The sequence below is a fragment of the Mytilus galloprovincialis genome, chromosome 1 (assembly GCF_965363235.1).
Source record: "Mytilus galloprovincialis chromosome 1, xbMytGall1.hap1.1, whole genome shotgun sequence".
In the NCBI taxonomy this organism is placed as follows: domain Eukaryota; kingdom Metazoa; phylum Mollusca; class Bivalvia; order Mytilida; family Mytilidae; genus Mytilus; species Mytilus galloprovincialis.
In genome coordinates, this window is record NC_134838.1 from 121,874,550 (window position 1) to 122,162,907 (window position 288,358).

At 31.4% G+C, this 288,358-nt stretch overlaps 12 protein-coding genes and 1 long non-coding RNA gene across 24 annotated transcripts; 6 read left to right on the forward strand and 7 right to left on the reverse strand.

Annotated features, from left to right (window-relative positions):
• Positions 1-875: 875 nt before the first annotated feature.
• LOC143056083 (DNA repair endonuclease XPF-like) lies at positions 876-29,780 on the reverse strand. Its single transcript, XM_076229168.1, has 22 exons — positions 29,554-29,780; positions 27,703-27,799; positions 26,960-27,042; positions 26,325-26,447; positions 24,807-24,864; positions 22,644-22,796; positions 21,916-22,029; positions 21,450-21,598; positions 17,076-17,129; positions 16,393-16,462; positions 16,105-16,177; positions 15,615-15,766; positions 14,868-14,954; positions 12,841-12,954; positions 12,316-12,498; positions 11,441-11,578; positions 10,991-11,122; positions 10,162-10,248; positions 7,544-7,717; positions 6,780-6,920; positions 1,947-2,042; positions 876-1,341 (listed from the first exon to the last, which is right to left on the reverse strand). The coding sequence occupies exons 1-22, from the start codon at positions 29,625-29,627 to the stop codon at positions 1,102-1,104; spliced, it is 2,592 nt and encodes an 863-aa protein (XP_076085283.1). The 5' UTR covers positions 29,628-29,780; the 3' UTR covers positions 876-1,101.
• Positions 29,781-40,864: 11,084 nt separating this feature from the next.
• Positions 40,865-62,573, reverse strand: LOC143056091 (uncharacterized). Of its 2 annotated transcripts, none has more exons than XM_076229187.1 (18): positions 62,467-62,573; positions 59,036-59,170; positions 58,301-58,396; positions 57,034-57,238; positions 56,522-56,630; positions 54,132-54,297; positions 53,384-53,489; positions 52,178-52,280; positions 50,557-50,704; positions 50,122-50,326; positions 49,622-49,686; positions 47,457-47,628; positions 47,095-47,237; positions 46,867-46,944; positions 45,435-45,535; positions 44,976-45,123; positions 44,442-44,500; positions 40,865-41,106 (listed from the first exon to the last, which is right to left on the reverse strand). In XM_076229187.1, exons 1-18 carry the CDS (start codon positions 62,518-62,520, stop codon positions 40,971-40,973), a joined length of 2,229 nt encoding a protein of 742 aa, XP_076085302.1. In that variant the 5' UTR covers positions 62,521-62,573; the 3' UTR covers positions 40,865-40,970. The 2 variants fall into 2 exon arrangements, with proteins under 2 accessions (XP_076085302.1, XP_076085294.1); XM_076229179.1 differs by lacking the exon at positions 62,467-62,573 and adding an exon at positions 60,630-60,725.
• On the forward strand, positions 62,573-87,430 carry LOC143056109 (threonylcarbamoyladenosine tRNA methylthiotransferase-like). Of its 3 annotated transcripts, XM_076229201.1 has the most exons (17): positions 62,573-62,686; positions 68,676-68,849; positions 69,063-69,164; positions 70,150-70,313; positions 70,736-70,802; positions 71,097-71,217; positions 72,678-72,730; positions 72,806-72,856; positions 73,188-73,354; positions 74,098-74,243; positions 74,886-74,946; positions 75,622-75,741; positions 76,410-76,472; positions 77,535-77,618; positions 80,400-80,558; positions 86,864-86,943; positions 87,113-87,430. In XM_076229201.1, the coding sequence occupies exons 2-17, from the start codon at positions 68,678-68,680 to the stop codon at positions 87,144-87,146; spliced, it is 1,644 nt and encodes a 547-aa protein (XP_076085316.1). In that variant the 5' UTR covers positions 62,573-62,686; positions 68,676-68,677; the 3' UTR covers positions 87,147-87,430. The 3 variants fall into 3 exon arrangements, with proteins under 3 accessions (XP_076085316.1, XP_076085309.1, XP_076085324.1); XM_076229194.1 differs by lacking the exon at positions 72,806-72,856 and having other exon boundaries at positions 72,678-72,781; XM_076229209.1 differs by lacking the exons at positions 72,806-72,856; positions 86,864-86,943 and having other exon boundaries at positions 72,678-72,781.
• A 4,606-nt stretch (positions 87,431-92,036) lies between these two features.
• LOC143056163 (uncharacterized) lies at positions 92,037-126,101 on the reverse strand. 3 transcript variants are annotated; one of them, XM_076229253.1, is made up of 3 exons: positions 126,003-126,101; positions 95,465-95,692; positions 92,037-93,388 (listed from the first exon to the last, which is right to left on the reverse strand). In XM_076229253.1, the coding sequence occupies exons 2-3, from the start codon at positions 95,681-95,683 to the stop codon at positions 92,189-92,191; spliced, it is 1,419 nt and encodes a 472-aa protein (XP_076085368.1). In that variant the 5' UTR covers positions 95,684-95,692; positions 126,003-126,101; the 3' UTR covers positions 92,037-92,188. The 3 variants fall into 3 exon arrangements, with proteins under 3 accessions (XP_076085368.1, XP_076085362.1, XP_076085374.1); XM_076229247.1 differs by lacking the exon at positions 126,003-126,101 and adding an exon at positions 102,737-102,915; XM_076229259.1 differs by lacking the exons at positions 95,465-95,692; positions 126,003-126,101 and adding an exon at positions 93,619-93,726.
• On the reverse strand, positions 105,291-106,717 carry LOC143056131 (uncharacterized). Its single transcript, XM_076229219.1, has one exon. The coding sequence runs from the start codon at positions 106,565-106,567 to the stop codon at positions 105,434-105,436; it is 1,134 nt and encodes a 377-aa protein (XP_076085334.1). The 5' UTR covers positions 106,568-106,717; the 3' UTR covers positions 105,291-105,433.
• LOC143056141 (uncharacterized) lies at positions 108,248-124,843 on the forward strand. Its single transcript, XM_076229228.1, has 14 exons — positions 108,248-108,423; positions 109,507-109,990; positions 110,319-110,523; positions 111,018-111,114; positions 112,320-112,493; positions 112,924-113,014; positions 114,273-114,326; positions 115,693-117,229; positions 117,812-117,974; positions 118,257-118,334; positions 118,774-118,914; positions 120,604-120,691; positions 121,463-121,726; positions 122,855-124,843. The coding sequence occupies exons 1-13, from the start codon at positions 108,415-108,417 to the stop codon at positions 121,543-121,545; spliced, it is 3,204 nt and encodes a 1,067-aa protein (XP_076085343.1). The 5' UTR covers positions 108,248-108,414; the 3' UTR covers positions 121,546-121,726; positions 122,855-124,843.
• Positions 126,102-126,977: 876 nt separating the features above from the next.
• Positions 126,978-149,194, forward strand: LOC143056151 (dnaJ homolog subfamily C member 21-like). The gene is made up of 15 exons (XM_076229238.1): positions 126,978-127,281; positions 129,731-129,859; positions 130,706-130,800; positions 131,527-131,652; positions 135,622-135,795; positions 136,839-136,889; positions 137,868-137,947; positions 139,147-139,256; positions 143,176-143,269; positions 143,779-143,925; positions 144,317-144,371; positions 145,220-145,302; positions 147,576-147,630; positions 148,327-148,506; positions 148,881-149,194. Exons 1-15 carry the CDS (start codon positions 127,173-127,175, stop codon positions 149,028-149,030), a joined length of 1,638 nt encoding a protein of 545 aa, XP_076085353.1. The 5' UTR covers positions 126,978-127,172; the 3' UTR covers positions 149,031-149,194.
• Positions 149,195-157,522: 8,328 nt separating this feature from the next.
• On the forward strand, positions 157,523-165,797 carry LOC143056183 (uncharacterized). Its single transcript, XR_012972249.1, has 4 exons — positions 157,523-157,577; positions 159,134-159,857; positions 161,810-161,944; positions 162,666-165,797. It is a non-coding gene; the product is annotated as an uncharacterized LOC143056183 (long non-coding RNA).
• A 9,643-nt stretch (positions 165,798-175,440) lies between these two features.
• Positions 175,441-184,993, reverse strand: LOC143056191 (protein SLC31A2-like). The gene is made up of 4 exons (XM_076229275.1): positions 184,843-184,993; positions 178,235-178,307; positions 177,288-177,387; positions 175,441-176,620 (listed from the first exon to the last, which is right to left on the reverse strand). The coding sequence occupies exons 1-4, from the start codon at positions 184,951-184,953 to the stop codon at positions 176,281-176,283; spliced, it is 624 nt and encodes a 207-aa protein (XP_076085390.1). The 5' UTR covers positions 184,954-184,993; the 3' UTR covers positions 175,441-176,280.
• Positions 184,994-196,955: 11,962 nt separating this feature from the next.
• On the reverse strand, positions 196,956-220,645 carry LOC143056202 (uncharacterized). 2 transcript variants are annotated; one of them, XM_076229285.1, is made up of 4 exons: positions 219,316-220,645; positions 215,072-215,306; positions 207,747-207,917; positions 196,956-201,855 (listed from the first exon to the last, which is right to left on the reverse strand). In XM_076229285.1, the coding sequence occupies exons 1-4, from the start codon at positions 220,411-220,413 to the stop codon at positions 201,326-201,328; spliced, it is 2,034 nt and encodes a 677-aa protein (XP_076085400.1). In that variant the 5' UTR covers positions 220,414-220,645; the 3' UTR covers positions 196,956-201,325. The 2 variants fall into 2 exon arrangements, with proteins under 2 accessions (XP_076085400.1, XP_076085407.1); XM_076229292.1 differs by having other exon boundaries at positions 196,956-201,843; positions 219,316-220,644.
• Positions 220,646-221,025: 380 nt separating this feature from the next.
• LOC143056238 (homeobox-containing protein 1-like) lies at positions 221,026-228,319 on the forward strand. Of its 4 annotated transcripts, XM_076229327.1 has the most exons (6): positions 221,073-221,108; positions 221,725-221,798; positions 222,547-223,280; positions 223,648-223,850; positions 227,460-227,558; positions 227,864-228,319. In XM_076229327.1, exons 2-6 carry the CDS (start codon positions 221,754-221,756, stop codon positions 228,058-228,060), a joined length of 1,278 nt encoding a protein of 425 aa, XP_076085442.1. In that variant the 5' UTR covers positions 221,073-221,108; positions 221,725-221,753; the 3' UTR covers positions 228,061-228,319. The 4 variants fall into 4 exon arrangements, with proteins under 4 accessions (XP_076085447.1, XP_076085453.1, XP_076085442.1 ...); XM_076229332.1 differs by lacking the exons at positions 221,073-221,108; positions 221,725-221,798 and adding an exon at positions 221,026-221,058; XM_076229338.1 differs by lacking the exon at positions 221,725-221,798 and having other exon boundaries at positions 221,061-221,108.
• Positions 228,320-230,520: 2,201 nt separating this feature from the next.
• On the reverse strand, positions 230,521-272,705 carry LOC143056217 (structural maintenance of chromosomes protein 6-like). Of its 3 annotated transcripts, none has more exons than XM_076229316.1 (26): positions 272,604-272,705; positions 266,472-266,631; positions 265,841-265,955; positions 265,364-265,469; positions 263,462-263,598; positions 262,907-263,049; positions 262,415-262,516; positions 261,680-261,817; positions 260,892-260,972; positions 260,247-260,393; positions 259,801-259,889; positions 257,974-258,138; positions 257,589-257,767; positions 257,134-257,309; positions 256,730-256,756; positions 256,307-256,390; positions 252,241-252,339; positions 249,754-250,023; positions 248,777-248,833; positions 248,131-248,439; positions 246,308-246,426; positions 245,902-246,001; positions 241,703-241,861; positions 236,807-236,959; positions 236,424-236,521; positions 230,521-234,935 (listed from the first exon to the last, which is right to left on the reverse strand). In XM_076229316.1, the coding sequence occupies exons 1-26, from the start codon at positions 272,624-272,626 to the stop codon at positions 234,815-234,817; spliced, it is 3,357 nt and encodes a 1,118-aa protein (XP_076085431.1). In that variant the 5' UTR covers positions 272,627-272,705; the 3' UTR covers positions 230,521-234,814. The 3 variants fall into 3 exon arrangements, with proteins under 3 accessions (XP_076085431.1, XP_076085423.1, XP_076085415.1); XM_076229308.1 differs by lacking the exon at positions 241,703-241,861 and adding an exon at positions 241,983-242,141 and having other exon boundaries at positions 272,589-272,670; XM_076229300.1 differs by having other exon boundaries at positions 272,589-272,669.
• Positions 272,706-272,934: 229 nt separating this feature from the next.
• LOC143056264 (peptidyl-prolyl cis-trans isomerase E-like) lies at positions 272,935-287,537 on the forward strand. The gene is made up of 12 exons (XM_076229358.1): positions 272,935-273,075; positions 276,159-276,257; positions 278,140-278,183; positions 279,195-279,221; positions 279,729-279,810; positions 280,197-280,309; positions 280,907-281,030; positions 284,402-284,481; positions 284,848-284,953; positions 285,378-285,453; positions 286,853-286,919; positions 287,411-287,537. The coding sequence occupies exons 1-12, from the start codon at positions 273,036-273,038 to the stop codon at positions 287,477-287,479; spliced, it is 927 nt and encodes a 308-aa protein (XP_076085473.1). The 5' UTR covers positions 272,935-273,035; the 3' UTR covers positions 287,480-287,537.
• Positions 287,538-288,358: the final 821 nt, after the last annotated feature.

Below are 288,358 nucleotides of genomic sequence, written 5' to 3' on the forward strand. Positions count from 1 at the left end.
AATATGTACATAAAAGTGCTATTTGTAACTAGAGGCTCTTAAGAGCATGTGTGGCTCACCTGGGTTTATGTGCATATCAAACAAAGGAAACAGATTGATTAATGACAAAATTGTGTTTTGGTGATGGTGATGTGTTTGTAGATCTTACTTTACTGAACGTTCTTGTAACTTACAATTTTCTCTATCTATAATAAACTTGCCCCTTCAGTTACAGAGGAAAATATTTTGTAAAAATTGACAAAAATTGACAAAATTAAAGAAAATTGTTAAGACTTAACTATAAAGGGCAATAACTCCTTAAGGGGTCAATTGACTATTTTTGTCATGTTTGACTTATTTGTAGATCTTACTTTGCAGAACATTATTGCTGCTTACAGTTTATCTCTATCTATAATAGTATTCAATATAATAACCAAAAACGGCAAAATTTCTTTAAAAATTACCAATTGGGGGCAGCATCCCAACAACCAGTTGTCCAATTCATCTGAAAATTTTATGGCAGAAAGATATTAACATGATAAACAATTTAACCCCGTATCAGATTTACTCTAAATGCTTTGGTTTCAGAGTTATAAGCCAAAATCTACATTTTACCCCTATGTTCTATTTTTAGCCATGGCGGTCATCTTGGTTGGTTGGCCAGGTCATCGGACACATTTTTTAAACTAGATACCCCATTGATGATTGTGGCCTAGTATGGTTAAATTTGGCCCTGTAGTTTCAGAGGAGAAGATATTTGTAAAAGTTAACGACGAAGGACGACAACGCCAGACGCCGCTGGACGCCAAGTGATGAGAAAAGCTCACTTTGCCCTGTGGGCCAGGTGAGCTAAAAATACTGTGGATTCATTTATTTTCGTTGGTACCATTTTTTGTGGTTTGAGGAAAACTAGCATATTCCTGGACATTTAATTTCATGGTTTTGGCAAAATCTGCATACATTCATTTATAAAATTTGCACTTCGTTGAATATTTAAATTTGTGGTTCCCTTGTACCAACGAAATCTACGAAAATTGGTATCCAACGAATATTGGTGAATCCACAGTACACAATTTGACGAATTTCTTGCTGCAAATTCAGGTATCTACACATCTGTTGTGATCATCGTTTTCTTTTCAATGTTTTCTTTAAATCTTTAGCTTTAATAGCCTTTCCAGAATGCTCTGACTGTTTATGATCAGTATGTATGAAGTCATACATGAGTTTAGCACTTGATTTATTGTCTAACAGTTCACTAATCTGGTCTTCAGACATACTGCACAGTTCTGCAATATTTTCCACTTTATTCATGATTTTTCTGTAATTCTTTATATTCACACCAGGCATTCTTAACAGGAAATCCTATAAAATATAATCAATATATTACTAATTCCATGACTTGAATATGATGCAAAACATTTCAATTTACACAGTTTTGTTTAAAATATATTATTTTAAAGTCTGAATTGTTAGTGTCACTTAATATTTTGGCAAACTATGTTCAGAGGATAATATGTTCAGACTTTATATGCAATTTACTTGGATTTCTAAAAGTGTGTCTAACTTTCTTACATTTCAGTTGAAATGTGTAGGGTAAGTGACATGCTTTCTGCATGCTAAAAAAACTCTTGCAACAACTCTTTGATTGGTCAATAGGCAGAATACCTGCTATCTAGCAAAACCTAATTTTCAGTGGAAGTACAAATGTTTAGCCCTTCATCCTGATCAAAACTTTATCATGCAGGATCTGCCTCTTCCAAAGTTTTTATTCAGTTGAATTTTCAATATTTTGGCCTTGAGCATTACTGAAGAGGCATTTAGTGTCGAAATGCACATCTGCTACAATAACAATTGGAACCATTAATGTTATTGTATTAATTGTTGATTTATTCTGGCCATAATTTGCATGAAATTATTGCCACTGGACATTACACAAAAATAATACAATTAATTAATCAAGACATTACCTGAGAATTATGACTGTATCTTTCTGTCCATTCACTATCTGCTTCAGCTGAGTTAATTTTCATCGCTGCTTCAGCATCTGGTTGTTGTCTGCCTTCCTGAATAAAGAAATAAATTTATAAAACATATCTGTTCTAATGATGAACACTTTAATGTAGCAGTAAAATATAAAAGAATATTTTTAAAACATTTAGGTACCGGTAATCAAATTCATAAATACTGGTTACAAAGACAACCAGATGCTCCGCAGGGCGTAGCTTTATACGACCGCAGAGGTTGAACCCTGAACGGTTGGGACAAGTATGGACACAACATTCAAGCTGGATTCAGCTCTAAATTTGGATTGTGATTAAATAGTTGACACAGCATAGGTTTCTGACACAGAATGAATGTGTTCTAATGAACTTAAAATTTTTGTTTTCTCTTAGAGCAATTCACTATGCTGTTGAATATTAATCCTCTCAAAAAAATGTTTGAAGAAATTTTCTTTTTTATTTATGAAATTTCAAATGAGAAAAATTGAACCCAATTTTTTTAATCACATCCCCCTTTCCCTTATTCCAAAACTAATCTCAATTAAAATTTCTAATGGAGTTTGCAACAATAACTACTCATTTAAATACATCATAAAATATTAAGATGTAAAAAAACTGCTTGTTATCACTGAATGGTAAAGATTATTTTAATTTATCAGTTGGTAGTAAAAAGTGAATATACATTGTATATTGTATATAACAAAGATTTAAGTTGATTCTGGACAAAGAAAGATAACTCCAATTAAAAAAAAATCTTGCTATTGCACAATATTTTGCAATTAGATATTTCTTGCTTACTATTCTGGACAAAGAAAGATAACTCTAATTAAAAAAAAATTTGCTATTTCACAATATTGTGCAATTAGATATTTCTTGCCATTGCGCAATACTGTGCAATTGAAAAGACTTGCTATTGCACAATACTTAATATAATAATTTTAGATCCTGATTTGGACCAACTTGAAAACTGGGCCCATAATAAAAAATCTAAGTACATTTTTGGATTCAGCATATCAAACAACCCCAAGATTTCAATTTTTGTTAAAATCAGACTAAGTTTAATTTTGGACCCTTTGGACTTTAGTGTAGACCAATTTGAAAACAGGACCAAAAATGAAGAATCTACATACACAGTTAGATTTGGTATATCAAAGAACCCCATTTATTCAATTTTTGATGAAGTCAAACAAAGTTTAATTTTGGACCCCGATTTGGAACAACTTGAAAAATGGGCCAATAATCAAGAATCTAAGTACATTTTTAGATTCAGCATATCAAAGAACCTAACTGATTCATTTTTTGTCAAAATCAAACTAAGTTTAATTTTGGACCCTTTGGACCTTAATGTAGACCAATTTGAAAACGGGACCAAAAGTTAAAAATCTACATACACAGTCATGACAGTTAGATTCGGCATATCAAAGAACCCCAATTATTCAATTTTGATGAAATCAAACAAAGTTTAATTTTGGACCCTTTGGGCCCCTTATTCTGTTGGGACCAAAACTCCCAAAATCAATACCAACCTTCCTTTTATGGTCATAAACCTTGTGTTTAAATTTCATAGATTTCTATTTACTTATACTAACGTTATGGTGCGAAAACCAAGAAAAATGCTTATTTGGGTCCCTTTTTGGCCCCTAATTCCTAAACTGTTGGGACCTAAACTCCCAAAATCAATACCAACCTTCCTTTTGTAGTCATTAACATTGTGTTTAAATTTCATTGATTTCTATTTACTTAAACTAAAGTTATTGTGCGAAAACCAAGATTAATGCTTATTTGGGCCCTTTTTTGGCCCCTAATTCCTAAACTGTTGAAACCAAAACTCCCAAAATCAATCCCAACCGTTCTTTTGTGGTCATAAACCTTGTGTCAAAATTTCATAGATTTCTATTAACTTAAACTAAAGTTATAGTGCGAAAACCAAGAAAATGCTTATTTGGGCCCTTTTTGGCCCCTAATTCCTAAAATGTTGGGACCAAAACTCCCAAAATCAATACCAACCTTCCTTTTGTGGTCATAAACCTTGTGTTAAAATTTCATAGATTTCCATTCACTTTTACTAAAGTTAGAGTGCGAAAACTAAAAGTATTCGGACGACGACGACGCCGACGACGCCAACGTGATAGCAATATACGACGAAAAATTTTTCAAATTTTGCGGTCGTATAAAAATCTAAATTACCATTTTAGTCACAGAGAGTCAAATCCTTATGCATTTACGAATTAATTAGAAAATTATAAGCTTCTGTATTTGTTTTCTTTTCAGAAAAACATGAGTTGGTTTCACAAAACTTATGACTAAGATTGATCATAAGTCATGAACAATTCAGTATACTTACGACCAATCTTAGTCGTAAGTTTGTTTGTCTAACAGACTCCAGGACTTAAAATTCAATGATATTATATTATAGATCTATATTAAAAGTGAAAATATTATCTTTATAACTGAATAACATGAACAATTATCCGTAGAAATTGATACAAGATTTTAAATAAGATTTTTTTTAATCAATCATGTTCTAGAAAATTAACACATCTTCATGCTGAGCAAAATAAAAGTCAAAACTGGATAATTGGGAGCTTATGTCAATCCTAATTATCTCCTTCTGAATGGAACAGTGATTTTCTAAAGTTACCTACCCTTGCCAAATAGAGATTCCCTTTTATATGAACAGAGTTTTTCTAAAGTTTATTTAACAAGAGTGCACACGCTGAAATGTCTCGCCTCTTTATTAATCATTGATATTATGTTGATAGTCCTAAATATAAAGCTTTATTACAATTAACCAAGATAACTAAACAAAGACCAATGAACTATGAAAATGAGGTCAAGGTCAGATGAACCATGCCAGGCAGACATGTACAGCTAACAATGCTTCCATACAACAAATATAGTTGACCTATTGCTTATAGTTTAAGAAAAATAGACCAAAACACAAAAACTTAACACTGAGCAATGAACCGTGAAAATGAGGTCAAGGTCAGATGACACCTGCCAGTTGGACATGTACACCTTACAGTCCTTCCATACACCAAATATACTAGACCTATTGCTTATAGTATCTGAGATATGGACTTGACCACCAAAACTTAACCTTCTTCACTGATCCATGAAATGAGGTCGAGGTCAAGTGAAAACTGTTTGACAGGCATGAGGACCTTGCAAGGTACACACATACCAAATATAGTTATCCTATTACTGACAATAAGAGAGAATTCAACATTACAAAAAATCTGAACTTTTTTTCAAATGGTCACTGAACCATGAAAATGAGGTCAAGGACATTAGACATGTGACTGACGGAAACTTCGTAACATGAGGCATCTATATACAAAGTATGAAGCATCCAGGTCTTCCACCTTCTAAAATATAAATCTTTTTTAAAGAAGTAAGCTAACGCCGCCGCTGTAGCCGCTGCCGAATCACTATCCCTATGTCGAGCTTTCTGCAACAAAAGTTGCAGGCTCAACAATAAACTGTTATCACAGAAATATGTTTCGCCTTTTTTTGTAATTTTGATTATGCAAATGTTGAAATCAAAATAGCAATACTTAAACATCTTACACAAGTTATGCAAATTTTTAAAGTCAATGAACCATGACTGAGTTACATGGCTAAACAATCTCCATGTAAATGAGATGTGCTAATGCTAATACAACTGCATACCAAATACCATTGACGTATTATAAGTCGTTCCCAAACCTAAATACAAACATTAACTTGTAAACTTTGTAAAAATTTCAAAGTCAATGAACCATGAAGGGGGGATGGGGCTATTTAATCTCCATGGAAACAATACTTGCAAATGCCAATAAATTTGCATACCAAATATCATTGACTAAACATTAGCAGTTCATCTTAAACTGATCTAATCACAAACTAATACATGTAAACTAGGATACTGGTAAGTTTTAAAGTCATTAGACTTTGACTGAGGGGCGAGGCCAAATATTCTCCATGGAAATGAGATGTGCCAATGCTTATAATACCAATTAACATTGGCCTCCCACTAATGGTTCCCTTTGAACTAACCTAATCACAAACTAATACATGATAACTTAGAAAAAATTTCAAAGTCAATAGACCATGACTAAGGGGGCAGAGCCAAATTATCTCCATGAAATTGAGATATACCAATGCTTATACAACTGCATATCAAATATCATTGACCTACCACTTGTGGTTCCCCATAAAGTGACCTAATCTCAAACTAATACATGTAAAATAAGCAAAAGTTTCAAAGTCAATATACCATGACTGAGGGGGCAGGGACAAATAATATCCATGGAAATGAGATGTGCCAATACTTATACAACTGCATACCAAATATGATTGACCTATCACTTGTGGTTCACCATAAACTAGACCTAATCACAAACTAATACATTGTTGACGCCGTTGCTGAAGCCGGAAACAGCATACCTATGTCTTGCTTTTTGACTCCGTCAGGCGAGACAAAAATAAAGTAAGCGTGTATTAAGTTGGAAGCTTGGGGGAAAAATGAGTGCTCGTTTGCTTTCCTACAATATAATTCAAATGTTTAAAAGAAAATCCATGAAAACTTATTATGCAGAAGACTTTTCACATACTTTTATTCATGATCTCTGGTTTCCACTATTTAGAGAAAAGAACATTCAGTAAGGAGAAAATAATTGGTAGATTGTTTGGCATCATTTAACTTCTTGAATTGTGCAAAGAACAAGCAACACAAATATAAAATGCATGATAATGTACTGTCATTGTGGCCTATATATCAGAGCACTGATGAACAACTTCACTTCTACTGTTATATACCTTCAGTTCTTCAAATATTTTTGCAGTTTCATAAGGACTCTGACACCACAGGATTCTCAGCTTAGGAAAATGCAGTGTCAATAATGTCAGTCTAGAGGACACATCTTGTATAGATATATCACTTGTTATTGGGTATTTTCCCTGAAATTATAAAATTGGCATAAAATTTTAGTTATAATTTTCCTGAATTCAATCCATATCTTTAAACAATAAATACTGAAATAAACTGACATCTTCAAACAATGAATATAGAAACTAAAATGATCTCCAAATAATATTATACAAGAGGTATGTAAATTGGGACTATAGTTTTGTCCTTTTCCTTTATATTCAAACCTGACTTTGTGGCAAACCTTTTGTAGATGACTATTATGATATAAAGCATCATGCATATCCTTCAATGCATTTATAAGTCAAAAAAGAATAAACTTAAAAGGTATTATGAATTATATGGCACACAATATTTGCACAGACAAATATATGAAAAGATGATTCCAACATACCCCCTCACCTTTGATTGATGGGTATCAACACAATAAAAAGCTATCGATCATTTATATTATTTTCACCACATATATAATGAGGTATTTTGCCATAAAACAGCAATCTTCTAGAAGATTATACTAAGGCAGTATTCCATTATAAACATCAATAGTAACTGAAAATACTAACATTTGGTTCCAAATTTGACAAGGAGAAACTGATTAACATGTTTTTTTTTTGTACAAATGGGCATCAAAATGGTAATAATAATTTATACTTACTTGCAGAGCAAAAGATTTATTTGTATCAAATTCAATGAGTAAAACTGGACGTTTGTAGTATCTACACATAGACACACACTGGTTATATAATCGGCCATTGTTCAGGGAACCAATTAAATCACTAACACTTTTTCTTTCCACACAAATATCTGGTGTCAAAATGTAATCTCCAACCTATCAAAACAGAAATTGTCTGTTACCAATATAGCTCAGTACAGTGCTCCAACATTCTCCAACAATTCATATGTAAAAACAATCATGCCAACAGAATGTCCATGGCAAAACACTTAAAATCATAGTATTATTTTTTTTTAAGAAACAGTATTTTTGTTGTTCATACAACTAGTATTGTAAGTAAGTGCTTTTTTTTAGTACTCTTCATTTTTATAATCTGTTTCTTCTGTTGAAATAAACTCACAAATTCATTTAAACCAAAACACAATTTCTCTTATTTTATACTTATTTTCAGCTGAGTCATTGATGGAAGCTAGGATATCAAATTGTGTACAGTGTCATGAAATGAAGTTTATACAAAATATTTCCATATTTCAAACTTTTTCAGTCATTCATGTTTACTGTAACAATTTGGCATTATATATAATAGCAACAGCATCTCATAGAAATGGAGAACTATTCAAATTCTTATATTAAATGATATAAAAATATATGTTTTGTGTGCATATATAAAATTCTTGATTCTAACCTTAGGTGATCTGATAAATTTAACCTTTTGCGAACAAATGCGATTCAGAGTCAATATAGGAAAGGTGTACTGACATAAGTGGTCTCTAAACACATTAACTCCAAATGGAGCTTTCGTTAGTAGAAGCCATAATCACTATGTGTATCAGTGAAGAAAATGTAAAGGCATAAAAATATAGTATATATACCAATACACATAATTAACAGCGCCTGGTGATGTTTCATAGCCTGACCGGTTTCGGTCCAAAAAGGACCTTTATCAGAGGAAGAATGGTGGATTAATGTTTGCACCCTATTTATATAGATATGGTAACTGGCGGTTGAGTTAACCGGCGGTTCCGATTTAAATGGCGGTTGAGTTAACCAGCAGTTCAGATTTAACTGGCGGTTCAGAGTTAACCGGCTGATCAAAATTATCCAGTGGATAAATATGTATCTGGTTGATACTAAAGAGGTTCAATTATCCTTTCAGTGAAAAATCCTAGTGGGATTTTCCATGGTTAAAGTTATCTATATTTAGCTATGTACATGTTACAGTAAACTTTTTGACATGTTACAGTAAACATTTTGACAATATATGGTAAACATGTGACCTGATTTGGGCTTTAGCATTGGGTATAGGGTGTTTTAATAATTTAAAAAGTACATGGTAATCATTAAGGCTTGATCTTTGGCTTATGATACACCTAAATATCAAGTCTTGAAATAGTATTTCATGGTAGTCATGCAGTCTTGATCTCCGGCTTATGATACACCTGAATATCAAATCTTGAAATAGTAATTCATGGTTGTCATGCAGTCTTGATCTTTGGCTTTTGGTACACCTAAATATCAAGTCTAATAATAGTATTTCATGGTAGTCATGCAGTCTTGACGTTTTAGCTTGTGATACGCCAAAACATCAAGTCAAAACTATTACCCCCATTTAACCAAACAAAATTTGGTTTAAGGAGGGGGGTCTTATTGAGAATGCTTCATTTAAGCCTTTAGTCCTACTTTCAAGACTGCATGACAACCATGAATTACTATTCCAAGACTTGATATTCAGGAGTATCATAAGCCTGAGATCAAGACTGCATGACTACTAGGAAGTACTATTTCAAGACTTGATATTTAGGTGTATCATAAGCCAAAGATCAAGACTGCATGACAACCATGAATTACTATTTCAAGACTTGATATTCAGGTGTATCATAAGCCGGAGATCAAGACTGCATGACTACCATGAAATACTATTTCAAGACTTGATATTTAGGTGTATCATAAGCCAAAGATCAAGCCTTAATGATTACCATGTACTTCTTAAATTATTAAAACACCCTATACCCAATGCTAAAGCCCAAATCTGGTTATATCATCAGGTCACATGTTTACCGTATAATGTCAAAATGTTTACCGTAACATGTCAAAAAGTTTACTGTAATATGTACATTAGCTAAATATAAATAACTGTAACCATGGAAAATCCCACTGGGATTTTTCACTGAAAGGATAATTGTGAACCTCTTTAGATATCAACCAGATACATATTTATCCACTGGATAACTTTGATCAGCCGGTTAACTCAACTGCCATTTAAATCGGAACCGCCAGTTAACTCAACCGCCGGTTCCCATATCTATATAAATAGAGTGCAAACATTAATCCACCATTCTGCCTCTGATGAAGGTCCTTTTTGGACCGAAACCAGTTGTTAATTATGTGTATTGGTATATATACTATATTTAAATGCAATTTAGAGCTTGACAAATTTTGTAGACATTTGTATATTTTTGAAGTCTAGATGTGTTTTGTTAGCTGTTTTTTTGTTTGTGTGTTGTTGGTTTCAAATCACACTGACATATAACTTGCATCTCCTTTATACATATGGATTAGTTTTTAAACTAATTATAAGAGGTAACTAGATAGTTGCATACCTCAATTGTTACAGGTTCAATATCAATTCCTCTTCTATGGATCAGTGATGGTAGCTCACTTCTGAATTCTCTCATATCAACAATAACCTATGTTATAAATACATGAAATTATTAATTTTCATATATTAAAGAAGACTTACTATGGGTAAAGGTGCAATCCAGTATTTGGGATTTGGATTTTTGGATATACATATAAATTTATGTCCTGAGAGAGTGCCACTGTTGTGTTTTAATGAAACTCAACATCTTTTCATTAGGGTAGACAAATGGCTTTGTCTTTAGCCAAAGCTTCTGTGCATACCAATTATATTCTTTTTTTTCAGTTGCAATCAAATTGCACTTACTATTAATCTAATCTATGCATTTTTCAAAATCTTCCAATTGATTCATTGTTCATGGTCAACTGCTATAATGAGCAGTCAAAGTACAACATCATTAGGCTAAATCTGTCTTATTCAATGAAATGTTCAGAAAAAAAATTGTATAGAGATTGCAAAGTCTGTTTTGCTGCATAAAACCTCATTACTTTTCAAATAAATAATAGGACAGAAGATGTACAATAGGACTATCTAATTAAATATGGATTCTAATAAGAGTTGCAGGTACAAGATACCTACATCTTTTGCAAGTTTGGCAAAGTCCATGTTTTGCTATAGGAAATCCCAATATCATCTGATTAAAAGAAAGAAAAAAATGGCGTGTTCAATGCCAATTGATGCCCTATAAGTGCCATGTCAACTGTAGCAAAGCTAACAAAGCTCTAATGTTTGACCATACTACTGACTGAAAATCCTTTCCCTTCAACATCTGTTATATATACAAGACTGACCTTTTGTTGTGACTGGGTTAAATGAAGACCTCCTTTCCTAGTATTCACTGTAGCATTAGCAGGAGTTGTGTCCCTTGCCAGATTAGGGTCATCTTCCATCTTGCCATCTCTTTCCTCAGGTATGACCATTGCCTGTAAATCAAATACAATTTTCATGCTCCAAATAAATTAAAAGATAGGAAAATATGTATTTTCAGTTTGCCCTATTTCTCAATCTATGTGAAATGGGTGGACTTGTCTTATTTTGAAAACAATTATGTACCTTTACTAGGAAAAAATTCAATTTCGATTTTTTTCATCTTATATTTTTGTTGTTGATAATAACATGTTGACGAATGAAACTAAATTTTATTAAATATCAAGTCATCCAATAAAATGGAAGTATTATTAAAAAATCAACAGTTCATTAAATGTGTCCAACACATGTAAAAATAAGTTATTTAAGCTTACTGATTTTTCCGAGATAAGGTGCTCAAATGCTTCCTTCTCCTTCCTTAGCGTGGTCAAATATCTTTGTTCCTCCACTGACCCTGTGTACATCAGAAAGTATACCCTTAATGGTTTACCTGGAGTACTGGCTTTGTACACCTACAGGAAAATTATTCAGCTATCAGTACATTAAATAATAACATAAATCTAAATCTATTATTTTACAGGCACTGTCGATTCATTTATTTTTCCAACACTTTAAAGTAGTGGTTATCAATCAGCTATATTTCAGATATTAAGAGAGATAAATGCATTGTTTTTTCTTTCTTCAATTTTTCAGTTATAGTTCAATGAGTCGAGAGTTGCATGAATTTTTTTAGAAAAATCTGTGACATAGCCCTTTAACACTCCTTGACCTTTTACATTATTTACATATAATGAAATGGAACCATATTATCATTCAACTATAAGTATTTGTTTCACTTTAAACTTATATAGCTGAAAACCATCTGAATATGTCAATATTCTAGGTGGTGCTAAATCTATAGAATTTCAGATTCATTTCAGTAAGGCACCCATCATCTTGTAGAAAATTTCACTTTCTTTGTTAAATTTAGGTAAGTAGATTTGTGGGACAAAAGTTTTTTCAACATAAGAAAAGGATAATTTCATTCTGAGATTTGTTGGTATATGAATAGTATGTCTGCTTTTTATCCTTTTCAATTTTTTTATTTTTAAATATTTAATCCCATCTTTTTATAAAGGTATTTGTTATAACTAAAATTTATAAATGAATAGCTGCAATTTTCCCCTGTTTATCATCATTATAGAATAAATTCCCAATTTGATCAGTTGGATATAATTTAATATTCACTGAAATAAAATATAAATCGTACTTCTAATTCTCTGACAAACTGCATATCAGCATCATATAGTATAACATATCTAGGTTGTACTTCATGTAGAGTTTTAGACAATCCATTACATTCAGTTGTTCCATGTAGAGGATGTATGATGGTCAATGGTTCATCTATAATACCATAGTAAGCATCTTTAGAAGAACAAGGTCTGTTACTGTCCTACAAGAGAAAATTTCAATGTAATACACAGTCTATATTCTTATCCTTAAATGCAAGCTATATTATATATAGTTTTGTAAAAAGTTACTTTTGATGAACATTTTTATGAAAAATAAAAGATGACACAAAGGGGCAAATTGAAAGAGATTTTGTATGTAGAAACATTACATATCAAATATCTTGTGAATAATTTTTCAGTAATATTCAAGACTATGACAGTGAAAAAAAGAAAGAAAAAATACACTATTTTTTTTTTATCCAGTTAAAGTTAGTATCTAAAAGGTAAAGTATTGGATTAACAATATGATAATCACAAATAAAGATGAAATGAGTTAAGTTTACATCAGAATTATCTTTAGGCTTGTCCTCATCTAACATTTGGGTCAAAGTTAACTCAGGACCTGTTGTTTTTGTTTCAGCTTTTCTTTTAGTTTTCTTTTCTTCTCTTTCCTTTTTCTATGAAAATAAAAATTCACAAGAAAACCTGTTCTGTTATATATTCAAAATAATGTCAGCAAACTAAATTTGTACTCGGGGGAAACTATTGCACTAATTCCATAAGGTGCCACAAGCAGTCTATTTCACCAACATTGATTATATTAGCTTTAAAATCATTGAAAAAAAGTTTTAAATGTAACAAAGATCTGCTTAGGATGAACTTAAAAAGACAAAGATGATAACAGCAGCTAACAAAACACTCCAACCAAGCTCAAATCTGGAATAATTGTCATAAGTTCTCTAAAATATTTAATTTATTTTTAATGCTCTTATATATGCATGATTTATATATTTACGCCACAAAGCTGCATGTTCATATCTACAACAATAGTGTATTAATTTGACCTAATCATAAAAGGAATGTATTCAGAATTTGCCATAACTATGAAATTTAATATCCCCTAAAATGCAAGTTTTCCTCAATCCAAAAAAATTAGTACTAAAGAAAATAAAAGAATCCACAGTATACAGTCAGTGGCTTTATATCACATACAAATATACAGTCAGTGGCTTTATATCACATACAAATATACAGTCAGTGGCTTTATATCACATACAAATATACAGTCAGTGGCTTTATATCACATACAAATATACAGTCAGTGGCTTTATATCACATACAAATATACAGTCAGTGGCTTTATATCACATAAAAATATACAGTCAGTGGCGTTATATCACATAATAAACAGCTGCGCCATGAGTGCATGATACGCCCGACGTCTTATGTGGAAGTTTCTGAGACAGTTTTAAGCAATAACCATATTTTGTTTTTTAGACACGGCGGGACATGTGAAACGCCCAACCCTGGTTTTTTTTTTAAAAAACCCAAATATCACTAAAATAAAATTTTGAATCAAAACCAAAAAGTATACAGATCTTTAGATTAATATAAGAAAGAAGTGTGTAAAGTTTTAAGCAAAAATCATAAATTATTTTTGAGATACGGGTGACATGTAAAAAAACCTCCCCTGTTTAACAAAATACTCAATAACTCAAAAATAAAAATTTTGAATCATCACCAAAAAATATACAGATCTTTAGATTAATATAACAAAGAAGTGTGTAAAGTTTTAAGCAATAATCATAAATTGTTTTTGAGAAACGGAACAACATGTAAATAACCCCTCCCCCTTTTTTTACAAAATACTCAATAACTCAAAAATGAAATTTAGAATCATCACAAAAAAGTATACAGATCTTTAGATTAATATAAGAAAGACATGTGTAAAGTTTTAAGCAATAATCATAAATCGTTTTTGAGATATGGCGCGACATATAAAAAAACCCTCCCCCTTTTTTACAAAATACTCAATAACTCAAAAATGAAATTTTGAATCTTCACCAAAAAGTATACAGATATTAAGATTAATATAACTATAAAGTCTTTAAAGCTTTAAGCCATAATCAAGAATCGTTTTTGAGATACAGTGTGACATGTGAAAAAAACACACCCCTGTTTTAGTTACAAAGTGCCGTAACTCAATAAGTTTAAATCTAATTTTCACCAAAAATGATACAGATCATTTGACCATCATAAGAAACAACTAAATAAGTTTCATGAACATGCGACATGTTTACGCCAGCCAGACAGACGGACAGACAGACGGACATTTGTAAACCATAATACGTACCGTCAAAATTTTGACGGGCGTATAAAAATATACAGTCAGTGGCGTTATATCACATAAAAATATACGGTCAGTGACGTTATATCACATAAAAATATACAGTCAGTGGCGTTATATCACATAAAAATATACAGTCAGTGGCGTTATATCACATAAAAATATACAGTCAATGCATTTTAAATGCTTGAATAGAACTATTGTAGTAAAAATATAATTTGTTACTTTTTCTAATATAAATACCTTGGCATCTTGTAAGTACTGTCCTTTCATTGCCAGAGATTTGTTGTACAGTCTTATCAGCAAGCTTTTATGTCCTTCACATAATACCTATCAATGGTCAAATATTTACTTCATTATAAAACTCTGTTTAATATCTTCTATCTGAATCAACTTTTGTCCAGCATAATTTAAAACCCTATTGCTTTTTTGGGGCACTACATTATGGACCTCATACAACATCACTTTTCCTTCGTGGTGTCAGAAACATCCCCTTGTCAAGTCAAGTTTAACAGGAACATACATGATGTCCAGTTATGCCACACAAAGAGTGATGATGTAGATAAATTTCTAGTTTTTATGACCTTATTTTTACTAAATTTGCTAGTTCTCTGCAAAAGTCTTGTAACTAGAAAGACATTCCACTGTGCCATTCCTTGGGAGAGAACAATCATTTCCTCAACAAAGTATTTCTTCATAAATTCACTAATAAGATATTGTTCGAAGTTTCTGATTCATGAACAAAGGGGGCCTCATATACTACACATGACTAACATGCAACTACATTTTAAACCAAATACAGTTATTATTTTGAAATGGACATATTCAGAAAACGTGTTAGTAATTGCAACACAACGTGAGAAGGGTATACCCATTGTGTACCTTGCAACGGGTGAGTAAAAATTACTCATTACTGAATTAACTTTTTTTCCAGTTACCTCTCTTATCTGGATATATAATACTGAATTATCTATTATTTTATACTGTTACCTCCCTTATCTGGTTACATGTTCTATCATCTTCAGCAGCTATTAAGATGTGACACTGATCCAAATCAGCATCTTTGACTTGATCTCGTATTTCTTTCACAATGTCAAGTAAACCATTCCATTTTGGACAAGGTTCCAATGAAGGTTCAACTTCTATAATGGAGAAACTTAATCTTTATCACATAAAATAGAAATTTATTTCTTGTAAGTAGAGATAGTTTACCAATTAACATTGAAATAAAAACAGTACAATATTTTTAAAAATCCAGCAAAAAAAACAAAGTATTTATGATGCTTGGTCACCAAAAATCATGTATTTCTTTAAATGAAATTGTTTCTGTGATATATTAATACTCATCAATATTTAAAAATAAAGCAAGATTTGCTGTCAAATATGATCCTTTATAGCCCTTGTCATTTTTTAACAATAAATGCATGTATCAGGGAAAGAGTTATCTTAATGAAAACATAAGTATATATGTATAGCTTACCAGTCTTTTTATCATTTCCTTCTTCATCATATATCTTTTTATTTTGTGGTCCATATATTCTTTCTCTTGAGTGCTGTAAAATAGCATTGCAATATAATGAAATCAAAATCAAATATTGTTAACTTTTAATCTCCTTAAACTATTAATAAGAACAAATTCTAAACTCATTTCTAAATAAGTAAAGTCTGAGGGAAATTATAAAAACATTCTTTTAGGAGATCTCATCTCATGCATTTGTATTAAAAAATTCTGCCCAACCCAGTTAAAAAATATATAAAGTTTACTTACAACAAATAATGAATCAGCTGAGTCTAAAAATAACCATCCTGTGTTCTGTCCAAATGTCTTCTCATTTGTCCTAAGTAAGATAAATAAAAATATCTGTCAGTTAATATTACTAGAAAATAATATAGAATTTACATATTGCAAATACTAGATTTCTTAAAAAAAGACAATACAGATAAAATGTGTCCAAACATGATGGTTAAAGGGCAAAATTCACATATGATTATAACATACTGAAGCATATATTTAAATCATAAAAAGTCTAAAATAAACAATTAACAATGCATGGGCTTGATAATATGTATCAGCTTTTCATGTGTATTTTAGTCTAGACACCGTTTAAATAACCATTGAAGTGAACCCCTAACTGCCGATGGTCATATAACATAATATAAGCATAAATATACATATAAATAGATAGTGAACTCATAAAATTGGATTTGTCTAGGTCTGCTTGAATTCATATTATAGGTTATAATCATATTTTCATAATCATTTTTATCTGTGTAAGAATGAGTTTTTGTGGATTAAATCAGTCAGTCAGATGGTTTACTCTTGTTTCACTTTCAGTGTTGACAATCTTTTCCTTTTAATAACTGAACCCCTTTAAGCAGTATTACATATATGGGTTATTGTGCTTAAATATTTGTTTCAATTTTTATCTTAGTTCTGTGACTGAAACTTACCTTACAGAGTTAACCATACTGTGAAATGTTACACAATCATACTGGGTCAGATGCCTACAATGGAAAAATCAATTGCTATAACACTAAGAATGATGAAATATCATTTCTGATGTAGAAACTGCTCATATTCAATTTTGCATTACATCCTCAATTACAATAATAGAAGAAGGTGTATGAGGACACGGATACCACTGGTGAATCTTTACAATTTTCTAGGTTAAAAAGGGCATAACTCTAGAACTGTTAAAGGGAAATTCCGCGATTTTTTACTTATCATCTAATTATGTTCATCTTAACATAAAAAACACATTTGCAAAGTTTTAAATTTATATTCCTTCTAATAACGGAGAAAATCAAGTATTTGTAACTTTTTTGGTTGAATTCTCGAGTGGGTCGTGACGTATTAGCCCGATTTATTGAATTCTGGGAAAAAATAAAATCTGTTTAACTCTTATAGCTTATCGACAATATACGTAATTAAAAGCGCACAGCTGACGAATGGTCGAAGTTATGAACCACAATATAAGAATGAACGAAAATGAATATGCATATACCGTTTTGTATTGATTGAATTAAACTCCTATAAAATTATCTCTAGTAAATGTTTTTGAATAAATTTAATTAATTATTGTTGAGATTTTTTTTCATAAAATATTTATTGAACATTTTTACTGATATTGAACTGAAAATATTTCAGTTCTATTTACCGTTATTGTTTTGATAATCATTTCAATGCAACTAATGTGTGAGCAGAGTGTGTATATTATTTTGTAAAGGTCACTGTATATTTCTCGGCTTGAGGTCAATTCGTTTACCTTGTAGCTATTTAGCCGCAGGTGTGAGTTCAAGCGTACACCGGTATAAATGTTGTTATTTGGAAAGGATAAACAGAAAGGATTAGAAAGAGTATGCTGTCACGATGTTAATACACTAAGATTTAATACACGATGAGAATAAAGATACAATAATTAAATTGTGTAAATTAATTGAAAATAAAATTCAGATTCGTAATTCCGAAAGTGTATAAAAATAAAAGGAAACAATTTTTGATTACTTTCTTAGCGGCAATTGGCGTAAAGATTCAAATATGAAGCAAAAAAAAGGTAGTTTTAATCTTTTATAAAAACTAAATGCATGATATACCATTGTACATCTGTTTGATATCATTGACTTAACCGGAATTTCTTAACTTGTATTCAAATCTGGCTGTGTTTAAATGCTAATAAAACTATTGCAATTTTAAAGTTTTTAATTGACAAAAAAATACAACATACAACATGCATGATTTTTTTTTAGTTTCTTTTTAACATTTTATTCTTACATAATTAAATTCATTTGACAATCATTTACACGAACTTTTTGTGAAAAGAATATCAATTATCTAAGCTAAGGCATTATTTCTTTTGAAGATTTTTGAGGATTTTTTTTTAAATTCTATGATAATATTTGTGCAATGTTGAACATGATAGCCGTCATTAATCCAAATAAGTAATACAGTAGTTGTAATAAAAGTTATATTTTAGTCATGCATAACTGATAATGACGAATTTATAATAGTTCGTCCATACATCGTTGTTCTTGAAACAATCATTATTAGTATACATGTAAGTTTCCTGACGTATAAGAGCCATTGAGGATGAGCTCCAGAGAAATCAGACTAGTGGCGTTTCGTTCGTTTGTTTGTTGGGAAAGGAGAGGAAATGCAACCGCTTGTACAGATAAACGACAGAATTACCATACAAGCATTTATAGTCAACACAATCAAAAAGAGTTCCCATCGTTAGACGGGGAATATGAAGGCTTCCAAGAATGAACAAGTGACATGTCTAACTCTGAACAGTTAGAAAACAGACTATCGACATCGAGCGCTTGTTCTTAATATTTGAAACTGTATGCATATATATACGTATACGTTTATGATATATATAGTGATGAGTTCTTGCGTCTGACAAAAACTAAATTCCTTCATGGTTATATCTTGCCATACGTTTATATTGGTTTGTAAGGTGATTACTCACAATCGTTATTTGAAAATCCTGTTTGTGAGATGTAGATTCATTTCAATACAGAAATTTCGTCTATATATTTCACAAGTGTATAACACGGAGAAGCTCTGAAGGTCCATTACTCCCATTTTGTTTGGGTGTGAACCATCGATGTTTACAGCAATATCACAGAATAAGATGATGATGGTAGAAAGAACTATGGGCGTCATGTGGCAAATATTACATGCATATCGAACAAAGAGTTGTCAATCTGTATGAAAAGATTTCCAATACAACCATATTATTGAGAAGGAATGTTTACATGCTATACTCTCGTACTAGTATTACAGGGTTCTTGTGGCGTTCACCTTAGACACACATCTTTTTAACGATGTTTAAAAAAAAGACAGAACCAATTTAATGTCATATTTCCCTATTTTTTAAATATAACTAAAAGTCTTTCATCTGACAAGAAGACCCCTATTTAGCGAACAAGTAATTTATTCTTTTTTCTGTTATTGAATACCAAGAAAGAAAATAAATCCCGAAATTAATTTGAAACTTTGATACTCAAAAGTTTCCCAGCAAAATATTCACATTCCCTGGGGATAATTAGTGTTCGTCCAGTGGCATATATAACAATTGTGATGACGAATTACTTCCTTTGTTCGAGAACAATCTTATTGAAATATAAATCTGTGATTTTACTAGGTCCACAGCTTCAATGAACCAAAGCAAAAGTTATACATCGACCTGTATTTAAATCAAATTGGTTCTCTTCTTCTTCTGGTATACAATAGTCTATCGACATTCGATGATTACATACTGTTGGCATACGTGGACTAGTCTATTTACAACATTTTTACCCCTATTTATTCAAAATATATGTTTTTTTCTTATGTTCAATGTATACATGTATATATTTTAAATTGCGCTATAGTTCCGTAACTTTCTATCCAGTCGTATAAACGAATCGTCGGCAAGTGCGTACATTTTTTTAAATCAATATTTCTGGTCTGTTCCAATCTGTCCTTCACTATTGACAATGACTATATATTACATTTTCCCAAATTCACCGTTGGAAAAAATATTTAAATAGATTTTAATTTCATCAAATCTTATTTTTTGGGTATTTTTTATATGTTTATGAGTTATATTCTTTACACCAGAAATGTTATTTATAAACAAGCGTATGAGTTTAGTAATGACAAGTAAGACAGAGATGTATATTAATCATCTGATAGTTCAAAATGGAAGGTTATAAGTTATCAGCCGTGTACACTGATCAATACCTGCAGAAGTGAAACGATGCATGAACTTGCAAGCCCGACAGGAAATCGCTTGAATACCTGGACGTGTCACCTCACACCCCTCACAATACCTTTGGAAGTAATACCTTTAGCCATGCTGGTGATCAGATGAGGGAAGATCAAAATATATTTGTTTATTACTTTAAAGAATTATGAACAAATTAGATTTTCGAAAACAATTTTCACGGAACACTTATTTATGATTTCAACTTTGACTTTTCACCTAATTCCAATATCAACAGTTTAAAAACAACAGACCATGGTTATTTAAAAAATGTAAGAATATTTTTCGTATCAAGTTAGTTAGTCGGATAAAACAACCGTACGATTGACAAGATATCGACACGCAATTACGACTACATCGGTTACTGTAGTTTTGTTTCTTTGTGGTTTATAGACATATCGTTTTTATTAATCGGGAAAGAAGACAAAATGGCGGATCGCAGAGAATTGATACTCTAAATTTAAAATCGATGGTGATCGCTTATCTAGCGGAATAAAACTTTAATATCTATGAATTTGAGCATTTTTATACAGAATGAACATAATATCAATTTTTGATTTTTTTGCGAAGTTTCCCTTTAATGACTAACAATCCAAATTAGAACTCTTTCTGCATGTTGTGGTTTTTAGCATTGTGTACAAGTTTCATAAATTTGGATGAGGAAAAATTAAGTAAGAGTGTAGTAACAAAAATGAGATGGAAAGACAGAAGAACAGAATGAGAGATGGTCAAGTGTAACACTGAATGCCTCTGTTGCCTATGGTGGGGTCTACAAATATATATTCAACAGAATGTTTTTATACTGAATTACAGCAGCAAATACTGAGCTGAGCCAATTTCTAATTATCTTATTATATAAGACACTGCATACCTCATAAAAGCTTATATGTGTGAAATATTTCAAAACATAACAGGTGTCAACCTACCAAAAAAAAATCTTCAGTGTAGTTGGACCCACAAATTATAAGGATATATGTCTTTATCTCAAGCTATTTGGTTTTGGATCTATATGTCATTTATGTCAGCTCAATCTCTGCATCAAAATGATGATAAGACTTCATGTAGGTGGACCTACCTCAATATCAGCCTCAGAGTCTTGATATCAGTCACAAGCTGTTTAGTTTTTGACCCCAGTTGATGCCAAACTGGGTCCAGCTGGAACCTTATGATCTTGTCAAAAGATTTCCCGATTGCATTCTCTACTGTAACTTCATCTGCATCAATCTTTAAAGAAATAAAAATAGTATTGAAACAAAGATTTGTCATCAACTTATTCCATGTGAGCATCTTTGTTCTTTAAAATGTTTTGTTGTGAAATGCAAGCTTTCCTCAATCCATGAAAATAAATTAATCCACAGTATTGCATGAAAACTACTCATTTAATTTTTAACTAAGAAAAAACACATTTTCAAAAAATGAAAGAATCAAACAAAAAAGTACTTTTGGTTTCTATTTATAGAAAGACCATTTGAAAGGAACTGTGTGCTAGCATCATAAACTGATTTAAATGATCAAACACAAATGACTGTACAATTACTCACTGCAGTTGTACATCTTTTGAGTTCTTTAATACAGGCATTAATCAGATCCAACAGAGCTGTTTGACAGGCCAGCATGGTTGATGTAAGTTTTACTTGGATTTCTATTACATCAATCTGAAATATACAAGCTCACAGTTAAATTTCTGTTTTCTGACTAAATAGGAATTTTAATTGTAAAACATATGGTTAATAATCATTCCCTGTTTCCATTCTCAATTTTACCATATGCTCTTTCTCAGAATAACATTGTGTCAAAAACTACTTGAATAATGTACAATTTACAAAATATTTACAGCCCTATATAACAATCTAAAGTATATTTGAGAGGGTTGTGTTTCTCATGCTAAAAAGCTCATACTAAAATGCAATTATTCTGAAAGTTGATGATCATTAGTAGTTACTTCTATGCAGACACAGATCTAATAAAAAATTGTAAAATCAAAATATCTAAAAAAAAAATTGGAAGATTGATTGATAGTAGTCTCATTGACAGCTATACCACTTCTCTTAAATTTTTATTTTGACATCAAATCATGACAAATGTCAAAAATAGATACTGTTTCTTCGTAATTAATGATTGTTTATAAGGAGATTCCCTATTCTATGTGAAATGAGGCAGTCATCAGGTCCTCGTAAATGATGTCTTTACCTATCAAATTAACCCCAAAAACAATGACTTTTAAATAATGCCACCCCATTGATGAATTGCTTCATTATAGTTTTCATACCTGATTTTTTTCTAACGTTGCTACAACGCTTGCATGAAACCTTGGCCATAGATACAGATTTCTGACAAATAAATTCTTCATGGTATGCTCCACATGAGCAAATCCAGATGTAAATGCATGTGGACTGTCAGAGAAGGCTTTAATGAATCCTGTCTATAAACATAAAAAAAAATTATTCACAATTTTTAGTTTTACTGTTTCAGCTTTTTCAGCAGTTTTACAAAAATATAAGACAGATCCAACAAAAAAATCTCCCACATTAAAACTATCAGAAGTCTTTGATACTACATTATCTTGTATTGTTTTATTTGTAACTTGTTTTGTGCTATTAAAATCTGAAATGGATTTTTAGATGGTTAATATATCCAGTATTTTATATGATACCACAAGAAAGAAATCATAATGGACATACTAATTCTTTGGATAAATATATTCCCACATGCTGTCAATTATTTTCATGGGTTCCAATTTTTGTTAATTGAGGAAAAGTAGTAGTTTAGTGGATATCTAAATTTGTGTATTGGCCAAAGTCCGCATACAAGCTTATACAAAAATTATACTTCGTTGAACATTTAAAGGAGTGAGTTCGGTAAGTGCCATATTTGGCCCCTATTATTAAGTTTAATGGTACAAGATAAAAAAATAAACGTTGTCTTAAAGACATGTGAGAAAGTTAATTATCTAAATGTGTGTATTGGCTAAAGTCTGCATACAAGCTTTAATACACAAAAATTATATTTCATTGAAAATTTAATTTAGAGGTTTACCTAATCTCATAAAATTTAGTACCCAATAAATAATAATGTATCTGGTAAAAACACATTTTCATGCATTTTCAATCCACACATATGTTGTTAAATTTCTCCCTTCATAATAAAAAAAAATATCACCCTTCAGGATCACCAGTGTGGGGTTTATGATGCTCAGTCGTTAGTTTTTTATAATGTGTATTGTATATTATTGTTTGTTCTTTTCTCTTTTTATGGAACTTATTTTAATCTATGAGTTTAAATGTCCCTTTGGTATCTTTTGTCTCTACTTTACTGGAATCTGTGTTAATAAAAATTTGTAAGGGTTCCGCGGAACCCAGTGTCTCGCCTATTTTTGCTGTAAATCACAGGCTCAACAACAATGAGGAAAAAAATCAATAAAAATATTCCTCTTGTTACTATTTTATGATTGTAAGAAAATCTAAGTCCATTTGAAAGTAAATTACAGAAAAAAACAGAGTAATCTTTTTACAAACTTTACTTCTGGATACAATCTTATGATCATAAATAAGGTTATTTCCAAGTTTGGTACAAACCCAGGATAGTTTAAGAAAGTTATTTAAATTTTAAAAACTTTAACCACAGAGTGAATGTAATGGTTCCCTGCAGAAAAAACTAAGTCCATTTATAAGTAAAATACGGAAAAAATTGAATTTTATTTTTACAAAATTTTCTTCTGGATACTATCTTATGATCATAAACAAGCTTCTGTCCAAGTTTGGTACAAACCCAGGATAGTTAAAGAAAGTTATTAAAATTCTAAAAACTTTAACCACAGAGTGAATGTAATGTTTCCCCGCAGAAAAAACTAAGTCCATTTATAAGTAAAATACGGAAAAAATGGAATTTTATTTTTACAAAATTTACTTCTGGATATTATCTTATGATCATAAACAAGCTTCTGTCCAAGTTTGGTACAAACCCAGGATAGTTTGAGAAAGTTATTAAAATTCTAAAAACTTTAACCACAGAGTGAATGTTTTGTTTCCCCGCAGAAAAAACTAAGTCCATTTATAGTAAAATACGGAAAAAATGGAATTTTATTTTTACAAAATTTACTTCTGGATACTATCTTATGATCATAAACAAGCTTCTGTCAAAGTTTGGTAGAAATCCAGTATAGTTTAAGAAAGTTATTAAAATTTCAAAAACTTTAACCACAGAGTGAATATTTGTTGACGCCGCCGCCGACGCCGCCGACGACGGAATGTAGGATCGCTTAGTCTCGCTTTTTCGACTAAAGTCGAAGGCTCGACAAAAATTAAAGGAAACATTTAAAAAGAGTAAATCTTCTCATTTTTAGTGAAAATTCATGTTTTAATAAATAGAATTAATCATGCAATTTATACAAGAAATTGACAAGAAAACTATTTCGTTATTTGCAATGGTATACCTTGTTTTTCTGTCTGTATAAACGTAAAATGAAAGCTTCTTGACATGATTCAATCACCCTAAAATAAAATGTACCAATTATTTCAAAATTATGCCAAAAATAATATTGCAAACATTAATTAAAATTCTAGATATAATCTGTTGTAAATACATGTAATGTGCTTTATACATTGTTGTGAAGCATACATGCAAACACACTCAAATCTCCAAATGTGACCGAATTATATATAAAGGGGCACTAGTGACTAGCTACGAGATATATAAAAGATCTCATTTATTATTTTTTGTGCTCAATCATGAATGAAATGCAAATAGTGAAATAATAATTTGCTTTTAGCAGCCAGTATGGTTTAATTTTGTCAAAATAAGCTAAAAAACATTGATTATGAATTATTCACTTGCAAGTGAATAATTCTACCTCATTGAATCTGTATTCATGTGAACATCAATTTAACCCCTTAGCTTGAGATGGATAACACGTGAATTGTATGTGTAAAGGTATTTAAAGGAAAAGAATGTCAACATTAAAAGTGAAACAAAGTAAATCATTTGAAAAACTGATTCGATCCAAAAAAATCATTCTTATACAGGTAAAAACGATGATATACATTTATTTTTCATCTACAATATGAAATTAAATAGACCTAGAATAATCCAACAGCAAGAGTTTGCTTAATCTATTTATATCTATATTTATGTTTACATCGCTTATATGGTCGTCAGATGACTTTAGAGGTCAACTCAATAATTAATTAAATGGCGTCTAGACTAAAATACACAAGAAACGAAGCTATGTATTGTCATGCCCGTGCCCTGTTAATTGTTTATTTTAGACTTTTAATAGTTTGGATAAATATTTTACATTGTTATAAATCAAATATGAGAATTTTATTAAAATCGGTGATCATAAATTTGACAGCTAGTGCCCCTATAAATATTTGTATGATACCAATTTGAGAACAATTTACTTATTTCAGGAAATTTTTGAACAGTTTAGAAAGCCTAATAATACTGAGGGACATTGTCACTCCCTTCTCATGTTGAAGGACTGGTTGAAAAATATCCTATATTGCATAAGTTATTCCACAAATTAAATTCTTATTATTGATAGTCAGCACTACTGTCATTAAGGAATTGTATACTACATAACATACCGGTACATTTTTTCTAGTTTATCCTGCATAATGATGATCAAGAAGACACTTAATGAACTTTAATATTGAAAGTATACAGACCACTCCCTCTATCTGGTAAATGATGTCATAATAGCACACATAATTGATGAATTGTTTTGGTGAAGAACATAACTCCAAAGTGGTCTATTATTAAACCTCAAAGTGTTTTTTTTCCCTTGATTTTCACGATGAACAAATTGTTTGTGAATAGACATACTTTCATGTGCTGATCTAGCATACTTAGTTTTATACAAAAATGTTCAATATAATACAAAAATTCAGAACAAGAAACAATCTACTCTTCAATTATAAGTTGAATCAAAATAAAAATGTAGCTATTTTACTTGTGGGCTCTGTAAACTAGTATGCCTGAGACATGTTCTGATGGAATACGATCTGTCAGGAAATCAACAACCAGAATTCTGGACGTAATAAACAACACTCCTCCCTCCAAATAAACTTTTTGTCTAAAAATAGAAAAAAGATTATATATACTTAACACTGAAGCATATCAAAATCATACTTTTATTTATACTTACTCTGATTTTCAAGGTTTCAAATAATTTTCAAATAATTCTACAAGACACTTAGACAAATGATGTTGATGATCTTTAGTTTCTGGAATCATCAAAAAACAGCCTTGTACAAATAGTTTATATTGTCATACAAGTTGCCAACATTGTCTTTTTTTCTATTAAAAAAAGACAATGTGGTGTGATTGCAATTTCAAAATATCCACTGAATTTATTGAAAGATGTCATTAATAGTCAGAGAAAAACATGACCTTGTTGATTGCCAAAAATACAGGTATTGTCAGATTGTAGAACCCTGAATGTGCACATGTATATAACAATGATATCAGTTTGGTCTTAATTTACTGATAACAAAATCAATATGCATTATAATGTACCAATAAAACATACAACTTTTCTTTAGCAGCAAAAATCTCATAAGCTATTAACATAACATAAATAAATACCTTTCAGAAACACTGACTTCATTTGTTATGACTCGTGGTAATGGCTTAACTCCTTCTCTTTCTAAATTCTCAATGAAATATTCCTAAAAGTATAAATTTAACTCTGATGTTTATTTATTTTATGTACAAATATAAAACATTGCGTTTAGTAATAGTTTAATAAAGTTATTAAAGTTAATAACAAGAATGTGTCCACAGTACATGGATGACTCACTTTCAATATCATTTTCTATGTTTAGTGGACCGTGAAAGTGGCATATAAATTTAATTTGGCATTTAAATTAGAAAGATCATATCATAAGGAACATGTGTAATAAGTTACAAGTTAATTGGACTTCAACTTCCTCAAAAACTACCTTGACCAAAAATTTTTACCTGAAACTTGCACTTTCATTTTGTATGTTCAGTGGAGTGTAAAATTGTGGTCAAAAATCTTATTTGGCATTAAAATTAGGAAGATCATATCATAGGGAACATGTGTACTAAGTTTGAAGTTGATTGGACAACTACTTCATCAAAAACTACCTTGACCAAAAACTTTAACCTGAAACAGGACAGACGGACGGATGCATGTAAGAACGAAAGGACGAACGAACGAACAGACGGATGCACAGACCAGAAAACATAATGCCCCTCTACTATAGTAGGTGGGGCATAAAAATATCAAGTTACAAATCCTGGATGTTACATGGATATGTCCTGCCGTTTGCTGTAACATGGACATGTTCATGTACTAAACATACTTCTTCAGATGATGCTGTGTTTATCACCAAAACTAAATTAGCTGGATCACTGTATACTTTTAAAAAGTTTTGCAATATTCTGTCTACACCTAAGCCTCTAAAAAAAAGAGATGAAAAATATAAGTCTTTTATTTGTTTAATCATATATAATGTGGCTGGACGCAATTTTTTTCTTTAGTCTATATTTAAACCTTTTTGTTCTGCACAAGAAATAAAAGGTTGTGCACTGATGCACATGAAAATGTCAAATTTTATTTCTAACTGTTTCTAACAGAATTACTTGTTATGAGAGGTGATCTATAATTCATAAGTAAAACATTTACATGTAACAATGTGTAAAGTCATGAGAGTATATGTATATATTATATTGGTGTACTTTTTTATATATAAGAGGGGGGATAGGACCTTTATCGGGACTCTGGGATCGGGTGTTTTTAAGTTCAGGATTTCGGGATTTACCCCTTTCGGGATCCGGGAATTCTTTTTTTTCAAATTTCGGGATCCAGGATTCAACTTTATTTAAATTCGGGACCTCAGGATTTCGTGTTTTTAAGCCCGGGATTTCGGGATCAGGACCCCTCCTACCCCCTCTCATATAAAGTATGTCTGAACCACTGACAACTTGACAACAGATTTATATATATATATATATAGTATTCAGTCTATGTCAACTGATTTAGAGCACTGGTATGTGTGTATAATTGGACAAGCTAAAAGTGAAAAAAATAAGTGTCAAAGTGATTGGCAAAGGTGTGCATCTCCAAATAAACAATCCAGTTATTATGGTATTTAAGGTTCATCATAACAAACGGACAAATATGGCTGTATATTTAGGTAAACGGAGAGAAAGTCACAGGACAAAAAGTCACAGGACATAAAGTCACAAATTTGATAGGACAAAAAGTCACAGGACAAAAAGTCACAAATAATTTGTTGACAATTGTTTGAATATATAAGAGAAATATTTTGAAATATTTACTTTTTAATACATATATTCATATTAAAGTTTAGGAAATGTGTCATTATATTTGAAAAATCAAGATTTCTTTAATTTTAATCAGGCAAAAGATATATTTCTTGGCACCATGAAGCCATTTAAGTGCCAAACCACTTTGACATTTTGTTTTTTTAACAATTATTTGATCATCTTTGATATTTTTTTGATAAATTTTGTTAACAAAGTTGGTTTATATACAATAGTTCAAGAAAAATACAAAAATATTTTTGTAGAAATAAGCGGTTTTTATTCAAAGAAAATAATCAGAAAAAATGAATTGTGACTTTTTGTCCTGTGACTTTTTGTCCGTGACTTTTTGTCCTGTGACTTTCTGTCCTACATTCCATATTTACATGCCAAAAATTACTCTGAGTACAGACTTACCTGTGAAGTTGGAAATGTTTTAATGCCTGGCATCCACTAGATATAATAAAGTTAAATGCATTTTGTGTTTCAGAAAGATAAAATATCTTTTGGATTTTGATGGGCATTTTTTTTCCTTTATGCAAAAGGTGTGAAAATTAACTAAGTTGTGGTACAACTATGAGATGCTCCCTCAGAACAAGACTGTCACCCTTATTGATCATGTTGTATAACTATGTAAAAATGAAAAAGTACAGTGCTGAAATGACTTTTATTACATGGCCGAAACGACCAAGGACGAACTGACTCGATGCCCATGGCCGAGGCGACCAAGGAGAACCGGCTATATGACTATGGCCAAAACACAAATATTATACTAAAACTGGATTTTTCCAGTTTCAAGCCTTATCCTATGCTTTATTGTAAGCCGGGTTGTTATAATTATCTAATCATACAGTCAAACAAACTGTAAGTAATATAATAGTACGCACTTTGCTGTAATCAGAAGCCCGTCTTCATGAAAAGAGTCCAAAAAGATCTGGTTTTCATATTCCAGGGTCTTCATGAAGACATTCTTAATTTACTGAGACACTTATATAAGTTTTGTTGTTTTGCCATGATTAAGTTCATCTTTATCGGTTCTAAAAAGTAGAGAACATAGCAAAACATTTATTTCACAACAAAATCCATACTGAAGATCATGGGCGCAGCCATTTTGAAAACAAAAATAAAAAGATAACTTATTGAAAAAATATATAAAATGTTACAATCAATAATTGTAATATGAATCCAATTTTCGCTAAATAAAAGGTAATTACAGTAACAAATTTCTCATTTTTGCAAGGTTAATGAAGTGATATATTTTAATTATATCAATAATTGTTATCATTTAGTTCAAGAATGTGTGAAGTCTTATTTGCGTTTGAAATTGTTACAAATATATCACTCCATCCAAGCTTTTGAATGAACTACTAAAACACACAAGAGAAAAGAACAGTTGGCGTTATTTTTGAGAAATGTAAGTTCTTAAAATTTAATGAAATTATCTCTTAACTTATAAGTAAATTAAGATTAAAAACAGACCACGAGTACAGCAAAATTATTAAAACCGATACCAACACTTAGTATTAATCTGTAAACATGTGAAACGAGATAGTCATCCATGACCATGTCTGCATTATGTGCAACCAAATTTTTAAATGTGCTTCTATTTACTGAAATAAACTAAAATATCTTCTTAAATGATGTGTTTTGTAAATTGTCGTTCATTTCAAACAAGGACATATTTAAGATATTTCTTCTTGATTTCAAACATTTGTCAAGCACTTTAAAAAAAAACAGTAAAAATTTGCCTTGTAGTGTAATATATAATTTTGCAGGAGCATAGGTACATTGTATATTGAATGGATTTGACACTGTCTAATTGTTGCTGATTTTATTGTCGAGTCATAGTTAATAAAGATGCGATACAGAAACAGAAAAAACTTACTCTCTATCAGTCTGCACCAAAAACTTTTTCAACTACTAGTCCGAAGACCTATATTCTGACATTTTTCTTATTGGTCCAAACAAAGTTTTGCAAAAATTTACTAGTCTGAACGAAATTTTACTAGTCTGGGGCATCGGACTAGTGGCTAACCGTGCAGACTGCTCTATTATCCTATTGCTAATAATATAAAATGATGTCATTCAAAAAAAGTTTTGAAGTAATGCCAGTGTATAGAATTTTAAATCTGTCACTTGAAATTTGTTATCACACTCGTTTTATCACAGAAGGGTTCAGAATGCAAACAGGGAACAAAATGCTGACTGCATTCCCGAATCCACACACCAATAGAAAACTCATAACATGAAATAAATCACACTCATTTTGGTCATTTTATATGTCAAAATATATTTACTTTATGATAAAACTTGTATTTATTTAGGATTAAAATTGAGTGGTTGATTTATTGAGCAGTTCCGATAGTTTTTCAGTCAGACGCTACCAAATATTTGTAATTGCAACTATATTGTAATAGATGTATATTTACTATCAACATTACAATGATTAATTTATGAAATAAAAAAGATCAAACTTAATTATACTTGAATTAACATTATGATGAAATAAAATATCAGAAAAGAGTAATGTTAATATTAAAATAGGATTAAACAATACATTTTTTCTTCTTGATAGTTATCTGTTCTTACATCAAAATCCCTAAATAAAATAGGGAAATTAAAGCAGGTTAGAATACATGTACTGCATTTGTTTTATATACATTAGTTGCACCTTCTATGAGAATTTTACCAATTTCAATTTTTGCATGCATGATGAAATCTTTATGTGAAATAATAGAGTATTTTATGAGAATGAGACAGCGACTCAAATAACAAAACTATATTGGCCATCTCAAAGAATTTATCAATACATGTAGTCTGACAGCTGAACCATCAATCAAAAGTTGTTGATTTGTTCTAGTACCAAATTATCTTTCTTGGGTGCAGAATTATTATTTTACAAAGCCAAAATGGCCTTATACCATGTATACAGAGGTGTCTAGAATTTGACTCACCTTAAATATTATTACAAGATATACATGTAGGTGAAAAATCTTTGAAATGAATAAAAGGAGATATGGTAAACATCAAAGAGATACCGCAACCTTACAACCCCAAAGATGAAATAGACTTGGACAAGTGATCTTCCACTCAAAACAAAACCCAGTGTATGTTCAATGTGCTTTTTTCTTTCAGAAAACAAAATGGGAAGAAGAAAGAAGGCAAGAAAGGCACCTCCAAAGAAGAAGAACGTAGAACCACTTGACTCCCAATTCAATTGCCCATTCTGTAATCATGAAAAATCATGCGAATGTAAAATGTAAGATACATGCATATATGTGTGTAAAGAACTACTAGAGTACTATTAACTTGTAACTACTGTAAACCAACTTATTTTCACAGATACTTTATTTTGCGTTTAGTCCTTTCCATCCTAATTATTTATTTTTTCTCTTCCTATCAATAGTAAATAAATGCAACATTTTCTAAATAATGCCCATGGAATAGTTCTTTTATTTTTTTTAGTCTTTCTGTGATTGATGAAACCTGAAGCTCTTACTGTTACAAAAGCAAGGAATTGTATAAAATATTTGCTAAAACCAATTTTCAGTGCTAAAGAGGCAAAGTAATATATTTATATATTATGTGGGTTTGCATACCTGCCAACTTTTCAAAATGCCCATGGGGGTTTTGCGTGCAAGATGGCTGTCATAGTCCTAAAAATCCTTCAAGGGGGCCTGCTAATACATTTTAATGTTGTTTTTTTGGCTTCTTCATACTTTTATAAGCCTAAAGTCATTGTAAAATTAATTGTTTTGTTTAAATTGTGGACAAAATTTCTCTTTCAAAATTTCAATTTGGGAGCCTCCATGGGGGAAATCCCCCACAAATAGTGACAGTTGGCAGGTATGGGTTTGATGCACTTTTCAGAAAAATTCTGAATGTACTTTATCAGAAACTCTTAAATCCAAAATTTGAAAGCCAATGATGCAAAAAACATTTATATATTGTCAGCATCAATGTATTCTATATATCATGATATATATTGATGCAAACAATTCATATATAGTGAATTCGAAGACATGTAATTTCTATTTTTCAGGGATAGAGAACGAAACACTGGAATGATAACATGTACTGTATGTCTAGAGGCATTTCAAACAACAATTAATTGTATCCTTTAATTTAAATCAAGAAACAAACAGGATCTGCTCTGTTTAGCATTTGTATTGTCTTGTGCCTAACCATGCTAAGAAGGACTTTATTTTACCTGCTTAAATCTTATTTATACTTCTAAAAAATGTTATAAAGCACAGACCTTATTATTTTCTATAGAGGAACTAAAAAAATGTTATACAATGTACCTGAAGAAGAAAAAAGTGCACTTTAAATTTACGTACAGGCATGTATGAAGAAATATAAGGTCATGAATATTAATTTTACCAAAACCTACTTGTACATGTTATCAAAATAATTGTAATGCACTTAGCCATAAGTTTGTAAAAAAAAATGGTGGGTGGGGTACCAATAAAGGCAATCTTCAATTTTAAATGGTCTATTTACAAAAATCTTTTAATTAGAGAAAACAGGACAAAAACTTGTGTAAAAATTGACTGATTGATGGTTGAAGACAATCTACAAAATACTCTCTTTTAATGTTGGATCAAGAAACACATAGTTCCTCCAGATGCCATATAGAAAATTGATGCAAATAAAAATACACTTGTGTTTTTATCTTTATGTAAATAACATCTGTTTAACATTGTTTAATATTTAGTAGGGATATAAGGAATAGTAGCTGAAGCAGAGGATCATTGTATAAATGTTGTACCTTAACAAATTGACCAGATCTCTCTGAACCAATAGATGTATATGGTGATTGGATTGATGCTTGTGAATCTGCCAATCAGTGAAGTTTTTACAGCTGTTTCTTAGGAATGAATCATGTGACAGAATTGGAGATTATATTGTCAACAACTTTGAACTATTATATTGTTCTTTAAAAGATGATTTTAAATGAGTTATACTGTAAATTGTGTAACAATTCATTACAAATCTAAGAGCAAAATATGCCATCTTCAAAAATGTACAGGCATGTTTTATTTGTAAAACCTTTTAACAATTCCAGATATTGGGACAATGAGTTCTTACTGTTAAAGAAAAGTAAATTATGAAACAATTTTATTCAGTTATGGTGTATATATTCTAACTGGGAAGGCTTATATCATTATTTAGTTAAACGAAAAAATAAAGTATGCAGATTAAAGATTTCAATACTTCCAACTTCCGTAAAGCAAATTTCTAAAAATAAAACATTTGAAAAAATAAATGTTCTTATTAAATAGCAAAAGTTTGTAAAAAAATATACTTTTGTATAATTCTGTAAAATTTATAGCTTTAATCTACAGATTGAAATAAACATCTGCATGCATATTACTTATGATTTTCATAAAAAAAAAATAAGCAAAGGTTGTGTACAACACAAGGTGAAAATGGATATTTTACAATGCATTTTTCTTGTTAAAAATGACCTTGAATCAATCATTTATGTTTTTATTTTTTTAATACATAAGCATGTATTGTGTATACATTATTTCAAAATAAACACTTTATGTTTTTATTTTTTTAATACATAAGCATGTATTGTGTATACATTATTTCAAAATAAACACTTTTGCTTATACATTGTAGTACAAGTTATTTAAAATGTAATAATTACCTTAATCATTTGGTTTAATCAACTCTAAATTGACCTGTCATATATCTTTGATAGTCTCTTACTTTATTTTCATTTTAAATCCAAAGTGATTTAGAGCTTGACATATAATATTGGCACCTGTCTGTTATTGAAGATGTGGTAAGATTGTCAATGAGACATCTCTCAAGAGACCAAATGACACAGAAATTAACAACAATAGATCACTGTACCACCTTCATTTGGGACATTTTGTTCATGCAAAATTGATGCGACTGTCGTACAAGTGAGAGGTTTAGTGCTATAAAACCAGGTTCAATTCACCATTTTCTACATTTGAAAATGCCTGTACCAAGTCAGGAATATGACAGTTGTCCATTCGTTTGATATGTTTTATCATTTGATTTTTATACGACCGCAAAATTTGAAAATTTTTTGTCGTATATTGCTATCACGTTGGCATCGTCGTCTGCGTCGTCGTCCGAATACTTTTAGTTTTCGCACTCTAACTTTAGTAAAAGTGAATGGAAATCTATGAAATTTTAACACAAGGTTTATGACCACAAAAGGAAGGTTGGTATTGATTTTGGTAGTTTTGGTCCCAACATTTTAGGAATTAGGGGCCAAAAAGGGCCCAAATAAGCATTTTTGTCGAGCCTGCAACTTTTGTTGCAGAAAGCTCGACATAGGGATAGTGATCCGGCGGCGGCGGCTGTGTTAGCTCACTTCTTAAAAGCTATATATTTAAGAATGTGGAAGACCTGGATGCTTCATATTTTGTATATGGATGCCTCATGTTACGAAGTTTCCGTCAGTCACATGTCCATTGTCCTTGACCTCATTTTCATGGTTCAGTGACCACTTGAAAAAAAAGTTCAGATTTTTTGTAATGTTAAATTCTCTCTTACTGTAAGTAATAGGATAACTATATTTCGTATGTGCGTACTTTGCAAGGTCCTCATGCCCGTCAGACAGTTTTCACTTGACCTCGACCTCATTTCATGGATCAGTGAACAAGGTTAAGTTTTGGTGGTCAAGTCCATATCTCAGATACTATAAGCAATATGTCTAGCATATTCGGTGTATGGAAGGACTGTAAGGTGTACATGTCCAACTGGCAGGTGTCATCTGACCTTGACCTCATTTTCATGGTTCAGTGGTTATTGTTAAGTTTTTGTGTTTTGGTCTGTTTTTCTCATACTTTATGCAATAGGTTTACTATATTTGTTGCATGGAATGATTGTAAGGTGTACATGTCTAGCGGGCAGATGTCATCTGACCTTGACCTCATTTTCATGGTTCAGTGGTTATAGTTAAGTTTTTGTGTTTTGGTCTGTTTTTCTCATACTTTATGCAATAGGTTTACTATATTTGTTGTATAGAATTATTGTAAGGTGTACATGTCTAGCGGGCAGATGTCATCTGACCTTGACCTCATTTTCATGGTTCAGTGGTCAAAGTTAAGTTTTTGAGTTTTGGTCTTTTTATCTAATACTATATGTCATAGGTCAACTATATTTGGTGTATGGAAATATTTTATGATCTATATGTCAATCGTGCAGGTTTTATTTGACCTTGACCTGGTTTTCACGGTTCATTGCACAGTGTTCAATTTTTGTGTTTTGGTCTATTTTCTTAAACTATAAGCAATAGGCTCAACTATATTTGTCATGTTTGTTGTATGGAAGCATTGTTAGCTGTACATGTCTGCCTGGCATATGGTTCAACTGATTCATGATTCATGTTAAGTTTATGTGACAGTCGTAATAAAGCTTTATATTTAGGAGTATCAACATAATATCAATGATTAGTAAAGAAGGCGAGACATTTCAGTGTGTGCACTCTTGTCTTGGTTTTCGTACTATAACTTTAGTTTAAGTTAATAGAAATCTATGAAATTTTGACACAAGGTTTATGACCACAAAAGAACGGTTGGGATTGATTTTGGGAGTTTTGGTTTCAACAGTTTAGGAATTAGGGGCCAAAAAAGGGCCCAAATAAGCATTATTCTTGGTTTTCGCACAATAACTGTAGTTTAAGTAAATAGAAATCAATGAAATTTAAACACAATGTTAATGACTACAAAAGGAAGGTTGGTATTGATTTTGGGAGTTTAGGTCCCAACAGTTTAGGAATTAGGGGCCAAAAAGGGACCCAAATAAGCATTTTTCTTGGTTTTCGCACCATAACGTTAGTATAAGTAAATAGAAATCTATGAAATTTAAACACAAGGTTTATGACCATAAAAGGAAGGTTGGTATTGATTTTGGGAGTTTTGGTCCCAACAGAATAAGGGGGCCCAAAGGGTCCAAAATTAAACTTTGTTTGATTTCATCAAAATTGAATAATTGGGGTTCTTTGATATGCCGAATCTAACTGTCATGACTGTGTATGTAGATTTTTAACTTTTGGTCCCGTTTTCAAATTGGTCTACATTAAGGTCCAAAGGGTCCAAAATTAAACTTAGTTTGATTTTGACAAAAAATGAATCAGTTAGGTTCTTTGATATGCTGAATCTAAAAATGTACTTAGATTCTTGATTATTGGCCCAGTTTTCAAGTTGGTCCAAATCGAGGTCCAAAATTAAACTTTGTTTGATTTCATCAAAAATTGAATAAATGGGGTTCTTTGATATACCAAATCTAACTGTATGTAGATTCTTCATTTTTGGTCCTGTTTTCAAATCGGTCTACACTAAAGTCCCAAGGGTCCAAAATTAAACTTAGTCTGATTTTAACAAAAATTGAAATCTTGGGGTTCTTTGATATGCTGAATCCAAAAATGTACTTAGATTTTTTATTATGGGCCCAGTTTTCAAGTTGGTCCAAATCAGGATCTAAAATTATTATATTAAGTATTGTGCAAAAGCAAGTCTTTTCAATTGCACAGTATTGCGCAATGGCAAGAAATATCTAATTGCACAATATTGTGAAATAGCAATTTTTTTTTTAATTAGAGTTATCTTTCTTTGTCCAGAATAGTAAGCAAGAAATATCTAATTGCAAAATATTGTGCAATAGCAAGATTTTTTTTTAATTGGAGTTATCTTTCTTTGTCCAGAATCAACTTAAATCTTTGTTATATACAATATACAATGTATATTCACTTTTTACTACCAACTGATAAATTAAAATAATCTTTACCATTCAGTGATAACAAGCAGTTTTTTTACATCTAAATATTTTATGATGTATTTAAATGAGTAGTTATTGTTGCAAACTCCATTAGAAATTTTAATTGAGATTAGTTTTGGAATAAGGGAAAGGGGGATGTGATTAAAAAAATTGGGTTCAATTTTTCTCATTTGAAATTTCATAAATAAAAAAGAAAATTTCTTCAAACATTTTTTTGAGAGGATTAATATTCAACAGCATAGTGAATTGCTCTAAGAGAAAACAAAAATTTTAAGTTCATTAGAACACATTCATTCTGTGTCAGAAACCTATGCTGTGTCAACTATTTAATCACAATCCAAATTTAGAGCTGAATCCAGCTTGAATGTTGTGTCCATACTTGCCCCAACCGTTCAGGGTTCAACCTCTGCGGTCGTATAAAGCTATGCCCTGCGGAGCATCTGGTTCCATTTGATTGGGGACTTCTGTTTTGAATTTTCCTCTGAGTTCAGTATTTTTTAATATTTTACTCACTTCAACAATGATCTATACTGCATAGTCAGCTATAAAAGGCCATATAATGACAAATGTAAAACAATTTAAACGAAAAAAGTAACAGCCTTAAATATGTACAACAAGAGGGCACACACTGAAATGTCTCGCCTTCTTTACTAATCATTGATATTATGTTGATAGTTCTAAGTATAAAGTACAACTGTCACATAAACTTAACATTAAACAAGATAGTTAAACAAAGACCAATGAACCATGCAAATGAGGTCAAGGTCAGATGAACCATGCCAGGCAGACATGTACAGCTAACAATGCTTCCATACAACAAATATAGTTGACCTATTACTTATAGTTTAAGAAAAATAGACCAAAACACAAAAACTTAACACTGTCCAATGAACCGTGCAATTGAGGTCATGGTGAAATAAAACCTGCGGGACTGACATATAGATCATAATATATTTCCATACACCAAATATAGTTGACCTTTGGCATATAATAATAGATAAAAAGATCAAAACTTAAAAACTTAACTTTGACCACTGAACCATGAAAATGAGGTCAAGGTCAGATGACATCTGCCCGCTAGACATGTACACCTTACAATCATTCCATACAACAAATATAGTAGACCTATTGCATATGGTATGAGAAAAACAGACCAAAACACAAAAATTTAACTATAACCACTGAACCATGAAAATGAGGTCAAGGTCAGATGACACCTGCCAGTTGGACGTGTACACCTTCCAGTCCTTCCATACACCAAATATACTAGCCCTATTGCTTATAGTATCTGAGATATGGACTTGACCACCAAAACTTAACCTTGTTCACTGATCCATGAATTGAGGTCGAGGTCAAGTGAAAACTGTCTGACGGGCATGAGGACCTTGCAAGGTACGCACATACCAAATATAGTTATCCTATTACTTATAATAAGAGAGAATTCAACGTTACAAAAATTCTGAACTTTTTTTTCAAGTGGTCACTGAACCATGAAAATGAGGTCAAGGACATTGGACATGTGACTGACGGAAACTTTGTAATATGACGCATCTATATACAAAATATGACGCATCCAGGTCTTCCACCTTCTAAAATATATAGCTTTTAAGAAGTGAGCTAACACCACCGCCACCGGATCACTATCCCTATGTCGAGCTTTCTGCAACAAAAGTTGCAGGCTCGACAAAAATAATTAAAAAAACAAAATATGTAATACAGCAACAAATAACAACCACTGAAGACTATGTTGACCTTTAAAACATCTTGGTTATTTGCGTCATTGGGTTGTGTATACCTAACATCTTCTTTTATCTTTATAAATGATGTTTTTGTGAAATAACTTTGTATGTCTAGTCTACAGCTAATAAAATATGAACAGGGGTCAGAACTCCTACAAGACATAATAATTTCAAATCTTGATCCTACAAGTATACCGCAAGTCTAAATTCAGCTTAATATCTGAAATGCATAGCAGAGAGCTCCAAATATGTTTGAATTCTATAAATGTTAATAAGGTGCCATCTGACCTTGACCTCATTTTCCTGGTTCAGTGGTTAAAGTTAAGTTTTTGTGTTTTGGTCTTTTTTTTTCTCCACTACACTATATTTGGTGTATTGAAATATTTTACGATGTACATGTACATTAGACTGTTGGTTTTCCCGTTTGAATGGTTTTACACTAGTAATTTTGGGGACCTTTATAGCTTGTTGTTCGATGTAAGCCAAGACTCCATGTTGAAGGCAGTACATTGACCTATAATGGTTTACTTTTATAAATTATTATTTGGATGGAGAGTTGTCTCATTGGCACTCACACCACATCTTTCTATATCTATGTCAGTGTGGCAGGTTTTATTTGACCTTGCCCTCATTTTCATGGTTCATTTTTCAGGGTTTAGTTTTGTGTGTTGGTCTGTTTTTTTTTAGTCAACTATATTTAGTGTATGGATTGATTGTAAGATGTACAAGTCCAACTGGCAAGAGTCGCAAGGCAATTTAGTGTCATCTGACCCTAACCTCATTTTCATATCTTAGTGGTTAAAATTATTTTTTGTGTTTTGGTCTTTTATCTAATACTAAATGCAGTAGGGTAACTATATTGTCATTGTCTGACGAGGGAAACAGCATAACTATGTCTGGATTTTTGACTCTGTCAAGGGATCAAAACTGTTCAAATATTAGTTTTATTGTGTTAAAATTGGTCAACCTTAATATTGTTTCCATTGTCAAAAGAATTACATCAATATTAATAGATGGTTGGTGTAATCAATCTAATTAAAAACCGATCTCTCATCGCTCCTGTTTCTGATATGTCGCGTGGGAGATCTAACGAAACCCGCTTTAAGGTCACATGTGAGTGACCTCGTAGGTGTGTCTTTTTCGACCAATGAAATTGAGTCTTCCACGATCTTGGAAGTTTAACGTAAGGCAAAGGGATGTAACTCATTTTATTTACGACGAAATCGTCAGTCAAAATAATTCATAAACTTTTTTGATTGGCTTATTAATAGGTCGTAAACTCATTTGCATATCTTTATAAATTCATAACTTTTAGTTCACTCACATGTGACCTCAAAGCGGGTTTCGTTAGATCTCCCACGCGACATATCAGAAACAGGAGCGATGAGAGATCGGTTTTTAATTAGATTGGGTGTAAATAATTGACAAATTTAGAGCACTAGAGCCTAATACATGTATTGTAGAAATTCAAGTTTTAATTGGTTATGTCAGCTTTCTTTTTAATTTTGAATTATTATTTGATACTTTTCTTCTAAAAAATAAATGAAAGTTTCTTGTACTTAACAAACAACCAGTTCTCTGTAATATTGACTGCATGTCTAGCGTTCTTTGTAATGATTTTTGATTTTTTTTCTCTGTTCACTTCACTTTTTGCCAATTTGGTATGAAATGGGATGAATGTAAGCCTTCATATTTATTTATTTTTTATTTACAAACTTAACATTAATATTGCACATTGTATAAGTCTAAATTGTCAGTGAACTTCTATTTATATGATTTTTATACATGTCCATATATCATGATTTCGGTGTGTAGTACTTTAACAATGATGATCGTACGGCATGCATTGGAATATCACAAGATGAATTTACAAAAACATCTTTGGCACTAGTAGCATCTTTTGGCAACAAGAACGATGAAATTTGTGCTAAACTGCAAAAAAAAAAGAAAAAAACATTGTAATTTTATCCACTAATAAAATCAAGGTAATTTTACCTTAATAAAATTAAATATGATAATGTAAAAAAGAATTAGTTAAGTTTTGTCAAAAGATGTAAAGTTACCGTCAACCTGTTAATTTCATTGAAGGTTTAACAATGATGGACTGTATGCAGTGGCGGATCCACTTACTTAAAATGTAATGTAAGTTATCTATTGATAAAGACATCATTCAATATAGTTCTCTAATACCGACTGCTGTACTTCCTATGAAATGATAAACTACAACTTCATTTTCGGTCGATTGAGGCAATAAGGACATGAAATTGCACGATATAACTATAAAACAAGAAGTACTTCCTATAATTTTAATGCTGACAATATGGAAGTACTCCCTTTAATTTAAATTTTAAAGCTGACAATATGGTACCGGTTTTGTCATTGTTGAAGGTTATACGGTTGTCAATTAAAAAAATGGTACCACCCACTTAATTTATAGTTGGTTCATATTTTGCCATGGCAGGGCCTTTGACATAATGTTGTCTACCCTCTTTCAGTACATGAAGCAATTTCGAACTAATGTCGGACGGAGATGCACCTTTATACTTCTATCAGATTTTTTGTTTTTGCCGTATATCTGACAAAGTAATCTGCTAGAATCCTTTTTATCTTATCTTTTTTTATGAAAAAGGTCCTGTCCTAATTTCGTTTCGTAAATGTTTAGCACAAATGTTTTGCCATTTTAGGAGTAACCATCTTATGAATTTTATGATATACTTGACAACATAGTAGTCGTGTACAGCGGGAATTATTACACGACGTTGTTGCGATTAAAACTTAATAAAACGTAATTTAGCGCCATACTGACAAGCGTCGTAAAAAAATCAAGGTATGTGGCTTTTATTGAAAAAATGAGCACATGGACCCCTATTTTTGGGATACGATTGCTTTCAAGCAATCTGTAGACTTATACCAGTGGCTCAGGACAATTCCCTCACGTCAACCATTTTATTCTAAACATTAAGGACCATCTCAGATTCTTATGATTGTCTTGGTTTAAAAGGTAAAAACAAACAAAGGGATTGAACTTAAACAACTTTCCTATAATGTTCTTTTCATAATCTTCATGTTTGATATTTCCCTTGACTTATATGCGTGTTTTTAATAACACGGAAAATCAAGCAGTATTTATATTTAGTGTTTTTATAAATTTAGAAACACGTCAGAGGGAATTCCCCAGTTGTGATAAAAATGCCAGAGTTCTCTGAATTTCGATAAATCTATTTCTGTCATATAAGAACTGAAGTGGAGTTTTACTTATATGTCACCTTTATTAAACTGATATTTGATATTGTACTTCCATAAAAAATAGAGAATCATTTAGGTTTAATATACGTTCTTACTACAGGGTTTGTTTAGGTAATTATGCGCATGCGTATTGTTTTCTTGACTTTAAGGGGTACTAGGTTAAATTGTTGCTCTGGATTCCCCACTCAATTGATTAATTTATAACTCATGGGATCATTTCTATGTATGTCTGCTATTGAGGGTTATTGTTGTTGCATAATTTTAAATCCTATGCATCATTTAAATTAAAATAAATGTAGTCCACATCGTAAAGGTTTACTTTCAACACCCCTTCAGGTGAAATGGAGTCTTCCATATTATCGTTTCGAGTTGTTTCCTTACGGAAGTCACTTCCATGAATTCTGAATCAAAACAACACGTTGAGAAAAAATAACTCGTTCTGTTGATAAAGTCATATTATATTAAAAAAACGATTGCAATGTAAACCGAGGAATGTGTACAGAAAGGAGTCATGATCACTGACCCAAAGGAAATTAAATATTTAAAGAGTTAGGAATGGGGTTCCTCCTAGAATTAATGTAGGAAAATAGGTGATAAGATACGAAGTGAAATACTTCTCTCACTCTGAGTCTCAGTTACTGCTGTGGAAAGTAAACTTGGAATTGATAGTACAAAAATAAAACACTATAGGCCTAAGTACATTGTTCATACACTTTTAACCGGGATTGGATATTTTGTAACTATTCAGATTACGTAAATTACATTTTACATGTGCAGTTGAATTAGATTTGAAAATAATATTATCCAGCTACATGTATACATGTGTCAATGAAAACAATGGCAATCGTATCCTTCAGAGCAATCTGCTCTTTGATTTTCTTTTGCAATTAATCAAGTACTGTGTCAAGATCACTCCGCCAAAATTTCAAGAAAAAATCAACAATCAAATTGTTTATGCACTTCTGAATAGTCACAAAAATATGATCAATTTCTTTATTTCGAATAAAGCAATCTAAATCAGGAAAAAAATAATCTGGTTTAACCTTAAACTTGTTTCAGCATGTTGATGCCATGGATCAAGGGAAAATTTTACAAAAAACCCAGTTAAGTTATGGCTTTTCATTCAAAAGTATTGTTACTATCTTTAAAAGACATTATTTATGAAATTTCAGGGATTTTCTTCCAAATATGCAAATTTCGAACCAAATTATTACATAAAGTAAGTCATGAAGGTACTTTTTTCTTTGCATATTTCAAAAGTACACATTGAAATTGACCTTCTACCAAAATTTCAAGAAAAAATCCATGAGGGATCTCTACTGTATCGTATGCCCTCAAGAGGTCAACTGATCATTTAGGTCATGTTGACTTATTTGAAGATCTTATTTTGCTGAACATTATTGCTGTTTACAGTTTATCTCTATCTATAATAATATTCAAGATAATAACAAAAAACGGCAAAATTTCCTTAAAATTACCAATATAGGGGCAGCAACCCAACAATGGGTTGTCCGATCCATCTGAAAATTTCAGGGCAGATAGAGTTTGACCTGATAAACAATTTAATCCCATGTCAGATTTACTCTAAATGTTTTGGTTTCAGAGATATCAGCCAAAATCTATATTTTACCCCTATGTTCTATCTTGGTTGGTTGGCCGGGTCACTGGCCACATTTTTCAAACTAGATATTCCAATGATGATTGTGGCCAAGTTTGGATTAATTTGGCCCAGTAGTTTCAGAGGAGAAGATTTTTGTAAAAGCTTCCTAAGCTGGAAGCCAAGTAATGAGAAAACCTCACTTGGCCCTTCGGGCTAGGTGAGCTAAAAATGTACAAATTTAATGCCATAACAGGGACCAGTGCCACCTTTTTCTCCTACATACAATCAGACAAGACTGACAATTTGACCTTTTCTGTACCCTTGTTTCTAACCAAAGTGATTTAACAATATGAGCATAAAAATGCTCTTCAACATTCATTTTTCATGAGAAATATGAACAAAGCAAAAAATAAAACCTTACCAAGAATTTTCTGGTGACTCTAAGAACATTTCTTTTGCATATTCAGATAACACTTCTTTCTGTAAATATCAAGAGTAGTATATAAAAATTATCTTTTTCAAAAAATTTCTGCAACTAATGACCAAAAAAAAAATCTCCATCTTATCCTTAGTTATAAATGATACTAAAAATCTGTGAGATCTTACCAATAAGTCAACAAAACTTTGCATTTCATAAAATAAATTAACATGTGATTGCAAAATCCATAAAAAGAAAGTCAAAATTAAATAAATATTTACATTAATTTGCAATAATAAAAAATCAAATGTATTAATCAAAGTGTGGAAAAATACTTCTGATTTGTTTAAATAGCATTAAAACATTTATAATCTGCTTTCTATAAAGCAATGTTCAAGACTATGATGAAATCTTTCCTTCAGGACCTGTTCTTTAACAGTGACAGAGTTCTAAACCATACTACACACAATGTACCAGTAACCTGTGACTTAACCCTGATACTAACTAACCTGTGACATAGCCCTTAACCATACTAACCTGTGACATAGCCCTGAACAATGTGAGGTAGAGATTGCCATACAATGCTTTACTCTCTTTATATTTTTTAATAAGTTCAATAGAATCCTTCCAGTGTCCATGATCAATGAACATCTTCAATGCCGTGTTCTCACAATGGGATTTCTCACTGAAAGTGTATAAAACAACTCTTCTCATTGGTCAATAGATGGTGGCATGTAAATTGATAACGCTGACAAATTATATAGTTTATAACTCTAATAGCTAGAATGGTCATTAAAGAAATTGAAGAAAAACACTTATAAATATTAATAAATATTAAATTTCATGTGAAATAAACATCATAGAAAAATTATTTAATGTATTGTAGATATAATATCAATGTATTCTTTTTTTTATTTTTATTATGAATGATCAACATCTATTTAAATTCCATTTTCTCTTTCAATAAAATGTAAAAAGAAGCATCCTTAATTTTACCTTGCCATCAACAGTTCAACATAAGCATTTACAGCCATTTTAGGATTTTGAGAACCTTTAGGTGGTGGTAAACAGTCCAAAGCTCTATCATAGTACTGAAGCTGGAAACAAATAGGGTAAAACAAAAGTAAAGGTCTTTCATCATGAAATTTGATTTCATAATTATTTGCTTAGAATTCATCACAACTTACGCTTGTATTATCTCTACTGTAACTTACATTTTTGAGATAACTGTATTGTATTTAAAGCTCTGACGCATCAATAGGCTATTTGCCGATTCCCGTATTTGACCCTGTAATTAGAGATCCCTAAAAAAGTTGTCTCCCTTATGAGGGACATTAATTTTTATTTACAATGGAGAGTTAGCAGAAAGAGCAAATCTATCTGTGCGTAATGTGAGTAATTTATAAGGTTTTTTAATCTTTAAATACCATTAATTTGTTGTTTAACTAAATACTATTGACTTCAGAAAATATTTTTTCGTGAAAAATTAGTTAAACCGCCGATACATCACTTTCAATTCATCATGCTTTGCATTGGCTAAAGCTAATTTTGTCTGGTATGGAACTAGTCTACGATTGACAAAGGGAAGTAATTTGCTTAAAAAGTGTGTAATAACAGAATCAAATCGGTAATTGGCAAATGGACTATTGGTGATTTGATGTTTTCTGAAATTAAATTTACTGGTTACACGTTAACGAAGCAAGTAAATGGGTATTTGTGACCATCAAATCACCAATAGATTCTGTCAAAGCTTAGAATAAAATATTGTTATCTCCATTTTAATGAAACTGAGAGAAAACAACGTTAAAACATACATTTAAAATCTGTCATATGTTGTCTGCGTTTACATTTTCATAGCATTAATTGTGAATTGATGCCATGAAAATTAGTGACTTTATTCAATCAAAATGAAAGTTACAAACGATGTTGCATTAGAATTAATAATATAATCTCTCACATGGAAATCATTTATGCTGTAAGCGATATTTATATGCTCCTCATTATTCTTTCCATAAAACAAAATAATAAAGGTTATTGGCCATTTTATGTATGACTCTGATAGTTAATCACTAGGACTTACAAATTGTTGCCATACAAAAGAGCTTGGGAATACACTAACCATTTATTTGAATATGAAGTCAATTTCACTGTACAGACCATAAATGCACAAAACAAGGAAATTAGTGCACATCTACAGTAATAACAGACAGAAAGGGCAAAATCACCATATGACTGAACGAACAGAAAGAATTCATAGCACTTCATAGCATTTTCAACTTCTAGTGGAATGATACAAACAATATGTATAAACATTTGAAAACTTATCAATAAAAGCTGTAAAATTGATCAATATGGCATTTATTTAAACCAAAAAAAAACCCTACTGAACAAGGCTTTAAGACAAACTAAAATTAATACTCCCTCTTACAGCTTGTCTTTTCCTTATAAATGCAGACACACCAACTTTCTGATTGTTAATCATCTGACACACTTTTACAAACTGGACCTAAAAATAAGGTAAACTTTTAATAGTGTAGAATATAATTATAAAAAATATTTTTTAAACATAATTTCAAACTCCTCTACGCTTTTATCAAAGTCTGTGTAATGATTTTATAAGTAGTGCATATATAACTCATAATTATCACAAACTTACTAATTTTGCTGGTTGAATGAGCAACATTAGCCGGCATAAATGCTCAAACAATGGAACAGCCACATCACTGTTAACAGGACTGACTGTGTTTTCATTAGCCAATATACACTGCCATCTCTGTATATGTGATGAACCAATGCCTTCTGAAAGTGGATATGATCAAGCTATACAATGAATTGTTAACTAATACAATACTAGCAATTAATTCTTAACTCTTTGTTTAAGCGTTTATTAATTGTTACAAAACCAAGTTAGAAGATGACTTGAAATTGGTTGAAAAAAAGACATCTTCAAGTTGATGACATTAGAAGCAGACCAAAGTTATATCACTGAAATATATAACATTCCTTCTTCTTACATACCATGATTTTCAAAGTCCATTAGAGTATTGAGAACTTTGAGGACTTGCTGAGGGTAGATATTAGAGAGAATAAGTAGCCACGATTGTCTGGCAGACATTGGCATCATTGTCTGAGGTGATATTGTGTGAAGTACTTCATCTTCCACACCTCTACATGATAGTTCTGGTAAATTCTGAAAAAAATATTTTAAATATTTTCTACCAGAGAAATGGATAGATACCACATTAAATATTATACAGTTAAGAGCCTTATTGCTCACTTTGATCTGTGTCATTAATAACAATGACAATAAAAAAAACAATATAAACAATGTCTTGAAAACAATAACAATGTCTTGATCAATAATAACAATGTCTTAATCAACAATAACAATGTCTTGAACAACAATAACAATGTCTTGAACAACAATACCAGTCTTGAACAACAATAACAATGTCTTGAACAACAATAACAATGTCTTGAACAACAATACCAGTCTTGAACAACAATAACAGTCTTGAACAACAATAACAATGTCTTGAACAACAATACCAATGTCTTGAACAACAATAACAATGTCTTGAACAACAATACCAGTCTTGAACAACAATAACAGTCTTGAACAACAATAACAATGTCTTGAACAACAATACCAATGTCTTGAACAACAATATCTTGAACAACAATAACAACGTCTTGAACAACAATAATTATGTCTTGAACAACAATAATTATGTCTTGAACAACAATAATTATGTCTTGAAAATCAATAACAATGTCTTGATCAATAATAACAATGTCTTGATCAATAATAACAATGTCTTGATCAATAATAACAATGTCTTGAACAACAATAACAATGTCTTGAACAACAATAACAATGTCTTGAACAACAATAATTATGTCTTGAAAATCAATAACAATGTCTTGATCAATAATAACAATGTCTTGAACAACAATAACAGTCTTGAACAACAATAACAATGTCTTGAACAACAATAACAATGTCTTGAACAACAATAACAATGTCTTGAACAACAATAACAATGTCTTGATCAATAATAACAATGTCGTGAACAACAATAACAATGTCTTGATCAATAATAACAATGTCTTGAACAACAATAACAGTCTTGAACAACAATAACAATGTCTTGAACAACAATAACAATGTCTTGAACAACAATAACAATGTCGTGAACAACAATAACAATGTCGTGACAATCTATAATTATGTCTTGATCAACAATGAAAATGTATTGAAAAAACAATCTTACACAACAATTACATTGTCTTAAACAATGGAAAAACTTGAGCATTAAATGGTTCTTTATGAAAGTATAAATTTTTAAACAGCAGTCAATTAGAACTATTAACTGAGAAAAGGAAGAAAGGGTTGTCATCCCTAATTCTTGAAAAAATAAAACATTAGAGAGCCGTGGTGTAGTTGTTAGTGCATCGGACTACTAACACAAAGGTTCCTGGTTCGATTCCTGTTTTGGATGAAAATTTCAGGAACTCAATTTTCGGCTCTCCCTTGATACCATCTGCGAGTATGGTCTTGAGGAAACGATGACAGTCCGTCGGAAGGGGACAATAAATGGCTGACCCGTATTAAGAGAGAGCCATATCTCTTGTACGTTAAAGACACCCTTGTAGATTTCGAAAAAGAGTAGGCTAATGCCGCTACAAGGCAGCACTCGCAACCGCAAAGTGGAAAGGGATTAATATAAGTTGCAAAACTTGTTTCCCAATCCACTATAAATAAATATGTTTAAACTAATAAAACATTGTTCCCAGCTTCTGAAAAATTAATAGTCCTGATAAGGGTAAATCCCATCCCATGAAAATTAAAGGCCCAATCCTGAATTCCTGCAAAAATAAAGGCCTTATCCCTACTTCCCAAAAGGGGTCCTTCTACCTTCTTCATTAGATGGACTAAAACCCCTACTTTGACAAGTCTGGTTCTAAAAGGGTTGAATTCTATAAGGTGAAAGGAGTATAATTCTGGATAAACAAACAATCGTCCTGTGTGCATATTATAATTTTTTCCCCACACAGTTTGAAGTGAATTAAACAAAGGTTAAATATTTAGGTACTAACAAACAGAGAGATGGACAGAAGACTGGCTAATTTCTATATACCACACCCACTTTGTTTGCAGTAATATACAGATGTATACTTACAGAGTTTTGTTTCAGAAATGCTTGCTGTAAACCATCCAATTCCCAGTAGTTCTTCAGATAAGGCTCTGTAATGAATAATAAATACTGAATGTAATAAAGTTACAATGATAAATAAGAACTATTAAAGTAACAAAAAAGATATTTCAAGATTATTGAAAGTAAGATCAATCTGGGAAAACATGTAATATTCATTCCCTTTTAAGGATTTTAACAAACAATACACATGCCAAACAGTAGCCTGATATAAATGAGGAAAATTATTTTCAAAATATTAACAAATAAAACATTTGACTTGAACATTAAATGCATTTTGAACTAAAAATTTATACTTTATCAGTCAACTTTTTCACATTTGTGTAATTCAAGTATATTTTTCTTCTAAGGACTTCAAAATATGCCCAAATTGAACCACATTTCTAATCAACTGAGTTCAACTCAATGAGATACAAATAGATTTTATTGTCCTAAACAACTGCATATACTGATGGGATGTTATATACCTAATAAAACAGCCAGTTTTGTTGCTGGTTCTTTATCCTGGTCCATCAAGTGGTTCTGTCTGAGTTTAGAAAGATCTGTGTACACCTCAGGGGATGGATCATCACTTTTCCTCTGTTCTAACAAGGCTATATGAACTGCTGGTGTTTGGAAGTTACCAGATTTTACCAATGTATCTATTGTCTGCTTGTCTTCTTTACAGGACCACTATACATCATAAATAATAAAACAGTTTCCGTTTTATAAAATGTTCATATTTCATATTAACAACAAAGGGATAACACATTTTTGATATATAAACTGTTTAAACATTTACATATAAATCTTTTAATTCCAATTACATCTATTTCCGAAACCCATGTGATTTTATAGTAACTCTTCACTTTAAATTCTCAAGTATACCTGCATAGCGAGTACAAATATAATTAGAGTCCTACTTTAATTGTGTATATGTTGTTTTCTGTGTAAAATGCTGGCCACATGGTTCCAATGCTCTGTTTACAGAAACCTATAATAGGACTACTATCAGGGCTTTTTACTGGTATTTGTTCAAGTCTGGATCCCTGCTCCAGCTTCCTGTACAATCTATAAAAGACAAAAAAACATTAAAAAGATTGACTTCTACTTACAAGTCTATAACACAGCATTTGTAAAATCATTATTATACCTAGTATATCAATTTTAGTTTTTTTATGTCCACAAATTTATTAAACCATTTTTTTTAAATTCCAAAGGCTATTAATAGTTTGTCTACTTTGTTACTAGAACATTATTTCTAACAAGAGGTGTTCAAATTTTTTTCTACTGTCAATTGTTTTAAAGCTAATAACATCACAACACTTTCTCATATAATTTTGATCTTATAGAAAAAAAACAATTCACAAAAAAATCTGGATATGATATTCGATTATTTTACCCTGTGCATTAGCAATACAAATTACAAATGTAAATGCCCCACCCATGGTTAAATGAAAACAAATCTACAGCTGCCATGAATTATTTCGATTCTAATAGCACAAATTTGGTAATATTGTTAACCGTGAAAGCCCTATACACACGAAACTGTTTTGGCTCCGTTTTACTCCCATATGATAATATTAGTAATATAATATAATTCAATAATGATTATTTTTTTAAATCGCATTTTTCACCTATATATGTTCCTTTCATATAATTTCATTGCATTATGAGGCGTACAAGAAGCTTTAAATCCCCTGGTATTTACATTTGGTTTTTTTTATTACAGAAACATACATATGACCTCACCTTGTTTCCTTACCATGCAAAGACTATAACATTTCCTTTTATGAAATTTTTACCACGAAAAATAATTTGGAAATGGACTGATTTGTTTATTTTGCTTTAGAATAGAGATAACTCAATTGTATCTGATTCCTGTCCCATGTAAACTGTTGGTTTTGTTGTCAAAAATTGAGAATACCTGGAATTATAGCTATTTTGTGCATTTTTCCTTAGATCTTTTTTGTGATAATTTTTCATATCATCTACTCGCTTGAGATGGAAATTATTGCTAGAAACTAAGGACGCATGTGGTGTTGCTAATGAAATTGACATGAAATTGACGATGTTGTCATAGATAAAATAGCGATAAACAGATTATCGTTGGTCATCTCAACTTGATTGCTTTTCTGTACCGGCTCAAGCAAGAAAACCAATCTCATTGAGATGATCAACAATAATCTGTAAGTATAATTAAGTTTAGCATAAAGCAGAACAGCTAGTTTTGTGTATTTATGCACTTGTGCTGAAAGTAGATATACTGCGATTATACAGGTTGACAATAATAGGTTGTCATATGAGAATTAATTCTATAAAAGTTAACTGTAACATCTTGATTGATATGTTGATTTATGGAATAGGATAAATCTTAAATTCAATTTGCAAATCTAATTGAATATTGAAACAAAAATAGTTTTATAAAGGTATTTGATAAAATCAGTTCTTTTACTTGATAAATTAATCAGAAGAATATGTACAAGTCTAAATTTTCATATGCTTAGGCTTCATTTAGTGGAAATTACACAGAGAGACTCTTACATTATCTTTGAGTCCTGCAAAGAACCTATGACTTTTTGAAATTCAAACCATTCATCTGAAACATTCTTTAAATCAATCATACACTGTGTCTTCTTTTTATCATCTGCAAATAAATACATATGGTATATTGGTAAAAAACAATATAGTATAGCTCTCAGATTTGAGTATGTGCTATGACAAGAACTAATCATTGACATGTTATGACTCATTAGAAATATCTTTCACATGACCCATATACTTCTTCGTACTGTGAACGTTCAATGTCATAACATTGTTATCAACATGTATCCTTAATTCATAAAATAATGTTATCTATGATTAAATAAACAAAATGAAAATATGGAGATGCAGAATGAATGCCTTTTGTGAACATTATTGCTGTTTGCAGTTTACCTCTTTCTATAAAATATTCAAGATAATAACCAAAAACTGCAAAATTTTCTAAAAATAACTAATTCAGGGGCAGCAACCCAACAACAGCTTGTCTGATTTGTCAGAAAATTACAGGACAGATATATCTTCATCTGACTCCTGTCAAATTTGCTCTAAAAGCTTTTGTTTCAGAAATATAAGCCAAAATCTACATTTTACCCCTATGTTCTATTTTTAGCCATGGTGGCCATCTTGGTTGATTGGCAGGGTCATTGGACAAGTTTTGTTTTAAATACATACTCAAATGATGATTGTGGCCAAGTAGTTACAGAGAAGAAGATTTTTGTAAATGTAAACAGACAGCAATATGGTGGACAACGGACGCCACATGATGAGAAAAGCTCACTTTGGGCCAGGTGAGCTGAAATAAGATATGATTGTCAATGACATACCGGTATCTCTATAACAGAGATCAAATATCATAGAAGTTTACAACTACATTACCTTCAACAATGAGCAAAAAATACAACATATTCAGTTATAACAGGCCAATAAATGATAAATGTAAAACAATTCAGACAAGAAAACTAACGACCTGATTCATTTACAAAACAATGAATGAAAAACAACAGGCTGTTTTGAATATGGGTAGTCAATGACCACATCTATTATCCTTCTTCACCATATAGTCAAAACAATATCATTTGAATATTGATGATATGAACTCCTTGAAACATGAATGGAGCTAAATAGAAAATACCAGATTTGTTCAAGCAGAATATGTGTAATTTAATTTAAGATAATCAACAACAATGAAAGCCAAGATGTACACACCTTCATTTTCTCTTAAGCTAACAATACTGCCATCTTTCAGAACTATTGACAAGTTCATATCCTGTATTCTGTAAATAATTCCTCCTAAATGATCAGTTGGCTTAACCTGATATACAACATATGATTTATTAGTAAATGGCCATATGGTTCATATCACTGAGATACTTAAAATATAAGAACAAGAAAGAATCGTTTGTTTGAAAACTTTACTCAACTGTTGAAGTAGACAGTTTTGTGATGAATTAGGAGCTTATTGGTTTTTTTTTTTTCATTTTCTCAACAAAAAAAACATAGATATACGAGATTTAATGCACATGAATTCCACTTAACCTTTCTGAATTATTAATCTAATATAAGATATAGTGATTTAACCAAGTCTTTGCTATTTCAGTCATTGATGTATGCTATGTTATTTTAAACATATCAACTAAAAGACCTTATCAACATCTTTTTTATAATAATGAATAAATGAAAATATGGTTTGAACATCAATGAAAAAAATCTTAAAGATGTGTAGAAGTCTTTAAAGACTTGTTTCTATTTTCTTCTTTAATCTCAAAATGATAAAGACATTTCTGTCATCAAAATCCTAAAAGAAAGAAACTAATGCATGGGGGCATTCATTTTTCATTTATTAAGAGAAAAATTAAACATGAAAAGATTAACAAAATAAATATTAAAATCCTTTTATCATGATACGCAAAATAAAACACTTTTGTAAAATTTTGAAAATAAAAATATACTATACCTTAGATATAAATCCTGCTAATTTTACAGCTAGTTTGCTGAATTCTATTGGTCTATTTATGCTGAAATCTGTTAACTCTGTTTTCTGCTTACCGATGCTGACTATAATCTTGTTTGAATAATTAAACAACAAAAATAACACCATGGACACCGATGGCAGTTTATTTCTGAAATATATATTATAATAATAATAATAATAATACATGTAATAAATTCTTTATTTAAAGAGGGTAACTCAATTAGAAATAGTCTAATTTTCATTGAGGCCCTCAAACAAAATACATGCATACAGTTAACATTCATACATTCATACATTAATTTACAATATATACTACTAGTATATACACAATTCAATCATTGAAATATACAAAGGGTAATAAATGACAATATTTGATATAGTTTTGTTAAAGGAAAACAAATTAGTTGACTTGCATATAATTTTCAAGAAAATGATTATAACTATGTTTCTTGAATAATTCCACATTAGGACATTTTTTTATTTCGAGTGGTAAATTATTCCATACTTTGGTTGCAGAATAATGAAAAGATTTTTTATAAAAATTTGTATTTGGTCTTGGAACAAAAAGATCCTTATTAGAGACAGATCGTAAGTTGTGGCGTTGCACATCATCAATATTTAGTATTGCTAAGTAATCAGGTGTTAGCCCATTTATAATTTTATACATTAGAATTGATTGTTGGTATTTTATTCTTTTGGTAAAAGAAGAAAACATGAAATTAGATGGAATAGAAATATCGCATTCCAGTATAATTCTTGCTACTCTTTTTTGAAGTTTTATGATTCTATCTGAATCTTTTTGTAATAAATTTCCCCAAACTGAACTACAATAGTCTATATATGGTAGAATATATGCATTATAAAATAGTTGCCTTGTGTGTATTGGCAAATATACTTTGAATTTTATATAAAAGTGATACTTTAGATGAGATAATTTTACATATACGATCAACATGATCTTCCCAGCTTAAATTTTCATCAATGTCTATTCCAAGTAATTTGAAAGAATGGACATTCTCAATACATGTTTCGTTGACGGTAATACATAATTCTGATAGTTGTTTAAGTTTTTGTTTTGAACCCAATTTCATACACTTAGTTTTTTGTGCATTGATTTTCATACTGTTATTGTTACACCAAGATTGTATAGCATTTAAATCATTTTGCAATATGCTGTTTATTTTTTCAATGTTTTTATCATGAAAATGCAATGTTGAATCATCAGCATATAAATCCATATTGGATTGTTTAACATGTAGTGGTAAATCATTTATATATATTAAAAATAACAGCGGACCTAAAATAGAACCTTGAGGCACTCCATACTTTACAAACAATTTATCATATTTAATGTTAGCGTATTGGACTTCTTGTTGTCTGTCAGACAAATACGATTTTATCCAATCTATCATATGTTTTCCGATATGATAAAATTTTAACTTTTCTAGAAGTATGGCATGGTTTATAAGGTCAAAAGCCTTACTGAAATCTAAAAACACTGTACCAACTATTTCTCCATTATCTAAATATTTTAACCATTCGTCAATTAGTTTAGTTAGCGCTGTTTGGCAGGAATGACCTTGTCTGAAACCTGACTGGGCGATATGTAACAATTTTTTATTGTTAAGGAATTCATATAACTGTGTACATACATGTCTTTCAAAAATTTTAGATATGGTATTCAAAATAGAAATTGGACGATAATTTGAGGGAATATCTCTTGGTCCTCCTTTATGTATAGCAGTTACTCTTGCAAGTTTTAATTTTTGCGGAAAACGATTTGAAGTTATACTTTTGTTTATTAAAAAAGTTAGTGATGGGGATATTATTTCTGCACCTAGCTTTAAAAATTTGGGACCTATTCCATCTAAACCTGCGGATTTATTAATATTAAGATGTTTTAGTTGAGAACACACCTCTCCAATGGAAATGAGTTTTAAATGAAAATTTTCAGTTTTCTTTAATTTTTCACTAGTAAAATTTTGTAGCATAGAAAAATCCATATCTGAAGTATTGTTTCCAATAAGTTTTTCAGCTACGGATGAAAAATGAACATTAAGAGTATTTACAATATCTTGGTTGTTATAAACCGTTTGATTTTCATACTGCATTTTCTAATATATATCAAAACTTCAGACACAGTTTATACTTTTGAAATGTTAAAAATGTTTCCTTCAGTTTTAGTTTGTAACACGATTTTTTGTTTTAATTGATTTATGAATTTCGAACAGCGGTTTACTACTGTTGCCTTTATTAGTTCATACTTCATGGTTCCTACTTAATTTCCATAATAATAATTATGTATTTCATTCACCAACACAGTGCAGACATACTGTTAGTTGTATTCTGACATGTAAATCTAGAAAAATTACCTGATAACTATATATAGTCCTGAAATGGCTGGATAAAGCTGACATGATGGACAATTGTGCATTACAACAATATGATTTCCAATTTCACTGTTCTCTAATTTCTTTTCATCTGCATTAAAAAAAAATGCATTTACCACTCTAAATATTGCAAAACATGCAATAATTATTTCTCATTCTTTCTTATTGAATTAACTGAATCATTTCTTATGCTTTCCTATTATTTTAACTGAATTATTTCTTTTTCTCTCCTATTGTACATGTATTTACTAACCTATTTCTCATCCTTTTTAGGCCAGACGAGCTAAAAACGTTTAAAAATTTACAAATTAAAAATCTGACCATTTTTTTTCAAAAGATACTGTACTGTTTTACTTTTATTTGAAGCAGAAAAACAAGAGGAGCTGCATTTTAAAGTCAAAGGATTTTTAAATAATTCTTATAAAAACCAAAAATTTATCTTTTTATTACAAACTACACGTGTCATGATATCAATGTGTTTATACAATTCTCACCTTCAGGCAACTGTCTTTTACATATACAATAAATTGTTCTATCCTCAATGTTGCGTTCTTCACACCAATACAATGTATTTTGGGATGGATGAAGACACACACTGACAACAGATGTCTGATTTACATTACAAATATCAAGTACCCACAGAAATGTCCATCCCTCGGTTTTATATCTCCAACATTGTACATAGCCACTTACTTCTACCTGGTAAATATATGAGCATGCTAATTTAGAAGTTTCACATTGTCCTTAAAATTGCAGATAATAACTGTATGGATTATGTATTATAGATACAATGGATAAGTGTTGATTCTTGAAAAAGAAACCATGAGCCTGGAGAGCAAATGGTTTGTTTTTCCTGAATCATTGTTTAACCGTTGTGTCTCTTACTATAACTATTGTGTGGTGTCTTTCACAATTAAAGCCAAAACACAAAAAAAATAACATTGACCAATGAACAAAGTAAATGAGGTTAAGGTCAGATGATACCAAATGTATCATTACAGATGTGTGCACTTGTAATCAATGCTTTTACAACCCTGTAAATTTTGCAATAGAGACATTCAATTCTTAGTATTTTATTTTTATGCTACAACCCTGTTATTAAGAGTTATAATAAGTTTTTTGCTTATTTTTCAATTCATATTATAACATTGTCACGACAGCATGTGCAGCCATATTGGAGTGTGTCTTGATTGATGTCAGCCAATAAATATATGGATTATAATAAAACATACATGTAATGTTATACTGTGCATTCATTTATTTTTGTGGGGGTACTTATTTTGTGGATTTAGGATATCTTGCAAATTCAAGGATATTAAATTTGGTGATTTTGGGAAGTTAACATACCTTCCTTTAGAAAAATTGTGTTTCGTTGAACATTTAAATTCACGGTTTGCCTGTACCAACAAAATCCACAAAAAATAGTATCCAACGAATATTATTATTAAAGAATACACAGTAACGATCAATTAAAAGATAATATGATTGATTGATTGTTAATCTTTTACACCACTTTCAGCACAATTGGCAATGTCATGGCAGTTTATTCCTTTTTGGTTGAGGAAGTCAGAGTGCCCAGAAACAACCTCTGACCTTCGGCAGGAAAACTGGTAAATCCTTGTCATTTAAGATTTCAAGGTTCGAACACTCAACCTTTGCAATGACAAGCTAATGATACACAGATGAACCACTTAGACCACTCAGCACTGTCTCAGAGGCCCCAAAAAATATAATACAAATGGAAGTTATACCAAAACTTACGATAAATATCAGGCTGTAATTTGTGGCAGAGACTAAAACATCTAAAATTGGTGATTCAAATTCTTTCTTCTCCAAGCAGTTTTCAAAACTGTTGTCCTAAAAACAAGCATATCTTTAATTATAAAAAAGAAGATGTGGTATGATTGCCAATGAGACAACTGTCCAAAAGAGAATACAATATTTTTACTTTTATAAGTATAAAGAAGAATAACTGGTATGTTGTTTTTTTCTGAATTAATAATTAGAGTGTTTCTTCAATTAAGGAAAATGTTGAGTATCATATATTGACAGAAATCCAAAACACAGAAATAAATATGGAACAATATCAAATATCAAGCCTCGTCTTGTTGGATTGAGAAGGCTCAATATGATGCCTGAAGAGTGTGACGATCTCTGTGCTTAATAACCCTTGCAACAATCCTGGTGACCTGGTATAAGGTAAACATTTTGTCTATTTCATCAGACTATCAAGCATATCCTCCTTTTCAAGTAGCAGTTTAAATTTCCCACCTTTCATCCCTGTTGTCGGACCCACTTTTGCAGAATCGAGATACAGTAGTCGATTTAATGTCATTTTTTTTTTATCCTGAATATGCAAGAAATGTGATATAATTTCTAATTATTAACACCAAATTCATGTTATTGTCTTTTTATCATGCTGATGCTATCTTACTTCGAAGCAATTTCTGCAAATTCCAAAAATTTTTTCATTGAATTGAGTTTTATTTTACATACAATTGTTCTACTTGCTGATTTGTAATCGAAAGTAAATAGTTGTCTCCCCTCCTTTACAGTGATGAAAATGTGTCCTGGAGTCATCCATATCTTGTGGATCTCTCCATACTTTTTTTCTATGACATCCTCATAATACTGCAAGTAAAAGATATTAGCTGTATGAAATGCAAAATAAAAATAGTAGAAAATTATGCATACTTACAGGATTTTAAAACCGAGCAGGTCCATATTAAAGGATGAAATTGGAAGCATGTGCAACAAATAATAAATACTAGTAGATAATCTTTTTTATTTTTTAATTAAATGAGAACTGAACAATGTTTTATTTAAATCTGAAATAAGTTACATAAATTTCTCTTAATTAAATCAAAATGTATTTGTTATTGTCAGCATTAAGAGATCAAAAACATCTTACGTAGATGTTTTATGTCGGTTAAAAGCTCATTAGAGCTTATGTTTGTCTATGTTTTATATACCATGCCGACTCTAAATAAAGCTTATTTATTATTTATTATTTATTTATGTCTTTTATGATAAGAAATTAAGAAGTACAATTATCCATTTCAATAGATGCCAAGAAAATTTTTCCTTGTACAATGAGCATAAGTCCTGCCAAATTGCCAAACTTATAAAAAAAGAAATGACATCTTACTGCATTTTAAAATGACTACCAACCTGCTCCACTTATAAAAAGCAGTTAAATCCCATTGAAAAAAAGTCTGCCAAAGTGTTCAACTAATGAATAAAAGAATATAAAACTGTACTGAAATCAGGCCATACAAACTCACCCCACATTTGATTTAAATTAATACAGATGAAAACTTTAGAAATGTATCTTGTTTTTTTTTTTTTAACTCTTATCTGTTTTTATTAAAATAAAGCAGAAAGAAGTAAGTATATCAGCTTTTCTGTGATGTACACTGTTATTGACTATTGTTTATGAAGTAAATTTTTCTTCTTGTAAATGTAATTTCTGTTTTAACTGATAAGTCAAGAATCATTGGTGATTATAATAACAATAAAAATATTTTCCAATGAATACTAAAATTAAATAATAATAAATAATGTATCTAGATTTTTATTTTTAAAAATAAAGCATCAGTTAATTTCTATCATTAATTTACATATGGCCTGGGCCGTGATATTTGAATTTTATCCTGAGCATTAGTGAGGGATAAAACTAACAAATATCACGGCCCAGGCCATGTGTAAATTTCCAACAATCTATGGCTTCCATGAATTATTTCGATTCTAATAGGACAAATATGGTCATTAAAATACTGAAGCAAGGGTTGGTTTGGTGTGTGTGTGTGGCTGATCTTTTTTACTCCTTGTTCAAGTAGATAAAGCTCAAATATTTTAATAAATCCGTAGCTTGCATGGGTTATTTCATGAATAACCGCTAGCAAAAAAACTGTTTAATTCTTCTAATTCTCAAACCCAACATTTGCCATTTTTAATTTACATGATTTTCTCGTAAGCTTCCGTCAAATCCAAAGTTGACATTTCGTAACTAAGGATCCGCCTTGTTGACTTGTTGAAATGAGTAAATATGCAAATAATGCAAAAGAATAGAAAATAAAACAAAACCTACCTCAAAAATCAGTTTTGATACAATATCATACGAATTTCGATGGTTCACGAAACAGAAAACTTTCAACTTTAGCAGTTTCATTTGTATGACGTCATGTTTTGAAATCGGACTTAAATGCACACACAAAATAATAGACTGGCGCGGAATTTTATTTTATTTTGTTGATTTCTCCGAGCTCTTGTGCATTACTGCTTTTTATTATGCACCCGAATAAGAATAACAGTTATTTTGTCTTTTTTTAATTGCACTTTTTAAATCAATAAAATCGGCAAAGGGTCTGCAAATAGGTTCCAATACATGTAGATTTACGTGGGAAGTATATTGTAACAGCCATTATTATGTATATCTCTGAGTCTGCGCTAAGTATAGATATATCGAGAATTTTATCACAGTGTTGTTTACAAAGCGAAAGAAGCATGTCATATAAGAATAAATTTTCAACTTTTATTAGTATTACATGTGATTTTTTTTAATTCTGTTTTATATAATTCATCATTTTACCCTTTTTCTTAATTGGGGCTAGTTAACAGGGTTTTGACGCTCTTTCATGACTGGAGTGATTTTTTAGAAAGTGGACAAGTTGGAAAACAAGAGTTGGTGAAAAAGTGGTATCAGGTCCGTTTGCGCCCAATACACTTTCGCACCCTACACCTTCGCACCTCGCACGTTCGCACCCAAGGTCCGTTCGCACTCTTCACGTTCGCGCCCAATTTTAATTCAAATTCCAGTTGAATAATTCGAAAATCATGATTGTTGTTTTAAATTGCTTTGGTGTAAATACTGAATGTATTTATAGCTTGGTATGAGTAAAACATTGAAGATTTTAAATGAAAAACACAAAAGATAATCGTTTTTAACAGCTTGGTCCCTTTGATCTGAAACAATGAAACAATAAAATATAGCAATACACAAATTATAACCAAAACATGATAAAATTTATTCAACACACAAAAAAAAACGTAGTCAGTATCTCACTTTATTTTGAAACAAGTCAGTGAAACAAATTTATAGCAATACACTAACCAAAACATGATTGAGAGTTATTCAACACAAAATAAAACTTTGACAGAATCCCATTCATGACTTTTTTTAGAAAGGATTTTTTTTTTTTTAACAATACACTTTCCAAAACATGATTAAGATTAATTCAACTAAAAAAAAAATGCTGTCTCACTTTATTTTGAGACAATGGAAACAATTATACTTATAAGAATACACTTGCCAAAACTTGAATACAAAGTTATTAAACACAAAACCAATTAAAATTGGGCGCGAACATGTAGGGTGCGAAAGTGAAAGGGGGCGAACATGAGTGGGTGCGAACGTGAATGGGCACGAATGGACCCGGATTCTGAAAAAGTTGGGCGATTTGGTGAGGGACAATTTGGCAGTTGGGCTATTAGTCTTGCTTCCAAATAAGCGTTGTAAAATAAATTTCAAACTTTTGGCAAATAGGAAATGGCTAAATCATGTACATGGCAGAATTAAAAATTGCTTATTTGCTTTAACTACATATTATAAAACTGCAGACCACACATTCAATCATCCCCTTCATAGGACAGATTTGGGAGGTCTGCAACCCTCATAAATGGGTACCAGTGTGAGATCCTCCCAACTCGTAGATGCCAAAATAACTAAGTTTGTATTCAGACAGCCAGATGGACAGGCCAGCAACCCAGGTAAAAAGGGAAATTAAATTGTTAGCATATATAGCTACATGGCTAACTTTTATTGGGATTTGTAATGACTTTATTTAAAGAGGGTGACTCAATTTGTGGATATTTTCATGGGTGAATAGTGAATAAATGAATGTAACATGTATTCTTGAAAGTTAAACCTTTGATTGTGACACAGGATAACACTCTGTTGCCACTTTACAGCTAATTGTCATTGTGGGACTCTACTTTCACTTTCATGTGATACAAAGAGCTCTCTAATTTAAAGGTTAAAAACAGAGATTCACGTTGTGCTTCCGGTTGCATGAAATTTCAACAGAAAAAGTTGATAAAAGAAATGAGAAGTGTTCCTTAGAACCAAGTTAGAACCATAGATTATCAGTAGGTTTAAATTAAAAGTATATATTTGTGTGTGAAATAGCTGATGTATCTTTCACCGGAATATGTTTTATAATTAAGGTAGACAGACTTGTAAACAGGTCAGGAATAACCACCAATTGGTGGATTATACCTCAATTGACGTATAATCCACCAATTGAGGTATATTGGTATAGACCAATTGATGTAATATGAGGCAGATATTACCTGTAAATGGGGACGAAGTCTGTATGAATTATTTTTTTGTAACTTAAGTATTTGTTAAAAAAAAGAAACGGAAATACCGTAACGTTTCCGATTTTGGTTCTGTTGTTAGGGATTTTAGTTGTGACGTTATCTAAATTATGACGTCATATGCAATGTAAACAAAGAAACGCTATCATCAGGTAACGTTTTTTCATATCAAGGAATTATTAAAAATGAAATTGGTATTGCGCGATCCTTCCTATTTTATACTAGACTGATAAATATATATTTTACTCAAAGTTTCATACAAACGAGACCGGAAAAAGGAAGTACATTGTACATTTCTGCGCCGGTCCGGGATTTCAAAACACGACAAAAAAAAATTGAACGATTTTGAGTTCATTAGTACAATGAAAAATTCGGGAAATTAAATTCAGGTTTTTTTTTTATTGAATTTTCTACTGTTATTGGGGACTTCGTCCCCATATAATGCAAGTTTTTTGTCAAAACCTGGTGCATCTCTTGAGCATGCATGTGTACAACAATTCTTTTGTTGAAACATTTGTGCTATTGACCATGATTGACTTTTGATAATGAAAGTTAAGTATTAACAAAGAGCTCCATTCACCTGTGGAGTTGTACTCATGATCACATGACTGCAGACAGTAATGATGTCCATTGACAGGTGATTACAGGTAAATTTGCCAATCAAGAATTGACAAGATAACAATAGAAGAAACTTCTAACATAATTATTGATTAAATGCAATATGTTAAGTTACAATACTTAACTAGGAATGTTTGACAAGTTTTCATACCATAATATGGTTTTAAGAAAACAATGCTCCATTTTGGTGGAATAATTTGTTTTGAAAAACAAAGAATTATACACCAATTGGTCTATACCATTATATGTCAATTGGTGGATTATACGTCAATTGAGGTATAATCCACCAATTGGTGGTTATTCCTGACCTGGTAAAAGCAAGTGCAACAGGCACTTGTTTCTGTCAATGTGGGGTTTACTATCAGCAAGGTTGACACACGTATTTTTCGTACGGGTGTGGATAGTAAACCCCTCATTGACAGAAACAAGTGCATGGAAATTTATGTTTTCGGGTCCGCTCGCACCATATCGATCTTTTTATAATCACTTTCACCGTGATTTCATTCCTTAATGTTCATCATAAGGAATTGAAAAATATGGCTGTGTTTACACCTCCAAAATTACTATGAGTACAGACAAACTGGTACATCCAGGAAAGTTTTAAGGCATGGCAGGAACTAGATATATAAAAGTTATATGAAGTCTACGTTTCAGAAAATTAAAAACTTACCTGGATTTCGATGTTCATTTTTTTCCAGTCTGCAGAAGATAGCAAAATAAACAAACACCCGAGTTTCATTTGATACCGTCCACTCAGTTACACAGTTTAAACCTGTTAAATCACCTATTGTTTACAGGTGTCTATTGTCCATCTATTAGATATAGGAAGATGTGGTGTGAGTGCCAATGAGACAACTCTCCATACAAATAACAATTTAAAAAGTAAACCATTATAGGTTAAAGTACGGCCTTCAACACGGAGCCTTAGCTCACACCGAACAACAAGCTATAAAGGGCCCCAAAATTACTAGTGTAAAACCATTCAAACGGGAAAACCAACGGTCTAATCTATATAAACAAAACGAGAAACGAGAAACACGTATATATTACATAAACAAACGACAACTACTGTACATCAGATTCCTGACTTAGGACAGGTGCAAACATTTGCAGCGGGATTAAACGTTCTAATGGATCCAAACCTTCTCCCTTTTTCTGAAACAATAGCATAACATCACAACAAAGAAAAACATACGATAAAATATCTATTGTCCATTTAAATCAATACTACTCACAACATTGATTATACATGTATGAGGGGAGCTTCTCAATCGTTTTCACTACTTAGTTAATTTTTGCACCTTCTGCAGGAACGAAAAAAAATGGATAGCAAAATCTAGAAAAGTTTATAATTTTCTGAAACATAAAATACATTTAAAATTTATGTATCTAGTTCCTGCCATCCCTTAAAACTGTTGCAGGTGTATTAGTTAGTCTGTACTCAGAGTAAAATTTGGGGTGTAAATACGACCATTTTAGCCAAAAGGTAATGATGAACCTTAATGTGAGGCAGGTGCTGTTTAAAGTCTTTTAAATAGGATTTGTTAATCAGTCTTATTCATTGTTTTGTAGTTCTGTATATGATTACTAATCTGAGTAATCAAATCATTGTTTATTCTTTGTGCAATGCCAATGACATTATCGTCAGACCTTATATTTTCGTAAGTCATATGAAGTCATACTTCATTGGAAAATGTGACAGACATGACATTGCTTTTATACAGCTCAGGGTGCTATAAACAGTTTCGTACTAAAAACTAGGGGTATTTCCCCAGTGAGATTTACATACTGATGGAATTCCCTGGTATTTATATACCACTAAATGAAAAAGTTGATTGTTTTTTATGTTCAATGTGAAAAACATATATTGAAGTTCAATTAAAATGCCACTTTTGTCAAGATTTTAAAAAAAAAAATGTTTTTGTGACTTCCTACTATATGGGAGGCAACTCCATAAACAGCTGATTTTCACCTGTTGCAAAAAGCACTTTGATTTGTCAGGTAAGATAGCTCCTTTCGGAGCAGGCGAACGTAGGCTGAAACTACATTTTCTTAAATCAGCCAGATAAGCTCTTCGAAATGCATATTATAAGAAATCTCAAATATATGCACAGGTTACTGATCCGTGTGTCCAAAGGTGGTCTGTTTTTAAGGTTTTTTAGGGGGAAAATGCCTAATTTCCAGCTGATAACTTATACCAATTTGCATGTTTAAACAAGAGATGTTGGATTTTTTTTTATTTATTCAGAAAGTTCATAGAATTATCTTTCCATTGATGTATAGATATCTATATAACTATGAATATCTGACTTCTGCATGATGGGTCCACTATTACATGCCCTGTTACAGAATGACGTCACTTAAAAAACTGTTGATTGCACCCTCAAACACCCATAATATAAGGATACATATGTACTGTTACCGTACATTGTAACATTCCAAAACATGTACATCCCCCAAAACGTGTTCGTTTCTCACAAACATGTCTATAGACATATTTAAACTTGTAAGCAAATTTGTCCGCTATTACGAAAAAAATCACACAGGTTCCGGTAAACTTTGACATCACAATTCAAAACATTTCACGTCACAATTTAAAGGGATTGTTGCTTGACGTCAGAAGGTTATTCGAAGGCAAAATCCAGCTAAATACCAAATAAAATTGAGAATGGAAATGGGGAATGTGCCAAAGAGACAACAACCCAACCATAGAAAAAAACAACAGCAGAAGGTCACCAACAGGTCTTCAATGTAGCGAGAAATTCCCGCACCCGGAGGCATCCTTCAACTGGCCCCTAAACAAATATATACTAGTTTAGTGATAATGAACGCCATACTAATTTCGAAATTGTACACAAGAAACTATAATTAAAATAATACAAGACTAACAAAGGCCAAAATGTATCTTAAAAAAGTATCTTAAAAAAATGTATCTTAAAAAAGTTGATATTGCCTAAAAGTGACCAATTTCATAACCACTTGAAAGTGTAAAATAATTGTTTTTTGCCAAAACATATCCACTTTAAAACTCCAAGCGCTATTATAGTCGCCTTCATGTAAAATTGGCGATGTGTTTTTTGTTGAATTTTTTTTTTAAATTACCAGTTGTGTTCATTCAAAATGACATTGTTCAATTAGCGGAATTAAAAATATTTCAAGAAAAACAATACTGTCATACCTTTTATTGTTTTTGCACTTGATCAGGGCTCAGACGACTAGGGTTAAGAAGTAGCTTTCCCGTCCTTCATTTCGCTTTGCCCGACCCCCAAAAGCGAAAACAAGTTGCCCTGTTGTTTACGATATTCGCTTTCAGTTGCTTTTGTCATCCGCAATATTCAAATTTTATTAAGCCGATGATATAGCATTTTTTTTATTTAAAAGTGAAGAAATTGAAGGCATAAAGAGTTTAAAGCATTGATTTTTAAGCTGGTGGCATGACTGATGTTAATTGATAAAAATATTTTTTTAACTCTTCAAGTACTTCTTACTCAAGAAACGTACTTAAAATCATTCTCACTTTCGGCAAAATAAGTTGTTAATTCATTAGAACTTGATAAAATTTGACTGAAGTAATCTTGTTATTGCATTAAAAATGTCATATTCCTTTTCCATACGGTGTGTCAAACATCGTTTATTTTTGTAAATTTTTCTTCGTCCGACATTTAATTTATTGGGGTATTGTACCACTACGGATCAGAGTATGAGTTTTATCGGAAACAGACTCACTATGACTGAAATCCGGATTCTTACAATGACGACTACTGACGCATGAATGGCACTGCTGACAGACAAAAATTGATCCCAAAAGGAAAAATTATGCAGCATTCCACAGTATGCATTAACATACTTTTGGTAAGATCTTCTTGACTTATATATTTCCATGAAGAACAAAGATACTAAATTCATTCAAGTGTGGACATCACAATATAGCAACTAATTGCATAACAATTGATTATGTGATAATTATGTCATAATGAAATTATCACAATTTGAAAGATTAATCTTTCTTCTTTCTTTTGGTACCTCATTTATAAAATATAAAGAAGGATGAAATGAATTACATCAGTTTAAAGTTGTCTGATTGGGAGTGAAAAAATCTTTGTATTGTGTTACCTTAAATAAAGATAAACTGTAAACAGCAATTATGTAGAGCAAGATAAGATCTACAAATAAGTAAACTTGACCAAAACGGTCAATTGACCCTTTAAGGAGTTATTGCTTTTTATAGTAAATTTTAAACAATTTTGATAAATTATGTAAATATTTGTAAACTTTTACAAAATATTTTCCTTTGAAACTACTGAGCCAAGTTCATTACAGATAGAGATTATTGTATACAGCAAGAATGTTCAGTAAAGTAAGATTGATAAACATCATCATCACCAAAACATAATTTTGTCATGAATTCTATTCTCATCTACACCTGAATCTGTTGATTAATGACCATACTACCTACCATAAAAATGTCGGATTATTCATATCCGACTAGACGGATTAAGACATCCATAAAAAATAAGTCCCTACCCGTACTGTATTATGTATGTCCTTTGTTTAGTAGATCATAGACCAAGGTGAGCGACATAGGCTCTTTAGAGCCTCTAGTTTTCTTCTACAGTTCTGATTTTTTAAAAGGTCTTGAAATTATAAAGAGGTATTCAGGTTTTTTTTTAATTTTGAGTTTCGAGCATCACTATATCACTTTGCTGTCTACTTTTACATTCTGCACAGCCAAACAGAGGCCCCACTTTGGCACAGGTTATACTGTTAGTTTGTTAAAGATGTAATGAAATAGTAAAAGGAGAATATAACTATGAAAGAGCAATATTAAACCAAATAACTGTATGTTTTTGATAAGTTGACTTTAATAGGAGCTAAAAGTCTTTGAACACTGGAATCAATTGATATTTTGTTTGCCCAATGACAACGTAGGTGTGTGGGATATGTGATTGTGCTCACAAACATTCTTTAATGTTCTGGGTTTCTGTTTTACAGTTATGCCTGCTGCCTGTGATAATACTGTGTGTGATATGTGATTGTCTTTAATGTTCTGGGTTTCTGTTTTACAGTTATGCCTACTGCCTGTGATAATACTGTGCGGGATATGTGATTGTCTTTAATGTTCTGGGTTTCTGTTTTACAGTTATGCCTGCTGCCTGTGATAGTACAGTAGATGATATAGAAGATATTGTTGCCAAGGGAACATCAGCTGATGATATAAGACATAACACAGGACATAAGCATGTTGTTCCAAGGGCAAAACGACTCACTAAAATGGACAGGACAAAAGACTTACAAGCAGACAGTTTTATCCCAGGTCAGTTACTTTAGAATCTTTACATATGATGGTTTTAGTATTGTCTGATAGAAACTCATATCTAGATACTTTTAAAAAATGCAAAAAAGATATTTTGAAATCTCAACTAATACTGGTACAATGTATATGGCAATCTCAGTATTTACAACTGAAAAACAGGAAGTTTATAATGGTAATACACAAAATATCTGGATCCTAAATATTATATTTCAGGCACACAAAGGATATATGTAAAAACTTGGGGATGTTCACATAATAATTCTGACAGTGAATATATGGCAGGACAGTTAGCTGCATGTGGATACAAAATAACAGGTATACATGTAAATACATTGTATTATGGCTCATCTAAGATGGGTTATTGCATTGAAGTAGTGATATGATTTCCAATGAGACAACTCTCCATAAAAGACCAAAATGACACAGAAATTAACAACTATAGGTCATCTTACAGCATTCAACAATGAGCAAAGCCCATATCGGTACTGCATAGTCTGCTATAAAGGCCCCAAAATTACAAATATAAAACAATTCAACAAGACAACTAACGGTCCAATTTATGTACAAAATGAATGAAAAACAAATATGTAACACATCAACAAATGACAGACTAGAGACAGCCACATATATTTAGACAATATACATATAGTGTCTTGAAATATGAAATTTATTTGTATGAGGCTTAGAAACGGGGGAAATGTGAGGTTCTACCGAGCTTTTCCCCTGTTTCGTGCCGAATACAAATAAATTTCCTTTTTCAAGACACTATACCTTTATTGTTTTTATACTGAAATCGATAATAAAAAATTAAAAAATAAAAAAAATATGTAACAAATATTGTTAAAAAAAAGTGTTTGGAATTTCCCTTTTGGGGTATTTCCCTATGACCGTAGTCCAGGCTTTAAGACATGGACATTTTAATGAATTAAACAGGGAAAATGAACTTAATTAATAACATTTAATAAACATGGTACATGTATATAAATTACCAATTTGAAGACATAACAAGTTTAAATTCATAAAAGTTTGGCCATTGTTACTACACGTTGTCATGGTTGTGACGTGACGTTGTTGATGAAATACAGTAGTTCCGTTAAGTAGGCGGGTTTAAAGGTTAGTTGAGGTCATTGACGTATAAAGCTTACGTTTATATGTATAGCTTTATCTGTATAATAAAATAGCTGATTGCAGTATAAACAGTATTTGGCTGGATTAAACATGTTATTTGGCTTGGCCCTTTCTAATATGCCTTAAAATGTTCTAGTTTAGTTTTAGACCATGTGTTTTTGTTATCTGATAGATCTGAAAGAAGATGCAGATTTATGGTTATTAAACAGTTGTACAGTTAAAAACCCAGCAGAAGATCATTTTAGAAATGAAATCACAAAAGCAAGAGAACTATCTAAATACTTAGTTGTTGCTGGTTGTGTTCCACAAGGGCAACCAAGATCAGATTATTTACAGGTAGGTACTTTAAAATCATGTAATTCATACTGGTGATATTTGTAAAACAAAACCTTTTGTTTAAGCTCTTGATAGTATAAATTTGGAAATATAGTTTGTTATAAAAATCTTTTTTTTCCTTTTTCAATACTCTGTGTAGTAGTTCAAATGGGTATATGATAGCAACTGTCTGTTAACCAAAAACAATTTAATATACTGTAGATTCAGAATTTATTGCCATGTTTTTATTATTGTGAAATTGCGACAGGGTTATAATCCCAATAATATAAACTCACATTTTGAAATTTTGTATATAAATTAAAAGAGGATTTTTCACAATATCACAAAAATAAAAATCGCATTTTAGTCCAAAATGACAAAATTGCAATAATTTCTGAATTTACAGTATTGAAATGTTTATTCCTTGATTGTATATTTTACAGGGCATTAGTGTGATAGGAGTACAGCAGATAGACAGAGTTGTTGATGTTGTGGAAGAAACTCTTAAAGGTACAAAAAACATTGAAAATATAGGTTCATAATCATTTTTGATAGATGAATATTAAATAAAATTTCTGTAATCAAATGTCTAATATACTCTTGTTCAATTTTTTTTTTAATAGAAAATAGAATTTCCAATCAATCCATTTTTTCTTTTTCATTATAAAAGAAATATATTTTAGCAATAACTTGCCATTTGTTTTCATGGTAAAGAAGATTGTATTGCAATACAGTATTTTTATCTTTTTATGTCTTTTGATTTCAATGATAATTATGTGAATAATAATGTTATTATTTCTACAGGACACTCAGTCAGGTTGTTTGGACAAAAGAAGGCAGAAGGAAAGAAGACAGGAGGTGCTTCATTGAGTTTACCTAAAGTTAGAAAGAATCCTCTTATAGAAATAATTGCCATAAACACAGGGTGAGTAGTGCATCCCCTCTGTAATGAAGGAAAGTTGATTAACAGGATGTATTGTCATTTTCAAACATTTATTCTCTATGTTTCCAGATGATTAACCTCATGGTCTGAAATACTTAAAAGACAAACTTTGGTATATCTATATAAATGCTGTATATGCTTATTATTTGTTAAATATACTGTTATTTAATGCTATACTGTGAAAGTACTTTAATTCGTGGGTATCAATTTTCGTGGTTTGAGTAATATTAACATGTTCGTGGAGTTTTGAATTCGTGGATTTTAGTTTTCTAATATAAAAAAATAATTGAAAAATTAAAGCCTTTAGAAACGAAGGTTACAAATAGTCTTGATTGAAGGAAATTGCAAAGTAAACATTGACCGTGTAAATCGTAGTGATAACACTAATTAACCTATGATAAAGTGATCAACAGATTAAAGACCATCAAAGGTGTTGATTAGGCCATAAACATGTCACCTAAAGAAAACAATAACATAAATAAATGGTTTAAACGTATCTTGAATTGTCAAATAATTCTTATCAAAATCAAGCCCAGCATGAAATTATTATTTCCCATATGTAGGAGAACTATGAGGATATAAAATGAACACTTTATCATACTAGCAAAACAATACCGGAAATCTGACTTTTGTCGATCAACAATATTTTTTATGAGAATAAAAAGATCAAAAGTTGTACAGTTTAGGTTATTAAAGATTAAATGGGTATAATCCTGCATTATTCAATATATTCTGTAGATCATATCAGCGGTCAAACCTACCGATGGGGATCTTTCCATGTCTTGATTTGGACAATGGTTGTTTTATTTCGTTGGACACTTAAATTCGTGGATAAAATCATCCACGAAAACCACGAAAATTGGTACCCCACGAATAAAAGTACTTTCACAGTATGTGTAATCATATTTATGTAACTTAAATTTTCAATTAATAGTAAAAGATACAACTTGAAAAGACATTTTTTTTTTGACATCCATTTATGTCTGTATTGAATTTTGAATAATACCAACAAAAATAATTTACATGTACTTCTGGAGCCATAAACATTTACAAGACTGTCAAGAACCAAGTACATAGAACATTTAATGCAGTTTCTTTGTGTATAAAAGAAATGTGTATATGTTTGTTTTTAGGTTGAGATTCCTTTTATTGTCAAAATTTATCAGTTTGTCATTACTGGTATGTGAATAAATGTATAATTTGTAATTTCTTTTAATTTTAAAATCTATTAACTCTTTTTTAGACCTTATAATAAAGACTTTGCCAATATGATGGGGCCATATCTGTCAATTGCTTTTGTGCAAAGCTTTTATAATTTGTTGATAATATAATTTTATTGGCACCTGTAGCTCGTGGATAAATCTGCACTTAACTTACATTCTCTGAATTTCTCTCTGAACATAGGTATCTTATACTAAAGTTAAAAATTTAATATTTTGTAGGTGTCTGAATCAGTGTACATATTGTAAAACTAAGCATGCAAGAGGAGAGTTAGGCAGCTATCCTATAGAAGACATAGTAGCTAGAGCTAAACAGTCATTTGAAGGTATTTGATATATTACAGTACTAGGCAGTTATCCTATAGAGGACATTGTTAATAGAGCTAAACAGTCATTTGAAGGTATTTAATATACTACAGTACTTCAGATACACTTCAGATGACAGATGTCCTTTCAATTCTTTACATGTACTAAGGTATTATCATATTAAGATATATGTAAAATTTTACATTTTTGTGTATGTGAAAGAAGGAAAATATTGTCTTTCAACTGCATGTAGACAAATGGATAAATACTCCAAAGATAAGTAAACATAGAGTGATGAGATAATCCAAAATATGTCATATAAGTTTAAACATTAGCTCACATCCACTTATTGGCATCATTTATTTCACATGCTGAGCAAAGATTTTGACGATATATCAGGTAATATTTGAATAATGTATTTCATAGAGGGTGTGGTAGAGATCTGGTTGACATCAGAAGATCTTGGAGCATATGGTCATGATATCAATGTAACATTACCTCAGTTACTATGGAAACTAGTAGAGGTAATACCTGAAGGTGCCAGGATGAGGCTTGGTATGACAAATCCTCCATACATCTTAGAACACTTAGAGGTTAGATTTTACTTTTTATTCTCTTTGTCACCTGAACATGTTCATAGAAGTTGTAACTGTTGCTTCAATGTTATCAATCTTTTTTTACTAGTTTGCATGGTTTCTGAAAAATACTTTAGTTCTAAGAAGGTATTAAACAATCACAGCACTTCAAGTGTATTAAGAATGTCTGCATATAAAACATTGATTGTTTGACAAATCCCAGTGACTTGGAAAATCAATTCTAATTTAATAATGTAGAAAATTAAATATTATTTTATCCTTCATAGCCTTATAAATAAATTTAGTGTTTTTACTGTCTTCTGATTGGTTAAAATTTTTAGTTTTATTTTCAATGTTGTCAATTTTGATGGCGACACGCCCACTCTGACGTTGTGTATTCATACGCCAACATGTGTGTACGTTGTTATTGTTAATTTTAAATAATATAAAAAGTTCTTTGAGCCTTATTTTTGATAGAAATTTATTTATAATGAATGGCAATAATTTATTTTGATTTTATTGAACCATAAAACTAATTTTTGACTCTTCACATTTTACATAATCCGCTTTGCGGATTATTCAATGTGAAGAGTCAAAAATTACTTTTATGGTTTAATAAATTCAAAATAGATAATAGCCATTCATTAAGTATTCAAATTGATATTGCTTCCTTATTCTTTTTGTTGAACTGCATACATTATGTTCCTTCAAATAATTTTGAAGAATATCTGACTAAGATATTGTGATAATTTTATTTTCAGGAAATGGCAAAGATTTTAAATCATCCACGAGTGTATAAATTTCTTCATGTTCCTGTCCAGTCTGCGTCTGATAGTGTTCTGATGGACATGAAACGTGAATACAGCCAAGCAGACTTTAGACATGTTGTTGATTTTCTTAAACAGAGGTATGCATTATGCATTGAAAATAACTTGTTTACAATAAGAAATAAGCTGCTGTTATATTTTCAGAGCTTAATTTTATGAAACTTTGTAGATAATAAGGACATACTATGTAGATGTGCATATGTAAATGTAATCACAAAAGCATCTTACTGATCTTTTTTCCTTTCTATTGAGTTCAACCTTTTATTATGCATGTTACTAAAGTACTAAACATGTATGTCATCATAATTTTGTACTTATAAAATATCTTACTGTTTTTGTTTACCTTAACTATTGTACCTGTATTTATATTGTATCTTTCTCTGTAAATTTGTATTCAGGTTTTAGAGAATTAAGTATCTATCTATCACAAGAAATTTTCATATGTTGATTTTAAAAGGAGTTAAAATTAGTCTGTCTATATGTACAACACTTTTTTTGTGCTTTTCATAGAATCAGATGGACAATTCAGATTGTCAGACACTTCTGTATTCAAATTAACTTAAATTACTGTTACTTGAATATTTTGACTGCTTGAAAACATACATCTCAAAAATTGAAGATGAAAAGTTCTTAAAAATAATCACTAATGTCAATTTGTACTGCTGCAAAACATTTAAAAGAAATAATTATCATATTGATTACTCTTATACATCCTTTTTTAGGGTACCTGAGATTACTATAGCAACAGATCTCATATGTGGTTTTCCCACAGAAACAGAGAAGGTATTATAACTTTCTATACTTATTTAGACCCATCTTTTCAGCTTTATCCAATATTTGTAATTAATTTTTATATGCCCGTTTACAGATATATTATGGTATACTGTTGTCCATCCATCCGTCAGTTAATTCTTATATGCTTGTTTTCTGGAAGTATTATGGTATTGTTATCTGCCTGTACGTTGTCAACATGTCGAACAATAACTCAAAAATGCTTTAACCAATTTTCATGAAACTTTTGTTTTTTATAAATTTCTGATACGACATTGAGGAGTTATTTAACTTTATTTTTTTTAAAAGTGACATGCCTATCATGTGCTCATGGCACAGCATGTTATTGTGTATTGTAATATTATCAACATCATTCTGTTCATACCTCACTCCTAGAGGCAGCCATTTTGAAATGACATTGTCCTTCAGTTTGTTCATCTGATAAATATTTTCCTCACTTTTTTCTCATCAGAATCATCTACAAAATGGTATGATTTCATTTTTTGTCAGCAGCTTGAAAGTAATGACAATTATGTGGGAGAACTTGAATCTGTCAGATACCTACATTCTTTTAGGGGATACTTTGATTTTGAAATTTTGTAACATATTTCTCCGATACTTTTACCAATAAACAGTTTGATACATTGTAGTAAATTTACATATTTTTCTTTAATTGTTTGTCTACAGGATTTTGAAGAAACAATGGATTTAGTTGATGAATACAAATTTCCCAGTTTATTTATTAATCAGTACTTCCCTAGACCTGGCACCCCAGCAGCTAAAATGCCTCGTATACCTGCACAACAGGTAAGTTAAGTGTCTTTATGGTAAATAAATGAGCTTTAATTTAAGCCATCTTACTACATAAAATTCTTCATAAGGTAAGAGAAAATATAATAAGCTTGTGATATACAGGTCATCTGATTGATAAGACAATAACAATCAAAACCAAGGAGTAAACAAAGACTCACAAAACCCAAGGACATTTACATCAACAGTTATAAATAACAATTAAGAAACAACACAAACTCCACTAAAAACCGGGAGTGAAATCAGGTGCTCCAGAAGGGTAAGCATTTCCTGCACCGTATACGGCACCCGTCGTGTTATTTCTTTGTTCAGTTCGGTAATGATGGAATGTTCGGTAATAATATGCTACTTTAGTGTTTGCCTATCATCTTAAATCCAGCATTGAAGTGAAACTTTCTATGTTATACTGTAAATTCAGAAATTATTGCGATTTTGTCAATTTTGACTAAAATGCGATTTTAATTTTTGTGATATTGATAAAAAATCCTGTTTAATTCAGTTAAAAATTTGAAAATGCGAGTTAAAAATTATTGCGATTATTACCCGGTTGCATTTTTTGCAATAATAATAACATTGCAATAATTATGAATTTACAGTAAATGCTGTGGTTTGCTTCGACAAAAAATACCATAGATGTATGTGTTAATTGGAATTATTTATTGCAGGTGAAGAAAAGAACTAAAGCTGTTTCTGAATTATTTCAGTCTTATACTCCTTATGACCACAAGGTATATATGATATATAACAGTCTTATACTCCTTATGACCACAAGGTATATATGATATATAACAGTCTTATACTCCTTATGACCACAAGGTATATATGATATATAACAGTCTTATACTCCTTATGACCACAAGGTATATATGATATATGTATATAACAAGGTTTTGATGTATTATAGTGTGGTTACAGATATGGTTACCTATCATAAAAGATATTATTAGTGTTAGTGAACAAATGAATATCAAAACTTCAAATAATGTTAAATGTTACAAGTAAAAAATACTTGGCAGTGTTTTAGTCATATAAGCTAAATAACACTACATTTATTTTAGTTCAACCTTGTCTATGAGGCCTATCTTACTTTGGGTTGTTTTGTTTTGCTTTTGTTTGCAATATCTACCTTTATGAATTTGCTAATATTTTAACAATTTATAGTCAAAGGAGTAGGTTTGGTAAGGTCCTGAAATGACCCCCTTTTGGAGCGTAAATTTCAAATTGGGATTTATTGACCAATGTCTTAATAAATTATAACTAATACAGTGCCTAGATATGAAATAAGACATTTTGTTGAAAATTTACATTCTTTTGTTTTTTTATGACGTCACAAGTTGTACTCATATTGATTTTCCTCGAAAAAAGGCTATGAAAACGGGTTAAATTTCCATAGATTATTGGTCAGGAAACATAGAGCGCATACGTTGACAAGAAAGAACTTTTAAAATAATGTTTGAATATTTAGTTTGTCGACACCTGCGCTCTATGTTTCCTGGTCCTAAATTTGGTTGAAATCCAGCTGATTTTGTCAAATTTTACTAAAATTGCTTATTTTGACCTTTTTTGGATGTAATAATCAATGTGTTAGAATAAAACTTTGACAAAAATAGTTCTATTTAACTTTCTTGCATGTCTTTAAGTCAACTTAACAGATTTTTTGTCTTGTAACATTGAACTTTATTTTCATAACCAACTTACTCCTTTCTTAGGTGATTAAAGTAGTTTTACATGGTCTTTTTGCATATACTAATAGCTCCTTTGACTCAAGTTCATGTTATTTTTCATTGTAGCTTGGTGAGGTACAGAATGTATTAGTAACAGAAGTTTCAAAGGACAGACAATACTATGTTGGTCACAATGAATGTTATGATCAAGTAAGTATATTATACTTTATGTTAAAATGCCAGATTTTGATTGGTTCATACTAGGGAGACAATTATTATATGGATGGTTAGTATTGACTTTGGAGGGTTATGGCTCAAAATGTTTCGGAAGTAGGTGCAAAAAAGGGGAAAAACTAGGTATTTCTGGTCAATGGACAATTAAGACAATTTAAAAGCAGTGTAAGGGAGGTAATTCTAAAACATTTAACATACAATGTTGGGTATGTTCGGATTTACCTCCCTTACACTGCTTGTATATTATGTATAAAGAAATGTCAGGTTTTGGACTAATTGCAAAAAAAAGAGGGGGTGGTAGTTGTTTTCAATTTTTTTTTTTTTTCAAATTTCTTAAATTCTAAATTTTTGAAAAGTTAAAAGAAGAAATCTTTAATTGCACAATGTTGTGCAATAGATTTGTAAGATCTTGACATTTGTTTTGTGTCAGAAACTCATATTATGTCAAAAATTTGATCAGTGTTCTCCCCAGGATTTTTGGATAGCACCAGGGTAACACATGCTCTTGGTAAAATAATTGTATAATGTGTGGTGTCGCGTTGGGTCGCTTACCTTTATTTCTAGTTACTGTTGTTTTATGTCTTTTGTTTTGTTTTAATACTGAGGTACTGTGTTATGTGTAGACATTGTCAGAAAATTATTGGTAAAAGAGAAGTAAATCAATAAACAATTTGTATACTTGAATATCTTTTTAAAATAAATAAAACATGATTCATTACTATGAAATAATTATATTTATTTAATCTTTTATAAAATCTATGATCAATTAAAATAAAATATCATAAATATAAGAGTTCAATTAAAAAAAACTGTCTAGTTTCAAGATAGAAAATTGTTGTTATATAAAAGGATTCCTGTCTTAAGAATAAAAATTTACAAGAACTTATATTGTTTTATTATTTGAACCAGTTTCTATCTTAACTTCTACCAAAAAAAAAATTATAAACTTTTGAACATTTTGCCATTAATATAAATTTCTTGTAAATATAACCTTTCTTGTGTTCTTGTTGTACAACCTAAATGCTGCACTAAAACCTTAATGTTTGTTTGTCATGATTCATTTAAAAAGAAATCCCTTATAAGTAATCATATTCAATGTCAACAACAAAGTCTCCCTATTTTTCCCGCCTAATTGACAGGAAGTAGATATAAATAGATTTTAACATGTGCTTATGGACAGTGTTTACTTCTTTCATTCATTAAATTTGGATATAGATATTCAGTTTGAAGGTACAGTCATGTCTTAAATTTATAAAATAGATTGCAATATATTGTTAATAAACTTGAATTCTCTACTTGAATTAACTGGGTCATGTGATATTAGGCCGAGATTACTCAGATGTCCAAAGACTGTTTTGCCAGACAAGCTGAGTGTGTAGTTATTTGTGATCATAAAATTATAAAATCTTAATTAAGACACAAAACAATCATGTTACAAGTGTTAGTATCATCGTTTACATCCAATCAACAAGGTAAACCTCATCAGGTAAAAAGTAAAATCACAAAAATACTGAACTCCAAGGAAAATTTAAAAAGGAAAGTCCCCAATCAAATAGCAAAATCAAAAGTTCAAACACATCAAACGAATGGATAACAACTGTCATATTCCTGACTTGGTACAGGCATTTTCATATGTAGAAAATGGTGGATTGAACCTGGTAAATTGATCATGTGGTGTAAACAATCTGGGTTTGAACTGGTCAAATTTCACCTGAAAATTTTAGCACCACAGATAAGAATTAGACATCACGGTAAGATGATAGAACCACGGTCAAAAATTATACATTGCGGGCCTGCGGTCCTTTAAGGGCCTTGGGAGAACACTGATTTGATGGCAATCCAAATTCAGAGCTGTATCAAGTTTGAATGTTGTGTCCATACTTGCCCCAACTGTTCAGGGTTCTACTTCTGTGGTCGTATAAAGCTGTGCCCTGCGTAGCACCTGGTTTTTAATGTCACCCTCTTGCATGAACCAATCAAAAATCAATTATTTGAAAGACAATGCATTGCATTTTCTTCTATGATACTTGAGACAAAGCTAAAGTTTGCATTTTTTCATTGATTGTCACTTTAAAATAAGAAAAATACTACTTGCTTCACTTTTGTTATTTTTGTACAACTGTAACTTTGTTGTTGTTTTGTAAACAACTTCATAGATCATAACTTTTAATTTAAGTTTAAATGGTAATAATGATAGGGCATTCAGTATAATAAATTAAATAACACATAGCTGAACGGGTGTTAGAGCAGATTATTACCCCTCAGAAAAAACATTGTCAACGGTGTGATGTACAGCATGGTAAATATCACTTTTATCCAGGCGAATATGCTTTTTTATTCAAAATCAAATTCATAAATGGAAAATGTACATATTTCTTTACAAATTGTAGTTTGGATAGAGAGTTGTCATGTTGGCACTCATATCACATCTTCTTATATCTAATCTATATACAAGTAATACTTATATGAACAAAATCTGCTCTATCACCTGCTCAGCTATGTGTGATAAGTGAGATTGTCCTCTAAATAAATTCTCTATAGCGTCATGGAATAGAGGAAGTCTTCAAAAACCATTTTGATTGCAATCATAGTAAACATACAATTTTGAAGAAGTATTTTTCTGATGAAATGTGCTTGTATTTATTTATTTTTTCATCAGGTACCTCAAATTTTAACAGAAACTGAATCTTTGTTAAAAATTGTCATCTTTTTCACATTTTAAGTATCTGCTATAGAATAACATGTTGTGAATTGCAGGTATTAGTACCAAAAGATGAACACTTACTCGGGAAATTAGTGGAAGTGCAAATTACAGAGACTGGAAAACATTTCCTGAAATGTGCTCTTACAAAAAATGTGTTCAGACCTGATGTACCATTACCTTTAAAACAAGGACAAGTCTCTGGAGTTTCTCAAGTTAGTTTAATATTTAATATAATTATCAGTCTCAGTATTTTTCAGTAGAAGTTTATATTAAAAGGATATTATTGATTCAATTGTTTTCATGGGTACCAATTTTCTTGGAATGAAGATATTTAGTTTAATGGTTTACCAAAATCAGTATACAACCTTATAGAAATTTGAAATTCGTTGAACATTTGAATTTGTGATTCACCTTTACCCTTGAAATCCACAAAAAATGGTATCCCACAAATATTAATGAATTCCCAGTAGTATCTTTCTTTCTTGAAGCTTACAAGCTTAATGCAACAATAAAATCGTGAACAACCTGTTCAATCTCAAGGTTATTTGTCTATGGTCAGACAATTGGATGCATTATATTGGAAAAAGTAAAATCACAAAAATACTGAACTCAGAGGAAAATCAATTCGGAAAGTTTATAATCACATGGCAAAATCAAATAACAAAACGCATCAAGAACGAATGGACAAGAACTGTCATATTCCTGACTTGGTACAGGCATTTTCAAATGTAGAAAATGATGGATTGAACCTGGTTTTATAGCTAGCTAAATCTCTCACTTGTATGACAGTCGCATCAAATTCCATTATATTGTCACCGATGCGTGAACAAAACAAACAGACACAATAGGTAAAAAGGTAAAAAAATAGGGGTACAGCAGTCAACATTGTGTTATCATCTAAATCACTATAAAAACAACAAATGTAACAAAGAAGCACAAAAAACATGGTGTATTACATGTAATGCAGTATCTGGAATTAAGTATTACTGTAATATCTGCACATTATGTTTTAGTACTTGTAATGCAGCATCTGAAATAAGGTTTTACTGTAATGTCTGCACATTATCTCTGTCATTTAAAGACATCAATAACTGAATCGGCAAATTTTTCATAGTTCACAGTATTTTTGGCCTATACCTTAGAACACTTTTATAAAAGTGTCATGAAGTGAAAAACTATATCTTTAGAGTATTGATAATATGAAGGCATAAGGCTTGAAATGTACAGGAGCTGTGTTGATTAAGAACCTGATTTTGATTTAATGTATAAAAAGTGGTTTGCAAAAAATAATGTTTTAGGAAAATCTCATTAAGTTTTTTTTAAATATTATAGCATTCAAAAAGATTAAGGAAAATTATGTTTTCATAATAATTTGACAGAATAATGTTGATAGGAATAAAAGATTGATTGATGGTTGCTTAAAGTCATAAGAAACCTCAAATTAAAAAAAATAATGCATATGTTTTTTTATAACTCAATGGATAGTTTTCATTATAAAACTTATGAACATATACTTTTTTCTGAAGAAAATTCTTTAATTTATTCATATTTAGAAGAAGTTTACTTTATTTTAATTGCTTCCAGGAAGCAATTCCCCTGACAGATTTTCCGTATGCAAAGTGACCTCAGTGTGACCCATCTCGTAAAAACCCGGTGATCGCAATATGCATGGATGTCCTTAAAATAAACTATTATCTGAACTTACATGTTAAACACATGCTCAATTTCCATGCTTTTTGTTGGTTTTTAGTCGATTATTGACAAACAGGTGACAATCGTTAAACTTCGGCTTCAAACACGAACTTTAATTACCTGCAATATTTTCACAACAACACTGACTGATTGAAAAAAAAAATTGACAATTATACCAAATTTACTTGAAAAAAATGATAAATTCGTGCACAAAAGACTAAGTTTATGGTGTTTGTATGCATTGGTTCAAGAATTGGAAGAACTTTATTTTTCACCGGTCACTCGTTTCTTATGACTTTAACATCTAGTGGTAAATATTACATGCATATTCAGGTTGAAAACAAATGCATAATTGATATAGTTGGAACATTCTTGAAAGTGAATAGACTAAAATAAAAGACAAAAAATAATGATACAACTTTAAAAGAGAGCATAATGAATAAGAGAAGAAATTTGGCCTTGCAATGGTCCACCTTAAAAAGTTTATTTGTATTCTTGAATTTAGATTATCGTACAAGTTATAAGGGGCTCATAAACATTCTTTGTGCTTCATTTGATATAATGCATATTGTTTTATCATGACCTGTTACAGATTAACTTTGAAGTTTTGTTCTGGTCTGATGCTTTTTTGTAGAGTTATAGTCTTTGGTCTTAGAAAATTTACTCAAATAACCAGTTTTCCCGTATTTTTTTCAGCTCACGTGGCCCGAAGGGCCAAAGTGAGCTTATGCCATCACTTGGCGTCCGTCGTCGTCTGTCATCGTAAACTATTTCAAGAATCTTCTCCTCTGAAACTACTAGGCCAAATAGTTCCAAACTTTAACTGAATGTTCCTTAGGGTATCTAGTTTATAAATTGTATCCGAAGTTTTGATCTATCAACAAACATGGTCGCCATTGCTAAAAATAGAACATAGGGGTCAAATGCAGTTTTTGGCTTATATCTCAAAAACGAAAGCATTTAGAGCAAATCTGGCAGGGGGTAAAAATGTTCATTAGGTCAAGATCTATCAGCCCTGAAATTTTCAGATGAATCAAACAACCCATTGTTAGGTTACTGCCACTTAATTGGTAATTTTAAAGAAATTTTGCAGTTTTTGGTCATTACCTTGAATATTATTATAGATAAAGATAAACTGTAAACAGCAAAAATGATCAGCAAAGTAAGATCTACAAATAAGTTAATATGACCAAAATTGTCAATTGGCCCCTTAAGGGGTTATTGTCCTTCAATGACAATTTTTCACAATTTGTTCATCATATTTGCTAACTTTAAAAAATCTTCTCCTCTAAAACTACTCAACCAAATTCAACCAAACTTCAACTGAATGATCAGTAGGGTGTATAAAATAAAGTTTGTGTTTTATTTTCTATTTCGTCAAAAAACATGGCTGTCATGGCTAAAAATAGAACATAGGGGTAAAATGCAGTTTTTAGCTTATAACTCAAAAACCAAAGCATTTAGAGCAAATCTGACATCAGATTAAATGGTTTATTAGGTCAAGATCTACCTGTCCTGAAATTTTCAGCCGAATTGGGTAACTGGTTTTTCAGGTATAATGCCCCTGAATTGATGATTTTAAAGAAATTTTGCAGTGTTTGGTTATTATCTTGAATATTATTATAGATACAGATAAACTGTTAATAGCAATTGTATTGTGAATCATCAGATTGACCTAGACTGTATCTTAATCAAGTGTAGGGCGAACTCATGCCCATTTCTTTCCAGAGGTTCCTAAGAGACTTTAAAAGGTATTTCCAGGATAGTACATGGCCTTTGTTACTCTGTTTAATTTACAACAAACATTGATTTATTAATTTAGTTAATAAGGCATTGTTTACCAGGTGAGCGATTCAGGCTCTTGAGAGCCTCTTGTTCCATCATGCTTTAAGATATTCAATTTATAATTGGTATATAGTTTTATCAATTCAAAGTAACAGTTCAAGTTTACATTTTGTTCCAGAAAATTATTTTGTTTAGAGTTATGGTCCTGGGACTTAGAAAATTCACACTTTATTTTGTCATACTTGAAGAAATTGGCTTGTTATTTGTATAAAGTTTACACCATGACAAGTTTTAGATCAAGTTAGCATTTGGTTACATTAAGTACAATGAATTTTCAACCAGTAAGGGTCTATGTATTGCCAAACATTACTCTCAGAATGTTGGTTTATTTTTTATAAAAAATTTAGAGTCTACTACAGCAGATGATTGTTAACATCAGACTTTTTGGCATATGAATATAAACAGTTTTTATTGTTGCAATTTGCTTGATGGGCTTTAATAATATTTTTGTAGATTCATTTATTTTCATGGCTACCAATTTTTGTTGCCTTTCCTTCAAAATATGATTTTGAGGTTTTGACAAAGTCCGCATACACCCTGAAGGAACATTTGAAACTCCTTAAAGATTTATATTTGAGGTTCACCTGTACCTACAAAAGCCACGAAAATTAGTATCCAATAAATAGTAAAAGGAATTAACAGTATACATGGAACAGTGGTCATAAGAACAAAGCAAGATATATATTCATATGCATTAACTTTCCACCCTTCAGAGTAAGAATGTAATATTTGTCCCTGGACACAAAACAGCCATCGTTCAGTCTATGTTTTTCTTTTATGTTAAGTTACCTTAAATTAGGAAATCCTGTCAAAAGATAAATTGCCAATCTATTCAATATTTCCTGCTATATGTTTTATCTTTAAGCTACCTTTAATTAGGAAATCCTCATTCAAACAATACATTTTGCAGATTGGCAATCAAATTACCTTTCCTGATTATTTATTAATGGAAGTACAAATGTTTTCATTAAGTTTTATCTATTTAAAAGTATATCAAAAATACTAAAAGTTTTTTTTGCTCTTTGTCTGTAAACATCTAATTTTATATGATATCATGATTTAATTAAAACATATATGAGTACAACAACGCAATGATCTTGATAAATAAGTAATGTTATGTTATGTATTCAATATCTTATTAATGGATTTTCATTGTTGTGTAGATTACTACCTGCCCCCTCAGTCATGGTCTATGCAGCTTATCCATAGTTTACACGTTGAAGTTTGTAATTAGGTCTGTTCAAACTTTACAAGTAATTATAAATGAATGGTATTTGGTGTGCAGTTACATAAGCAATAGTACATCTTTTTGAGTATTTATCGATAAAAAAAACTCTTGTAAAACTCCCATTAACATGCTTAAGTTATATGAAGCTGTGATATGTATCACTTCTATTGTTCCCGTTGTTTTCTGTATATTATGCAATCTGTCGTGTTAAACTTTAAAAGTCCATATAATATTGATGTAGACAATAGTTTCTTGATATGCTGTGAGGACATAACTAATTAAACTCATTTACATGTTAATTTTAATGTTTATTTTCAACTAAAATGATGACATTGGTATTGATTATTAATAAACTCTTTGTCAAATGTATTCAAAATCAAAAAAGCAATATTTAGCTAAAATTCAAATTCTACTTAAGCAGAAATGTAATGAAAAGGCAAACAGCAGAAATTTAGTAGTGTTGAATAAATAGCAAACAGAAAATTATGCAATTGGTCTTATTTGCATTAAAGAATATATGGCAAACATGTACAATTTCATGTCTGTATTTTACCCTCAATGATTGATTATTCTACTTTATAATAAAGTTTTATTTGTCTTTTATTGAATACCTTTAAAACTATATGCTGACGTATTTTGAGTGTTATTTACAAAAACCATCAAGTATTTTCCAATATTGTTTTCAATATTTATTATATATTAAAAATTCACACTACATCCAATATTTGTGTTCAAATTAACAAATAATGGCTTTGATAAGAAAAAAAAGAAAGAAAAAAAGCAATTATTTTCAAGTGTTCATTTAGTTATAAGCCAAGCTAGCATAACGCATTATAAATAAATGGATTCAAAAGACCACTATTGACTTATGTCCTGCACCAGAAACTTAAGTCAATCATGCATGTCTGTATGGCGTCATTAACTGGATAGAGGGGACTGCTTGTATCCCTGCACTGTTAAAGGTCACCAAGTGTCTTCATGATCGTCATTATGCAGTTCAAAACTGGTCTATTAAAACTTTCAGTAATTTCTTATGTACTACCTTTTGTTGGTGGATATTTTTCAATATTTATTATAAGCCATATGTATTTATATCTTTTTTTTTTTATATAAAAATAAAGAATTTGGTATGATTGCCAATGAGACATTAAACCTGTGATAGTGGTGTTACAGACTTACAGTACAACATAAGAACAAACTTATAAAATCAGTCGAACTGGGCTGAACTCATCAGATGAGTACAAATAGAAGTATATCTCTAGCAAAAATACAGAGTAGAGGTGGACAGGTACTTCTACATCCCCACAAAAATGACCATAATCAGAGCCAGGGATTGGTGGCATACCCTGAGAAGCAAATATAGATTATGCAGGAAATTTTTGTTTGCTTTTGGTTATTAAATAGGATTGCCCTTTTTAAATAGTGTATTTCCATTAGTGGTAATTATAATATTCATGTGAAAGTCAAATATAGTCAAAATTATATGATCCTGTATAATTGTCAGGTCTTGGTTCTATATAATTAAGATTGCTTTAGATGGCTGCAATTTTGAGGACAAAAATGCTGCCAAATTATCTAAATGAAAAAAATATAAGTGTTGCTTATAAGGAATCCCTTTAAACTGCATTCAGTAATTGTATACCAACACAAAATTCTAAATAAGTATGAAAATAAAATTGGTTCATATGAAATTACTCATTTTCATTTGTGAAAGTTGAAATTCTGTAGTATCACTTGTTTTTACTCTTTCAGAAGTCTGTTATGATATCCAGGAACTTGAAAAAAAAAATCAAAAAATGTATACTGGTCATTCCTATAATCTGCCAAAACAGGTAAACTTTTGTTAAACAAAACATTTATTATAAACTCTTATGACTGCAGATAGGATGAACCCAAATCAACTTTAAGATTGTATTCAGTAAGAATAGAACAAATAGTATATTTGGAATAATGGTGAGATATCAAATTTGATTTAAATATTTCTTTTCTTTTCTGTTTCAGGTACAGACTTCCAGTAGGACAAACATTTTGGTGACTCTTTCATTTATTGTGTTAGTAATAGCTGTCTTAGTCAAATTACAGACATTGTTATTTAGTGGGACATAAGACTTATGAGAACGGGAATAAAGTTTTTTTAAACAGGGATTACAAACTTTTATTGCATGATTTAAAGAGATGTGTCCACTAGTTGAATACATTTACATTTGTATCAAGTGTTTTTATCATGGAAAGTTATTGAATATTTAATCATAGTTTTAAGAAATGCATTTTGTGATTATTGAATGAACTGCATTAAAGGTACAAGAAGACTTACAAACACCTGAGAGTAATGTTCTTTTTTCATCTTTCCAGTAAAATGTGTGTTTATGCATTGTATTCTTATGTTACTCAAGGTTTATTTGGAGTCCATGCAGCTTTTTGTTATATTATATATTTTTTACTAAATCAATAATTTGACAGCTGCCCCAGCCTCCTTCAAAGACTCTTCAAACCTAGGATAGTGGTGTAACAGAACAACATAAGAACGAACTATAAAAATCAGTTGAGAAAGGCCTATCTCATCAAAAGGCTGCTAATAGAAATACATCTAACACTAACAGTGTGGATGTGACCGGGTACTTCTTGTAGATCCCAAGAACAAAAAGACTTTTAAGTATAGATCCGAGAGAACAAGCAGTTACTGACAGCTATTCAAAAGCCAAAAACAACTAATGAAAAAAATCATGCATCTAAGACTAAATTATTGATCAGTACACATCCAGCATCCAATAGATTTTGTGATCAGACGTCAAAAACAGTCAGAGAAAAACATGGCCTTGTGCAATGCAAAAATACAGGTATCTACAGATTGTAGAGCCATGCATGTACATATTTATATAACAATAATATTTAGTTTGAGTTTAATTAACTGAAAACAAGATCTAATTAACATTTTGAATTGGTAACCTTTAAGAATGAATGTATTTAAAGGATCGATAAGTTTACTCAGATTGTTTCTAAATTTCTCTATAAAAGTCTGTCTGTCTGTCGGTCGGTCGGTCGGTCGGTCGGTCAGAAGGTCGGAAGGTCGGAAGGTCAGAAGGTAACTTTGGTAAATTGTTTGAATCTTTTGACCTGATCATGAGCTCTTTTTATTATTAGCTCACCTGGCCCAACATGACCAAAATTGTCAATTGACCCCTTAAGGAGTTATTGCCCTTTATAGTCAATTTTTAACAATTTTCATAAATTTTTGTAAATTTTTAGAAAATATTTTCCACTGTAATTACTGGGCCAAGTTCATTATAGATAGAGATAATTGTAGCAACAAGAATGTTCAGTAAAGAAAGATCTACAAACACATCACCATCACCAAAACACAATTTTGTCATGAATTTATCTGTGTCCATTGTTTAATATGCACATAGACCAAGGTGAGCGACACAGGCTCTTGAGAGCCTTTAGTTCCTTACACCATTATCTCCCAATCAACAGGCAATCAGAATAACATTGACTGTTTTCGTAGATCTACAAAGAGCATTTGATAAGGTATGGTGAGATGGACTCCTTGCAAAAATGCTTCGATATGGCATTAGTTGAAGAATGTACAAATGGACCAAATCATACTTGTACAATAGAAGAGTCAAGAGTGCTGATAGATGGGCAATGTGGACAGAAAGTACTCTTAAAACAAGGGGTCCAACAAGGAGAGGTTTATCCCCAAACTCTATTCTATTCTTTTGAACAACCTAGTACCAGAGCTACCAAAAGCAGTACAATTGGCACTTTATGCAGATGATCTTGTTCTCTTGTGCTCAGAAGAGTTTGCAACTACAGCAAATATCTTAATACAACAGCTTTAGATATGATAGTCACATGGGCTAACACAAGCACTTGTCTTAGAAAATAAGTCCCTTGTTATATTAAGGTATACAGGAAATTTTTTCTGAAACAAGTGCCTGTGTTGGCTAAGTAGTGGTATGTTACCATCAACAGAGAAAAAACAACTGGGACTCTTCACACTCTCTCCAAACCCAATCTATCAGATTCCACTTAAAGTGGAAGACCAACAAATATACCTTGGGGTAACTTTTGATAAAAGAATGACTTGGAAGCAACATGAGGAATGTTGCAGAAACAAAATGGATGTGAACGAAAAAATCTTGAAATCTGTCTTCCAAGGAAATGTAAGTCCACATTTTGAATACAGATCTAGCTCAAGGATGACGGCAGCTAAGTCTCACCATTAGACTTGGATAATGTCAGAATCAGGCACTACATATCATCACAGGTGCTATGAAATCAACACAAATAAATAGTATGGAGGATATAACAAACAGACTACCATTAAAAAAGAGAAGGGAGTGCAAAGCCATGATACAGGCCACCAAATATCAGTGTTCACAAAACCACCCAATAAATACCAGACTGAAACAACTCTCCTTGGGCAGACTCAAAAGATCAGGCTTTACATTAGAGACCAGAGCCTTACATAGTTCAAACCAGGAAGTTCTACCTTAACTTATCGAACCTACAGCTTTCACAAAGAATAACAACCCGTGTGAAGATAAACTTTGAAATGTCTCCATCCAGACCTCAGTCCGCTCATTACTACAAAAGGTGAACAGAGTAGCACTGTCAAGAAAACACTGACAATGAGTATGCTTGAAGACGAGTACCCTTTAGACTCCTGGGTAAGAGTATATACAAATGGGTCAGTCACAAAAAAGGAGGGGCTGGTGTATACATTAAGTACCCCCAAGAAGATCAACAATCAGAGGCAATACCAATAGGCCTATATTGTTACAAAGCTGAAGAAGAAGCCCTTATTCATGCTGCACACGCCACCAAAAATTAAATCGATAACACAAACCCAATAATATTCCTGACTGATGCCCTCTCTGTACCTGTATTTGATATATGGATTACTTGCGTGGTCAATATGTCCTTAAGACATATATGCCATAAGCAAAAGGTCAACTATATTTGGTGTATGTAATGATTGTAAGGCCTACATGTCAAACACTCAAACTGGTAGGGTTCATTTGAAATTGACCTCTTTTTCATGGTTCATTGCACATTGTTTAGTTTTTGTTGATTGGTCTATTATTCAGATCCTATAAGCTAATAGGGCCAAAGATATATTTGGTGTTTTCTATGATAGCAAGTTTCAAGTGGTCAAGTCCATATCTCCGATACTATAAGCATTAGGTCTATTATATTTTGTGTATTGAACCATTGTGAGGGGACCATGTTCAACTGGCAGGTGCCATCTGACCTTGACCTCATTTTCATGGTTTAGTTGTTAAACTTAAGTTTTTGTGTTTTGGTCTGTATTCTTATACTGTATGCGATAGTTCGCCCATAATTTGGTGTATGAACATAATTTATGATGCACATGTCAGTCTGACCTTGACCTCATTTTCACGGTTCATGGCTCAGTGTTAATTTTTTGGGGTTTTTTTTACTGTTTTTCTAATACTATGAGCAATAGACCAAATATATTTGGTGTATGGAATGATTGTTAGTGTATATGTCCGTCTAGCAATTATCATATGGCCATGACATCATTTTCATGGTTCATAGATCAATGTGAAGTTTTCCTGGTTAAGTTTGTTTCTTAGATGTGCAAAAGGTCAACAATATTTAAAGCATATTTGGTGAATGGAATGCTTGTAAGGTGTGCATGTATTTTCCATATTTTAACTTTGATTTATCTGACCTCAGTGACCTCATTTTCTTGTTAAGTTTATGTGAAAGTTGTAATAAAGCTTTATATTTAAAAAAATCTATCAACATACAATCATTGGTTATTGAAGAAGGCGATACATTTCAGCGTGTGCTCGTGTTTTCATTTCAATCCAAGAATCACAGGATCTGGATTAGACTTTTTTACCGTGATTTTAACGGAAAATATCCGATCAATGATGGCAGCAAAAATCGTGAATGTGTGACTGAGGCTTAAGATACGCTTTGGACGATTCAAAAGGATTTTCAGTTTTCTTTCCATGACATTTTAGCATTACTAGTTTCATGCTTTGACAGATGCTGTTTAAAAAATTCACGAATACAGATGCCTGAAAATGTTGAACGTTTCCGGAATACGAAACGAATGACATGAGTGTTTTCTCTCATACCTAGAAAATTACAATCTGAACACAGGAGTTTTTATCATCTCTAAGGAATGGTATTGTAGACCTAAGATCTAAGGAAGTAGCTTAGTATGGCGTAGGGACTACACTGTGAAAATGTGCGTCAATGCACACGGTAATTGGATATCCTGTAGGTACATTGATTAATTATACTAGGAACTGATGTCATTAACTAAGTATGACGAGGGGAAATTGTCAATGTATATGATTGAAAAGAAGCATGCCGTCACATACTTTAATCATTGATCTGCAAGCTTTAAATACGTACAAAACATTCTTTTGTTCTATTCTATTTTCTAACACTTCTATTAGTGCCAGCAATATTTTATTGAACAAATATGATGTCATATATCACGATTTTGAAACTACCGTGCAAGAAAACGGGAAAACATAATTTAATCTTTTCGTCGCCAGTTTGCTTATGTGTAAGTTAATTTGTTTATGTTTTTTTTTTTCGTTTGAATTGTACCGAAGTGATATCTGAGGATTGAACTCCTGGTCAAAGTCTGGGTACCTTGACAAACCGAGGCCCCAAGAGTACCTATTCTAGAATGAACTCAGCCGGTCTGGGTACCAGTGATGTGTGTGAGGATGAAAATCACCCTTCAAATGCGCTGAAATTTCTAGCACCCCTTACAATGACCTTTAGTTGCTTACACTCACGTCATTTTGGGCTATGGTGGATAGTTGTCTCATTGGCATTACCACCTCTCTTTATGTTTTCATTTGTCGTTATCAGACTGATTAACTTGTGTGCTTTCCCGTACCCGGAAACCAATCCATGAACAATCTAGTAAAGTTAAAACGATAAAATAATTTTAATACTATAAATATTGTGAATATAAACGTATCCCCCATAATATACAGGTTTGTTTTAGTTGAGCTGTCTTGGCCATTTCATGCCACAAACAAATCCCCCATAGAAATTCACAGAATTTGGTTATTTTTACTTGTAGCCTTGCATAATTTTCCACATACCCTTGTCGTGAATTTTTACAGGGTTTTCCTTTGCTCTCCTTGCCTGAAAGCCCTCTTTTAAAGGTGGTAGGAAAGTCCTTGAAGATGGTCGTGATATTGAAGGCAAAGCAACATTGCCTTGTTCAAGAGAAGACCAAATTTTTCTATTTGGTAATCTGCTTGCATACTTATTTTGTGTCCCCGAAACTGAAAGCGGCAAGGATGAGCTAGGCACCCCATTAACACGTCTATACATATCATCTCGATTATACTTGGGTTTCGGTTTTACAGCCAACTTTTTGTCATAGTTACTTGTATCTGATAAAACAATTTTTCGTTCACCTTCTTCTCTCTTTGTTGAAACCGTTATGCTGTCGATATTTATACCCTTTGGAGCTGGGTGAAAGTGCACCTTTGTTGTTCGTTCTTTCCTACCTGCTCTATGTGTATCTATTGTACGTGTTTCGTTAGTCATGCCATAATAATCACTTTCTCTGGTACTTGCAGTTTCTATAGTGAATTGATCGTTATACGTTTTACGTTTTCTTCTCTTCTTACCAGGTGTAGTCAGCATATCAGTGATAGATTGTTCATTTCTTCCATGATTTTCAGGAACGGGTTTGTTTCTTGTCTGCTGAATCTTTTTTACTTCCTTTTTGGCCTCCTTTTGGCTTTTCTCCTGTTCATGGTAAATTTGTCGTAAATCAGTTGCACATTCTCTTACAACCTTTACTAAATCAGTTATTCCATTTTTATCTTTACTGTGATTTTCTTCAACCACATCGTCTTCTTCGTCGGACATATATGCTTCTTTTAGCGCTCTTCTGATGGCTGACATGCTCATGCGCTGTCCAGACCTACCCGCATTTTGTTTTGACTTAAGTTTTTTACTTTTAACTTTGTCAAAAAGACGAAAGTCATTGTCATCGGAAACACCTGATACAGGTTTTGTATAACTTTTGTGTCCGTAAGCATCATTCACTATGGCAAATAAACCTGAGTCGTGCCTTTCCTTTACAATTTGTAACGCTGTCTTTCCATCACAATTAATTTTACTCAAATCGAGACTGATTTGTCGTTTTAAGTGGGCGTCAACTAGTAATTTTACCAAATTTTTATTTCCAGTTTCGCATGCATACATAAATCCTGTAAATCCATCATTGTCTGTTATATTTACCTCCAGTGATGGCTGAAACATACAACAATAACCAAACATTTATTTCATTACTATATACTAAGTACACAAAACAAACAGCAATATTTGACTAAAGAAGCTTATCATAATATATTATTACTTTAAGACATATAATTCGAATTTGACATACTCAGTACCAGAATCTTACACACGCTTGAAGACTCTATTTTGTAAATTATCAATTCCCCCACCTTAGCATTGATACATATACAAACTTCACCTACATGTAGGATATATATTTCCCTACTCATTTTGGTACTCAAGAGCTTGCAGCTACTCCTTTGACTTTATGAAACGCCTGGGCAAAATGTTGATGACCAGGGTTATGTCAAAGAACGTTTTGTCCTTTTTCTAAATTTATTCATCAGAGATAACAAGACCTTGTTGCTAAATGTTCCTTATCAACTTCACAAATAACACACGGTTGTCTTGGAAAAGAGGGGGCGAAAGATACCAGAGGGACAGACAAACTCATAGATCGAAAACAAACTGACAACGCCATGGCTAAAAAAGAAAAAGACAAACTAATAATAGTATACAGGACACAACATAAAAAAAACTAGACTAGGCAACACGAACCCCAACCAAAAGTGGGGATGATATCAGGTGCTTGTATAGATTCTAGGTACTAACGTTGTTTATCAGCTTAATGTCGTGTTCTTTTATTTGTCTTTGTATTATCAACATTAACTGATACTAGTAAGTCCATGTTTGATATTATCCTTTTGAAGTGGCTAGGTACTAATGAATCCCGCCATTGTGTTATTGTGCTATGGCCATTTTTGTATTTTTGTCTTCATTTCTGCTGATGTGTTTTGTCTATATGCCATATTGTTTTTCTATGTTGGCGTAGTGGTTTGCTTTTCCCGTAATTAATTTTATAACACATTGTTGACTGTTGTATCCTATTTTTTTGTACATTTTTACCTAATATATAGAAAAGATAAGATGTTGCATGAGTGCCAATGAGACAACTCTCCATCCAAGTCACAATTCAGTAAAAGTATTCCACTGTAGTTCTAAGTACGGTCTTCAACACGGTTATTATGTCTTTGTTTTGTTCACACATTGTTGTCAGTATTATGGATTCTGTACCAAGTCAGGAATTCCGTCATCTAAATTTTGACGATAATCTGTTGAAAGCCCTTTTTTAACAGAAATAAACTCTTTTGTAAAACTATTTCAAAAGATTTGGTTTGACGCGAATTAAAAAACACCAATCCGTTAAACCATTGTTTGTATATGCCTTATTTGTGGTAACAATTGTCAAAAAAAATGTGAATCAATTTGGTTAATTTCTTGACTATTTTCCACTAAGATAATAATAAATTAAACAAAAATTCGATCGCTCACTATATATATATATTTATGATTAATTTTTCATGTTCGACTGAGAATCATGTTGAACAAAAAGTATTTGTGTTTAGGTTTTCCTAAGGTAGGCAGGTTGAAGTTCAGTTTTCTTCAATTTGCTGATTTTCAACCTTTGTGTAAATGGAGTCCTGCAGTTTTATCACGATTAACAATCTAAAGTGTCTGGTATACATTTTAAGCAAATTTTGGGTTGGTAGGAAAACACTTATATCAAGTATTTTAAGTTGGTCTGAATATTCTGCCGATAAGCTCAAAGCATAGTATTAGAATTGCATCTGATACCTTCAGACCTTGCAGAAGTTTTGGCTTTAATGAGTGGTTATTTTCCTATTTTAAGTTATGTGAAATAACACTGAAACTTAAAACATGTAAATTACCAAATACAAAACCGGAGGTTTAGACAATGCTTCAATCTTTTTTAACTGTTTAGCCCTTCGGAATTAAGTTGTTTTAATATTACCGTGAAGATTTGTTGCATTTATGGCCATCATACACCTTAAAATTCGTATCAAATTTCTGATTTTGATTATACAAAAAACGAAATAACAAAAAATATCGAACTCCAAGAAAAATTCAAATCGGAAAGTCCTTTATCAAATTTAAATATCAAAAGTTCCAACATATCAAACGAATGGAAAACAACTCAATTCAGCAAAGAATTGATACTGTATAATACATCTATATAATACGTTTCACCTGTCTGAGAAATAGGTTTATCGTATCTTCTTGTTCACAAATACAAGCTGACATGAATGCTGTTTGACCTTTACCATCTTGTAAATTTATATCTGGTTTGAAATTTAAGATTGTTTTCAAGAGAGCTAGACGTCTAGTAGGATCGAACACTTTCCGCACACAAACCATCAGTAATGTCTCAGATAAACTTTTACTATTTATGTCGATCCATTCTAACATTAGATGAACCTACAATATAAAATAAATATTCCGTTAATTGTGATGCTTTCTAACACCCTGCATGTGCTTATAGATAACACAGAAATATTATGCTATTAAATATAGAAAGATTTCGCTCATCTCTTTGGATATTTCAAATACTGGTAGCATGAGTGTTATATCTGATTGTATGCCAACCCAATAAAGTTTCAAATACTGGTAGCATGAGTGTTATATCTGATTGTATGCCAACCCAATAAAGTTTCAAATACTGGTAGCATGAGTGTTATATCTGATTGTATGCCAACCCAATAAAGTTTCAAATACTGGTAGCACGAGTGTTATATCTGATTGTATGCCAACCCAATAAAGTTTCAAAAAAACCTGCAGGATACAAAAATCTGATTATGATAAAAACAACTTGGCATTTGTTTAATCAACATAAAAAGATATATAAAGCATGAAATCTGCTTACCCGCAATCATGCGAACATAGGCTGTCCTTAGTCGCGACAATGAATGTCTTTTGCCCGGCGTGGGACGGCTTCATTTCATATGACATTTGCGATTTTTATATAGGACATTCACGCTTTTACAGTATTTACTTCTCATGACTTCCCACCTATTTCAACCGGGCTTTGAACCTGACAGAGTTTTAAAAAAAGCCGTATTTTTTTATTATGGCTAAAAGTCATTACGAAGCACATTTAAGTTTAGTCTGTTCCTTATTCGGCGTATAATTATTTCTTACTACCTTGTTATGAATTATACAAGTACATTTTATATGCACATTCACAAAAAGGATTATAACAAGCAACAAGTGCATATAATAATCTTCTATTACTACCTTGGAATCGTCCATAATATGCATCTAATATTTGTCACTGAATGTTAATTTAGCAATCAAACAATCAACGATCAATATTTTTGTCACGCCGCGAAACAATTACATATAGATTACTATTTGGCGGGAGCGGTGTAAACAATTTGTACAAAGCTATATATTTCATAAGATAGAAGACCAGGACGCTGTATACCTTGTATTCAGATACATTAGGCTACGAAGTTTAAGTTTGTCATATTTTCATAGCATTGATTCATTTTCATGATTCAGAGACTGCTTAATCTGAATAAGTATTGTTTAATAGAGACTGCTTGTAATAACAGTGCTTTTGTCGTATGCATTCAAAGTCTTACATATAAAGTTATTTGCATTTCATTTCAAAACACAATGAACAAAATGACTTCGGTTTGAGAAAGTCCGAAACGACTTCCATTAATCAATCTAAGTCAAATATATTTACATAGAGATCATTGACTGACAAACACTTCGATTTTTTTTTTACAGTTTAATATTTGCTATTATTCAATTCGATAACTGAGTTTTAAAGTGGTATTTTTTCATTATAATTTATTACAAGAATGTGTTTTATGACCAATAGTGTCTGCGCTTAGCACAGTTAAGGACTATATTTGATAGGGAAATATATTTTTGCAACAGGTTTTTCTCCAGAAGGTGTTCTTATTTTTTTTTATACTTTATGGTTTACCTTTTAACTACTTTTAATAACTGATACAAATCCATCTTGTATATCAAAATATCAGTCTGTAGCGATCTTAATAATTTAGTGACATGTTGCGAAGTACATTATGATATTGTTAAAACATCGAAGAACACGCGAAAAGTTATAATGCAATGCGACATTGTAAAGGTTAACCTGGTCCTTGTGAGAGTACATCCAACGGGGAATGGGCCCTTCTTTCTTTTTTTTTTTTTTTTTTGGCTTACCTGGCCCAATGGGTCAATGAACCTCTAGTTTAATGAACTTGGCAGATGTATTTCACATTGTTATGGAAAAGTGCATTTGTTTAAGAGTTTAATTGCAAGCTATCGGAAATTGTTCCAGGAATGCATATCAATTAGTGGCTAATTACTTGTAGACACGTAGAACACGACAGGCGATATCTGAATCAGCGACTAAGTGTTGTGTGTATATACATATTAGACGTCATGATTTCTCTTGTTTTGGAGCCATTTAAATCCAGAAGGCGTTATAATCAATACAGAGTTACTAATTTAAATCGAAATTTTATTTTTGATCTGTTTAGTTGATTTAGTTTTTAAAATTTGATATAGTTGCGTTGAAATATGATAAACCTTCCGACATCAATGGTTGCTTAGGGACAATAAAAACTTCTCATGTAAACCTGAAAGTATTTATTGATTACATTCTGAGTGTCTTTATTTTTTCTCTGTATCAAATAAAATTAATTCATTTGATTTTCGAAAGATTCTTCCGATCACCAGGGAAATCGACAAGATCATGAATAGAGTGTAAATTAATAAGAAACTTTCATTTTAAAATCAACTCTACAAGCATGTCTTCTATTGTATCATATATTTTTACTTGAAAGCAGGCTAAGTGCATTACGCTGAACAAACCAACCACGCGTAATTGAATATTCTATTTTCTAATTGAATATGTTATCCGAAGCCTTGAAAATAAGTTCACTTGACGTTCAAGCTAGACTTTTAATAGTAATTAATATTTAATAAATTTACGATAAACATGATTGTTTATAATCTATATATACATACAATTGAAAGAAGAAAACCCCAAAATGTTCATTTACCCTCTAATATCTGTCGCTGTAATTATATCCGAAAACTATATGAATATGGTGTTAAAATATTTCATGGAAACAAACATTTGAAACAAAATTGTTTTTCTTAGTGTTGTCGTTGATATCATGCTTATCTAGCGGAAAAAGATAAACAAACATAAATAACAGTTATAACTAGTCTGACTTATTTAAAACAATATTTTCATACTGAACATCTTGCGAGCAAATCGTCGTCGATTTATCGTCAATCCGTGCGTTTAATGCACTTAAATGGGGGTCTAAATTAAAATCCATAGAATTATTTTAAGAAATTGTCAAATTGTAGTTTATATCATGCTTTATCCAAAAATATAATAAAAAATATGGGTCACCGTTTTTTACACCCTACGGGTTGTGCAAGATGTTAGATTTTGTATAGGTTATACATGAAAACCCCTATTTTGTGTGATAAGAAGAAAACTACACCAAATAATTTTAAGACAAAATATGAGGAGATAGCTCTATTGATATTGTTTCAGATAAGAAAAAGAAATATTGGAGTCACCGGACTTGTTTCTGGCTACATAAATTCACAACACATTATATTGTAATGATTACTTTGTCTGATTTATCTCCCCTTATATTTGAGTTATCTACCCATTTTTTGCAAAATTTTATAAAATTAATAAAGCAAAAATATTCCGTTTTTTTGTAAAGTTCAGCCGTAATATGATAAAATATATATCTTTTTATATTAACATAAAAAGTCGTATACATGAATGACATACAACTCTCGAAATTTGCACATTACATTAAATATCTAGACCGATTGTTCAGTCAAAATTCAAGATGGAGGAAAACGCCCAAGCTACCTTAAATGGTTTTAGGTGTTAACTTGAGTTTAAGAATTGCAACATTGCTTATTCGGATGAAAGATTTAGGGGAAAGGACGACACTTATTGATTTTTCGGGTCAATAGATCAAAGTTAAAAGTCGATTTGAAAAAAGCGGATTGCTGATAAACACTAAAGTTTCCTTCTAAATTAGTTGAGAATAAAACATATTTTGATGGACTATACTGAGAAGAACCTGACATTTTTCAGGTCAATAGGTTAAAGGTCATGGTCACACCTGGGAATGTTTTTAATTACATATTGTTCAAGTTGGTGGGCATCCTGTTGGTAGCTGCACTTTGCAGGTTGTTTTTTTATTTTGTGATTTACTGTCTATCTTGTTAAAATATAGACATCTGATTTCTTTTCCCTCATATGTACGAGCACGCTAGTTGATATTAATCAGAATTTAAATATATAATAAAATTGAGAATGGAAATGGGGAATGTGCCAAAGAGACAACAATCCGACCATAGAAAAAAAAACAACAGCAGAAGGTCACCAACAGGTCTTCAATATAGCGAGAAATTCCCGCACCCGGAGGCGTCCTTCAGCTGGCCCCTAAACAAATATATACTAGTTCAGTGATAATGAACGCCATACTAATTTCCAAATTGTACACAAGAAACTAAAATTAAATTAATACAAGACTAACAAAGGCCAGAGGCTCCTGACTTGGGACAGGCGCAAAAATGCGGCGGGGTTAAACATGTTTGTGAGATCTCAACCCTCCCCCTATACCTCTAGCCAATGTAGAAAAGTAAACGCATAACAATACGCACATTAAAATTCAGTCCAAGAGATGTCTGAGTCTGATGTCAGAAGATGTAACCAAAGAAAATAAACAAAATGACAATAATACATAAATAACAACAGACTACTAGCAGTTAACTGACATGCCAGCTCCAGACTTCAATTAAACTGACTGAAAGATTTTGATATCATATGAACATCAGGCACAATCCTTCCCGTTAGGGGTTTAGTATCATACCATCATAACATATATGAGAAGAACATAACCCGTGTCATGCCAACAACTGGTTTTTGAATAAATGTGTTTAGTTCCGATGCAAAGACCCTATAAGTGAATCAATATTAACGCCAAAATATGCAATCTTTAATGACCTGACGACAGTATCGTAACTATATCCCTTCTTAATAAGTCTATTCAAAGGTTTTGTTAGTTTTTGAGGTGAATACTGACACCTTTGTGCTTTATAAAGAATATTTCCATAAAAAAATGGATGTGAAATACCTGAACGTATAAGAAGTCTGCATGTTGAGCTATATTTACGAATGATGTCCTTATACCGATGATAAAATTTAGTAAATGTTTTGACTAGTTTGCGATATCGAAAACCCTGGTGTAATAATTTTTCAGTAATACATAAATTTTTCTCGTTAAAATCTAAAACATTGTTACATAAACGAGCGAATCGTACAAGTTGAGATATATAAACACCGTAAGATGGTGACAAAGGAACGTCACCATCTAAAAATGGATAATTAACGATAGGAAATGAAAAATCATATCTTTTATCATAAATTTTAGTATTCAGCTTTCCGTTAGTGATGTAGATATCAAGATCGAGGAAAGGAAAGGACAGTGGTCATTGTTAGTATTAGCTTTATTTAAAGTAGGTTCAGCAGGATAAATTTCTTTAATATACATACTGAAGTCGTCATTATTGAGAGCCAAAATATCATCCAAATATCTAAAAGTATTATTAAATTTGTTTATCAGATGTTGTTTCGATGGGTCTTTGCTTATTTTTGTCATAAATTGTAACTCATAGCAATACAAAAACAGGTCCGCAATAAGTGGTGCACAGTTAGTCCCCATTGGAATTCCGATAATCTGACGATATACGGAATTCCCAAAGCGAACAAAAATGTTATCTAGTAAAAATTCAAGGGCATATATAGTATCAAAGCATGTCCAATTGACATAGTTTTTTTGTTTATTGCTACTAAAAAATGACCTAAAAGAGTTTGAACATATATATTCACATTCTGACTTTTTAAATGCCCATTTAATTAGGTGTGTGAATTTATTCAAGATTGTTTTACAACATATTATTGTATATATAAACATCATAGTATGAATATTCTTCATCATCTTTATTGCAGATGAAATATCGAATCTTCAATTTTGTTTTTAAAAGAAATATTTGTATTGCGCAAGCAAGTGCCTCCACACCAAGCTGGCTAACCAGGGTCATTTGAGCCCCTTCATAAAAAGTACCCCAAAGAGGGTTGTCTACGTCCTAACAAGCGTACATACTATTTAGTACCATTAAAAAACAGGGCAGATAAAGTCAGAGCACTCACTGTTGTAACGCACTTGCTTTCACATGATTGTATAGTATCGAGTAATGTTTGGTGAATATTTGCTCTTTCAAATTATTTAATAAAACAAATACTGCTTTTTGTCTCGGGTAATAAGCGATTTAATAAACTTTTAAAACACAAATATATCCCGAATGCCCGGTATCTGTCAATAAATCCTCATATTTACTTCATCAACAGTGGTTATTGTATGGTGTTGTTTTTCGAATACAAGCAAGAGTCAACCTTCATTGCAATTGAAAATGAAACGTGTAAAATTTGCAATATTCATTTCAAAATGTCTTTCGCAGTAGCAATGTGATTTCATTGAAATATGCGAAATCGTTGAAAATATTTTAAGCTTATGATATAGACTCTCCTTAATATTCAATTTTCTGAATGATTTGACTATGCACCTTTAAATTTTGAACATGAGAGTAAAATAGGTACAGGTAATTGCTTACATCTAAACGTGTTTTTTTTTTGTTAAAATCTAGAAAACATGAAATTAAATGCTTTTGCAAGCATTCTTGCATTGTAATGTTCTGGCATCGCATATGCATGGAACTTGAAGGAATTCACTGTTCAGTTGTTAAAATGAAGGAAACAAGAATGTCTACAGTACACGGATGCCACACTCGCACTATCATTTTCTATGTTTAGTGGACCGTGAAATTGGAATAAATTCTCTAATTTGGCATTAAAATTAGAATGATCTTATCAAAGGGAACATGTATACTAAGTTTCAAGTTGATTGGACTTCAACTTCATCAAAAACTACCTCGACCAAAAACTTTACCTGAAGCGGGACAGACGGACGAACGAACGGACGGACGGACGGACGAACGGACGCACAGACCAGAAAACATAATGCCCCTCTACTATCGTAGGTGGGGCATAAAAATGCACTGTATGTCAAAATATGATATTACACTTCTCTATCAAATATAAAAAACTTTAACAGTACGAAAAAAAAATTTCAGTTCAAAATTAAATTGCCTTTCTTTTGATAAAAAAATACTTTTATTTCAGTAAACATTTTTTTCTCTCTCTCATAAGAACAGACGATTTAACGAGACTGTGGGGAAATAAATTACATAAAATTACTGAATTATGAAAATGTCCGGAAAAAATATGTTCATTGTGATATGGACGGAGTGGTTTGGTATTGCCTAATCCTTGAAGTTAGAGTGTGTAACCCCTTCCAAATATCATTTAACAATTATTCGTAATTAATTATATGTACTAACCTGTCGAACACTTCCATTTTGTACAATAAGATCAAAAACACTCATTATTCCGACACTTTTTCAAACCGAAGTTGTGTTGAAAAGTTTTCCAAAGTCATTCTGTTTTCTAGACCAACATCATTGTGATCTGAATTTCTCTGTTAAAAGCTATCTGTACAGGAATACATGCAGACGTATAACATTTCATCAAACAAAAAAGTTAATCAAACTTATGGTCACTGACGTGAACAAATTGACGAAAACAAAATCAACATTTATGTAAAACTTTTGAAATCGATTTCCATATAGATATATTTGTCTTGAATATTGATCATATGCACTTTGCATTAGATAAATCAATGACTTGGTGGTGCCAATTACTTATTATTCTATATTCTATACTTGTTCTTTTATGGTACTGGTTGTTTTATTCATCTAATCCAACGATTTTTATATTATATATTAGTTAGAACTTTGACTATGGTTTTGTTAAAGTGAATCGATGGAAAAACTTTTTAAGTTTGATTATATGCCTGGTTATCTGACTTTAAAGCTTTAATTTAGGCAATTGCGTTTTTTCCTATTATATAAAAAAAATGAAATTGAGACAATGAACTCTTCACAAGAGACCAAATGACCGTGACAGAAATTAACAACCATAGGTCCCTGTACGGCCTTCAACAATGAGCAAATCCCATAGAAAACTAACGGCCTTATTAACGTACAAAACATGTTAGATGGATCCTAACCCTCCCCTAATCTGAGACAATTGTGTTACAGTAAAACTTAAGAACGAAATATAAAGGTCCATTGAAAAGGGCTTTAATCATCGGAAGGAAACAAATAGAAATATATCTAAAAAATAAAAATACAGAGTGGACGTGGTTTGGTACTTGTACATCCCAACAAAGATCTGAGAGAACTCGCAGTTACTAACAGCTATTTCAAAGCCAATAATAATAGTATTAAAAAAGTACAATTCATTAATTATCTCTCCTCAATCCGTTGGACGCGACAAAATTTGTTCAAATTTCATATAACGATCTCTCATCGACTATGTAGAATGGTTTAAGCAATTCAATATTCCACAGAATCCCAACTGATTCAAGGTTTATGATTTAGTTTTATAAAAAAGAAGAGGCGGTATGATTGCCAATCAGACAACTCTTCACAATAGACCAAACTGAAACAGAAATTAACAACTTTAGGTCACCATATACGGCCTTCAACAATGAGAAAAACCAATACCGCATAGTCAGCTATAAAAGGCCTCGAAATCGCAAATGTAAAACAATTCAAACGAGAAAACTAACTGCCTAATTAACGTACAAAAAAAAGAACGAAAAATAAATATCTAGCCTTTTATAAATCTATTATCGCCTATATCTAACCTGTAAGGTTAACTTTGTTTTCCTTTCTGCTTTTCAAATAAACAAACGAAAACATTGATTTTCTTTAATTGATTAGAAAAGTGTTTGATTTTTTTTTTGAACGACTTCTTATTGCATAATTGTTTGCATGCATTTACCAATGTTTCTGAAGGCGTGTTAGGATATAACCGAACCACCGACATTATTCTTTTAAACTGGACATTTGTCAATTACACTGGTTGGATATCATTTATGATTTGCTTGTTGATCTCAAAAATTGTTTCACATTTTGTTAGAACAAAGTTTTTTTTATACCTAACTATACGGTACGGATTTTTATACCTAACTATACGGTACGGATTTTGTTTATTGTTTAATCCGTTGCCTCGTGTACAGCGAATGCCACACTATGTGTGCGTTAATAATGCTGACATCAGCTCTTTGAGGGATCCGAAGGTGACCTGTTACAAAATTTGTCACTATCGAATAAACCCTCATTTTCTAATGACAGGTCAAATATTTGCCACTGGACATTAGACAACCATAATCAAATTAATTTCTATCAGTGATAGGACTAAATGTTTATGGAAGATGGCGATTTGACCAAGTTCTTATCTACTGATCTGGTTCCAATATGATTGACACTAAACACTTTGAAAAGGAAACATAATATTATAGAAACTTTTAAAATTGCGCACAAACATACCTACTATCATTATGAGCGTTTCTTGTAAAGGTAAATGCAGAAAAGCGTTCGGATGCTTGAAATTTATAAACTGTTATTTTTATGTCGTTGTGTTGCTGTTTCATTGACATACATCCCAAAATCTCGTAAGAAAGTGAATGGTCAGATCAGGTCATTTCAACTTGATAGTTTTATATTAATGACATATGTAAAATAATTTTATCTATAATGGTTTTCTTTTTCAAATTGTGACTTGGACGAGAGAGTTGTCTCATTGGCTCTCATACCACATCTTCTTATATCTATCATTTGGACTCTGTATGATTGTTGTCACATTGTCATGCATATCACATCTTCTTATATTTATATATTGTACAAGTCAAGATTGCCCCAAATATAACAAGCTTTAACAAATTCTAGCAACCAGCATAAAGCTTGCAAAAAGGCATATAAATGTATGACTAAATACGTTATTTGTTGCAATGTGATAGAATAAATAAAAAAAAAAAAAAAACATCGATTGATAATAAAATCCATTTTTCTTATTTATATAATTAAACATATTTACAACTGATTTAAAATATTTAAATGATTTTAAAATGTCTAAAACAATAAAATATCAATATAGCACCAAATGTTATAAAACAGTCTGTGTAATACTCTTCATGGTGACCACACTTGAGATCCAGCTGACGAATTAATCATGTACATTTGATTGTGTGCCATGGGATTGAACATAAAAGGCTGAGGCTTGCACACATTTGGACCCATAAAGTTATGTCCAGGAAACGAAGTTTCGGTTTTCAAATGAGCATTCGGAATCATTCCTGAAAATGGTGGAAAACCTTGTCCGTACCAAAAACAGCTGTTTTGACTTAGTTGATTATCTGGCGAATTGCTGTTGCTTGAGACTTCTCTTGATGGCTGGCTAGCTGGAGACACAGATTCTGTTCCAGGGCTATCGAACGGCGATACACTATTGGAATCGTTTGGAGATTTGAACGGGTTCCACACATTGTTATGAGAGCTCCTATTATCCGGAGTTGCAATGTTTGGTAGGTGTCCAATATGTCCAATCAGAGGCTTCACTTCAACATTTCGAGGATACCAAACACCTTCAGGAGCAGACACATGACGAACCTTTTGTTTACCACCGGCGCCTTCTTTGAAACGGTAACGTCGACGTAAAAAACTTCCATGATCGAACATATCTTCATAGTCTGGATCAATTGCCCATTCATGACCTTTTTGTCCTGGTTTTCTTGGCAGCTTCACAAAGCATTCGTTCAATGCAAGATTATGTCTTATAGATCCTTTCCATCCTTTCTGATTTTCTTGGTCACGATAGTATGCATAGCGGTCGGTTATGAACTTATAAATATCATTAAGTGTCAGTCTTCTATCGGGAGAGTTACAGATGGCCATACTTATCAGAGCAATGTAACTGTATGGGGGTTTGCCTTTTGGAATCGGTCGTTTACGTTTTCTATTGCCTTTAGTTTGAGCTATTAAGTTTTCATCGTCACATACCTCAGTCGAAGACTGTTTAGTCGAGTTTTCCTGAGAAGCATCACACGGAGACTCCACTAATCTCTCTTGATTCAGACTATTGTTGATATTTCTTTCGGTCAATATATTTGTCGATGGAATATAAAGTTCCGGTTTATACATTTCCTGAAGCAAACTAAAGTCATTACATCCATGCATATTATATGGTGGTAGCTCAACAGATGGCTGTTGATAAGAATTCCTGTAAAAACTAGCTGTATAAGCATCGCCGTCTATAGCACCAGACATGTTGATAAAACAATATAACAGTTAAAACAACACTTTAAAATAAATTCAACAACGTTAGCACTAAAATATAAAAGGAACTTCTTACTGACAATATCAACTCATCTCAATTTGAGTTCATTTTGACTTTGGTCACGTGATTATGTAGAGAAATGCCTATCGGGTACACCGAGTAACCGTAATAATCACGCGATTATCTTTTCTTTTACTGTTAATTACTAAAACAACAAACGGATTACCGCATACTAACTTTTCATAAAATAAATAATGCAAAATCATGTAATTGTTTTTGCTCAATTCGAAGCTTGAGACCGTAATGATATAGTTTCAAAACAAGTAATTGAAATTTAAATGACACAAACCTAGGCTAATGAACGTTAAATACATTAGATTTAATTTTGCATAATTTTTGCAATTGAAATTGATTTTTTATTTTTTTAAATAATCTTTATTTCAAGGTTACTTATTAACATTAAATATAATTTTGAAGAGTAATTCCGAATTACTGGTTCAATTTTGAAAGGTTTTAGTCTAGTATATAAATTCGTAACTACATGCATGCATATTTCGAAATTCAATTTAAAAAAAATCCTTTGATAGTTATTGGATGGATATGAAGAGAATTTCCTCGATTTTATTTTTTACCGTTCGGACCATTTCATGAGGGTCTGGATGGGGGGGGGGGTCTGTTATTCTGTAAACATTTAATCTTCACCCCCTTTTCTCTAATCTTCAAAAAATTAACCCCTTTTTTCTCTAATCTTCAAAAAATTAACCCCTTTTTTCTCTAATCTTCAAAAAATTAACCACTTTTTTCACTAATCTTCATTTTGTAAGGGCATTATTCTTTAATCATTTAACCCCATCCAAACCCTCTTTCATAGATTCATGTTATTTGAATCTGTTCATCAAAATCCAGTTCTACAAATATGATTAAAATGATCATTATTTCTACAGCTCCAGAATATTAAGATAGACAGTTAACTGCGCACTAGAGGTTTATAAAAAAGAAGAGAACAAAAGTTTTAAAAAATCTTAAATGTAAAATTTAATTTCCATTTTTTTTCACCAGCGGTTCAATTAAAGAAATATACACCTGCATGTGACTTGCCTATCTGGCAAAGTCACATTAGGTACTTATGGTCTGATGAGTTTTGCAGAACCTACCGATTATACAAAGTGTATATAATTTTTGAAACTAGTCTCGGTATAAAACCAAGGATTTGTATAGTGTAATCTTCTAACTATACAAATTCTTGATAAAACTAATGCTCGATTTTTTTTTGTATGGAGAGTTTAGAAAGAAAAAGAAAAACTTTTTATTATTTGGTTTGAGCAACCAGAGACATATTGTATTCTATGTCTCAGGAGCAATATATATACATTTATAGCAAATGTTATTTTCCAAGCCTGCACTGAATCGAACCACACGGTATGAAGTTTTAAACCGTCAAATTCAATTCTTGAAACTGCAACCATTCAAGCACTCGATTAGAGGGGTATTCATGCATTTTGGTGTTAAATTGACAGCCTTTTTTTCTCGCTAGAATATAAATTTTTGTTTGCATTAAAAGTTACACCCCGGCCCAAACATGCGTCCCATTCCCATAAAATACTGAATGTATTATAAAGCTTTTTCTATATTCCGGAAACAGTTATCCTTTTCCGAAATACACTCTTTTATTATATTTGGAGCGGCCTTTTTGATTTTTGAAATGAGAGAATGAAGAAAAAGAACGAAATATGACAAAATATGAACATATTCCATAATGGTTAACAAGATATAACGTAGAAATTATACATTAATTTGAATAGCTGATTCATATTTTACTGTTAGCATACACTTAAACATGAAAAAGGTAAATATCTTTTTTTATTTTTTATTTTATGTCAGGATATTTTTTTTATTGTTCTTCTTTTGGGACATACATCATAACGTGTATCATTTTTATCCCTTTGAAGCATTTTTTCATATAGGGGTAGAATGGACTTTAGATACCAGCCAAAACGACACACCCCAAACCAAATCAGACCTAAGTCGACACAGGCACTTGTTTCTATCTGTAGAAAGTCGACTATCCATATTATCTAGGCACTTTGTTTTTATCCATGGAATAGTCGATCATCCCTGAGAATACACCTTATAACTATTTGTCATCCATTACAGGACATCACAGGAAAAGTTATTGTTGTATGACGTCAAAAGTTCAAGCGGGACAGGTTCTTGTGTCAAACAAGACTAGATTGAAGACAGATTTCCAAATAGCAATAAGGTGTATCAGTTAAGGATGCATACTATACATGTATGCTTTTAGCTGTGTGAAATGTACAATTATGCAGCCATGTCTGGTTATAATGGGAAGTCCTGGACGTTTAATTGCCTTTTGTAAAGAAAGTGCCATGCTGTCATCACAATTCAATCCTAGCTGCCCTAGTCAAGGGCGTATAATCTAACCGGTAGTAAAACCCTTGCCAGAATGGGGCATGTATTTTGCTGTGTGAGATGTATAAGTATGCAGCCATGTCTCCTCAGAATGGAAACATCAATTATGTTGTCTCGTGTAAAAAGAGCACCATGCTCTCTGCATGTTATGAACCATTGAAACAACTCTATAAATGGTTAAAAGCTGGCCTGCTGCAAGGGTAAATGTCTGTTGGTATCCAGTACACCCTCATTTTCTCTATTACAGGACCTACCTATTGTATTTATTGGTAATTTGTTCCCCTCATCTTGCATGAAATATTTGCCACTTGATGTTAAGCGACCATCAATCAAGCAATCTTACATTTGGTGCATGGCCTTGACAGGCATTTACAAAACCTGATACATGTATTACAAAAAAAAGTTTAAACTATGCATTTACTTGTACCAGTAGTGATTTAATATAACATTAATTTCACATAATTTTGTCTAGTCTGTATATTATTTAATATTTTCACAGAGAAGCACATCAAACAGTAAATTGACAAGAAAGTCATCAGTTAGCAGAAGGAAATCTGTAACTCCTTTATCAATAACCAGTGACAATCAAGTGGATTCAAACTATGTCTCAAATGATACAACATCCACAGTTCAGATTAATACTAGCAGTTCACGATGTAACAAAAGTGGTGTATCATCTACTGACATTTCTGTCAAGCCATCAACAACTGTTCTTAATTCTGAGAATTATAATACAACATCTCCTGCATCATTTACAAGTGATAATTTTAACATTGATCTAAGAAGTCCAAGAAGTCATAAATTAAGCAGAGCAAACACACAAACAACTGATCTTAGAACACCAGAGACCTCTCCATTTGTTAACAGTGAAGTTTTCATGCCATTATCAGTGGATACACCCCCAACTGCCTCACTCATTACAGCTTATGATGATGGTGATGATCTACCTGCTACTCAAATGTTGGATAACAGGGTATTGAAAAGTATGTTATGAAAATCAGACTGAATAAGGTTCAAAACATGATTATAAAATAAAATCCGTATTTTTTCAATGGTATAATTATGTAATGATATACAAATTTACATTGTTACATTAGTTGCATAAGTACACTTTGTATATAATTGGGCATTACCATACCGGTACATCATTAATAGAATGTGTACTGGTAAAAATATGACTTTTCCATGCTAAAGATTGTAGGGTGGGACAAAACATTTGGAAGATATCAATGGGGATTGGTATTCATGATACAGTTATAAAATATGATTTATTTCTAATGTAATAGCCTAATAAAACATGATATATTCCAGATGTAATAGCCTATGTAGAAGTGAGATCCACTAATGACAACAGAAGTGATGCTATTCGTAAAGAGTTAGAACAATTAGGAGCCACTGTGACAAAGAAATTCACAGAGGATGTCACCCATGTTATCTTCAAAGAAGGAAGCAAGAGAACAAAAACAAAAGCTGCTAAAAATAAATGTCATCTGGTGTCAGTCCTCTGGGTAGACAGGTAAAAAAAGAACAAAACTAAAACTACTGTACTAGGGTGATGGGTAGACAGGTAGATAAATAACACAAATAAAAACTACAGCTGATATCTGTAATGGGTAGTGGGTAGGCAGGAAATAAAAACAATAAAAATTCATATGTAAGTATCAAGAGCAGTCCAAAAGAACAGAAAACCTATTTCACACTACATTAGTAAGTGTAAGAGGTTTATTAGTGTAGGCAACATTGATAATAAGCTGAGAAGCTTTCTCATTTCTTTATGCAGTTTTAATTATGGCAGACAGGTAAGAATAATTCAACAGCTACAAAAATAAAAATTGTACAAAATAACCAAAATGCTGTGTTTTCAATTGTAGTTTTGTATAAATCAAATAGACTAGAAATTAAATAACAAAAAAACATTAACATATATGACATAACCCATGACATTTTTAACTGATGTTTCTCATGAAATATACTCAGTAAGGATTAAATGTGATATGTTGTATATTACAGTTGCAAGCAGTATCAAGAACATGTATCTGAAAGACTTTACCCAGCTGTACTTCCTACCACTAACAAAGGAACACCTCTTTTTCTGGCAAAACTGAAGGTAAAATAGAGATTTTTGTGTGCAAAATTTATTAACTTGAACATATAAAATTGAGAATGGAAATGGGGAATGTGCCAAAGAGACAACAATCCGACCATAGAAAAAAACACAACAGCAGAAGGTCACCAACAGGTCTTCAATGTAACGAGAAATTCCCGCACCCGGAGGCGTCCCTCAACTGGCCCCTAAACAAATACATACTAGTTCAGTGATAATGAACGCCATACTAATTTCCAAATTGTACACAAGAAACTAAAATTAAAATAATACAAGACTAACAAAGGCCAGAGGCTCCTGACTTGGGACAGGCGCAAAAATGCGGCGGGGTTAAACATGTTTGTGAGATCTCAACCCTCCCCCTATACCTCTAGCCAATGTAGAAAATTAAACGCATAACAATACGCACATTAAAATTCAGTTCAAGAGAAGTCCGAGTCTGATGTCAGAAGATGTAACCATATACATATACATGTATAGCTTTAAATTATTACACCAACACAGAAAAAATATATTCATATCAAAAGTTCCAATGAAAATTACTTGCCTTGTGCTTTAGAAAACACAGTGGTTGAAAACTGGTAGATTATGGTAAATTTATACCTTTCAATCAAATACTTTTTTTGAATTTGAGTAACCTCCCTGTGTAGGCAAACCTTACCTTAATATTAAGTTATATGGTTAATAAAAAGTAAAATGACAAAAATACTGAACTCCCAGGAAAATTTAAAAAGGAAAGTCCTTAATCAAATGGCAAGATCAAAAGCGCAAACACATCAAACGAATGGATAACAACTGTCACATTCCTGACTTGGTATAGTCTTATGTAGAAATTGATGGATTTAACCTGGTTTTATAGAAAGCTTAACCTCTCACATGTATGACAGTCTCATCAAATTCCATTATATTGACAACTATGAGTGAACAGAACAAACAGATATAATAGGTAAAAATATCAAAAATAGGGGTACAACAGACAACATTGTGTTATCATCTTAATCACTAAAAAAAAAAACAAATGTAGCAAAGAAGTACAAAAAGTTATCTATGTGTATGGAGTCTATTTTAAAACACTTCATTCTGACAAGTAGTTAAATGAAAATTATGAAATACTACAGACAGAATAAATAATGATGATGCTAATTGTTACCTAATTTCATACAATGAATATGATTTAACGTAGTAAACTTTTTGTCCTTGCTCTTTAGAAAGCTAAGTCAATGCAGCCTAGTAACTTTGAAGAAGAAGTTGCAAACAGTGCTGAAAGATGCAACAAAAGAAAAAAACAGCTGGTGGAGAAATTGCAGTCTTCTGAATGTACACCACAAAATTCTCCTAACCTTGGTAGAATACTAGTACAAGAAACACAACCAAGGACTCCAGTATGTACTAAATTCCCCTAACCTTGGTAGAATACTTGTTCAAGAAACAGAACCAAAAACTCAAATATGCACTTTTGAAATACACCTAACCTTAGTTCAAGGAACACAACCAAGAACTCCAGTATGTATTAAATACCCCTATCTTTGGTAGAATACTGGCTGAGGAAACACCATCAAAAACTCAATTATGAATTTATATTCCTAAAAATTCTAACCTTGGTATACTGGTTAAGAAAACACAACACAGAATTCCAGTATCCATTAAATATTTCACAAATACAGTCAACTTTGTTATAATAATGGTTTGGAAAACACAACCAAAAACTAAAATATCTATCAAATAACCAGTTGATAACAATTTTCTGGGAATGAGATTTTAAAATGTTTTATCCAATAAGAGAAATCGATATTGTAACCCTATTTATTACAGATTGATATTAATACTCCAATAAGACTGTTGATTCCTGACACCCCACCAAGTATGAGAGAGAAGATGAAGCAAATAATGGCAAAGGAATCAGGTCAGATATCTACTTATTTATAAATCATTTTCTTTATACAGTGAAACCTGTATAAACTGGCCGGCTACGGGACTATGAAAAAGGGCCAGTTTGGACAGTGAGCCGGTTTATTCAGCTTTCCGTTTTGACCGGAAGTTAATGACTTGTGACGTCCGACATTTTGCATGTAAAAGTTCTCTCTGATTGTAAATTATATCTATTAAATTAATAAAAATACTTTCACTTCGTTTTTCATTTTTGCATTAGCATCATAATGCTCGCGTTGTCTGGATTCTAAGACGAGAGTTTCGATTTACTCCCATGATCAATAATTTGAAATGTTGGAATGACCGATTAAAAAGCCAGAATATTATCAAACGTAATTTCATCACTTTCGAAACGTTGTCGTACATTGTACAATATCCATTGATTGTTGTCATCCGGGTGTTTTTCATTATCAAAGTCATTTGTTTAGGGGTTCACAACAGGGAACCCAGGATTTCGAAATCATGATGTGAATTTCTTACTCCACGATTTAAATTTGTTTATCCAAGTTAAAACGTAAGTTCAATCCGAGATATATTCGGTGTGTCTTTTCGTTTAATTGACACGTTTATAATGTTTTAATAAATAATACAGCTCACTACTGTACGATTGTAGGTTCACAGTTTGACACCTGAATAATTGATTATCACGAAAAGCCATATTGTATAAACAAATATGTTTTGATTGCATATCGATCATTGAAATTAATTAGACAAACCGGTTTTGACAGGTAATAAATAATGTAATTAAGAATATGGGACTTCATAATTAGACCGGAATTCGGAATACACAAGGTCCGGTTTACAAAGGGTATTTTAACAAAGACTTTGAATGGAAAAATATGGGACTTTCATTTTCGGCCGGAATGGACAGGAAACCGGTTTATTCAGGGTCCGGTTAATCAGGTTTGACTGTATTTACATTTTATGTGGGAGAGAGTTGAAGCTTTTATTGTGCAACTCAAATAATGATAAATATTCTCATTTTTATAGAAATAATTGTCTGTTGATAGCATTCATAGTTACTTGACTTTCAAAAGAATGAGGTATTTTGTTTTGGAAAAAAGTAATAGTTTCAAAAGATATTTGACATAGCATGATATGTGTTTGCCTATGTGTGCAGTGTATGACTTTTATCAGATTAATATTGAAAATAAGACCAAAATTACTGTTTATTTGCATCCTGAAAGTTAGTTCATGACATTAGATTTATTGTGTTTGTATGATTATTACAGATACTCCAGAACGAGAGATGGAGGAGGAGGAGCCATTACAGAGAAGATTATTCAGTAGGTTTATTATCATGTTGTCCATCATTGTAGGAAAGCTACGATTAAAACTACATTGACAAAAGGAGTAGGTTCAGTAAGACCCCTTTTTGGCCCCAAAATATAGCAGTTTTACAAAATTGTTAAAATGTAAACTTTTAGTTATTTATTGAACAGTAGAATGCTTCTGCTACATCAATATGGGCTGTTTTTGACAATACAATGCACATATATCCTGTACTAGCACCATTAAGTCATGCTAAATTACTGAAATCTTCACAATTCTAGCATTTTAGTTAAATTTTAGACGGTTTTCGTGTAAAACGAAACTGGCCGCATTCGTGTTCATCCTTAATATTGAAATGTAAGTTGTATTTGATGATAATACATAACATATATAAAGGTTGAGGATGAACACGGCCACTTCCATTCTTTCCAAAAACCATCTGAAAAGTGACATTTTTCGGCATATTTGGTAGATTTTTTATATTGCAGCTTGAATCGGATCGTTTTTAATGACTAAATCAGTTAAAATCTTTCACATAACCTAATTAATTCAAATAAAATAGACACTTAAGTGTTTAAAAAGTGGTCAAAATCTTTCGTCAGATGAACCTGAAATTTGAGGCCAAAATCGGTCCTTACCGGACCTACTCCTTTGCTCACATGAATTTCACATGATTCCCACATTAAATTCCCCAACATTCTTGGTCATATTTGAATTACTTTATTTTAAACATTCATGTGAATTTCAAATGAAAAATATCATATGAAATTCATGTATGGTAAACCAATTTCTTGTGAGTTTCATGTATAAGCTTGTTAGATGTGAAATTCCCATGAAATTGATGTGAATGAAATTTCCCTGTGTAAATAAGTTTAATATAGCACATTTTACAGCACATTTCATTGAGTATGTAGCCAAAGGTAATATTTTTGATTAGCTTGCTTGTTAGCTGAGCCGTGAAGTCATTGTTATATTATGTAAACTACCCCTACTTTAAGAATAGACTAGTCTGACAGAAAACCAATATATCTGTCTGTTGGGACTATGCTACTTCAAAAAGAGGGTAGTATACTTGACCTTATAATGACTTCACGGTTCAGCTAACAAGCAAGCTTACCAAGGATATCACCTTTGGCTACACACTCAATGAAATCTGCTGTAATACATTTCAAATTTACTATAAAATTAAGTATATATATTAGTAAATTACAATGTACCACTTTATACGCTTTGTTATAATCATATCTTTATGATCTTCTGATAACCAAACAAATTAAATCCATTATGGTACAATCAAAACTTTCAAAATTAAATTTGCAGTATTAATGTTACATGTTTATGATGAATTAATTAAAGCAATTCATTTTCTTTTATTTCCAGCTGGAGTTCAAAATGTCAGCTTTGAATCCAATGATGTTGATCATCTTATGGATGGTTTAAATGATGAAATAAAAAAATGTATAGACAATATGCCTGAATCCCCAATACCACCTACCTCATTATATAAACCTGTATCTAGTCCATCTTATAACAAAGATAAACCTAGTCATTTGTCAGCATTAACTTCTGGTCTAAATGCAGAAAAAAAATCTCCCACATCAAAAAAATGTCGGAAATCTGTGGCCGTTGTAAAGTTTGCAGACGATGAAGTGAAACCTAAAAGGACATCAAACAGAAGAAAATCTGTTGTTACATTTACACCATCTAAAACTGTGGATAAAGATTCGAGGCAGGATGAAATTCCAATCCTTATAAAACAGCCTTCATCAAAAATTTTGAAAGGAAAAATGAATGAAGTGTCTCCCATAGCACAACAATCAGATAATTCTTCTGTGGAATTATCTAATATTAATAATAATGCAGATAATAATGTGTCACAGAAAAGAAAATCAGTAAGCAGACGTAAATCTATGGTGACCAGCAAGAAACTAGTCGATAATGCTGAAATAGAACACGGAAGTTCTGTAGATAATTCTTCTGTGGAAATATCTAATGTTAATAATAATGCAGATAATAATGTGTCACAGAAAAGAAAATCAGTAAACAGGCGTAAATCTATGGTGACCAGCAAGAAATTACTTGATAATACTGCAATAGAAAATAGAAGTTCTGTAGATAATTCTGAAGATAAAAAGACATCAACTGATGAAACTAACTGTACTGTGGCAAGAGACTATGATACATGTGATCAACAGGAAAAAATTGTGGCTGGAAAATTTGTAATTTCAGTTGATGCAGGAAATAACGTTATATCAGTGGATTCAGTTAAACCACAGTCTTCAATTCAAGTTACTTCAAGTATAGATATCGACTATACAACAAGTCATTCAGTTCGGAAAAAGGGACCCCAGAGAACCAACAGTAAAAAAAAATTACTTCCGCTATCTGATTTGGATCCAGATTTACCACTTCTGTCAAAAACACCAGATGCTTACACACCTACCAGGAAACGTCAATGGGCATCTTGTAGTGGGTTAGAATCTAATATATCTGCACTGTTTCCTACTCAATCACCGAAAAGGAAACAAGCACGTAAAGGAAGTCTTTCAGAGAAAATGTCAAGTCAAGAAAGTCATCCATGTGCCACCAGTAGTAACAATATTGTAATGCCAGATGAATTAACGTTACAAGAAACAACAATCAATTCTAGTACAGCAACACAGAATGATAATTCAATGTCTTTAGCATATGGTGACTCAATACTTAGTTCTCAATCTGGTAGATATGCCCCCAGGCCAAGTATTGATGAGTTTAACTTAGCTAGAGGGATTAAACACATGAGAAGACCAAGGCCCGTATCAACATCTTCTTACAGGAAATCAGACAGTGACAGTAGTGATAATAGTCTACCAAAGAAGATATACAGACGAAGTCCTCCTACCAGACCATCTCTTGTGATGACCAGTCTACATGCTGAGTACATAACTTTTTCATGTGGTCACTTGACCTTTATCGTCAGCTATCTCTTATTCAATGTTATAGATTTTTTTTTATAAATTATCCCCTTAAATACCTATGCAAATTAAAATAATCTTGAAAACAATTATCAAAAGACTGTTTATTTTCAAAACTTTATTCTAATTCCACTTCCCACAAGGTTTTTAAATTCTAATGCTGTAGGATGGATATTTATTTTAATAAATATAATTTCAGAGAGAACTATATTCATGTCTAAAGATTCACACTTACCTTTTAATCTATTGAAGACAGTAAAAATATTTCTTTAATTAAATAAAATTCACTGTAACCAAATTTTGAACCTTTTTTACATATTGACCAGTTGCAAAATAAAATATCCATGAACTTTATTTATTAAACCATTATTTCTTTGTTAAATGTTAGATATCAATGTATTTGATATTCTTCAGATTCTTACTGAAGTAAGTCATAGTCAAAATCTAAAAAGTAAAAAAAAAACAAAAAAAAAACCGGAAGTTACAAGTCAAATGTAGCAAATTTTATGATTTGTAAAAATGAATCCATTTATTTTTTCTTCCAGAGAACAGGATCTTATAATATCTGTAGTGAAGAGATTAGGACACTTTGTGATCTCTGACAATGTTACAGAAACAACAACTCACTTGATATGTGGTGGACCTCGGAGAACATTAAATGTGCTGTATGGTATAATGAGGGGGATAATGATTGTTCATAAGCAATGGGTAAGACATAGTTACATTTCCCCTTGTTTAGAAAATGGGAGTAATGATTCTCAGTTTATTGTTCACTTTGAAGTACTTTTAAAGAAAATTAAAGTTATCGAATCCATCTGACAGTATCAATAATTAATTATAATAAGTGTTGAGTCTTGTACAAATGTATAATACACTCATACAAAATCCTGTCAGTTTTTATTTTGTTGATAATTAGAAAAGACTGTATAAAATAAAGAATCAGTTTAAATTAAAACAGAAATGAAGATATATACTGGTATCTTTTTTCAGGTGTTATCATCATTAGAAGCACAAACATGGTTACCAGGGGATGATTATGAAGCAACTGATTATTTCCCAGTTGCAAAGGTATAGTGGTATTTATCATTTGCCAGCTTTGAAATTTCATAAGGTTGATTTTTGCAATTAACACATCTTTTCCCCAGTAAATATTTGAATATCTCTAATCCTCAAAATCATACTAAATGAGAAATAACAAACTTCTATATATCATTTAGTTTTAGTCTTCATGGACATATTTAACAGGTTACAAATTGATTCATTTGTCTTTAGAAAATTTGTAGGAGTCAAAGTTGTGGTGTAAGCATCAATTAAATTCATTGAAATACCCATCTACAAGATACCATACAATGTTCCATAACAGACAAATGTACACAGGATATGACCAAATGAACAATAAAGGATGCAATGTAACAGAAACTAACAAATATCTGACCTTAACACCAAACCTTCAAACACTTTAAAAACATGAAGAGATGATAATTTAAGATTTTGAAATCATATGCAGGTAACAAGAGAAGGCAGATATCTTCAAAAAGAAAATTATAGATCCTTGTCCCTACATGAAGTAGGTACAATTTATCTGGCACAGAAAACAAGTCCTCCAAGACATCACCTTCTCAATCTGTTGAAATTATGTGGTGCTAGGGTAAGTATAATAAGTGTTAGTGGGTAAAAAAGCATTACTAAATTATCAGATTACACATGTAGAAGTTACAAAAAATGTATTGTCTAAAATATTTTTAATTTTGACAAATTTGTGTAATTCCGTTTTAAATTTTAAACTATAATTGAACGACTTAAACTGTATACAGAAACAAATTTCTGCAATACAAGATCTACAAAAATGCCAATAAGACAACCGATTTATCAACTTTTATATAAGTTTAGTTATTGCCTTCAAATCAATATGTAATTGACAAAAATGAGCATTTTCATGCCCTCACCGTAGGCAATAGGGGTATTAAGGTGGTACCCAACACTTTAACTAAAATTAATTTGGCTCGTTAATTTTCTTAAAATTTTGACAATGTATTTACTTTGACCCTTTTACAAAAATATAAGAATTTCAAAAAATTTGAACCAACCGTTTTATCAGAAAAATTACACTGGTTATATAGCAGTTTGACAAACACTTATTTTGATCATTGAGAAGCTTAATATTCCCTTAACACAACGTCATTAAAACGTTTAGCTGATTTTACAGAGTTATCTCCCTGTAGTGTTAGGTACCACCTTAAGTGTAACCCTTGACAGTCCTTCTGTCTGTCTGTCTGTCACATTTTCAGTTCAACAACCTGACAAGTTTTGATCCAAATTTTAAGAAAAAAATACACAATGCTAAGAACCAAAATTACTAAAGTTCAAATTTGGGCAGTTAGTCATTCACCGTTTAAGAGTTCTGCCCCTTTTAACTTTTTAAAAATGCTAAGCTTGAGCAGGGACACATTCTTCATTTATGTCCTTTTATTTTAAAAACTATAATAGATAGATAGAAACTTTAAGGTGGTATGGGAGTCTAAATTAAAAATGATAGAATTTGTGCATACTTTGCCAAAATGTAGTATCTATTGATATATGTTCAAAAATATAATAAAAATGATAGGTCACAGTGCATTTTCTCAAGCGACAGGTTATGACAAAATGTTGTATTGATTATACAGGAAAAAACATCATTATGTGATTAGAAGCTTAAACTAAATGATAGAATTGTAAAATAAAATACGAGAAGATAGCTTTTAGAAAATACTTTGAAAATATCAAAAGAAAAGATAGGGTCACTGTGGATTTTTTTCCAGCTAGAATTAAAAACAGCAAAATTCCATGTAGATTCCTTCATAAAATGCACTATTTTAGAGTTACCTCCCCTTAAAATGCCAATTTAAAAAAAAACATTACAAATTAAGCTAAAATAATTTACACTTGTAAAAATATTAATATTTATAAGTTCACATTTGTTAACTGCATTCCTGCATAAAAATTTTCTAACTTGATCTGGACCTTAGATTCTCTGTTTTTTTACAACCTAAGATAGGGAAAGACACCAATACCACTTTAAACAGGAAAAGTTTACAGCAATTGATACCTTTAAAAAAGAATGGAAACATAAAAAAAAAATGTTTCCCTATTTCATGTTAACATCAATATGGTGTGTGTTTACCAAATTAAAAATTTAGGATCTTTAAGAGCCCATTGTTATACTTGATAAACCTCTATAAGCAAAGGTTGACAAAATTGTGTATTTGTATTTGTAAGAACAAACATGTTGTTGTACTATTTTTTTCATATTGATGAATAGAAACAGCAGTATTTAATGGAATTAATCTTGTATATTCAGGTTACCAACAGCCAAAACAAAGCCAGTATTTACTTGGGACATGAGTTTTTGCCAGATAAGATATGTGTGAACCCCGTCTGGGTCTTAGGTAAACTATACTATCATTATCTAGTTTTGAATGCTGAAATATGATGGCAATCTAGAAACCATGCTTGTTTGATCAATTTTACCTTTGGTTTCTAAAAACTAATAGCAGTGAAAATGTATGTTGTTTTACTTGGGATAACAATATATCATAAAAATTTATGTAATCAGCTAAAATATATTTGTTTAAGATAAAATTGATGAAAATAACAGACTGTAAACAGTAAGTTTATGTGAACATTTGTCAAACATATGTTGTTTTAATTCGAAACATGGCTTTGTTTGAATTTCAATTACAATGCTTGTGCAAACCTTTATACAAACAAAGCAAGCAAGCCAACCAAAGTCGCAATCCACAGGCATTAGGAAATTAGCTCCAAATCTTGTACTGTATATATAGTTGGTACTTAATGAAGGATGCAGTCGATGAAATTTGTTTATATTGTACATGTTCATCAACAAAGTTGAACAGTGCTTCTAAACAGAGTATGGAATAAAGCTCAGTCTTTAGCATGTTTAGCAATGCTACACATTATTTATATGTACGGTTTTCTGGTTTGATATATTAACTTATAGGCACTTACAAGACACAATAGTGTTCTTTTGCATTATCAATCATCAATTTTATTTATCATATTTGAGAATCATATTGGACACAATCTCAGTCATTACAAAGAACAATTCATGATAAAGATGGACCATCTGATAAATTTTTGCATCACCAAAATTTAATGAATAATGTTAATGATTTTTCTTGTTTGGTTTTTCTTTACAGATTGCATAACACAACAGCAGCTATTAAATGTTGACAGATATTTACTTGGTAGGCCAAAAAGAGAAAGCAGTCCAGAATTCTAACAATGGAAAAGTTGACTTGATTATAACATATACAAAACATGAATGATCATGACAAAGTTGACAATGTATTTATTTTAAAAAAAAATCTTGTAAAGCATGCCTGTTTCTATATGTACATGTCACATTTGCAAGTCATGTCCCAAATTTAATATAAAACACAAACAGAAATTTCTTAATTACAGTGCTTATCCAATGACCTTTGGGGTATCACAATAGCAATGGCCAAAACAGTTTACCAAATTGCAGTTAGATTTCTTCTCCAACTAACTGATCAACTGGTAAAATGTTTTAGCAGATTGCTCAAGTGAAATGTTGTTAGTATGAAGTGAGTGCTGTGAAATCAAATGTAATACTTACCATCCAGATCCAGTTAGTTGATATCTTTGTCATTTGTTTCAAACACAAAAATGACTTACTATAGTATGAGTCACTGAATAAGAAGGTCTAATTTTGACATGGAAACTTCTATCATAAATAGATTTTATAAATGAATAGTTCAAACCATTGTTTTGTAGATGTATATTTTATAGCTTTGTCTACTAAGACAAAGTTATTGTGTAATTATGATTCGTATAATATTTTCTATACAAATTACTGATCTGCTGGCATTAAAGGGAAATAATTTTTATTGAGTTATTGTACACTAAAAAATTAATCAATGATGATACCTGGCTTCTGATTTTGCCTACAATTTTTTCAAAATTTTAATCATCTTAAAAATAAATTTCATTGTTTCTTTTCAAAACAGAGGATAAAAGTTTAATAATCATAAAAGTAATGTTACACACAAATTAAATGAGGAAAGTTGATATTTGTCAGACAAAAATTGTGACAACATTTTGCTGATTTTCAGTAATGTAAATTATTTCCCTTTAATGGTAGCAGATAAGTAATTGCTTTAGAAAAAAAAATCCAAATTACAATTATGCACTAACTTGTTGTTCGAAAACGGAGCTATTAATTATAGACTTACAAAACAATGTTCTCAACTATTTATTTATAAAATCTATTTATGATAGAAGTTTCAATGTCAAAATTAGACCTTCTTATTCAGTGACTCATATTATAGTAAGTCATTCTTGTATTTGAAACAAATGACAAAGATATCAACTAACTGGATCTGGATGGTAAGTATTACTTTTGATTTGACAGCACTCACTTCATACTAACAACATTTCACTTGAGCAATCTGCTAAAACATTTTACCAGTTGATCAGTTAGTTGGAGAAGAAATCTAACTGCAATTTGGTAAACTGTTTGAGCCATTGCTATTGTGATACCCCAAAGGTCACTGGATAAGCACAGTAAGACAAAGCATGTTAAAATATTAATCCATTTGTTATTTTTCATCAGCCTGACAGTTTATGAATTGACTAGTTATGTGAATGCATGGCTAATAATAAAACTGAATCGTATTTTGCTTAAGTATTAATAGGATTACTTAAGAGATGTTGCAGTAAACAACAAGGAAGAAACTACTTTTTTCATTTATCTTACATTGTGTATTATTTGTGTAGTTTCTTGTTCTTTTTCTTCTTACACTAATCCTCATACCTGTTGATGTCTCTTTCTTTTCTCCTTATTGTTCTTAAAAGAAAATTGACTTCTTTCTAAAAGACTTTTAAGTACTGGTTTCCATGACTTGAGTATATAAAAAAAAATAATTAAGTACATTTTTTAACCTATTGTCTGTAGTGATTATTGCTGTACAGAATTATCTAGTGTTCTGATTTGATTGATCAATTATATTTAGATTTTTTTAATTGATATTTAATATATGTTAATCAAATATTAAATGAAACTTATTGTAACAACTGCAAACAATTTGAATAAGTTATTGTTATTTATTTAACAAAATTGTTAAAATGTTACTATTTATTTATTCTATCTACTTATTTGTAGATCATTATGTTTAATGTATGCATGTGGAATAAGTTATTTTTTTTATATCTTGCCTATGATAGTAGATGAGCATTATATTTTCTGGTTTGTGTATCTGAAAGTCTGTATCAGTTTCAAGTTTTGGTTAAGGTTAGTTCGTGGTCATAGATGCCAAATTATTAAGATTATGACAAAGTTTTCACAGTTCACTGCATATAGAAATGTGGTAAATTTAAATTTCAATTTAAGCGATAAGTTTTGATTTTAGGTTTGTTTGTGGTCATATTAACTTGAAACTTAGTACATATAAATGTTATTAAGGGAACTGTTTAATATATATATCTGAGAGTACACATTAGGGTTTAGAACAATATTCCATGTTGCAATAATATGGAAATGTCAAAATGGCAATCATGCATGCCATGGTATTTTCCTTTATTACTGTCAAATATTTCTAAAACTGAATCATTGCTGATTTGGTAATATAGTACAAAGTAGGGATATACTCAGTTTTCTGCAGTTCAAAACTCAAAATCTAGGACATACTTTTAAAAATAAATTACTTCTTGTCCACATCTAAATGTGAAAGGTCGGATACTAAATCTTTATTTCAATTTTGGTCAGCTTTGTTTATCTGAATTATAGAAACATATTCAATAACAGATTTTTCTTTAGTATTTTATGCTATTTCACTGTTATTGTATGTGTCAATATATATTGCATGGAAATTGTAAAAGTCATTTACATCCGATGTTACTGAATTTATAAACGCATGACTATTAACATTATTAACTTTATTAAATGTAAATATATTTGTCAGTATGTAAGTTGTAAGATTTCACACTAGGCTACATGTTACAATACAATCAATGCTAAATACTTAATCAGAATAATCACCTCAAACAAATATTGGAAATACAATGAAAATGAATACCTGATAGTCATAATATGTAATCACATATTGGTAATACATGTATAATGCAAATAGTAATGACTCAAAAACGGAAAGGTTAAAAATGTGAATTATTTTCTGTTTAAATATACAGTTTATAAGCATTTTGTGATGTTCAATTAATGTATTAAACTTGCTATAGATATTAAAAAGCCAGGTGCAATAGTAACTGAAATTATGCAATCTACTCAGCATTAAACATTTAGATGAAGCACAAGTAATATGAATTTATCAAAAATGTATGACAGTCAAGTTTATAAAAAATAACATGAAAATCCTTGTTAACAAGTGATGAATTAAAGATAAATTTGTCAAATATATTTGTACAGAGTCAATCAAAAGGACGTTAATTTTGACCTTTATAACTATGTATTTGTTATTATGAATTAAAACTGTTAACAAATGGAATGCATTGCAATCTTTAATGAGTAAGTGGTTGGTGATCAATAAATGAATTCACTCATACTATTCTGTGTTATTTCTTTAAAAAAAGATTTAAAGTCTTCAGTGTTGCATTGCAATATCAATAGCTTGTTCAGAGAATACAAAAAGATAAAGCATGTACATTTATGTATACTTAAACAGAAAGACAATAAAACAAAGCATATAAAAGAGAAAATACAAAATAACAAAATTTGCATTTTTCTCTAAAGTTTTAAAAATGGTGCATTCCTGGATTGTTAAATGTTGTAATACATTCTAGAGATTTATTGCATGAACTGCAAAAGAAGACATCTTGAACAAGGGGATTAAAAGAATTAAATTTATTATTTTATACCATGATTAACATGCTCGTCTTGGGAGTGAGTTTTTTGAGAATTTTTTAAACCAGACATCAATTTTGCATTTTCTTCCCTTTTCTTGTTAAAATTCTGACTTTTCGTTAAATGGAATGTCTTAATTTCCAACTGTCTACTGTACATAAGTAATTTCTTGATAGTGGTTGCACAAAAAAAAAATGCTTTGATTTCAATTTTTCAGTAATCTGTTCTTTCTGTGAATTATTCTTTTCAATATTAAAATTGAAACCTTCCCTTATATCTTCTTGTCCCTCTTGACAATATGAAGCATTTGTGATGTGAAAATGACTATTTATTTAATGTTTTCTTTTGTTTGAATCATATGCCTAAATCCTACCAAAAAACACTTCATTGTATATGAGCGTTTGTATAAATAAAAAACTTTCATAGTCTATTATCTCCCCTGTCTCAATTTTTTTTAACTGTTAATAAATTGGTATTTCATAAAAAAAAAAAACCAACACCATACAATGTAAAATAACAAGTTTTAATAGAATAATGTCATCAATCCAATCTCACTTCTACATCTACTCTTAGTGAAATAATAAAGAAATAAAGAAAATATGAATTATCTCCCCTGTCACAATTTCATTATTCCTTGAATTTATTTTCATGGTTTAATGACTACTTAAAGGAATTTTATTTCAAGTTATAAAACTTCAATGATTGGTACAAACAATCATTGCAAGGATGTATTTCATGTCTGTCAGACATTGTTTAGTGTTGAACTTTTAAAAACAATTCTGATTAGGGCTGTTTCTTGTATACTAAACGCAATGCTCTAAATGTAATTGGTGTATTGAATGATTGTAAGATGTACATACATAACCATCTGACAGGGATCATATAATCTTGCCAACTCATTTTAATAGTTGGTAAAATCCATTGGTCAGTGATAAGTTTCCCCCACAAGGTCTGTTTCTAAAATACAAAATGCAATAGGTTAGCATTTTCTGGTGTAAAAAATAATTGTGAGCATCAACATTGAGCTATAGTGATACCCGATACAAGAAGCAATCAGATCTAGCAGTCAACCATATTTGGTGTATATAATGATTGTATGTGGTACACATCCATCTGACAGAGCTCTAAGCATATGTCAATCTCTTGCAAATATAATAGGGGGAATGCCAGAATAGATAATTTCCGAAACGCAAGAATGGTAACTTTCATCTTACAGTGGTATTAATGTATTTTCTTATATTGTTTTATAATTTCATATGGGTTAAATGATGGTTTAAGATTTTTACTTTTTACTTGTACCACAAAACTTTGAATTCCAGTGGCCAGTCCAAAAGGTTTGGTGGGTTCTGGGGGTTTCAGACCCCCTTATTTAGACAATCAATGCATTTAAATGGGGAGATTAGGTTGGAACACACACCCCACCCCCTTAGCCCTTAGCAGGGCTGCCAAGTCTCACCCATTTAGCATGAGACTCACACATGTTCCTGCTTTTTTGGCGACATTTTCCTTCGATCTATTGTTTTTTCTCTTTGATCTTTTCAATTTTGGCCAAATCTCACGCATTTGCTTTATGAAAAGCTGTCTTAGTCCCTTATGAAATGGCTGGATCCAGCCCTGGAATTCTGTATTTATATTAAAGAAGGTAGACATTTACTGGAAAGAGATGTTATTACATATCCAGAGTTTATACAACTAGTGCATTTGAAATACGGATAGTTTGTTAAGAAAAGTCGTTTCATTTAAAAAATATTAATTCACACCTCAAGTTTTCCCCTTTTTGAACCTCAAAACTTAATTCCGTATCCGTTATCGGCTCTATCTTTACAATAAATATTACACTTTCCGTTCCTCCTAATTGAAAACCTTTTCTTTTTTTCCACATTTCACAACTTTGTCATTATTGGAACGACCTTTAAAGAAAATTTTAGACTACAAAAGGTCGACAGAAAATAAAACACGAATAATCAGTATATTTTTTTTCTATTTTAAACCCATTTTAAAGGTTTAAACTTGTTAGAATTTCAAGAAAAATGACCACTCAGATGAAATGTCATTACGAAGTTCTCTGTGTTGAACGTGATGCATCACCTGAAGATCTGAAGAAAGCCTACAGGAAACTTGCATTGAAGTGGCATCCAGGTATGATACATAAAAGGTTGTAGGAAATTTAAAATTCATCATAACTTTCAAATATAGGTAAAATACTGTCCACGTTTCCCCACTTTTATTCTATGTAATATACAGGAGGAAGTCGTAGTCAAACAGACGTACTTCTGATCTTACAAAGAGCGGCAAGTCATTAATTATTAATGACTTGTTGCTCTGTGTAAAAACATAAGTACATCTGTGTGCCTACGACTGCCTCCTGTATAAAACCATCAACACACCACAGGACCAACTACAAATACAGAAGGACCGAGACTCATTAGACAATTGGGCATATAGGTTATATTCCCCTGGTATGCTATGTCATGTCAATTCACCGTAGCAAGTCCCCGCTATCAGCTTACACCTATATACCAAGATATCAGTCCATGAAAATCGGTACTTAGGTGTAATCATTTATAGTGATATTTTGAAATGGTCATCTCTGAGGCAGCAACCATTTGATTTTCTGGGGGGGGGCTATGGTTTTTTTTGGAAAAAAAAGTTTGTTTTTGACCCTGAGAAAAAAAAATTGTTTGTTTCACCCTCAGTTGCCACTAAGCAGGACAAATCGCCCCACTGGCAAAACACCCCACACCAAATCCCCCCACTTTTTCAACAACTCGCCCCACTATTAAAAAAATTTTAAAAATCGCCCCAACCTGGTTAACCAACTCACCCACTTTTTAAAAAAATCGCCTCACTTGTGAAAAGGGTTAAATCCAGTTAATTTTTCCCCTGTCAACTCGTTCTACTTTTTGAAAAAAGGAAAAATCTACTTCTATATATGTAATTTTCAGGTCTACCAACTAGCCGCACTTAAATGAAAACTTATTTTTATTTTTGTAATCTACACAGAATACAAAAAAAAAACCGCATTGATTTATTAAACTTTTTTAACATTCTTAAAATATAATTGCAAATACATTTTTGTATCATTATTGGAGAATAACTTTATACTTGTAAGCTTAGTTATTTGTATAACAATTGCAAAGAAACCTGTTAATTGTATCATAATCATACTATTGATGCGTGATGAACATTTATATATAACTTTATTGCAAAAACAGAGTTTTTAACAGCAATTTGATTTTATAGCACTTCACTTTGGTGTTCAAAGGTATTGACGTGGGCAGGGACAAAGATATACAACGGGATTGCATCTTTTTTTTAAGTGGTTTATCTACTTGTCATGAGTGGGGCCAGTTGACAGACCGTATATCAGCGGGATTTTAACCCTTTTCATAAGGGGAGCATGTTATAACTATTTGCAATGGGAGTTTACCCTTTTCATAAGTGAGGCGAGTTGGTAAACAAGAGTGGGGCGTTTTTTTAGAAAGTGGGGCGAGTTTGTGAAAAAGTGGGGCGATTTGCCAGTGGGGCGATTTGTTATGGATTCTGCCACTACATGTAATGCTAAAATTGAAAGAAAAAAATGTTTTCGACTTGTCGCCAAAAAAATAAAAGGCGAAAAAAAAAGTTTGTCCCGAAAAAAAATCCATAGCCCCCCCCAAAAAATCAAATGGTTGCTGCCTTATTAAAATTTTTTACAGCAAAGCCAATTCTACACTGGGATTTATTAGAAGGAACCTTAAACACTGCGACAAACATTTTAAGGAAACCACCTACATTTTTTTGTACATCTCTCTTATTCGATCAGTCTTGGATAATTAAACTCGGGCACTGTATGGGACCAATATCTACAGAAAGACCGTAATCTTATAGAGAGCATACAATGAAGAGCAGCTCGGTTCGTTTGTAAAGTCAATAGGCGTACAAGTAGCGTCACCTCCATGATGAAGGACCTTGGATGAAACAGCTTCTGGTACTACTATACATTATAGTAACTACCTGGTAGCCAGCCCCATTGAATGAACTATTATAAATTGGAATTTATTTCAAGTACTGCAGTGAACTGTAAAACTATGGAAAGTTTAAAGTAGTTATTATGTACAACTTGTTTAGTCAGTGGTGCACACACATTTCCTGGAAAGTTTTACTCAGCAATTTTTGAGTTCATTTCAAGTATTACTGTGGATTCATTTATTTTCTTGGATATCAATTGTCGTGGATTGATGAATAATTGCATTTTCATTGATATTTGATTTCGTGATTTTGCCAATCTCTGCATACAATCAAAAAGAAAATACACAATTCTTTGTTAACCTGTACCCACAAAATCCATGAAAATTGGTATCCAACGAATATAAATGAATCCACAGTATACAGATACATATACAGCCATCAGTTATAGATACAAAAGGGACTATATCTTTGCCTAGGCAGTCCTGCAGCCAAAAATTGTTAAACCATTTGAATAAAGAAATTATTGATATCTTCTGCAAGTGAAAAATGACAGATATGAAAAAAAGACAAAAGATGGTACATACTGTAATCATGGTCTGTAATCATAAACTATAGATATTTGAAACAACTTTTACAGATAAAAATCCTGACAATATAGAAGAGTGTACTGCCCAGTTCAGAATTGTACAACAAGCTTATGATGTATTGGTTGATCCACAAGAAAGGGCATGGTATGATAAACATAGAGAGGCTATTCTTCGAGGAGGTAAGTGTTGATACAAATACAAAAAAATATGGTTATTGCTTTACATTAATAAAAAAAAATGATACAGTAGTTCTTTCCGAGAATAAGAAATCACGTAAAATGACAGTATAGAAAACAAAGTAAAAAGTGATATTGGAGAGCACTGCTTTTGTTCTGTGCATTTGGTTGATATTCACATTTCACTGATTTTGATGTCTTATATTTTTTATATGACCGCAAAGAAAATTATTATTACATAATAAACAACATGCATGTTTACAGTGGCAAAGTAAACACTTTTTCTGAAAAGACTTATTGACAACAATGGAGAAGCAATGCTTAATATGATTTTTTTTTTTCCACAGTTAACTTAAAAATAAATATTTTTTGTTAATACATGTACTGTAGAAGCAGAAATTTTCGGGGAGGATTAAATTTCGTTTATTTCGTGGAAAGAATATATCCATAAAATCAAAAACCCCACGAAAATTTAACATTTATATAATATTTTCCATTTATTGGAATCCACGAAATTAAATCCTCATGAAATCTTATTTACGAAATTTTAACCCCAAGAAAATGAGTGTTTCTACAGTATATATCCAGCTTTCATAAACATTCAACATTATCTTCATTATTGGGTGACAGAAAAAAATTGTGAAAGCGCAATAGCAACTTTTAAAGCAAAATATTCAGTAGTACCTATTTAGAGAAATTAAAATGTTTAAACCTTAACTGAATAAATCATTGACCATTAGACTAAACTTTTCCTGATATTTTATAACGATATGTTTTATTACAGAAAAAAAGACTAAAATTTAAACAAAAACCAACAGTAACAGCTCAATTTGTTTCCATTTTTTGTAGGTTTAGGACATGGAGATAAATATGAAGATGAAAGTCTAGATGTATTTCAGTATTTCAATGCTAATTGTTTCTCTGGATATAATGATGATGAAAAGGTATGGTAGTTCAATATCCATATTACTTCACATTTTTGGAAGTTTATTATTACTGTGATCATGAATTACATAATGCTAAATATGTTTTTTTATTCTTTGTTTTAGAAATATGCCAGTCTGTCTTTTTGCTGAACCTTTATATGGCCTGGAAGCAAGGCAAAGGGGGCATTAAGTGTTACCCTTGACTGTCCTTCCATCCATCCAATTTTGTCTTTACACTCTTACTTTAGTTTGTCCTATACAATTTTATGAAACTCATACACAATGCTAAAAACTGAAACTTGAGGTAGAGTTCAAACTTGGGCAGTGAGTCACCTACTTTTTGAGAAATAAGCCTTTTAATAACTCAAGAACAATAAAATCTTCAAAAACTAGGAGTGACATAATGCTCTCAAGAATTATTTTCATGTATTCAAAGCAAAGGTTTAGCAGCGACATTAATTTCCTCAGAATTACTTGTGTTAAATTTAGTTCAATGGAATTTATCAATCCCATGAACACAGTGATGCTAGTTTGTGTCCCTTGTACTCCTCAAATTTCATACAAGTTCCTAAAAATGTAAATTCAACAATTAGTTAAGTTTTTCTATGCTTTCTATAGAGATAGATTTAGTATTTGAGCATTAAGATTTGATTATTCATTTGTAGAGATTATAAATATATATTTATATATGATATTGAGAAACCTTTTTAGAGTTAAGGACATTGATATATGACTTTTTTAAAGGGTTTCTATGCTGTGTATACTGAAGTTTTTAGAGTTATAGCAGAAGAAGATAAAACATTTATGGATGATGATGAGGAGTATGAAGAACATCCAGAGTTCGGAGATTCAAAGAGTGTATATGAAGAGGTATTAATTATGTTAGGTTATTGTACCTTGGAATCCCACAAAACTCTTAGAGAAGTTTTTATAATGTTAAGTTATACTACCATGCAAAGCTCTTGTGAAAGATATTAATCACTTTATATTTTCAAAGTAGATATTTTCTGCAGAATTTATTCTTCATGCATGGTTCATTATTCTTTTGAATGCATTATAATAGGAAGTAAAATGCAAATAACAGGCGCGTAGCTACGTTTACATCCAAACCCCCGGGCGTACACTTGAATTTTGATAAAATAAAAAGAACTGGTTAAAAGCACATTAGCCTGGCAATTCTTCTTTCAGTGACTTGTGATAGCGAATAAAAGTGACGAAATGTACCTTTTATTACATGTAACCAAATGGTATCAAGTTATATTTGTACATTTTCCGTCAAAGTCTGAATCTACTGCAAATTTTACTCACTTTCCTTTACATTCAAGAAATTTATTATTCATTATCTGCTAAGACTCAATATGTGTCTTGCATTTTTTTTCTTCGAGTCTGTGACATTTGAGTTGCAAAAGCAAGACAGAGATCCTTAATTTTGTTGGCGACGTAAATAATAAGGTTCAGTATGCGGTTAAAAAATTCAAATACTAGTATCAATAACTTTGTCAAATGTTCGTGAAATTATACGATACATGTAGTTGGACAGAAACTGTTTTTTGATCAAAAGAGTATCCAGAGCATAATGATAAAATTATGTTTACTTTTCCCGAATTTTACAGATAAAATGAATTTCGTTTTGCAATTAACTAGTGGATACAGAGAGGGGTTAGTTTGTAACGCATCAATTGCTTTGTCCAAACTTCATCGAATTTTATCAAAGTTTGGGCAGAAGCTTTTTATGATTAATATCTGAAGCTAAAAAAATCAGTACATTTGTATTATATTGTATTTGAAGCTTTAAGGACGTCCATCGGTAGTTTTACTGTCGCAAATTTAGTTTACCTGGCGACGCAGAGCGGAGACAGGTAAACCGGTATTTGCGACAGTAAAACTACCGATGGACGTCCACAAAAGATTCAAATACAATACAGTTATCTCTATTCTAATGCAAAACAAGTTCATAATTAAATTTCAATCAATATTTCAGTGTAAAATCTTCATTAAAGAAAATTCTGCGAAAAGATGTTATCTTCTTTGGTCCCTACACTAGGTGACGTCATAGGTATGCTTTCGACGTCAAACATAAACACCGGGCGTTTTCTGGCTTCTGTGTCGCTTCAGAATGTAATAAAGTTTGATAAAAAGAAAATTTTTAGGTGCAATAATTGAGTTTTTTTGCTTATTATTGTAGAAATTACAATGTCAATACATTCAGCAATTCAAAATGTCGGCTTCCTTAGTTACAGACAAGGAGATAGAGAATTTTACGCTAACTGTCATCCAATCAGAATCATTGATACAAAATAATTGCATTAGAATTAACAAAGTCTGTTTTTTGTTACATGAAATTTTTTTAAACCTTTATTGATAATGTTGATTGTCATGAAACTTTGGCAAAAGTAAACATTACAGCTCAAGAAAGATTATGGAAAGAAAATGTTTTGATTTTTTTTAAATGCTGTAAATAGGTATAGGAAAATGTGGTATGAGGTATGAGTGCTAATGAGACAACTCTCCATCCAAATAACAATTTATAAAAGTAAACCATTATAGGTCAAGGTACGGCCTTCAACACAGAGCCTTGGCTCATACCGAACAACAAGCTATAAAGGGCCCCAAAATTTCAAGTGTAAAACCATTCAAACGGGAAAACCAACGGTCTAATCTATATAAAAAACGAAAAACCAGAAACACGTATGAATTACATAAACAAACGACAACTACTGTACATCAGATCCCTGACTTAGGAAAGGTGCGAACATTTGCAGCAGGATTAAATGTTTTAATGGTACCAAACCTTCTCCCTTTTACTGAGACAATAGTATAACATCACAGCATATAGAAAAACACACGATAAAATATCAATTGGAAGGCTAAACTCAATCAAAAAACGTAAATTAACACAAGAACTGATAACTGCCTGATTCAGCTTTGCAAAACCCTTAACAAACCCTCATATTGCACCTTAACAACGTTTTTAATGATAGGAATGATATTTCTTTCTCAATAATCGTTGAAATCCCTGGGGTGAATGCCATGAAATAGACCTGCTTGGAACCACCAAGGTTCGGGCGTACACGTAAAAAAGACATAGCTACGCCACTGAATAATGAACACAGGGAATATGAAACTACTCAATCTATTGCCAAAACTGCCTACAAAACCTGACGTGAAAACAAACCATTCTACGGTATGTTGACACCTACAAAGCACTGATAAAGAGTTAGTTCAGGAAATGTGTGTGACGTGATAGCTATTTTTGGATAATAACCAAAAAGGTTGTCAGAGTTCTGATGTATCCATTGAAGAGGAAGCAACTATATCAGATTATTGTTCCTTGGAGGTCCACAGAGTTGTAAATGTGTCAGTTAAATGTATTGTCAATGTGAACAGAAATGTAACTATGTTAGTGAAAGGTACAATGAAGAGCCAATTATGAAAGTTAATTATAGCGAACCCTATCATAGTTTTCCATAGATTCACCTGCAAGTTACCTGTCCATTTAAACTTTTGGCAGTTCTATTGTCCCATCTAACAAATACAACAGGTAATGTTTTCTGTATAGTTTATTTGATGGACCTTTAAATTTCTTCCAAGAGAAATCTATCACTCATTGATTAATTTACCTGAACAAAAAATTGAACTGTCAATGATAAAAATACATGTACAAATAATAAATAAGAACTCCTGCAAAACTGCATGTGGCATTGTATTTATTCAATATCAATAATACAATTTTTATAGTTTCAATATAAACACTGATTCAAAAATTAAAAGTTGATTTCTGATCAAACTTTTGTATAATTAACCTTATAACCTATAGGAGGGTAAGCTTGTCTAAGGGGGGATTAGTTTGTTCATACTTCAGTATTTATGATAGTAAAATGAATCTCAGCCAAGTGTACATTGCTATTATTTAGGTAAGTTAGTTTGCAAAATAAATTTCAAAGTCATTTTCAAGATTTCAAAATTATTCAAGATGCAAAATTAAGCGTTTTTTTAATCAAATTATTCATGGAATTCTTAAAATATTTTTTTATCTAAATTGAGGTAATGTGTAAATAATGTATCCAATGCAAAATTTGCACTTTGTATGAATCAAAAGAACTACATAATACATGATCAGTCAGACTCAACAATAACCAGGGGAGATAATTTTAATGAATATATCCACAGTGTTTAAAAATGTTCTCAGATTTTTCAAGCGTTATTCCATCTATAACTGCATCACATATTGCAGTTCTTGTATGGTCAAAAGTAAAATAACAGTGATTTTATAAAATAAGAGTACAAATAAATCATTGTACAAATGTTACTTTTTGGTCTTCCCTTACATAAAAACAGCAAGGAAATTATTAATCTATTCAGATACATAGCTGAGAAATCAACATATAAGGAATAAGTTGAGATGAATAACTATTTGTGAAAATAAGTTGGTTTACAGAATTGGAAAAATAAACAAAAAACACGCATTCATACACCTTGGGCATCTATTATATTGATTTCATGAAAACATAACAAAACCTCAGTTTTGAATGAAGAATAAAAAACAACAACCAAGGTATATTGAACAATTACAAGTGTATTTTCATTTATTTGGAAGATTTTTTTTTACTCAGGTAAATTAATCAATGAGTGATAGATTTCTCTTGGAAGAAATTTAAAGGTCCATCAAATAAACTATACAGAAAACATTACCTGTTGTATTTGTTAGATGGGACAATAGAACTGCCAAAAGTTTAAATGGACAGGTAACTTGCAGGTGAATCTATGGAAAACTATGATAGGGTTCGCAATAAAATGAATGCCATATTGATTTTTATATATTTCAATGTTCTTTCATAGATTGTGGCCCCATTTTATGGGTTTTGGGAAAGTTACTGTACAGCTAAATCTTATGTCTGGGTAGAGAAGTATGATACTAGAGAGGCTCCAGACAGGAGATGTAGGCGATTAATGGAGGCAGAGAATAAAAAGCTGAGAGACGCTGCTAAGAAAAATAGGAATGAGGAAGTGAGAGTAAGTATCAAATGAAAAACTTGAACATGGAGCTATTTTAGAATTTTTTTTTTTTTTTAAGATAGAAGACAGTAGGCTTTACCAAATTAAATCTGGCAGAATGAACATATAAGCTAGTGTAATATTATTAGCTCAATGTTTAATGTAAATTTTATCCTTACATGTATATTCATATTATAAATAAGAATATAACAGCAAATCAGATAAGAATATTTTGTGAAAATATGTTAAAACCATGTAAAATTATAAATTTTCAATGGAAATGTATCCAGGAGTAAGGCAAGCAATCTTTACCTATCAACTATTTGCTATTTATACCCCCGCTTTAAAAAAGGGGGGGTATACTGTTTTACCTCTGTCTGTCCGTCCGTCAGTCCGTCCATCAGTCCGTCCATCAGTCCGTCAGTCCGTCAGTCCGTCAGTCAGTCCGTCCCATGAAACTTTCGTCACATTTTTCTCAGGAACTACACATCCACCCTTTCTGTAATTTGGTATCAACATTTATATATGTCAGCCATACCGTGTGATGCGTTTTCAGATTCATCACTTGACAACTTCCTGTTTACCGAACACTTGTCTGATTTTACACATGATAGCCAAGTTGAAAATTTTCGTCACATTTTTCTCAGGAACTACAATACAAGGATTTCTGAAATTTGGTTTCAGGATTTATATAAGTCAGCTATACCGTGTGATGCGTTTTCAGATTCATCACTCGACAACTTCCTGTTTACCGAACACTTGTCTGATTTTACACATGATAGCCAAGTTGAAAATTTTCGTCACATTTTTCTCAGGAACTACAATACAAGGATTTCTGAAATTTGGTTTCAGGATTTATATAAGTCAGCTATACCGTGTGATGCGTTTTCAGATTCATCACTCGACAACTTCCTGTTTACCGAACACTTGCATATTTTTACACTATTAATATTATCCACTTGCGGCGGGGGTATCATCAGTGAGCAGTAGCTCGCAGTTTCACTTGTTGTTATTGGCATTTGAAGTAAGAAAATAACAGTATTAATGATTTTTTTTTGCAGGAACTTGTTAAATATGTAAGAAAAAGAGATCCTAGAGTTAAGGCTTACAAGGTAATACTGAATACTGTGAAAACATATTATATTGTGTATAAAGAAGCATATTTGGTTATGATTTTTTTTTACTCCTATGGAAATGAAATATTTGAAATAAGTATGATATTTGGTTTCTTTTATCTAGTAGAAACAGTATTTTTTTTTCAAAATGAGTTCTTGGGTTAGAGTTTGAGTCAAAATACAAAAAATCCTTCTTTGTGGAACATATTATTGTAAAGGACAGGCATATTCTAATTGAGAACAAGATGTGTCTTTTTAAAGCTTCATCATCTTTTCAATTAGGTGAATGGTTCTTGCTAAGGGATGACATCAAAAAATCAATGAAGCAGAAAAAAAAAACTAAATTCAAATAGTTTGGAGTGGGGGTCAAAATTGCTGCAAGTTTTGTATAATTGACATCGATTTTATATATGTCCTTATTGGTCAATCAATTTTCCCCAAACTAAGTTAGGAGGGGGATAGTGGGGTCAGTGAAAAAACTATATGCATTAAGTTTTTTATCTTATCCTACATTGAACTTTTGATTTCGGCCTGAAGGGTAATGAGAATAAAGTCAAAACTAAATGTTAATAGTTTTGAGGGGCATTAGCTAGAATAAAGACTGAAAATTGAATAATGTTCATTAGATAGCATTAAGTCTAAAAAATACACAAAATGCAGATCTTGATTACCTTTTCATGCATATAAATAGTTTCTTTTTGAACTTTTAAACTTCTATACAGTTTTGGTATGTTATAAACAAATATCACTCAGAATTCAAGTTTATCAGTGATCATGAATTTAACAGCTAATTCCCCTTTAACCACTACACAGGAATCTTCACTGATTTGAAATTTACAGAAGCGGGGTTGTTTTCAATACAGAGTATCATTCTATGTGGGCTGGATAGAAGTGACATGCATAAATAAAGGGATGACATATTTATTTTTATAGATCTTTCAGTGTTTAATTTGTTGAATGTTTTTATATTTACAGAAACTTTTAGAAGAGAGGGCTGAAGAAATTTCCAGAAAGGCCAAAGAAAACAGAGAAAAACACTTAAAAGAAAGATTAAAGTATGTTTAGCTTTCATTTTTATTCCTTCAAATTACCATTTTAAATTTTCTGCTTATTATGATGCATGTTATAAATTTTTGTTGAAAATATCTTTATTTAAATATACACATCATGTTTAATTTGTTTTCTTGATAAAAGGTAGAAAAGAAATTAAATCTTATCTTGCACATGGGTAAAAAATTATTGGACATTACTCCACAAAATATTTATGTATCTTAATATTGGTCAATATGTTTTTTGTCTGAAAAATCTTGTAATAGGGTACAAAATTGAAGATGTTGAATATTATGTACTTAATCATATTATAACAATTGTTTGCATCATATTATAACAATTGTTTGCTTTGTGATTTATAAATGCTTTTATTTATCAGAAAAGCGAACCAAATATATGAATATAATGTCAGTCCTGAAAAAACGAAATTGATACACAAATTTTATATCATCCGGAAAATTCCTTTTTAAGAAAATTTCTAAGAAAAATTTTAGAAATTTTATTCTCTGTCTGTCTTGTTTATATTTGATTGACCTAGATTTTAGAGAATCACAAAAATTTCATTGAAATAAAAAGAAGAAAAATTTCTAAACAAAATTGCTCTTTAATTTTTTGTTTGAAAATATTAGATATAGTATATTATTCAATGTTTAGTGTATTTGAATGATAAGATACTATCTAAAAATCAATCATAATTCAATTATACTTCCCTCTTGATCCGATAGACCATACTCTTTCACTTTCGCTTAATCCGAAACTTAAAGCTAAACAAAAGATGGTCAAAGTTCCGTTTTCTTTTTCATTGTAAAGTAAAGTAATGTATACATGTTGTAGACAGCTATTACTCTGTAAATTGTAACTAACAGGTAATACTATGTAGAATTATAAAAAGTTTGCCAATGAAATCCCCTGGTTTTATTGGTAATTAACCATACATGGAAGAACCTTAGTGCCATTGTTGTAACATTAAAATCTGAAGTTGAAAAAAAAAAAAAAAAAAAAAAAAAATTAAATCTTATCTGAATGTTTTTAACAATTTGTTATATATAGGTATTTATGCTTATTTTAAACTGTTTGATAATGAGACTTTATCTTAGATAATTAATCTCTATGAGCTTTTTTTTTGCAATGCCATCCTGGTGAACATGTTAATAGCTTTTTGTTTTAAGAAGATTTTGTTCTTATTTTTACTTTTTAAATACAGACACTTTGAAGATTACAAGGAGAATTCATTTTCTGCTGCACATGAGGCAGAATTAGCTCAACTAGAATCCAATTTAGCAGAACATTTTGGGGAAGAACAGAACAATGAAGGTAAACTTTAAAAAGAAATTATAATTGTTATTTTTTTCCTTTGAAACAAACACCACAATATGTGTTTGCTTCTTTCTGTTACATATTGACATTTAGACAATTTATTCTATGTCAAGGATGTTTGCTTCTCTTGTTTTGTCAAATATTCAGAATCCGTTGGTTTTATCCATATTTTGCCATTCAAATATTTTTGCCCAATAAACCCTACTTTTCTTTCCATAATTAAATCACGTATTATTTAAAATGTCATCTGCAAAATTCTTATAAAATCCGTACATTTTCATCCTTTTTTCCACGAAAAAAGGCGCTAATAATAAGTGTAGAAAAAATATAGAGAGAAATATTTTATGCCAAATTTCCGATGGCTTATATCTCTAAAACAAGCTCACAGACCCTACATATTTTTCTGGGGTTTTTTTTGTTTATTTATTTACTACCAATGTGTAATAGTCTTTTAAAAAGCTAGTTATTTTGAAACATAATTATTCTGTTATTTGTAATCTTTGATGATGATCTACTCTGTTATTTGTTATCTTTTTATGTTATTTTTAGATGACAAAAGCTGTGATGAAGATGATTGTTACGACAATCTGTTCTGTTATTTGTTATCTTTTTATACGACCGCAAATTTTGAAAAAATTTTCGTCGTATATTGCTATCACGTTGGCGTCTGCGTCGTCGTCGTCGTCCGGCGTCCGAATACTTTTAGTTTTCGCACTCTAACTTTAGTAAAAGTGAATGGAAATCTATGAAATTTTAACACAAGGTTTATGACCACAAAAGGAAGGTTGGTATTGATTTTGGGAGTTTTGGTCCCAATATTTTAGGAATTAGGGGCCAAAAAGGGCCCAAATAAGCATTTTCTTGGTTTTCGCACTATAACTTTAGTTTAAGTTAATAGAAATCTATGAAATTTTGACACAAGGTTTATGACCACAAAAGAACGGTTGGGATTGATTTTGGGAGTTTTGGTCTCAACAGTTTAGGAATTAGGGGCCAAAAAAGGGCCCAAATAAGCATTATTCTTGGTTTTCGCACAATAACATTAGTTTAAGTAAATAGAAATCAATGAAATTTAAACACAATGTTAATGACTACAAAAGGAAGGTTGGTATTGATTTTGGGAGTTTAGGTCCCAACAGTTTAGGAATTAGGGGCCAAAAAGGGACCCAAATAAGCATTTTTCTTGGTTTTCGCACCATAACGTTAGTATAAGTAAATAGAAATCTATGAAATTTAAACACAAGGTTTATGACCATAAAAGAAAGGTTGGGTTTGATTTTGGGAGTTTTGGTCCCAACATAATAAGGGGCCCAAAGGGTCCAAAATTAAACTTTTGTTTGATTTCATCAAAATTGAATAATTGGGGTTCTTTGATATGCTGAATCTAACTGTCATGACTGTGTATGTAGATTCTTAACTTTTGGTCCCGTTTTCAAATTGGTCTACATTAAGGTCCAAAGGGTCCAAAATTAAACTTAGTTTGATTTTGACAAAAAATGAATCAGTTAGGTTCTTTGATATGCTGAATCTAAAAATGTACTTAGATTCTTGATTATTGGCCCAGTTTTCAAGTTGGTCCAAATCGGGGTCCAAAATTAAACTTTGTTTGATTTCATCAAAAATTGAATAAATGGGGTTCTTTGATATTCCAAATCTAACTGTGTATGTAGATTCTTCATTTTTGGTCCTGTTTTCAAATTGGTCTACACTAAAGTCCAAAGGGTCCAAAATTAAACTTAGTCTGATTTTAACAAAAATTGAAATCTTGAAGTTCTTTGATATGCTGAATCCAAAAATGTACTTAGATTTTTTATTATGGGCCCAGTTTTCAAGTTGGTCCAAATCAGGATCTAAAATTATTATATTAAGTATTGTGTAATAGCAAGTCTTTTCAATTGCACAGTATTGCGCAATGGCAAGAAATATCTAATTGCACAATATTGTGAAATATCAAATTTTTTTTTAATTAGAGTTATCTTTCTTTGTCCAGAATAGTAAGCAAGAAATATCTAATTGCAAAATATTGTGCAATAGCAAGATTTTTTTTTAATTGGAGTTATCTTTCTTTGTCCAGAATCAACTTAAATCTTTGTTATATACAATATACAATGTATATTCACTTTTTACTACCAACTGATAAATTAAAATAATCTTTACCATTCAGTGATAACAAGCAGTTTTTTTACATCTTAATATTTTATGATGTATTTAAATGAGTAGTTATTGTTGCAAACTCCATTAGAAATTTTAATTGAGATTAGTTTTGGAATAAGGGAAAGGGGGATGTGATTAAAAAAATTGGGTTCAATTTTTCTCATTTGAAATTTCATAAATAAAAAAGAAAATTTCTTCAAACATTTTTTTGAGAGGATTAATATTCAACAGCATAGTGAATTGCTCTAAGAGAAACAAAAATTTTAAGTTCATTAGAACACATTCATTCTGTGTCAGAAACCTATGCTGTGTCAACTATTTAATCACAATCCAAATTTAGAGCTGTATCCAGCTTGAATGTTGTGTCCATACTTGCCCTAACCGTTCAGGGTTCAACCTCTGCGGTCGTATAAAGCTACGCCCTGCGGAGCATCTGGTTTTGTTATTTTTAGATAACAAGAGCTGTGATGAAGATGATTGTTACGACAATCTGTTCTGTTATTTGTTATCTTTTTATGTTATTTTTAGACGACAAGATTTTTGATGAAAATGAGTGTTATGAAGATCTATTCTTTTATTTGTTTTCCATTTATGTTATTTTTAGATGAAGAGGAGTAATATGAAGATCTTTTCTGTTATTTGTTATCAGGGGTGTGGAAATATTTGTTGTGAGCACTTGTCCCTGGGCAAGTAAAACTAAAAATTTTACTTGTTCGGACAAAAATTTACTTGCCCTGATGATCCCAATAAATATTGAAGTATTTCTTGTTAGCTAATATAATCACTATTGTGCATCACAAACGAATGAAATCCATTTGTTTATATGTGTAAATTTAAAAAATTAGGAAAGTAGGAAATGGGTTAACATCAGTGGGACAGAAACCTAACAGGAAACCAACCAATGAAATGACATGTAAACCTTTTGGAATACAAATTGTAGCCAGTAGGTACATAATATACTAAATTTGAGGACAGTGAATCTAGCTTCCGTTTCTTTTTTTTTTAAATACTTTGTGTCCTCCGTTTGCATTTAAGGTTTTCTACTCGACTCATGATTCTTTTTGTCTTGCTTGCCCAGATTTTTATTAAGTATTTGTCAATCTGAATCTCGATACAAAATTTAAAGAAATGACACAACCAGTAAATGATGGATAAAACTTAATCGACGATCCAGGGTCAATGGACAAAGCCAATGCAATGTTACGTGACTCTGGTTCGCATACTTATTTTTATTTATTTTGGTAAATTAATCGATCTATTTCCAGTCACATGTAATATTTATTGTCATGAACATTGATGTTTTTACTTGCTGAAGATTGGTTTCTTTTACATAAATTAAACATCTTTATACGTTTTGAAATTAATTTTATGTTTTTGTTGGATTTGAACTTTGTCTTGTTCATGTTGTATATTTTTTTACTTGTCCACGGGCAACCAAGACAAAAGTAATTCCTTGTCCGGTTGTTCAAATGTACGGGTCGGGCGAGTCGGGCATAGCATTTCCACACCCCTGGTTATCTTTTTATGTTGTAATGGTATTTTCGATATAGATAGCTGTTAGGAAGAGGAGTATTATGGTGATCTATTCTGTTATTTGTTATGTTATTATGTTATTTTTAGATGCTGATAGCTGTGATAAAGAGGTGGAGGAAGAAGAATATTATGATGATCTATTCTGTTATCTGTTTATGTTATTTTCAGATGAAGAGGATTATTATGGTGATCTATTCTGTTATTTGTTATCTGTTTATGTTATTTTTAGATGACAATAGTTGTGATGAAGAGGAGGAGGAAGAGGAATATTATGATGATCTATTCTGTGTGGCATGTAACAAGTCATTTAAAAGTGAAAAATCGTAAGCTTGCTTTATTTACCACTTACAAAAAACACCTGGCAGATGCTGTCAGATACCATACTGTCTTTGATTGTAACTGAAAATAAAATCACACACTTTGAGGATTTAAATTTTAGTCTTAGTGCTTTATGCCCCTGTAATAGTGGAGGGGGCATTACATGTTACCCTTGTTTTGGCCTGTCTTTAATTTTGTGTGTACTCCAATGATTCAGTACAGTTATATAAAGTTTATCTTATCTAAAACAGTTTCTAATTTGTTGGAAAGTATTTGCAAGCACAACTTCTTTTTCTTTAAATCAGAACGCACATGTTATGATAGAATATATAAATTTGTTTAAGGGGTTGTTTAATTTAAAAAAAAAAAATCTAAATGTCTTGAAATAAAAAATTAAAAAAAGTACACCTTCAGTCTTTTCCTGACGGAAAGAAATAGAAAAATTGTTTTTGTGATATTTAAGGAATAAAATTATTTGAACAGTAATGTATTATAAAAACGCATTTCATTTCAGATATGTGAATCATGAGAAATCCAAGAAACACAAAGAAGGTGTTGCATTCCTTAAAGAAGAAATGAAAGAAAGTGGTGATGGTATAGATGAACTTCTAACTCTAAATGAGGATGAAGATTCTGATGAAGAAGAAATTACTTCTTCTAAGTATGTTAATTTAAATTTTAGGCCATGCAAAAATCAATTTTCTGATTCTAAACCTATAGGTTAGTCATGTGATGAAGGAATTCATATGGCAGATTCCCTAACTATCTTATCCTAGAACTCGGTTATTATCTATTGAAGTGTGTATAACAAACTGTTAAAATTATGTATAAATACTGTGTGGATAATCCCAACTTAAACATGACCTGGAGAGGACACTGGAAAAAAAATCAGAAAAAGTTGTTGAAAATATATGTGCATTCATCATTTAATCATTAGTGTTAGTGTTATACCCAGCAAATGATGTTCAATTTGTCAAGTTGTCTTCATTTTAGTTTTGTTATGAAAATATGTTTATTAAATTACTTCAATTTTGATATCCTTTATTTTGTAGACTGTCAAAAAAGCAAAAAAAGAAAAAGAAGCAACAACAGAAAAACATTTCAATGGTGAGTTAATATAATTTTCCCTGTAACCAGTTCATCACTAACTTTTATGACCATTAATCAAAAAAAAATTAACAATACATATTTTCTATCACTACAGAAAAATACGGACCTTGTGATTTTTTTTTTTTGAAAATCAGGCAAATTGCATAATGTCATATAAGTTAAAATTTCATAAAAACTGGATAGTAGCCTGTTTAAGCTAGTCCATTATTTAAGGATATTTTGAACACAGCATACTGCAGCATTACCAATTAATATATGAGTATGAAGTGTTAGATAAGTATGTAGATATCAGATTTCTGGAGTTTGGAAAAAAGCAAGGATGCAACATTGGAACTAAATGTTTTCTAGTCTGTGCATCCGTTGGTCTGTCCCTGTCTGTCTGTCCTGTTTCAGTTTAAAGATTTTTGTCGAGGTAGTTTTTGATGAAGTTGAAGTCCAATCAACTTAAAACTTAGTACACATGTTTCCTTTGATATGATATTTCTAATTTTGCTGGCAAATTAGAGATTTTCCCCAAATTTCACTGTCCACTGAACACATAAAATGATAGGGCGGATGGGGAATCCATGTACACATTCTTGTTTTCATTTTGCTGATTACTATTTGAAAATGTTCTGGCACATATCTTTGAAAAAGTCTAAAAGGTTTTTAAATGTTTGTATATAGACATGGCAAAATGACAATATAAAAAATCTGTAAAATTTTCCTCAATCTACAAAAATTGCTACACAGGAAAATAAATGAATCCACAGTATTGTATTTCAGTTTGAAGTTAGATTGTGTTGCAAAATACAAATTAAATGATGAAAATTCTAATTTGTTTGACTTTAGATTATTTTTTATAGGTAGATGATGATGACCTTGTAGAAAGCACTTCCTCTTTAACAGTGAATGATAAGGAAGAGGATGAAAACAAAGTTAAACAAAGGTTTGTATGTTATAAAGAAAATTCTGTTTCTTTTTATATAAGGCTGATTAAAATCCAACCAAAAATAACCAAATATTAACTTTGGAAGAAGAAAATGTATTTTTGAGAAAAACTATCTCAATTTTTATACGACTGCAAAAATTTTAATTTTTCGTCGTATATTGCTATCACGTTGGCGTCGTCGTCGTCCTGCTTAAGTCGTCGTCCGAATACTTTTAGTTTTCGCACTCTAACTTTAGTAAAAGTGAATAGAAATCAATGAAATTTTGACACAAGGTTTATGACCACAAAAGGAAGGTTGGGATTGATTTTGGGAGTTTTGGTCCCAACATTTTAGGAATTAGGGGCCAAAAAGGGCCCAAATAAGCATTTTCTTGGTTTTCGCACTATAACTTTAGTTTAAATGAATAGAAATCTATGAAATTTTGACACAAGATTTATGACCACAAAAGGAAGGTTGGGATTGATTTGGGGAGTTTTGGTTCCAACAGTTTAGGAATTAGGGGCCAAAAAAAGGCCCAAATAAGCATTATTCTTGGTTTTCGCACAAATACTTTAGTATAAGTAAATAGAAATCAGTGAAATTTAAACACAAGGTTTATGACCACAAAAGGAAGGTTGGGATTGATTTTGGGAGTTGAGGTCCCAACAGTTTAGGAATTAGGGGCCAAAAAGGGGCCCAAATAAGCATTATTCTTGGTTTTCGCACCATAACTTAAGTATAAGTAAATAGAAATCTATGAAATTTAAACACAAGGTTTATGACCATAAAAGGAAGGTTGGGTTTGATTTTGGGAGTTTTGGTCCCAACAGTTTAGGAATAAGGGGCCCAAAGGGTTCAAAATTGAGTTTTGTTTGATTTCATCAAAAATTGAATAATTGGGGTTCTTTGATATGCTAAATCTAACTGTGTATGTAGATTCTTAATTTTTGGTCCCGTTTTCAAATTGGTCTACATGAAGGTCCAAAGGGTCCAAAATTAAACTTAGTTTGATTTTAACAAAAATTGAATCCTTGGGGTTCTTTAATATGTTGAATCGAAAAATGTACTTAGATTTTTGATTATTGGCCCAGTTTTCAAGTTGGTCCAAATCGGGGTCCAAAATTAAACTTTGTTTGATTTCATCAAAAATTGAATAATTGGGGTTCTTTGATATGCCAAATCTAACTGTGTATGTAGATTCTTAATTTTTTGTCCCGTTTTCAAATTGGTCTACATTAAAGTCCAAAGGGTCCAAAATTAAACTAAATTTGATTTTAACAAAAATTGAATTATTGGGCTTTTTTGATATGCTGAATCTAAACATGTACTTAGATTTTTGTTTATGGGCCCAGTTTTCAAGTTGGTTCAAATCGGGATCCAAAATTATTATATTAAGAAATATTATAGCAAGAAATTTTCAATTGCACAGTATTCAGCAATAGCAAGAAATCTTCAATTGCACAGTATTGTGCAATAGCAAGAAATTTTCAATTGCTCAGTATTACACAATAGCAAGAAATCTTCAATTGCACAGTATTGTGCAATAGCAAATATTTTTAATTGCACAGTATTGCACAATAGCCAGAAATATCTAATTGCACAATATTGTGCAATAGCAAGAAATTTTCAATTGATTGGAGTTATCTTTCTTTGTCCAGAATAGTAGTTGAGTCAACTTAAATCATTGTTTTATACAATATACAATGTATATTCACTTTTACTACCAACTGATAAATTAAAACAATCTTTACCATTCAGTGATAACAAGCACCTTTTGATACATTTTAATATTTTATGATGTATTTAAATGAGTAGTTATTGTTGCAAAGTCCAATAGAAATTTGAATTGAGATCAGTTTTGGAATAAGGGAAAGGGGGATGTGAAAAAAAAATGGGGGGGGGGGTTAAATTTTTCTCATTTCAGATTTCATAAATAAAAGAAAATTTCTTCAAACCTTTTTTGAGAGGATTAATATTCAACAGCATAGTGAATTGCTCAAAGGCAAAAAAAAAATTTTTAAGTTCGTTAGACCACATTCATTCTGTGTCAGAAACCTATGCTGTGTCAACTATTTAATCACAATCCAAATTTAGAGCTGTATTAAGCTTGAATGTTGTGTCCATACTTGCCCCAACCGTTCAGGGTTCAACCTCTGTGGTCGTATAAAGCTGCACCCTGCTGAGCATCTGGTTTTTATTGTTATTCACTGTACATGTAAATTTAATTAATAACATATTTTTCAAAAAGTATTATTTTTATAATTTTATAATTGATTTGCCTTTTTTTCAGCAACAAATCGAAAAAAGAAAGAAGAAAAGAAAAAGAACTACAGGAGAAACTAAAGGTTGTCTTTTATTCTTTTCTTTAAAGAAAATGCTTTAAGTGCACTGTCATGAATGTGTTCGTTATCATTATTATTTTTTAAAAACAAAAAATTAAATGCACGAACTAACTATAAACTGCTTTAAGAAAATTTTTTGGGGCCTTAGTGGCAGAGTGGTCTAAGTAGTAACTACTGTAATCACTAGCCAGATAACTCTGGGTACACTCGACTCAAATCTTAAATGACTAGGATTGTCAGTTTTCCAATCGAATATTGGTGGTTTTCTCCAGGCACCCTGATTATCTCCACCAATAAAAACTGGCCGCTACGCGATAGCTATAATGCCGTGCTTAAAAGTGGTGTTGAAACACCAAAAATTTTAAAAAAATAAGAACTCTTTCCAACACAAACAGTTTTTTTTACAATAAGAGTGAGTTTAATCAGGGAATAGGTATGATGCATTGTTAACAGTGAAACAAATAATTTAAATGACGATGTTCTTGAAAACTGTAATTGTTTGCTTTTAAAAGACAATTAAGGGTACATGTTTGAAAGGTATATTCCAAATGCAATACATGTCCATTTTGAAGGGAATAAAATCCTTTACAATCGGCTCTTTAGACTCACAAATTCATCAGAATGAAGATATTACATTTGAATTTATATATCTGTTATTAAGGTATTATTTTAATAACAATATTGTAATTGTGCTTTTAGAATAAAACTGGTGAAGAATGTCAACCAGAAAGTGTAACAGACAGTGAACATAAAGATGTGGATCAGAATGAAGACAGACTAAAAGCTGATATACCAGAAACAAATGGAATAGTAGCCTTCAATGAATGTAGTACAGAAACTGATGTTAAATCTCAGAACAAACATGAAAATATTGTCAAGGTAGGTTAAAAATTATAAGTTCATTGATAAATTGTTAAGGTGTATTGAAATTAAATATTTTTATATCACAAAAAACAGCTGATTTTGAATGAATATAAACATTGATTAGAAGTGGAGGCTATCAGATAGACCATTAAGGAAAGATTTGAAAGGTGACCAAAGGACATATTTGTCATAAGTAGAATTCAACAAAATTTCATCCATTATAATATTTTTAATATGATCAATGAGATCCTAATCAAGTAGTGTTTAATATATGTTGCAGAATTAATGGGGTCAACAGCTTTTTTTTTTATGTTAGAAATGCATTCAAACTATACTCTTCCTTAGTATCTTAAAATAGCTTTAAAATGAATTGATTTCTTCTATTGTAGGATTGGAAGTGTAATGTGTGTAGTGCGAATTATCCAACTAGAAATAAATTATTTGGACATATAAAAGAAAGTGGACATGCTTTACATGTAGAGGAGGGTGCCATAGACAGCGGGAAAGGAAAGAAAAATAAAAAGAAAGGCAAACGATGACCAGGGATTCTTACCATAAGTTCTTTGGAAATAAACAATTGACGATTCTTGAATGGGAAATGTTTGTTAATGATTGAAGATAAGCAGTCATTTGGTGGAGTTTTATGTGATAATCTCAAGACCAATCAATTAACTTTTAAAAGAATAAAGGGATAACACATCAATTTCAATTGGTTTGTCTGCATTTATGTAGTCTATGCATATTTGGGAGTGATATGTTTATGTTTTTATACCACCGCAAAATTTTTTTGCGTCGTATAATGGTATCATGTCGTCTGCGTCGATGTCTGCATTGTCGCCCGAAGACGCATTTTGTTTCCAGAAAATAACTTTGTTTAAGTGAATGGATCTCTATAATTTTTTACCAGAAGGTTCAATACCGCTAAAGGAAGGTTAAGATTGATTTTGAAGGTTATGGTCCCAATAGTTTAGGAATTAAAGGCCAAACAGGGGACCCAAAATAGCATTTTTGTAGTTTTCAAACAATAGCTTGTGTTTAAGTGTATTTGAAATCTCTTTGAAATAATACCTCAAGTTTCCATATCATGAAGGGATGGTTAGTGTTGACTTTGGGGATAATCATCAACATTTTTTAGAATTAGGGGTCAAAGGGCCAAAAAGGGGAAAAACTAGGTTTTTCTGGTCAATGAACAATTAAGACATTTTAAAAGCAGTGTAAGGGAGGTAATTCAAAAACATTAAATATACAATGTTAGGCATGTTCTAATTTACCTCCCTTACACTTCTTGTAAATTATGTATAAAGAAATGTCAGGTTTGGACTAATTGCAAAGAAAAAGGGCAGTTTTCAATTTTTTTCCCCAAAATTTTGAAAAGTTTGAAGAAGAAATCTTTAATTGCACAATATTGCACAATATTGCACAATAGATTTGTAAGATCTTGACATTTGTTTTGTGTCAGAAACTCATATTTTGTAAAAATTTGATCACAATCCAAATTCAGAGCTGTATCAAGCTTGAATGTTGTGTCCATACTTGCCCCAACTGTTCAGGGTTTCGACCTCTGCAGTCGTATTAAGCTGCACCATATGGAGCACCTGGTTGTTTATGGTTGTGTTTTTTTATCATAAACACTACAAAATGCTGTTATTTTGATTAGAAATTCTGTACAAAATTGGAATAATTGACTTGCACAACTAAAATATATTTGGTAGAAATATGACATTGATGGTTGCTATTCATATTTAAGTCGAAAGTGTACTATTAAATGAAATACATTTCGACAGTTACAATTAAAAATTGATTTTTCATTAATTTGGACAACTAATGTTCAACCAAACTTAAACTGATAGATAATTTGTATTATTAAAAAAAACCAAGAATATTAATACTACTTCGATATATAACAGGAGTCACACACAAAATAATAAGACAGCACAACAGACCACATCAACCATCAACACCTGACACCTCCAATGCTTATATCCACTTCATTTGAACTTTGGTAGATAGTTGTCTCATTGGCAATCATATGACACTTCCTTATTTTTATTATAGTTATAATTCAAATAGTTGGTTTCCAAAATGGGATGAATGAATTAAATCCACTAGAAGAGAGGATGTTTTAAATAGAGACAGAAATTTTGCCTTGCAAAGGACATGTGTGGATCCCTATTAGAGTTGTTACAATTAACTATTATGTGGTCTTAAAATAGTTGTTGCAATGAATTGTTAAAGGACCTTCAAAAAAGTTGTTGTAATGAATTGTAATAAGACCTTTGAAAGTTGTTGCAATGACATATTATGTGATCATAGAAGAGGTTTTACAGTACATTACCATGTAAGGTATCAACAGTCATAGTAATGGTCTTAAAAGAGTTGTTGAAATGAGTTGTTATGTGGTCTAAAAATAGGTGTAAAATGAATTATTTTGTCATAAAAGCATTGTTGCAATTAATCATTTTGTTGTCTAAAAAGAGTTTTAGCAATGAGTTGTTATGTTGTCTTAAAAGAGTTGTTACAATGAATTGTTATGTGGTCCTAGAAAAGTTGTAGCAGTATATTGTTATGTGATCTTAACAGAGTTGTAACAATGAATTGTTATGTTGTCTTAACAGAGTTGTAACAATGAATTGTTATGTGATCTTAACAGAGTTGTAACAATGAATTGTTATGTTGTCTTAACAGAGTTGTAACAATGAATTGTTATGTTGTCTTAACAGAGTTGTAACAATGAATTGTTATGTGATCTTAACAGATTTGTAATAATGAATTGCTATGTGATCTTAACAGAGTTGTAACAATGAATTGTTATGTTGTCTTAACAGAGTTGTAACAATGAATTGTTATGTTGTCTTAACAGAGTTGTAACAATGAATTGTTATGTTGTCTTAACAGAGTTGTAACAATGAATTGTTATGTTGTCTTAACAGAGTTGTAACAATGAATTGTTGTGTTGTCTTAACAGAGTTGTAAAAATGAATTGGTATGTTGTCTTAACAGAGTTGTAACAATGAATTGTTATGTTGTCTTAACAGAGTTGTAACAATGAATTGTTATGTTGTCTTAACAGAGTTGTAACAATGAATTGTTATGTTGTCTTAACAGAGTTGTAACCATGATTATATGGTCATTAAAGATTTATGGCAATGAATTATTTTGTTGTTTAAAAAGAGTTCTTACAATGTCTGAACAGAGTTGTTACAATGAATTGATATTTGATCTCAAAAGAGTTGTTACAATGAATTATTATGCCTTCTAAACAGAATTGTTACTTTAAACAAGTAAATCATCTTTAAAGAATTGTTGCAATGAATGGTTATATGGTCATTAAAGATTTATGGCAATGAACTATTTTGGTGTCTAAAAAGAGTTGTTGCAATGAGTTGTTATGTTACAATACCGAACTCCAAGGACTTGAAATCAGAAAGTCCTTTATTAAATGGCAAAATCCAAAGCTCAAACAAATCTAACGATCTGTCATATTCCTGACTTGGTACAGGCATTTCTTTATGTAGAAAATGATGGATTAAACCTGGTCTTTAAATGAAATTGAAGGAATTGTGTAGTCTAAAACATGTTGTAGCTATGAGTTGTAATGTTCCCTTAAAAGAGTTGTTACTATTATTTGGGTCTAAAGGAGTCATAGTGAAGATTTGCAATATCGATTGAAAAGAGTTTTTGAAATGAATTGTTCAGTTGTTTTAAAAGAGTCATGGTAAGGATTTGTTATATGGGCAAAAAAAGAGATGTTACAATGCAGTATTATGTTGTCTAAGGAAGAGTGGTTGTAATTAATTGTAATATAAGATCTTACAAGAGTTGTTAATAATATATTGTTTTGTTGTCTTAAAAGAGTTGTTGCAATATCTCGTATCAACTTCACAAATAATTCACAATGGTCTTGAAGTATAGATTCGGGTACTGACATTGTTTATTATCTTAATAACGTTTTATAGTATTCCTTTATTTGTTTTTAAAAATACTACTTTTACTTTTTAGTGTGTTCTTTTTGTGGGATTTTGACGTGACTCGGTCTTCCCGTCATGGTGTAATTGTTCTGTGATAATTTCTGTCTTCGTGTTTTCGTTTTTTGCTAATATGCTTTGTCTATGTGCCTCTTTTTTACCTGTGAAATACAACACATCGTTGTCAATATAATGGAATTTTGTACGACTGTCATACAAGTAAGAGGTTTAGCTTGCTTTAAAACCAGGATTAATCTACCATTTTCTACATAAGAAAATGCCTGTACCAAGTCAGGAATATGACAGTTGTTGGCCATTCATTTGACGTGTTTTAGCTTCTGATTTTGCCATTTGATTAAGGACTTTCCGTTTTGAACTTTCCCCGGAATTCAGTGTTGTTGTGTTTTATTTTTTGTTATGTGGTGTTAAAAGAGTTGTTGCAATAAAATACTATGTTTTCGTTGAAGAGGTGATGAAATGAACTCATACTGATATGGTCTTTAAAAGATCACAATAATTCAGTGCTATGCGGTAGCAAAACAGTTGCCGCAATAAATTGTTGTCATGAACTGATATGAGGTCTTTAAAAGTCAAAATGATGAAGTGTACTGCGGTATTAAAAGAGTTGTAGCAATGAATCATTTTCTGGTCTTCAAAAGAATTGTTGCAACTGATTGTATTTAAGAAGTTAGTAATATTGAACTATTATGTGGTCTTGAATGAGCTGTTGCAATGAATTGTTATGTGCTCTTAAACTAGTTTTTGCAATAAATTGTTATTTTATGTATAAACAAAATTTTTATATAAGGTATTAACAGTCATAGTAAAGATTTGCAATATGGTATTTAACGAGTTTTTGCAATGAATTGTTAGATGGTATAAAAAGAGGTGTAAAAACGAATTTTTATCTGGTCGTAATTAGTTATCAAAGATACCAGGATTATAATTTAGTACGCTAGACGTGCGTTTCGTCTACATAAGACTCATCAGTGACGCTCAAAAGAAAGCGAAAGTGAAAGCCAAACAAGTACAAAGTTGAAGAGCATTGAAGATCCAAAATTCCAAAAAGTTGTGCCAAATACGGCTAAGGTAATCTATTCCTGGGATAAGAAAATCCTTAGTTTTATGAAAAATTCAAAGTTTTGTTTTCAGGAAATTTATAAAATTGTTGTTTCAATTAACTGATATGAAGTTGTAAGAAATTGATATACTAGTATGGTCTTTAAAAAAGTTGTGCCGTGAATTGTTATGTGGCCTTAAGAGAGTCATAGTAATGGATTTTATGTGGTCTTGAAAACTGTTGCAATGAATTTTTATGTGATCTTACAAAAGGTCGTAGCAATAAATTGTTATGTGGTCTTAAAATAGTTGTTGCAATAAAATGTTATATGTTTTTTTAAGTGAAAGTACTGTATTATAATGTTATTTCAAAAGAGTTAGTTCATGACATTGTTATGGAAATTTAAAACAGTTGTTGCCAAAAAAGCGGGAGGTTTGGCATGCCACAAAACCATGTTCAACCCAGCATTTTTTTTCTAAAAAAATTATCTGTACCAAGTCAGGAAAATGGCCATCGTTATATATGATGCGTTTCCATCAGTTTTAGTTTGTAACCCGGATTTGTTTTTTGTCGAGCCTTCGACTTTAGTCGAAAAAGCGAGACTAAGCGATCCTACATTCCGTCGTCGACGTCGTCGTCGGCGGCGGCGTCCACAAATATTCACTCTGTGGTTACAGTTTTTGAAATTTTAACAACTTTCTTAAGCTATCCTGGATTTCTACCAAACTTGGACAGAAGCTTGTTTATGATCATAAGATAGTATTCAGAAGTAAATATTGTAAAAATAAAATTCCATTTTCTACGTATTTTACTTTTAAATGGACTTAGTTTTTCTGCCAGGAAATATTACATTCACTCTGTGGTTAAAGTTTTTAAAATTTTAACAACTTTCTTAAACTATCCTGGGTTAGTACCAAACTTGGACAGAAGCTTGTTTATGATCATAAGATTGTATCCAGAAGTTAATTTTGTAAAAATAAAATTTCATTTTTTCCGTATTTTACTTTTAAATGTACTTATACCACTTTCCCAGGTTAGGAGGAAGGTTGGGATCCCGCTAAAATGTTTAACCCCGCCACATTATTTATGTATGTGCCTGTCCCAAGTCAGGAGCCTGTAATTCGGTGGTTGTCGTTTGTTTATGTGTTACATATTTGTTTTTCGTTCATTTTTTTACATAAATAAGGCCGTTAGTTTTCTCGTTTGAATTGTTTTACATTGTCTTATCGGGGCCTTTTATAGCTGACTTTGCGGTATGGGCTTTGCTCATTGTTGAAGGCCGTACGGTGACCTATAGTTGTTGGTCTCTGTGTCATTTTGGTCTTTTGTGGATAGTTGTCTCATTGGCAATCATACCTCATCTTCTTTTTTATATTAGATTTTCTGCCAGGAAACAACACATTCACTCTGTGGTTAAACTTTTTAAAATTTAGATAACTTTCTTATACTATTTTGGATTTGTACCAAACTTGGACAGAAGCTTGTTAATGATCAAAAGCTAGTATCTAGAAGGAAATTTTGTAAAAATAAAATTCCATTTTTTCGTATTTTACTTTTAAATGGACTTAGAATTTCTGCCAGGAAACAACACATTCACTCTGTAGTTAAGCTTTTTAAAATTTAGCTTTCTTGTACTATTTTGGATTTGTACCAAACTTGGACAGAAGCTTGTTTATGATCAAAAGCTAGTATCTAGAAGGAAATTTATTTTTCTTCCAGTTGACATTACATTTAATCTGCAGTTAAAAGTTTTTAAACAGTATTAGATTCATAAACTATCCTGGCTTTTTACCAAACTTGTACAGAAGCTTCTTACAATTTAAAGATAATATCAACAGGAATATTTTATTGATTTATTTCCTCATTTTTGTTGAGCCTGCGATTAACAGAAAGAGTAGGCGAGACACTGGGTTCCGTAGAACCCTTACAAATTTTTTTTCTCACTCGATTTATGAATTTCGAAACAGCGGTATACTACTGTTGCGTTTATGTTGTATCAATGAAGTGTTATATAAAGGCAACAGTAGAATACCGCTGTTCGAAAGTCATAAATCGATTGAGAGAAACAAATCCGGGTTACAAGCTAACACCGAGGGAAACGCATCAATCAACAAGTGCAACAACAACCAAACGACAATGTAATATACACAGAAACGAACTGTAAGATAACAACTGCCATTTTCAAGACTTGTTACAGGACATTTTAAAAAAAAAATTAGTGGGTTGAACCTGGTTTTGTGACAAGCGAAACCTCGCGCTTTTATGTCAATGTTAAATATAACACTAAAATGACAACAATATATGACAGGAATACAGTACAAATAAATGCAAGAACATTCAGAACAGAGAAATATAAAAATAAACAATACAATAGTGCATTTCGATATGCTAATAGTTGTCAAATGTTATGTGTATAATTTTTTAAGAGTCGAAAGTACTGAATTTTTATGAGTCTTCAAAGAGTTGTTGCAAGATATTGTTATGGGAAGGTATAAGACTAGTTGCTATGAATTATTATTTGTTTTTTTTAAGAATCGTTGCATTGAATTGTATGTGTCTCAATTTTTTTAATATTTGATATAAACGGAAAATCTTATTGTGGCAAAAGAGTCTCAGAAAGAAGAGATCTACTATTTTTATTGTACTGTAATAATTGCTTAAGGGGAACGAGTGCTTGATAAATAGGATTGAATACCAGATTACAATTCATTTCAAATTTGTATACTGGTATCTATGTATCTATGACTAGATTATTTACAATCACTGGGACAGTGCCAAAGCTGGTGCAGAGTTTTGTCCCGAGGGTATCACCAGCCCAGTGTTCAGCACATATATATTACCTTAGCTGTATTTAACAAAATCTTAAGAGATTTTGGGTCATCAATGCTCTTCAACTTCGTACTTTGTTTGGCCTTTTTATTTTTATTTGAGCCACACTGATGAGTCTTGTGAACACGAAACGCACGTCTGGCGTACAAATTTGTTATCCTGGTATCTATGATGAGTTTATGGCATAATATTGCTATATGTAAGCAACATAAAGGATATGGAATGATCTCCAATGATTGATTGATTGTTGGTGTTTAAAACCACTTTTAGCACTATTGAAAATACCAGGGTGGTCATGTTTTTTATCAGAGAAATAAGCCAGAAATAACCACTGATATTCGACAGGAAAAACTAGCAATTCAATTAGGATCGGAATCAAACACACCTGCACTGAGACCCTAATTAATAATGAGACAACTAAGATGTGAACAATAATTGCTAGGTTATCGTTTGACATTCGACAATTTATATGCGAGGGCCTCAGGCAAGATTAGTTTGTTGAGAAGACCGAATATGGTAATTCCTTAGTTATATATTTGCCACATGACAAAAGTCATATTTGGAAGTTATTTGGTATTTTTTTTCTAGACATTAGCACTAACAACTTTTAAGTAACCTAAATATCTCTTATACTTACTTGGTAAACACAAATTGTAAAGCGGTTGTTTATGAGATAGGCTTGTCTATTCTTGACCTCGTATTAAAGATGAGTTAATTAGTGTCGCAATCGCCCGTGCCTTGCAGCCACACATAATCATTGTTACAAACAGATAGAGATGATGTTTGAGCAGTACAATAACCGGTACCATAAACCAATGGTAACTATATGGATTTCATGACTCAGAACTGTTTTGATGAGTTTCATGATACTTATTATAATCTTTTCTTTGGTGTTATAGTGATCACATTAGATATTGATTTAGCGGACACCGAAAAATTTCCAATTATCTCATATATGCCTGCATTTTGTAAATCCTGTATGGCATTCATGTGTATTAGTTTAGCCAACACTATAATACGCAGAAGAGTGGGAAAACATGCGTTTCTTTCCTTTTTTTGCCGAGTTCATATCATAAACGTACAAAGTCATAGATCGAAAATCTTAGAACAGAACATAATGCATGACCTGCCTGTTTTGAGATTTAATCAGGGTCATCTAAAAATAGTTTCAAAGGAAGTAAACGTTAGAATCCAGTAGATGGCAGACATGTTAGATAACAGTATTTATCACAGTGAGTAGATAGATTCTCGGACTGTTCCCCGTTTAAACAATCCAGAACAGCTTGGATATTATATATATTAATATATATTATCGACTCGCTAGTCACTTTATGTCTGAATAGTTTTTCACAGCAATGCACTTGGTGAATGTAGTCATTTTATATTTTCTCTGTATTTTCAATCGATTTTCTATATTTACATTCAAGGTTATTTTCAAGTGTTGATTGTGTTCTTTTCCATATCATAATTATCGTCCATGTACTTTTTAAAATAATATTTTGTAAAATGCCCAATATCTTTAGGTATTCCCTAAACCCCCTGCCAAAATTGTTTTGAAAAACTTGAAAGACATTTTACAAACTGCTTAGATAAACGGGAAGGCATTCTAAAAAAAATCCTTGAAATTATGTTATCAATCTAATTAAAATTTGTTCTCCGCACTTGCTCCTCGTTGTTTATACGGCTCCCGAGCGTGACATATCGACAACGAGAACTAATTTTCGTTATATTGTTATTTTATAGAATGAAATTTTCTCAAAAAATTAAGCCATTGTAAGTATTGAACAACAGAACAGTTTATATATGATAATTACCTAATTTTGACGCTGGCATCTTAATTAAGAGATTAGATAATTAAAAGAAATAATTCTTGCTTAAAATTCCAACTTTAGCTTTGTTATTTCATTAAATATTTGGATGGCAGTTTTTTCATCTCATTTGTCCTGATTTATGTGCACATATATCGATATATATTTTAATATCGGTAACCTTCTGTCTCCTTACTTCATAATATTGTAATAACCCAAGCGAATTCTCTTGAGACAATTAAGATCAAGATACTCAAATAGTGGCACCACAACCAAACACGGCCTTTCATGGTGAAAGATATATCTGTTAAAGAAAGGAATCCGTTTGGCTGTGCAGAATGTGTAACAGCGCATACCAGTTTTTTCTCAATATCAAATCTGATGCCTAAGGAAAGTACCACGTTCTCCGTATATTTTAAGAATTCTTTATTTGGTAGGAGGCCTGTTGGATCTCTCCCTATCCAACATACTTCATTTCAAGGTGCAGTCGAACTCCCTGTCCTTTATCCTGGTCACTCTTTTGCCAATTTCTTATATATTTTTTTTTCTCGTCCTAAACATTTGCTACTAAACGCAAACAAACATCAATTAGTTGATAAAAAACATCCTTCTTTTTCTCTGTTTCTTATTACACACTTCTGTTTTGGATCTAGATTTCCCCAAAAATATTTGTAAATTTTCTTCTTTTGTAAGAACAATGAGTCCTACCATCGTTGAATAGAATGTTAAAAAAAGGTTTTATGAAAGCAAGTCATTAACGTTATATATACTCTTGTATACAAGATTGCTCGAAAACACCTAAGATCAGTAGGGTTAAAAAATTGCGGAAACCACTTTGTATTTTTCCATAATTCGTGTTTCTCGCTACATTGAAGACTTGTTGGTGACCTTCTGCTGTTGTTTTTTTTTCTATGGTCGGGTTGTTGTCTCTTTGACACATTCCCCATTTCCATTCTCAATTTTATTGCTTTGTTTTATAGATTACAGCCTACCGATTTAGTGATGTAAAATCCCAGTGCAGAGTTGGTACAAACACGTAATGTCGGGAAACTGAAAAAATGGCTACTTCATCAGCGTTAAATGAAAATTATATCACAAACTATGCAAGACTTGGACATGCAGCCCAAGAACTACTTCCTGAAGTGTTACGCGAACTTTTATTGTTAATGGAACCACCTGTTATGCTTTTCAAAGATTGTCACGCCAATAAATATTTTGCTGATCGTATACTTAGACCAGTTGAATGGCAACGTATAACCAATGTTGCTACTGATGGATACTCTAAATTTGACATACAACTTCTATATAAAATTATACGAAATCTTAACCTTGTGCCATGTCCGACACGTGGTTGGGATCATCCCCAGGATCCCATGGTTCATGAATTGACTATAGGCGATGATGTCGAAAGAATAAGACGACTGAGGAACGAAATTTTACACAAAGGAGAAACCAAAGTCACTGATAAAGATCTTGCGGAGTATTTTTCAATCTTTAAAGGTTTAACAAAGCGACTAGAAAAATATTTAGGCAAACCACATGGTCATTTTTTATTCAAATTTGAACAGCTTGAAACTTGTTGCATGGACCAGAAATCAGAAGAACAATTTATAAAAACAATCACGGATTTGGTTAAAAACGAAGAAGATATAAAAGATGAAGTCGGCAGAGTTCGAATAGAGGTAGAAGATCTTAAAATGAAAGGTGAACAATTAAGACTTTAAGATATATATGCACAATAGTCAAACTGTAATTGATCATATAGTCATTTTGTACTGTATATCAATGAAAATGACAGAATTCATTAAGATAACTGCCTCGAAGGTCTGTTAGTATCATGATCGCCTCGAGAGCACGATGCAGTTGGTTCGATCCCTGGCCGGATGAAATAAAAGACTTGAAATTCGATATTTCTCGCTACGACACTAAGCATGTTGCATTCAGCAGTATAAGTGAGAGAAAAGACTAGAAGTCAGAAAATGAAAAAAAGTTTACACTATAAATGATTCTAATCACTTGCAACATGTAACGGTAAATATGCTTAACTTTATCAAAGGTATGAAGATTAAAGAACATGACATAGCGCAAGGTGAAAGTTCAAATCAATGTTGAACATCTGCTCACATGATAACACAACCCTGGTTGTCGAGCCTTCGACTTTAGTCGAAAAAGCGAGACTAAGCGATCCTACATTCCGTCGTCGTCGGCGTCGTCGGCGGCGTCAACAAATATTCACTCTGTGGTTAAAGTTTTTGAAATTTTAATAACTTTCTTAAACTATACTGGATTTCTACCAAACTTTGACAGAAGCTTGTTTATGATCATAAGATAGTATCCAGAAGTAAATTTTGTAAAAATAAAATTCCATTTTTTCCGTATTTTACTATAAATGGACTTAGTTTTTTCTGCGGGGAAACAAAACATTCACTCTGTGGTTAAAGTTTTTAGAATTTTAATAACTTTCTCAAACTATCCTGGGTTTGTACCAAACTTGGACAGAAGCTTGTTTATGATCATAAGATAATATCCAGAAGTAAATTTTGTAAAAATAAAATTCCATTTTTTCCGTATTTTACTTATAAATGGACTTAGTTTTTTTCTGCGGGGAAACATTACATTCACTCTGTGGTTAAAGTTTTTAGAATTTTAATAACTTTCTTTAACTATCCTGGGTTTGTACCAAACTTGGACAGAAGCTTGTTTATGATCATAAGATAGTATCCAGAAGAAAATTTTGTAAAAATAAAATTCAATTTTTTCCGTATTTTACTTATAAATGGACTTAGTTTTTTCTGCAGGGAACCATTACATTCACTCTGTGGTTAAAGTTTTTAAAATTTAAATAACTTTCTTAAACTATCCTGGGTTTGTACCAAACTTGGAAATAACCTTATTTATGATCATAAGATTGTATCCAGAAGTAAAGTTTGTAAAAAGATTACTCTGTTTTTTTCTGTAATTTACTTTCAAATGGACTTAGATTTTCTTACAATCATAAAATAGTAACAAGAGGAATATTTTTATTGATTTTTTTCCTCATTGTTGTTGAGCCTGTGATTTACAGCAAAAATAGGCGAGACACTGGGTTCCGCGGAACCCTTACAAATTTTTTTTAATTACAATCGTACACAAAGTTCTTATTGTATTCATTGGGACTGAGTACGCGGATATATATATTTTAATACAACGTATAAAAAAGAAGATGTGGTATGATTGCCAATGAGACAACTATCCACAAAAGACCAAAATGACACAGACATTAACAACTATAGGTCACCGTAATTCAGTTGTTTTTCGTATTTCATGTATTTTTGTTTAAATTATTAACATTAACATAGGTACTAAGATTTGTATGTTAACTATCAATGAACAGCATGCTATTCGTGTCTGTGTACTGAAATTCATGCGGATTGGTTAACCTATTATCGCGTTTTTATATTAAAACGTTCGTTGAATCATCATTAGCAGTTGAGTTATATACAATATTTTAGTGGATTATGATCCATAAGCAAAAGATCGATAGATATTATATAAAGTATGGACATGTGATTGCTATTCCAAGGGGTTCCATTTTAAATGATGACCATTGACAATTTAACTGTCGTACATGCATAATCTTGTTTAAAAGTGTAATAGATTGATACGTTCTTTTTCAGGCAATACGATATCTAAGTTAGAAGAAGAAAATAAATATTTTGCAGAGCGGCTTGCTAGACTTGAAGAAATGCTACTTTCTTCACTTAAACCTAACAAGCTATGCGAGAAAGATGTCATTTCCAAAGACATAATGGGTAAATACATTTTCACACTAACAAGAATAGCAATGGAATAGCGAATAGAAACGGTCAATGTGTCAAATAGACAACAACCCAACCAAGGATCAGAAAACAGCCCAATGCCACCAATGAGTCTTTAACACAGCAAAAGATCCCGCATCCGAAGGCGGACTAAATTTCTGCTGACCCCTAAACAATGATGCATACTTTCAGTAGTTCGACTAAATTGACGCAATACTAAACTCCAAAACTTCTAAACGAACCAAAATTTGAAAATGTGCAAGACTAACAAAGACTGGAGGTTCCAAAAATGCAGCCAGGTTAGACATTTTTATGAGATCGCATCCCTTCCCTATACATCTAGCCAATGTGGAATAAACAAACACACAACAATAAACGCAGAAGAACTTAGTTTTTAAAAGATGTCCTAGTCCGATGTTACAAAAAAGGTACATAATTAAACAAAGGACTAATAAAATGTATATGAGATATTTGCGGAAAAGCATTTTATTTCAATATGAACCGTTTTACTTGAAAGATACATTTACAAAATCAGTATTAAATCTTTATAAAGATTGAACAAAGATTGGCAAAAACGATTCGTTTCCGGTACAGAGATAACTGCCTTCACATATGATTTTTATATACATATAGTCACAGAAATTGAAGAAGTCATATATTGTTAATGTATTTGGTTTATTGTAATTCTTACATAAAAATGTCCTTAATTTTGTAGATTTATTTGAAACCTATTTAGTGGAATGGCAAGAGGATGAAAAAGACTTTGTTCTTACAAGAGCGGCTCAATATGTTCTCGACACTATCATTAGCGACAGCTGTAAATGCATAGCAGTCACTGGCTGTCCTGGAAGTGGGAAATCGTCAATCATTCACCATGTAGCCATTTTTCTACAGAAAACACTGGCATACGAAATAATACCAAATGTTTGTGAACCGGGCGATTTTAAACAATATTTTAGTTCTAGCAGACGGCAAGTATTTGTTTTAGACAATATATTTGGTACGATTGCAGTAAATGCATCACTAGTTGAAAGTTGGTATGCAAATTTAGAAGTTATTGAAAAAATGTTAAATATGGGCAAAACTAAAGTTCTTTTATCATGTCGTATGCATATAATGAAAGATTCTCTTCTCCAACGACTTAAAATATTCGTATCGAACGAATGTAATCTGCATACAGAAAAACTGTGTTTGCTCGAGAAAGAACGTTTGATGATTGCAAAAAGATACCTTAATAACTCGGAAATAAAGGAAATTGCGGATGTATTGAACCTGTATCAATTCTTTCCACTGCTTTGCAAATGGTATGCAAAGAATAAGAAACCAAGTATTAGAGAGTTTTTTCAAAACCCTGTTGACATCTTTAAACAAAACATAGTCGAAATGAAGGAAGATCCAAGTAGAATCCAGTATTGTGCATTTGTTTTATGTTTATTGTTTAATGGGAATTTGCATGAAAGTTGGTTTGAGAGAGACAGTGACCATGAAAATAAATTACATGCGATTTGTACAGAATTTGGAATAGACTTCAGAATTAAAAGAAAAGAACTACAACAGCAACTGGATAGACTTGAGAATACATATATAAAGAAACTTAATAGAAATTATTACATTGTGCATGACAAAGTGTATGATGTCGCAGTGGTAATTTGTGGACAAGACATTATAGAATGTTTTATTGAATATACAGATTCTATATTTATTGGCGATCGATATCAGTTAGAGTCTATTAAATCAGACTTTGATGAAACTGTCATTAGAATACCGCAAAAACACGAAGATAGGTATTTCCAACGATTATTGAAAGATCTAGAATGTGGCCATATATACAGTTCATTTCAAAATAGACAACTTCAGAATCAAAAGTATAGAGATAAACTTATTGCATTCATGCTAAGCAATAAACGTATTATACGAAGCATATTGAAGAAAATGGACGAACTTCAGCTACGTTTAATAGAAAGCAGAAAACAGACAGAAGATTTTATTTCACTCTCTGCTGAAGAAAGTGACCACTCGTTTTCCGGTGAAGAAAGTGACTACTCATCTTTCGGTGAACAAAGTGAGCATTCATCTTCCGTTGAGGATAGTGAACACTCGTCTTTTGGTGAAGACACAGAAAGCTATAACATGGGAGTGCAAAGGCCTGGAAGAAATAAACCAAATAGCAATCAAATATATCCGGTAGATGATCAAGACTTTCCACTGCCGCTTCTAGTGTCTTCTACACAAGGCTACGAAGATATTGTTCAAATGTTAATCAACTTTGGATGTAATGTCAACGTTTATGACAAATTTCGTAGAACTGCATTGTTTCTTGCCGCTTCACATGGTCATCCTTCTACTGTAGAAACACTCTTATTAAACAACTGCAATCCATCTTTATGCGACGTCTGGGAGCGATCTCCTTTTTATGTGGCTTGCTATGAAGGTAACTCAGAAATAGTTAAACTATTGCTTAAGGTGTCAGATATCTCCAAATCAGACACGTGCTACTTTAAAACACCGCTTCATGTTGCATGCGAATTTGGACATTTCGTGATAGTGAAGATGTTGTTGGAAAATGGTTCTAGTATGTATCAGTGCAATACTGATGGTCATTCGCCATTGTTTGTAGCTTGTGAAAGGGGGCATCCGCAATTAGTAAAATTACTGCTTGATTATGGCTCCGATATTAACCAAAGAGACGAAAAAGACAAAACACCGCTATTTGTTGCTTGCGAAAACGGCTTTTCCGAAGTGGTGAAAATTCTTCTTGATCATAAAGCCAATATTTCATTATGTAACTCTGATGGGTCATCACCAATACACGTAGCTTGTAAATGGGGTCATACAAATACAGTAGCAATTTTGGTGGACAGAAACGCAGATATTAATAGTTTAGATCGTTTATATGGGCGAACACCACTTTTCCTTGCAGTTGAAGGAAAATATAGTGAAATAATTCAGCTTTTGATAGAAAACGGGTGCGATATTTTTACATGCGATAAGAGAAAGCAGTCTCCTTTATACGTAGCTTGTAAAACTGGTCAAACTTCTATTGTAAAACTTTTACTGGAACGCATGGACGAATATTATGTTCTTTCTTTTAATTATTCGGAATGGTCTCCTTTGATAGCAGCTTGTGAAGGTGGTTACGATTCTATAGCACAAATGTTGTTAGAGCGAAATTTTTACATAAACATTTGTGACATGAACGGTAAATGTCCTATTCACATAGTCTGTGAAAATGGTTTTACTGAAATTATGTCAACTTTATTAAGTCATAATTGTGAAGTCGATCGTTTAGACGGAGATGGTCGATCAGCTTTGTTAATAGCATGTGAGAATGGGTACTCAGATATTGCTAAATTACTCCTTGAAAACAAAGCAAACCATTCACTAACTGACGAGGATAACTGGTCTCCCTTTCAAGTAGCATGTTACGAAGGACATGCAGATATTGTTGAAGTATTAATACAATATAATTCTGAAACAATGCAATGTGATGATAAAAACCGTTCACCTTTATTTATTGCATGCATGAAAGGACATGCAAGTGTGGCAGAACTATTGTTATCAAGGAATATAGCTGATGTACATCAAAGTGATGTTCGGAAATGGACTTCACTACACATTGCTTCAAAGGAAGGACATAGAGAAGTTGTGGAAGTATTATTAAAGTATGGAGCTGACAGGACTTTACTAACCGAGGCTGGTAGGAGTCCTTTAGATTTATCTCGTTCTTCATTTCGGAATGATATCGTACAACTGTTAACTGTTGACACTTCATCAGACGATTGACCACTCATCATATTAATCATAATTATAATTAATATAACATCTATAAATAAAGGCAACAGTAGTTTACCGCTGTTCAAAATTCATAAATCGATTGAGATAATAACAAAGCCGGGTTATAAACGAAACCAAGAGAAACACATCAACTATAAGAGGAAAACAACGGGACAGCAGAAACACTGAAATACAACAAAAACAAACGCCAACATACATAGAAAGGTTTTATATGATAACAACTGCCACATTCCGGACTTGAAACAGGACAATTGAAGAAAAAAATGGCGGGCTAAACCAAGTTTTATGGCTAGTATATGTGGCAATGTTAAATAAAATATTGCTAAAATGATAACACTACGCGACAGGAATACAGCACAATCAAACAAACAAAAAAAGTAAATTCACAAAAAATACTGAACTTCGAGGAAAATTCAAAGCGGAAATTCCGTAATCAAATGGCAAAAATCAAATAATAAAACACATCAGACGAAGGGACAACAACTGTCATATTCCTGACTTGGTACTGGCATTTTCAAATGTAGAAAAAGGTGGATAGAACAATACGCACAAATAAATGATAAAATAGTACATTACAACATGTAATCCGCAGACTAACAACGAACATCTTCCATTAACCACAACACTGGACAGCACAAACAGTAACGTACATGTATATATAATTTGAAATTAATACAATTATTTCATAATACTAATCCAAACAATTATCATTGTAATGGCGGTATAGAAAGGCTATTTTAAATTTATGATGTGACGACGTCATAATTATTAGAACTAACACAATACTTTATCCATCGAAAATGGAAATAAATTCGACTATACTGACAAACAAGACATATGTGAAATGTACCGAAAATACAGAATCAGACATAACACAATATCCAACAGAACCCACAAAAGAAACATCATCACTAAATATATTGATGTTTGAATTATAAATACCGAAATCTGTCGTATAGCATTGTTAATTCACACTCTGCAAAAGAGTCATACTCAGTATTCGGGAATTTGTCACGTTCGGTACTTAGTTGACAGACGACATAGATGTTACGTCACATCTGTAAGCTTTCCTCCTCAGAACTCTTAAAAAAGACGATTAATTGATCGATTGATTAAATAATTGATTGATTGTTGATTGATTGATTTTGTATTGATAGCTTGATTGATTGATTGATTGATTGATTATGTATTGATAGCTTGATTGATTGATTATGTATTGATAGCTTGATTGAATGATTGTATTGATAGCTTGATTGATTGATTGATGCTACGTGGACGCCCAGTGGCAAATAAATAATGAATATTGAGAATGAGAATGTTTGACTCTCACTTGGGAATGAAAGTAAGATGGATTCATGCCTTGATAATATACACTCACTCTGTTGTTGTAAGGTATAACGTACAGATAGCGTGGCACTCATACTACATGCGACTGATGCTTTGTCAATTCAGTGCTAACAGAGTTCTTGTATTGTCGTCATATTAATTCCACAGTATCTCTGCTTCCGTTTTTGGTTATTATCTTGAATGTTATTATAGTAAGAGATAAACTGTAAACAGAAATAATGTTCAGCAAAGTAAGATCTACAAATAAGTCAATCATGACCAAAATGGTCGGTTGACCCCTTAAGGAGTTATTGCCCTTTATAGTCATTTTTTACCAATTTTTCGTACATTTTTGTAATCTTTTACAAAAATCTTCTCTGAAACTATTGAGCCAGATTTAACCATACTTAGCCACAATCACCATTGGGGTATCTAGTTTAAAAATGTGTACGGTGACCCGGTCAACCAATCATTATGGCCGCTATGGCTAAAAATAGAACATATGGGTAAAATGTAGATTTTGGCTTATAACTCTGAAACCAAAGCATTTAGAGCAAAATCAAACAGGGCTTTTGGAACAGATGCTTAATTATTTATCAAGTAAAGATCTATTTGCCCTGAAATTTTCAGATGAATCGGACAACCGGTTGTTGGGTTGCTGTCCCTAATTTGGTAATTTTTAAGGAAATTTTGACGTTTTTGGTTATTATCTTGAATGTTATTATAGATAGAGATAAACTGTAAACAGCAATAATGTTAAGCAAAGTAAGACCTACAAATAAGTCAAATGACCAAAATGGTCAGTTGACCCCTTAAGGAATTATCGCCCTTTACAGTCAATTTTTAACAGTTTCATAAAATGTTTGTAAATTTTTGTAAATTTTTAACAAAATATTTTATTCTGTAACTAAGTTCGTTATAGATAGAGATTATTGTAAGAAGCAAGACTGTTCAGTAAAGTAAGATCTACAAACACATCACCATCCCCAAAAAACAATTTTGTCATTAATTCATAGATCTGTGTCTTTTGTTTAATATGAACATAGTCCAAGGTGAGTGACACAGGCTCTTAAGAGCCTCTAGTTTTGGTATTAATATACTTTTGGCGTGACTTATTTAATTATACATCCCGCAAGTGTTCTATTGTGCTATGGCCATTTTTTTATTCTTTTTTTTTCATTTTTGCTTACGTCATTTTGTATTTCTTTGTTGAAAAAGTTTAATATGTTTTATAGAGATTAAGATTATAACACAATGTTGGCTGGGGTACCCCAACATTTGACCATTTTACTTATTATGCCTGTTCGTTTTGCTGACACATTGTTGTCAATATAATGAATTAGTATACGACTGTCGTACAAGTGATATGTCCAGCTAGCTGTAAAGCAAGTTTTAATACACCATTCTACATGAGAAAATGTCTGTACTAAATCAGGAGTATGTCATTTGTTTTCAATTCGTTTAATGTGTTTAAGCTATTGATTTTGGTATTTTACTATTTTACAGTCTAAATGCGTTTGTTCTCTTTTGTGTTTACATGCATTGTTTTTGTATGAATACCTTTTTTTATAATATTCTATTGCCGTATATGATTGAATTCACGATTGAAAAAAAGGATATTATGACCTATAGTTACTAAATTCTACGTCAATTAGTTCCATGGTGGATAGTTGTCTCGTCGGTAATCTCTTCTTTTCTATTAATATTATATAGTTGTACATGTATTTGCTTGAATAAATATTCAAAAGTTATGTGGGTTTCAGGATTTATATGTGTCACAAGTTACAATTATTCTTGTGTGACAATAATTTACTACTATTAATTAAATGTGGTTTGTCGTTTAATTTTCTTCTAGGATATATGTTCACACGTTCAACTACATAAAAAAAGTTAGCTGTAAATATGTTATATTTGTTCTAAAAGTAAGATGATGATGTATGGTTGCTAGTGAGACGATTCACTATAAAAGACCAAAATGACACAGTAATTAACAACTATAGGTCATCGTACGACATTCAACAATGAGCATATTCAGCTAAAAGGATTCAGAAATGACAAATGTAGAACAATTGAAACGAGAAAACTTACGACTTAATTTTTGTACAAAATAATGAACGAAAAACAAATATATGTTATACAGCAACAAACGACAATAACTACTGGACAGATGATTACGGACAGGCACATACTGAATGTGGCAGGTTTACTACTAGTTTCAAGGAGCCAACCCTCCCCTTGACCTGGGACAATGGCGTAACGGTACAATATAAAAACAAACTATAAAAATCAATTGAAAAAGGCTTTACTCGTAAGATGGATACAAATAGAAATACATCTAACAAACACACACTTAGCTTCTTTTACATTTGTTATAAAAATGTTTTAGTTTATATTTTAAGATTTAATGCTTTCCTCATTAACATTTTTTTTGTGCAAATTCGTTGTGACGAGTGCATATGCTATGACTTAAATACATATTAGAGATGTTATGAAATTCGATTGATAAAGTGATGAAAAAGATACAAAGGCATATCATTAACTAGTACTTATGTAACCTAACCAATCCCTGTTGATTTAGACATTTTTGTAAATCTACAAATTACTACTGGTAAATATCTACAAAAATAGATTAGGGATATTAATCATTTCCCAAATTTCAATAAATGGACGATTGTGCATCATGCATGTTGGTTTGTGGTTAGTCAATTCAAATATGACCCATGTGAATACCAATATATCCGTGTTACATAAAAGGTAAGGGGGAATATTTGTATAAGTTCCCATCACTGAGTATTCCACAAAGTTAACACAAATATGGCATAGGTGCATGTCTAGCAAAGAGTATATTAGTCGATCCAATGGTCTATCCATACCCCATTTCTTTTGATAAGTGCAATCATGATTAAAAAATTCTTATAAATGCGGATAGAAAAGCGCTTCAATTCATATTTTTCAATTTGATCATGCAGTGAATAAAGCGTCCGACATTTATTTCGATTCAGATTTCTTGAGCGCACGAAATTGCTTTATTTTATTTTTCGAGACATTGTCACCCCATATAAGCTAAATTTCGTTAACAACGAAAGCTCTCTTCACTGTACAACATCCGCATTCGTTGCTGTTGAATAGACTAATTTAATTTGCTTCCAAGTTTTTCAGGACAACACAAACTCGTCCGGCTGTAAAAAGGATGCCAAGTTGACAAGTTTCAACGTTTCATTTTTCATTCACATCTTTCGATTACATTCTTTAGTTCATCATCATAAATATTCTAAATTGAATAAGGTACAAAGAAGTAAAATACAAATAAGCTATTTATAATGAATGATTACTATGATTTGTAGTTGTATAAACATTAAACGAGCTCATCAAAGGAATTCTGCGTTCTTTGATTGTAATGCATGTAAAAGTAGTTTTATCGTGAACACAAAAACTAAAACTTTAATTTATTGTTAAAGTCATTCTTTTAAATAAAAACCATACATATTCTATAAATAATCTTGAGACTTTATACGGTAAAATGTGACCGACTTCTAAAGTTTAAAGGAATCTGTGATGACTTACATAAACCAAGTTAAAATGTAGCAGCAATAAAAATTGCTCAAGTTGACAGACAGGTACTTAGTCAACAACTTCTTGATATAATGTAATTACACAGTGACTACATGTATATAATTATCACATAGACGATATACATATCATATTAAAACAAAGAAGTCATTTCAATTCTGAGTGGAAAAAATCACTAATATCAAAGTAAAATACAACAGATTTTATAGTGTGAAGACGTTTCAAACAATCTTTCAAATGCCCGATTGTGTACAATATATAAGTATAAACAGGATACAGGTCCACGTGTTCAATCATAACTGTATACAAATTCATATAGGCATATAGTTATGTTTTGATTTATTTTCGTTGTTCGTTTGTCTCCGATAAATGTCAATTCTTTTACACATATCTGTAAGTATATTGTGTGTTTCTGTTTTTTCTTTTTTCATGGATGGCCCTTTTCGCTGTGATATATTTATGTTTGTAACATAAATTGGACTTTTTTCCTTTGATGTTTTTATGAAATAATTTGCTTAAAAAGTGTGGTGAGGGAAAACCATGGTATATTATATGCAAATTTATGTTGTACCATACTTTGCTAATTAAATATGCAATTCGACTAGAATCCAAAGGAAAAAAGGCGGAGCTTCAGCCATGGTATAACATATTCATTTTCATTTTCATGTTATTCCATGGCTGAAGCTCCACCCCTTTTTTTTTAAATGTATCCGCCTCTAAAATATTTAGGAAACTGTAAAACATACTAAAAGGTCAAGATTTTCATTTGTTTTCATTTTCTAAGAAAAAGCAATAAATTATGTGTACCACATTTCACGAAACCCTTTTCAAACTATATAGGATTGTTACGAATTCCCTTAATTTTGGAAACAATTACAAATGTTTCTTCTTTCAGTTTTGAAAAAAATAAAATGTAAAACTATCATTTCCTTTGCGAAAATTCAATTAAATTTCGATTAAATTTCGATTAAAAAGGGGAGTATCTATACAAAAAGGAATAAATATCGGCTACAAATATGTGAAAAAACATGATTAGGGGACGTACACTATCTACGCCCCTGGATCCGCCACTGTTAAAATATTGTTTTATCATTAAAATTGTGTTTTAATAAATAATCTAATAAAATAACGGAAAAAAAAGCATTTTTCAATTAGATGAAAATTCTGTAAAATATGATTAATTTGTATGATACATTGAAACAAAAAAACAAAAAACAATTCTTACCGTCATTAGAATAATTATTTATAATCATTGTCGCTGGAATCCGACATTTTTGTTTACTCAGTCTGATGACATTATGAAATTACCTGCGCCTACAATCATACACGGGGCGCAAAACTAAAAAAAAAATCGGGAAAATCCGACATTTTCTTTACTTTCTGCAGATTCAGGGGTTTTATTACACGAAATATACAGACGATCATACACGAAGCGCAAAAGTGACTTGCGCGAGCTTCCATTCATTGGATAATACTGTAACCTGATCAATTTCCAATATTAGTTGAAGGTCTTGAAGCTGTGAATCATTTTATTTATACAGTGGCGGATCCAGAAATTTTCATAAGTGGGAGCCCACTGACTGACCTAAGAGGGGGCCCGCTCCAGTCACGCTTCAATGATTCCCAATATAAGCAACCAAATTTTTTCCCAAAAAGGGGGGGCCCGGGCCCCCTGGGCCCCCCCTCTAAATCCGCCTCTGTTATATTACAAATTTTATATACCATGTGTCTTACTCATTAACATATTTAAACAAACTCATCCTTCGGATTCGTTTGTTTAAATATGTTAACTCGTAACCAGATGCTCCGCAGGGCGCAGCTTTATACGACCGCAGAGGTTGAACCCTGAACGGTTGGGGCAAGTATGGACACAACATTCAAGCTGGATACAGCTCTAAATTTGGATTGTGATTAAATAGTTGACACAGCATAGGTTTCTGACACAGAATGAATGTGGTCTAATAAACTTAAATTTTTTTTTTTGCCTTTGAGCAATTCACTATGCTGTTGAATATTAATCCTCTCAAAAAAATGTTTGAAGAAATTTTCTTTTTATTTATGAAATCTGAAATGAGAAAAATGTAACCCCCCCCCTCCCCCATTTTTTTTCATTTCCCCCTTTCCCTTTTACCAAAACTGATCTCAATTCAAATTTCTAATGGAGTTTGCAACAATAACTACTCATTTAAATACATCATAAAATATTAAAATGTAACAAAAGGTGCTTGTTATCACTGAATGGTAAAGATTGTTTTAATTTATCAGTTGGTAGTAAAAGTGAATATACATTGTATATTGTATAAAACAATGATTTAAGTTGACTCAACTACTATTCTGGACAAAGAAAGATAACTCCAATCAATTGAAAATTTCTTGCTATTGCACAATATTGTGCAATTAGATATTTCTGGCTATTGCGCAATACTGTGCAATTGAAAATATTTGCTATTGCACAATACTGTGCAATTGAAAATATTTGCTATTGCACAATACTGTGCAATTGAAGATTTCTTGCTATTGCGCAATACTGAGCAATTGAAAATTTCTTGATATTGCACAATACTGTGCAATTGAAGATTTCTTGCTATTGCTGAATACTGTGCAATTGAAAATTTCTTGCTACTGCACAATACTTAATATAATAATTTTGGATCCTGATTTGAACCAACTTGAAAACTGGGCCCATAAACAAAAATCTAAGTACATGTTTAGATTCAGCATATCAAAAAAGCCCAAGAATTCAATTTTTGTTAAAATCAAATTTAGTTTAATTTTGGACCCTTTGGACTTTAATGTAGACCAATTTGAAAACGGGACCAAAAATTAAGAATCTACATACACAGTTAGATTTGGCATATCAAAGAACCCCAATTATTCAATTTTTGATGAAATCAAACAAAGTTTAATTTTGGACCCCGATTTGGACCAACTTGAAAACTGGGCCAATAATCAAAATCTAAGTTCATTTTTAGATTCAACATATTAAAGAACCCCAAGGATTCAATTTTTTTCAAAATCAAACTAAGTTTAATTTTGGACCCTTTGGACCTTAATGTAGACCAATTTGAAAACGAGACCAAAAATTAAGAATCTACATACACAGTTAGATTTAGCATATCAAAGAACCCCAATTATTCAATTTTTGATGAAATCAAACAAAGTTCAATTTTGGACCCTTTGGGCCCCTTATTCCTAAACTGTTGGGACCAAAACTCCCAAAATCAAACCCAACCTTCATTTTATGGTCATAAACCTTGTGTTTAAATTTCATAGATTTCTATTTACTTATACTTAAGTTATGGTGCGAAAACCAAGAATAATGCTTATTTGGGCCCCTTTTTGGCCCCAAATTCCTAAACTGTTGGGACTTTAACTCCCAAAATCAATCCCAACCTTCCTTTTGTGGTCATAAACCTTGTGTTTAAATTTCACTGATATCTATTTACTTATACTAAAGTTATTGTGCGAAAATCAAGAATAATGCTTATTTGGGCCCTTTTTTGGCCCCTAATTCCTAAACTGTTGGAACCAAAACTCCCAAAATCAATCCCATCCTTCCTTTTGTGGTCATAAACCTTATGTCAAAATTTCATAGATTTCTATTCACTTAAACTAAAGTTATAGTGCGAAAACCAAAAAAATGCTTATTTGTGCCCTTTTTGGCCCCTAATTCCTAAAATGTTGGGACCAAAACTCCCAAAATCAATCCCAACCTTCCTTTTGTGGTCATAAACCTTGTGTCAAAATTTCATCAATTTCTATTCATTTTTACTAAAGTTAGAGTGGGACGACGACGACGACGCCAACGTGATAGCAATATACGACGAAAAATTAAAATTTTTGCGGTCGTATAAAAACCATGGTATATATAGTACTTAATGGGCTGTATTGGTCTTTTGTTGTCTAGACGGTTTGGAATGTTGGATTCCTGTTTTACGTTGAAACAGTCCGGACCTTTCAGTTTAGATATTTTAAACTTTTGGAGATAGTTTTTAAAATCAAATATCAGAAACGGTCTTCATAACTTAAAAGTGTAACTATCCTTGCAGAATGTTTTATGTGTAAAGGTAACTGCTGATATCTACATATTCACGAGAAGACCTCAAAATGTGACAATTTTGATCGTTTTGGGTAGCTATTTGTTTCTAATCTATGATGATTGAAAGTGAAAAAAATCATATGTTTGACCAAATTGAAACACCATGTAACAGTTACTAACACCAGTGTCTTCTTTAAGCCCGATTTGTTTTAGCATATTCATTATAATTTGTGTAATTTTAAAATCTGAAAGCCTAAAAAATTGTCTCATTTTTGTCGAGCCTTCGACTTTAGTCGAAAAAGCGAGACATAGCAATCCTACATTCGGTCGTCGGCGTCGTCGTCGTACACAAATATTCACTCTGTGGTTAAGTTTTTGAAGTTTTAATAACTTTCTTAAACTATCTTGGATTTTTAACAAACTTGGACAGAAGCTTGATTATGTTCATAAGATACTATCCAGAAGTAAGTTTTGTTCCATTTTTTCCGTTTTTTACTTTAATATAAATGAACTTTGTTTTTTCTGCCAGTTAACATTACACACAGTCTGCAGTTGGACATAAGCTTCTTACAAACAAAAGAAAGTATTGAGAGGAATAGTTTTATTGATTTTGTTCCCTCTTTTTGTTAAGTGTGTGATAAACAGCAAAACTAGGCGAGACACTGGGTTCTGCGGAACCCTTACGAATTTTTAATTAAACTTTTGACTGGATATACAATACGTGGTAAAGGAAACATAAGAAAAGAAACTCAAACAATACTTCATCAACTTAAATTTTATTAAAATATAGAGCATAGTGTATGCAATAAATAAATTAATATCATAGTTAATGCATGTTAGCACCATTGCTATTATTTTATTGCACTCCACAACTAATCAATTCGGTAACAATTAAACATTAAAATAACAGTCATATGAATAAAAGTGTTATTAATTTTGTTCTTCATAAGTCATACGGATGGATGGAGGACATGGTTGCAATGTTTAATAATTATCCCTTTTAAAAAGCTTCTATCAGAAATAAGGAAGGCAGCATTTTCAATTTTCCAACTAACATATTATACTTTAAATTGAGAAATTATAGCCAACATTTATTAGTGCGACTTAAGCCAGACAAACCAGAATTGGTGGTTGATTATCGCAATTTTAGGAATAATGTATCCTTATATCAGCTAGATGCGACTATATTGCGATACTCACCTAGTCGCATTATTCAAATTATCAAAGTCCTGTCAATAATTTGTAATAGTATACGTACATATACATGTACTTAATGCAGATATAAAGAATAAATGCAGAATTTGTAAATTTTGAGCAGTATGAACAAAATGATTATGATATAGCACTTTTTAGGCAAGAGGAAGGGGTTCATAAAAAATGCGCTACAACACTTGCATTCATGTCGCTTAAAACTTACAAAATTTAGATTCAGTTCTAAATTAAAGACTGCTGGAAGAACAGCAATGAATCACATAAAAAGCGTTCCATTCTTATACGCTGATTTCCATACCTACAATGGCAGTAAGCAACATCAAAATATCTCTGATTGAAAATATTGTTATCCATAAAAAAAAAGAGTGACTGAGAGAAAGTGAAAAGATTACAATCGTGTTTCTCTGCAATTTTCACACTGATCTAAGGTATCACTGAGAGGTTCCAGTTCCTGATCATCTGTTATTTTGACATCACTAGCACTAAGTCTCGTTAGTCCCGTGTTAACACGAGATATCGGTTTGGAGCAATCCTTTTGACAGCTTGCCAGTCTTATCTTTGGACGATGCCATTCACATAAGAAGAATCCAACACCAAGTCCTAGAACCGTACAGAGGAATATCCAAACATTAAAGGTCATAATGACTAACATTAGAATATAGCTAACTATGATCTGAATACTGTAGAGTAAAGTCTGTAAAGCGTGCTCTCTCGTCAAAGCTGAATGTCTGAAATCGAAAATGAAACAGGCTGAATTTCTACTTTTATTGCAGATCTATTAAGTGTAATGTTATAATGACCGTTATACGTATATTTGTTCATTACTTTTTAATTTATAACAGTTATACACATTGCTGAATTTTGTCTACCTGCTACCGTCAGTATTCGGTTTTTCTTGGACATTAATTAACAGACACTCGGTTTATATCGTTGTTATTACATTACGAGGTATCCAAAGTTTTGGAGGAACATCACCGACTCGGATTTCAAATCTTTTTTTTTATGTAACGAAAAGCAGGTTACTATTTTTTGTCACGAAATTGAAGGTAAAGTTTAATTTTGACATTTATCCAGAACAAATAAGATGTGATATAATTGCCAACGAGACAACTCAAAGTCTTCTTCAGAGACCAAATGACTCAGAAGTTCACAACTATATGTTTCTGTACGACATTCAACAAGAGCAAAACCCATACCAAATAGTCAGCTATAAAAGGCTCCGAAATAACACATGCAAAACACTTTAGATGAGAAAACTAACGACCTGATTGATGTACAAAACAGTGAACGAAAAGCAGGTCTTTTTTTAAATTGTATTCTGAAGTGTTTACTACCCTGGTACAAGATACCCAATATAAGTGTTCCAAGACAGAGTTTGTGGTGCATCATACTCACTTGACTAGAGGGATATCTCTGTGAACATAGACACGTAGGTGTTTAATACCCTGATACAAGATACCCAATATAAGTGTTCCAAGACAGAGCGCAAAGATACCTGAAATAACAAACATGAAAAAAAAAGATAACTTTAAATTGCTATTGGGCAGAATCTTAATTTCTGTGAAAAAAGTATGACCTAGCTTTGATTGAAAATATAAAGTACAAAGTTCTTGTACTTCTTTCACATTAATCAGAATCAGAGACATATATTGAATTACATGTCTCTGTCAGGCTCAAGTTAAAGATATAAAAAAACCAATAGAAATGCACCCTAGAAAATTTTATTACATTTGCCGCCAAAAAGATAATGAAAACATAGAGGCGGATTTAGGGGGGGGCCCAGGGGGCCCGGGCCCCCCCTTTTTGGGAAAAAATGTGGTTGCTTATATAGGGAATCACTGAAGCGTGACTGGAGCGGGCCCCCTCTTAGGTCAGTCAGTGGGCCCCCACTTATGAAAATTTCTGGATCCGCCACTGAAACAGATAAATGACAGAATGACATAACTTTGTTTTCGTAAAAGTGCGTCTCCTCATATCGAAATTCGTTGGATAGAAATTCGTTTACAGTAAACAAGCACATCCTGTTCGACTATATACGTGTGTGTTATCTAGAGGATTGTTAATACCAGTACATGTGTACAGATTAAGCAGTTAAAGATGATAAAATCTTAAAAGTTATTTATATAGTCAAAATATGCGTTAAGAAGTAAAATCGCAAAATTATATTGCTGATAAATCATACAAGATAAAAGAGTTCAAAATATTTCTACATCAAAACAAAATTAAAGCATAATTGGAATGTTTATATTTATCTTTCAAATTCATATTTTAAAAGAGATTACTGTATAAAGATACGTGCTAATATCTTATTATTGGGTTTCAATAAAGTTATTAATAAATACCAGTTCTGGAGTTTAACAGCCATCCAGTGAATAAAACCGGTACATCGAGGTCAAAGTTGAAATAAACAGCATGCTAAAAAATAGAAAAGAGCAACTAAAGGAAGAAATACAACATGCCGTCGCCCTTTTGTGGAAATGAAATAGTAATCCAACATTCATCCCTTCTTTCCAATTTCACTGAGGTCAATAATAGTCGACGGAAAATATGGAACGCCATGCATGACTGCCTTATGTTACTGAATCAGCATTATATGCAGTGGTCACAACGTTATATGCAGTGGTCACACCATTATATAAAGTGGTCACACCATTATATGAAGTGCTCACAACATTATATGAAGTGCTCACAACATTATATGCAGTGCTCACAACATTGTATGCAGTGCTCACAGCATTATGTACAGTGCTCACAACATTATATGCAGTGCTCACAACTTTATATGAAGTGCTCACAACATTATACGCACTGGTCAAAACATTATATGCAGTGGTCGCAACATTTTACGTTTTTTGTTGATGAAGGTGATGATCAGTGATGGTGATGATGATGTTTGATGGTGATGATAATGTTTGATGGTGATGATGATGTTTGATGTTTGTGAGGTAGGTAGCTCATATTCGATAAACCTCGGGTTTTCTTAGCGGAAATTACCGAATCCATAATTGGTAATGCACCCAGCAAACAAATTGGAACCGAGTTATCAAAAACATTTCATTATTAAGGCAGTATACATTAATATTTAAAACTTATTGAAATAAGGAAATTAAGAAGTATGATCAATTTACCACAAATTTATTCCACACCAGGGTATTTTAATGATCAGTTTCACCATATTCACATCTAAATATGTATATACTTTAATTATCAAATAAATTGCTTCGCCGAGCACAGCTGGATACGACCGAAGAGGTCCAACACTGAACTGTTGAGAAAAAAAATGAACACCGTGAATATTCACGCTTGATACAGGTCTGAATTTCGATTGCAATTAAATATTTGACACGTAATAGGTTTCTGACACAGAATAACTGTACTTATTTTTTGCTTTTACACTACGCTGTTGTGAATTGCCCCAACCCCTCCCAAAAAGAAAAAAATACACCCCCTTTTATTTTTATTTTGTGCATTACACTGTGCTGTTGGATATTGACCCCAACCCCCCCAAAAAACATATCCCCCCTTTTTTTTGCAAAAAAAAAAAAAAAAATATATGAAGAAATTTTCTTTTTAATTTCTGAAATCTGATATGAGAAAAACAATACGGTTTGAGTCATAACCCCTTCCCCCTTTCAAGCCAATTCTAATCCTCCCTTTGTGGTATGGAAACTTGTGATATGATATCAGAGATATTCATACACTTAAACACAAGTTAAAATGTCTGGAAACTATACAAAAATAAGTTTATTTGGGCCCCTTGTTGGTCCATAATTTGCAGTCGTGTTAAAACATATATATTTATACACATATATAATTGTGCATTTCTTATCATTTTACTCTAACTAAATATCTTCAGATTACACGGGACTGCATTTTAGATATGCTATGACCCAGGAGAACCAAATATCTGTCAGATGTATACTGTTCGTTGCATTTTTTTATTATTAATGTTGGTCAGCGATGTTATTCGAAATAAAATTTTACTTAAACATATACGATTTTCAATCTTAATCTGAAAGGCATGGCACAGCAATGTTAAGTGCAAAATAACTATTTTGTGAATTTTAATCCTTTCAAGTATATAATTCGGACTATGCTATACATAAATGTCAAATAAGTCTCGACAGTTTTCCGCCCCCCCCCCCCCCTTTGAGTGATCCATATACAGGAGAAAGAAGCCCCACAGAAACAATCAAGATCCATTGTCAAAAATAACTTTCCAGATAACGAAGTTATTCAGATCTGAAATTTTCAACCTCTTACATTGATCCTAACATGGAATATGAAGAAAAAATGTTAGCAAAAATAACAGAAATCCCCTAGACAAGCTTGTATGTGGGAAGAATTAGAACGCAAATAACAACAACCGAAAGGAATTCACAGCAAAACAAGACTAGTAGTTCTCCATTTATATAATTATATTACAAATATATTGACATAATAACGAGTGTCTTTTTTTTTTGTGTGCTTCTGTTATTGTGACAAAAATTGTGCGCGGACCCTCAATAAAATCAAAGAAGTGCTCAGTAACAAATAACATTCCTCTTTTATGTGTTGTTCTGGACCTTAAAATAAATTTTAATCAGAACCAACGTAAAATATAGGTCGAGGCGACCAACTTTTTTCAAGGTCCATTTTTATCAAAGAAGTGCGATCTAAAAGATATCATTCTTCTATGACTTGTAGTTGAATAGATTTTGTATCTTAATGTATCTTAACCTGAATTCATTTAGGTCAAGATGACTCTTTTTTCATGGACAATCGTTACTATCCACTAACAGTAAATCATTCTTTTTTAACAATCTTTACCTAAACGCAAAACTTAGATGCATGATTTTGTTAGTTGTTAGTGGCTTTGAACTAGCTGTCAGTAACTGCGAGTAATCTCAGATTTGTACTTTTTGTTCAGTGTTGGAATTTTCAAGTACAGGGCCACGTCCATTCTGTTTTTTTTTTTTTTTTTTTTTTTTTTGTTTGTTAGATGTATTTATATTTGTATCCATCTGACGAGTTAAGCCTTTTTCAACTGATTTTTATGGTCCGTTCTTATATTGTTCTTTTACACCACTGTCCCAGGTTGGAGGGAGGGTAGGGATCCCGCTAACATGTTAAAACCCGCCACATTCTGTATGTATTTGCAATGTCTTGCGGAAATGTCCGAGTTAAACTTTCATGCCTTCACAAAACTTTTACGGCCAAAAAAAAACAGAGATTTGATTTCGTGAAGATTATTTTTCGGCTTTGATAACTATTCCAATAAAAAGTACTTTTAAAGTTAAAGTTGGTACACCAAATAGCATTAAGATTACAGGGTTATCTATAAAATATACGGATTAATGAAAATGTCTTGCAAGTTTGTCCGTTATCATAATTTGACGTCGCCACCAGCGTAATATGCTAGGGACGGCATGAACTGCATTCGCGTGTTCCTTCCTCCACTAGATATAAATGGCCTGCTTTCAACAAAACGAAATGATACACAAATTACAAAAATACACATCTATAAGACGATCAAAAAGTAAGAAAACGTCAGTATCATAACTATAAGCTATTGTATGTCACTGCTTGAATAAAATCATACTCGGGTTGAATATATAATGCAGCAATATTCCTCCAAAAACACATAAATACTAGCTGTAAATTGAATATCCTATGTTAATTATAAAATCATATTGGATTGGATTCTCACGGCATTTATACTTGTTTGTTATACTTTGCATTTACCCAAAAAGGAAAGCAGAAAGAATACGATCTTAGTTTTCATAAGAGATGATAACTATAAATGGAAATGTTAAACTGGGTCTTGAAAAGGTATTTTTTTCTAATGAAAGTTTATATTCTCTATTTAAGGGTGCTGCTTATATTGATAAGACAAACTGCTTGACGTGCTAAAAGCTTGTAAAAAAATGGTACAATTGATACTTATTCATGTAAAAATGCAAAATTCTGAAAATCGATGCCATATAATGACTAAATCATGACATATATACGCAAGCTGAATATGGCACTTAGGTCTTATAAAAAGCTAGATATTTTATTTAAAATGTAATTAAGCTTTTTTAAACTGAGTACTGACTATAAAGTCGCGATCCCACCTTGCTGAAGTTCTTCAGTAGGAAATGAACTCAAGGCACTACAAAGTTTCCTTCGATATTTCATCAACTAAAATCTTTATTTTTAACTAACATTATGCCATGCGTATAATTTCTTACGACGAACAGAACTAGTTCATTCATTTCAGGAATCTAATGTACAGTAGTTGTCGTTTGTTTATGTAATTTATACATGTTTCGCGTTTCTCGTTTTTTTGTATAGATTAGACCGTTGGTTTTGTCGTTTGAATGGTTTTACACAAGTAATTTTGCGGCCCTTTATAGCTTGTTGTTCGGTGTAAGCCAAGGCTCCGTGTTGAAGGCAGTACATTGACCTATAATGGTTTACTTTTATAAATTGTGACTTGGATGGAGAGTTGTCTCATTGGCACTCATACCAATTCTTCCTATATCGTTGCACCCCCTAGTTTCATCTTTTCCTCAGAATGAATTTCCAATAAATTAATAAAATTATGGCTGTCCAATTGCAGACAAATGCAGGCGTTATTCAGTTTTCTGGTATAGTTTTCAATCGAATTGCCTTGATAACATGACTTCAACAACTGTTTCAATTTGTTTGCGGGGCACTATCAATTATTACTGTATTCGGTAATTTCCGATAAAAAAAAAATCCGAAGTTTACCGAATGAACTACCACCATCACATGCATACATCAATCATCATCATCCCCATCACTGATCATCACCTTCATCAACAAACAAAGTATAACGTTGTGATCACTTCATTTTATGTTGTGAGCACTTCATATTATGTTGTGAGCACTTCATATAATGTTGTGAGCACTTCATATAATGTTTGGACCACTGCGTATAATGTTGTAAACACTTCAAAAAATGTTGTGAGCACTGCATATAATGGTGTGAGCACTGCATATAATGGTGTGAGCACTGCATATAATGGTGTGACAACTGCATATAATGGTGTGACAACTGCATATCATGCTGATTATTAACATAAGGCAGTCATGGCGTTCCATAGGAAAACAAATTTTTAGTTGACAATGGTCTTTAATATTAATAAGGTTATCATTGAGTATTTACTTTGAAAGTCTCTACAAATAAAGACATTTTGCAGAATTAACATTACATCTTTAATTTATGTACAATCTAAAACAACTGAAGACGAAACGAATCATTTATTTTTTCTGACTGAAAACTGAACAAATTTACTCTGGACATTGTACAAAACCGCATTTTCCTGTAATGCTATGACGTTTCTTTATGAAATCAAGTTCGAAGTATATATATGTCGATATAAGAACGTATAATTAAGCAAATTAAGTACTTTGAGCATGCTTCCAGTAACTTCAAGCATTCTTTGATGTTTGTTTCCTCGTACCTGTGCTTGGTTTGTCGATTATATACCAATATGACAAACTTGAAGCGGGTTTCTAAACTGAATGTAACTGTTCCAGACCATATAAGTATTTGAGAAATACTCAGCATCAACAGTGACCGTACACGTACTTTTTTTCAAATGATACGCATACGGTCGGACCATACACGTACGGTCTGTATAATTTTAAGAAACATCAAAGAATGATCAAGTGTATTAGATGCAAATGTACATTACAGATCAACATAACTGAAATCTTAGATAAATACCAAAAGTTCAATCGCAATGGGAATAAAATTTAAAATCTAAACTTTGAAAAAAAGTCACGTTCATATCTAATGTGTTAATCTCCTGTCACAGTGATTTAGCATGTCAGTAATTCATAAAATTGCAGGATTATGCTTTTTAAGTTGAATTTATTGGAACTATGCATAATGTGGGAAGAAAAGTTTTTAGAGTATTAACTTTACTAAAATAAAACGAAAGAAATATGCATGTAAATGTAAAATCTAATCAAATGTTCATTGTGGGCGAGAGTGCCAAAAAAGAAACTAAATAATTCATTTTAATTCATTATATGTTTGCTTATTCACTTTTGTAATGCAATTGTAACAATATTAGTTAAAGAACTTAACAAATGCCTGTCTAAAATCAACCCATACATGTCCAAAAAAAGACTCCAAATACACACGTATGGTCGAGCTCGTACTAGACCGTTCGAGCATACTTATATAGTCCGGACCAAATACTTACATGGTCTTTAACATAACAATACCCTTCAGTTCGTATTACAGTAATCCACTAATAATGAATAAAAGGAGGAGGGTTGGAATCTTAAGAATTTTATATGTGCTTTTCAAAGCAGGAACCACGTGTTTTATTGGAGTATACTAGTAATATCTCCTCGTCCGACGTTTCGTTTGCCCTCCTTTGTTAACTTTCGAGTTTAAATCATCCAGATTCAAGCAAAAAAAATCAAAACACATGCACACCAAAAAACAGGGTAATGCACTTAAAGAATTGTCAAGCATAATCTTTAGTGACGAAGATCTACATTAAATGAAAGGGACTTTCATTTTAAGCATGAATAGATTTTAAAGTTTAAGGTCCATGGATTGAAACTACAAATTACAGTGGAGTGATCTAGAATGAAAGTTTGTTTATCAAGTTTAGCATTAAAATTTTATCAACTATGTTTATAAACGTATATATTAAAAAAAAAATAATAAATTAAATAAAGATAAAGATAAAGATGTCGTTAATGACAGTTCATTTCTTTATTCACATTTTGGATAAAGATTTCAAGCTATTTTAAAGGGAGAGATCTGTCTGCGCCAAAAATGCGTCCTTTTGCGCCACAACTTATTTTTCTCTAATGCTACGTTTGCGCCACTTTATTCCGTCGGTGAAAGTCTTACTCTTTATGAGAAAGTCCACCTTAGTTTTTTTTTTAAAGGGAAGGTTATTATATATTCACGGCTAACTTGTACAAAATGACTTACATTGTGTTCCGCATGATGTGAATGGTGAGAAGGATGACCACTGACGACAGGAGCCGGCGTAGATGACGGATGGTGGTGCTGGTGATGATGATGGTGCTGATTGTGGTCCATTCTACACACAACGTTCACGTTTTAGGCATTTCTTTAACTCCTGAAAATTTTGTTTTTCAAATTAAATTATTTATATTTTAATTCCTACACACTATAGTAGCTCTTTGGTACTATTACTTTTTTCATTCCTTAAATATAGTTATCAATAAACAGTTTTGTAAAACTGTATCATGTATAAGTCTGTGAACAAAACTGATTCATCGCCATTATCAGAATTTTCCCATGAACTCTTCCATAAAATATATATATTTTAAGAAGAGACAATTACAAGCTACACGTGAAATTCTATACTACAATAATGAAAATGTCACTCAAAATAAAACACTGACAGGAAAGTTAGACATAATTCTGTCAGATTTATCGACATGTATCCACTGATAATTGTTTAGTAATTTTCAACAACAGTGACAACAACATAAATAGTTCAAGGTAAATTATACAAAAATTTACCAACGGTCTGAATATCAAGATACTTTTTTCGCTACGCTGAACTGACAAGCCTGACAAGTGCATAACATATAACTATTGTTTTCCTCAAGGCAACGGTGTGATATCGGTTGATAATCTTATTTGAATCGTATGTCTACAAACATTTGAATGTAAATGCTCTTTGAAATTTGTTTCCTCTTTTTATTACGCCTCGATATAGACCATGTAACTAAAACATTGTTGCCGAGACTACTTTCATAGTTGACACGTCGGATGCACGTTAATGGCATCAACGGGTTCAAGAAAGTTAAAATTGAAATTAAAAAAAATATAACCAATGTCGGTTGAAAATGATAATTATCGATTGAAAAGTATTTTTGTCTTTTTATTCAGTTTGTGAGACATTTCAGTGACCCATACAATTTCCAAATCTTTTAAACTCTGAGAACTGAGTCGATTTACTCCCGAACAGAATAAAGGTTTTTGTTTAGTCTCTGGTTAAAAAATTACGTTAATCCTATAATAAAAATAATTGAAACAATTATTAGATCTCATATATCCAGACTGAGGAATGATACATTAATTGGACAATGCAGTTACGCATTTTAAAATTAGTAGTCTTTTGTACAATGATAATAAACATCCCCTAACAAAATAAATAGTTATTTTTTTTAATTGACTCGGTAGTCTTGCAGTTCTCATCTTGACTTCTCATAACATTGTTTCAGATTCTTAAAGTTGGCAAACCTGGCAGATTTCAAAGGTGGGCCAAATATAACACAGATCTCAGTATTCCAGTATTCTTTAAAAAGTACGAAATTCCAAAGTTAAAAAGCCACATTACACAGAACTTTTATTGATGTCAAAACTTTGTTCAACATACGATGACGCATGCATATATACAAAGCTTGAATTCACAGAACGACTGTGTTTATAAGATCTTAATCTTCGAAGTGAAGAAATCCTTGCGGTCATATATAATCTACTGGGGACAAGGATGTACATGTACCGAGACAAGTACATACATATATATATAGTAACCAAATCCTTGATGTCACTAAAACCACACGAAAACTGTTTCTGGTTAAACAATAATAAAGAAAGAGTGTTCATTAATGGAACATACATACGGCGATGAAAAAAAAAAAGTAATAACAAAAAAAAAAATACATACACAAAAGGTACTCAAAAGTACAAAATTCACGCATTGACCAATTCTTCGAAATTTTAATGTAAATAAGTATGAAATTGATATATATATATATATATACTAGACGACCATTAAGGAAAAATCAATACATTTGTACAATGATTAGTACAATAAACATTTACAAAATAGATAATTCAAAAGAAAAACAGCACAAACATGGAATAGATCTATACTACGAGTTGATATCAATTAAAGTGACTATAGTTATATGTTTGAAGAAAGTCTAATATTTTAAACCAAGACTTATAATATATACTAGCTTACCTACTTATAAACGGAACAGATGCATACACAATATTGTTTTAATTAAAAAAAAAAAAATATTTCCAAATAAGAATATGACAACGTAGTATAGAAATTATGTAATGACTCTAAACAAATCAATATGTATTTATAACAGGGTTGATAAGTTCATTCCTCGGTTATAGATGTTTATTCACAATATAGATCGATATGAGAAAAAACTATTCTTAGTGTATCTCTTGATCTTATTTATTTAATCATTTAATCACAATTTGTAAACAATAATAACAATATCTATATCTTACCTGTTCGATAAAGCTGTGATTTCATGTGTTGTTTATATGATCAACGTGGACGGTGTTCTTTCGTCGGTGTTTCCGTATTTAGTATACAAGAGGTTCAATGAAGGATTTATATATGTAATATTTTAAAAACAACTTGCACATGATAAATCTTGCATTTTTTATTAGAGTAGGATTTTGCAGTTCAACATAAATAATTTCTATCTATAAATCGTGAAACAGCTATAATTATAACGCGAGGGTTCCAGACATTTGTTGACGGTGCCCAGGTTGCACCTATTTTTACTGTTTTTATGTACTTTTAATAATGAGCCAGACAAGCCAGATAGTATAACCATATTTATATATTTTGTAGATGTATCCTGATGTCATCTCTAAATTTCCACCAATTTAATTTTGAATCCATAAAGAATCATAGAAAAATGGGTTTGAATTAAGCGACCTCCAAATGTCTCAAGATTCCAGTCTGTGGTAATTAGTACCCAAATTGCATCCATTTTTAAAAATCAAGAAAACGATGGTTTATTTTATTTTTCATATCTCAAACAATTTGACAATGGTTCATGCGTACTTTTTATTCAGTTTTTAAGAAATGGATGTTTGTATACACATAAAAAAACGAGGACGAAAGATACCAGAGCGAAAATAAACTGACAACGCCATGGCTAAAAAAGAAAAACACTAGTACACAAGACAAAACATAGAAAAGTAAAGACTAAACATATTTGCCTATGGCAACACGAACCCCATCATTAACTTGGGGTAATCTCAGGTTCTCCGGAAGGGTATTTAGCAGATCCTGTTGCACATGTGGCACCCGTTGTGTTGTTCACGTTATTACAAAGCCAGTAAATAGTCGAATTGGTAGGTCACATTCGTGATAAGCGAAAGGGATTGTAGTAATGATGGAGTGACAGAAGATAAAATTGAGAATGGAAATGGTGAATGTGCCAAAGAGACAACAACCCGATCGATCATCTCCGATATCATCTGTGAGACGGGCCAGTATTCCGTAACGGTCAACCAACTCGTGATGGCAACTTCACCATTTGTAACTCTTGGTTTAATATTTTACTGGTGAGCAGCAATCCTCTATCAACTAAATCATGACAGGAAATACAAGTCCTGGAATATCGAATCAACTGGGAGATATATACTCATTTTTAAAAGCTGAAGTAGTTTTGTGACCTCATTTGTTCATCGATAATGTTTTGTATATATTAGAATATATTTATCTATGTTGAAAGAGGTGCACAATGACAAAACATAAAAAATACAAACGATTTAATCTCTATAAGCCGTGTGAAAACTGTGGAAAATTCCCGCTGTTTTTTGGGTTTTTTTGTTGTTTTTTTTTTTTTTTTGCTCACAGGGTGCTACTGCTACGCTACAACAGTCTCAGATAAAACTTAAAATTGTAAATGTTTTTTTTTTTTTTTTTTTTGGGGCAGTGGCTATTTTACCGGCGCCGGTAAAATAGCAAATTTGCTATTTAGCCGGCTCTGATTAAATTATATCTCACTGGAATTAAAATGTAAGAATAATGATTAAATATCAAAATTTTATATTTAAAAACTTTTGTTAATGTTACTCATATGTAACAGGAGGGGTTTTTAAGTTGTGTATTTCCACTGGAAATTCAGTTAGGAACATATACTGTAATATTTATTCCAATTTTTAAACAGGTGAGGTGGCGAAGAGAAAAATATGTTGAAACTTTGCTATAAGTGAAGGGCCTAGGCTAACAAGAAAATGGCCCAAAGCTATATAATGGAGAAAACAGGGAAAACGAGTGTTAAAACATCAGAAATGAAAAAAAAAGAAAAAATCATGGAAGACGGATTTAGAACAAATGTATGACATTCTATCTACGAGCTGTTCTGAATTTTTATCACATGGCAGGATATTTAAACCATGAGTTTAACACAGAGTTGAAAACAGTGATATTGTTGTCTTTTTTCAAAACTACCTCTACCGTTTTTTATTGGGAAAAATGCATATTTTTAATTGAAATTGGGAAATTTTTATATATTTTTCTAAACACATCTCCGATTTTTTGCTGACCTTTGCTGTCTTTTTTGCACTGTTTTTTTCATGTATATTTTGGTTGTCAGACATTTTCAACCTGAAAGGTTCTTTTCGGAGAGGGGAAAGAAACAGAAGCAATGATGGTACTTAATGCATTGAAATTAAAACTACATGTGTGTCAAACACAATGATGATTCTGATCAGAAAACCGGATCTCAAAAGAGCTTTCTAATATCAAAATAATAACATGAATACGATATTTACAAACGTTTCTACCAATGCCATCACTGTGTTTGGGGAAAATTTCAAACTTTTTGGGAGGAATTTTAAGCCATTTTATTTAGTAATTGGGAATTTTCTCTAGGGGAAAAGGCCGAATTTCGGCTGTTATTTGAGGCAAACAATATCACTGGAAAATCAACTTTTTTATAAATATTTTAGAAAAAAATGTATTTAATGATGTATATACAAATGTGTGTTCATGCTTTTGATTAATATTATAAAGTTATATATCATCAACGACAAGTGTATAATACAATTGTATTATATGTCTCTGATATCATTTATTTATGAAAATTTTCAATATTTTATTTTTGATTGCACTGTATTTTTAATGCTTGATATTGTGATAAAATGATTTTAACTTATTATTAAGCTTTTTTATTCTCTACTTATGACACCAATAAACAGTTTAATTCAGTGCCGGCTAAATAGCAAATTTGCTATTTTGCCGGTGCCGGTCAAATAGCCACTGCCTTTTTTGTTTGTATTCTGACGACGTTTTTCAATAAAATAGTCAAGAAAAAAAGATCTTCAGTTGATTCAAGAAACCAAAGGATATACCAGTGTCTGTTATAAATTCACGACTTGTTTTTATAGTGTTTCAGTAAAACCTTTAGCATTAAAGTTATGTTTAGCATCATAGACTCACCATGTCGGTTCTCTTATTTATGAGCAACTGAATGCAACACCCTATAGTGTTGATCGATTTTTGCTAAATAGAAATTTCCGAAAGTTAATATTCATTTTTAAAAGTGTATTTCAACACAACATCAAGCAATACAATTTGTTATTTTTTAGGAGCACCATCAGAAAAGTTAACATTGACTGCCACAGTAGGAATTAAATAAGGGTATGTAAAATTGTTGGAAAGAGACGTGGAAAAAACGGTTGCTGCATGGTTTTAAATGTACATACAGACATGAAGTCCCCATATATATGAGGCATCTGATATAATTTCTTTATTTCCGACCTGACATGGCTGCGTTTGTACACGGCGTGCATGTTGGATTTTGTCGAGCATGGGGTGCTATAAACAGATTCGTACTAAAAACTAGGGGGTATTTCCCCAGTGAGATTTACATACTGATGGAATTCCCTGCTATTTATATACCACTAAATGAAAAAGTTGATTGTTTTTTATGTTCAATGTGAAAAACATATATTGAAGTTCAATTAAAATGCCACTTTTGTCAAGATTTAAAAAAAAAAAAATGTTTTTGTGACTTCCTACTATATGGGAGGCAACTCCATAAACAGCTGATTTTCACCTGTTGCAAAAAGCACTTTGATTTGTCAGGTAAGATAGCTCCTTTCGGAGCAGGCGAACGTAGGCTGAAACTACATTTTCTTAAATCAGCCGGATAAGCTCTTCGAAATGCATATTATAAGAAATCTCAAATATATGCACAGGTTACTGATCCGTGTGTCCAAAGGTGGTCCGTTTTTAAGGTTTTTAGGGGGAAAATGCCTAATTTCAAGCTGATAACTTGTACCAATTTGCATGTTTAAACAAGAGATGTTGGATTTTTTTTTATTTATTCAGAAAGTTCATAGAATTATCTTTCCATTGATGTATAGATATCTATATAACTATGAATATCTGACTTCTGCATGATGGGTCCACTATTACATGCCCTGTTACAGAATGACGTCACGTAAAAAACTGTTGATTGCACCCATGCGACCTCTGTCGCAAAAAGCTCGACATAGGGATAATGATCTAGCGGCTTTTACAAACTTCTTTAAAGCTTAATTTTTCAGAGGGTTGTATATCTGGATCATTCATACTTTGTATGTATGTTCCGGACCATACGAGTATTTGGACCATACGCGTATGGTCATGACCATATGGGTATATACTCATATGGTCCGACCGTACGCGTATGGTCGGGGTAATTAACACTCTGTTACAGTTTACTTTTAATACTTCTAAACTCTTCATATGGTATGACCGTTCAGACGTTATCGTATAGGTAATTTTATTATTATATTATAATAGAAATATTAGCTGAATCAAAATTAAAAGTTTAATGTAGTTAATTTTACTTACAAAACTATATTAATAAACACATTTTATACCGATAGTCATTACCGATTTGTTATTACGAGTGAATGGCAATATGTCGACTTAAAAAATGAATTCCAAAAAATTCTTAATGAACTGTTACACAAGAAGTCACTGGAAAGTGACAAATATAAAAAAGAAGATGTGGTATGATTGCCAATGAGACAACTGTCCACAAGAGACCAAAATGACAGACATTAACAACTATAGGTCACCGTACGGCCTTCAACAAGGTTTATTTAAGTTTATTTAAGTTGTCTTGTGAATATGGTGAATTGCAATCATGTTACGATATTTGAGATCTAGAGCTTCTTAAAAACATCGTAGACATATCGGAATGGCCCAAGACCTCGGTATCACGGTACGCAGCTAAAACAAGGCTAGCTTTTCACTCGCAAACAAAAGGTGTAAACGAAAAAGATCGTGCACAACCAATACTTGCAAATGCAAAAAAAGCGATGATACCATTTGGAAGTGAATGTCACCCCAAGCCTACATGCAAGAATGTAATTAGCGATGAAAACCAACTATGGCATCAATATTTAATTTTTAAGTAGTATTTGAATTATAAAAATAATACATTGTCATGTAACCATCATCGTTTTTTTAGATACAGTTTTTGTATTATTGAAACTTTAATAATATAATTTAAAAAAAAATATACCTATATGGTTCAAATACTCATATTATACTCATATGGTCCGACCATATGAGTATACGCATATGGTCATGACAATACGCGTATGGTCCAAATACTCATATGGTCCGGAACATATATATATATATATAGATGCCTTGTTTATAAAGTCACCATCTGTCCTTAACCTTATTTTCGTGGTTTAGTGACTACTTGAAAAAAAAGAGACCAAATCCCCATCAGATTGTTGTCACTTGACCTTAACCTCATTGCAGTGTACATGGTTTTCATATCTCGGATACTATAAACAAAAGGGCACCTATATTTGGTAAATGGAATGATTGTAAATGCACATGTCCAGCTGGCAGGACTGGTGTTATCTGACCTTGATCTCATTTTTATGGCCAAGTTTTTGTGTTTTTGTGTTTTTTTCTTATACTACTGGTATATGCAATAAGTAAACTTTTTTGTGGTATATGGAATTATGTTATGAAATACCTGTCAGTCTGGCAGGTTTTAATTGACCTTGACCTCATGTTCACAGTTCATTGCTCATATTAAGTTATTATGTTTTGGTGTGTTTTTCTTAAACAATAAGCAATAGTTCAACTATATTTTGTGTATGGAATGATTGGAAGTCTATGTATATATCCAGCTGGCATTATCATCTGACCTTGGCGTCATTTTCATAGTTCATTTGTCAACGTTAAGTTTTCATGGTTAAGTTTGTTTCTAAGAAATTATAAGCAGGTCCATTATATTTGGTGTATGGAATCATTGTGCGGTGTACATTTATTTCTACTTTGGTTTATCTGACCTTGACCTCATTTTCTTGGATCATTTAATTTTTTTGTAAAACTATAGAAGTAAAACTTTATATTTAGGACTGACAACAAAAAATCAATGGCAAGTAAAACAGGCAAGATATTTCAGTGTATGAACTCTTGTATTACTGGATGTCAGAAGTTTAGGGATAACTATGTTCTGATACCCCAGTTACATTTTTGAGTTCTAGGATATGTGGCTTTTGCTTGATGGAAATTTCCAACAACAATCTGTAAAAGATTAGGATTGTCAAATTTTCTAGCTCCAAAAATATTTATTTTGTACTTTTTTTTCAAGCTAACGTCATAGATACCCGATAAGCAACCCTATATTAAGCATTATTGCTTTGAAAATTTTGTGTCATCTATTATTTTTTCAAGTTATTGTGCTTTCCAATATGCCTCTAATATCATGACAAATAAGCCATTTTTTTTTATTCCAAGCACCTTTTGTTTGAAATTTTCAAACACTTCAACTGTCCACTGCAATACAAATATTTTTTAACTGACCAATTTCAAGTGAACAATTGATATTCCAACACCTCCTTTTTGTAATCATGAAGAAGACTAGTGTAAGCTGGTATGGTAAACATTTTCTCCAGCTCATACCATATAATATTGCTGGAAAAGGTAATAGTAATATAGAACCCTGCTCCAAATATGACTTATTTGTAAATCTTTCAATGTTGATCATGATTTTTTAAAAAATTTCTATCTATTCATAAGTTTTCAAGATAATATGTTAACACACACCAAATATTGGTAAACTTGTCTCTAAAGGGCAATTACTCCAACCAAATATTGGTAAACTTGTCTCTAAAGGGCAATTACTCCAATAAGGAGTTGTTTGACAACTTTTACCATGTTTGACCTACTTGAAGTTGGTGTATTACCATTTATGTTTCTATCTAGCTTTTATAGTTTTCACCAAAATTGGTCATTGAATGGCAGCAATACTTTAAAAGTCATTGGATGGTTTTGATGTAAATGGACAGAGGGTAGATCCCAACATTCTATGAATTTTTGCCCTGAAAATTTTGGCTACTCAGCACTTCTAAAGATAATAAACAACTTGTATTTTACACCCATGTTCTTTTTGTAGCCTAGAAAGGCCATATTGGATGGCAAACTAGGTCATCAACACATTCTTAAAAATTAGATACCCCAATTGTGATTTTGGCTTAGTTTGAATAAATCTAATAGGAGATCTAACCGAAGACTTTTGTAAAAGTTAAAGAACCATGGAAGATGACAGCCGAAGACAGATGACAACATGAACAGATAACGGATACCAAGTTATGAGAAAATCTCAATTGATCCTTTGGGCTAGGTGAGCAAAGAAGTTCTCAGTAAATAATGGACAAAAGCTAAGTCATTTATTTTGCATTTATTTTGTTCCATAACAAAAAATATTCCATCTTGTAAAATAACAGAATGTAAAAGATTGGTATTGCATGGATTACAGCAGAAAACATAACATACTCTTAAAATAGGATAAAAATAATTCCTGACAGATATCTTAAAAGATCTTAAACCAAATATCAGATAATGTATGTTATGCATTGAAGTAAAATTTGGTGATTTAAAACTATAAATGAAGCAAACTTACTAATTACTTCTGTCAAATCAAAGCACCAAAGGCGCTGTAGGCAGTTAAATAAAAAAGCAGAGGCAAACTTGGCAGAAGTTAAGACGAATATTGTTGAAAAATTGGTGAAAATATTATCTCGGCTATTTCTCAAGTATTGAATAATGTTTGTACCCTAAAATTTTCACTATCCAATCCCGCCACTTTCAAAATTTTATTTATTTTAACATTTTTATTAGTTTTTATTGTTTTACATTTGTAATTCCTGGTCTTTTAAAGCTTACTATACAGTATACATGTAGGTTTTGCTAATAGTTACAAGCTGTATGGAGGAATATACAACTGCTTACCAAATACCATTGACTTTTCATAAGTTGTCCTTTTTTAACAAACCTTTGGTTTTCTAGTTTAAATGGTTTTACACTAGTAATTTCTGGGCCCTTTATAGCTTGTTGTTCGGTGTGAGCCAAGAAATTAAAAGTGACAAAGTTTATCCAACTGCACACCAAATATCATTGACCATTCACTAGTGGTTCCTCAATAACTGACCTAATCAAAAACTAATACATATTAGTCAATAGACCATGACAAAGGGGGTGGGCTAAATATTCTGGTAATGAAATATATGTTCCTGTCCCAAGTCAGGAGCCTGTAATTCAGTAGCTGTCGTTTGTTTATGTGTTACATACCGTAGAAAGGGGTGTATACTCCGCGGTTATGTACCCTGGGAATGAAATTGATCGAAAGAGTGCGGACTATGCAGTACTATAGGATTTCATGACATTTTTTTTTCCAGAGTGGGATACGATGTTGAACGAGGTTTGGCCAAGTAAACAGAAACATCATGTGTTGTCAATGTTATAATGTATTCTTGACAACTCTTTTTATTATTTAGAAATAAAAGTATTCTTGACTACTCTTTGTTATTATTTTTAAATAAAATAAACACTCTAACAGTTTTGACTTAGTAATTTGCATAAAAATCAGCCTTTGATCGAATGTCCGCTTTGTTTCGGATTTGGTAAAATTTGTGTCATTGCATCTTAACAGTGTACTTGAATCCTGAATATCAATAAAAGATGAACCCTTCAATGGTAAAACCATTATAGTCGAGATAAAACCTAGTGAAATCTTCCCAAGATCGATTTCGTTTAAAGTTATTCACGTGTGTACAAGTAAACCACGATGCGCCATTTTAAATATGTGTGATTGAAGTATCAAAAATTTTCGTATTCCGACTTTTTGTGTTTAACTCTTAACTTATCGACTAAAATAAATCAAGATCTAACATTTTTTTAATTGTAAATTGTAACCATTAATACTGAAAATGTAAACCTGAAAGAAGTGGAATTTTGTATACGAAACTATATTTCCAGGTGAAAGGTCACACTGTACAGGTGTATCGTCTTACATGAATGAGTTTACTGGTTTGTGTGTAAAGCAATTAATTAACCATGTCAACTTTATATTTTCCTCTAAGTTCAGTATTTTTGTGATTTTACTCAGTTATACGTCCTTGTTTTAACTAAAACACGATAAAGGAAACCATCTTGAAATGACCTTAATTGACATCGACATAATCTATAAATACGTATTCAAATGAGGTCCCGATTGAATGGCCCTGATCGAGTATAATGTTTGGGGGTTTACACGATACATAGCAAGTACGGAGAGACACGATGACAAATAATAACATCAGCTTGCATTAAATAATTAAATAAAATACATATCTTCATACAATGTAGAAATAAAATAATCAAGTATTCTTACAAATCCAAGACTTATACAGAGAGGAAGTAAGACAATGCTTTTAAATATTTACCTTTAGTAGGATGGAATCCACCAAATTCAACGGCGTAATAGCTGCATAATAATATTCATGCGCCATTCATGCCATTTGGCAAATTTTAATGCCTTCATTACAAACATTTTCGGCGATGAAATTATCCTTACAATAGTTCACTTACATCTTCTTCAAAAACACAGACGATAAAAAGCTATGCTTAACTTTTTAATTAGAACTTTTTCAAATGGGGAACATCAATTGTTTTGGGAAAATCGACGATCATTTAAGGTAATCTTCCTTATATTTATTGTTTTTTTATAACAAAAAGTGTGAAAAAAATGTCTAATTAGTTATAAAGAATCTACCAGACCTGCCAGATCAGAGCAATGGCACTTTTTCAAAAATTCCCAGGGGGGAACCCAAATCCAGGGTGCTCGCATAAGGCAGCTTAACTGCCTAAAAATACACAAAACTGTGTATTTAGGTGCATCTTTAAATTGCAGTTAAGAATAGGGTATTAGAATAAAAGTATCATCATGACTGAATAATTTTGCTCAAGATGGCAAACTTGGAAAGCAGTATCCAATAATTAAATAACAGTTAAGAGACAATATGTAAACAGTATTTATGAAATTACAATTTTGTATTTTGATATCCAACATTCAAGATATCTACTTGTAGCTATCATAAACACTGTAACTTGGTTTCCTTAATATTTTTGTAAGGGGAGGAATAAAAATCTTAAAGAAAATAATTTCAAAACTATTGCTAAAATTTGTGTCAAAAAAAGGAACTTAACAACAAAAGAAATGCACCACCACAGTTAATTTATTTATTATTAAAAATCTTATTATTCCGTACTGTACCTGCATTTTCATCACTGAGTTTGTTATGTCCAGCTAATTAAATAATCCTTCATTGGTTCTAGATGAGAATTTATAAGTCCCATTGAAAAACCTATAGAGAATAATGGGTTTTGAATTTACAAAAAGGGACCGATGAACTTTCAAAAATTAAAATTAATAAAGAAAAGCCATTCTACTAAAAGATTTCATTTCTCTTGCAATAGTTTGTTTTGGTGATTTTTAAGCAAATTGACAAACGTATTTGTTGGACTTAGGTTGTCTTAAAAAATCACAGAAAATGCAGGCATTCTTTTTTTCTAGTATATCAGTACTAATTAAAAGTAGGCTCTCAATATTATGAACAAAATAACTCCCCTTTTCCAAGAAAACATAAATTATGTGTTCCACACTGTGTACACACCTGTAACCTTCACACTTAACACTCTGGTATAAATATATACATGTATTTACACGATGGACATGACTGGCAGCTTTGACAGGAGCAGAAACTCCAAAGAATTATAACACAATTAGTAAAAAGAGATCAAAACATATAACAAATAACAGATAATGAATATAGGTATTATTTATAATTGGAATTATTTTTTTAAAGGAAATAATCTTCCTTTACCAATCAGTAAGATTGATACCAATAATTTTTATGCAAACAATTTCTAAAAGGGTTTCATGACTCTTATCTTGCCTGCATTTGCTGCTGTCTGTGTAATAGTGCAATATCTACTGCAAAAAACTCATTTTATCAGTAAAATATGGACTTTTTGTAATTTGAAGTTTTGTAAAGATTTGACAAAGTTATAGATATCCAAGTCAGTGTTTAATTTTAAGGCTTTTTGTAATTTGAGATCAAAAAGAAAAATATGACTAAAATAATTCCAATATTCAATAATTAAATTAGTATGAAAACAAAATTAAATATATAACAATTATTTCAGAACAATAAAAAAATAATGATAAAAAATAAATAAGTGGTTATATTCATTGTTTACATTCAACAATTTTGTTTTGGTCTGGGGATTCAATACTATTATATAGTGTTATATTATACCATTGTACAGTTTCGAGGCTATCATAAGAATTATGTAAAAATCCAAACCGTTTGGACAAACTATCGTTACATGTTTTCTTTAATTTTTAAAATCGTCATATATGAAACAGATAGTTTTACTGATAGGTCAATAACTGGTAAACAAGAACTGGTATATTGAGGAAAGAAATCAATTTTTTTTTTCTGGTTTTAATGATATTTAATAACAAGGTAACAAACTTTTAAAATTTTGTGTATGCATCATTCAAATTTATTGATAAAAAAAATCAACAACAGGTTTCAGAAGATTCAATCAATAAAAAATTTCAACTTCACCTAGCATTCTATTTACCACATTCAAGTTTTTCTTTTTACCATTTTGGCAACTTGATTTTTTTTATCTATTGAGGCACTATGGTATTTTATTTTGGCAATTTTTCGTCAATTTTAGAATACTCTTAGAATAACTGCAAAATGATATGATTTCATGGAGTTAATTTGTTTTTAACATAAAATGTAGTTCTATCATATGAAACATAACCCAGGTTTTTAACAGGTTTAGAACTATTTGATGTTAATTCAATTGTAAAAGCTTTGAATTCAGAAATATAAATTCACAGAATGTGAAATGCTTTGAATAGAGTGAAAAACTTTGTCTTGCAAGACTAGATATGAGACACTGATATACAGATCGGTCATTATTACAAATTATGATGAACTCATATTTATATTTCAAGCACTGAATGATACTATAACAATTATAATGCAGGAAAAACAAATAAATCTGATGTATGACATATTATAACATATGTATTCTATGTTTGAAAAATCTTTCTACTTAACTTGGACTAACAACAATTCTACTAATTTCTATGATCTTTGTATCTAAATGTCTATCAAAGTGTTGTAATATAAGTATTACTTATAGTGTAAATATGTTCTTAATAATGTTTCTGTGAAATATTAGTTTATACTGAGGAATTATTGCTTTAAAACAACTATTTTTTATAAACTCTTGTAAACATAAATTTATTATTCAGTAAAGGGTTGTTATGTGTCATTTTTTCCTTTTGCATTTGTTGGTTATGTATTGCTATTCTATTGTTTCATTTAAACATTAAAATTATTCAAAATCGTTTCTCTGTTTGTTAACAGATACTAAATTAAAAACTTTGTTTATGTCATTTTGTTTGTTTGTGCAGTCTTCTTACCTTCAGACTAAATGTCAATCTAACAAAATTATGAATGACCTCCGTCTCCTATGTTATCCCAAAATGATAGACAGTTTTTACTACCTTCAGTAAAAGTTTATATTTTCACATTTTTTTTTACAATTTTTTTTTTTTGTGAGGGACTAAAATTCAAGAAACCCTTGGAAATTTTTCACATAAGCAGTATTCTGAATGGGGTTAAACACTATGCCGATTTCCTTCAAAAGGTAGATACTGATAAAATATATGAAATAAATACAGTTGTCATTGATCATTCATAACTTAATTCATTTGAACTGTCTCCATCCCTTTTAAAACAACATGTATGACATATTAACACAATATAAAAATATATAAAGCTTTGAGGTAATACAAAAACAACTTGTGGACAAATCACAGTAAAAAAAAAAGACTATCACAGACTTGGAAACTGATTTATAAATTATAAAAATAAATTTATGAATACAAATATAATGTTTGCTTCATTAAGAACCACCATTAAAGCACAATCAACTATTAAGTAACAAGGCAAAGATTTAGTTATCTATTTTATATGTTTACCAAAACAAAAGCAGGGCATATTTTTTAATTGTTCAATGCTCTGATAATTGTAATTCTATATAAGCTTCCTCCCAAAATACCAACTTTTTAAATGAATATTATAAAAATCTTTACCAGAATCAAAATTCTATCTTGAAGGGTGAATTGTTGTCATTTTTTAAGAAAGCAGCTGCATATAAAGAGTTATAAATCTTAAACTTACATGTAAATTATCACATATCAATCTCAAAAGATTGCTTGATTTCTATTGACAAATATTAAAATGTTTAGAAAGTTCATCAAATGCAAATTGTGCAAGGAAATTTATTTAAATGAACTGTTTTATCTTAGTTACATCAGGCAATTGCAATGAATAAATGTAAACATATAGTCAGCACAAATTTATATTCACACATCAAACATTCCTATCTATTTCTTGCTTTGCTGATTAAAACAATAATCTGTACAGAATGCACTGCAAATGACTAAATAAAGGAAATAATCAATAAAATGTAGCCTAATTTACAAACATACTACAACAGAAAATCTTGAGTAACCAGTACACTCTATTAAATCTTACTCCTTATTAAACAACATCAGAACATTAAATCAGCATAATATATGTTTATTCTCTCGGACATTGTTTCAACACATTTTATTCTCTCAGACATTGTTTCAACACATTTTATTCAATACATTAACATAATAAAATGATAACAAATTTCTCTGAGGACAGAAGAACTGTATTGTTTTAAACTAATTGCAGTAATACTTAATTTAGCTCAATTGAACACATTGCAGAAGTTTGATACGATGGATGACAACAATGATAATAATTCACACAAAAATGAATAATTTCAAGCAATCTGATTAACCTGAGTTATCAACTTAAGATGTATAGTTTATATGGTTCAAACACTCAGTGTTTTGGTGAAAGTTAAAACCAATCATAAGTTAGTACTGCTTACAAATAACATTCAAAAGTATAGACCAAACAATACACAAAAATAAATGTAATATTTATATAGCAGCATTAACATAATACATAACACAATCAAAACTGCCAATGACTCAACTTGGGAAACACTAATAGTTTAGACTCTACAACTGAAAGAAAGATCTAACTTGATTTAATATTTTATCAGTGAACAATGTTTCATGTCCAGGGATTCAATGATAAGTTAATACAATCAACAAAGATCTATATCTAAAGAACACATGTCTTAATATGATTAATATAATAGTGAAATGTTTACAAACAACATTTAGCTTTTTTTATACATGATGGCACATGATTTTGTAGCTTTTGTATGATGATTTTTTTCTCCGTGATGGTACTAGCTGTAACCTCTATGAGTAACTAACTTTTTGACTTTCTCCAGCACAATTGGAATATTTTGTTTGTATAACCGATCATTACTAAGATCTATGTAACTGTAACGAGCCAAAAGTTTCCGCACTTGGTCTGGAGCACTTTCAAGGGGAGAGAATCGGAGTAAGACAGGTACAATTGGTTTGTGAAATGTTTCAGCTAATGTCAGATCTTTCTTACAATTATCACTTTGGAGGTATTTTGGTGTGAGACAGGTTAGAACTACTGAAGCAGCTTTCATATTTCTCTGGATTTGACTCTGTAATGTTTCAAGACCAGAATCCAGTTGATGTGTCACACTACTTCGTGAACTTTTGCTACTGGTTCCCCTTGGTGGATGGTTGATGGTGATGTCTGCCCAGCACTGAAGACCATTATGTTCCAGCAAGTTTTTAATGTCCTCTACCTTTCCTTGCATATCCCATTGATAACTTATGAACACTTGTGGGTCTCCATCTTCCTTTGTTACCGGGGTTGCACCATCTGGAAGAACAACTATTAGTTTTTAATTACAATTTTCTTTATTATAACTTTGTTTTGCTTAAATAATAAAGTAATATGTTTTAAATATCACTATAGAGTAAATACTGTCTATTTAAGACTGCTTTGGTTATATGTACTTTTATGGGCATTATCCAAATAATTTGTAGTATGCTTACTAACTCATTTATTAGTGATCATGGATAATACTTTATTACCACTTTATAATGTCCATATTGATGATAAACCTAGTATCAGAACTGTATATATCTCTAACTTATTTTTTAGTCTTATTATTGTATTAATCTTACTACAAAGTAATGACATTGAACAAAATCCTGGACCAACTCATCAAGATATAGCTATCAAAATATTCAAATAGCTGGTATTAATGTTAATTCCTTACGTTATAAAACTGACTTAATTCATTCAGAACTAGGTGAATGTGATGTGATTTGTGTATCTGAAACAAAACTGAAAGCAAATGTTGGAAGCACTGATTTAGTAATGCCAAATTTTCATAATCCTGACTTATTTAGAAAAGACAGGTTAACTGACGGTGGAGGAGGAATTTTGATCTATGTAAGAGACAGTCTCCATTGTAAACGCCGTAGTGACTTAGAAATAGCTGAATTAGAATCAGTTTGTGTTGAAATTACAACAAAAACTGGTAGATTCTTAGTTGTATGTTTTTATAGACCTCCAAATGCACCAGTCACATCACTTGACCATTTTGAAAATTTATTAGATAATGTAATAGATACTGATAAAAATGTAATATTGCTTGGTGATTTAAACATAGATTTACTAAAAGCAAGTCCGACTAGTAGGATATCAAGAATCTGTGAAAGATATGGCATAGAAAATGTTGTTAAGGAACCTACTCGAATAACCTCCTCAACTGCAACACTCTTAGACCCTATATATATGAATAATCTTAGTTTACTAAGAAATAGTATGGTACTACCAAGTTTTTGTAGCGACCACTCTCCAACACTTATTGAGATTAATTTTTCCTCTGCTAGACAAAAAGCTTATTCAAAAGTAGTTTATGACTATGAGAGTGGTGACTATGCATCAGCAAACATGTATTTACAAAGAATAAACTGGTGTGAATGCTTTAAAAATGTTCATGACATTAATAAGATAAATGGTCTAATTAACCAAGAAGTTCATCATGTCATGGACACATATATTCCCAAAAAAAAAGTATTGGTGAGACCCAGGGACAAACCTTGGATCACAACCAGTATTAAAGTTAAAATGCGAAAGCGTAACCGTGCTTACAAAAAAGCTAAATCAAGAAATTTAATTTCAGACTGGAAAAAATTTAAAGAACTTAGAAATGAAGTGATTGATCTAGTAAGAGAAGCTAAACGTCAGTACCTGATTAACTTGCATAATTCCCTAGTCGATAAATCAATCCCACCAGGGAAGTGGTGGAGAATAGCTAAGAGTGTTTGCAAATTTAAAAATAAAGAGAGTCAAAATTCTCCCATTAAGGTAAATGGAGAGATTCTTATTCACCCCATTGAGAAAGCAACAGCCATAAATGATTATTTTTGCTCAATATCTAGATTTGACACAGAACCTCAATTGCCTAATGTCCCACCTTTGGCACCATATGAGCTGTCTGACATAGTGATTACAGAGCAGGATGTAATTGACCATTTCCAAATTTTAAATATTAACAAACCAGCTGGACCTGACAAGCTACCTCCAAAATTTCTTAAGGCAATTTTCCCATCACTGGTTACATCTCTAACATTCATATTTAATAAAAGCTTACAATCAGGAACAGTTCCCAGTGATTGGAAATTGACTAATGTATCAGCTATCTACAAGGGTAAAGGAGATCAGGACAATGTTTCAAACTACAGACCTATCTCGGTTACTAATTGTTTTAGCAAAATATTGGAGAAAATTATTTTTAAGTATTTACATAATTATATACATGATCATGCAATATTAACTGATCAACAGTCCGGGTTCCGAAACAAGGACTCTACTATAAATCAGTTACTTTTATTATATGATGAGATTGTAAAAAATCTTGACAAAGGGAAAGATGTCAGATTTATTTTTTGTGATGTGTCAAAGGCATTTGATCGTGTATGGCACATGGGACTTCTATATAAGTTAAGAAAATATGGAATAAAGGGTAATTTGCTTAACTGGTTCAAAAGTTATCTTTCTGATAGACAACAAAGGGTTGGAGTAAATGGGTTTTTTTCTAACTGGAATACTGTCAAGGCAGGAGTCCCTCAAGGATCCATCTTGGGCCCTTTTCTGTTTTTATTGTTTGTGAATGACATAGTAGATGCGGTTACAAACAAAATAAAACTGTTTGCAGATGATACTTGTCTATATTGTGTTGTACATGATGAGAGATCAGCAGCTGAATCCTTGGGTCAAGATCTAGAATCATTAGATCAATGGGCAGGGGAATGGGGTGTAACCTTCAATGCAGACAAAACCAAATCTATGTATTTTACAAGAAAAAGAAATATTGATGTCACATCACTATGCATGAATGATGCACCTCTAGAAAATGTCTCAGAACATAAACATCTTGGTATAACCTTATCTTCTAATGCCAAATGGTCTAGTCACATACAGGATATTTATTCAAAAGCTTGTAAACGTCTTAATATTATGAGATATTTAAAACATAAGATTGATAGACAGTCTCTTGAAAGACTTTATATTGCATTTATAAGGCCTATTTTAGAATATGGGAACATAATTTGGGACAACTGCACACAAGAAGAATCAGATCTAATTGAGTCTGTACAACAAGCTGCTGCCAGAATTGTAACTGGGCTTCGAAAGGGAACTCCTAGATGGAAATTATATAAGGAATTAGGTTGGGATTCCCTCCAGAATAGACGTCAGAAAAACAAATTATTGTTTCTTCATAAAACTATTTCTGGAGATATTCCTAATTATATTGCTGCTGATATCTTGTCGTGTACAAACACTAATGACCAGTATGGTCTGAGAAAAAAAAGGGAATTTAAAACTCCTCAGTGTCGAACCACAGCCTATAAAAACAGTTTTATTCCACATACTCTTGAAAAGTGGAATTCACTTGATGGAGAAGTTAAAAATATTTTAAGTTTCACAGGATTTAAAAGAAAACTGAATGAGGACATAAGTCCTTGTCCTGTTTTCTTTTCCACTGGTTCACGTAAAGTTAATATAATCCACTGCCAACTAAGAAATGAGGCTAGTGATCTAAAAGATCATCTCTTCTGTGATCATTTGTCGGACAGCTCTATGTGTGCATGTGGAGATCCAGTAGAAGATAATTTTCATTTCTTTTATGTTTGTCCATTTTACATTTATCAGAGATATGAGCTCTTTCGAAAAATAAGTAACTTTAAAAATGTCAATCTTGATGTCCTACTACAGGGTTGCTCAGACTTAAATATTGATGAAAACACAGAGATATTTACATATGTACAACAATATATTCATGAAACTGGAAGATTTTTATAATATTTCATGTGATATTATACTGTTTAGAATCCAGCCTATAACCACAGTGTACCACTCTTTAGTCTTAATTAAAGACAAACCTAACTTTTAACACAAAAAACAACCAATTGTGTTTAGCATCTTTTTGCAAATAAATTTATATATATTTTATTTTATTTTTTGTATTAGTAATTATATTTTCAAAAATCAAGAAATTAATAGTCATGTAATAAGATGGTACACTAAATTATTTATGTATTGCAAAAAAGGGCCAATCAATTCTTTTTATTCATATAAATAGAACAACTTTGTTGCAGTGAGCTTGTGAATTTGAGTAAAAATCACTTTATGATCTACTTGATTCCTAAACCAACACTTATTATTTTGGTATAAAATTCGACATCACCTTCAGTAGGTCTTGCTTTAACTTTGTTAACATAGTTATTTATATATGTATACACAAAAAATACTTCAAGAAGTGGAGGAACTGCCTCCCTGACTCACTGCAACAACGTATGATCTATTAACTTATCAGAAAATTATATACTATCATGCATGTTATTCAATCCATCTTGTATGGGAAAGGATTTGTATAGGCACTGCCTTTTGTCCAATCCCTTTGTTTAAATGTACATTTGATATTTGAACAATAAAATATTTTTGAATTGAATGTACTTTTATTTTAAAGGAGGAATTTTACTGATTGGAAAACAATTCCACCAAAGATTTACACAAGTTTGATTTTAACTAAAGTATATTAATTTCATTGAGACACACTGAAATAAAAATTAACCCTTACCATGCTTGTCCCGTAATATTATGACCTCTACCCAAAATACTGGTTTCCACACTTTTAGAGGTCAACTGTATGACATTAATTTCAAAGTTGATGCATGTTCTATTACCTTTTGAATCATATAATGGTTTATACAAATAGTTCTTTTCGTTGCTACTGCTGACAAAAGATTAGCATCACTATGTTTCCTGATCTGTTACTTTTTTCGCAGGTAAGGCAAAAATCATATAATGATATTACATGTTCTAGTACTAAGTGCAGTTTGCAGTCTCCGAATATTGTATGAAGCAGTATCTAAGATGAAACAAATTTTCATAGAAAGGCAAATGTAGGTTTTTATATATAAGCTGTCATAGCTTAGTTGAGAAAAAAAATGAATATATGATTTGATTTCTGGTGATAGTAAGAGTGTTGCAACTTTATAACAATTGACGTTGTATCATTCATAACATAATATATAATATAAACCAGGTGCTCCGCAGGGCACAGCTTTATACGACCCCAGTGGTTGAACCCTGAACAGTTGGAGCAAATTTGGTCACAATATTCAAGCTTGATTCTGTCTGAATTTGGATTGTGATCAAATTTTTGACATAATATAGGTTTTTGTCACAAAATTAATGTGGTTAAAGATCTAACAAATCTATTGCACAATACTTTGCAATTGAAGATTTCTTCTTTAAACTTTTCAAAATTTAAAAAAAAGAAAGGAAGCCCTTCAAAAAATGGTAATCCCCCCTTCCCCCCCACTTTTTGAAACCCCCTTGGAGCAATAATCCTTAAACTCAATCCCATGCTTTCCATTGCAGTATTGAACCTTGTAGTACAATTTCAGAGAGATTCATACACTTAAACACAAGTTATTGTCATGATTGTTTGGAAACTAGAAACATGCTTCATTTTGGCCTTTTTTGGGCCCCTAATTCCTACATATTTTGGGGAATTAACCTAAAACTAAATCCCAGCTTCCCCTTTGTTATATGGTACATTGTGGTACAATTTCAGAGAGATCCATACAATTACACAAAGTAATTGTCTTGAAACTAGAAAAATGCTTGTTTTGACCCCTTTTTGGCCCTTAATTCCTAAACTTTGGCCCCATAACCCCTAAAATGAATCCAAACCTTCTACTTGTGGTTTTAAACATTGCGGTATGATTTCAGAGCAATTGAAATACTTCTACACAAGTAATTATCCTGAAACTAGAAAAATGCTTTTTTTGGGCCCCTTTTGGGCCCCTAATTCCTAATCAGTTTGGACCATCATCCCCAAAATCAATCCCAACCTTCCTTTTGTGGTATTGAACCTTCCGAAAAAATTTCATGAAGATCTATTCGCTTAAACTTAAGTTATTATCCGGAAACCAATGTGTCTTAACGCAGACAAAGATATCATACCATTATACGATCCCAAAAAAATGTTGTGGTCGTATAAAAAGAAGATGTGGTATGATTGCCAATGAGACAACTCTCCACAAGAGACCAAATGACACAAATATTAACAACTATAGGTCACTGTACAGCCTTCAACAATGAGCAAAGCCCATACCGCATAGTCAGCTATAAAAGGCCCCGAAATGACAATGTAAAACAATACAAAAGAGAAAACTAACAGCCTAATTTAAACCTACTTTTAACTAAAGCCAGACTTTCTAATGGTTTGAGTCCATCTGACATCTTATTGAGATATGACTGCTCCAGAACAACTCCAGGAACTCTCCTTAAAGGCTTAATATGGTGCTCAAGTACATCTAAGCTCTCATTGTACATCTTGGTTTCAAAATCAATGGCTGGACAATCACCTGTAATTACAAACAAAACAAATCATTATAATATCTAAACTGTTATCGATTACAATAAAGTTTTATACAGATAATCATTTATAGGACAATCATCTATAAATAACAAGAAAACATCTCCATAATTACAGCTAGACATGCCAAATTAAATCTCTTGATCAATATTATACAAGATATCATTGATTTTCCTCAAGATGTTGGAAGACATCTACCTTAAAATTTTAAAAAACTTTGATAATAAGAATAATTAAACAATTGTCTTATACATGTAACGGGAGTATTGATGCATTCTTTCAATCTGAATATGGAAAAAAAAGAAAGTAAAAATATGTTCAGATTCATAAAAACAGCTCTAGTTTAGGTTTCATTAAATGCCATGTAGGTTTGACAAAAATATTGATAAAACTCCTTCAAACCCAGCCTGTATCTCTTAATGTGGGATTTTTTTTTTTAAATTTTGCCTTGAATGCTGTCTCTTCATAATCTTGTCCTAATAAACTTTTATGAGGCCCCTCATGGGGGGGTCCTAGTAATCACATAATCACCATTTTTTTGCCAATATAATCACATAATCATTAAATATTTGCTTATCTTTAGTAATCAAATAATCATAAACTAAAAATACAGTCCTAGGTAATCAAATAATCATGAAATATTTGGCTTAATAATCAAATAATCATTAAAAAAACGGCCAAGTAATCACATAATCAAAAACCCCATGAGGGCCCTCTTTTATTACAGACTTAACCTTATGTATTATTTTTATGTTTAGCCTTCACAACAAGGAAAGACAAAAAATATATCAAAAAGGCTTCAATTGAATTTTGTTCAATGAACTGAAAAACAAGGAATTATTTGAATCTGGAATAATTTTGAATTCTGGAAAATTGAAAAGAAATGTACAATGAAAACTATCCCAACAAAGTTCTGATTAATTCGGTTAAGTTTTCTCTCTATGAAGATATCGTCTTTTATTCTTAATTTTGTACAACTATTCATCAATAGTTACCGAAGATACATTTGTTATAGGGTAGTTTTTGTATTTAAAGTTTTTTATGTCATTTTTGGCAAACATTTTATTTTGATTTTATTAAAAGGAAAATTGTAAAATTATTATGTCAGGTAAATTTTGTTCTGTCAGCATGTCACTAATTACTCGAGTCAAAAGTAATATAATTAACTTATCTTTTAATTGGTTTAATTAAATTGACACTATTCTTATATTTTACCTTTGACAGTTTTGTAGTAACTTTTGATTACTCAAATTACATAAATTTATAGTTAGTAATACTCGTCATAATTGAGCTTTTATTCGATGTGCTATATATTGGACCATCAACTTTTTTGAATTAATTGAAGTCACGATGTAGTCACAATGTAGTCATGATGTAGTTACCAGTGTAGTCTCGTCGGTGTGATCCAGATAGGAGTGCTTCCAAAGCCAACCAGGCTCAGCTACTCAGGAGAAATGCTAACTCAAAAGACAGCTCAACACAACTTTAACTTGGAATATTTCGAACATTTTGGACTTTAACTTTAAACTGTGAATTGGATTAGTGAAATTAGTGACTTTATTAATTGGAACATTTGGACTTTATTTGTTTGTAAATTGTTTTGGCATCATTATTAGTATTTGGACCTGTTACTATATAAAACTGTTACAACTTGCTGCTTGCTTTATAGTTTTGCCTGCCATTGCTTAAGTCTTGCGAAAGACTGACCCCCTGTGCCTTGGGCTGTGCATGTTTGATAGTCCCCCTTAAACTCGACGTGCATTGGCTCTTGGTGACAGATTTGGTGGAGGGCCCGTTGGCATCATTTCGATCCATTTAGCTTTGGCATGGCATTATTATTAGCAACAGCTTTCAAAACTACTTTTAAATTATCTACTTACAAAATTTGCGAAGGAATTTCGTAACTAAAATTCAACTGAAGGAACAGCAGAGAAAGAAAATCTACTATTGAAGATAAGTAACTTATTGGAATATTATTTATTATTTTATCTTTACAGTTATATTCAAATTTTTATAGTTTCAGCAAATATTGTGCAAGATTGAATCTAAATAGATTAAAAATAAAAAATTAGTTTTAAATCTGTAAAAAATTATTGGTAGTATTCAAATGAATTTTTCTTCATAGTCTACCATTTACAGAAGTCTAATTATAATCTTGTTTAGTTTCAGTTTTCAACTTTAAAAGTTGCTGTACCAAAGTTGGCAAACTATTTGAGAAGAAAGACAACTGCAGTGTGTGAACAAAATAGTACTACTACAGAGACTAAAGATAAGTAGCTTTTGAAATAATAATATTCATAATTATTCTCGAAATTAAATTGCTAGTTATCAAAGCAAAAAGTTTCTTCAAAGAAAAGTTGTGAATATATATATATAAATTATTGAGATTGCTAATAAATTTAAGACATTGTTTAGTTTTACATACATTTTATGTAGCATATTGCTTTTTATTCTGTGAATAGATTGCATCTAAAATAGTCAAATTCTTTTAATAGTGTAGTAATCATGGGAAAGAGAAGAATTAAGAACATATGGTGCCACAGAAGACCAAAATGTGCAAGCCTTTTCACCTTAACAACAGAGAATTTATTGTCAAAGAAGAACACACTGGACACAGAATCAGCATCACATCTTTAGAAATAGCAAAGACAGTTAGGGCAGAAAGCTTTCAACACCGGGTTCAAAGATTGATGTCTACTCCATACAGTTGTCAGAAAAGGCCAAGAAAATTAACTTGTCATTCAATTGCTGTTTTTCAAGGAACAATCATGACAGATACTAAAGTCCTGAATGCATGACCACTTGAAGAATATCATGTTCTTGATCGGACGTTTGCTGCCATTCTATTAAAGTACCTTTGGATTATCAGTTTACTTGATAGTAAACATGGTAAATAAATCCATAGATTCAAACTTGTAGTGTGTGTTAGCTCAGAAAATGTACCTTCAAATCAAGACAATGTCTTCTGTAGTCACAGCATTCAACAGTCATGACAGTCAAGTTAGAATAAAAAAAGATACAGGGGTAAAATATTATAAGTTAAGAGTGAATTTAATTGGAACTAATAGTTATATAATGATACTGATTTGTTTTAAAGACTTCAAGATTTAGTGTATTATGAATAGTTTTTAAGTGTTAATGTAATAATCAGAATGATTTTTGTTGCATGTTATAGAAAGAAAACAAAGCATTGTGTAATTAAAATGATGTAATTTTTTTTTTTTTCGCAAGATATATATTTTTTCCCCAAATTAATATAGTAAATATTGTGAATGTCTTGAATGTATATGCTTAATATATTAAAATAGCAATGTTTTTTTTTTTCAATGTTTGTATGATTTTTTTTTTCTGTGATTCTTTAGCTTGTGAATGTACTGGTAAATCAAATGGTGTATAGCTGGATTGACCACTCAGTTTTACACCATGCACTTGTATAAGACTTGGTCATCTTGTGCAAGTTGCAGCCAGTATGTTTGTGTGGGAGGATGAGTGTCTGTGTTTTTCTTCTTCTATAAATTTGTAATGTTCTATGTGTTATTTTGTTTTATGTAATCACAATGACTTATTATCAACTTAGTTAATTTTCAGATTTTATATTGTATTTTCTTTTTAAATCAACTGCATTCTTTGTGATAATCTTTTGTTTTTTAATGTTTGAGGACAAACATATTTGAGCGGAGGGAAATATGTTATAGGGTAGTTTTTGTATTTAAAGTTTTTTATGTCATTTTTGGCAAACATTTTATTTTGATTTTATTAAAAGGAAAATTGTAAAATTATTATGTCAGGTAAATTTTGTTCTGTCAGCATGTCACTAATTACTCGAGTCAAAAGTAATATAATTAACTTATCTTTTAATTGGTTTAATTAAATTGACACTATTCTTATATTTTACCTTTGACAGTTTTGTAGTAACTTTTGATTACTCAAATTACATAAATTTATAGTTAGTAATACTCGTCATAATTGAGCTTTTATTCGATGTGCTATATATTGGACCATCAACTTTTTTGAATTAATTGAAGTCACGATGTAGTCACAATGTAGTCATGATGTAGTTACCAGTGTAGTCTCGTCGGTGTGATCCAGATAGGAGTGCTTCCAAAGCCAACCAGGCTCAGCTACTCAGGAGAAATGCTAACTCAAAAGACAGCTCAACACAACTTTAACTTGGAATATTTCGAACATTTTGGACTTTAACTTTAAACTGTGAATTGGATTAGTGAAATTAGTGACTTTATTAATTGGAACATTTGGACTTTATTTGTTTGTAAATTGTTTTGGCATCATTATTAGTATTTGGACCTGTTACTATATAAAACTGTTACAACTTGCTGCTTGCTTTATAGTTTTGCCTGCCATTGCTTAAGTCTTGCGAAAGACTGACCCCCTGTGCCTTGGGCTGTGCATGTTTGATAGTCCCCCTTAAACTCGACGTGCATTGGCTCTTGGTGACAGATTTATTCAATTGTATCTAAGTGAAATAAACTGAAATATATCTTCATATTTATTCAAAAACATTTAGGTAATAATATCTATTATCTAAAATATGCAATTTTACTTAGTCTTATAATATTATTCTAAATCATCAAGTAGATTAAATCACAAGTATGTAATTCAATGTATTTCACCTACTTGATCAGGGATTTTTAATCACATTCAAAGAAAACTTTAATGAAAGGAAAATAGTTAAAGAACTAGGTGTTAATTACAAATTAAATGTTTAGTGAAAAGAATGGACATGGTACATTGTTAGTTGATTTTACATAAATGGACATTTAAATTTGGTTACCTGTATTAAAGTAACATTATTGTTAATGATATATTTCTAATTTCAATTATTTGCTTTCTCTCGATAACAACAAACTATACATTCAATGTATGTCTTTTTTAACATCTAATCATTCAAAAAGGACTAAACATATTTCATATTAATCCTAAAAAATAAAACATCTATCAATGTCTGATACTCTATTTAAAAAAAGCCTACAGTTGGAACAAAATATTTACTGAGTATCAAAGATAAATGTCATTACAAGAATATTATTTGATTCTAGTCCCTATTTTAAAAAAAAAATATTATGCATTTCAAAGGTCACTGGATGTAAACATTATTGACCAAACACTATAACCTGAATCCAGATGGACAGACAGACAGACTGATGAATGCACAGACCGAAAAACATAATTCCTCTAAGTAGAGCATAAAAAAGAGTGGAACTTTTTATTTTTAGATAAAAACAATAAGCACAGTTTCTTGTCTAAAAAGGAAAAACTTGATCATGTTTATAGATAAGCAAAAGTGCAAATATCTCACCTGCTTTACTGATAACAATTGAATTTGTGTTACTAATCTTTCAGATATAGGATTATGCAAGTATTATATTCTCAATGATCCATTTAAATGAGGTAAAAGTAAGTCCCATTTGATTGCTTATACTATATATATAGTATCTGATTAACATAGCTAACCACAAATACACATTGCCAAATGTTGACCAATGAACCATAAAAATGAGGTCAAGGTCAGATGAAACTGTCAGATGGAAGCGTACACCATAAAATCCTTCTCTACATTAAATGAAGTTTACTATTCATTGGTTGTATCTGAGAAACAGGCCTTACTACACAAGGAACAGTGGGTAATAAACCATGAAACTGAGGTCAGGGTCAGATGAACCCTGTGAGATAGACACCTTAAAATCATTCTAAATACCAACTAATATATAGATTTCTTTCATGTTTTACACATCTTCAAGTGTAGCAGGATCTGCTTACCTTTCTGGAGCCCCTGAGATTACATCCAGTTGTTGGCAGGGTTCATATTGTTTTAAACGTCTTTAGTTTTCTCTGTTGTGTTTTGTGTAGTTGTTGGCAGGGTTCATATTGCTAAGTCTTTAGTTTTCTCTGTTATGTTTTGTGTACAGTTGTTGGCAGAGTTCATGTTGCTAAGTCTTTAGTTTTCTCTGTTATGTTTTGTGTACAGTTGTTGGCAGGGTTCATATTGCTAAGTCTTTAGTTTTCTCTGTTATGTTTTGTGTACAGTTGTTGGCAGGGTTCATGTTGCTAAGTCTTTAGTTTTCTCTGTTGTGTTTTGAGTACAGTTGTTGACAGAGTTCATGTTGGTAAGTCTTCAGTTTTCTCTGTTGTGTTTTGTGTACAGTTGTTGGCAGGGTTCATATTGCTAAGTCTTTAGTTTTCTCTGTTATGTTTTGTGTACAGTTGTTGGCAGGGTTCATATTGCTAAGTCTTCAGTTTTCTCTGTTATGTTTTGTGTACAGTTGTTGGCAGGGTTCATGTTGCTAAGTCTTTAGTTTTCTCTGTTGTGTTTTGAGTACAGTTGTTGACAGAGTTCATGTTGCTAAGTCTTCAGTTTTCTCTGTTGTGTTTTGTGTACAGTTGTTGGCAGGGTTCATGTTGCTAAGTCTTTAGTTTTCTCTGTTATGTTTTGTGTACAGTTGTTGGCAGGGTTCATGTTGCTAAGTCTTCAGTTTTCTCTGTTATGTTTTGTGTACAGTTGTTGGCAGGGTTCATGTTGCTAAGTCTTTAGTTTTCTCTGTTATGTTTTGTGTACAGTTGTTTGTCTTTTTCTTTTTTAGCTATCACACTACCAGTTATTTTTTTTTTATGAGTTTGAATTTTCCTTTGATATCTTTTGCCTCTCTTTTCAAATATTTAAATGGAAATTGTTTGTTAAAATTCCCCCTCCCTTAGTTTACACTTTGATAGATGATATTGTTGAAACTTCAGTTTTTTTTAACCTACATGAAATCACGACATTAAACACATGTATTGGATCCAAGGTTTTATGAAAATTGAAATATTGAAGAAAAAAACCCAATGCAACTTAGTCTTTTATTCACAGTCTAATGCATCAGAAATAGAAATAATGCATTAAGAGTTTAAAAAATCATAATAAAATAAAATTCTGTGAAATTTTATGAATGACCTTTAAATTAACCTGTTTTGTTATTCTTACTTCTTCACTTCAAATTCAGATAATATCTCCTCAAAATGGAGTTTTTGAGGTAGACATATCATTTTTCAATTTGACACATTTTTTTCTAGAAGTTATTAATGTGTAAACTTGGCCGCAGACTCACAAACTTTACATAAAACTCAGTGATATGCATCTATACTTACCTAGTATAGCTTTTAGTGATGGTCGAAGACCAGGCCAAACATTTTTGAACATGGCAGTCACTATTCTCTTGCCAAGCCAATCAGCAAACAAGACTTCATGGAAAACAAAAGGTGATAATGTTGCAGCATCTGTCAGGATAACTATCACATGAGTTGCTGTAGCCATGTGTGGACCATTTATCTGTAGAAACTCTTCTTTTGATTTACCAAGTTTTAAACTGTCATGGTGAATAACCTGCTCAAATGTATAAATAAATCTCAACATTTTTCATACTTTAATTTGGAGACTCTAGTCATATAAACAATCATAATTCCTGTAAATTGTATTACAAAAAAAAAAAAAAAAAGATTATGAAACACTATATATCATCAAAATGCTGGATCATATTAAGATCATATTTAGTGAGTTTGGTGGTCATTTCAACAAACTTTCAGTATTACAATGGGTACTAATTGTTGACCATACATAGATTTAGTATACATTTAGCATTGTAAAAATGTTTCATTGTATGTATTCTACTCATTTCACTTCTATGTTATTTGTAAATGTATGTGTATTTGTCGCTCCTGTTACGCAGGAAATCTGCGTCTGAGTGTATTTTGAATAAACAGTTTAAACAGTTTAAACATGTTTTTGTACTCCTGTAAAGTAGAATTCAGTCAAAACATCCTAAATGACGAAAAGAAAACGCATATATTGCTAATTTTTAATTTCACTTTCAGATATATTGATGATGTCCTGGCACTCAATAACCCACATTTGAGTGAACGCTTGTATCTCATTTATCACAGTGAGCTTGAATATAAGGATTGTACCAAAATTATAAAGTCTGATTCATATCTGAGAGTTTTTTTTAATATTTCCAAGGGGAACCACTCCAAACTATCATCCCATAAAATGTACATGTATGTAAAAATGTAGACTATGGTTCGGCAGGGTTCTCGCTAAGGATTTTTTAAGGCGAGTCCAGGGACTCATCAATTTTAGCCATGATGAGTCCAACAGAAAGAAGAAAATATTTTATTGCAATATAATGTAATATTTTAGTCTCCATTTCCTAACAGAGCAATGAAATGACATTAAATTCAGATCACTTTTAAACTTTTGTTATAAAATGATGATATTCATTGATATTTGTGTTTAACTGTGTTCAGTTTATACAAAATATTTCAATCTTGATGCATCTGTGAGATTTTGATGAGTCCAGGACTCATGGACTCGCCTTAGTGTGAACCCTGGTTCTGTATGATTATTAACTCAAATTGTGTGCATAACAGTTTCAAAGTCAATTAGATAATGCTCAAGACACGTAAATAACTGTAATGCCTGCTACAAATGTATAATACAATGTATGTTCTTGATCAATAAAGAAAATAGAAAGGGCTATTAAATGACAATAATACCTTTAATAATGATTCGAAATTTACCACTTTATCACAAACACAGGTTGTTAAATACCTAATACATGTACAATGTACATAGAAATGATTTATTTAATCATTTCAACACCTTGTGTCTAGTAGCAATAAATAATATACATGTACATGTAAATAGAATTGAGAATGGAAATGGGGAATATGTCAAAGAGACAAGAACCCAACCACAGAGCAGAAAACAACCCAGGACCATATATAAGTATACCATAAACAATGATAAATAAACCAGATAAAAGACTGAACCAAAAACTATTTGACAAACTTGCCCAAAAAGGCAAATAGCTTCTTACATTTGTCTAAAGCAAAATTTAAGTCATTTTCACTATTGTATAGAAATGTTTGCAGACTTCATATACACCTACCCTCATACTAAAATACAGTGCATAAATTTTTAAGAATATCAAATATTGATTTCTTTCAATAAGCTTTTAAATTTTGATGAGTTTCCGAGCCCCCCCCCCCCCCCTCTCTTGCTTTTTTTTTAAATTGACATTTTCTAACTTAACAAACGCATTTGATCACCAAATGACCTTGTATACTTTAAAACCAATTCAAATACACATTTAGTCTGTAGATATTCCCAAAACTGTTTACTTTCATTAGATACAGTATTTTACCAAAATGGTTGGAGTGTTGATAAAGAACGAAAAAATTAATAAATCACATCAATACAGTGACTTACACGTACATGTGCGTAATGACTCTCATACATCATAATGGCTCTAAGGTCAAAGGTTTGTCTTATACATATATTTGCTAATCATTTAATTTATTAGAAAGATATATTTACTTTTGTTATCCGTGATCATGTCAAACATTTAAACAATCAATGCATACTTGTCAGCTGTATCCATTGATACTGTACATATGTTCAAATCGTTTGTCAATATCAATATATTCAATAAAATTCCAAATATTACCAAAGAAAGGTTTATAAATTGTTTTTACTTGTGTGTAAAACTGACCAAGTAAATCTGTTATTGAAGAATTTGACAGGCACATATAATAAAGCTATATATATGTAAGTTAATTTACAGTGTCATAAATGAAATTTTCATTTATAAACAGATAGGCTCCTCTTATTGGTATTGATTTTAGTCATTGTCATTGAATATAACCATGTATTCTTTTGAAAAAAATGTAGAAGTTTGGATCAAACAACATCTTATCAGAAACTTTACTTTGACTCAAAGAATGTTTTTTTTTGGTACTGATCTTTAACACAAAGTGTTGTGAAACAATAGATCTACTGTGTAATTTGGCATTAAATTGGAAAGATCCTACCATAGGGAACATGTTTACTAAGTTTCAAGTTGATTGGACTTCAACTTCATCAAAAACTACCTCGACCAAGAACTTTAACCTGAAGCGGGACAGATGGAAAAACAGATGGATGGATGCAGACCAGAAAACATAACGCTCATAAATGGGGCATAAAAACAAACACTGATTATTTGTGACATCAGACATTTATCCTGCAATGTTCTCTTGAATTTTTTTTACCTTTAATCATTCATATACATAGTTCATGTATTATCAGCAGAGAAGAGACCTCTTTCTGCATTAAGGTCCAGTGTTTGCAACATTTAATTTAAGTCAAATAAATATAGCCTTTGGACAATTGAAATGACACAGCCAGTTTACGTGGTTTATGTGAAATATGATTTCAAAACTGAAAACATGGCAAAACAAGCATATGCAAAAATATAACACATGTTTTATGTTATCAAGGATTTGTATAGTAAGTCTTACTATACAAATCCTTGATGTTATTGATAAATTAAAAAAAAAGATTTAGTTACTTCTTTAAACATGCTTAATGTTTATTACATTTTGTGTACAATCCTAGAATTGTTAAATTTTCTGTAGTCAATATTATAACATGTGTATATATATATATATATATATATATATATATATATATATATATATATATATATATATATATATATATATATGTAAACTTCTACCACATTCTTTATACATGTTATATGCCTGTACAAAGTCAGGGGCATGGAGTTGGTTTCACAAAAAAAATTATGACTAAGATTAATTGTAAATATATACTGTTCATAACTAACAATCTTTTTTGTAAAATGAACTCCTGTAGTTAAGTGGTTGATGTTGGTTTCAAGATTTCAAGATTCAAGATTCTTTATTTCTCTAACACCATAAATTTACAATGGTACAAAGAAGTTCATCAAAAGTTATATAACATAACACAAACACACATGACAAGATAAGATGAAAATATCAAATAATATAAAATAAACAGTATAGTAGAGAAGAGTGGTGATTAACCAGGAAGACTCACTTGAAAAGTTATAACCCTGATAAATTTACACAGCTTTTTCAACCTATTTTGCCCGTACAAATTGGCAAGTCAGAATTAAGACAGTTATTACCCCATTCCTTTTATGTGTTTGAGCTTAGATTTTGCTTTTTGCTTAGGACCTTTCCATTTAGTATTTTCCTAGGAGTTCTGTGTTTTTGTTATTTTACTTTGTACCATGTCTTCTATAGCATAAATCAAACTGTAAAAGTTTTATTACATGTTAATGGCTGTATTGTGACCTATACATTTAGTAGTTGATTACATTCTTGTCCTGGTGGGTACATACATGTAATTGTCTGATTGGCAAACATACTACATCTCATTATGTTTACATAAAAGGAATTGGTTTTGCTACTTCCGACACCTTGTACACAGTACTCATCATGCTCATGTAGGCAACTTTTTTCCATGAAAGGTTGGGGTAAATTGACTTGACATTAAATAGGGAATGTGAAAATAAATGATATCTTACCTGCAAGTTTTTCTTTTTTAAATCAGCTTTAACATTTTGTGCTAATCTCACATCTGTTGGGTCATAAATTAGATATATGACATCTGGTTTTGATCTTTGTGCTCTGGATCTAAGATGCCAGTTGTCTACTGATCGATGTTCTTTGTCAAGGGTCTGCAGAATCTGCTGCATTATTTTCTTACGTACTACACGACTGTCAATTCCAAGGTGGTTTATCATGTCTTGGTCTGTCAGGGACATCAACAAAAATCCATCAACCATGTTTTCTGCTAGGCTTTGCTGATAAAATTCTTTTACCCCTAACTTGAATATCCATTCTTGCAAGTCACTTGGGCTCCACTGACAAATTTTCTTCTTTTTGTAATCTCCACTAAATTCAGTTTCAGGTGGTGTGATGGGTGTAGGTGGCGTGTTGATAGTAGCGAACTTCTCCAAACTTTCCATCACTGCACCAATCACAACAGATGCTTTCTCTGCTAAACTAAGTTTAGTATGCTGTTGAGTCAAATCTACAAGGTTTTTTAAAATACTAGAATATTCACGAGGTAACTCTGTTTTCTCCATTGAAGAAAACAAAACAGGGAATATTTCCACAGACATTGGTGATGCTTTCTTCCTTTCGTATAATGTTTTTCCTTCATATACTGAAACTGGACACATAAAATAGCTGTCTGATAAAAATATCAGTGCTGCACGGCACTTTTCAACAGCTTCCATTCTCATAGAAAACCAGCAAGGACTGTCTGTGTTCTTTTCATCCTTGTCAAACCATATGTCTTCTGCCAAGTTGTTCTCTTTTAACTGCCGAATAGTTTCTACAACAAATTTTCGCTCCAAAAATCCAGCATCAGGGGAATATGATACAAATATACCTTTCTTCATTTTCTTAAGTTTCATTGGTGTTCCCAGACTTGGAACTATGTCATGCTTCTTAACATGGGACAGATTAGTGGTGTCTTTCAGTACAGATTTTGCATTGTCCCTCGATTTATCTGGTTGTGATACGACATTAGAAACAGAATCAAACTGATTTATATCTTCCACCTTATCTTTTATTTCTAAAGTAACTTCATTGTCATTATGATTTTCACCTTCCATTATCAAAATCAACTTGGAAACGAATTCCGTTTCGCGAGGTCTTTAATTTTGCTTAATTACATTTGTCATTAATAATTGCAGTGACAGATCATTCTGATTAACGAGACTGACCCAAGCTGACATGTCACATTACCTGTAACTTTCTTGACAAGTTCAAATGAAAGTGGACAACATTTTTTTGACTGCACATAGAAACCAAACACTGTTCCGGATATTTGGCCGCTTACGAAGTTGAAAATAAATTTCCAAAATATTTACAGAACTCAGAGATATGTTTCAGAAATCACTCAAACTTGAATATACGTTTATTAATTTTTAATTTTACTGCATTTTAAATAAGCATACTGTTAAAAATACTTAATAGATTGGTAAACGTAGTTAGGCGTAATATCAATAAAAAAAATTGTCAGTCTTAGTACATTTACTTTCATTTAACAATCTATAATTAATTCTTAACAATATTTGTATTAAATCAAATGTGCTTCATTTATTATAGGTATGATACTTCGTAATTAAAAACTTTCTTGTCAAAAGAAATAATTTTAAAACAATAGCAGAATGGTAAAATGAAGAGTAAGAACTTTAGACAGAAGTTGACAAAAACATTTCAGTAACTTGTTTAACCTTTTTAACCAACATGACTAGGTAAGCAAAGGTTTGTTAAATTGAGAGCTGTTAACCCTATTCAAGCTAAGGTATCAACACATTGGTGTTCTTCTGGTGTCTAGTGTCAATTCTATGAATTTAACGCTAATTGTTTGAAGTACACATTTGTATTCGATTTTAATCTTAATTTTGTAATATATAAATTTACATTCACCAGAGGTCTAAAACCACAGTGACTCTATTTTGTTAACTTTTTAAGTATAAAGAATTTTTTCCAATTATACATTTGTACATTTATACAGGATCTAACAAACAATGCTTAATCAGTGTTGTCAGTTTGGAAAGTAATGATAGACCATACAGCCCAAAGATAGTATTTAGGATAATGACCTTTTTTGATAGTCTGGCATAAATTGGGGATTTTACAATATATTATAGAAACATTTGATTTTTCACCCCATCCAAGATGTTTCAACTATTAACAAATATCATCTCATCTGCAATTTTTTCTTGATAATTAAATAGTTCATGACTAATTTCATTATTGCATAATATTTATTACATTGTATATTATGTCATTATGTTGAAGAAAAATCCTAATAAAATTTAAATTGAAAAACAAAAAAATCTGTAAAAGATTAATCTGAACATGTACATGAAAAAATATTAACATCTACATTGTATTGCATGTCTGCCTTCAACAAGAGTATTTTGAAGTGGAAACAAATCCTTCAATGAATAATAATTTGCCAGCTGGATATAGTGAACTAGTTAGACAGGCAAGTGTTTGACATTCATCAGTTTGCGTCTTTATGTACTTTAAGTTGTTCTGAAAACAAAAACAAAAAATGTATTCATCTACATGTGGCTTCATGATAACACGAGGATTACACTATGTACTTATGTTTTTATTATAAAACCAAATTATTCGAGTTATCTCCCCTAGTAAATAAAAGTATAATAAATCTGACATTCTTTTATTTTTGTATTTGAAGTTTATTTTCGCTATTTTACTGTGATTTTTTAATGTTTATAATGATCTTTAGAAATTTACTAAATTAAAGATTAAAGCACCACATTTTTTCATAACTTTTTTAAAAATTGAAATCTGCATGTATTCTGAAAGCACCATGGTACAATAAGGCCTTGGGAAGTCTATATATTGTCATCAGCATTTTTTTGACAATTTTGTGTTTTAAAGGGATAGCCAATGGTCACAAATAAACGAAGGTCATAAGTGTATATTTCATGCATACTGAGTATTCAATATATCTATTCAAAACAGGGGCAGATCTAGCCATTTTAAAAAGGGGGTTCCCAACCCAGGACAAAAAGGGGGGGTCCAACTTTATGTCCCCATTCAAATGCATTGATCGTCTAAAAAAAAAGGGGAGGGGTTCCAACACCCGTAAACCCTCCCCCTGGATCTGCCGCTGCAAAAGTATAACACTTGAAAGAATAGTTTACAATAGTTATATCTCCCTGTTCTCTTAATACAATGACCATTTCCTTCCACTTGCTTTACAGATAATGCCTGGTATTCTGAATGGGTCAATCAACATGTTTTCTATAGAACAGATAGAGCTTATCCGTAGACTTCGTAACAGTGGAATAACTAAACAGCAAGTTATAGAAGCTTTTGATTCTTTAGACAGAATTGATGGAGAACTAGGTTCTTTATTTGATGTACCAGTGATCAAAGGTGCCAAACAAAATCCACATACTAGAACTCATCAACATGATCTACATGTATTGTCACCATCAGTTAGTCAATCTACGACTAGGCAAAACACACATGAATCAGCTGATCATCACATGATAAATTCATCATCACATGATACAAATAAACAGTTATCCAGAACTGCATCCCAGCAAGCTAATAAGAAGTTAACAAATCTGTCTTGTTCCACTATAGATCTTTCAATGGATGATAATGACCACTTTAATAAGGATACAAGAAACTATAAAGCTTCACAGTATACATGTAACAATTCCAGAATTGAGAACAATCTAGTTGAAAGGATAGAAAGATGTCAAAATTCTAAATTTGCCAATGCGAGTTCGACTGTAAATAAAACTATATCAGGGGAATTAAACCCTCAATCTATCCAGTCAGCAACAATTAATGCATTGAACAATTACAGCACAGTGTCTGTTCCAAACAAAAAGCAAAAAACAACAGAAAAAGTAGATTTGATAGAAATGGATTCAAAACATGATGTTGTTGAGTTAATAGAGAGTGCAGTAAAAGAAAAGATTGGGTAAAGATTTACATTAGATAGTTTTGATTGGTGGGGGAAGCTTGAGTGCTCCTAACAAATAGCCATCTCCGATTACACATTTTCAGTTTAAAAACGTAATTGTTTTTTTCAAAAAAATCATAAATCTTCGTCTGTAATTGGAGTAATTCATTATTAAGTATATTTTTCACAACTGAAGTTTACTTAATCCCATTTCATCTTTCTTAAATGATTTATAAAATAATAATGAAACCTCTTTATTATTTTTTTTTAAATTGTGAATAGAATCTGCATGAACTATGCAGCTTTCATTCCAGTCCTTAAGTAAATGTATTACATTAATTCATGTATTAGTCACTGTTTGATGTAGATTTTATTTATTTGTAAGTACTTGTACACCCACACTAGGCCAAACAGTGATAATGCCAGATGGTCAGGAACTTACAATTTCATACCAAAGACGAGAAAGATTCACCTTCAGGGAAAGACATTTAGAAATTCTGGAAGCTTTCTTTAAAGATAATCCATATCCATCATATGAACAGAGAGAAGCCATAGCTGATACGTGTAATCTGGCTATAAGTAATGATGGTAATTCACAATTTTACTTATTCACGGTCTACTTACAAGTTTCATTTTCTTGCATAAACAAAATATCAAGGGGGCAACGTTCAAATTCTGCTATGAGAAACATTAGAATACTTAGAGGTACCAAAGATTATCATAAAAAAAACATTGAAATACACTTACATTTTTTAAATGAAAATTGCTGGGAAGGGGAGGCAGCTCATCTCTTTTTTTTTTCTAAACAGATTTAACATGTCTATACCACGAACCAAATTCTCAAGATTTGGCCTTCATTTCGCTATTTAAATGATAATCCATTGTTCGGATTAATTTCAACAAATGGCTAGATTTGATCCTGTTTAAAATGATTTGAGGAAGTATTTAAGGCCTAACCAGATGCTCCGCAGGGCGTAGCTTTATACGACCGCAGAGGTTGAACCCTGAACGGTTGGGGCAAGTATGGACACAACATTCAAGCTGGATTCAGCTCTAAATTTGGATTGTGATTAAATAGTTGACACAGCATAGGTTTCTGACACAGAATGAATGTGTTCTAATGAACTTAAAATTTTTGTTTTCTCTTAGAGCAATTCACTATGCTGTTGAATATTAATCCTCTCAAAAAAATGTTTGAAGAAATTTTCTTTTTTATTTATGAAATTTCAAATGAGAAAAATTGAACCCAATTTTTTTAATCACATCCCCCTTTCCCTTATTCCAAAACTAATCTCAATTAAAATTTCTAATGGAGTTTGCAACAATAACTACTCATTTAAATACATCATAAAATATTAAGATGTAAAAAAACTGCTTGTTATCACTGAATGGTAAAGATTATTTTAATTTATCAGTTGGTAGTAAAAAGTGAATATACATTGTATATTGTATATAACAAAGATTTAAGTTGATTCTGGACAAAGAAAGATAACTCCAATTAAAAAAAAATCTTGCTATTGCACAATATTTTGCAATTAGATATTTCTTGCTTACTATTCTGGACAAAGAAAGATAACTCTAATTAAAAAAAAATTTGCTATTCCACAATATTGTGCAATTAGATATTTCTTGCCATTGTGCAATACTGTGCAATTGAAAAGACTTGCTATTGCACAATACTTAATATAATAATTTTAGATCCTGATTTGGACCAACTTGAAAACTGGGCCCATAATAAAAAATCTAAGTACATTTTTGGATTCAGCATATCAAAGAACCCCAAGATTTCAATTTTTGTTAAAATCAGACTAAGTTTAATTTTGGACCCTTTGGACTTTAGTGTAGACCAATTTGAAAACAGGACCAAAAATGAAGAATCTACATACACAGTTAGATTTGGTATATCAAAGAACCCCATTTATTCAATTTTTGATGAAATCAAACAAAGTTTAATTTTGGACCCCGATTTGGACCAACTTGAAAACTGGGCCAATAATCAAGAATCTAAGTACATTTTTAGATTCAGCATATCAAAGAACCTAACTGATTTCATTCATTTGTTGTCAAAATCAAACTAAGTTTAATTTTGGACCCTTTGGACCTTAATGTAGACCAATTTGAAAACGGGACCAAAAGTTAAGAACCTCTACATACACAGTCATGACAGTTAGATTCGGCATATCAAAGAACCTCAATTATTCAATTTTGATGAAATCAAACAAAGTTTAATTTTGGACCCTTTGGGCCCCTTATTCTGTTGGGACCAAAACTCCCAAAATCAATACCAACCTTCCTTTTATGGTCATAAACCTTGTGTTTAAATTTCATAGATTTCTATTTACTTATACTAACGTTATGGTGCGAAAACCAAGAAAAATGCTTATTTGGGTCCCTTTTTGGCCCCTAATTCCTAAACTGTTGGGACCTAAACTCCCAAAATCAATACCAACCTTCCTTTTGTAGTCATTAACATTGTGTTTAAATTTCATTGATTTCTATTTACTTAAACTAAAGTTATTGTGCGAAAACCAAGAATAATGCTTATTTGGGCCCTTTTTTGGCCCCTAATTCCTAAACTGTTGAAACCAAAACTCCCAAAATCAATCCCAACCGTTCTTTTGTGGTCATAAACCTTGTGTCAAAATTTCATAGATTTCTATTAACTTAAACTAAAGTTATAGTGCAAAAACCAAGAAAATGCTTATTTGGGCCCTTTTTGGCCCCTAATTCCTAAAATGTTGGGACCAAAACTCCCAAAATCAATACCAACCTTCCTTTTGTGGTCATAAACCTTGTGTTAAAATTTCATAGATTTCCATTCACTTTTACTAAAGTTAGAGTGCGAAAACTAAAAGTATTCGGACGACGGACGACGACGCCGACGCCAACGTGATAGCAATATACGACGAAAAATTTTTCAAATTTTGCGGTCGTATAAAAACAAAGAACACAAAGATCACTGGCACATGGACTCTAATGTAAAGCTTACCTTAAGTTAAAGTTCATCATGACCTTTCGAAGACAATGAAATAAACAATCACATATCTTGTTCTTCTATTGCAGTGTCCTTCCCACAAATGTCATACAGCAACCTGGTAAATGGTGAATTTTGAAATACCACCTTGTTCTAGAAATTATAACACCACAGTCCTTACAAAATCTATAGGAATATCATTTTAGAGAATGTAGGACAGAAAGTCACAGGACAAAAAGTCACGGACAAAAAGTCACAGGACAAAAAGTCACAATTCTGTTTTGAGATAATTTTTCTTTGAACATGAAAAAACTTATTTTGAAATTATTTTTTTTGTATTTTTCTTTAAGTATCATATATGAAGCACCTTTGTTGTTAAAATGTATTCAATAAATATCAATAATCATCACATAATTGTCTTGATTGTTATGAAAACAAAATGTCAATAGTGGCTTGGCACTTAAATGGCTTCATTTTGCCAATAAATATATCCTTTTCGTGATTAAAATTTAATACATTTTCATTTTTCAAGGTTTATAAGCAATTTCCCTAACTAAAATGTGAATATATGTAACAAAAAGAAAACATATCAAAATATATTTAAACAATTGTCAAAAATTTATTTGTGACTTTTTGTCCTATCAAATTTGTGACTTTATGTCCTGTGACTTTTTGTCCTGTGACTTTCTGTCCGTTTACCCATTTTAGATAGCATCACAATCTGCAATCTTTTATCCTATGCAGGAAGTGTGGCATATGACTGGTTAAATATTTCATTTTCTAATTGTCTTTAAAACATTAGAATAAGATACTTCAAGTACACAAAACATATTAGATTTATCTAAATGCAAGGCTAAAAGGGAAGACCAACAATGGGTAGTCAAATTATATAAACACCCCTGTAAAAACAATTGAAAAAAAACCAAACTTGCTTTTAAATTTGAACAAATTGAATTTATTTTTGAAGATACTTACAAATTTGCTCAAAAATATTAGGAAATCATAAGATTGTTTTGATCATAAAGCACATGACATAAGCTTATCCATGAATTCAATAAAAGTGACCAATGTATCATACATGTATGGTATTTGACCATTGGTGGACCTAATGACTTATATTTAAAGAAGTTCCTAGCATTGTGCTTTTGTGATGTTGGTAACATGTCAGCCTCTCATCCTCTTAATCTTAATCAAGATTTTACAGGATATATTTTGTATTGTAGGAGCTAGGCCATTATATGAAAAGGAAAAGGTGACAGCTCATATGATTCTGAATTGGTTTGCAAACAGCAGAAAAGAGGTGAAAAAGCTGGCAAAAGAAGGTCAGTTAAATGGCTTCTGATTAATAATTGTGTAAGTGTAATAGTGTTATTGGATAGTCTTTCACAAGATGTACAAGAACAATCTAATGGAAACATGTATGTACATATAATGCCAGGTTTATCTTGTCACTAATATCTCATCCTTTCAATGTATTTTTGTTACATAGTTTTTTTTTTAAATGGTGAATAAAATAAATCCAGACAGCTACTTGCACTTTGTACACTTTGTCTTGATAGAATGACTCATACATGTACCTGTATGCTTGTTAACCATGTTATTTAAATATAAAGTTATTCTATTTTAGGTGGTATTGTGGCCTCAGCGTCTATTTTGCCATCACGTTTAAGTAAGCGCAAATCCACAAGTATAGTAGTACAGGGTTCAAATGAAGACAGTGTGATTTCTGACCAATCTAATGACTCTTTCCAAGCTTCCAGTGACATCAAAGGACCAAAAGAAGAATTTATCATTATTAAGTGTGAAGAGGGCAATGGAAGTTAAAGGGGCACTAGCTGTCACATTCATGTTCACCGATTAGACTCAAATTCTCATATATTATTAATAACAATGTAAAACATTTATACAAACCATCAAAAGTCTAAAATAAACAATTTACAGGGCAGTCTCGATAATATGTAGCTTCGTTTTGTGTGGATTTTGGTCTAGATGCCATCTAATTAATTATCAAATTGACTTCTGTTGACCATATAAGCGATGTAAACATATAAATAGAAATAAATAGATTAAGCAACTCGTGCAACTGGATTTTTATAGGTCTGTTTAATTTTATATTATAGATTAGAAATATGTTTATCTTTGTTTTTACCTTATAAGAATGATTTTTTTGTAGATTGAAGCAGTCAATCGAATGATTTACCTTTATTTCACTTTCAATGTTGACATTCTTGGTCTTTTGATAACTGTACACAGACAATGCATGTGTTATTCTATCTCTAGCTAGGGGTTAAATTGAAGTTCACATGAATATGGATTTAATGAGGTTGAATAATTCATTATCAATGTTTCTTTGCTTAATTTGACAAAATTGAACCATTCTAGCCAGTGGCTTCCCTAAAAACATTTTGATGCATGGTGGGTGTAATGTGAATTTGCAATGTGGAGCGCAGCATTGTTTCATAGACTTATTTTTGTTACACTAGTGAAATGAATTGTGCATGTCAGTTTAAAAACTTCATATAAATCTGCAATACAGTCAGGAACAATACTTAACATTTTCTGCAAAGGCCAGCCTGGATCCAAAAGTTTTTTTCAAGGGCCCTGTAGAATTATTTTTTGCTCTACCAGGTTAATTTTGTTTTACTACAGGTACATACTTATTAATAGTCTTGAATGTTCTTATATAAAAGCCAATAATATATGTTTGAAATACCTTAAACATGCATGTAGCTTGTTTCTGATTATGATGGAAATATTATTTGAAAATACATGGTTAAATGGATTTAAAATTCTGTTAAAAATTCAATGTGGTTTTTTAATGCCTTTATTAAAATTCTGTTAAAAATTCAATGTGGTTTTTTAATGCCTTTATTAAATAAAGGCATTAAAAAACCACATTGAATTTTAACAGAATTTTAAATCCATTTAACCATGTATTTTCAGACTGGTTAACTTATATTTGTAATATTATGAAAAAAAACAACTAAAAAAAAAACCAGCCCCCCCCCTCTTTTCCATACCCCTAGATGTAGATTATTTATTTCAAAATGATAATGAAATTATTACTGTCTATAAATAACCATGAAATGTAACTGTTTCCTGTTACAAAGGGGGTTTGCTGAATTTTCCTGCCAAAAAGCACATGGCTTTCAGTTGCAAACAAAGCATTCAATTTGTGATCATGGAATACAGCTTTAATTAATTTAATTTGGATATAGATATTCAACTTAAGGTACAGTCAAGCACTGTTTTTAATTTCTGCTGGATTAAAACTAGTTTGAAAGATCAGTTTTAAAAATAAAATAATCTTTGACATCAAAACAACAGACGATAAATATTCAGTGACCCATAAATTTTTTGAACTCTGCTACAAAGGTCAAAGTTACATCATGTTTCAACCCAATGATGTGTATTCTTGTTACAACTATTCAACTGGGTTTGATATAAATATTTCAATAAATTAAAGATGTCAAACTTACAATTTCTAAACGAAAAAAATTTATACTGCAAAAGGTTTACTTTTTATTTTTCACGGAAGGATATTTGAAAGCTGTGTCTGGCTATAATATTTATCATTTAAACTCCCAATTTCTATTATGTAATCGAAGTCTTGAATGTTGTTTTATCTAATCAACGTGGTTGTAAAATCAGAGTGTTGCATCTAATTATGATCAATTATCAGTCCAGTGAGTTTAAACACCTGTAGAGTTTTATCACTTGTCACTTCATATTATAAGATAATAAAAAAATTCACACATAGCAGGATGCATTGCGGCTATGATAAACGCATGGCGGCTGAAATTTTATGCGCAGCGGTACTGCAATGCATGAATAGGCTATGGAAAACACTGATTCTAGCTGCTTAAAGCGAATAATTATTTCACTATTTCATGTTCATTAATGATGTAACCAAAAAAATCATACTTTAGATTTTTAATGTATCTCATAGCTAGTGCCCCTTAAATTAAAATCAATGTTGCTCAAGAAAGAAATGTAGGTCGCAGTGTCCTTAATATTGAAGACTTCTGGATCTAATCAAATGCTTGTGAGGGTTTGAATGATACTTTCAATTTCCATGTGAACATACAATTAAACACTTCAGAAATTGTATTCAACATAAAGAATTGGAGTTAAAATTGCAGATATAACAGATATATTCATGCAATATGCAATTCTTTCTGCAGCTTTTTTAATTTAAATTATATGTTTTTCTTGAATATTTATGGTATCAGACATCGATATTCATATGCATTATAACTTGTACACAAGACACAACAAAGTAAATGTCAAAGTAAACAATTTATTAACAGCACAATTTTTAAAGGCACTATTGAACACAAGTAAAACAATTGATAACAAAGATGACTTAAAATGTATATGGTGATGTTACATTGGTTAATAACTGTTAATAACAAAAGTACATGTCTTTTTATGAAGATATCAAAACTGGTCATCTTTCATATAAAGAACTTTAAAACAAATTTCAACAGCACAAATCCTAATGAGACAATTTAAATTGGTATTAATTAAACACACTTTATTTTAGTTTTATAGATTATTGCACTTTCTTTTGATGATAGTTCTAAATATGTAACTGGGCGTTGGAAAGTTCGGAACATTGTTATGCTAAGTCATAGTTGAGTCTAGAAATCTTAAAACATCTTCAATATGGCTATGTAAACAGAAACATCAGTTACAAAGAAACTTCAACAACTGCATTGTCAGTTAATATTGTTTTTCCTTACTTAAATGACAAAAAATGACAATAACTATACAAAAGCACTCTTCACATATTATAATAATACTAAGACATCATTTTTGACTAGATTAACAAAACACTTGACCACTCAAGTGTTTACAAGGTCGAGTAAATTAAGTTAAATACATAGTTTTACTACTTAAAAACAAATCACACACACACAACTTTTACCCCCAAAAATTAATGATTGATAAAATGAAATCATTCTTCATATATTCTTTTAAGAACTGCGATTTTAAATTGTTAAAAATTATTTGTTTTTACCATAATTTGATTTGTATTTATACATGAACTTTTCATTGTATATACATGTAACAATATCATTATTCCCCTACAACGTATGTTTGATGTTTGGTCCCATTATATGATTTAAAATGAAGGAACATGAAAAACAACCCTACCATTAGGATGGCATTATAACTTATTAAGTTTATGATAAAAACTGATACAACTTCATATTTTTAACTCCATCAGCCTTTACATAGCTCATGGATTGATGTTTAGAAACAATTATTGAGTTTGAAATAAAAATTAAATATCAAAGCATTGTTTAACTGTACAGTTTTGTCACTCTCTTATTAGACTGTTTTTCTATTGACAAATTAATTTTTATTTTCAGCATTTCAAATTTCTAATAAAAAAATGAAAAAAGTATTTTATTCATTTTTAAAGCTGAATATACTTGACTGCTTTGTTTCCGTGAACAATTAAGTGGACAATAGATGACATACTTCTCAATTAAATCACTTAATTCAAATAAAACGATATTGTTAAAGTAACGTTATATTGCGTAGAAAGAAGATTCGTTGCAAGACTTGGTAAACTGTTTCTATAGTAATATTTTCTAACAGCTGCTTTTATCCAATTTCTTCCATATCAGACTACAATTTTCAGATGTGATCAAGATCAACACTGCACATCAAGTTCAATAATATCTAGTGGTTTCTTGTTTGTTTCCATTTAAAGGGGCTCACGGGTCTAAATCAAATTTTTTATTTAATATAGGATTTCGCTATATTTTTCTATAAATGAACTTTATACTGATAAGAACCAGATGCTCCGCAGGGCACAGCTTTATACGACCGCATAGGTTGAACCCCGAACAGTTGGGGCAAGTATGGACACAACATTCAAGCTGGATTCAGCTCTAAATTTAGATTGTGATTAAATAGTTGACACAGCATAGGTTTTGGACACAGAATGAATGTGGTCTAATGAACTTAAAATAATTTTTTTGTCTTTAAGCAATCACTATGCTGTTGAATATTAATCCTCTCAAAAAAATATTTGAAGAAATTTTCTTTTTATTTATGAAATCTGAAATGAGAAAAATTAACCCCCCCCCCCCACCACCATTTTTTTTCACATCCCCCTTTCACTTTTTTCAAAACTGATCTCAATTCAAATTTCTAATGGAGTTTGCAACAATAACTATTCATTTAAATACATCATAACATATTAAAATGTAACAAAAAGTGCTTGTTATCACTGAATGGTAAAGAGTGTTTTAATTTATCAGTTGGTGGTAAAAGTGAATATACATTGTGCATTGTATAAAACAATGATTTAAGTTGATTCAACTACTTTTCTGGACAAAGAAAGATAACTCCAATCAATTGAAAATTTCTTGCTATTGCACAATATTGTGCAATTAGATATTTCTTGCTATTGAGCAATACTGTGCAATTGAAAATATTTGCTATTGCACAATACTGTGCAATTGAAGATTTCTTGCTTTTGCACAATACTGTGCAATTGAACATTTTTTGCTATTGCACAATACTGTGCAATTGAAGATTTCTTGCTATTGCTGAATACTGTGCAATTGAAAATTTCTTGCTATTGCACAATACTTAATATGATAATTTTGGATCCTGATTTGAACCAACCTGAAAACTGGGCCCATAATCAAAAATCTAAGTACATGATTAAATTCAGCATATCAAAAAAGCCAAAGAATTCAATTTTTATAAAAATCAAACTTAGTTTAATTTTGGACCCTTTGGTATTTAATGTAGACCAATTTGAAAACGGGACTAAAAATTAAGAATCTACATACACAGTTAGATTTGGCATATCAAAGAACCCCAATTATTCAATTTTTGATGAAATCAAACAAAGTTTAATTTTGGACCCCGATTTGGACCAACTTGAAAACTGGGCCAATAATCAAAAATCTAAGTACATTTTTAGATTCAGCATATCAAAGAACCCCAAGGATTCAATTTTTGTTAAAATCAAACTAAGTTTAATTTTGGACCCTTTGGGCCCCTTATTCCTAAAAACCTGTTGGGACCAAAACTCCCAAAATCAAACCCAACCTTCCTTTTATGGTCATAAACCTTGTGTTTAAATTTCATTGATTTCTATTTACTTATACTAAAGTTATTGTGCGAAAACCAAGAATAATGCTTATTTGGGCCCTTTTTTGGCCCCTAATTCCTAAACTGTTTGATCTAAAATACCCAAAATCAATCCCAACCTTCCTTTTGTGGTCATAAACCTTGTGTCAAAATTTCATAGATTTCTATTTACTTATACTAAAGTTATGGTGCGAAAACCAAGAATAATGCTTACTTGGGCCCCTTTTTGGCCCCTAATTCCTAAACTGTTCAGACCTCAACTCCCAAAATCAATCCCAACCTTCCATTTGTGGTCATAAACCTTGTGTTTAAATTTCATTGATTTCTATTTACTTATACTAAAGTTATTGTGCGAAAACCAAGAATAATGCTTAGTTGGGCCCTTTTTTGGCCCCTAATTCCTAAACTGTTTGAACTAAAATACCCAAAATCAATCCCAACCTTCCTTTTGTGGTCATAAACCTTGTGTTAAAATTTCATAGATTTCTATTTACTTAAACTAAAGTTATAGTGCGAAAACCAAGAAAATTCTTATTTGGGCCCTTTTTGGCCCCTAATTCCTAAAATTTTGGGACCAAAACTCCCAAAATCAATCCCAACCTTCCTTTTGTGGTTATAAACCTTGTGTTAAATTTTCATAGATTTCTATTCACTATTACTAAAGTTAGAGTGCGAAAACTAAAAGTATTCGGACGACGACGACGCAAGACGACGCAGGACGACGACGCCAACGTGATAGCAATACACGACGAAAAATTAAAATTTTTGCGGTCGTATAAAAATGAAATAAAAAAATAGGGTCACCGTTCATTTACACTCACAATCTGCCTTCAAAAGAAGCATACATGTTTGTAAAGGTACCTTTTTTCTGTTGAACTAATAGGAAATATAGAGGTAATATCGAAATAAAAAAATAACTTAATTACAGAAATCGCTCAAATTTTACAATAGTTGTTTTAAGTACAGCTTATTTGAAAATAATAATAAAAAATATAGGTCACCGATGAGTTAAAAAAGATATTTCAATTCTAATGCCAACAAATTGGATTTTTGCACCAAAGGGAGATAATTTGGAGCTTTTTCAATGATAACTTAATTTTAAAATTCATCTGTGGCCAACACAAATTGATTTTTTTGGATGATTTTTGTACCATATGATAAAGTAACAACAACTTATGGTAATAAATACAATTTGTAATGAAAAACAAATGTTTGATCTTACACCCTCGAGCCTCCTTAAAAACAAACAGACTGCACAAGTAAAACAACAGCACTAAAAGTTTCTTTTCAAAATTATAATCAAGTTTCGAATGATTTACTAAAAAGTACAGAAAGTGAGGCATAAAAATAAAACTTTTTCTCTAGGAATACTTCTTGGTTTCATAAAATATTGTCTGATTCTGAAAAAATCAAACAATACAGTTATGGACCGCAGTATGATATTTCCATTGAGATATTAATCCTCATCTTCATCCTCTTGCTGTCTATTAACATTTTCAAATGGCAGTGTTCCCTGTCCTCTGTCTGGATCTGGCATTCGAAAGATGTGCAGGTCAGCAATAGCAATCCCAAGTTGACTGTAAATGAAAACATCAAGAATTATTTTATTCTTTTATATTTCTTTGCATTTTACAAACTAGCTTTCATGTATTCTCATACTTAAGTTTTTGATGCATAGTAACACTATGAATTATTTCATGATTTATAAATAAAAAGATATGGAGTAAATCTTTAAAAGACTAAAAACCCCAAAAAGAAACAGCTGTACTTAGTTTGTTTGTATGTTGTATTGTAACATCACTGTCCCAGATTATGAAAAGGGTTGGGCACCCTCAAATGTGTACCCTCTATATTTTGTATGTAGCTGTCCCAAGTCAGGATCCTGTAATTCAGTGGTCGTTGTTTGTTACTGAATATCATTTTTGTGGACTGACAACGGATAGAGAAAACAGTTTACTCTAGTTGGTCCATGACAAGCATATAAGAAATTACAAGAGGCTGTCACAACGACAGCAAACCGGATTTATTAATATTTATTTGTGTCCTGGCAATATCACAAGAACCATTACTGAGGAATGGTGAAAGTGAAAATCGTCAATATCAAATTTGACCTCCATTTTGTCATCAGTATCAACATCTTAAAATTTGAAAAGCTTAGATTGAATGGTTCATGAGTAAATGCAACAACATGAATGGAAACACCATTTCACAATCTTTCAAGAACCATAACTCCTGAACGGTAAAAGTCAAAATCGTCATTATTGAACTTGACCTCGAATTTGCCATCAGTAACAACATATAAAATTTCAAAAGCTTTGGTTGAATGGTTCATGAGAAATTGCACGGACACGACTGGAAACACCATTTTTCAATCTTTCAAGAACCATAACTCCTGAACGGTAAAAGTCAAAATCGTCATTATTGAACTTGACCTCCATTTTGTCATCAGTATCAACATATTAAAATTTGGGCAGCTTAGGTAGAACAGTTCATGCGTAAATGCACGGACACGACTGGAAACTCCATTTTTCAATCTTTCAAGAACCATAACTCCTGAACGGTAAAAGTCAAAATCGCCATTATTGAACTTGACCTCCATTTTGTCATCAGTATCAACATATTAAAATTTGGGAAGCTTAGGTAGAACAGTTCATGCGTAAATGCACGGACACGACTGGAAACTCCATTTTTCAATCTTTCAAGAACCATAACTCCTGAACGGTAAAAGTCAAAATCGCCATTTTTGAACTTGACCTTCATTTAGTTGTCAGTAACAACATATTAAAATTTTAAAAGCTTTGGTTGAACGGTTCATGCACGGACAACATTTGATTGCCGCCCGCCCGCCCGCCGTACATCCCCAAATCAATAACCGACATTTTTGTCACAAAAATCCGGTTAAAAATGATGGTAAACAGTCTTAAACCAAAACATTGATCAGAGAATGTACAGAATCCACATCATTACATTTCCTTGTTCAATGAGGATGAGATTGAATGTAAGTCATAATTTGCAATATAATTCAAATAGTTAACATCATAATGAACATGTGACCATAATAATACCTCATGTTCTGTGGTGTAAGGAAAATGAACTGTTTATGTTTCTGAGACTGAGCTACATGCATCATCATATCCATAGATATCCTACGATTGATCATATCCTGAAAATAAACAATATTAGGTTTCTCAAATATGCTATTTGTACTGTACATATTTATAACTTACATCAAACTTTTTATAAAAATACTAACTACCTCAAGACAGTAAAACTGGTTTGTATTATATATATTAATATTTCACGATATAATTTACGTCCCCCTTTTTAAAATATCATCTGATCTAAAACAAATAGCAATTCATGTATCTGTCAAATCTTATACAATCAGATCCATATAAAGACTAAAAATTACAAACACCATTTATTGAATGACAAGAATTTATCTTACCATAAACACATCAAATTCATCAAGACATCTAAATGGTGACTCCATGGCATCCCACAGTGCTAAAATGAAGCATACAGTGGCAAACGACCTTTCTCCACCCGACAATGACCTCATATCTCTGTTTATTTCACCTTCAGCAGTTGGAGGTTGAACCTAAAAAGTTTTTGAAGATGCTTCAATATATATATAAATATAGGTGGTATAAATTTATGAGAGTAGAAAAATTCAGCAGATAGTGAAAAAATGTTTAAAAAGCTGAAACTGGTACATGCATATATAATGGAGAAAGATTTGCTCAACAATTAAACTTATTAATAATAGTCTGATGACAAAACACTTAAAAATTAATTATGCTTAAACTGAAATGGAAAGTATTACGACATTAAAGAACAATTCCTCAACCAAAATATATTTAACATAATCATTTCCCAATCAAGAGGAAGTCAGAACATCTAAGAAAGGCAAGATTACATTAGCAGCTTTCACTTAAGTTTGCACTAATGTACACTATGGCAATATTTTATGTACAGATTATAACACTGCATCAAATAAAATAGGTCACGGCTCAATTCAAAATGGTTAAAATTTTAATTATTCAGGTGTTAAGAAATATGATGTTGCACAAGATACAATAGTGGATTCTAATGAAGTTTACCTTACGGTCTTTAATGACTACCAAAAATTATCAATGGAGGTCACCTTCTTAGCTCAAAGAAAATTGAAGAGGACAGCAATAAACTTGGTGTCAAAATTGAATTTCAACTAATTACAAAATATTTCAAAACATTTTTATTAAATGAATCAAAGTGCCACCTGGGACAGTCTGCATGTACTGTGAAAATTTCTAACAGTATAACAATGCAAGATAAAACTTATGAAGCGAAACTAATTTAAATGTGATGTTAGGATGCTATTGCAGATGCATGCCAAATATCAATAATGTACCAAAAGTGTTTCTTATAGACTAATCTGACCAAACATTCATTTTACTTATTGGCCCTACTACTGCCATAACAATACCACCTATTTCGTGTATTTTATTGGATGTGTTTACAAATTGTACTATATTGCTAAGCAAATTATGGAGCTGGTTTATAAAGCCATGTGCTACTGCTAGACACCAAAAAGCTTTAATACATTGACAGACAATGACAGAAATGAAGTATATCCAAACACAAACGTAGAAACATATAGGAATTTTAGTCTGACATCCAAAGATTACAGTGAAGTGGATGGAATCAAATAAAGACTTTATTTATCTAACAGTTGGTGAAAATTTCAGATTTGCCATCTTAGATAGTAAAATAACATTTTTAACAATAGGTCAATACCTTAAATGAAATGTGCAAATTTTGAGAAAACAAGGTGATTTATTTGTAAGACTTTTCATCAAAATCAGAAGAAAATCCGTTGTTTGAATAATTTCTTTAAAACTTTACCATATAAGGGGAGGTAACTCTTGCATAATCGATACAAAATCTGACAATTTTGCACAACCTGTAGTTTGCCTGTAACACATACTTTTTATTATATTTAAAAGAAAAAAGAGTATAATATAAACTACATTTTGCAAATTATTAAGAAGTCAGATCTACAGATTTCAATTTAGACCCATAAATACCATAAATGCACTTTTGTTGACCAATCAAATATAAATATTTTTGGTCAGCTGTAAACATATATTGGTTATCAGACTAAACTATTTGTAAAGGCATATAGAAATGCAACACACTAATATTAACTGGTTTTCATCTAAAGCTTTCTGTAAGAAGAAATAACAACTGTTATCCAATGTATAATGTATTACTGCAGTTGTGGTAAAAGATTTTCTTTTGACGAAAGTTAGAAAGTTAGAAAGGCAAATTATTGTAAATACATTGTGAACAATAATTAAAAAGATGAATGAAAATCAGTTATTATTAGAGTGCATACAAGTATAAAATAGTTAATACAGAAAGTACGAAGGTTTAATATATAAATGAGAAGTCAGGAACGGTGGCGACACCAAACTGTGCTCAAAGTAACTAAAGAGATTAATATTGACACACTGACATACTCCGGTAGAGACATTTAGGCAAATATGTCATACAATTGTTGCTGAGAGACATTTATAACTAAACTTCTTATGTAGATCCTTGAAATTAAGAAAAATATAATTAAGTCGTGTTACAGATAACTTGTTTTGTATGATGACAAATAATATTTGAGATTACGAGGTTGACCATTCCCCTAACAGACATGAAAATGTAAAAACATATTTTAAGATCTATCAAATAGTAAAATGAAGTTTGACCTTGGAGATATTGTCTTCTTATACGTCTCCATAAAATAAATTTAAAGCCTCTATAGAGTATTCTATCAATACTAGATTTTATAATCAAGAGATCAGAAGAAATATCTCTCAGCATTTGTTAATTTGCTTGAACATCTCTGTAGAAACTGTGATCAAATATCAAAACAGACTGAATGATTTCACATTTCATTTCTTAAATAAACAGAAATAAGAGAATTCTCTTTCATGGAACTTGCATGAAAAGTAATCTTGATCTATCTGATGATTAAGATTAAAATCTAATAGCCATACATAATGACAAAAGTTAAAATTAGACATACTTGAATCTGTGGGCCATGTGTGTATGCCAGGGAGATGAGCATTGGTAGGCGACATATTTATGTACAAAGATGATTGTAAGTACAGACAGCTGAACACCATATGAATTTGTCTATCTTTAAGGGCATACGATACAGTTTTGATCCTGTATTTACAAGTTGATGAAAATTTGCATATAGGCTATTTTTTACCTCATTAAATCAAATATGTAATAAAAAATATACCTTCATGTGCTACTTTTTGAGTTAAATGAGGTCGAAATTTTGTATATTTGTTCAAAATTCGGATTTGTGGCCGTATTTTCCTTTTTCGAAAGAAAGACATAACTTTTTTGTTTTAAAAGAAAAACACAAATTGTTTTTTTTTTTAAATAATCTGTAATTTCTGTATTTTATAGGTATTCTAAAAAATTATGCATTTTTTGTTCAGAAATAACTCATATCTATCAAATGGTCATGAATTGAGAAAAAAACGTAATTTTTTGCTGTATAATTATCAAAATTAAAAAAAATGCACCATTTAGTTTTATAAAATTTGGTCCACATAATCTTCCTGCAAAATGAAACAAAATGTCAGTTTAAAAAATGGGGGTCCATGCACTCGTTTTCAAATGAAATCAGTTGAAAAATGCATCTTTTCCCGATATGTCACAGTTTGACGTCGCGAAAATAACATTTTACGTTAGCAACGTCATTACCTTCCCCGTAACTGTATCGTATGCCCTTAACAAGTTTGGTTGACCAAACTAAAAGATCTTACACCCTATAAAAATTTTTGCAACTGATATACACAACTGATAATTCATCGATAATACCCAAATCTCATCTTCGGCTAAGAGAAGGTAAACAAAAATTTGATAATTATTAAATCTTTTAAAACCTTTCAGTTTTTATTGTTTTGAAAAAAAATCTTGTCAAATGGCATATAAGCAGCTAACATGTCAGATATAAAGCATGCACATTTTAAAAATGAAATGAATAGTACAAAGGTGAAGATGCATGAGATGCAAAACTAGCTTAAGGGGGGAACTGAATACAAGGGAGTTAACCCATAAAAATGCTTCTCAATGATCAAAATTAAGTATTTGTCAAACTGCTAAAATCCAATGAAACTATTCCTTTGAATTGAGTACTTCAAATTTCTTGTAATTTTTTAATTGTGTCAAATTTTATGAAAATTAAACAAGTCAAATCTGTTTTCTTGAGTTGGGCACCCTCTTCCCAAATACCTATTTATAGCAATGATTTACACCTACTAAGGGAATTTGTGAGAAGAAAAATATAAAAGGATGAACCTACTTTAACCTGACCTTATAGCAACATTCCATATTTAAATATGTATGTACATATAAGCATGTTCCCTTTTGTATGAGGTGTAAAGTTGGAAAGTGAAAATTCAGGCATTTTACAAGAACTCAAAATGACAATCATGGGATCATCAGACATATTTTTTTCCTTAACTTACAGACAACTTAAGGATGATTATCCTTCAAAGTCAATGGAAAGATGCTAAGTACATTTTGGACTATGCACACTAGAATTACTAACAAAAAATATTAATTCAAAAGATACTATAAGCATACAAACAACATGAGATTTCATGTCAAAACAAAGTATATTTGATTTGATGGTCATTCAACAGAAATCAATGTACAACACCAAATGACAAAGCAAAATTTAATTATGATTCTCATAAATTTGAAATGAACTTTTTTAACATGTTTTAAAGGCTGTAAAGATCATGCCAGAATCATATAAGGGCTATTCCAGAAAAAAATGTATGAGGGGGGTTGGGGTTGGAAGGCACATTGTATTAATAATACATGGGTGATGGGTATCAGAGCAACTTTTCACACTATAATGCACTATAATTCTCAATTACAATTGTCTGGGTGGCGGGTGCTGACAAAAACTACCTTCCAACCTCCCAACCCCCCCCTACATTTTTTTCTGGAATAGCCCTAAATAAAAGGCAAGTCACTAAAAAAGCAAAGATCAGGTATGAGTGTTGTAATATCAGGGGATTACATCCAATTTACTGGAGCATATTCATCTATCTTTGATTGTGTGGTTTATTCGTAAAATAAAACCAAAAACCTATGAACTTTTTAAGGATGAAATATTTATCATTTAAGTGAAAAGGATTTTTTTCCCCTGCTTAAGTTCAATTTAAAAACAAACTGAAAGCTGAAACTTAAACAAAAATTGTTGATAGTCACAAAATTTCTAAATTTCCTGAATTGATATTTGATACACAGTTTCTTTTGGTATGTCTTTCTGACTTACAGACATTTCAAGGGTTTCCTTGGGATGGCTAAACATCATTTTCCCAGTATATTGTCTATTACTGAGTAGAACAATAAAGAAGTATTTTGCTCTCATGGCGATGAAACGACGAAATTCATAATACTGTTGTTGTCTTTGTATCATGACTTTTTCTAATCTCTACAAAAATAAAATATAATTATTTTTTCTGAGCGATGAAAGTATACAATATCTCCTGGTTCCTTGGTCAACCTTTAAAAGAGAGAAAGTAAGGAATGCAAAAAAAAAATGAGGTACATACATTTAACTGTATCTCTAAGGTTGTATGATTTACAAACATTCTCCCCGTGTAATTCCGGGAGGCCAAAACTTGAATAAATTTCATTTTTGACCTCCAACATATTGATTGTCTAATATGGTGGTGTCGGCCTTTTCTCATTTCTAGACTTTCACGAAGAAACTGAAATAGAATATACAATAACACAAAGACTATAATTGTTAAATACATCAACATTTGAATTACCCAATTACACCATTATCTACATGCATGTTAGTCCTCAGGTGCAAAAAGCGACAATTTTGACACTTTTTCGTTCTTTTTCTCGACCTGTAAGTCTGAGAGATGCTAATAGATGCATCCATCTGTAGTTTTCATGTAGAGAGGACCCCAGTGAACACTTTTATCACAAAAGTTGTTAGGTCGGAGTGAAACTGATCTTGGATCATCAGTGTAAAGAAGGTCATTTGCACCAAAATTCACAAAATTTCCGATTTTGAACTTTAACTGGACTTGCAACCGGAAGTAGTCATTTCCTTGGTGTATTTTGATAATCAACATGATCAATCATTATTTGCCTTTAGACTAACAGTATTTGTCAAGGTTTCAGTCCTCTTACCTCCACTGTTTCAGACCTCGAAGGTAAGCCCACCCCTCCAAAAAACCCAATTTTGTCCGATATCAAATTTTGAATTTCGTATTTGAGCTCAAAATGAATATTAAAAGTGAGAAACATGACAATCAATAGTGTCAAATTGAGGAAACGTGCATACACTACGAATTAAATGGCTTTAGGATGACCTCCAAATGTATGGAGCGCCATTGATGCAAAAATAACGGTGGTGGGTATGGCCGTAATATTACGGCCCCCGCACGACAAGGGTTAAAATATCTTTTTGTATAGCACCACTTACTCAGCACAGACAGATAGAACATACAAGAAAGTGGTACTGTAAATTTAGTTCCTACATATTGTCTTAAACTTATCAATAAGTACAATATTTGGGTAATTGTGGTATCAAATGAAAGCTTTTAGTTTTGTTAAGCACGCACGCCCCCAGTTGCAGAATTTTTTCCCCCGCTGCATTGAAGATTAATCATGGCCTTCAGCTGTTGTCTGCTCTTTGGTCGGGTTGTTGTCTCTTTGACACATTCCCCATTGCCATACTCAATTTTATTTAGAAATTAAGATCAATGTAGAACCCACGAAAAAAATTGGTAACCACAGTATTGTGCTTGTACCATGTCAGGCTATCAGAACCTTGTGTTGATCTGGTCTTTGAAGAACTTTTTTTTTAGTTGCAAGTTGCTTTGTGTGGTTTGTTGTACTGTTACCCTCTTAATCACTGTGCTTAAACGGCCGTGGGTAACTTAAGTTACCCACAGCCCAAGATGGCGGACTCTAAACTCGTTGAGATGATAGTTGATACGAAATCTACTTTTTGCAACGTTTTCCATGATCTATGTAAATATTGATAGGATTTTAGAATAAAGAAATCACTTACCATCACTACAAACTTGTTAATTTTAACTTCACTTAAGTGCAAGGCCAACTTTAAAAAAAAGCATAAGATGTCCGTAACTTATAAGTCAAAAATAATCAGACTGTCCGTAACTTTATTTTCGGATGTAGGTTACTTTTTTTTTCAAAATTGTAAGATTAGCAATTTCAACACTTAAAGGACAATAAACACTAGCAAACCCCTTAATTATTACATAGATTTATACAATAACGATATGCTTCAAACTAAACAAGAGAAAAAAGCAAACCAGAGTGTCCCGGATTTTCCGTTAAATTTTTAAAAATTATTCCCGGGATAAAACGGGATCTGACGGTACGGCGAAATTTATCTAACATTCTGCTAGCTTTATAGATTGTTCACTGATGAGTCCTTGGCCTGTGTAGCCGCAGAAAAAAAATGATATCCTTTCCTTTAAATAATTTCTGAATTGTTAGCCAAAAAAGTATGGTCTCTTCACTATATCTAGTGTGATGTGTTGTTGATTGTGAGAAAAAAAAATGCCAATATCTAGGAGTAGATGGAAGGCTATATTGTTGAACTGGTGTCAGTTTATTATAGCAATAAAGGTAGATTTAAAATCTTCTAAAAGTTTCATTGACCTCAGGGATTCAATAAGATCGGGTATCAAATCATACATATATTCTTTAGAGGTTTGGACTGATTCTACATTTGGAAATGGTGAGATTTATAACCTGCATGTCATGATTTATCATCTAAAACTTAAACAGTTAACAATCTATAAAGCCAGTAGAATGTAAGATACATTAATTTTGCCGTACAATTTTCTATACCAAGTCAGGACAAGAGTGCACACGCTGAACTGTCTCGCCTTCTATACTAATCATTGATATTATGTTGATAGTCCTAAGTATAAAGCTAAGCTTTAATACAACAGTCACATAAACTTAACATTAACCAAGATAACTAAACAAAGACCAATGAACCTTGAAAATGAGGTCAAGGTCAGTTGAACCATGCCAGGCAGACATGTACAGCTAACAATGCTTCTATACAACATATATAGTTGACCTATTACTTATAGTTTAAGAAAAATAGACCAAAACACAAAAACTTAACATTGTGCAATGAACCGTGAAAATGAGGTCACGGTCAAATAAAACCTGTGCGACTAACATAAAGATCATAAAATATTTCCATACAACAAATATAGTAGACCTATTGCATATACTATGAGAAAAACAGACCAAAACACAAAAATTTAACTATAACCACTGAACCATGAAAATGAGGTCAAGGTCAGATGACACCTGCCAATTGGACATGTACACCTTACAGTCCTTCCATACACCGAATATACTAGCCCTATTGCTTGTAGTATCTGAGATATGGACTTGACCACCAAAACTTAACCTTGTTCACTGATCCATGAAATGAGGTCGAGGTCAAGTGAAAACTGTCTGACAGACATGAGGACCTTTCAAGGTACGCACATATCAAATATAGTTATCCTATTACTTATAATAAGAGAGAATTCAACATTACAAAAAATCTGAACTTTTTTTCCAAGTGGTCACTGAACCATGAAAATGAGGTCAAGGACATTGGACATGTGAATGACGGAAACTTCGTAACATGAGGCATCTATATACAAAGTATGAAGCATCCAGGTCTTCCACCTTCTAAAATATAAAGCTTTTAAGAAGTTAGCTAACACCGCCGCCGCCGCCGCCGCCGCCGCCGCCGCCGGATCACTATCCCTATGTCGAGCTTTCTGCAACAAAAGTTGCAGGCTCGACAAAAATGGCAGTTGTTATCCATTCGATTGACCTTTGGACTTTTCCATTTGATAAGGGACTTTCCTTTATGAATTTTCTTCAGAGTTCAGTATTTTTGTAATTTTACTTTTTAATGCCTGTACCAAGGCAGGAATATGACCGTTGTTTTCCATTCGTTTGGTGTGTTAAATTGAGCTTTTGGCTTTGCCATTCCACAAAGGACTTCCCGTTTGAATTTCCTAAGAGCTCGGTATTTTTGTTATTTATCATTTCTTTTTTAAAATAATTACATCCACGAATAAAGATTCTTTGAAAGTTACTGACATCATGCTAAAGTTATAAGGAAGAAAGTTACGGACAAGTTGTTTTGAAGTTACGGACATCATAAGTGTTTTAGCGAATCGTGCTGTAATCGTTTATTTTGTAGTAACAAACCACGTTTTACAGTGCAGAGTTTCCCTAAAAGATTTATATAACTTTTTAATTACTGAACATTTCTTTTGTATTCATGGTATTGTAATTATATAGGAGCAAACTTCCTAACTGAAGCCAGGCGGCTCCATCTTGGGCTGTGGGTAACTTAAGTTACCCACGGCCGTTTAAGCACAGTGTTAATGTACTTTTAGTTTATAACCCAAATTAAATGAAGCTTGGATGACATCCAATGATTTAACATTAACTTGCCTCAATAAATGTCCTGCATTGTCTCACTTCTCTTCGTATTTTTTGGTAGGACTCCTTAGTTTCGTTGTACCTCCTAGTAATTTCTTCAGGGTTGCCACGGCTTAAGGTTGAAATAAATGTTATGTAATATCAATGTTTGTAAATGGCAAAAAAACTAAAAAGCAAAAAAAATGTAATTGGAGAAAATGTTTAAAAGCAGTTAGGTAGTAAAAAAAAACTATGAATTCTCTTTATGCCTTTGGCTTTTACCACCCATAACAACATTTATTCAAACTATACAAAAATTTATGTACCATAATGGTGATTTATTGGTTAAACAAACACATTGTTGGATGAAGGACTTCTTATCTCATTTCAACAACTTCTTTGCAATGGAAAATTAAATATGAATAATTTACCACTTTACCTTTTCTCTTCTGTCTTAATTCTTTTATTTATCTGATTTATTTCACTTTCTAGATTGGTTACACTTCTACGAGTGTTCCGTCTCTCAGGACAAACAATAAATGCTTTGTCTATATCAGTCTGAAAAAGAATTAAAAGTTCAGGATATATGGTTCTATTCTAGGTCAATATCTGAAATACTTACTTTTACTCTTTTATCATCAGATTTAATAACCATTTCGATTGAATATTAGTTTTTACTAATATATTATATTTATGATACATGTTTCATAATAAACCACACAAACTAATACTTACCATTGTTGGTTTGATTTAAACATTTGTAAAATATTGTGACCAATTTAGTATTAATACCTTTAAGTGAAAACATCCAACACGGATGACATTAAGAAAACAACTATCAATTAATCAACAATATACAAATATAGCCTTTGTATGAGGTCGATACAAGGATATATTGACTGAGGACGAAGTCCGAGGTCGATATACTTCTTTGGGTCGATATATCCTGTATTGACCTCATACAAAGGCTATATTTGTTATATTATTAATTTCCGACCGTGTTTGTATCAAAATCGTTATTTAGGTTTGTTGGAACTTTATAGATATTACGTACATTGTCTCCTTGACAATAACAACATATTAGTTGTTATTTCATTTACTTTTTTTTTGGACATCTTATGTACTTGATGATTTTTTTTCGTCAAATAATCGATCACAGATATCATTTGTTTCAAAATGCTAAACAATATCCTGAAATTCATTACATGACGTCACAAAGTATATCGGTTTTTAGATATTCTAAAAATAACCGTGCAATATGCTTTTTGCCGGTCAATATGCTTTTTGCTATCCGCCGTTTTCTCTCTACCTTCGAAAATATAGTTTAACATGTGACTATCCCTAAACGAATCAAATTTGTTAAAATATACGAATTAATAATATTACAAGTTATAGCTATTTTCTTGTATATTGCTTCCTATGTGATAATTTTCCATCTCAAGCAACTCGACTGATAATAGTTTTCATATATGGGGAAGACCACGGCTAAGCGAACATGTTTTGACTCAGAAAGTAGCAATAAACAGTTTATCTATGGTATCAAAATATGTATCAGCATTTTGTGAGTAATTTTTGTATAGACATCATCAAATTAACCATCGAGATGACTTTCGAAGACTGCTGGAGTCATATAAACCAATATAAACATAAATATATATACAAATGATAGCAACCACATGCAATTAGATTTTTCTAGGTCTGTTTGATATCATATTATAGGCTTAAAAGTATGTTTATCATCGTATAAGATTTTTTTTTTATGAATCGAATCAGTCAATTTAGTAGTTCATTCTTGTTTCAGTATCAAAGCTGACATTCTTTTCCTTTTAATAGGTGAATACATGCGTAACATATCTCAAGCTAAGTGGTTCAATTAAAGGTCATATGAATAGAGATTCAATGAGATAAAATTATTCACTTTTAAAAGTGAAAAATTAACCAGTAATGAAATTTAGCTTATTTTGACAAAATTGACCCAAACTGTCTGCTTAAACAGAAATATTAATTAAATATTTCACATTCATCAATGATTGAACAAACAAAATAATCTTTTGCAGGTTATTTCCTTTAAGAATATTTCTCAGATTTCAATTATCAATTTGAAATCCATCATGTTCCAAAAATCTTTCTTCTGCGAATGTCACAAACAAGAAATGATCCAGACAGCAAAACAAATCAGACTCATATTTAAATATCAGTAAGAATGGGCAGATATAGAAATAGAAATATTTACTTATATAAATAGCCATAACTATATTATACCTGTATTTCTGCCTTATAAGTATCTATTTTCTTTTTCAAATCAGCAATCTTCTTTTCTTGCTCCTTGAATTTCATTTCATAATGTTTTTTATGACTTTTGGCCTGTTCTATTTCCGCCTGTACTTTTCCTAGATCGTCTCTAAGAGGTTCACCTCCTTCAGCTTTACTTCTCATTTCTTTCTCAATAACTTTAAAATTTGAATCAGCCTCATCTACTTCAATTTGAGCATCCTCGTATCTTCCCTGTTTCTCTGATTTTTGATCTTCATGTGCTTGAATTGATTCTTTTAAATTTTCAACTTCCTCCTCCTAAAAATGTCAGAAATAGTTTTATGGCTTGTAAACTCTACATCATCATTTCAGATTATTCTATACTCAAGTCCTGTTACAGTTGGTTTGAAATGTGAACATTTTCACTTAATCATAAAAGATTTATATTTGTAGCTTTATGGTTATAAGGGAAAGCAATTTTTACCGTAATAATAGGTACTGCCTGTATAAGCTGATTACCTGAAAAGACTTCAGAATAGTTTTTAATAAACACTTGCAAATGTGAAAATATGTTTTCTAATGTTTACTTTTAGTTGCTACTACATGCAAAGTTTTTTATTTCAGTATTCCTAAGAAATTTTGTTAAAACACTTACCAATGTGGTGACATCAACTGGTGCTGGATCTTCTATACTCTTTAAATCTTCCACATCCTGTAAATAAATATAACACACCATTCCAGGAAAAATGTCATAAGAAAATAAACATGAATGTCATGCTATTAACAGTTTCGGCTTTGGCCTTTTACCTATTTAATAAGGCTTATCAAAGATCAAAATGGATAAGCTGCGAAGCAACACCAATACAAATGTCTCTTTTGGTCTTGGGCATAGTTAATAGTTCTATTAGAGGTCGGTCATTTACAAACATATCAACCGTATCGTATACGTTGACGTATCTTCATCTGCAGATATATCAAAAAATATTATGTGATCCCGAGCTTATTAATAAGACCATGCTTCAATTAAAAAAAGCTAATTGGAATCCCTTCGAAACAATCAAACATACACTTTTGATATTTGAGATAGTGGTGTTTTATAAAAAAAAAAAAAAATAAGGGGTTCTACCAACTACTTTTAAAAAGAGCCAATGTAGGGCAGGTACACGAATATCACACACAATCCTTTAATAATCTAGTTAAAAAATATTTCAAGATCTTATATGAATAAACACAAAAGGAATATCTTTAAAGGTGGGGTTACATATTTCACAAAAACATCGATATTTCCTTATTGTTTTGTAAATTTCTCCATTAGAGATTAATCAGTCGCCCATTTGCATTATTGAAAGTTCACAAAATTAAAGCTCGGGATCATATACTGTTTTTTGGTATATCTGCAGATGCGGATACGTCAACGTATATGATACGGTTGATACATCTTTAAATGACCGACCTCTAATTATGACATTATACCACATGCACCACATGGTCTATTTGAAATAGAACATTGCTGGCTTTGTTCACAAAGCAAAAGAAGAGCGTCATATAAGAATTATTTTTTGTATGCCTGCTAACTCATTGACATAAATCCCACTTCACCTTTAATATAAGCAAGTCCAGCTGGTTACTTACAGTATTGAACTTCCTTATTTTCTGATGAATTTTCATCAACTGAGTATCTGTTTTCTTCCCTTCATTCTCATTTCTGCTAATTTCTGTATTCAGATTTTTTTGTTTTTGTCTATTTTTTTCTAAATCAGATCTAATCCCATGCAATTCTTCCTCCATTTTCTGAATATCTTCTTCCACATTGGCTGTCAGGAATTTAGCTCTATCGTAGTTACAGGAGTAATGACGTAGTGAAGGAAAACAGTATAACTGATCACCACTTAAAGTGAACGCCTACAATGGATAAATAGTATAACTGATCACCACTCAAAGTGAACGCCTGCAATAGATAAAAAAGTATCACTGATCACCACTCAAAGTGAACGCCTACAATGGATAAAACAGTATAACTGATCACCACTCAAAGTGAACGCCTACAACGGATAAACAGTATAACTGATCACCACTCAAAGTGAACGCCTACAATGGATAAACAGTATAACTGATCACCACTCAAAGTGAATGCCTACAATGGATAAACAGTATAACTGATCACCACTCAAAGTGAACGCCTGCAATGGATAAATAGTATAACTGATCACCACTCAAAGTGAACGCCTGCAATGGATAAAACAGTATAACTGATCACCACTCAAAGTGAACGCCTACAATGGATAAATAGTATAACTGATCACCACTCAAAGTGAACGCCTGCAATGGATAAAACAGTATAACTGATCACCACTAAAAGTGAACGCCTACAATGGATAAATAGTATAACTGATCACCACTCAAAGTGAACGCCTGCAATGGATAAAACAGTATAACTGATCACCACTTAAAGTGAACGCCTACAATGGATAAATAGTATAACTGATCACCACTCAAAGTGAACGCCTGCAATGGATAAAACAGTATAACTGATCACCACTCAAAGTGAACGCCTACAATGGATAAAACAGTATCACTGATCACCACTCAAAGTGAACGCCTACAATGGATATACAGTATAACTGATCACCACTCAAAGTGAATGCCTACAATGGATAAACAGTATAACTGATCACCACTCAAAGTGAATGCCTACAATGGATAAAACAGTATCACTGATCACCACTCAAAGTGAACGCCTACAATGGATAAACAGTATAACTGATCACCACTCAAAGTGAACAGCTACAATGGATAAAACAGTATAACTGATCACCACTCAAAGTGAACGCCTACAATGGATAAATAGTATAACTGATCACCACTCAAAGTGAACAGCTACAATGGATAAAACAGTATAACTGATCACCATTCAAAGTGAACGCCTACAATGGATAAACAGTATAACTGATCACCACTCAAAGTGAACGCCTACAATGGATAAACAGTATAACTGATCACCACTCAAAGTAAACGCCTACAATGGATAAACAGTATAACTGATCACCACTCAAAGTGAACAGCTACAATGGATAAAACAGTATCACTGATCACCACTCAAAGTGAACGCCTACAATGGATAAACAGTATAACTGATCACCACTCAAAGTGAATGCCTACAATGGATAAACAGTATAACTGATCACCACTCAAAGTGAACGCCTACAATGGATAAATAGTATAACTGATCACCACTCAAAGTGAACGCCTGCAATGGATAAAACAGTATAACTGATCACCACTTAAAGTGAACGCCTACAATGGATAAATAGTATAACTGATCACCACTCAAAGTGAACGCCTGCAATGGATAAAACAGTATAACTGATCACCACTCAAAGTGAACGCCTACAATGGATAAATAGTATCACTGATCACCACTCAAAGTGAACGCCTACAATGGATAAATAGTATAACTGATCACCACTCAAAGTGAACGCCTGCAATGGATAAAACAGTATAACTGATCACCACTTAAAGTGAACGCCTACAATGGATAAATAGTATAACTGATCACCACTCAAAGTGAACGTCTGCAATGGATAAAACAGTATAACTGATCACCACTCAAAGTGAACGCCTACAATGGATAAAACAGTATCACTGATCACCACTCAAAGTGAACGCCTACAATGGATAAACAGTATAACTGATCACCACTCAAAGTGAAGGCCTACAATGGATAAACAGTATAACTGATCACCACTCAAAGTGAATGCCTACAATGGATAAACAGTATAACTGATCACCACTCAAAGTGAACGCCTACAAACAGAGATAAAAATCTGGTAAACTATAGAATGTGTGCTTTGAAATGCACATTTCTTGTGTAATAAAAATAAAAATAACAACAAACAGTACCAGTAGGAATTTCAAATTAAAAATTACACATTTAAAGTTAAATTATCACATGTCATGAACTTAAAACAAATCAAAATCAAGATTTGATATTCTATATCAATCTTTTTAAATTGTCCATGGTCTTTCATTTTACCTTTGATTTTTTTTAGAGCAAAGTATACTATTAAAAGAAAATTCCATTGAAACAACTTTTTTTATAATTAACTACATAAGCTATACCTCTCTACAATTTTTGGGAGGACCTGGTCTTAATTCAGGGTCCATAACTTGAGTGGCTCTTTTTCTATCAGCAATCAACAAAATAAGCTCTATGCTTCTCTGAAATATAAAAAAAACACCAATTTCTTCAAATGTCCTTTGATGGTACAACTGTCATGACATTGTACAAAAAATGATCACTCTTTTTTCACATATTTTTCATATAAAGACAGTTTTCTTGTTTAATAGCACTTCAGATCATACACATTTTTTTTTAAATCTTTTTTTAACAAATTAAAGAACCTTAGTGAGCACGCTCACATACCCCACGTCCCCACATTGTCATTGGAGAAATTAAATAAGTATAAGAAAAAACCAGATGCTCCGCAGGGCGTAGCTTTATACGACCGCAGAGGTTGAACCCTGAACGGTTGGGGCAAGTATGGACACAACATTCAAGCTGGATTCAGCTCTAAATTTGGATTGTGATTAAATAGTTGACACAGCATAGGTTTCTGACACAGAATGAATGTGTTCTAATGAACTTAAAATTTTTGTTTTCTCTTAGAGCAATTCACTATGCTGTTGAATATTAATCCTCTCAAAAAAATGTTTGAAGAAATTTTCTTTTTTATTTATGAAATTTCAAATGAGAAAAATTGAACCCAATTTTTTTAATCACATCCCCCTTTCCCTTATTCCAAAACTAATCTCAATTAAAATTTCTAATGGAGTTTGCAACAATAACTACTCATTTAAATACATCATAAAATATTAAGATGTAAAAAAACTGCTTGTTATCACTGAATGGTAAAGATTATTTTAATTTATCAGTTGGTAGTAAAAAGTGAATATACATTGTATATTGTATATAACAAAGATTTAAGTTGATTCTGGACAAAGAAAGATAACTCCAATTAAAAAACAATTTGCTATTTCACAATATTGTGCAATTAGATATTTCTTGCCATTGCGCAATACTGTGCAATTGAAAAGACTTGCTATTGCACAATCTAAGTACATTTTTGGATTCAGCATATCAAAGAACCCCAAGATTTCTATTTTTGTTAAAATCAGACTAAGTTTAGTTTTGGACCCTTTGGACTTTAGTGTAGACCAATTTGAAAACAGGACCAAAAATGAAGAATATACATACACAGTTAGATTTGGTATATCAAAGAACCCCATTTATTCAATTTTAGATGAAATCAAACAAAGTTTAATTTTGGACCCCGATTTGGACCAACTTGAAAACTGGGCCAATAATCAAGAATCTAAGTACATTTTTAGATTCAGCATATCAAAGAACCTAACTGATTCATTTTTTGTCAAAATCAAACTAAGTTTAATTTTGGACCCTTTGGACCTTAATGTAGACCAATTTGAAAACGGGACCAAAAGTTAAGAATCTACATACACAGTCATGACAGTTAGATTCGGCATATCAAAGAACCCCAATTATTCAATTTTGATGAAATCAAACAAAGTTTAATTTTGGACCCTTTGGGCCCCTTATTCTGTTGGGACCAAAACTCCCAAAATCAATACCAACCTTCCTTTTATGGTCATAAACCTTGTGTTTAAATTTCATAGATTTCTATTTACTTATACTAACGTTATGGTGCAAAAACCAAGAAAAATGCTTATTTGGGTCCCTTTTTGGCCCCTAATTCCTAAACTGTTGGGACGAAAACTCCAAAAATCAATACCAACCTTCCTTTTGTAGTCATTAACATTGTGTTTAAATTTCATTGATTTCTATTTACTTAAACTAAAGTTATTGTGCGAAAAACCAAGAATAATGCTTATTTGGGCCCTTTTTGGCCCCTAATTCCTAAACTGTTGAAACCAAAACTCCCAAAATCAATCCCAACCGTTCTTTTGTGGTCATAAACCTTGTGTCAAAATTTCATAGATTTCTATAAACTTAAACTAAAGTTATAGTGCGAAAACCAAGAAAATGCTTATTTGGGCCCTTTTTGGCCCCTAATTCCTAAAATGTTGGGACCAAAACTCCCAAAATCAATACCAACCTTCCTTTTGTGGTCATAAACCTTGTGTTAAAATTTCATAGATTTCCATTCACTTTTACTAAAGTTAGAGTGCGAAAACTAAAAGTATTCGGACGACGACGACGACGCCAACGTGATAGCAATATACGAAGAAAAATTTTTCAAATTTTGCGGTCGTATAAAAATTGTATAAGAAAAAATATTGAATAATAATTTCCTGTCAATATACACATCTACATAGTATGTCCTTATTATCTACAAAATTTCATGAAATTCTGTTGTGTGTTTTCAGAGGAGTTGAGATGACAAACTGTTGCAGAAGTACATTGAAGCAAATAAGTTCAAAGGGGCGTAACTCCTAGAAATAAAATTGAATCGTAATTTCCCGTCGATATGCACAACTACATATTATGTCCTTTTCATATAAAAAGATTTCGTGAAATTCTGTTGTGTGGTTTGAGAGGAGTTGCGATGACAAACTGTTGCAGTAGTACATTAAGTAAATAAGTTCAAAGGGGCGTAACTCCTAGACAAGAGGCTGTCACAACGACAGCAAACCGGATTTATTAATATTTATTTGTGTCCTGGCAATATCACAAGAACCATTACTGACGAATGGTGAAAGTGAAAATCGTCAATATCAAATTTGACCTCCATTTTGTCATCAGTATCAACATATTAAAATTTGAAATCTTAGATTGAATGGTTCATGAGTAAATGCAACAACGTTAATGGAAACACCATTTTACAATCTTTCAAGAACCATAACGCCTGAACGGTAAAAGTCAAAATCGTCATTATTGAACTTGACCTCTATTTTGTCATCAGTAACAACATATAAAAATTTCAAAAGCTTTGGTTGAATGGTTCATGATAAAATGCACGGACACGACTGGAAACACCATTTTTCAATCTTTCAAGAACCATAACTCCTGAACGGTAAAGGTCAAAATCGTCATTATTGAACTTGACTTCTATTTTGTCATCAGTTACAACATATTAAAATTTGGGAAGCTTTAGTAGAACAGTTCATGCATAAATGCACGGACACAACTGGAAACTCCATTTTTCAATCTTTCAAAAACCATAACTCCTGAACGGTAAAAGTCAAAATCGTCATTATTGAACTTGACCTCCATTTTGTCATCAGTAACAACATATTAAAATTTGGGAAGCTTTGGTAGAACAGTTCATGCGTAAATGCACGGACACAACTGAAAACTCCATTTTTCAATCTTTCAAGAACCATAACTCCTGAACGGTAAAAGTCAAAATCGCCATTATTGAACTTGACCTTCATTTAGTTGTCAGTAACAACATATTAAAATTTTAAAAGCTTTGGCCAAACGGTTCATGAGTTAATGCACGGACAACATTTGATTGCCGCCCGCCCGACCGCCCGGCCGCCCGACTGCCCGACTGCCCGACCGCCCGGCCGCCCGGCCGCCCGCCGAGCATCCCCAAATCAATAACCGACATTTTTGTCACAAAAATCCGGTTAAAAAAAAATTGAATCGCAATTTCCCGTCGATATGCACAACTACATAGTATGTCCTTATTACCTGAAAAGGTTCGTGAAATTCTGTTGTGTGGTTTGAGAGGAGTTGCGATGACAAACTGTTGCAGAAGTACATTAAAGTAAATAAGTTCAAAGGGGCGCAACTCCTAGAAAAAAAATTGAATTGCAATTTCCCGTCGATATGCACAACTACATAGTATGTCCTTATTATCTAAAAAGGTTTCGTGAAATTCTGTTGTGTGGTTTGAGAGGAGTTGCGATGACAAACTGTTGCAGTAGTACATTAAAGTAAATAAGTTCAAAGGGGCGTAACTCCTAGAAAAAAAAATTGAATCGCAATTTCCCGTCGATATGCACAACTACATAGTATGTCCTTATTATCTGAAAAGGTTTCGTGAAATTCTGTTGTGTGGTTTGAGAGGAGTTGCGATGACAAGAAACAGGACTGACGGACTGACGGACGGACTGACGGACGGACAGACTTTGTTGCGTGGGGTATAATTAAACACTCATTAGTATTAAATGTAACCATTTTATATACTTCAACCTGTATTACCTGATCAATAAGACAATTAGCAATAACTGGATCTTCTACGTCTAAAACATCTATTACAGCAGGGAATTCATCACTCTGTACTCTCTGTAAAGTAAATAAGATATAAAGCTAAATTCATCACACTACACTCTGGCCTGAAACCAGAATTCATTCCTCTATCAGGTTTTCATAACGTTTTTTGTGTGTTATGTTCATTACCGTCCAAAAAAATATCCAATTTTCAGAAAAACCTAGACAAAAGGACACTTTCTGCCTTTAAATAACAGTTTCTTCTTAGGTAGATCATGTGTCTTTTTCTGAGCATCTCATTTGGTCATGTTGCAAAAATACTTTTTAGACAGAAATATCTAGTGACTAGCAATAAGCTTGTGCTGTGCAATTTTTATCACATTATTTTTTAAGGTAAATATCAAAGTGACTTACCAGTCTTGATGTATCATACACTTTATCCTGAAATACAAATAAACAGATTAAAATCACTGGTTGACTAAAAATGCCTTTTGCTTTAAAAAAAAAAATTACTTACAAATATCCTTTCTACACAAATAATTAGTTTTTTTAATCTAGTGGCATAACTGATAATGCATGAGATGTTAATTCATTTGCTTCAAGAGAGAATATCGGAAGTCTACTCATAGCTGATGCGATCTTACCTCATAACAACATAATCAAATAAGTTCTTCCTTTTCCTATAGAGTATTATCAACACCAGTTTGGTAAATATGTTCTTTTCTGAAAGTTGTTCTCAGTTGCTAGTTTCATTTTCTTAAAACTAAGGACCACACTACTGGTCATATTGTTCAAAAATTTAACTTATGACAATTTACCTTAAATTTGCTTGTTATAATAGAAGGACGAGATCTGTCACCACAGTGTCGATCCAAAATACTGTCTAAAAGTTTCTGATCATGGTGATCATTGCAACAAAAGGAACTTATTAAGTTTCCAAGGCAACGTTCAACAGGTAATGCCCACTTTTGGTCTTTAAGGTGAAAGCAGGCTCCTGTAATAAATTTTATAGAATGCAAAAATTAATCAGATTCAAATAACAAAGATGCACATAAATGGTCTACAACAAACAGTAAAATATATGGAAATATCATATGTAACGCCTAGGAGTCTGTATCAATAACCTGCCATTTAATGTGAAATTGATACAAAGCTGATTTATAGCTGAAAATTAGTTAATAACCTACTAATCCTGTTTTTTACAAATGAAAAGTTCCTTATTAATTATTTATTGGTCCTCCAGGTTGCGGATGAAAAACTTATAATTAATTACCTATTGGACCCCTAGGTCGCTGATGAAATGCTCCCTTCCTACAGTGTTCATCTATACTCTTCAGTACTGCTGGCACATAGGCACCAAATCTCTTGTATTTATCATTTTTTGCTGCATGTAGACTTTGTAAGGTCTTGGATTTTCTAGCTTCATTGGATTTCAATGCTTGAAATTCTTGGCTATTAAAAGGAAAAGTATAATTTTGTTAGTGTATTACATGCAGTTATATAAAACAGGCAAAAAAAGTGAAAATACAAAAAAAATGTATCTAATTGTTAAAAATGGCTCACAATACTATAGAGTGATAATCTAACAATTATTCCTCCATTAACTGAAATTTCTAGCCACCTCAATAAAAGAATCCACAGTTCTCTAGTATACCTACTTGATTTCATACATATCAGCTTTGTACTTAGTGACAGCACTTCTGAATTGTTCATTCTGATGTTCTGTTGTGTGCTGTTGAGCTTGCAATCCTTTGATTTGTTCCATCAGCTTTTCTATTTTCTCTTCCCTACCTCTCCTCTCAGATTCATAATCATGCTGGGCACTGAAACATATCATTAACTTATTATAGGCATAATAACTCACAGATACCATAATTAATAATATAAAATGTTTTACCGTAGAAAGGCTTGTATAGTTCACACTGGTACATAGTCCACACCCCTTCTCCCCATGAAATTTTAGGTAAAAAAACTTTTTGTAACTGTTAGAAAAGGTTTAATGAAACTCCGGTAATTTCAAATCCTGTGTGGTCGTTTGCGGTATTTTCTTGGAAAAAAATGTATTCCATCATCAAACAGAAGCTGAAACTGCTTGTAAATGATTCTAGAATGTTTCATGATTGTTAAAATAAGTTTAATTCACTTATTAAACAATTTAGAAACTTGTGTATGTTTAAACAGGAAGTTTAAAAAGCACTTGTAAAAGAAGAAACTAACCTGTGAGTTGAAATCCGTACATAAAAGTTATCATTATTATACGACTTTGAAAGTAAAACAGTTCCATCCTTTTGTAAAACAGTCTTTTTTTTATATCCGTCATATTAATGTTTGAAGGGTTTTTAGCTAATACAAATCATATTAGTCAGTATGAAACACCAAAACAGAAAGAACAATAACCGTTATGTTTTGTAGTTTACAATTTCTAAGCTGGTTTACGGCTGTCTTTTTCACTATGTTTGTATTGTTTCAATCAAGCAGATACCAGTTTATTTCAACACATGCATTGAAAAAAACCGAGAAATTGGTAATGAAAGGTTTAGTCTTTATATTTATCAGTATTAATTTTATATTGAGGAGAAATAACTTATTAATATGGACTAGTTAAAATTATTAGTTTGAAAAATGACAAGAGCGCCCTCTACAATATCAATAACAAAGATAGCGGTACATAAACAAACCACCTCACCCGTGAAATTGAATTTTTTCTCTTATTTCTTGCTTATGTACTCTATAAACGTATTTACACTTTTGGTATTTAGCTGTATTGTGCCTCTGAATGACCTTATATCACCTCCGGATAACCTTTTGATGTCAAGCAACAATCACTTTTTAGTTATGACGTCAAATGTTTTGAATTATGAGGTCAAAATTTACGGGAACCTGTGTGATTTTATGTAATGGCTGACAAATTTGCATACAAGTGTAAATACGTCTATTGTCCCCACCCCGTCTGGAAGGTCCAATTTGGGAGAATAAAACCGCTGACTATACAAGCCTTTCTACGGTATGTGTAAAATAAAGTTGAGAGTGCTTAAACTGATAACCTGGAAATAACCATGTACACTGTTTACCATTGAGGACATGTTTGTGTAATATGAATATAAACCATGCTTTGAAAAAGATTGACTTGCTGAGTGCTAGTTCATAATATAACAGTCAGCAGGAAGACATGATTCTACCCAGACATACATTTTCTGTTTCAGAGCCAACGCAGATTAGCTCTAAATGTGTATACTTTCAGTAAACTCCTTTCAGAAACCCATTTAAAAACAATGGGATGGCTCATCATAGAACCTTCATCTTGTAATTGTAATTCAACAAATTTAACAAAGGTATTTAAGAGAGAGTACATTATCATTCTAAAGAATTTGAATGTAAGATAATAAAAGTGATAAATCACACTGAACCTTAGGGCTAAGTCAACCAATGGCAATGGTATAACCTTATTACAGTAAACACCTCAGTATAAGTCATTAATCAATTACCTTTTCTGTAATTCTTTGATCCTAGCCTCCAAGGCACATTTTTCTCTCTGATTCTTCTTCAACGTATTTTCTACTCTTTTAAAATCATCCTGAATTCAAAATAATATAGTATTCAATTTTACCTTGCAGATGATATTCTTTTTACACAAGTTGTGATAACTTCTGGCAAATAAAATAGTCAGAGCTCAGACTTGCTTAAAAGCGCTAGCCTTATTGCCATATCAATTATATCTGTAATGTGAATGAAATAAGATTTAAGAAGTTCTTCCAATTGCTTTGTTGAAAAAACATGTGGGTATCTAATGAAAAGTGGCTACTATAGATAGTACTATTTTTTATACTTATGTTGAAACATTAAAGACAAACAATGTATTAATGTTTGAATCAAGTGTTTTCTAACTTTTTGAGTACAAGATTAACTTATTATATTAACTGTATCAACTTACCAAAGCATTTCTTGCAAACTTTTTCTTTTGCCCAAGAACTTCTTTTAATTCTTCATATTTGGGTCGTAGTAGTAGAACATCTTCACTTGCAGCCTTTAATTGTTCTTGAATGCTTTTTTGTTGGTTAACATATTTGTTCACATTATCCTGAAAAAATGTATAACCTAATTACTGTAACACACTATCACTGCTTTATAAATTAATCAGTCAATTATCCACCAGAACCTAAAGGATGAGAATGTATATAATCCATGACCAAAACCTATACAGCATCGTAAGACATAAAAGGCTCAAGTAACAAAATCTGAAACAATTTCAACTTGATAATCTCTCTTCAATGTGTCAGATCGTAACCAAACTAAAATCACATTTGTTATAACTACTGTTAGCATCAAACCAAGTAAAAGGTTCATTATGAAACATTATTTTAAGCAAATTTCAGTGCACCACTCACCCTTTTCTCTGTTATTTTAAGCAATATTCTACCATTAAGTGTCAGATATTCTCTTATACATATGTCTTTGGGTGACAGTATTTGAAAGATTTAATCAAATTAAATCCTATATCTAGGTTTATAAATGTTAAAATCTATTGGATACCAAGTTATTGCAGCTTAATATTATCATAAAAAGAATTCAGTATTACCTTTGCTTCTTCCACTTTTTGTTCAAATCTTGGCATCCTAGCTTTTTCTGAATCATGCTCTCTAACCAAAGGTTGCAATCCCTAAAATGTAGTAAACATTCCAATACATTTGATTGTTAGAGCAAATTTCATAAAACAAGTAGAGAAATACTTTGGTTAGCTTGCTTGCTTTATTTGTATATTGTAATTTTGGAATTGAGATTATGTCAAATCAAATTAAAATATAACATATTCAGGTTTGACTATGCTTATATAATTATTGTTTGAAGATGTCAATCTAAATTCCAAAGCCTTGAAAAAGCTTTTATACAAACAAAGCACGCAAATAGCTGGGCCAATCAAAGTTTTACTCTACAAGCATTAAGAAGTAGTTCTAAAATTTCAATGAAAACAAATGGAGTCTTATAACATTTCTTTTTTATTTAACATAAGGTTAACGCCCCTCAAACCAAGAACCATTTCATGTTCAGTGAACTGTTAAAAATAGGTCAATAATAAAACTATTGACTATGTGTAATAATTTAATATTGTAAACGTTGATAGACTTTAAGCTACATTTTTTTTAGGTCTTTCAAACAATTTAAAATTGTTATAAAAATTATTAATTTACCCTTTACTTGATATACTGTGGTAGTTACAAACTAAAAATGGATCAAATGCTCAACAAAATTATTCAAAGAATAGACAAATCTTCCTTTAATTATTACCTTCTCTTTTTCACTACTTACATGGATCAAATGTTCAACAAAATTATTCAAAGAATAGACAAATCTTCCTTAAGTTATTACCTTTTCCTTTTCACTAACAAAAGCCCAAGCCATATCTTCTTTCAATCTATCAATTTTCTTCTTTAAATCATCTATTGCTGTCAAAGATTTAAACTTCTGCTCCCAATCTAATACTTCTTTCTCAAGTTTCGGAAGCATCTACAATAAATATATGTCAACTTTTCATATCAGCTGCTAAGTATTATCAACTCACGAGTTTTTGTATAGACAAAACGTCATCATCATTTCTAATCCAAAGCAATTTATGAAAATTGTCTGACATGGACATAAAAGTGCATTTAAGTTGTCTAACAAAAATATCATGATAAATAATATATGATAATAAAGAAAATCAATACAATCTGTCATTCTACAAAAAAAATATATATGACTTGCAATTCCATGTCTTCTTACTTATTTTTGCCACTAGCAATAGTAAATTTTAGAAACCATATTTCAGTTTCATTAGCTTATCATTTGTAGCTACCAACTAGAACGAACACAGAATCACAATTACTGTCCTTCTAATAAAAGAATTTTGAGGGGAAGAAAAGCAATAAAATTAATTTGTCCCACTCGAAAAGCATTTATGACTTGTTTTCACAAAATAGCTCTATAAGACTTGGCCTTCTACTTAATAGTATTTTTATAATTTTAAGACAAAAGCTGAAAGAAAATAGTATTTTTATAATTTTAAGACAAAAGCTGAAAGAAATTAAGAAGATAAAAAACATTTCTTAATGAAGCTTGTGTTACCTGTTCCTTTTTCTCAATGACCTCTTTAGTGACCTCTCGATGTTGATCAGCTGTCTGATAATCAGCCTTCATTTGTTCTAGCTGTGTGGCCTTTAGAAAAAACTGTCAGAAAAAAGTTCAAAAGTTACACTCAAGTGAATTAACTTCAAATATTGTTAAATAAGCTGCATTATTAAGCCTAATTTTTTTTCCAAAATTAAAGGTTAAATACTTATGCTCATGAGGTTGGTGTCCTATAGATCTGAAAATTGCTAATGTTACGATTCAAAACTCTCAAGCTGCTGACAAAGCACAAATTGTGACAAACAAAAAATAGCTCAAATAGTCTCTCTTTTTTGAGGATACATATTCTTGTTTGCAATAAATAATGCATCTCTGTCATATTTTGAAATACTACTTATATTTGTTTTTTGTTGATTTACTGATTTAAGTTTAATCAAATGTACAATAATATTTAGAATACCTGTCAATCTTTAAATAATTTGTCCATACCTTATACTTATCATGAGGACTCTTTGAATTGAGGAAGTGACGACTTGTATCCTGATTTAAAATTGACACAGGATTATCTACTTGTATGTTGAACTGGTCCAATATACAATTCAAATCTTCTCTTTTGGAGGATATTATTTTACCTGAAATGGCCATTTTCATATAAATCATATCAATGAGTAGTCTTTTTTACAGATCAAGGAACATATTAATATTTTTTCAGGTTCTTTATATTATAAACTAACTTTGAAACAATTTGCACATGTTCACTTCTTAATACTAATAATACTATAAAACCTAGCAACATTAAGCAATCTGATATTTTGAATTGAAATGAGAAATCATATTTAGGTGCAGCTAATGATAGAGAATTCAACTTATTATGGCAGTTTTTTATTGTTCTTGGAAACATTCTATTTTACCACATCTGAAGCAGAACACATTGCATGCTTTTCAGATTTATTCACCAGACCACAGCCTTCATAAATTAGGTTTGCAAAGCATAATCAACAACAAATTTATTCTTTAATGAGATTCAGACTAAATAAATCTTACCATCTTTGGACTTGATTTTATAGCCACTTCCTCCATCTTTTGTAAATTTTCTTTCTACAATAATTGTATTGCCATATTCAGTAGGTTTATATGCATCAGCTCCTCTGTTCCTTAGATGAATCTCCAATTCAGCAGTTCTGAAATTAAACAATCAATTACAATAACTACTACTCTAAAGACATTGACAAACTTCCACATATTCTCTAATAACGAAAGCCTATGTTTTTTAATGGAAAACCTCAAAAATCAATTTGAGCAACACATTTTTTTTAATGCACAACTAGGTATGGTAAAAAGTAATTATAACAAATGGTGTATATATGAAAGTAAATACAAAGTATATGTTGTGTACCATACCTAGTTCATCAAATACTTATTTTGTACAATACTTAGTCATGAAAGTAAATACAAAGTATATGTTGTGTACCATACCTAGTTCATCCTTATTTTGTACAATACTTAGTCATGCATGTTTTATCTAATATTTTTATTTTATTTATATTCTATAACTTTCCTATATGTAGACGATTGATTATATTAACCTCTGATTGAATACATTGGGATACATCATAATTATCTGCAGGTTAAATAATTGAAAAGTCAAAAAATAATACACATTTCATTGAAAGTAAATAAGATGTGAGGACTAACAAGCAGTATTGTAGCTGTCACAGTTGTGAGGGTTAGGCACACATCTAAGTCTCACCACTCCTCCTTGTCTGATTAAGAAAGAGAAGCCACTTTGAATAACAATTGTTATCCATGGATAAGGTTTGTGTGGACTATGGAAAGTCATGATTCAGTGAATTCCTTGAAAAAAAAGCTTCAATTGTTTTATATCATCCTCAAATTTCTCAACCCAAACAAGTATAAACAGACTTCAAACCACAAGCAAAACATTCAACACTTGTTTGAAAAATAAGAGTTTCATGTAATTCCCAGTGGCGTAGCTTGCATGTATGCTCAGATGCTCAAGCATCCACATCATTTTGACCAAAATTTTTTTTTTTTTTAAATAAATATATAATGCAAGAGTATACACATGGTGGTATCCGAATGTAACAAGGGTGAGGATATAAGAATAGCGTCCAATCATTTCCGATGCAGTATGCGTGTTTTTTTCTTTATGTAAACAAGATGAATAAATCGCATAAAAGTGTTCTAGACTTTTTCATAAAAAATCTACTTCGTTCCGCGTCGTCGGCTACGACAAGCACAGACGACGATGATGATACGCAGACCTGCGGACAAGTTTGGTCTGAAATTGAGCCAAGCGGAGCTCTAACAGCAATGTTACTAGTTAACAAAAATCTGAAACATTGTATCCTGATATCGTTTCCTGTGGCACGAAAGACGACGTGATAAAAACTATATTTGTAATGGAGTGTTATCATTCCTGGGCTAATAAATACCCTTTTCCATCTTGGAACAAATATTAATTCAGTTCCTATATTCCGAAGTTCCGTTCAGAAGTGCCGCTTACTGTAATGGGTCTGTTTTTGAGATGTCAATATAAGATTTGGTGTGAAACATTTACATCAAATATTTCTGAATTTAATGATGGTAGTCAAGTTCGAGAAAACAATGAAATTCTGTTGGAAATATAATGTATATTTGTGGGTATTTTGAAATTAAACAAAAATCTAGCCAGTGTTGGATTCTAGGGGAGTACACATGCATACAGAGACAACGTCCGAAAAATATAATTTTCTGCGTAAAAAGTCCCCAAATTTTTTCGCCTCGCTACGCTACTGATTCCATGCTATTTTAGAATTATGTTTCATGTTGAGAAAGGAATATGTGGACTTTTTCTCAGGTCTGTACCACTTCCAGATAATAACAAGTCAAACGCAATATAAATATTTGTTGATGAAATTTTTCAATAATATTAAATATACATACTGTTTTCCATTTTTAATAAAACTTTTAATTGTTGTTCCTCTACTGGTTACTGAAGCTTTTCCACCCAATCCTACCACTAAAGCTGTTACTATTGCACTTTTGCCACCTTAAAGATAAATGTAACAAAAAAATCTTTTATAAAAAAAACAAATTTAACCTCATAGCTTTAATAACAAAATCTTTATAATAATATTGGAAAACATATTTAAAATTCAAAATGTACATTTGTAAAATGGGAAGGCTTTTAACTCTACATTTGTCATTTTTCTGCCCACATTAGTTTCACAGATAAAGACGTGTGGTCCAGAACATTCAAATCAGATATGTTAAAACACAATGTTACCAGATTTTTTTGTTGACCCAATCACTAAATGTGTCCAGTCCTTAAAACCAATGGATGCTGGCCTTTTAATTATACATGTGACATGAATGATGTGGTCAAAACCAACACCTGAATACAATAATAATCCCACTTACTTCCATTTCTGCCTACTACAAAATTTACATGAGGTCCTAATCGAACATCCAATCTGCTATGGCACATAAAATTTTTCATAGAGATCCGTTCTATAATTCCTATGTCAGCTTCTCTCTAAAAAGAACAAAATGTGTCCCTGTAAAAGATTATCTAGACATACTGCATATAGTCCCCATGTCATAATTGACCACAAAGGAAGAACTATTCACATATTCTTGGATTTCATCATATCAAGTCTACTGGTTTGATGATCTTTTTTTAATCCATGAAGTTATTATAAAACTTATCTAAATATAACAACAAACTACAGGGTGCAATAAGGTCTTTTACTTGGCCGTACTTTAAACTCAAATTTGAAATTTAACTTTAAGATTTCAATTAACAAATGATTAATGAGATTTATACCAATGTCAACTCAATAATAAATTTTGTTTCGATTTCTCAACTGGCCCTTCCATATTTTTTTGTGAATACACATAGCTTTGGTTTTATTTGCAATTTTTGGACTTGATTTTGAAAATAAAGAGCACATGCAAGTACCATGAATTGTCATATATATCATAATACCATCCTGTTTTTCTTTGATTTTGACTTGACTTAATAAATATATATCTGCTGAATAACACTTACTGTCTGAACATCAAAATCTGCTTGTTGAGTGAGATTGAAGTCATCATCATCATCACTATTATCTTCCGTCTTTCTGTCTTTGGTTCTTTTTTTACTTGGGCCAGATTCTTCATTATTTTTTCTCTTACTAGCCTTCCCTTTGGATTTCTTATCATACAGTCTACAGAGAAATAATAGTTTTACGTGATTGTTAGAATATCTGAGAATATTATGTTAACTATAATATTCTAACTTCTGTGTGTAATTCTAGTCATATCAGTATTTATTTCAATTCATTAGAAAGACCTATTGTATTTGTTCTGAGTATTTTTTTTATTTTCTTCCGCCTAATTTTGTTCTTGCGATAAATATTTGTTTCGCAATATGTCACTTAAATATTTCTCATATGATATCTTATAGTTCATGCGTTTTTAAATTTCACCCTACTAAGACGAACATTTTTCTTTGTTAGAGTTATCTCCCTGAACACTGTTTTCCTTGAGACTACATCTCCTTCGTAACCGCAGAAGAAAGTGACAAATTTATTTTATATAATTGCTCGTTATATCCTTCGCATGATTTGTCCTATTTTGACCGAAGCGATATAAACACTCCATATGAGAGTTATTTCCCCTTGTGCCTATGATATAAGTAATATGCATTTCTAACTGGTTAACCATAAGTGATAGAGATCTAGGGTCTTTTGATTTGAGGTCCTTGGTCCAAAAAAAATAAATTTTGATTTTGGCTTACTTTCAAAAACGGTATAAGATATCGACAACATATTTTTACTAAATTGTAAGTTGCGAAATGTTGTAACACATGAATTTTGGTTGAAAGGGTATGTTGACAGTAAAAGGAGTTTTCTCCCTTTTTATATTCAATATGACATGTATGGTGGTATAACTCATTTACCAAGTATAATAAAGACCTAGGGTAATTTGATTATAGGTCCTTGGTGTATGACATTGAAATTGAGCTCAAGGTCAAAGATAGATTTGATGTTCTAGATTTTGACCTTTGCTTTAACTTCATATTTAAACACAATAAAGCTGATAAAGCCATGGGACTTTCTCATTAGGTTGCAATTTACATGACCTTGAGAATGCAACGGGAAATGACTTTATTTAAACCGGATTTAGCTTTGTTTTGTACTTATGATGTAAAAGTTTATAGGACCATATATTTTTGGAATCAGTGTCAAGTAATTTATCAAATAATACAGAAAGACATTTTTTCAGACTGGAAGTAACAAATTATCTCCCTTATTTCAACAAAATTGTTTAGAAACCATATATTTTGGGAATAAGCGTACATAAAGTTATCATTTGACACAGTATATGACATTTTAAACTGTATTTTAATATTTTCATATCAATATGAATCGCAAGAAGTGGAAAGACAAGTCAGAGAACAATTGGTTTTTAATTGTTATAATATATAGACATATTAGAGGAAAAAATTCAAATACATGTAACAGTAACACAAAAGCAACATCTGTGCTGTGATGCAACAAATACACTATAGTATTCATATTAATAAAATCCACCCCATTCATTGCCATTCAGCAATGGAATCTTTTTTGAAGTGAATTATACATTTTTAAAGATACTCCAGACAAGTAAAATGATTAAAATAACTAATTGGAAAGTTTTGAAGAGAAGGGTTCACAATTCAATACTTCATAGAATAATGTTCTCAGTTTCTGATAGATTTAAAATTAATAGTATATGAAACAAAGATTCTTCTAAAAAAGTTTATACTTCTTTTTCCAAACATAAAACTTTGGTCTGATTGATCAAAAGGTGCACAATCAAAATCTCTGTCTGCCTAAATTTGTTTGCAAATAGTTGATTTTAGGGCTATTTCTACTTTTAACCACAGATAATCCATAATTTAAATTATTTTCAGATTGTAGACCACCAGTCTAATCTAAAACTGAGAGTAAGAGCTAATTCTAGATCCAGAATTGACAAAACCAAGCGTTTTAATGAATATGCAAAGGAATTGGTTTGACTTGATGCTAAATCAACCAAGTGTGGACGACTTTCAAAGCCAGAGAAAAATGATTTGTTGGTTTTCCCTAATCTGACCAGATGACAGGTCTACTTTAAACTGCTGGATAATTTTTTCACTTTCTTCAACTGAAAGAGAGAAAAAAACATCTGCGTCTTGTTCCAGCTTTCAATGTCAACAAACATTTTTTCATAAAGATTTCACTTTTGTTGTTTAGAAGCATTACAATATCAGATAAATATTTTCCAGTCTTGGTTTCTTGATTGCTGAATTTCAAAGCACTTAACTGTCAGATCAAAAAGATAACAATGATTTAAAGTGTTCAGCTACTCTTTTTTAGATCCCCAAAAATGGCCAAAAAAGGAACCAATCGCCAGTATTCTGTCCAGATTGAATACATGGACACAAGTTCTTTATGCCATTAAAGTCAACCGCATTTAATATTATTTGTCAAGTACAGAAATATTTGTTATATAGCAGTCTAAAGCAACACCATTTGATATACTCTACCAGGTCTAGAACATTTCCAAATGTTACAGGAAACCACCAATAATTTTTTCCCGGGTCTAACTTAGTTTTCTGAAGGCAAAAGATTGATTTTTTTTATTTGACAAACCAATTGAAATAAGCAATACACATAAGTCCGATGAGTACCATTACAAGATCACAAGAATGGATAAAGTAAGACTAAAATTAATGAAAATTGTTTAGTTTTATTGTCAAATGCCAGTACTGGTCTATAAACAAGTTATATTTGGCTGATTTAAGAAGGTTATTCTGCACTTAGACCTCCACAAATTATGTCAAAGGCGACAAAAGGGAACTTTTACTCAAAATTGTGTCAATTGAAACCTGTCTACTGCAATCACCATTTCCCATTTAAGTAACCAATGACGATGTTGTTCCTTTCCTATATCACAGTATCATACATATGTATGTTACTTTGTGCCCCTGACATGTGACTGTACAGGGCTTGACTACCTTATTCTGTTGTTAAAATAATACCCTAATTTTTTTTCAACTGAAATATTTTTTAAATAAAAATGAAGAAATAATTGATCATTAAATTCTTAAAATCATATTTGCTCATACAGTACCGGTAGAGACTTATTTTTATGGATGTCTTAATCCGTCTAGTCAGATATGAATAATCCGACATTTTTATGGTAGGTAGTATGGTCATTAATCAACAGATCCAGGTGTGAATGGTAATATATTTGTGCTTTCATCTCAATCCGTGCTACTAGAATTACGGTTCACTGATTTCAGAATCAGGTTACCTGTAGTTTTAACCTCTCAGTCACTCTATTGATTATATTGGTTCTACATCGTATTTGACATAAAATATTTTTACAGGTGAAGTACTGGAGAAGACTTTGTTTTAATAAAAATAGCCTGATTTTTTTAATTATGGATTTTATATTTAACTATTTATTTTCATTGTTCCTCAAAATTATTTTTATTTTATGTTCCTTGTTTGTTTGTTTTTTGTATTTTTTCTTATGTGTTTGCATAAATTTTTAAACATATTTTTATTCTTTATCTGAAAGTTATTTTTGTTTTACTGATTTATTTTCCACGTAAATCCAGTGATTAGCAGAATGCTGCTGCATACGTTTTAGTTTGACGCGGTCACATGCAAATATTTCTATATTAATCACACTTCATTTGTATTTAATATTCAGTCTGTGTTGGGTCAGTTCCGAGATAAAAATAATTATTGTATACTAGTAGCTTGATGATTCATTATAGTTGTGAATTTACCTTTTACAGTAACTGTAAACAAATATTGTCCAAAAGTTGGAGATATATAACTAAAATAGAATGCAAATAATAACACTAGAAGAAGTATTGATTCCTCCCGGGCATTTTTTTTTTTTAATATTTCCGTGTTTGTTCATTATGCTAAATTAATAGAGCTGCATTGGGGGTAGGAGGGGTCCGGATCTCGAAATCCCGGGTTTAAAAACACGAAGTCCCAAGGTCCCGAATTTGAATAAATATAAATCTCGACATCCCGAAATTCGAATAAAAAGAATTCCCAGATCCCGAAAGGGTCAATCCTGAAATCCCGAACTTAATTGCATAATATTAATTTACGCACAATCCATGTAAACTTGGAAACTTGTATGTTATATTTTTGATAGCAATCTAAAAAAAATATTTGCAGTGAAAAGAAAATTCCATGATACACATATTAGTGATCAACAGCGTGTGCATGTGGTTGAACTTTAACTTGACTTCACTCACTATATTGAATATTAAAGATCGATTTTGTCCACTGCACGAGATTTTTATATGGCGGGAAATATCGTAACAGTAAACACAGGTGACCTTACTGAACGACCGTGGGAAAATCCATTCATGATTAAAATGATGTGGAATGATTGACAGTATTATGCTTTAGTTTTGAGGCTCTTGATCGAGATCCAATTACAATTGATTTACCAGAATAGAAATTTAATCGATTTACATACATGTATAATCAAAACAAGAATTAGTCTTCTTTAATTATTTTGATTTTCGTGTATCGATTGACACAATTCGTAAAATATATATATATAATAAAAACTCTGGCGATTTTCATGAAAATTTCAAACATGAAAATAGGAAAGCAATATCTTTGTTATAATACAATGAGTGTCAACAATTTTTTGTTTAAATAAAAAAATGGGATCGAAATATGATCACGGCGTTATAAATATTGTTTAAACAAAATCAATTGTTTCAAAGAGATTAACAGGAAATATGTCAAAATATAAAGCACGACCAAATTGTTTTACTTGCGAGAAATGATTGACAGGTGTGAATAGACGTAGAGGCTCAGACGGGGAAAGTTGTATCAAAAGGAAAATAAGTTTATTCACAATGCCTATATTTTAAAAATGCGATATGTTGGCCTTATACTTAAAATTGTGTTTCTAATAATAACATATAAAGGAACAGGACGTTAAATTGTTAAAAGGGGGAAATACTATAACCATCAACGAAAACTCGTATAATTTACGGGATTGATTCTCAACAATTTGATTTAAACTTCAATTGAAAACAGTCCTGGTTGTTATAATTTTGAATTAGATGAAATATTTACAAATACAAAATAGTTTTTTAGCACAAAACTATTACAATAATTGGCAACACAATATATTGTTAAAAATCGTCTTTATTTTCAAGTTATAAAAAAAAAATCCCATATTCATGATATTTAATTTTAATTTTAATTCTTTCTCTTTGTATACAAAACAATATTTTACATTTATCTCTTCTCCATAAATACTAATATATCTGTACAGGTAAAATTTAATTCTTATCAAGCTGGTACAGATTGATTTACGACCTTCCACTTGGATATTGCACAGGTTAATATCACAGCAGGTGTTTATTACATTGGGACAACTGTCCGACCAGTCTGACATCTAGACGGATTAAGACATCCATACAAATAAGTCTCTACCTGTACTGTAGGTAGACACATCAATACAATAAGGCATTGATTTGTAATAACAAATATTTTATCAACTTATATTAGACCAGGATACAACTCCAATGATTGTAGACAGACATGCCTACAAGACGGTGCCTCATGTGCAGAGTGATGGTATTTAGGCATTGATGAAAACTAGAACCCAAGTCCTGTGAAAAGACTCGATTCAGTTGTTTCCGACCCATATTTTTTAATAGGATTTCAAGAGATATAAATCAAATTTTGTTCAATTAATTCAATTTATTTTGTTTGGTGAATCAACTTTTAATCAAATGCAAAATGGTTAATATAAAGATTTTTTGGACAAGTTACACAATTTCGGACGAGTAAGTTTTGGTATGTATTTGTCATATTGGAAAAGTGAAAAAAGTTATTATAGAGGCCTGCTGAGGGCTTTAGACTGCAGTGTATATCTGTAACTTGAGACAAAAAAGTTATTATAGAGGCCTGCTGAGTGCTGTAGACTGCAGTGTATATCTGTAACTTGAGACAAAAAAGTTGAACAAGTATAACATGCAAAATTGTAAAACCCTAATGGACATGAACATGTAGCTGCACATATTACATTCTCTCAATTTGGATACAATTGAAATTAAATTAATACAGAGCACTATAGTATAACCCATGTGCATAAATACTCTATATTGTCATAAACTTCATCATCAGCCAGATCCATCTCTGTTGACTTCTAAAAATAGCGGGAAATCTTCGTCTGCTGAACGTTTAAGAATACCTAAGCTATATATCAAACACCCATTTCACCCTGATTTAAATATTCAAAGAGGCTCACTTAAGGTTATCGTATTTGTACGTCAATGTTTGATGTTCATTCTTAAACTTTTAGGTAGCACATTTGAGAAAAACTCTAAATATTTTTTCATCACATATTTAAAGTGACTTCATTAAGTCTACACACGATAATTTAGATTTATATGTAGCCGGAATATTATTCTCATCAGAGATAGGTTTTACTTTTAAAAAACTCATTCTGAATCTTTTATACTCTTAAAAAAACGAAACTACAAAAGATAAATAGGACAAACTTTTTAACATTGAATTTCCAATTTCGAAAGGAAAAACGAATAATGTCCAGCAGTACGAATACAAAACGTATTGTTTATGTGGGTAAGAATATAGATATGCATTTCAGTGAAATTAGCCTTTGTGTGATACACAAGTTCTTAAGCCATGTATCTGTAGACTGTATATTTTCTGACAATAAACAGCCTTATAGGCACGAATTCTAATTTCTAGTCAAATCGGCACCTAGTCAACTTGATTGACACCTGGTTAAATAGGCACTTGATAAAGTCAATTCGGCACCCATGTTAGATTTGTTTAATATATATTTTAAACAGTATTTTAAGCAAAAACAGTAAAAATAAGGAATAGGTTGTCCAGAAATTTTTCCGTATTTACACAAGAGTTGAATAAGGTAGGGTGTGTCCAGCAATATTCACTCACTCTGAGACTACTATAACACAGTATGTGTTATAGTAGTCTCAGACCCACTTTAATGGGGTTTGATATATTTTTAATTATATATACATGTATGAGGTATTGGATATTTTTTACGCAATTTTTAACCAGTTGAGCATTTTGCAGGATAGTTGGTTTGATGCTGTTTTAACTAGTCCCAGAGTACTCTGATGTCCAGCTGTTTTGCCAGACAAACTGGGGCCGTGGGACTACTCTGACTTCCAATGGCTGTTTTGCCAGACAAGCTGGGGCCGTGGGATGTCAGAGCTCGTCAGAAATCCTGAAAATGACCTGTTTAACTTTTTATCGGATTCTCTGTTGAAAAATGGCAATTCCTAAATCTCCTGGACAGGCAGTTCAACTACATGAACTAGCTGTGTAAACTGTCATGACTGTCAAATTAAGTGACCCATTAAGTGCATAGCTTCTCTTGAAAGCTTTGTTGTCCAACACTCTGTTAATAAATTTTAAACACCAATTACCTTAGTTTCCGTTCATAAATGATTTGTGTATTTCAAAGTTCAATAAGGTCGTATTATTCACTTGTAAGTGAATAATTCATAATTAATGTTTCTTAGCTTAATTTGACAAAATTGAACCATATTGGCTGCTTAACAAAAATGCTAAAAGAAAATTATTTATATTATTTCATTTTTAGTAATGATTGAACAAAACAATCATACTTTAGAATTTTTTTCTGTAATATATACAGTAGCTTAGCTAGTGCCCCATTAAACTTATGTGGGTTTTTCTCTCTAAAGATTACATCAAAAATAAATTAAATGCAAAAACATATCAGAATATTACTTTTAATTATTTTTCTACCTCATGATAATTTAAAAAATATAAATTTTGAAAATATTTTTTTTCATCTCTTCTACTGTTTAATAATTGTTTAATTTTGTTTTTATTATACCATAATATTAAATTCTGCTATATCAAAGAAGCATTAAGTAAAAATACAGAAAAATAAAATAGGCATTGTAAGTCATGTGTCTTAAAATTAGCAATGAACAAGAAAGGGAGTTATGGCAGTATATATATAACATAAATCTATCAATAGCTTTCAAGTGCAATGAAGGGGCCTTGGTGGCCGAGAAGTCTAAGTAGTTACAGTAACCTCACTGTAATCACAAGCCAGTCAACACTGAGGTTGTTAGTTGGACCATGCACATGCAGGTGCAGTTGGACTTATCTTAATTTACTTGGTTTGTCAGTTTCCTAATGAAGGTTGGTGGTTTTCTCTGGACACTTCGGCTTACTCCAACAATAAAAACTGGACGCCACTCAATATCCCAATAGCGGTGCTTAAAAGTGGCATAACCAGATGAACATGTTTTGAAAACTGTTTGATTTAAATTATAAAAAAATGTCCCCTAAATACTTAAATTCAACTCGAAAAAAGTTTGTACGTGTTATGACCCAAGATTTTATTATTTTCATTTTCATTGGTTGTGGTAATGTGTAAATATGTCTATCATAATTAAGGTAAAATAAACCAATTACCAATACAATGATATTTTAAGATGTATACTATACTATTTAGGAGATAACTGTATTGTATTTTAAGTTCAGACGGCATCAATTGGGAATTTGATGGTCGCAAATTAAGTTTACTCAATACTGGCGACGAGTTATCGTCGACAGTCAACCAGTATTTGGGATCATCAAATCTCCAATTGATGCTATCGGAGCTTAAAATACAATATTGTTATCTCCATTCTAATGAAACTGACAGAAAACAACGTTAAAACATGTAATTAAAATCTGTCATATGCTGTCTGCGCTTGCTCGTACATCCGATAGCATCAATTGTCAATTGATGCCATGTAAAAAAGTGACGTTATCCAATCAAAATGAACGTAACAAATGTTCATGTATTAGAATGAGTATTGTCAGTATATCCCTTCACTAATATTACACATGTTTATATAAATAAAATGACAACTTCAGCATCAATTTAAAAAAAACAACCTACTTACTTAAAAACAATGAGTGACTTTTGTGATACCCTACACAACTTACCCAGGGCTAAACAATAAATATAACTTCACTATCATCAAACTGTCAAACGTGAAATTAAAGTATGAATTCCCAGCATGATTTCTTTTCTGAAAGTAACTTTAATACAGTATTGGATGTTGGTCCTGTTGTTTTAATGTGCGAGTGCAACTGTTGCAAGAAAAGGACCTTACATGTAGAACAACAATTTGTATTTAGAAGTATATAATCTTCATATTAATTTTCCTCCTCATTGATTTTCTTAAAATTGGGGAGGGGGGGGGGGGAGGTTCAATTTTTCTTATTTCAGATTTCATAAATAAAAAGAAAATTTCTTCAAACATTTTTTTGAGAGGATTAATATTCAACAGCATAGTGAATTGCTCAAAGGCAAAAAACAAATTTTAAGTTTATTAGACCACATTCATTCTGTGTCAGAAACCTATGCTGTGTCAACTATTTAATCACAATCAAAATTTAGAGCTGAATCCAGCTTGAATGTTGTGTCCATACTTGCCCCAACCGTTCAGGATTCAACCTCTGCGGTCGTATAAAGCTGTGCCCTGCGGAGCATCTGGTTTGACACTGCATACATCTACATGTATAGGGACAATATGTACATGTACCTGATGTATAAATAACATGATAATAAGTCAACATTGTATTAGTGTTTTTACATTGAAATTAATTGATAAACAATGAAAACTTTTGCATTTACATTTTGAAAGGTGGTTTAGCAGAGGAGGTAGATGAAAAACTTTTACAGTCAGCATTTATCCCTTTTGGTGACATTACAGATATAAATATACCTTTAGATTATGAAACAGGTAAGAGATCTTGTCACCCTAACTAATTACTTGTAAAAATGTAAGATCTTGAAACACTTAGATCTTGAAACATGAGCTCTAGGATCTTGTCATTCTTCAATTATGACAGAACCGCCTAAGTGGTAGCTTATTTGCATCAAGTTGGAAAGTTGTGGGATTTGACCTGGACCAGTAGAAAACATGTCTTCTTGAAATTTTAATCATGTTATCCTCTTAAATATGCATATCATATAATTGTGATTGTTCTGGTGAGTATTGGTCTTATCCCTTATCCCCACTTTTTGTTATTATTATTTGAAGAATTTTGTTGATGGCAGATCTTTATTTGTTTCCACTGAATTATTTATATATCTTGAAGTTCTTATTTAAAATGGGTTGCCATACAATTCATATAAAATATGTGTTTTTATATTGAAACTATGTTACTACTAGTGATGTAAAAAAAGGAACTTGCACAAAGAACTTGAAGAAAATTATAAAAAGAATACATTGCAGATACAATTCATATCATTTATTTTTATGCTGTTTTATATGCTGAAATTTAAGATTTTGCTGATGATAAAGTCACTGAAGGGAATATTGCATAATTGTAGTAAAAGTAGCTCTTTCATATTTTACTTTTATAAACTTCATTTATATATCTAAAATTCATGTATGTATTTGATAAATTCTGAATTTACAGTTTAAATATTAATTGATGCACACAATATGTCTACAATAAATTGTGTTAAATTACATGTATTTTTTTATGCCCCGTCTACGATAGTAGTAGGGGCATTATGTTTTCTGGTCTGTGCGTCTGTTCGTCCGTCTGTTCGTTCGTCTGTTCGTTCGTCCGTTCGTCCGTCTGTCCCATGTCAGGTTAAAGTTTTTGGTCGAGGTAGTTTATGATGAAGTTGAAGTCCAATCAACTTGAAACTTAGTACACATGTTCCTTATGATATGATCTTTCTAATTTTAAAGCCAAATTAAACTTTTGACCCCAATTTCACGGTCCACTGAACATAGAAAATGAAAGTGCATGTTTCAGGTTAAAGTTTTTCAGGTTAAAGTTTTTGGTCAAGGTAGTTTTTGATGAAGTTGAAGTCCAATCAACTTGAAACTTAGTACACATGTTCCTTATGATATGATCTTTCTAATTTTAAAGCCAAATTAAACTTTTGACCCCAATTTCACGGTCCACTGAACATAGAAAATGAAAGTGCATGTTTCAGGTTAAAGTTTTTCAGGTTAAAGTTTTTGGTCAAGGTAGTTTTTGATGAAGTTGAAGTCCAATCAACTTGAAACTTAGTACACATGTTCCTTATGATATGATCTTTCTAATTTTAAAGCCAAATTAAACTTTTGACCCCAATTTCACGGTCCACTGAACATAGAAAATGAAAGTGCATGTTTCAGGTTAAAGTTTTTCAGGTTAAAGTTTTTGGTCAAGGTAGTTTTTGATGAAGTTGAAGTCCAATCAACTTGAAACTTAGTACACATGTTCCTTATGATATGATCTTTCTAATTTTAAAGCCAAATTAAACTTTTGACCCCAATTTCACGGTCCACTGAACATAGAAAATGAAAGTGCATGTTTCAGGTTAAAGTTTTTCAGGTTAAAGTTTTTGGTCAAGGTAGTTTTTGATGAAGTTGAAGTCCAATCAACTTGAAACTTAGTACACATGTTCCTTATGATATGATCTTTCTAATTTTAAAGCCTAATTATATTTTTTATCCAATTTCATGGTCCATTGAACATGGAAAATGATAGTGTGAGTGGGGCATCCGTGTACTTTGGACACATTCTTGTTTACATATATAATCAACTGCATGCATCTATTTATAAGAATTAAGCCTAATTATATACATGTATTCAGCCACAATTTTTTACATTTTTCAGAAAAGCACAGAGGTTTTGCATTTATTGAATTTGAATTAGCAGAGGTAAATACCGGTATTACATTTTAAATTAATGACTCTTTTAAAACCATATGTAACATTTGGTTTATCCGACGAAATGTTTTTAGTCTTAAGAAATAAAGATAAATGTCACACTCTATACAGTTTCAATTTTCCATTTTAAAAGGATAACTAAAAATAACCTTGAACTCTTGATTTTGAGTAATAAAGTATTGTTCATGTTGCTCATCCTATTATTTAAGTTTTTGGCAATATTTTGAGTATTGAAAAGAGGTTAGCAAAATATTTACAAAGGACTGAATAAAAATGAAATATAATTGTGTTTTCAGGTTGTGTTAGATAATTTTAATGTATTTCAAAACATGATCGAATGCTTTAAATGTTGAGGCAAAATTTTGCTCAAATTTCTATTTTCTGTCATTTTTTAGATAACGTGCAACAGTGCAGCATCATTTTTCAGTTATGTATCCTGAGTTTAATTTAATTTTACACCCATGTTTCCTCTCAGATATGAAGCTGTGTTCTTTTTCTTACAAATTTTTAATATCACTTTATAACATTTAAATGATCAAACCAACTTTGGATGATACAAACTATTTAATTTTGATTTTGTATATTACCTTTGTTTGAATTTAAATGATGGACTTTTTTCAGATTACTGACCTTTGACTCCTGTTAGAGTTTTTACCTACTCTGTGGTAGGACATTCAGTAAGAGTGAGTTAAAAGAGGCAAAATCAAGCTTAAAAAGGGTACAATTTTGGGGAAAATTAACTGTTTTATGTTTTCAATACATTTCAAAATCATTGGAAAAACAGTAATCTTCCCCCCAAATTGCATTGATTATTAATGTTTTAATTAACTTCTTTTGGTTGCTCTTACCTGACTGAGTACCAGGAAGTCCTACCACAGAGTAGGTAACCTGTAAAAAACAATATAATCTGAAGTCAAAAGTTGGTAATATGAAAACAGTAATATATATCTGTGTATAATTATTTATTTAAAAATTTTTACTAATTAAATCTGCTTATTGCAGGATGCTGCTGCAGCTATTGATAACTTAGTAAGTATTTAAGAATTTAAATTGTTATTTACATAATGTATATATATGATACAGGAAAAAATTGTACAGAACATTATCTAAGGAATCATTATTAAGAGCGTCTTTCCATAGTTGATGACTTTAAAAGTAGCATATTTCATCCAGTAAATCATCTAGTACATTTTGTATCCTTGTGTCAGTTTAAATAACTTATATAGTATTTATCTTGCTGATTTTTCCAATTTATAAACTACAATTCTTCCTAAATAGATATTTACAATTAATTGCATCATTAATTTCTCTATTTTTAATTTTCAAAAACATAAACTTTTCTAACTTTTTGGAAGTTTTCAATGTAGAATATTTTACAGTTTACATGTGAATTGGATTAAACATGACAGAAGTGTTTTTTTTTAACTAGCACAGTTATAGCATTTCAAGGCTATGTCAGTTAACATGGATATCATTATCTTATGTTTTGTTATTCACAAGATGTTTATAAATCAAACATAATTATTTTTTAAACAGAATGATTCAGAATTATTTGGGAGAGCCATAAGATGTAATTTAGCTAAGCCAATGAAAATAAAGGAGGGAGCAACAAGAGCAGGTAACTCATAATATATATAAATATAAGTTTGGTATATTTTTATACAATGATTAATTTTTTTTTTTTATTGCATGTTTTATCCTGCAGTGTAATTTGTGATAGGAATTGTTACTAGAAAGAGCAATATACAAGACGTCTTTATGAACTATAATTACAAATAATTAATGCCAGATGAAAACATCACCAGGTGTTGTTTTGAATATATACATGATGTATACAATCCCATATTTTTAAAGTGCATACTTAACATTTGTGCAATTTATCTTGTTTCTCCCTATGGCCAGAATTAAAAAGAATTTTTGATACAATCATCCTCAACTTTAACAGTTACAGTTCAAACAGGAGCAATGATGATGCAATTATCATTATATGTTTTTGTATTTTAGTATGGTCAGAAGATTCATGGCTACAGGAGCATGCTGGAAAAACATTAGAAAAATCAACAGAGGAAGTTGAAGAAGACAAAGGTACAAAACGACCTGCTGAGGACACAGATTTGGTAAATTATTGTCTTTGTCCAGAACAAACATTGTTTAAGACCTTATTTTTTATGGTATCATTTGCATAAACAATTTCAAAACCTTTACTTTTACCAAAATTGACTGTGATTCATAACATTATAGGAACAAGTTTGTCATTAAAAGGGTGCAATTGGTGCCCAACCAAATACCTACAATCTGTTGCTAAACTTTATTTCCAATGCATACCTAATCATTTTCACATGGTTGCTTTGCATTTTGGTTGTTCAACTGCATCCATTAATTTAGAGTACAAGATTGGTACCCATGGTCCTTTGCAAAGCCAAATTAAGTTGTTTGTGTCATTTAAGTAAACACACCCCAGGTTTCATTTTGCATGCAATATCTATTGTCGTCAAAATTGAATTAGAAACATTTAATTTAATTATTTTAGTCTCTTAATGTGTAAATTTGGCTGTCATTTTTACAAATTTCCTTTTCTATTTAGCTTTGTTCTCAATGTAATTGTTCGTTGAAGTACAAGCAAATAGAAACTAAACAAAATATGTTAAAATGACATTTTTCAAGTAACAATCAACTTTGTCATCACTGCCATGATAGGACTGATTATTTTACAGAATTCATCATCAGCCAAAAGAAGCAAAGGAAATCCACAAGTGTTCTTTGATATCAATATAAACAATAAAGATGTTGGTAGAATTTCTATAGAGTTGAGGGCTGATGTTGTTCCAGTCACAGCTGGTATGTAAATCATAGTCACAAGTTACTTTTCATTCAGTAATATTTCAGAAAATAAAAGAGATAAATACATTTTTTTTTTAAGTTTCAGAGTAAGTTTAACAATTCAAAGTTGTATTCAAAATTTTACCAAAATCTATGACATACCCCAATAGTGTACCTTAAATTTGAAGCTTTAAAAGAAACATATATTCATTATGAAAAGATATAAATTCCTGACTTTATTTTAGATAAAATATTTTGGCATTTTTTTTTATCTTATGACTAATTCTAACTTAAGAAAGATCTAATTTTTTGTCGAGCCTGCGACTTTTGTCCAAAAGCTTGACATAGGGATAGTGATCCGACAGACGCATTAGCTAACTTCTTAAAAGCTTTATATTGTGGAAGGTGGAAAACCTTGATGCTTTATACTTTGTATATAGATGCCTCATGTTACGAAGTTTCCGTCTGTCACATGTCCAATGTCCTTGACCTCATTTTCATGGTTCAGTGACTACTTGAAAAAAAGTTATATTTTTTGTAATGTTAAATTCTCTTTTATTATAGATAAAGGATAACTATATTTTGGTATGTGCATACCTTGCAAGGTCCTCATGCCCATCAGACAGTTTTCACTTGACCTCGACCTCATTTCATGGATCAGTAAACAAAGTAAAGTTTTGGTGATCAAGTCCATATCTCAGCACCTGACCGTGACCTCATTTTCATGGTCCTGTGGTCAAAGTTAAATTTTTGAGTTTTGGTCTTTTTTTCTAATACTATATGCAATAGGTCAACTATATTGGGTGTATGGAAATATTTTATTATCTTTATGTCAGTTGCACAGGTTTTATTTTACCTTGATCTCATTTTCACGGTTGGTTGCTCAGTGATAAGTTTTTGTGTTTTGGTCTGTTTTTCTTAAACTATAAGCAATAGGTCATCTATATTTGTTGTATGGAAGAGTTGTAAGCTGTACATGTCTGCCTGGCATGGTTCATCTGACCCTGACCTCATTTTCATGGTTCATTGGTCAATGTTTAGTTGACTTGGTTAATGTTAAGTATATGTGACAGTTGTAATAAAGCTTTATATTTATGACTATCAACATAATATCAATGATTAGTAAAGAAGGCGAGACATTTCAGCGTGTGCACTCTTGTTTTTGGAAAATGACGCAGTCATTGTTCCATAACTGCCGACCTGAACTTCATTACATTGCTCTGCCTACCGCGCTTGGTTTCGTATTTCCTATTTTCCAAACAAACTGGAATCTGCTTGTGTTATCATTATGCATCATTGTGTAGTATTAAACCAGCCAGGACCCAGTTTACACTGGTTTTTGCTTATAGTCCACTACACTCGAACAAAGTGTTGTAGTTTGACGGGAACCAGTTTTAGAATTTGTAAACTACAAAACGTAATCGGTTATTGTTCATTCCGTTTTGGTGTTTCATACCGACTTATATGGTTTGAATAAGCTTAAGACCATTCAAACATTAATGTGATAGGTATATTAAAGATTGTTTTACAAAAGGATTGAACTGTTTTACTTTCAAAGTCGTACTATAGGGATATCTGTCATATACGGATTTCCACTCTCACCGGTTAATTTCTTCTTTTACACGTGCTTTGGAAACTTCCTGTTTAATCGCAAGTTTTAAAATTGTTTTTGAGTAAATTAAACTTATTTTAACAATCATGAAGCGTTCCAGAATCATTTTAAAGCAGTTTCTTCTTCTCTTTGATGATGGAAAATAGGTTTTCTCAAGAAAATACCGCAAACGATCGCAGAGGAATTGAAACGTACAAGTCAAGTCGGCACCTGGTTAAATTGGCATCTAGTCAAATCGGCACCTATTCGACGTCAATTCGGCATCCAATAATATTTGATATAATATTTTCTATTCAATTAATTAATTACTGTTACCAAGTACATAGTGAATATGTTGTTGTGTATTTTGGTAAACCACGAAACGAAAGTGAATATGTAGTGTATAAAGGTAAACAACGAAGCCCTTACCAAAGCTGTTGTTTTAACAATTAGACAATTTGTGTAATTGTAAAAACAAGTCAATTATTAAAATAAAATGGAAAACTATGAGTCCCTTTCAATAAATCAAACTTTAATGCCAAATAATTAGCAAATTTAAGGTGTTTGTTTTTCAGTAAAGTTTAAACAGCATTAAACCAACAATCCTGTAAAATGCTCAACTGGTTAAAATAATGCAGAAAAATACACAATATCTCATGTATTAGTCCTAATAATTATGACGTCTGGCAAGGCTATTTTATTATTTTTCTGGGACGCCTTCCTACGACGTTCAGGTGCCAGTTTGACTAGAATTCTTTGACAAATGTTTGAAACTATCTGAGTTTCATTAGACCTTTGATAGCAGTAACAAAAAGATTATTTACTTAATATTTTGTGGGAGAAGGGGGTTCAGACTGTGTGGCATCAGGTCTGTTTGTGCCCAATACATTTTCGCACCCTACACGTTCGCACATTCACACTCTACTCATTCACGCCCAATTTTAATTCAAATTCAAGTTGAATAATTGGAAAATTATGGTTGTTGTTTTAAATTGCTTTGGTGTAAATACTGAATGTATTTATAGCTTGGTATGAGTAAAACATTGAAGATTTTAAAGGAAAAAACACAAAAGATAATTGTTTTTAACAGCTTGGTCCCATTGATCTGAAACAACGAAACAATAAAACATAGAAACCAAAATATAGCAATCCACTAATATAACCAAAACATGATAAAATTTATTCAACACGCAGAAACAAACATAGTCAGAATCTCACTTCATTTTGAAACAAGTCAATGAAACAAGTTATAGCAATACCTTATCCAAAACATAATTAAGATTTATTCAACACAAAAAAAAAATTGCTGTCTCACTTTATTTTGAGACAATGACAACAATTATACTTATAAGAAAACACTTGCTTACATAGTTATTAAACACAAAACCAATTAAGATTGGGTGCAAACATGTAGGGTGTGAAAGTGAAAGGGGTGAAAATGAGTGGGCGCAAACGTGAATGGAAGCGAACGGACTCAGATTCAGACTATGTACCAGTGAGAAATATACAAGCCTTTCTACGGTATTTATTTGTACAATTCAGCTAGTCTTGACCTATTCATTTGTCTTAAAAAACCAGCCAGTTGTCACCTTCACTTCACACACACACACATATACGAATATCAATTATATGCTTACGATACATGTTGCATTGTTAAACTAATTACGGTATGTGAAAATCAAGACTTGCATAAAAACTATCCCAATATTAGAGACAGTGGCGTCATTTTTCTTCAGAGCTTTCAGCTCTTTGATTATAAATAACTATTATCTACGATATATTTCTTTTCTATCTTCAGAAAATTTCCGATGTTTATGTACACATGAGAAAGGATTTGGATACAAAGGATCCAGCTTCCACAGAGTTATACCACAATTTGTATCCTTTAGTGTGTATTCAGAACGGTTCATAGTTGAAATAGGTCAAGCTTTATAAATCATTAGTATTTTTACAGTTTGTAATGCCACAACTGTTTCGTTATAAATTCTTAGATTAATTTTGTTTTGTCTATTTTCATAAAATCATATCTGTCTGGTATACCATTTAGATTACCTGCATACTTCTTTTTCTTTGAATAATGAACATAGATTTTTATATATTTTAGCTTGAGATTTATATTCTTATGAACACTTGTTCACTACTTACTATGTAGCAAATGGATTATGTAATTTTCTCATTGTAGAGGATATTTAAATTAAACAAAATCACATAGACATGTTAATTTCCTTAACCACCTGTAATCAGATGTGTCAGGGAGGAGATTTTACGAATCATAATGGTACAGGTGGAAAGTCTATATATGGTAAAAAATTTGAGGATGAAAATTTTATATTAAAACATACAGCACCTGGTAAGTAATAGTCACATATTTAAATTGTATTCATGTTTTATGTAAACTTGACTTTGGATAATATGTTAAAAAAATAATACTTTGAAAATCTATTTTTTAACACCAATTTAAAGTTTAATACATTTATAAAGAGAAGTACGAAAGCACTATCATTCATATGAAAAATAATAGGTTAACCATAATGTGACAGCAACTTCAAAATAAAATATTACCAAAACGTAACATTAAGATGTCATCATGCTGTATTCAATCAAAATTAAGTAGGTACTCAACCATACACCTCTATGAGTAATGATAATTTATTACTAAATTAAAACCAAAAAAAGATACATTGTATAAAATATCGACATGTGCTGCTGTGAAAGCGAGTTTTGAACTTTTGATATGACATGGTTTATTGAACACACATGTTTTACTATTGTAGGGACAATGTCAATGGCAAACTCTGGTCCTAACACAAATGGTTCACAATTCTTCATATGTACAGAGAAAACAGACTGGTAAGCAATTATTTAATTTATATGACTTTTTATATGTCCCTATCATATTTAAATTTTATCTTTTTACATATGTAAGATTCATTGACAATTTAAGAGGGTGTATTGAAGGGGGGAGGGGGTGTATTTGTGGACATAAATTCTTCCATAAATCTTTGCCTTGCTACACACTACACTATTTTTCTAAAACAGACAACAATGTCACCTATAAGTATAATTAACATCCTGAAGTAAGATTTTTTTAAGCTCACCTCAGCAATTGCCAGCACCACTCTCAGTCCTCTCTAAACAATATAACAATAAGAAGATCTGGTAGAATCCCCAATGAGACAACTCTTAACAAGAGACCAAATGACATGGAAGTTAACTACAAGTAACCATACAACCTTTAACAATGAGCAAAACCAATACCATACAGTAAGTTGTACAAGGCTCAAAAATGACAAATGTAATAAATTCAAACAAAAAAATAACGGCCTGATTTCTGTACAAAACAAATACGATATACAGCAACAAATGATTTATAGGCTCCTAAGTTTAAACAGACACATACAGAATGTGATGGGGTTAAACATGTTTGCTGGCCCTAAACCCTTCCACTAATCTAGAACAGTGGTGTAACAGTTCTACATAAAAAAAAATATATAAAATCTGTTGAAAAGGGCTTCACTCTTCAGATCAATACAAAGCACAAAAAAAAACTTAACACAAACACAAAAGGCAAAGTACAGATCTTAGAGTATTGCATGCAATATGTAGTAAAGTGAAAGCTTATTCAAAGCCAATAAAAAAACAAATAAAAATCATTTGTCTAATTAATGCTTATATATCAATCAGCACACATCCAACATTCAATGGATTCAGTATAACATTTTTTTCAACCAAACTTGTCCATTCAGCTCATAAGAATCATTAGTTCAAATAGACTTTTTTTTTTTTATATTAACCACTTTTGACTCAGGAGTTTATATTTTTTCCAACAAGTTATCTTCTCTGTGGTAGGACATCCTGGTACTCAGTCTAGACTGAGCAAAGTAAAGAAGTAAAATCAGGCAATCAATAAGTTCAATTTTTGTATATTTTATGTTTTCTATACACTACAAAATCATTGGATAACATTAAACTTTCCACCCTCATTGCACCCATTATATGTTTGATTTTACATCTTTTGTTTGCTCTTATTTAAACTAGTACCAGGATAATCTGATAAACTTTTACTTAATTTTAAACCATATTAGCAAGACATGTAGGTGAAAAAAATAGAGGAACTTGTATTGCCTGTTGTGTTATAAATGCATTTAGAAAGATTTTATCATTTGTATACACTGATGTTTATATGTATGAACTTAACTTCTAGTGAGTTTAGAACTCATTCATAAAAATTGTTTATAATATATTGTAGGTTGGATGGTAAACATGTAGTATTTGGGAAAGTAATGCAAGGCATGGATGTTGTAAGAAAAATGGAGGTAAGTTATGTTTTATCTTTGTAGCTAATATTCAGTCTAAAAGATAGATTTGAATCTTATTCCAACCCATCATGTTTTTCCATTTATATACATTGTATATTATATATTGTGAATAAAGCACTGATTAAAGTAAACAAAATGCAAAAAAAATGCAAACTCTGATTTTATATTTGAAAGCACAATTTGTATGCACCATGTCCTAAAATCACAACTTTTTTTCAATTGTTCTATCAATCACAAAGATAAATGCTTACAGTAATTAGTGAACATTTATGAAACAGCAGCCCAACAACACACAAATTCCAAAAATGATTTAAATAAATTCTACCAATAATTGTTTTTCTTGAGTTTGGTGCTCAACAACAGAAAGGAAAAGTCACCAGTTGGATACCCTTTGAAAAAAGTAAGTTGTTAATTTATTGTTGTGATATTTATATAATATTTTGCTGTGATATCTTTGAAAAAAACAGATAATGTTATTTATATTTCAGGCCTGTGGCAGCAAAGGAGGGACTGTATCAAAGAAAATTAAAATAGCTAACTGTGGTGAACTTGTGTGACAGATGATTCTATTGTTTATTTACATATGTTTTATAAAAAAGGTCTACTCAAGGTTAATGTTGTTTTTATAACATCTACGTATGATATTAGGCAGCACTCTTGTTACAATACTTTCTCCTTACAGAGACTTCTAGTGTTAGAAAAACACATACATGAGTGGGTAGTAACATGAGTAATGTTTCTTTTGATATACAAAATCTTTTGTTTATTTTCATGGTTGAAGTCTGCTTGATAAGAAATAAGTTGGTTAATACAATGTTCTAAATAAAGACACATGTGCATAGCTATTCGTGAAGGGAACATAACAGGGAGATGAAAATAGCTGGCTATCATTTATATATGTTTCTCCTTGAAAGCATTTATATGAATAAAGTGTCATGCAAGCACAAATTTGTCCTCAAATGTATATGATCAAGGACCCGAAATGATGATTGCCAATGAGACAACTCTCCACAAGAGACCAAAAGGACACTGAAATTAACAACTTTAGGTCGCTGTATGGCCTTCATCAATGAGCAAAGCACATACCGCATGGTCAGCTATAAAAGGCCCCAAAATGACAATGTAAAACAATTTAAATGAAAAAACTTTCGGCCTCATTTATGTACAAAAAATGAACGAAAAACAAATATGTAACACATAAAAAAACGACATCTACTGAATTACAGGCTCCTGACTTGGGACAGGCACATACATATAGAATGAGGCAGGGTTAAACATGTCTGTAGGATCCTGACCCTCTCCCTAACCTGGGACAGTGGTATAACATTACAGCATAAGAACGAACTATAAATATCACTTGAAAAAGGCTTAACTCATCAGATAGACAAAATACAAATATGTATGGTTTCTAGTTAAGTCTGATTAAGTACATCCAT

Coding starts and splice junctions, on each gene's coding strand:
- LOC143056217 (XM_076229308.1), bottom strand. CDS start 272,626: ATGGATCTGGCTGATGATGAAGTTTATGACAATATAGA. Junction 261,818..262,414: donor TCATTGAGAAAAAGGAACAG/GTAACACAAGCT, acceptor TATTTATTGTAG/ATGCTTCCGAAACTTGAGAA. Junction 257,310..257,588: donor GCGACCTAGGGGTCCAATAG/GTAATTAATTAT, acceptor AATTTATTACAG/GAGCCTGCTTTCACCTTAAA.
- LOC143056131 (XM_076229219.1), bottom strand. CDS start 106,567: ATGTCTGGTGCTATAGACGGCGATGCTTATACAGCTAGTTTTTACAGG.
- LOC143056109 (XM_076229194.1), top strand. CDS start 68,678: ATGCCTGCTGCCTGTGATAGTACAGTAGATGATATAGAAGATATTGTT. Junction 72,782..73,187: donor AGCTAAACAGTCATTTGAAG/GTATTTGATATA, acceptor TGTATTTCATAG/AGGGTGTGGTAGAGATCTGG. Junction 74,947..75,621: donor TTCCCACAGAAACAGAGAAG/GTATTATAACTT, acceptor GTTTGTCTACAG/GATTTTGAAGAAACAATGGA.
- LOC143056191 (XM_076229275.1), bottom strand. CDS start 184,953: ATGGACCACAATCAGCACCATCATCATCACCAGCACCACCATCCGTCA. Junction 178,308..184,842: donor CACATCATGCGGAACACAAT/GTAAGTCATTTT, acceptor TCTATTTTTTAG/CATGCTGTTTATTTCAACTT. Junction 177,388..178,234: donor GCTGTTAAACTCCAGAACTG/GTATTTATTAAT, acceptor TTGTTATTTCAG/GTATCTTTGCGCTCTGTCTT.
- LOC143056151 (XM_076229238.1), top strand. CDS start 127,173: ATGACCACTCAGATGAAATGTCATTACGAAGTTCTCTGTGTTGAACGT. Junction 129,860..130,705: donor AGAGGCTATTCTTCGAGGAG/GTAAGTGTTGAT, acceptor CATTTTTTGTAG/GTTTAGGACATGGAGATAAA. Junction 136,890..137,867: donor CTAGAGTTAAGGCTTACAAG/GTAATACTGAAT, acceptor TTATATTTACAG/AAACTTTTAGAAGAGAGGGC.
- LOC143056202 (XM_076229285.1), bottom strand. CDS start 220,413: ATGGAAGGTGAAAATCATAATGACAATGAAGTTACTTTAGAAATAAAA. Junction 215,307..219,315: donor TAAAAAAGAAAAACTTGCAG/GTAAGATATCAT, acceptor ACATTTGAGCAG/GTTATTCACCATGACAGTTT. Junction 207,918..215,071: donor ATCACTAAAAGCTATACTAG/GTAAGTATAGAT, acceptor TTGTAATTACAG/GTGATTGTCCAGCCATTGAT.
- LOC143056264 (XM_076229358.1), top strand. CDS start 273,036: ATGTCCAGCAGTACGAATACAAAACGTATTGTTTATGTGG. Junction 278,184..279,194: donor TTGAATTTGAATTAGCAGAG/GTAAATACCGGT, acceptor TGCTTATTGCAG/GATGCTGCTGCAGCTATTGA. Junction 280,310..280,906: donor CTGCTGAGGACACAGATTTG/GTAAATTATTGT, acceptor ATTATTTTACAG/AATTCATCATCAGCCAAAAG.
- LOC143056163 (XM_076229247.1), bottom strand. CDS start 102,781: ATGAGTGTTTTTGATCTTATTGTACAAAATGGAAGTGTTCGACAG. Junction 95,693..102,736: donor AAAATGGAAGTGTTCGACAG/GTTAGTACATAT, acceptor TTTATATTGTAG/GTTCATCTAATGTTAGAATG. Junction 93,389..95,464: donor TAAACCTATTTCTCAGACAG/GTGAAACGTATT, acceptor TGTATGTTTCAG/CCATCACTGGAGGTAAATAT.
- LOC143056083 (XM_076229168.1), bottom strand. CDS start 29,627: ATGAAGACCCTGGAATATGAAAACCAGATCTTTTTGGACTCTTTTCAT. Junction 27,043..27,702: donor ACACAGCATCATCTGAAGAA/GTATGTTTAGTA, acceptor TTATACTTTTAG/GAATATTTCATTGAGAATTT. Junction 12,499..12,840: donor AGCCTAAAGATAATTCTGAT/GTAAACTTAACT, acceptor TTTCTCTTGTAG/GACAGTAACAGACCTTGTTC.
- LOC143056091 (XM_076229179.1), bottom strand. CDS start 60,710: ATGAAACTGCTAAAGTTGAAAGTTTTCTGTTTCGTGAACCATCGAAAT. Junction 57,239..58,300: donor ATTACAGCCTGATATTTATC/GTAAGTTTTGGT, acceptor TATATTTACCAG/GTAGAAGTAAGTGGCTATGT. Junction 47,629..49,621: donor CATTTCTGAAACAAAACTCT/GTAAGTATACAT, acceptor TATTTTTTTCAG/AATTTACCAGAACTATCATG.
- LOC143056238 (XM_076229327.1), top strand. CDS start 221,754: ATGAATAATAATTTGCCAGCTGGATATAGTGAACTAGTTAGACAG. Junction 221,799..222,546: donor ATAGTGAACTAGTTAGACAG/GCAAGTGTTTGA, acceptor CTTGCTTTACAG/ATAATGCCTGGTATTCTGAA. Junction 223,851..227,459: donor TCTGGCTATAAGTAATGATG/GTAATTCACAAT, acceptor TTTGTATTGTAG/GAGCTAGGCCATTATATGAA.
- LOC143056141 (XM_076229228.1), top strand. Junction 117,975..118,256: donor TGATTGTTCATAAGCAATGG/GTAAGACATAGT, acceptor ATCTTTTTTCAG/GTGTTATCATCATTAGAAGC. Junction 118,335..118,773: donor ATTATTTCCCAGTTGCAAAG/GTATAGTGGTAT, acceptor AATCATATGCAG/GTAACAAGAGAAGGCAGATA.